This window comes from Sphaerodactylus townsendi, linkage group LG13 (genome assembly GCF_021028975.2).
Source record: "Sphaerodactylus townsendi isolate TG3544 linkage group LG13, MPM_Stown_v2.3, whole genome shotgun sequence".
NCBI lineage: Eukaryota > Metazoa > Chordata > Lepidosauria > Squamata > Sphaerodactylidae > Sphaerodactylus > Sphaerodactylus townsendi.
In genome coordinates this window covers 44555458-44808698 of record NC_059437.1, presented here as the reverse complement: position 1 = coordinate 44808698, position 253241 = coordinate 44555458, and the positions used below count along the sequence as shown (strand labels likewise).

At 46.3% G+C, this 253241-nt stretch overlaps 7 protein-coding genes across 8 annotated transcripts; 5 read left to right on the top strand and 2 right to left on the bottom strand.

Moving 5' to 3' along the window:
* The first annotated feature begins 10031 nt into the window (after positions 1 to 10031).
* On the top strand, positions 10032 to 12239 carry CLDN5 (claudin 5). Its single transcript, XM_048515017.1, has one exon. The coding sequence runs from the start codon at positions 10282 to 10284 to the stop codon at positions 10942 to 10944; it is 663 nt and encodes a 220-aa protein (XP_048370974.1). The 5' UTR covers positions 10032 to 10281; the 3' UTR covers positions 10945 to 12239.
* Positions 12240 to 31170: 18931 nt separating this feature from the next.
* Positions 31171 to 52908, bottom strand: CDC45 (cell division cycle 45). The gene is made up of 18 exons (XM_048515109.1): positions 52751 to 52908; positions 52497 to 52556; positions 51956 to 52048; positions 51377 to 51514; positions 43959 to 44093; positions 42539 to 42594; positions 41790 to 41838; positions 40858 to 40919; positions 40263 to 40313; positions 38408 to 38527; positions 37452 to 37583; positions 36681 to 36779; positions 36155 to 36316; positions 35746 to 35884; positions 35187 to 35270; positions 34728 to 34846; positions 32877 to 32953; positions 31171 to 31521 (listed from the first exon to the last, which is right to left on the bottom strand). Exons 1-18 carry the CDS (start codon positions 52799 to 52801, stop codon positions 31457 to 31459), a joined length of 1692 nt encoding a protein of 563 aa, XP_048371066.1. The 5' UTR covers positions 52802 to 52908; the 3' UTR covers positions 31171 to 31456.
* Positions 52909 to 53452: 544 nt separating this feature from the next.
* UFD1 (ubiquitin recognition factor in ER associated degradation 1) lies at positions 53453 to 65532 on the top strand. Its single transcript, XM_048514837.1, has 12 exons — positions 53453 to 53801; positions 55480 to 55612; positions 56474 to 56506; positions 58233 to 58354; positions 58702 to 58832; positions 59310 to 59382; positions 59675 to 59743; positions 60774 to 60839; positions 62115 to 62162; positions 63410 to 63498; positions 64408 to 64489; positions 64755 to 65532. The coding sequence occupies exons 1-12, from the start codon at positions 53799 to 53801 to the stop codon at positions 64827 to 64829; spliced, it is 924 nt and encodes a 307-aa protein (XP_048370794.1). The 5' UTR covers positions 53453 to 53798; the 3' UTR covers positions 64830 to 65532.
* Positions 65533 to 67217: 1685 nt separating this feature from the next.
* On the top strand, positions 67218 to 69563 carry LG13H22orf39 (linkage group 13 C22orf39 homolog). Its single transcript, XM_048514578.1, has 3 exons — positions 67218 to 67335; positions 68239 to 68406; positions 69298 to 69563. The coding sequence occupies exons 1-3, from the start codon at positions 67312 to 67314 to the stop codon at positions 69421 to 69423; spliced, it is 318 nt and encodes a 105-aa protein (XP_048370535.1). The 5' UTR covers positions 67218 to 67311; the 3' UTR covers positions 69424 to 69563.
* A 1319-nt stretch (positions 69564 to 70882) lies between these two features.
* On the bottom strand, positions 70883 to 83538 carry MRPL40 (mitochondrial ribosomal protein L40). Of its 2 annotated transcripts, XM_048514828.1 has the most exons (4): positions 83212 to 83366; positions 81900 to 81983; positions 74570 to 74725; positions 70883 to 72754 (listed from the first exon to the last, which is right to left on the bottom strand). In XM_048514828.1, exons 1-4 carry the CDS (start codon positions 83280 to 83282, stop codon positions 72445 to 72447), a joined length of 621 nt encoding a protein of 206 aa, XP_048370785.1. In that variant the 5' UTR covers positions 83283 to 83366; the 3' UTR covers positions 70883 to 72444. The 2 variants fall into 2 exon arrangements, with proteins under 2 accessions (XP_048370785.1, XP_048370786.1); XM_048514829.1 differs by lacking the exon at positions 81900 to 81983 and having other exon boundaries at positions 83212 to 83538.
* Positions 83539 to 87043: 3505 nt separating this feature from the next.
* Positions 87044 to 136734, top strand: LOC125442820 (protein HIRA). The gene is given in 25 exon segments (XM_048514543.1): positions 87044 to 87454; positions 98071 to 98133; positions 99984 to 100094; positions 104197 to 104287; positions 107411 to 107505; positions 109146 to 109241; positions 110462 to 110620; positions 111528 to 111697; positions 112810 to 112923; positions 114767 to 114837; positions 116755 to 116860; positions 118202 to 118423; positions 119852 to 119869; positions 119871 to 119938; positions 124132 to 124302; positions 125560 to 125767; positions 127027 to 127128; positions 127958 to 128106; positions 129369 to 129530; positions 130492 to 130550; positions 131795 to 131900; positions 132689 to 132811; positions 134152 to 134315; positions 134818 to 134906; positions 135646 to 136734. Coding segments are annotated over 25 exon segments (2871 nt in total). The 5' UTR covers positions 87044 to 87417; the 3' UTR covers positions 135763 to 136734.
* Positions 136735 to 140829: 4095 nt separating this feature from the next.
* Positions 140830 to 243822, top strand: PPIL2 (peptidylprolyl isomerase like 2). Its single transcript, XM_048514446.1, has 20 exons — positions 140830 to 141039; positions 144802 to 144851; positions 145485 to 145530; positions 145995 to 146057; positions 147323 to 147374; positions 170291 to 170342; positions 174659 to 174750; positions 176557 to 176646; positions 185327 to 185402; positions 186352 to 186512; positions 187759 to 187834; positions 191552 to 191658; positions 203998 to 204087; positions 209796 to 209829; positions 224579 to 224696; positions 227018 to 227074; positions 234401 to 234473; positions 235023 to 235085; positions 237969 to 238108; positions 241688 to 243822. The coding sequence occupies exons 1-20, from the start codon at positions 141008 to 141010 to the stop codon at positions 241779 to 241781; spliced, it is 1566 nt and encodes a 521-aa protein (XP_048370403.1). The 5' UTR covers positions 140830 to 141007; the 3' UTR covers positions 241782 to 243822.
* Positions 243823 to 253241: the final 9419 nt, after the last annotated feature.

Sequence of the window (253241 nt, the reverse complement as noted above, 5' to 3'; positions counted from 1 at the left end):
ACTGTACCCATGCTAGGCTCCAATTGATCTGTGGTATCAATATAGAAACCACCTTTCCTCTTTTGTCTAGCCACATTTATTTCTATTTTTACTACCTTTGACTTAACCAGTTATGACTGCCTTGAAAAGTTACAACATTGAATAAGTCAGTTGCCTGTTACTCACCCTATAACAAAGCAACTCTTGACATTTATTTTTGTCACAATGTTTGTATACATTCTTGTGACCCGGCAAGAAGAACTGAAAGAGGAACTCAGTGAAAAAAATTTGGTATAGTCATAAACCACAGATCCAATGACTACCCAAGACAAATTGAGAATAAATTTCCTTGCAAAGGCAGGTGGTTGATCCCAGAGATATTCAGCTCAGCTGATAAATACTTATTTCTTCTATCTTAATCGTCCCAAAGGTCAGCTTGATGTACACAGAAGATTCCCAGAAAGCAGTCTCTCGCACCAACTGATGTATCTCATGTAGTTAAGGCCCCTTCCGCACGCGCAAAATAATGCATTTTCAAACCACTTTCACAACTGTTTGCAAGTGGATTTTGCCATTCCGCACAGCTTCAAAGAGCACTGAAAGCAGTTTGAAAGTGCATTATTCTGCATGTGTGGAATGAGCCTAAGAGACTGATAGCGTGATCCCAAACAGAGTTGATTATGGTAGAAAGTGCCGTCAAGAAAGTGCCAACTAATGGTGACCTCATAGGGTTTTCAAGGCAAGAGACGTTTAGAGGTGGTTTGCCATTGCCTGCCTCCAAATCAAAACCCTGGTATTCCTTGGAGATCACCCATCCAAATACTAAGCAGGGCCAACCCTGCTTAGCTTCTGAGACCTGACAAGATCAGGCTAGCCAAGGCCATCCAGATCAGGGAAAGCAGAGTTACACCCTAGTAAATCCACTGAGTTCAATGGGCTCAGAAGGGTGTAACTCTGCTTAAGACTGCAGCATGAGCTATAAGCCAGGAGGACACCTCTACCAAAGACTTACTCGGTAGCCATAGGCAAATCACTTTTTCTCCTCCACCGCCACCACTCCACCCGGCAATATGAAGATAACAATGCTGACCTATTTTATAAGGTAGGTGTCACCCGATAGGGTAGGCCAACTACTCTCTTCAACAAGCTGTGCCCAGTACAAAAGATCCCAGCATTTTTCAAACTTAATTATCAAGGGTCCAAGGGCCTGATTCAGACTGAATCCATAGCACTTGAGAAGAGAAGGTTTAAGCCTCCTACCCATGCCTTTTCCCCCATCTGTGTGGGACATTCCTGAAGATGTAGGGATGGAGACCAGAGAGGACAAGGACCTCAGCAATGCCGTAGAGTCCACCCTCCAGGATATCCATTTTCTTCAGGGGAACTGATTTTTACAGTCTGGACATGAGTTGTAATTCTGAAGGATCCCCAAGTCCCAAGTCCCACCTGGAGGCTGACATTCCCAGGAAACCACCCCTTGTCCCATTGGGAAACCTACATGTAGCCATATCAGTGCACCTAAATTTCCCCATAGAAGAAAACAGCAACAATCTGGGGTTCTTTCAAGCTGAGAAAGTGCCCTGGTTAGGCCATGGTTCTGGTGTACCATGATCCTGATCTAGTTCAGGATCCCCTTACAAAGCGTTGCCATCTTGGAGATATCCCACTATTGAGTTGATCACAACCAAGATCAGTTCCCTTGGAGAAAATGATAGCTTTGGAGGGTGGGGACTCCACCGGGGAGTCTGTGATATACATTATACCCTGTTGAGGTTGCTCCTCTCTCCAAACCCCACCTTCCACAGACAACACCCCCAAGATCTCCTGGTATTTCCAACCCAGAGCTGGCAACCCTACCCACCCACCGAATAACTGAGATTTTAAAAAAGTCTGGGATCTTCAGAAACTGGCATATCTGGCTAGGCAGACGTTCCTGGGTTTTCATGAGGATAAACTAAGGGAGGGATGGCTCTAGCTGACCCTTTGAAGGAAAACTGGGGTAACACTTTGATTGACAGATCAATAGACAGTTTTTAATCCTTTGTGAAACTGTTCTTGGCCTGCATACTGCATTATCACTCTTCCCTACAGCAATGCTGCTTTAAGATGGGTACAGATGAGAGACCGCCAATCATCTCTCTATTAGTCAATGAGTTATTTTAATCCTAAAGAAGGGATGTGTGTAAGCCAAATAAGGAATCCAAGCGAGGGAGCTTTAGGTGCATGAGGTCATGAAAGCAATTTCTGAACTGAACTCTATGACATAACCTGAAGCAACAAACAGAAACCGCATCCTTCCTTCTCAGATAACCACAACTGGTGACACCGAATTCGTGTTTTTTTCCCCTGAGAAGGGTATGTGTATTCACGCACGGGCAGAAACAATCCAGAATATGGAATTAACACTGAATTCAATTTTGGGTTTTTCTTTTCTTAATAAAGCAAACATTTAATCCTCAAGCCTATGAAAATAATCTTGCATATCTGTGGGCAAATCTCCATAGCATGGAGAGAGCCAGCATGGTGTAGTGGTTGAGAGCAGGTGAATTCTAATCTGGAGAGCCGGGTTTGATTCCCCACTCCTCCACCTGAGTGGCAGAGGCTTATCTGGTGAACCAGATGTGCTTCTGCACTCTTACATTCCTCCTGGGTGACCTTGGGCCAGTCACAGTTCTCTCAGAACTCTCTCAGCCCCACCTACCTCACAAGGTGTCTGCTGTGGGGAGAGGAAGGGAAAGGTGCTTGTAAGCCACCTTGAGTCTCCTTAACAGGAGAGAAAGAATATCCAAACCCTTCTCTTCTTCATCTTCTATGGCAGGAAGGGACTCGAATGTTATGCTCCATGTTGTTTTGTATTATTTGTAGAAGAATGAATTATGTAAAATAAGCAAATGGATAAAAAGGTGTTTCTTGGATATAACTTGCACTGAGTGAACCATCCTGACCTTTTGGGGGAGAAAGCTTGGTGTGTTTGGAGCTGAAAGTATACCCACAGTAGCGATGCCAGACTCCAGGTGGAATTTGGGTATCTCCTGAAATTACATCTCATCTCCAAACACACCAAGCTTTCTCCTCAGATCAGTTCTCTGTATCCCACTGACATGCTTGTCCTCCCCAGGTGCCATCCCCAAATCTCCAGGCGTTTCTCAACCTGAATCTGGCGACTCGATCACCCCCATCACCCACTGGTGGCCAGGGAAGACCTGGCACAGCCCTAAACCAAAAGTAGGATTTATGAGCAAAGGCCAAGCTTGGCAAATCAATATTAGAATTGGCCCCTGTGGTTGGCTGAAGTAGCACCCTGCAAGGACACCATCACAATACTGGACTGGAGACAGGGAAAAAGCAAGCAAAACAATAAAATATCAGAGTATTTTCCCTGCCAAGAAAAGCAAAAGCATCTGGGACTTTTACTTTAAAAATATCTAGATATTTTTTTCTTGAGAGCAAGCAACAGCCAATTTAAGGCAACCCTGTATGGTTTTCAAGGTGAGAGGTGTTCAGAGCTGGTTTGCCATTTCCTGTCTTTGCATAGCAGTCCTGGACTTCCTTGGTGGTCTCCCATCCAACCACTTGACCAAGGACAACCCTACTTAGTTTCTGTGATCTGATGAGATCAAGCTAGCCTGGGCTATCCAGGTCAAGGCATTTAGACAGATAGGTGCTATTTTTGAAAGCTTCAGCTATTGGAAACATCTGGATGTACACCCAAGACAGCAAAACCTGCCCGAATTCCCTCTTGAATACAGCTTTCACAGGTATAGGAAACTTGTCTACTTTTGCATCTGACCACAACAAAACGACACATTTTGTTTTCCCCAGCTGCAGGTATAGTGGAGAGCTAGGTCATCTGAAAAATCTGAAGCTAAAAAAGGAGGGGTTGAAAAAAAAACTCCACAGTAAAGCAAGCATTCTCTTTGCATGCACAGAGACAGTGGTGGGATCCAAAAATTTTAGTAACAGGTTCCCATGGTGGTGGGATTCAAACTGTGGCGTAGCACCAATGGGGCTGGGTGGGGCACGACAAGGGTGTGGCCGGGCATTCCGGGGTGGGGCATTCTTGGGCAGGGCTGTGGCAAGGACGCAGCTGCTGTGCCAGTCCTTGGGCAGGAAACGAATGCACGCAGGCACAGGCTGCCACGCACGCGGTGCACCTCCTGCTAGACTGCTTCAAGTTCTGCGCGCTACTGCTGAGAGGAGGGGCGTAACTAAGGCAAAAATCACGTGGCAAAATCACCAATTAGTAACCCCCTCTCGGCACACACAAATAATTAGTAACCTACTCTCGGGAACCTGTGAGAACCTGCTGGATCCCACCTCTGCACAGAGAACACACCTACTGTTGGCAACTGCCAGCATCTCCCGCTGGCCCAGAGGCATCGATTCCCAAACAGCAGGGTGGCTCACAGCCGCCTAGAGATTGAGACTGGGTGGCTTCATCAGATGATCAAGAACAGGGTGGCTTCCTTGGCTGGTGAGCCCACTGCAGCCTTACCAGCTGAGATCAGGCAGATGGGCCTTTGTCGGCTGGACAGCCCACTGCAAGCTCACCAGCCAAGATCAGAATAGGGAGCCGCTTCATCGACCCATTGAGATGGCGAGTGTCTCAGGGCTGGATCTAGGGTGTGAGTGGGGCAGTACCTTTTACAGAGCTATATAATAATGCTTCTGCAGTGAGGATTGAGATAACCAACTTTTTTTCTTGGTAAGGCTCCTGTGCCTTTAACCAATGTACCACATATAAAAAATTTAGCTGGTAATGCATGTTCAGGCACACAAACACTGTGAGAGGCTTCACACAAAGAGAGCTGAAAAGAAGCTCTAGCTGAAAAAGAAGTTGGCAGCGCCTTTCAAGATAATAGAAGTCTGTTGCTTCTTCCTTGTTTTAAAGCCTACTTACTGGTTTGGAAGTAGTGACGGGTTAGAGGTGTGCTGGGGGGAAAAAAAGAGTTGATCACTACCAGAGTTGGTGTAATATAGTGGCTAAGGTAGTGACAGGGATCTGAAATATGAGGGCTAAGATTTCTGCCATAGAAGATTGCTGGGGTGACCTTGGACCAATCAGAATTGTTCAGCCTCGCCTACCCAGCAAAAAAAAGGCAAGTTATGAAGAATGGAAATGAATAAGGCCAACCTGTTCTGAATGGTCTGACGTACGTAATACATCCTCTTCTTACTCTCAGCGTTGTTCCTGTCACTTGTAATATTTGGTTTACCCACTGCTTCCTTCCTTGCTATCAGTCCGGACCTGCTGTGCTTGGGTCCAGTGATGTCATGCATCACCCCTTCTCCGTAGGGCAAAGCTTGGTGGTTTTGCTTGGCCATCTCCTTTTTTAGGCATGGCGGACTGAGAATGTTGTGTCATTTTGCCGGAGGAACTGGGAGCCTTTCTGTGCTTCAGAGCAAACACCAAGAAAGGCAGCCTTCCTCTGCAGAAAGAGATGCCCACGTTTTCCTCTCCCCCCCATCCCATCCCATTTAATTTCATTCATTTTCTACTCTAGACTTATTCAACTCACAACCAACCTGTGGAGATCCTGTTGGGTTTTAAAGGCAAGAGAAAAACAGAAGTGGTTTGCCATTACCTGCCTCTGTGTAGCAACCCTGGCTTTATGGGTGGTTTCCCATCCCAGTGCACATACCAGGTCTGACTGCTTAGCTTCTGAGATCAAATGAGATTGAGCTAGCCTTGGCCATCCAAGTCAAGGCATCCTTACCTTATACTGTGTCCTCATTCACCAGGGACAGCTCCTATTTGTTGCCCTGGTAATTTGCTGATCCTATTAATATTGTTATTATTTGCACTTTAGAGATGCTTAAAATATGAGGTTGCTATAAGTCAGCTATGATTTGATGGCACTTTTCACCACCAAAATATTGACTCAGTTCCTAGTGATATCCTGGGTCAGCTCTCTCCTGGCTCTTAACAGTTAAATGTCCAAGTGGGTGACTTTGCCCTCTCCTGCCGCCCACTGCAGACCTCACTGAGCACAGAACTATTTTAATTGAACAGTTTACATTTTTTATCTCTATGCCCGTGTTTGTATGTGAGTATATATTCCATAACATTTTCTTGCTGAAATCCACAGGACTTTACACAACAGTGTTTTTCACAAGTAGACGTCACAGCACTCAGCAATGGTCAGCTAGAACTCACATGCCCCAAATGTGCTAATATCAAGCATTACATTTGCAAACCCGAGTTGCAAAAAAGCTACTTAAAATAGACATGTATATTTTTAGAGGTTCTACTGAAGAGGGTTCTAGCCCATGAGCCTTGAAGGTAGCATGAGATTCCTTTTCCTCAAAAACAAGGAAGTTGGAAAACAGAAAAACCCTCCCAAACAGTGGTAGTTTAGACATTTATACCCTGCTTTCTGTGCAATGGGATCCCAACAGAGGTGGGATCCAGCAGGTTCTCACAGGTTCCCGAGAGTAGGTTACTAATTATTTGTGTGTGCCGAGAGGGGGTTATTAATTGGTGATTTTGTCACGTGATTTTTGCCTTAGTTACGCCCCTCCTCCGCTCCTCAGTAGTAGCACGCAGAACTTGAAGCAGTCTAGCAGGAGGTGCACCGGCGTGTGTGGCAGCCTGCACCTGCGTGCATTTGTTTCCCACCCAAGGATGGGCGCAGTGGCTGAGTCCGTGCCCAGGGCAGCAATGCCCTGCCCCCGGAATGCCCGACCACGCCCCGTCGTGCTCTGCCCAGCCCCATTGGCGCTATGCCAATGTTTGAATCCCACCACCATGGGAACCTGTTACTAAAATTTTTGGATCCCACCACTGGATCCCAATGTGGTTTAAAACATCACTTTCCCCTTCTCCATTTTATTTTCACAACAGCCCTGTAGAGTAAGTTATGCAGAGAGAAGTTGGTTGGCCTAAAGACACTTGGCAAACTGTCATGGCAGAGTAAAGATTTGAACCTTGGGTCCCCAATGAACTTATACTGACACACTAACAGCAATACTTTCAGACTTTCAAAGAGTTATAAGAGTAAATAAGTATCAGGAGAGTAAAGCATGGAGATAATATATGAGTTGGATCCAGGAGCCTGTCAAAGGTGACAAAACAAACTGGAAGTGTTCCTTTGATGCAAAGAAAAGTGCTGTTTTTAAAAAGCTATGGAGTGAAATAAAGGTTTGCCTCGACAGTTAACTTCTGGTCTTTTCACTGGGAAAAGAGCTTGGGGAGGGGATGTCTTTGAATCCTTGCACACTTAAGAGAGAAAACGAACTTCCTTCTCTTCTCAGTAAAGAGGGGTGGGTGGGAATGTGTTTTGTTGTTCTCTTGGTGAAACAACTATTGTCCCTCCCGGTTCCAGGAAGCAACTGACAGCAACAGGATGCCATGCTCTGGCTGGTGAGGCACAAGTCATGGCACAGCACCAACTCTGCAATGCCTGCCACCAAGAGGAAAGTTGCAAGTGTCTTTCGATGCAGAGGGCAGGAGTTCCGTAGCAATAACCAGGGAAGCATCATCTCAGATAACAACCTGTTTGTGGACTTCCTGGAGACTGGCCACTGTGTGAGCAGAATGCTGGAAGGGAGGGACTTTTGTTCTGATCCAGCATGGCTCTCCTGTCATGGGTCCAACCAAAATGGCAAAAGGTCTGGAATCCATGCCCTACAAGGAGAGACTAAGAGCGCTGGGTATGTTTAGTTTGGTGAAGAGAAGGTTAAGAGGTAACATGACAGCCATGTTTAGATATTTGAAGGGATGTCATGTTGTTGAGGGAACAAGCTTGTTTTCTGCGGCTCCAGAGACTAGGACCAGGAGTCATGGGTTCAAGGTGAAGGAAAAGAGATTCCACCTAAACATCAGGAAAAACTTCCTGACAGTAAGGACTGTTCGACAGTAGTTCGACAGTAGTTCGTAAACTATTGGACAGTAGACTGTTCAACAGTAGACTGTTCTACAGTAGTTCAACAGCACTAACTCAGAGTGTGGTGGAGTCTCCTTGCTTGGAGGTTTTTAAAGAGAGGCTGGACGATCATATGCCAGGAGTGCTTTGATTGTGCATTCCTGCATGGCAGGGGTCTCTTCCAACTCTATGATTCTATAATGCAGAAGGGCCTAGCATCTCAGGATCAAGCAGTAGGTGATGCTGGAGAGCTGCAGCCCATCTGAGTAGAAGAAGAGTTTGGATTTATACCCCACTTTTACTACTCTAAAGGAGACTCGAAGCAGTGTACAATCATTTTCCTTTCCCCTCCCCACAACAGACACCTTGTGAGGTAGGTGGGGCTGGGCGTTTTAAATTTCTGGGCGTTATGATTAAAGAGGACTTGACCTGGGGCGTACAGACTGCCGCGGTGGTTAAGAAAGCCCAGCAAAGACTGTACTTTCTGAGACTTTTAAGGAAGCAACAACTGGATGAAAAACTTCTGGTGTCCTTTTACCGCTGTGCTATAGAGAGTGTCCTAACCTACTGCATCTGTGTATGGTTCTCCAGTTGCACAGTGGCGAATAGGAAGGCGCTCCAAAGGGTGATCACTACTGCACAAAGGATTATCGGCTGCCCTCTTCCCTCCTTGGAAGAAATCTATAATTCCCGAAGCCTAAATAAAGCCCAAAATATTCTGAGGGACCCGTCTCATCCAGCACACTCTCTTTTTAAACTGTTACCATCTGGCAGACGATACAGGGCCCTCAGAACTAGGACAAAGAGGCTTAGAGACAGCTTCTACTCTAGAGCTGTGGCTATGCTAAACTCTGCTGCTTCATATTGATGTATTTGGGGCTGTGTAGGGATGGGTGGAGGAAGGGGAAAGTGAGGATGATGTATGAGTCTGAAATTGTGTGCATCGAGGAATGCTGCTGTTAATTTCGTTGTGCGTGCACAATGACAATAAAATGCTTATGCTTATGCTTATGCTGAGAGAGTTCTGTGAGAACTGTGACTGGCCCAAGCTCACCCAGCAGGCTTCATGTGGAACAGTGGGGAAACAAATCCTATTCACCAGATAAGAGTCCGCCACTCTCAACCATTGCACCATGCTGGCTTGCAGTATACAGCACTGGCTGTTGGACCAATGCATCAGATGAGTTTATGTGACCTGTACATTTAATGCTGTAGGATAAATTTGTGTACAAATTGAGACCTTTAGTTGGGTGTCATCTCATATGTCTGATCGGTCCTCGTGTTTCCAGGATGCTGCCTCTTTTCCCTTTTCCCATTACACTTCGTTGTAAACACTAACCCCAAAGTGACCCAGTTTTACTTTCTGGGGCCAGGACTGCAGAAGTCCCTCCCAGGGTTATTCACCACTTCAATCCTTCCAGCGGGTGAAAGTCTGGCATTTCCACAATAATCCCTCCTCTCTGCCAAAGAGAGCTTTGACTCTCAAAAGTTTACATCACGGAAATCTTGTCGGTCTCTCAAACGCTACCAGACCAGTCTTGGTTTTCTACTACAGACCAATGCCTGAAAGTGGAATAAACTGTGTTAGCCTTTTAAGGTGCTGCGGGACTTCTTTGGCGCTCTGCTGTTGACAAACTCGGCTACTGCTCTAGAGTTTCTTCCTCTGGGTTCATCGGGTTCTCTTCATTTGGCGAGGGAGGCTTGAAGGGAAAAGGAACATTCTGTTTCTTTCTTTCCTGTTGAGAAAATCCTTCCCCCTCCCCCACCCCCTTTCTGTGCCACACACACACAGGCTGGGTAGATGCAAGTCACCTTCTTCCAGACAGAGGAAGCCTCCCACAGCTAGCTTTCTTCAGCCTGGGAAGCACCTTCCAGCCCCCCCCCCGCCCCCCCGCCATGGGTTCTCAGTTAAGGAGGAAGGACCCAGTCAGCCCTTTTCCTGCCTCCCCCCCTCTCCCTCCTCCCTCTTTCTTCACCCCGGCCTTACTCCTCACCACCTCTGAGTCACCACCACGCGCTTGGGGGACCTTTCTGCAACCCCTGCCTCGCAAATCCCTGATTGGCTAACTAGCTGAGGTCGCGCCTTTCCGATTGGCCGTGAGGGGCGCGGGGGGAAAACTTTCCCCCTCTGCCTCGACGGGGCCGGCGCGCTTCGGCTATATAACGGGCTCCCCGCGACGCCTTTGGAGAATAAGCCAAACCGGGCGCAGAAGTAGGCGTCCAAGTGGCGAGAGAGGAGAAGCATCAGCAGCAGCAGCCTCTTGCAAGCCAGGCGCTGAGAGATTCATCCCCAGTGGCAGAGGGAAGGAGAGATCCCAGAGGAAGATCTCAGGCGACGGATCTCCACGGTCCGGCACCAGTCGAGCAACAGTCGAGAGAAGCAGCAGCAGCCGTTTCTTGCCAGCTTTAGCGGAGGTATCCAGACCGACGGGGCGGGATGGCTTCGGCGGCGCTGGAGCTGCTGGGCTTGGCGCTGTCCATCCTGGGCTGGGCCGGCTCGATCCTGGCGTCGGGCTTGCCCATGTGGCAGGTGTCCGCCTTCGTGGAGGCCAACATCGTGACGGCGCAGATCACCTGGGAAGGGCTGTGGATGGCGTGCGTGGCGCTCAGCACCGGCCACACGCAGTGCAAGGTCTACGACTCCATCCTGTCGCTGCCGGCCGAGCTGCAAGCCGGGCGCACGCTGATGGTGCTGGCCGCCCTGCTGGGCTTGGTGGCGCTGCTGGTGACGGTGGTGGGCGCGCAGTGCACCACGTGCGTGCGCGCAGGCAAGCTCAAGGTGTGGATCGCGGCCGTCGGGGGAGGCCTGTTCGCCTTGTGCGGCCTGCTGGTCCTCATCCCGCCCAGCTGGTTCGCGCGCATCATCATCGGCAACTTCTACGACCCGGCGTCGCGCTCCAAGCGGGAGATGGGCGCTGCGCTCTACGTCGCGTGGGCATCCTCCGCGCTCCTGCTGCTGGGCGGCGCGCTCATCTGCTGCCCCTGCGCCCGCAAGGACGACTCCGCCGCCGCCGCCTTCCCCGTCAAGTACGCGGCCCCCCGGCGGCCCACCTCCACGGCCAACGCCAACGGCGAGTACGACAAGAAGAACTACGTCTGAAGCCCCCTCCCGAGAGGCTGCGGGCGTCGGGGGCGCAGATCCGGTTGGAGAGCCTGGCCGTGGCACCGGCCGGACTTCCGACGGCTTGACTTAAGATCAGCTCTCCCCCACCCCCTTGTAACTGTTTGCGTGCCTTTTAAAGTCCCCCCCAGGATCCGAACACTTCTGCACTGGATTGCTCCCCCCTCCCCAGATGTCTTTTATTCGACGTAAACGGAGAGCTTGCATTCTGCATCCAAAGCATCTTTGCAGGGATACGGATGGCAACATGCAGGTATCCTCCACAAGAACTGGCCACATCGTTTTGCTTGTTCTGTCGGACGCCTGCTGCTTGGGGTGGGTGGTTTGGTCCAAAAACTCTGTGGGATGTAAAAATTTAGTTATCATGTTAGAGGTGTACCGTTGGCTGAAAGGTGGCACTTCGGTTGGTCGCCAGAATCGTTCTGCTTTTCAATCGGACACCTGTTTGGGATGGGTGGTTTGGGTCGTCTTTTGTGCCTAAGGGTCCAGAAACTGTGGGATGTAAAAGTTTAGTTATGTGAAAGGTGTGCCATTGGCTGAAAGGCTTTGGTTGGTTGGGAAAGCATTAAGTCTTGTGACATCTCCAGCGAGGTTCTCCAACTGTTTGGAGGGCTGTTAGAGGGTTAACCATGGTTCGGTGGCTTCAACTGGAATCTCAGCTAAATCAGTGGGATTAGTGCACAGTTACTCTGGAGTAAGCAGGCCGTGAAGAATACCTGTCTCTGTGTAAACTGCCTGTGGAATGAGAAATTTGTGATATACGTTTGCCTTAAAAGTTGAATGCATTTTTTAAAAAAACAGAAAAAATATGATGTAATTCTTAAATAGTAAGTTATGGGACAAGAGATTAATTTCAGACCTGGATTTGTGAAGGATTTACAGGAAAGTTTCACAAGCTCCCCCCACCCGCAAAATAAAATGTATCACATTTCTAAAACCGGCAGAGTCAAAGTTCTGAATCCAAAGCAAGAAATCTAGACGTGGCTTTAACTTGCATCTTTGCTCTTCCACAAACGTTATTGGTTTCCAGTGAGATTTGCGCGGGAGATGCCATTGGTACTGGTCATTTTATGCAACAAAATCATAATGAAACCCTCTAAAGTTGTGAGCAGTGTTTTCAAATCAAAGATTTTATATATTTTATATGCTTGTATATTTATATATATATATATATAATGATTGCATGTCCTTGTTTTTTTCATTCTTTGTTAAAATAATGCCATTTGAGTAAAGAAAACTATTTGCTCAGGTAGCAAAAAGTTTATCAAAGTGTCCTTAAGTTTGGAGTTCTTTGTTCTCTGTCCCCTTTCTTGTTATGCTTGGCTTTGACATTTCTATAGTTTCCTTTTAGGAGATTCGTGGTACAGGAGAACATCCACTGACCCCCTGTATCCTTTCTCGTGGCTTCTCTGGCACTTCTGATATCTAGCCGAGTTTCCGCATCCTTCCATGTGTTTCCTGTCTGGATGAAATTTGTTTCATTTGAAAGCTTAGACAACTGCATTTGGCTATGCGAGGCTGTTAGCTCAAACCCCACCCCACCCCTTTTCTTCAGCTAGTATCCACCGGTTTTCTTCAAAACTGAGAAATTGCCTACTTTTCGTGCTTCCATTTTGTACCAGAGACAGAAATCCTTAAAAAGAAGAACTTATCTAGGAGTGCACAAATTCCAGTCAGTGTTACACCATGATTGTGAACATAAATTGGTGGTGATAGAAAGCGCTGCCAAGTCATTTATGGCAATCTTTGTAGGGTTTTCAAGGCAAGAGACATTTTCCCTGCCTCTGTGTGGGCTGAGAGAATTCTGAACTTATGTTATTCGGCAGTAAATTACACAGACGTTAATGACCTGTACGTCTGAGGAAGACCCTTTGCAATTGCTACAGTCCTCAGAAAAAAATCCCAAAGTGTTGTGGCTCCGTTGCACACACATGGGCATAAGGTAACACAGATGGATGATCTCTTAAGGGTCTTTAACTCCCCCTATCATGTTGTCTTTTAACTCTGACTTGTTTGCTTTAAAAAGCAATACTTACAGAAATGGTAAGATTTTCAATGCAAACCAACAAGCCATGAAAAGTGGGCTATAAAGTCTATAAAAATTAATATAAATAACAAGTGCAGCATAACTGAACAATGGAACAGTGGAAGAGAAAGGAAGCAGATAAGTGGATATAAACTATTTCCTTGCTGATTTAATAGAGTCCTCAGCTGAAAATAAGCAAGAATCCTGTGACACTTTAAAGACTAGTGTGTGTAATGACATCCTATTCACACATGTCTATCAGTAAAGCCCATAACCCAATAGTAGGACTTGTGTGTAAAATGCCATCAAGTCGCATCTGAATTATAGTGACCCTATAGGGTTTTCAAGGCAAGTGATAATGCAGAGGTGGTTTTCCATTGCCTTTCTCTGATAGTAGGACTTATACCTGAGTAAATACACACAGCATTGTGGTGCATATTTGCTAGCTCACAGCCCCTCACTCTTGTGGAGCCTGTAGGCGTGTTAGGAATGAGAAGAGTAGAGGGTTCCACCACAAAATGGCTGACCTGTCTGCAAATGTCAGGAGTTTCCCCTCGCCCCTGAAAAATAATAATGGGGGGAGGTATTCCAAGCCTACCATCCTCTTGCAACAGTGGCACCTGTTTCTGAATGGGCACCCCCTGTAGATTGAAAGGAGACAGAGGAAAGCCAGGATCAGCTTTGGGAAGGAGACTGTAGGATGGTTTCAGTTCCCAAAGGAAGGGGTAAGGTTGCTCTCTATGCAGCCTCAGGGAGAGGACCCAAGAAAGTCTTTGACCAAGCAGAATACCAGTGGTTGTGGTGCACCTGCCCAGGGTGAGTTTGATGCTTTGCTACTCATTCCATTGGTAAGGAGAGGCTGAAAGGTCCCTGTTTTATTGTGTTACGCCCAGCACCCTTGGGAATTATTCCCAAATGTTCAAGCAGAGCTAGGAATTTAATTAATTCATTTATACCCTGCCATTCTCAACAAGGGGTGTATACTGCTCTCTCCTCCATTTTCTCATAACAACCTTGAAGGTGAGTTAAACCGAGAGTGTGTGACTGGCTGAGTACTTCCTTTTCCATCCCCTGAAATTGCTCCTCTTTCCCATTGGGAGTTCCCAGGTGCATATGGGTTGCCAAATTAGCGCATTGTGTTCCAGACCGAGTTATGCCAAAGGATATGATCTTCTTGAGATCCCTTTCTGCCTATAGTCTTGGCCACATAACATACTGTTCCAATAGCATTGTGTATTCTTGATACAAAGGTGAATGAAATATTTTCTATTTTACAATTGCAGTTTTTGGGTGAAAACCAATGAGACTTTAAAAACTATAAATGTGTATTTTATACTTAGGAAGAATATCAAAACCAGCTTTGTTGATTGGATTGTTCATATCACAAGACCATCATTTTACACTTTAAAAAAAAAGTAAATTAATTGTTGTGTTGACTTCGTAGGAGGTTGCGGATTTACAGCTTTTCCTGCTGCCTCAACCTCCACCGCAGAAACTACAGAAGATATTAAAGTTAATCTCAATGGCACACTTTACCTTTTAGTCACTATCCTGTAGAAGTTAATGTTTACAGATTCCAAGGGAGCTTTGACTCTTGAGAGCTCATGCCCTGAAAATCTTGTTCACGGTCTCTTGTTCAGGGTTTCTAAGGTGCTACTGAACTTGAATCTATCTGTTTTAGATCACCACCCTAAACAGAGTTGCATCCTTCTAAATCAATTTAGGTCAGTGAGCATAGCAGAGTGAAACTCTTCTTAGGATAGCCCTGTTGAAATGCAAAATTTGGGGAGCATCAGTTAGATTGAAGTTGGTTTTTCAGAGCATTAAAATACATGTATGCTAATAGAAGCTGGTGTTTGGTTAGAAAAGGGATTTCCCATGAATGAAGGGGGAATCCTCTTTGAATACAAGTTTGTTTGTTTGTTTCATTCTTACTAGAAAGCAATTAACTTTTTTTAAAAAAATCCACGATACAATGTATTTAGGGGTAGTACTTTATTTAATCAAAAGGTTTTTAGTAAAATACTTTAACCAATTAATCACTGAAGTGTTGCTGCCCTAATTTAGACCCATTGTGCGTGGCTGCCACGATATAAATTAGTAGCAGTAGCAGTAATGTATTGCTTAGTTAACGTCTTTTTTTCACCACACAACAACCATGGGAAATTAGACACTTCCTGTTTTATAGATGGAAAGAGAGTAAATTCAGGGCTAGAGTTAGCATCTGCCGCATATACAGATGTGTGCAGAGCCCAAGAATGTCCCAGGTCATCTTTGCCCTCTATGTTTTGTTTCATGCATTGTTTGTAATAATTTCTTCTTTCAGCTTAATGCAGAACATTTTGTTTTGCATATGTCTGCATCCTGATCCAGAGAACAAAATCCTTACACAGAAGGATTTTCAAGATTAGGAACTCTGATTGTATCTTGGATGTGCCACCTTGAATTTTTATAAGTAAAAATTCACACCAAATGAAAACATCTCATATTTTTCAAATAAACTTTATGAAAACTATGTTTTTAAGAAATTCCTTTCCTTTTTAAAACAGAAAACATGACAACTATTTTATAAGTTTTTAAAAGCTTATTAGCTAGATTTAAGTCCATTTAGCACCTTAAGAGCACCAACAAGTTTTTCGAGATAGGAACTCTCAAGTTTCAAAGGTCTTACCCCCAAAATCTTGTTAGTTTTGAAGTATCTACTGGGCTTGAATTTAGCTGTTTTAATGCAAACCCAGCTGCCCTCTGAAACTGTCTAAAAATTATTTTATTACAATCTCATCTCTTTTTAACTAATCTTATAACTTTTTGATAGAGTTACAAGTTTGGTAGATGAAGGGAATGCTGTGGATGTAGCATACCTTGACTTCAGTAAGGCCTTTGATCAGGTCCCCTCTGACATTCGTGTGAGGAAGCTAGTAAAATGTGCGCTAGACAATGCTACACTTAGATGAGTTTGTAATTGGTTGACTGACTGAACTCAAAGGGTGCTCACCAACGGCCCATCTTCATCCCAGAGAGAAGTGACTAGTGGGTGTTGTAGGGTTCTGTCCTGGGCCCAGTGCTTTTCAGTTTTTTAATTAATGACTTGGATGATGGAATAGAGGGCATGCTAATCAAATGTGTAGATGACACCAGTGGTGGGATTCAGCAGGTTCTGCCACTTAGACAGAACCGATTGTTAAAATGCGTCTTGTAAACAATTGCTTGTTAAATTATTTAAATCCCACCATCAGAACCGATTGTTAAATTATTTGAATCCCACCACTGGATGACACCAAATTTGTAGATGACACCAGAAGACAGGATCAGAATTCAAAGTGACCTAAACAGATGAGAGAGCTGGGGCAAAACTAGCAAAATGAAGTTCAGCAGAGATAAATGTAGGATATTACACTTAGGCAGAAAAAAAATTAAATGCAAAGATAGAAGATGTGTGATACCGGGCTGGATAATAGTACATGTGAAGGAGACCTGGGAGTCTTAGTAGACCACAAACTGAACATGAGTCAGCAGTGTGATGTGGCAGCCAAAAAAGCCAATGCAATTCTAGGCTGCATCAATAGAAGTATAGTGTCTAAAGGGATGTAATAGTACCACTCTATTCTGCATTGGTCAGACCTCACCTGGAATACAGTGTCCAGTACTGAGCATTGCAATTCAAGGAGGATATTGACAAGCTGGAACGGGACCAGAGGCAGGCGATCAATATGGTTAAAGGTCTGGAATCCATGCCCTACGAAGAGAGGCTTAGGGAGCTGGGGATGTTTAGTCTGGAGAAGAGAAGGTTAAGGGATAACATAATAGCTATGTTTAAATATTTGAAGGGATGTCATGATGTTGAAGATGGAGAAAGTTTGTTTTCTGCTGCTCCCGAGACTAGGTCAAGGAGTAATGGATTCAAAGCACAGGAAAAGAGACTCCACCTAAACATTAGGAAGAACTTCCCGACAGTAGGGCTGTTCAGCAGTGGAATATACTGCCTCAGAGTGTGGTAGAGTCTCCTTCTTTGGACGTTTTTTTAAACGGACTGGATGGTTATCTGTCAGGAGTGCTGTGTGTGTTCCCACATGGCTGGCTAACTTGATGGCCCTTGTGGTTTCTTCTAACTCTATATGATTCTAAAAGAATTTCTACAAAATTGTATACCGTTGGTATTTGTCACTGGAGAATGCATAAAAATGTTATGAACATACATAGGAAATGCAAACATTAGGAAGGGTTGTTTTATCATTTATGGTACAAATACATTCAGTAATCCAGAAGTTTTTAAAGATTAATGCACAAATGGAACCAGAGTCCTTCCTTTTGAGTCTGATGGACAGACAGTTTGAAAGAAGATATGCTATTTTGTTTTTATATATAACACTGGCAGCGAAATTATTATATGTGCAAAAATGGAAACCTCATCTTATACATACAGTAGAAAAATATTTGGGTGCTGTGTGGTTTCCGGGCTGTATGGCCGTGTTCTAGCAGCATTCTCTCCTGACTTTTCGCCTGCATCTGTGGCTGGCATCTTCAGAGGATCTGAGAGAATACTGCTAGAACATGGCCATACAGCCCGGAAACCACACAGCACCCAAGTGATTCCGGCCGTGAAAGCCTTCGACAATACAAGCCTTCGAAAAATAGTTTGTAAAGATTGGAACTGGCTGAGCTTTCTTCTTTGATTAGAGAAAATAACTTAATTAAGTTTATTAATAACTGGAAACTCCTGATAGACTTTTTGTTCACAACAGAAAAACATGAACTGATAACTTCCAGATTTGAGCACTAGAAGAATAAGAAAATATATATAATAGAGAAAAGCATGAATCCTACTTAATTAGTAATAAGTAAGGATTAATTGAATTATAATTTTAAAATTGTAACTAGGGAGCAAATGGTAAATATTTAACTGTGTTTATATTTGGCACAGAAGAAATTAGAAGCCATCCCTTTTTTCTTTATAATAGTTTTTTTTCTTTTGGTGTGTATATATTTGTAGTTTGTTTCCTTAAAAACCTTAATATAACCTTAAACTTAAAAAGGTTATTAAACTTTTTTAAAACTCTGTTGCTGTTTTCATAGGGAACATCATTCTTCTCCGATCAATAGATTTTTAATTGATTTACCCATTTATCTATAAAACAATGCATCCTAATTATTAATATTAGTAAACATGGGTGTTGAAAACTCCCACACAAAACACTTCGATCCCTTTTTATCACGGGCTGGCAGCTGTTTCCAAAAAGGCTACTTTAATGGCTGCATCTTGTAGCTTTCTCTGGAGTTCCTCCGCTGACAATCAACAATAGCCCCCTGTTTCCCTCCCAACCCACCCGGTTAATATCATGGCTGTGCTATGCTAAAAAAAAGGATGTCGATTCGCTAGACTTTGTTGCTGCTAAATGAAGCATTTCACAGCTTTTCACTGTACCTTCCAGAGACTAGGCAAATCTAGCTCAAACCTGTCAAAAGACAAATGGGAAGTGGACCAGTCAGCAGGTAAAAGGAAAAGGAAAGGCTCCATCACGTTTGTGGCGGGATGTTTATGGTGAGATTTCCCTTTCCTGCCATGCATCTGGTCTTTGGAAGACTCCCACCCCCAACTCTTTAAGCAGCTGCGTTTGATTCTTTTTCATATCAATATAACAAAAATCAGTGTTGCCTGCTGTGGTAAACATGCAACGCCACACGTTCCAGAGAGGAAGCCATGCTCATCTGTGGCAGAAAACACACGAAAGAACCTTGGGGCCCCTTTATTTGTTTGTTTGTTTGTTTGTTTGCTTGCTTGCTTGCTTGCTTGTTTATTTATTTATTATTTGTCTATTTATTTATTTATTTATTAATTTATTTATTAATTAAATTTATAGGCCGCCTCATCCCCGAAGGGCTCGAGGCGGCTCACAACATAACTGTTTCCAGCACAGTAAATCAATATAACATAAAATCTAACTCATTAAAATTCAGCAGCAATTAAAACAATAAATACAGATTAAACAACAAGGTTGTGTAAAAACGCACACACACAGGCGCCCGGTCTAAAGGCCAAAGGAGAAGGGAGGAGAGGCAGGGCCCAGGATGGAATCAGGGCCCTACCAGGATGGAAAAGGCAGCTTAGTTCCGGTTTCATTGGGGGGCAATAGAACCGCGGCCAGCCCCTCCAAAAGCCCGGTGGAATAGCTCTGTCTTACAGGCCCTGCGGAATTCACCAAGGTCCCGCAGGGCCCGGACAGCTGGAGGTAGAGCGTTCCACCAGGCAGGGGCCAGAGCCGTAAAGGTAGAAAATGTTGTGGTTTGTAGCCCATTTTATCAATTAGACTCCACAAAAGTGTCGATTCTGACAACCCCTTTTTTTCATGCTCCTCCCGAGGAAGTTTATTTTTCTCGCTGACTCCCTACAGGAGGGGACTTTTCATCTGACTCCTGATGTTCTCCATTGTTGATGTCAGTTTGAAAGCGCAGGACAATTTTTACCAGGACACCACTGGAAAAACTTGCCATGGCAACTGGCAAGGCTACGAAGTTGCTGAGAGACCCAAGTCTTTGTTGTACCCTTCTCCTCAACTCCTTGAACACAGAATGAGTCATTCTGCAATGAATCACTGCACCAATATGCATTGTCTGGTGGCATTTTTAGGATTTTGTTTGCAAACCACAACTTCCTGGGCCCTAGTTCCCCATAAGCCTTTGTGCACATTAAGGAGATTTGGGCTAAGAATGCCAGTCTCAAGGGCTATGCTTTCAGCTGAGTATGAGGTAACTAACATGTGGTCTTGAGAATCTGTGATCCCCTTCACCCAAAGCTCCAAGACTCTGCCATGTATTCTGAATTCTGAATGTTTTTTCCCCTCAAAAAATTTCGATCACAGCCTTTTTTGAAAACATCTCAGAGTCAACAGAACCCATTTTATCTCCATGACAACTTTCTGAGGTACAGTAGGTTGGTTTGAGTGACCTCAATTGTCTCAACGTCACCAGTGAGCTTCATGGCTGAATGGAGGTTTGAATCTGAGTCTCCCCAGTCTGGCTTTCTAACCGTTACGTCATGTTTTATCTCTTTTCTTCCTTTCATGAATCTTAATTAAACTGGTCTTGGAGGTTTTTTTACTGTCTTGAACAGAGCCAGGAAAGGAACTCAAATGAGGTTGTAAAACTGTCCTTGTAAATCCTGGCATCAAAGAAATCTGTCTATTTTCATTACCTCCAGTTCTTGCATAGGTAACAAAGTCTTCTGTGTAGCCATATATACACTCAGTTCTTTTTTATCTGGTTTCCATTGCCTTCCATTTTGTGTTCACAAAAATTCTGTAAGGTATCACTGGCAGAGAGTGTGTTGGTCACTAGTATGCTTTATGGCAGAGTACAGATTTGAACCATAACCTCCTTACTCTGGGCATGACATGTGCTTCTTCTTGCCTGATTCATCCTCACAACAGCCTGATGAGGTTGGCTAGATTGAGAGAGAACTGTGGGAGCAGAGTTTACCTCAGAGCAGTTCAGTTTCCTACCCAAAAGGTTACATGATGGAGGCAGGAAGAGTAGTCCTCCCATAGTTCTCTGACTTCACTTCTGTGGAGAAACAACCTGCTTCTTCAGAGCGCTTCATTTACCTCAGGATTTTTTTTTCTTTGTCAATACAGCATTATTAAAAAACTTTATACTGAGTCACAACTTTGGTCTATCCAGGTCAGAAATGTTTGTTCCAACTAGCTCCAGCTCTCCAAGGTTTCAGGCAAAACTCTTGGACCTTCAACTACCTGATTCTTTTTGAACTGGAGATGTCATGGGTTGGACAAGGGGGCTTCTGCAAGCAAAACTTTAGTTGCTCTGCAATTAAAGCCCTACAATTTCCTCAGTACAGATTGGCAGCATTCACAACAGCCAGATGCCAATTCTGATATGGATTGGGATTCGCATCAGATTGACACGCACACAGTTCCTGATCCAGCAAGTTATTTATTTTATTGATCTGTTTAAAGCATTTCTGTGCTGCCTTCCACCCAACTCAGGGTCCCCAAGGTAATGAACATTAAAGTTATGCATACACAGACACGAATATTTGTTTATATGGCCTGAATTGATGCATAGCAGCTTAAACTGCCTCAAATAACTCTGAGGATTGTAGATCTGTCAGAATTATGAAGATTAATTGGAACCAGGCACCTTGGAAATACCCCAGAGTTTGTTTGTTTGTTGACCAGGGAAATTTTATCAAGTTGTAGCGTAGCCCCAGGATCAGGAACTAGAACCTGCTAATGAAAATGCTGGAAGAAATGGAAAATATATTATCTAGACGTGACTTCTTATCTCTTTCAGCAGTGTACTGAATGTTGTTAATATTTTGCTCAAAGGCCATTTAATAGTTGCAATTGTTGGTTGTCCTGTCCTGGCAGAATCGCTTTTAATAGAAATAGGATATCTGTTACATTTGCCAGAATAACCTTTCACCTCTTCTGCCCGGTTATAGCCCATAACTGTGACAATAGTAATCTTTCATTTTAAAACACAAATAAACCCAGCTGTTATCTTGAAGCAGAAGACAGAAATGAATAAGCAAGACTTGCTGAATGATTTGAGCGATTTCTTTGGGCCATATTTCCTGCTATTATTCCTTTGGAAGTGACTGCCAAGATACTATCCAGTACAACATGTTGCCAGTCAGGGATTTAAATTGCGGAGAAATCTCCTAGAGCCGTGGTGGCGACCTTTGGCACTTCAGATGTTATGGACTACAATTCCCATCACCCCCTGCCAGCATGCCCAATTGGCCATGCTGGCAGGGGCTGCTGGGAATTGTAGTCCATAAAATCTGGAGTGCCAAAGGTTCGCCACCACTGTCCTAGAGGGCAGCTAGAGGGCCATTTAAATTGTGGAGAAATCTCCTAGAGGGCAGCTGGTGGTTAGGAGAAGGTAGTGCCCTTTCACAGCAATTTTGCCAGTGCCTCAGGGGCGATTTTGCTCAGACCTGTCATCAGCAACTGGTGTAAGTTCACCAGTTGTCTCCTCCAGCACTGCTGCTGATTTGGGGGAGGGTCTGTACTAGTATGTACAATAGAAGGAAGGTGTGCAACTGAAGTCACCAATCAAGCAAGCAATTATTTGCACACAATAAGGCCAGCAGTCATAGACTATATCACTTGTGAATTTGTTAATTCAACAATATGTACACTTACAGGGTTGTGTCTCAGTGAAGCCCCGATGCGATGCACCTTCAAGTATTTCTCTCATACAGTAATAAGTACATTCATAATTACTAGTCATCACTTCTACAATGGCTTCCCTAATCTCTACAGGGATAGCTGCAGTGGTGGGATCTAAAAATGTTAGTAACAGGTTCCCATGGTGGTGGGATTCAAACTGTGGCGTAGCACCAATGGGGCTGGGCAGGGCACAATGGGGGCATGGCTGGGCATTCCTGGGCAGGGCGGTGGCAAGGACGCAGCTGCTGCGCCGGTCCTTGGGCAGGAAACGAATGTACGCAGGCGCAGGCTGCCATGCACGCCGGTGCACCTCCTGCTAGACTGCTTCAAGTTCTGCCCGCTACTGCTGAGAGGAGGGGCATAACTAAGGCAAAAATCATGTGGCAAAATCACCAATTAGTAACCCCCTCTCGGCACACACAAATAATTAGTAACCTACTCTCGGGAACCTGTGAGAACCTGCTGGATCCTACCTCTGGATAGCTGTTAACTTAATATTGAAAACCCAACATTAGCAAACAGCTTCTGGATATGTTCTGGCTTCGACAGGTCTTCGGAGGCTCGTGAGTGTGCCGTCATGTCCTCCTCATGGGTTTCCTGGATGCATCTGGACAGCTGCTGCAGAAACCAGGATGCTGGATGAGTTGGATCTTTAATCTGAGCCAGTAGAACTCTTATTAGATCTAACCTGCCAATTTATATATTTTAAAACTACAATACAGCTTCGGAGAGTTGTGGATTTGATTACAGCAGCAGCAGCACAAAGGGTGAAGGCACAACCTTTTCGCTGAGTCATTGAAGTTTTTTTATTTCCCAACACTGAGCAAAGGGCAAGGGACTGTATCATAGCAAGGGGCTTCCTAGCTAATTTACGTTACAAACGAATTACGGTTTGTTCATGAGGTCTGAGTGCAATACATGTTTCTCATCCCTGGGGGTTCAATTTCCATGCCACTCCTTTCTCACAAGTTTTTTTGTTATCAAAGTAGGGCTTTTGTACAATGACAACGCGGAGCGGATCCAGTACGTGCTTCAATGTTAAACTTGAACAGCTTTCATCTTTCTCAGCATGACAGATGATATTTTCATTAGGATTACACGTTTCGTGTAGCCTTGAGCCTGTGCTGGCAGATCTAACAGCTGGCATACTCTAAGGCTGACCCAAATTGCTTGCGTCAACTTTTTGAAGAAGCATGCTTTTTGGATAGGGTTGACATTTCACACCGTTAACCCTAGTTCACCTCCCAGTGTATCAATGTTCATTTTTTATTTATTTATTTATTTTCAGATTTCTAGACCGCCCCATCCCCTAGGGGCTCTGGGCGGTGCACAACACAATGACCATCATATACAGTTAAAAACAACTTAAACTTTTAAAAGCAGCGGTAAAAATAGAAGACTGACTATAATAGATAAATTAATTTAGAAGCAGCAACGGTGTTAGCATGGTACATACTTACCAGGGCAGTATTTCCAAGGGAGAAAAGGAAAGCACATTAGTTCAAGACCATATTCTAATGCAGAAGCATACAATTTCCTTGACCACTACATCACGACTGGCTGTACTAATATATTTTGCTGAGACAGAGTATACCCTCTTGTATTATATTTTTGCTTCAGAATTTGGATGGGGTAGGGGATGCAGAATTTGATGATGGTGGTAAATGCTGTCAAGTCATAGCTGATTCACTGTGACCCGCAGAAGGTCACAGCCGCAAAAGGCCCTTGCTTTCACATCCTGCATGTGAGCTCCCAAAGGCACCTGGTGGGCCACTGCGAGTAGCAGAGTGCTGGACTAGATGGACTCTGGTCTGATCCAGCTGGCTTGTTCTTATGTTCTTCTTAGGTTCTTACCCCTCACGGGTTTTCAAGGCAGATGTTCAGAGGTGATTTGCCATTGCATACAGCCCTGGACTTCATTGGTGGTCTCCCATCCAAACACTTACCCGCTTTGGTCAGAACCCTAAATCACATCCTTCTGCTAATCAGAAGCTATAAAAATCCTGGCTTCTGCCATTCTCAAGGACTGGGAATCTCTAATAACTCCTAGCCATATAGGACAGCTCCCTTTTTAAAATGAACAGAACTCTGCAACAGGCAGAAATCCAAAAGGTGATAATTTTCCTGGCACAGGAATGCAGCAATGGGAAGAGTCGTACCAGCTGAAGTTCTGGCTGCCATGAGCTGGCCTATTATTTTTTTTAATCCATCTATTAATAAATCAAAAGCTTTTCCACTGTTTAATTCCATGGAATTTACTTTCATTTAATGAGCCTTTCGCAGCATGTCAGGAGAAAACCAGACACACCTGTCATTGAGTTGGAAGGAATCGAAAGAGACAGGCCGTGCTTGGCTTGTTTTCACTGGGCTTTAACCAAAATCACCCCCCAAGAGCGGCAGGAGCTATTATACCACCAGTGGGTACCTGCTGTCTGCTCTGGAAGTGCCATCAGCCTTGCCGAAACAAGTCCAAGATGGGTGGATCCAGTGGTGGGATCCAAAAATGTTAACAACAGGTTCCCATGTTGTGGGATTCAAACAGCAGCGCCGCCGCACACACGCACCTCCAGTCCCTATTGGGCAGGGAGGTTGCTTTAGTAACCCCTTCTTGGCACTCAGAAAAAATTAGTAACCACTTCTAGAGAAGTGGTGAGAACTGGTAGGATCCCACCTCTGGGTGGATCTCACCCAATGCATGCAAATCAAGCTTGCTAATTGCACCCTTTACACAGCAAATGGTTATTTCTCCCACCCTGGACATTCCACAGGTATATATACTCCACTTGCTTTACTACCATCAGATCCTCTGAAGATGCCAGCCACAGATGCAGGCAAAACAGCTATTTTCAGTTCTATCAGAAATTCAGAAAGCAATTCAGAAAACAAAGGAAATCAGTACTTGAATGCAAATATTATGGGACCTCAATTCATGCATAACGTCCAATAAACTTCGCTAACAGTGTGCCTCCAGAAAGGGAAAGAAAGGTACATTTGAACTGAAGGCAGCAAAGCTGCTTCCAAAATAGCTCCAAAGCTCTATAAACGTTACAGCTATTCATCTGAAGCAAGTTCATTCTCTACCTTTTAAAATGAGCAGAACTCTGCAACAGGCAGAAATCCAAAAGGTAACAATTTTCCTGGCACAGGAAGTTCCAATTTCCCCTAATTTGACATTAACGATCAGGAAGTTTGTATGTCTTTTCTATGATGACAGCTAGCCATTCTAACATGAGCAGTGGTGGAATCCAAAAATTTTAGTAACAGGTTCCCATGGTGGTGGGATTCAAACTGTGGCGTAGCGCCAATGGGGCTGGGCGGGGCACGAGGGGGCATGGCCAGGCATTCCGGGGTGGGGCATTCCTGGGCAGGGCTGTGGCAAGGACACAGCTGCTGTGCCAGTCCTTGGGCAGGAAACGAATGCACGCAGGCGCAGGCTGCCACGCACGCCGGTGCACCTCCTGCTAGACTGCTTCAAGTTCTGCGCGCTACTGCTGAGAGGAGGGGCGTAACTAAGGCAAAAATCACTTGGCCAAATCACCAACCCCCTCTTGGCACACACAAATAATTAGTAACCTACTCTCAGGAACCTGTGAGAACCTGCTGGATCCCACCTCTGAACATGAGCTGTATTTTAAATTCTGCCAGGGTTGAACACCATTAGCTCCACCCTTAGTTCACTGCTGTGGCAGAACTTATTAAGCAATTCAGTCCCTCCAAGAGGTGGCAGAAATGTGTAACTAGGAAAGCCCTGCAGGAATCAGAGCTATTACTGAGGGCCGGATAGGAATATTGTCACCAACAAGATTGGAGAAATTTTTCCTGTCCCTTTAGTACTGGCTTACAGCCCGGCTGCAGTTCTATGGCCATGCTGGCCTGCCACTTCTAAGGAAGCTTCCGAGTGGTGTGGAAAAGTCACAACCACCAAAAAGCCTCCCTGTAAAGAAAGTGTACTTTTATATGCTAACTTAGCATGAGAGTAGCCATTTTGTTATGATTTTAGAAATGTAAATGTGATGTCTATATTCCATGGGAGCAGCAGTGGCATAGTGGTTAAGAGCAGGTGCACTCTGATCTGGAGGAACCGGGTTTGATTCCCAGCTCTGCCGCCTGAGCTGTGGAGGCTTATCTGGGGAATTCAGATTAGCCTGTGCATTCCCACACATGCCAGCTGGGTGACCTTGAGCTAGTCACAGCTTTCCGGAGCTCTCTCAGCCCCACCCACCTCACAGGGTGTTTGTTGTGAGGGGGGAAGGGCAAGGAGTTGTAAGCCCCTTTGAGTCTCCTGCAGGAGAGAAAGGGGGGATATAAATCCAAACTCCTCCTCCTCCTCTTCGCTTTATTTCAGTAACTTCAGCTTGAAGGTTGTTGTTCAGTTCTCCAACATCAAAAAAGATGGTTGAACGAGATAATTGGGAGGTGCATTCCTGCTAGAGTTTGTAACTGTCCCCACCTGCAAGCAGTAAAGATAACACTGGCAATTAGTTTAATTAGTAGAAATTATTTCATTGAGTGTAGTGTCACCTGATCTAACTTTTTCTATAATGCTTTAGAATATTCTAAGGGGAGACATTTTTACTTATCTGCTTATGCTGTTACAATATGTGTTATTTTTCCTTGCTTTTCCTTTGCTTGCTTTTTTGGAACTAAGGCTATGCTATTACGAATATTGCTGTCTGGACTATTCTGGGACTTTCCCTTCTTTTGCTGGCTGATGCAGTATTCCAAATATGTTTTTGTTCTATTGGCGGATGTTATTATCAGTGCTTTTGAACTGAGATTTATTTTGAAATAAATCAAAAAATAATTTTTGCTCAGCTTGTATGAGTTGGTTTTATGGTTCAGAAGGACCCAAGCACTAACAGGCCTGGAATGAGTACACCAGGTCTTTGACACTCCCCACCGCCAGCAAGCCCCCACTGGGCTTAATGGACTTACGCCACCTTTTCAATGGCATAAGTCTAAAGCCCTGGCCGCTGGTGCAATGGGGCAATGGCCAAGAGGAAGCCAACTAATGTCAACCTCTCCTGTGGTCACACCCCGGCTACACCACGGAGGGCAAATTTGCCAGGGCAGCCTCATGCCACTCCAACTGGTAGTTACCCACCCCCACAATTGGATTGGGGCTGTTAGTGGCTTATTTACCAAGCAATGTTATTTTCCACCATGAAAAACTGCCCATTTTAATGCAAGTCTCTATTAAAAAGACATGACATTTTTCTTCAGGTCCCTTGGCAACCTTACATGGGAAGTCCTCCAACACCAGCTGAAACTTCAGTTGCCTATGACTATTCCATGAGAAACAGAAGCTTCCATGCCACTGTACTAAAGGTATACCACCACCACACCCACCCACACAAAGCATACAGGGCCATTTCTCTGATCTTTGCCTCACTTCTTGAACTGCGCCAGACCAAAAGCAATAATTATGGAACAAAACATCTACAAATTACGGAAACTCAGCCTGCAATCAAGGGAAAGGTTCCCGTCACCCTGAATTTCTATTATCCTAGCTGTACTTAATGTGTCTCAATATTTCCTGCTGGCAAAATACACAGCTCTAGATTTTCAGAAGTTTTAAGACAGTATGGAATTTCAAGGCTCTGTGCAGAAATAAGTCTGATTTTACTCCAAGCCCTTCTTTTTGAGATGCAGAAACCAGTAGCTAGAGTAATTTTTCCATCCAAGTATTTTATTATGAGCTTTTATTATCAGCTAGTAATATGGGTCAAAAAGTGAAAATATACAGAACTTTATTTTTGTCTGCAGAGATCAATCACTGCACTGCATTTTACAGCCACTGTAAGGTGTGGGGCCAGGACCGCGTCTCTGGTCCTACACAGCTGAATTAGTTTAAGAAAAACTTAAAGTTAGAAAACACCCAAGAAGCAGTTTTGAAACAGAAGATAAATTTACTGGACAGCATAAATATCTGACCAGGGTGTCCCCTTAAGGGTAAGAGGCACCCCCTTCATACAAAAGGACCAATTTTTATAGACACAGAATTTAGAAAGTTACAGAAGGTTAACCCTCCCGGGTGGCTCTCGAAAGAGACACGCCCTCCATATGAAAGACCCCAGTCTTTATAGATACAGAATACAGACGTCACACAGTTCATCCCCTTAAGTTTCACGTATTATAATCCATACCTCTTTCACGTTCTACAAGCATGTACCTTTAAAAATCTCATTGGATAGATCTGGTCACAGTAAGACAGCCTCTTATTCTACGTGTTACATTCCTTAGCTCATGCTGTTAGCGCGTGCCCTCTACCCATATGCAAAGGGCTGCCATAAAACTAGCTTCTGCCTCCAAGAAATACCCGTTTTCTTAGTTTTCTCCCAGAAAGAGATATGTCCTTAAGGCATGCAGCATTCTGACATTCCTTAGGATCATAAAACTTCCCTTTCCCAGCATGAAATAATTTAACTTCAAATGATTTTACATACACTGATTCTAAAACAATAGAATTATAGTGAAGTACTAATACATGTGAATCTCTCATTATCATTTCTGTGTTCATTTAACTATATAGAAAAACACTTTATTATTTAACTAATCACATTCCATAGCTAACCCAAAAACCAAAGTTATAAAATGCATATGTCTACTGTCACGTTGGCCAAGATCTTAAAGATGTTATCTTTGCTTGCCTGCATAATCACTAGCAAGCTTCCAACATTCCTTTGACCTGCTGCAAACATGCAGGCTTCAGCTGGTCACTATACAGAAGCACCCATTTTGATTCTTAGGATCTTTGGTTCTAAACAGAATCCATATTTCTTGATTAAATACAAATTATAGACATTCTGATCCGTCCCCACAAAGGGCAATATATCTTATGTATGGTATTTTTATTTTACTTTTCTTCTAGGATCCTAGGTGGCTTATAATGCATTCCCAAGCAGCTACAATCTTCTAAGCCCATTGACTTTAACTCCATTTAGGACTGCATTGTTACCACATTTAAAGATCAGTGTATCAAAAGCTGAGATGATTGAAGGATGGTCCTCACTGTCACTCCAGTTAACTTTTCTGCTCCCCAAGCCTCCAGTTGATCTAACTGCTATATGTACTGCTGTTTTCCAGCTCTGCGGCAATCCAAAGGGGAATATACATTTCATGCTTAACTTTGTTGTTTCTTTCTTCAGTGCTGGTTGTTTTTGTGCATTTTTATAAATTTGAACACTGCCAATTGTTTTTTATTGTTATCTTCTTGAGTTTTGCCACTCTGAACAGATTCTTCTTTGAAGAAGCAAGATAAAAAGAATTTAAGGAACATTCTTAGGAAACCTCCCCTCCCCTTTTAAAATTCAAATAAGGTCTACAGTTAATTAAAAGTTGTTTTCTGCGGTAACATACTGTGATAGACAAGGGAAAATATGCTCTGTTATAATCCTTTGGGAATGTTTCCATTTGCATTCAGACACTACAAAGTGGAATGCATGCGTACAATATGGAGTAAGCCGTTTTGTTAGTGCCTTAACTATTTTATTTTAAAATTCCAGCGGCAGCCAAAACTCTCAGCTTGAACAAACAGCTATGAAGCAAACTAATCTTCTCACAAAGGAAAGTTCAGAGTTCTTGGCATGCCTCCTGCAGCCAGTGGTCACTACATGGGAGTTAAGCCTGCGGAATCCAAGTAATTATTTTTATATTTGATAGAACTGCATAGCATGAGGCTAATTTTCACTTCTCAGACTTCCACTAGAGGGCTCAGTTGTTCATGTACCTTCTCCAGCATAAATACTGCTCTATTAGCAATACTTTCAAGTTAGGATGTACTAGGTTTACAACTGTTCCATGAACAGGAGAATGGGAATGTTCACCACTATTTTACTGCCTAGGTGTAAAGACGTTAGGATGGCTTAAGTAGCAGAGAGAGGCAAGACTTTCACACAGAATTGTTAAGTGACTGAATATACAGCTGTGGTCTAAAAGGTGAATTGAGGATTTGATTCTAAAATCAGAGTACCGGTACATATTAAGCCTTCTTGCGTTTTCAGACTGTTGGTCCTTCTAACCCTATATAAAGTTTCCCCTTCAGTCATGTTTGACCCTGGGGTACCACTGCGAGCAGTGATTTCATAGGCAAGCCGTTTTTGTGGGGTAGTTTGCCATTGCTTTCCCCGGCTATTCTTTACCCCCTAGCTATGAGCTAGGTACTCATTTACCGACCAAGGAATGGATGGATGGCTGAGTTGACCATGAGCCAGCTGCCAGGATATCTGACCCACAGGGGGCTCAAATTCCCGACCGTGTGAGTGGCAGTGGAAGCACTTAACCACTACGCCACACGGCTCCTCTAACCCTATATAGTCTATTCTAATAGCAGTCCTCCAAGGTCTCAAAAAGAGCTTATTCTCAACCAGACTTACTACTGTTTTAATTGGAGATTCTAAGGACTGAACCAATGCCCTGAGACATTCACAGTGGAACCACATGAAGCTCCAGTATATGGCCACTGGTCTATGAGATACAGTGTTTGGTTCCATCAGTTTTTAAGTGGCTCTCTGGGGCCTCAAGGGGAGGCCCTTAACATCCTCTACTACATGACCTTTTTAATTGGAGATGCTGTGGGCTGAACCTGGGGCAGTCAGTCTAGGGTTAAAAGATATTTGAAGGGATGTCATGTTGGGGAGGGAGCAAGCTTGTTTTCTGCTGCTCCAGAGACTAGAACCAGGAGTCATGGGTTCAAGGTGCAGGAAAAGAGATTCCACCTAAACATCAGGAAAAACTTCCTGACAGTATGGGCTGTTCGACAGTGAAACGCACTACCTCGGAGTGTGGTGGAGTGTCCCTCTTTGGAGGTTTTTAAACAGAGGCTGGATGGCCATCTGTCAGGAGTGCTTTGATTATGTGTTCCTGCATTGCAGGGGGTTGGACTTGATGGCCCTTCAGGTCTCTTCCAACTCGATGAAAAGGGGAGCAGGTGAATGAGAGGCCAAGATTGAAGTTTGTTTCTCTTCAATAGCACAGGAATCTTACACCAACTAAGATGTGAAATAAAACATTTATTTCATTAAAATGTTACAGTAAAAGCTTGCTTTAGCTACATCTAAACTCTTATTAAAATAAGTTTACACAAAGTTTATACAAGATTATGGTAGACAATATAACTGACAACATTTACATATTTTCATATATACAAGAGAAACATGCAAGGCGCTGAGAATGTACAGAGAACAATAATCAATAAAACAGGATCAACGGCCACCGTTGCATGCTGTAGAATCAATAAGTAAAATGTTTAAAATTGTCCTTCAGTACCACCTTACCATTAGGACAAAAGAGAAATGAGAGCATCCAGAAATTTACTCCGATCTTCCATTTTCAGTTCTATTACTAAAGTGATAAAAGAAAGTGTGTTATATTTACAGGATATTAGCTAACAAGATCTCAACACAATGTTGTTCAGAATTTTAACTGATTAAACAGACAACTGTTATCTGTTCACATGGAAGAGGAACATCTATGGCTGTATTCTCTCTCAAGTCCACCCCCCCAGAGCAAAGGTGGACCCTAAGACCATCTCTTCTAGTCTAAGGCGGATTCCACATGGGCCAAAAGCAGCAGTCTGATAACAGTGTAAAACAGTTTAAAATGGTGTAAAAGGGTTTACACCATTTTCACACGGCTTTTTTTGGCCCATGCAGAATCCGCCCTACAGAGGGAAAATACCCCCTTATTGAGATTTCCCAACAGGTGGCGATATTACCGTGGTTCTGATCTAGTTTCATCTAATTTGGACATCACAACAAGCTGCAGTTAGGAAGTCTTCAGTCTCAGATTCACATGTTTTGGGGGGAGGTATGTCCAATCCTAACTAATTCTCATCATGAGCAAATTAGTCTGCATCATCTGAACAAAGCCAGGTACAATTCAGAAGTCCAAGCTGCCAGCATAAACAGATTTACCACAGGCAGACACTGCCTTAATTTAGAGCAGTGATGGCGAACCTTTTTGAGACCAAGTGCCCAAACTGCAACCCCAAACCCACTTATTTAGTGCAAAGTGCCAACACGGCAATTTAACCTGAATACTGAGGTTTTAGTTAAGAAAAAATGGTTGGCTCTGAGGCGTGTGTTACTCAGGAGTAAGCTTGGTGGTAGTTGTTGGCTTTGCTTTGAAGCAACTCTTCGAATGGGTGAATCACGACCCTAGGAGGGTTTACTCAGAAGCAAGCCACATTGCCAGCAACTGAGCTTACTCCCAGGTAAAGGATCACGCTTTAGTTCTTTGCATGAAAATCAGTGGGGTTTAACAGTGCTTAACAGGGTTACCTACACTGCTTCCCCAAAACTAGGTCTTAGGTTTAATGCTAATAATCGAGCCCAGCAGCCCAGGCCAGCCTAGATGTGTGTGTGTGGGGGGGGGGAATTTCCCCCCCACACGATGAACTCTGTTTGTCCGTGCCCACAGAGAGGGCTCTGAGTGCCATCTCTGGCACCCGTGCCACAGGTTCGCCATCACTGATTTAGAGTGAGGTTCCTACATACATGAGCCCTTGCTATCTCAGAACACACTGAGTAATTGCTTGCAACTGAATGCATGAAATGTCTGCACAAAGAGGTATTTCACCCCTAACTGCAGTTGGGTTTTTTTTTGGTTCATTTAAACAAATTAAATGCATACAGAAATTTCAAAGTAACTGGCATGGCTTCATATGGCACATACAGGAAAAGTATCAGTTTACTTACTAGACATGTCAAAATGGTTATGTAGAGTCCTGGAACTGGTATTTTCTGCAGCTTTTTCAAATGCTCTTCCAAAAAAACTAAGAGTGGGGGGGAGAGAAAAGCTTTAGAATTTCTTTCCAAGACCACATAACTACTCCCCCCTTCTTAATCCCTTGTGAAAACCATAAACACAAAAATTTAATTAGAACGTAGCTTGACAACTGTGCAAACTAAGCAGAACATTACTTCTCATGCATCACTTTTTAATGGGGAGAGATATGGCTCAGCGATACAGCGTTTGCTCTGCATGCACAACGGCACAGAGGTTCAGTCCCTGACACATTTACGTAAAGAATCTCAGACAGCAAATGCAAGAAGCTTTCCTCTTGCTTGAAGATATGGAGGGAGCTGCTGCAAGTCAAGGTAGACAATACTGAGCCAAACGGATAATTGGTCTGACTTGGTTTAAGGCACCTTCACTGAATAGCACCTTTCAGTGAATAGCAGTGTGATGACCACTTTCTTCTTATTTTGTGAATAAATATATGTGCAAAATACTATTTTATTCATCCTTTCTGTTCAAGGTATATATCGCTGCCATCAGGAATTTAATTCCAGCCCCCCTTTAAATTTATCCTAATGTATTCTGCCTGAGCACTAAAGCAATTTTGAAGGTTTAAGTCGTCCTGATTAAGAAACCCTCAAAAGTTACTGGTGTAGGATTCCAAGTTAATTTGAACACATTTAAATTTACAAATTTTCTTTAGCTTAATGGTTGCAAGAAGTAATTTATATTATTTCTACAATAAGTTAAAAAAACTGAGGCACAAACGTCTGGCTGAGGTGACTTTCCCTTCATATAAATCTACCCTCTCTAAATCCCTGTGACCATATTAGGATGACTCAATTTCTGGTCTCCCAGTGTCTTATGTGTGTATTCAGCCTATTTCTTTGAGCAATTTTGTAGTTTGTATAACCCTAGTCAGGAATCTGCTTTCTAGGCTATTAATATTGTAGTGTTCTCTGTTCTTCAGCCCCTTCTCACTACCAATTTACAACAGACTGCCTCTCTCTCCCTCTCAAAAACAAAAAAAAACCTCTCCATGCCTCTCTCAAGTATCAACTGTGCACATCACTCTCGTCCACCTTTCTTCTATGATTTACCTCTCATTTAAAGAGGCACACATGCAACATTTCAAATTGTTGCAAGTACAGCTCCTACTTAATTTTGTTCTACATAGCAGGCTAAGCAGGAAGAAGACACAGACAGATTCTGGTCCAAGGTCATCATCCATCAAGCTTCAAAGCTATGAATTCAGATTTTTCTAGCCCAGTGTTTACCAACCTTTTCAATGTCACGGTACCTTTGACCTTACTCTTCATATCTCATGGTACCCCTGCCATCCCCCCCACCTTCCCCTCCCAATGCCCCTGCTTGCATCCCCCCCACCTTCCCCTCCCAGGGTGAAGGGAAGAACAAGGGGGGGGGGGGAGGAAGTGGCTGCTGACCTTGTGGCAGGCCCTGCCCTGAGCCAGCTCCATGTCCTTGCTGGCGCCGGCAGGAGACACCACAAAAGTGAAGGGGGGGGGGAGCACTGCCATGGTACCCCTGGGACATGCTCACAGTACCCCAGGGTACCACGGAACCCTGGTTGAAAATTATCTAGCCTATGTCAATTACTATTCATATTGAACCACACCTGGGCGAACACAGCAGGTGTGCATGGTCTCTACATTCCACTGCAATAGCAGAATGTAGGATTTAAAGAAAACTACGAAGCCATATGTCTGATTGCTGATATTTCACAATAAGCTGACTTTACGGTACATCTTGTATGATTTTTTTTTAAAGTCAGACTAGAAAGCCCTTACTTCTTTTTGTCAGAACTCTCTGTTTGAGGTGGAATCCCCACCATGATCACTGTCCCTTGCTCAACGTCCATTGGGGCGGCCATAACCATCGGCAACAGTTTACAGCGCTTATTTTTGGTCTGCAAGTCAGAAAGCAATTTGATTATACACAGCTCAAAGACAAAACAAAAAAAAAGGGTGGGGAGGAAAAGAAAGTCAATGTAAAAAACAAAAAAGGATAAACCAAATGTAAAAAAACAATTTAAAAAACAAGCAAGCATCAATATAGATCATTCCTTTCGGTCTGAACCAAGCCACAGTTCTTCAGAAATAAAATAGTTTCTTTCCCCATTCTTCCAATAGTCAGTCTTTGAGTTAAAGTAAGTTATGGAACTTAATGAGGAAAAAAACCAATGTGAGGTAAAGGGAACCATTATTCTGGGTCCCCATATCCAGAAGGAGAAAGAGTAAGTTACTTACAGAGCAAATAAAGGACTTGAGCAAGTATTTACTAAGCAGGCACAACGATACTGGTCTGGAGAATAATTTCACATCTGGAGTTCCCTGGAAAACATAAAATTATATACACCAGAAATAGCAACCGAAGCAGCAGACAGAATCTCCAGATGTGCACAAGTACTAAGGAGTCACACTGCCTACACACTCGCAACCAGATAATTCTTGCTGAGTTTCCAAAGTGTCATGCCCAATGGCATGCAAAGTTGCAGTTAACACAAATGAAAGTTCATAAGTTCCTGTTACAGGAGTGAAATTTGACACACAGCCTCTTGGTTACAGGAACAGTTTTCTGAATTGCTGGTAGCCTTACCAAATTGGTCAGAAAATACTGTTCATGCAAAGTAAACATTTAGCAATTTTTCAAAAATAGTCAGAGTATGCTTTCTAAGATTTCCCAGGTTGCTATAATATGTATTAAGTTTGGGAAAATAAACTGTTCAGGCACCGAACTTTAAAATCTTGGCTTGACATGCCAGATCAAGACTTTTAGAGGTAAGGAAGAAGTACATGCAAATTTTACCTCCATGAGGTAGCAGTAAAGGAAAGGGCCTTGTGAGATTACAAGGTTGGTGCAGATGCAGCTAGCCACAGTCCGCTGAATGGCACACAGCTGCTTTTTTGCTAGTTCCAGCCCTTGGTGTAGCTTGTCCAGATTACTTCTAAAGAAAGGGGAATGTAGAAGAAAGTTGTCCATAGCAAAGGAAGATGAACAAACTATCATCTTGCCTGACTCATACAAATGTGAACCTTTTGCAGAAGACACAAATAGATCACATTTCTCCCTCTCCCTTATGTGGAGAATTAAGGATAAAATCAACCTCTGGTTACCTGTGACATACAAATACAAGCATGCCAGCGATTTTACTTATCTACAGTTAAATAAGCACAACTGGATGCAGCTGGATTATGAAAATGACTGAAAAAATTACCTGGAAAGACTATCCAAAGCTTTGATAAAATTATCGGCTCCACTTCCATCCTTTTCTGTATTTTCCATTAAAGAAGCTGCCGCGTACACTACATCACTGGCTAAGAACTTATTTTTAAAACCAAAATGGATGCTGAAGGTTTGTACTCGTAAATCTTTCATTCTGCAAAATCAAGTAATTGGAAAGACTTTAAAATATATTTTCCTCACTGTCATATTAGAAGGAAAACATTCTAAATATTTTTCTTCGGTTCAAAATGACTCTCATACATTCAGCAATCCCTGAGAATGACTCTGTATATCAGGATCTGGATTACCTTCAAAATAGGGGTAGTGAGGCTGAGGGAAAGTACAGTGCCCTATTTTGTTTGAAGGAAGGATACAGTAAAGATATAAGACAAATTGTAGAACTACTCAGATTCTAAATTCAGGTGCAAGAGCGAATTCAGCATCACTACTAAGGGTGAGCTTCTACCTTAACCAGCAGTGGAAAAAAATTCCAACAAAAGTTAAGAAGTATGGTTTACCCAAACTTATTTGCAGATTCCTCTATCATCTCCTGTAGGTTTTCTTTCAAAGAAATGTCCATAGAATGAAATTTCTGTTTTACTTGCTTCAGGGGTAAGCTATATAAAAAAGGCAGAGAGAGAATATGCTGAAGGAATTTTAGCAAAAGACTCATGTCTTGTCTTTACAGAATGACAACTTGGCATATAGATCCAAATTATTATAATCTCCATGTTCCTAAAAATTTTTTTAAAAGAATAAATTAGGTTCATCTTGTACAGATTGAACTTGGCACAGCATTAGAAATTGTATGGAGTTCACATTGTAGAAGAAGAAGAGTTTGGATTTATATCCCACCTTTCTCTCCTGTAAGGAGACTCAAGGTGGCCTACAAACTCCTTTCCCTTCCTCTCCCCACAACAGACACCTTGTGAGGTAGGTGATGCTGAGAGAGTTCCAAAGAACTGTGACTAGCCCAAGGTCACCCAGCAGGAATGTAGGAGTACGGAAACACATCTGGTTCACCAGATAAGCCTCTGACACTCAGGTGGAGGAGTGGGGAATCAAACCTGGCTCTCCAGATTAGAATCCATCTGCTCCTAACCACTACACCATGCTGGCTCTCTTGTAAAGTACACATTAATTCAAATGTAGGGATAAACACAATTTAAAAAAATTACTTCCAACCATCACTATTGGTTTGTAATGGCTGCATTCTTGCTGATGCAACAGATTTTCCCAAACACTCCAGGTGACAGTGAATCAGACTTAGTCCTGTACCTCCAACTCACCCCATATCAGCAAAGAATTCTTGTAGCTTCTTCTGCCCTTGCACTGACCACAGCTTGAGGCTAGCAGAAGTGTAACAAGTGTTACAGAGGCTTTCATATAGAGACCAGTGTTGATAGAGTGCAAGACACAAGCTATGACCATCAATAGGAATCAGGAACAACCATTAATGTCTTCTGTATGAAAAATCAATTATATTCATTCTAAAATTACTATCTTCTCCCCATTAATTTAAGTTATACGCAGAGACTTTTGAGCTATATCTCAAGTTTACGCTAAAACAGCCCAAATGGGAAATAAGTAATGCAACACCTGTTCTCATTTTTACAGGCTTATTGAAGGTAGACATCAACTAGCTGCTAGAGATTTGAAGACATGGAGTATGTGGTGTGTGTGTGTGTGGTCCCCCCTCCCACTAAAGATTTAAGTTAATTATTCCAGTGGGAGCCTTTCTACCTCTGGGAATGTAAGAGACTGAAGCTTGGTCCACAGAGGGTAGGAAATAGGGGGGGGGGGGGACGTGACAGAGGCCAGACGCATCAGAAAGGATTTCCTCACTTTACACCACGATTGAGGGATCTCAGCTTTCAATGTTCTTTTTATATTAATAAATATGTTAATATTTTATATTAATAAATAGCTTTATGCAAACAGGTAATTAGCATAAAAGTTCTGCCCCTGACTCTGCTTGCTGTGGTGCTTTTTTTGCCAGTTAGAAATTTGATTAATATAAAGATCCCAAAAATTTAACCTTCAGCCGGCTGTCCACATTGGCAGTCGATTCCACCAGCTCATTTCCACTTCCTTCTCCTAGATGTATAAACTAGGCCTATTATAACCAAGGCTATTCAGTTGCAACTCTGGACTGCACTGACATAACACAGGCAATATAGCCATTAACTACCACAAGTGATTCCTCTGAATCTTGCTTATTTGTCTTGATTGTTCAGAAGGATACTCATATTCAAATGCTATTTTCATGCAGTCGATTGAAAGGGAGTTCTCTTCGTCCCCGTTACGATGGTTATGCCGGGATACATGCCGTTGCAGGGCTCCAATGTCTGTGACGTATTTCATTCTTGTGATAGAGGAAACAAATGCTACTTTGATTTTCTTTTCCGGGAGTCCTATAAATTAGCTACTAAAATGGTCTTCCAAGATATATACCATTTGAATAGAAACTGGCTTATTAGTAAAATGTATGCTGTAAAGTGCCTTCAGCAGTATCAGGAAATGATGAATGTGATTTTCTACTAGCAACATGCAGGATCATGGCCACTACTGTGTTGGTGGCATTCAGCCTTTGTAGCTCTCCTCCCAAGAGGGCTGGTCGGTCCCCTCTAGACTCAGTTCTGGATGCCAGATCAAAACCTCCTTTTGAAGAATGGCAATTGATTAATTTCTGGATCTCTTACTGGTTAGCTGTTCTGTCTTTCATTGATTTATTGGTTTAATTAGATTTTAGCCTGCTTTTCTCCCAAGGAGACCCCAAGCTGCCTATAACATTTCTCCCATTTTATTCTAACAGCGCTTGAGGCTTGGCTGAGAGTGTCTAGCCCAGGGGTAGGGAACCTGCGGCTCTCCAGATGTTCAGGAACTACAATTCCCATCAGCCTCTGTCAGCATGGCCAATTGGCCATGCTGGTAGGGGCTGATGGTAATTGTAGTTCCTGGACATCTGGAGAGCCGCAGGTTCCCTACCCCTGGGACTCTAGCCCAAGATCACCCAGCAAGTTTCCATGGCAGAGTGGAGACTACATCTAAGTCTTCCCGATCCTCAAAAAGCATAATAATAAAAATACATTTATAACTAAAATGTCTATAGCACCTTTCCTAGCCGCTGAAGGCAATTTGCACATACTAATTTAGAACAAAAATTTAAAAACCCACAACTATCACAAAGCAATCTGAGAAAACCCACAAGTTCTACAGAAAGGTACGCACAGAAGTCTACATAGATTTTTTTTGGACAAATAGCCTATGGACTGAGATAGTCATAATAAGTAATTGGCTTAGCGCCTTAGCCCAAGGGTATGCCAAGTAGATAAACTCCCAACATTATAAGCAGAAAACAAAACCGATCCAGCAATAAAACATAAGGCAATAACTTTAAAAAATGAAACAGAATGGACTCCACTTGGGCACTTAAAAGATGTTAGAGGTGGATGCCAGGCACATTTCACAGGGGTCAAAATACTGCCACATGTCTACTCCTTCACCTATTTTAGTCCATTTCTATTAACTGTTTATTGTTGTAAACTTCTCCACTTGCCTATGGAATGTCATAGAATTCCTACAATTCCTTTTAGTACAGCCATATGCTGAACAAGCAGTCATTATGGGAAAAACGGAGAAGTTGCAAGGCACACTTGTAATCAGCTAAGGATTGTTTGAGGTCAGTGGGGTGGGCGGAGTTCTCTTGATTTTGGATTAATAAATAATAAATTTTTGATTTTGGATTAATAAATAATAAATTTTTGTTTCCCTGTTATATGTAAACATTTTTCTTATCTTAATGTTTATTACTGGTAATTAAATCAATAATGAATCTAACTGATTGGTATTAAAACCAGTAATAAAAGGTTCCATGTATGGGTGGAAAGGCATGATTAAACTATTTTAAGCAGAATAAATACTGTGGTCACACAAAGTTCCATAGAAAGGCTGTTCATACAGACAGCTCCAAATTTCAGTGCTGTATTACAGATAACTCTGCATGCATAATGAAGACATGTGCCTTGAACAAAAGTCATTTGTTGCTTATTGTAACGAATCAATTTCTTAATAAAAGAAAAAAAAACCTGCTCACTTACTGAGTGATTTTGTCATGAATCCACTGATCTGTCAACCCTATAATAGCCCACCTAAAAAGAAATAAAGAATTTTGGGATAGTCTCACATAATAAAGTACAAAAACTTTAAGATCCCCAATACATTCAACCACATTATGCAAAGAATGAACTTTAAGTCACATAAAATTGTGCACAGCTTTAATCCACAACTACTTTCCAAATGACAAGTACTACTTACCATGGACATTTTCTTTTATATCTTCCTTATTTGTGAGTTGGCACTGAACTGAACTGAAATTCAAAATCTCAAGTATCCTGCATTTGGAGGATTTACATCTATCTACATTGCAACACATGAATGCATTTAATCATGGTAAATAATTAGAGGATATGGTCACATTTTAAAAAATGATGTTTCAGGGCAAGCATTGGACCTTGAGGTGGGAGACCGTCATCAGAAGCCCCTATAATATGTTTCTGTCTACCAAATTTTTTATACTATTTCTTTTTTCCTTTAATAGAACACCACAGTTTCTATAAAATATAAGAATGTTCTGAAACTAAGCCAGCAAGGTGACTATTGTGAAAAAACCCCCCGAAAAACTAGACTACATACCACAACATGTCATTCAAGTCTTTGGACATTATCCATGCCAAGTCAAACATCATCATGGCAGACTACAAAAGCAGAGAGATCCAGATGTCAGTTTGCGAACCAAAACAAATAGGACCTTTACTGCAAACAAATCTGTTCAACACTTTCTATGGCTTGTTTGTGACTCTTAACAAGAGCGAGGAGCAGCGGAGCCCGTTTCAGCCTAAACAAAAGTGGACCTGGAAGTAGAATCTGGCACTGGGTATTGTAATTGAAAGTAGTGAGAAACTTTACACTATCATAGAGGCCCTACTCAGAGGCATTTCTGATGTTAGCTTCATGGTTCTATATCAGGGGTCTGCAACCTGCGGCTCTCCAGATGTTCATGGACTACAAATACCATCAGCCCCTGCCAGCATGGCCAACTGGCCATGCTGGTAGGGGCTGATGGGAACTGTAGTCCATTAATATCTGGAGAGCCGCAGGTTGCAGACCCCAGTTCTACATGGTCATGCTATATGGCCTCTGTAGAGGGATCACCTCTGTAGGACACATAAGAACATAAACTGGGTCATACCGACAGTCCAGCATCCTTTTCCACACATTGGCCAACCAGTTGCTTGGGAGGGCCAACCAACAAAGACTTTTCCTGATATTGCCTCCGAGCACAGGTATTCAGGGAGTTTCTGTCTCTGAACACAGGAGGCTCTATTTAGTCACTATGGCTAGTATTTTCCATCAATCTGTCTAGTCCCCCATTAAACCTATGTATGCTTGATACTACTGCTATGTCCCCTGGCAGCAATTTCCACAATTTAAATATTCACTGAGTGAAGCAGTTCTTCTCACAGCCTTCCTCATGCAAAGGCAAGTATCCTACAGCAAGATCAACAGCTTCCAGTCATTTAAGATACGTGGTAGTCTTCACTTTAAGCAACGAATCTTATACTTACTGACGTCCCATGATATTCGTATTGCTCATAATCAAAGAGAATTTCCTGCCTAAAAGAAAAGAACCATCGTTCTTCCAGGTGTCTCATGTCAGAAAATTTATAGCCATTTAAAGCACCTCCAATACAAAAAACGAAAAAAGGACATCCTGTCCGAAACATTCCAAATGGAATACTTGCATTCCGAGCACAGGACAAAATTTAAATCCCCAGTTAAAGCATCTTAAGAAGCAAATATCAGGAAGGACTCTTCTCTGCCCAAGACTCAAGACTGTTTCTGCCAGTCAGGAAGAGCAATTACACAGCGAATAAAAGCAAGGCCCCCAGTGGTACACGCAGCACCCCCCCTGCCTCTGCTGAAACGAAGTCTGTGCATGCATGAAGCTGTTTTACACAGAGTCAGGTCACTAGTCGATACTGTCAGGAGAGAATGCTGCTAGAACACGGCCATACAGCCCAGAAACCACACAGCACCCGAGTGATTCCGGCCGTGAGAGCCTTCGACAATCTTTTCTTTTGTTTGCTATTTTGACTTTTTTCAGGTAAGGGTTTTGATGTTTCTTCCCCTTCTGTTTTCTTGTAATTTTTGGAATATTATTAAACCAACAACAACGTTTTAGAAAATGGCATGTGGCTTTTATCTTCTATCTTTTTGGATAACGCAACATCCACATCAATATTTACAGCAATTTATATTGCCTCCTTACGATCAACAGAAACAGAATGCTAACAGGCAGAGTTTGAAAGTGTACCTGCGTGCCTCCCATTCTCTTCTTTGTCGTCGTTTCATGGTTCGTTCTACAATTTCCTGTGGACAGATTAAGCTTTCATTTACATCATAGACACACACGTTGTAACAATGAGTATCTTGATCATATATCATGTTGCTAGCCTTGAAGAAATGGTCTCAATTTATGTTTAGAATGTGAATTCTTAAGTACATTTTCTATGGAAATATATCTAACTAGCACAGACTGTGCCAATGAATGAAACAGATGTGCCTGAGGTTCATGACACGCCCATGAAACAAATTAATTTCTTATCCCAGGTCCAAGCGCCTCCTGAACCAGTCACACAATTCAACATCTACTGCACACAAAGGCAATATATATGTATATAGTTCAATAGTACTAGAGAGACACTGGGATTCCTTCAGGAATTGTGTTGTTCTTGGTTCAAATAGGAGCATAAAGAGTATTCTGGATCTGAACTGTTTGAATAAGTTGAGCTCAAGAACATCTGCCATACATGGTGTAGTGGTTAAGAGCGGGTGGATTCTAATCTGGAGAACTGGGTTTGATTCTCCACTCCTCCCCCTGAGTGGTGGAGGCTTATCTGGTGAACCAGATGTGTTTCCGCACTCCTGCATTCCTTGAGCTAGTCACAGTTCTCTCGGAACTCTCTCAGCCCCACCTACCTCACAATGTGTCTGTTGTGGGGAGAGGAAGGGAAAGGAGCTTGTAGGCCACCTTGAATCTCCTTATGGGAGAGAAAGGTGGGATATAAATCCAAACTCTTCTACAATGCGAACTCCATACAATTTCTAATGCCATGCCAAGTTCAATCTGTGCAAGATAAACCTAATTTTTTCTTTTAAATCAAAACTCTTCTTATCAACTGCAGAATGATTGCTATAATGGTTTTATCTATCAACTGCCATCGATCAACTGCAGTAGGATTGCTATAGGTGCAGCCATAGATTTCATGACAAGGATGCATCAGGGGTACAGCAGCTTAAACCACCATCACTCCGGAAAAACTCTCGCAACAGCTTCAATTATCCAGTCAATGTCTCCTCTCTATCCCTGTCAGTATATGTATGGCTACTGCTCCATCTCAGGTTTTTACAGCAGTAGACCTTGCATTGTGGAATGGCCTTCCTCAGCATGTCAAGAGGATGGCCTGGCCTCTTATTCTTTGTAAGGCTAAATTATTAGGGAGATCACACGAGGTTGCTTGGCAGGACCAACAGTTCCCTTTACTTTGTCTGGTCTTTGTTTTATTGAAGGTATTTATTGTGTTATAGCAGAATCTTTTAAATCTTTTTTGTGAGTCATTCTGAAAAGAAAAACAAGCTACATACCTTTATGTAACCTGAAATGCCAACAAACATATTTCACCACTTCTTTCCTTTAACATTAGGGTACGTGTGATTTGATACAAACAACTGACCTCTTCAAATCGCTGTCGCTTTCCTGAAGGCTCCGATCCGTCACTTTCATTACCAGAATCTTCCTCCTCATCCCTGAAGATGTCATCATAGGCAGGAATTTCAAGGTTGTCGTCTTGCCTGACCAGGAGTTTAACCTAGCAAAATATACGCTTTGTTGAAAATGTCAGGTTTAACACAATAAAGCTCAAATGAAAAAAATGTAATCATCTGATAACAGATGAAACATAAAGGGGGTTTTCAGTTGGCGATGGCAGTGCATTAGTATCAAATTATTTGAAACATAAAGGAGGGGCAAAATGGTTTCTCCTTGCCTGTTGCTAGAGCAGAGATCTACTGATGGAAGAGCCTCCCAACCAGTGTCATTATTATTCCATATGGGTCTCATGATCCTGGGCATGGGTCTCATGGTTCAGGGTCACAAAGGGAGGGACAATCCAGGAAGATCGGTAATGTTTATCACACAGACCTCACGCTGGATCCAACCCATTTATGCATTTTAAACTAGTTCTTGTGTAGCATTACTTTAATTTTGTAACTTCAGCTATTTATGATACAACTACTTTTGGAAGTGGGAATGGGATGAGGGTTACAGAAGTACATCAGTCAACAGGCTTGAGTAATACGCTGTGTTTCTCACTTTTTTGCAATCAAGTCACAGATTACTTATGGCAACCTTTGGGGGGGTTTTCAAAGCAAGAGATGTTCAGAGGTGGCTTGCCATTGCCTGCCTCCATGTTACGCCCCGATATTCCTTGGAGGTCTCCCATCCAAATACTTGCCAGAGACAAGGCTGAGACTATGTGACAGGCCCAAGGTCACTCAACTAGAGAGCCAGCGTGGTGTAGTGGTTAAGAGCAGGTGCACTCTAATCTGGAGAACTGGGTTTGATTCCCCACTCTGCCACTTGAGCTGTGAAAACTTATCTGGTGAACTAGATTAGCTTGTGCACTCCAACACATGCCAGCTTGGGCTAGTCACAGTTCTTCAGAGCTTTCTCAGCCCCACCTACCTCACAGGGTGTTTGTTGTGAGCGGGGAAGGGAAAGGAGCTTGTAAGCCCCTTTGAGTCACAGGAGAGAAAGGGGGATATAAATCCAACTCTTCTTCTTCAACAAGTTTCCATAGCAGAGTGGGGATTCATACCTGGGTTTTCCAGATCCTAGTCCAACACCTTAACCATGACACCATGCTGGCTCTCACCTGAAAGTTATTTCTGCTCATAGGTTGTGGGACCCATTTTAAGGGGATTGTAGATATAACAGTGACTGCCTAAAGTTCTTCATTTTTCTTCTTCTTTCAACTCCTTAACTACAACTTATAATGTATTTGCTTCTTGGAATGTGGCACAAACTAGATAACCAACCATTGTTTTGTTATTTGTTTTTCAACATGTTCCCAGCAGTAAATGGATTACGGGGAGCAAATTTAAAAATTGCTAGCATTAGACCGATTTAGATGTGCCTGCATAATTTTGTCTTTATAAGGTGGAAAGGAAACCACCTGAGAAAGGAAACCACTTTCTAGCCTCTTAAGGAGACTAATGTGGAAATTTGCAATTAATAATGCCTGTTTACACTGTTGTCACAGCCTGCAGACATGTTATGCTCCCAAACTGTATTAGTTGTCTCCAAATCACAGTTGTCTCCAAATCAGTTGCCAAGGAGGAAACTGCAATTCCCACACAGCCAATTCAGTTCCTTCCTCATTGAAACAACTCCTTGCTTAATTATGTCAAAGGAATGGAATAACAAAGGATCTAGTTGTGCTCTGCTAAGAGCTGAAACATCTCAAGGTGAAAGCAAGAAAAGTGAGTAACAAGGACGCAACCATGCAATTTAAATTATTTCTTATTATAACCCCAGTAAATACTTTTGATCTACTGTCAGTGGTGTACCTGCAGAAAACGGCACAAGGTGCAAGTACTGAAATTGCACTCCCCTCGCCAGGGACTACTCTTTTTATTTATTTATTTTATTTATTAATTCGGCTTTTATACCGCCCGATCCCCGAAGGGCTTTTGTGTCTAAAGAGGATCAGTAAGGCAATTAAAAGCCTTTCCCACCATAAGAAAAGCCACCAATTAAGTACCTGGACTGGGGGGGCACTGACTAAAAGTTTAATATCTAAATATTTAATATCTAAATATTTAAGTTTAATATCTAAATATTTAATATCTAAATATCTAAACAAAAGCAGATATGAAGGCAGGAAGCCAGCAGGGGGATGGGGGCTTGCCAGTGTTTTGCACTGAGTGTCACATGTATGACTATCTGCCACTAGGCCAGAAGTCCTGGGTGTGCCCTCGCTGCAATGAGCTCCTGGCACTCAAGGAACGTGTCCGTTCTCTTGAAGCCAAGGTGGCAGACCTGGAGAAGCTGAGAGAGGCAGAGAGGGCAACAAACAAGGCTTTCAGGGACCTAGCAGCCGGGTCCCACTCCCAAGGTGACATCTCTTCAGATGTCATGGAGAATGAGAGTCTGGGTGACAGAGGGTGCCAGTCTGAGGTGGGGGAAGATGCTCCCTTAGATGGGATCCCTTCCTTAACTGGTGATCAGCTATCCTCTCGCACTGAGGGATACCCCTCAGGGAGGTGGGGCTCCTTGTAGTGGGTGATTCGATCATCAGGAATATAGAGAGTTGGGTTTGTGACAGGCGTGATGACCGCATGGTGACTTGCCTGCCTGGTGCGAAGGTTGCGGATGTCACGCCACGTCTCCATAGGCTGTTAGACAGTGCTGGGGTGGAGTCAGCAGTTGTGGTCCACATTGGTACCAATGACATTGGGAAATGTAGCCGGGAGGTTCTGGAAGCTAAATTTAGGCTGCTAGGAAAAAGGTTAAAATCCAGGACCTCCAAGGTGGCATTCTCTGAAATGCTACCTGTTCCACGCGCAGGGCGAGCTAGGCAAGCGGAGATACAGGGTCTCAATGCGTGGATGAGAAGGTGGTGCAAGGCAGAGGGTTTCAGATTTGTCAGGAACTGGGGAACCTTTTGGGATAAGGCAGGCCTGTACAAAAGGGACGGGCTTCATCTTAACCAAAGAGGAACCAGGCTGCTGGCTCAACATTAAAAAAGGTGGCAGAACAGCTTTTAAACTGATTCCTGGGGGAAAGCCGACAGGAGCTGAGGTGACTTCGGTTCGGAATACAGAGTCCATGGGGATGCAGACAGAGAAGGAGGTTTTTTTTAAATCAACCACATACAAGTGAGGAACATAGCAATGTGATAAGTGATAGTGTCTACAAAAGGCTAGAGGGCAAAACACATAAATCCCAGGTTAGGGACAGAGACAGAGTATACAAGTGTCTCTATGCTAATAGTAGAATACATGACTCGAAAAAGAGGGAACTGGAGTACAGTAGTTTGAAGGAGGACATTGATATAGTGGGCATCACAGAGACATGGTGGAATGAGGAGAACCAGTGGGATGCTGTTATCCCAGGTTACAGGCTCTACAGGAAGGATAGGACAGGGCGTATTGGGGGTGGGGTGGCCCTGTACATCAAAGAGAGCATAGTGTCACATAAAATAGACAATGCAGGGGGAGCTGATTCCTCTACAGAAGCACTGTGGATATCAATACCAGGGGTGAAGCATAGTTTAACATTAGGAATAGATTATCGTCCCCCTGACCAAAGCACAAGAGGATTCTGAGATGGAAAAAGAAATTAGAGAGGCCAACAAAAGCAAAAATGTCGTGGTAATGGGCGATTTTAACTATCCCCATATAAACTGGAAAAATGCATGTTCAGGTCATAGTAAGGAGAGAACATTCCTGGATATGCTAAATGACTGTGGCTTAGAGCAGATGGTTGTAGAACCAAACAGCGCAGTTGTGATCCTAGATCGAATTCTATGCGGGGCCCAGGACCTGGTGCGGGAAGTCAGTGTTGTTGAGCCGATAGGGAAACGCGCCCACAATGCTGTCAGATTCAGTATCTCTGCATGCTTAACAAGTGACAACTACTAATGTAGTTACATTCGCCTTCAGAAAGGGAAATTTCTCAAAGATGAGGGGGATAGTGCGCAGAAAGCTGAAAGGGAAAATCAAGAGAGTCAAAATGTCCAAGATGCTTGGAGGTTATTTAAAAAACACAGTCTTAAAAGCTCAACTGGAATGTGTTCCACAGGTTAGGAAAGGCAGCAGTCCAAAAGAAAGCCACCATGGTTAACAAGGGAGGTTGAGGAAATTATTAGGGAAAAAAAGATGTCTTTTAGAAAATGGAAGACCAACTTAACTGATAAAGAATACCAGAGAGAAATCACAAATGGTGGCAAAAGAGAAGCAAGTTAGCTGTAAGGGGAGGCAAAAAAGGATTATGAGGAACACATGGCTGTGAACATCAAAACCAGCAACAAACAGTTCCTTCAAGTACATCAAAAGCAGGAAGCCAGCAAGGGAAGCGGTAGGCCCAAGTTAGATGACAAAGGAACAAAGGGTGTGCTAAAAGATGACAGGGAGATTGCAGAAAAGCTGAATGAATTCTTTGCATCTGTCTTCACCCAGAGGAGGTGAGGAAAATTCCTGCACCTGAACCAAGCTTCTTAGGAGGCGAATCCGAGGAACTAACGAAGATAGTGGTAGACAAGGAAGAAGTTCTGGCAGCCATTGATAAACTAAATGCTACCAAATCCCCTGGCCCAGATTGCATTCACCCAAGAGTTCTTAAAGAGCTCAAGCATGAAATTGCTGATGTTCTCACTTTAATATGCAACTTATCCTTGAAATCAGGCTCCATCCCTGAAGACTGGAAGATGGCCAATGTCACACCAATCTTTAAGAAAGGACCCGGGAAATTACAGGCCAGTCAGTTTGACATCTGTTCCTGGTAAATTAGTAGAATCTGTCATTAAAGATAAAATGATAAAACATGTACAAAAGCAAAACCTGCTGAGAAAGAGTCAGCATGGCTTTTGCAGAGGCAAATCCTGTCTTACAAACTTACTAGAGTTCTTTGAGGATGTAAATAGGCATGTGGATAAGGGGGAACCAGTGGACATTGTCTACTTGGATTTCCAAAAGGCTTTGACAAAGTTCCTCACCAGAGACTATTGAGAAAACTCAGCAATGAAGGAATAAGAGGGGAAGTCCTCCTATGGATTAAAAACTGGTTGAGAAACAGGAAGCAAAGAGTGGGTGTAAATGGGAAATTCTCACAATGGAGAGATGTGGGGAGTGGTGTCCTAAGGATCCGTCAGATTGGGACCAGTGCTCTTTAACCTATTCATAAATGACCTGGAAGTAGGGGTGGGTAGCGTGGTGGCCAAGTTTGCAGATGATACCAAATTATGTAGGGTGGTGAGAACCACAAAGGATTGCGAGGAGGTCCAAGCGGACCTTGATAAATTAGGTGAGTGGGCTAAGAAATGGCAAATGCAGTTCAATGTAGCAAAATGCAAAGTGATGCACATAGGGGCAAAAAATCCAAACTTCACATACACGCTACAGGGGTCAGTGCTATCAGTCACAGACCAGGAAAGGGATTTGGGTGTCTTAATTGATAGTTCCATGGGAATGTCAACTCAATGTATGGCAGCTGTGAAAAAGGCAAACTCTATGCTGGGGATAATCAGGAAAGGAATTGATAATAAAACTGCAAAGATTGTCACGCCCTTATATAAAGCCGTGGTGCTGACCACACTTGGAGTAATTGTGTTCAGTTCTTGTCACCACATCTCAAAAAGGATATTGGAGAGTTAAGAAAAGTGCAGAGATGTGCAACGAGGATGATTGAGGGACTGGAGCACCTTCCTTATGAGGAAAGGCTGCAGCGTTTGGGACTCTTTAGTTTGGAGAGGAGACGGCTGAGGGGGGGATATGATTGAAGTCTATAAAATTATGCATGGGGTAGAAAATGTTGACAGAGAGAAATTTTTCTCTCTTTCTCACAATACTAGAACCAGGGGGCATTCATTGAAAATGCTGGGGGGAAGAATTAGAACTAATAAAAGGAAACACTTCTTCACGCAACATGTGATTGGTGTTTGGAATATGCTGCCACAGGCGGTGGTGATGGCCACTAACCTGGATAGCTTTAAAAGGGGCTTGGACAGATTTATGGAGGAGAAGTCAATTTATGGCTACCAATCTTGATCCTCTTTGATCTGAGATTGCAAATGCCTTAACAGTCCAGGTGCTCGGGAGCAACAGCCGCAGAAGGCCATTGCTTTCACATCCTACATGTGAACTCCCAAAGGCACCTGGTGGGCCACTGCGAGTAGCAGAGAGCTGGACTAGATGGACTCTGGTCTGATCCAGCTGGCTTGTTCTTATGTTCTTAATGTAGCCAACTGGTGCCCTCTCTTGGCAGGGCTAGCAGTGCTGAGGCGAACAACACAGTAGGAAGTCCACTCTCGCTCTCCAGTCAGCCTGTGGCCTTCCTCCTTTCCCAATGAGCGCAAATGAGCACAGCTCTTGGAGCAGCTTTCCCCTGCACTGCTTGAGCACGCTTTCCTTGCGTCAGGGAAACACGGGGCTCCTTTAAGCCCAAATGGTTCCCAGCAAAAGGACTTGAGGGCAAGGTTGGCACCAAGTGCACTAGACACACCATCTGACCTGGCGGAGGCACAGCAAATGCTCAGCACGTAGTCCTACAGAAGCCAAGTAGTCCTACAGAAGCCAAGTGCGCCAGCCTTGTCTCCTTGCCTGGTACTCCATCACAGCTGAGGTTAAGTTCTGTGGTCCAGATCTTTTTAACTGGCAGGTCTGAGGATGGAGGCAGTGGCTGGGAGCACTAACAGAAGCCAGTGCTCCTGCACCTGCGGAAGAGGCAGTCGCTGTGGTGGCCGCAAAGCTGCCACTGCACACTATTCCAGCAGGCGCCTGCGCAGCTCCCTCTGGCAGTCGCTCCTCTGGCAGGTAGCCAGCGCTGGCGCAGAAGTGCACAGCGGCAGCATTCTGAGGGTCGGCTGGGGCGTTGTTGGCGGCGAGCGGGGGCTGGTGGGGTAATGCAAAGTGGATTTCATGGCTTGCCCCCCCCCCCCCCCCGACACTCAAAAGTGGTGTCTGGGGCATTGGCCCTCTCTTCACCCCCCCCCCCATGCCCCTGGGTACACCACTGTCCACTATAATTGGCCTTAAAGTGCTGGCAGCTAAGGCATGAGGAACTGAACTGGGTTGGTCACCTTTGTAAGTTCCACACTATGAAGGTAGTACTGCTTTCATGTTCTTTAGTAAACTCCAAGGGGCTGTGGAAGGCTTGCTTGCAACCTTTAAAACAGCTTGGACTAGACCCCCAAAGGGAGAAACCAAAACATTTGAGCCAGTTTGGATTGCAATGGAGCTAACTCAGTCCCAGAATCCCGGATACTAAAGGACAACTAATCCTGGTACCAAAGGACAGCTAATATGGCAGTTCCTTACCTACCATAGCATAACTAGATTCTAATCCTGTATTCACCTGAGAAATAGAATTTACCTGTGTTTCATTGTAAACATTAACAACATTAATAGGTCTGTGAGTGTCGCAGACAAAGAATATGATGTCTTCTTCAGGCTGAAGCGCTTCTAGCAGGTCAATGTTGGCACCACAATTTATTAGAACAAAGTACTGGAACTGCAAAAAAAAATGGTAAAAGCTCGTTAACAGGTAAAGAAGGCTTATCTTTGCAAAGCAGTTGCATAGACAATCATTTATGTTTCCTGCAAAGCTTCATATTCCTAAAGATATTACAGGACTCCAGTTCTTCATGTTTCCTGAGAGAGAGAAACTATGGCTGATTTCCTGGTACCAAGGAAATGAAATTATTCCCATTCTTAATGACAGCGTTCAGGAAACAACATCCAGATTAAATCTAACATAAAGCGACAAACTGCACCAGCATAACAAAAACTTACTGCTGCAAACTAAAAGCCCCTAATTTTAATGGACCGCAGAGAATTAAGCTGTGCAACTGTAATCTTTTGGGAGTTAAGTCTCACTGATCGTTGCTTTTGTGAGCCTTCATAGTATTAAAATATCAGAAAGGAAACATGATTTCTATTTTTATCTTGTTACCTGATCTTTATGTTCCAGAAATGCAGTTTCAAGTTCTTGCCACCCAGCTACTGGTACTAATGTATATTGCACATGATCACACTGAAATAAAGCCTTCAAATTAGAAGGGGAAAAAAACCAATCAGTATAACCAAACAAATTAGAGTCTGGTAAACAATGTTTAATATCGTTATTTATTTCTTTATGTTTTCTGCAGCAGCAAAAGAGCCGAAAGAATGTAAGACTGAAGTGAGTCCCTGACTGAAACAAGGCTGTTATCATCGATGTGAACCGTAACTAACACTTACATATAATATTTTTAATTACCTGGTTTTTAATTTACATTTACCTTATTTACATATATAGATATGTTTAAAATGAAATGATCTTGTGTCACTATGACAGATGTTGGAAAGAACATGGTAAAAAGTTGACACATACTTTACAGGTCAATTGACCCTCAGCAATAAAATCTAAGTTCAGACATACAGAAAATCAATTGATATGATACATTTTAACATTCCCTCCTTGCATATCCACGTGACATTAGATTGAGACTTACCTGGAGTATTTTACAAGCACATAATGCGTCGACATCTGATGCCACAAGCAGTAGCACACGCTGTAAGAAGTACATTATTTTTGTTAGGATATATAACAGCACATGCAGTAGTGAACTTGCCATAATTCTGGATATGTAGAACATGGAAAGGGGGGTGGGCATTTCTGCATCTGACCACCCCCAGTCCCTCAGATGCGGTAACAGCTTCACCCGCAACCCGGCTACTCCACCCCAGTGGGACTTCGCCCCCTCACCTGATTCAGAACCACCTCATAGAACTCCTTACGGAAGTCTGACAGAAACATGACCTGAAAGCGACTCCGCCAGCCCGACAACGATAATGGCGGCAGATGTGGAGATTACACTATAATCCCTGGTCAAAGGAAGGCGCCAAATCGCTCATTTCTCCATTGGGTAAAACGGCTTCAGTATTATCCAATCAGCACTGCTCATGCCGCTGCCCCGCCCTCTTACATGATGAATGGGTAAATCCTGCCGTTACGTCCAAGCGCCTCGACCAATCACCATTGATTATTCCAGGATCTGCGACTGGATCCATAGAGGGAAGGAGTAAAATGTTCCGATGCCGTATTGCGGTTGTTGGAATCCTCCATGTGCGGGGCTCGAGGGGTGGAAACGCATAATGTGTAAACTCGAATATAGTAGTAGGTTCGATTTTAGGCCAGAAATAATAAACGCTCCAATAATAAATAAATAAAACAATAAGAAAAATTAATGGAGAAAAAGATGCAGTCCTCGTCGGAACTCCTGGTCCGAAGTTCCATACTTGTACAATAGCGAGGGCTCTCATCTGTGGTCAACACACGCTTTCAATTTTTACCAGCAGTTTAAGGCTGCATTCCTCTCCTCAACCTCTGTAGCCTAACCTTTTCCTAGTTCTATTACGCGCAGAGGTGGGAGCCTTTTAATCTCCCTCGTGATGCATTCTGGGAAATGTAGTTTTTTAGCGGGAAAGAGGCCACTTTACCACAACTGCACAAAAAAAAATAATCAGTAATATTCCAATTACGTCACGAGGATCCTTTCTGTAGCCCCCGATTCTGACCCAGTGAGCGTAGTATTTTTAAAAAATAAAACTGAGGGGGAGCTATCAAGTCCCGCCCGGCGGGGCCTCGGCTGAGGAACGCCTCCTTCCCTCAGTGACAACAACGAGGCTTCCTGCCGGTGGCCGGAGACAGAAGAGGCTGTTGGTGTCGCTGGACTCGTCCCGCGGGCTGAGTGGAGCTGCTCTGGGGGCGGCCCGTCAGAACTGAGAAGAGGAAGGAGAAGTCAAGCGCAGTCATGGTACAGGCCTCTCGTGCTGGCGGCGGCGGCGGCGGCGGCGGCGGCGGGGGGGGGGGGGGGGGGGGAGGGGGGGGAGGGGGCGAACCAAGGGGAAAATGCAGCGTCACTCCAGTTCCAAGGCGAATTGTGTCTAAGAGTAGCAGAGATAAAGGCTGGTCGAAAAGTTACTCGCGAGGCCAACTTGTACACCGATTCGCCGCAGTTGTTCCCTTTAATGTGTTTAATTCTGTTCCTTGGAATTAAGGAGCCAGGTCGTTCGCCTCCTTCCAAGGAGCCCAATCAGAGCCTCACGCAGGGGCTTCCCTGCCTCCATTTTATCCTCACAACGATCCTGCGAGGTAGTTCTGGATGTCCTGTGATCGCTCCCTTCCGCCCATGCAGGATAATGCACTTTCAGCCCACTATCACAATGGTTCGCAAGTGGATTTTGCTATTCTGCACAGCTGCAGAATAGAAAGTGCATTGAAAGTGGATTATTCTGCATGTGCGGAAGGGGCCTTAGTCTTGCACCCATAATGTAAGGTCGCCTTCTCTGAGTTGGGAATTTCCTGGAGATGTGGGGGCGGGGGGGCACAAGGGGGTATAATGTGAGTCTTCCCTCCATTTTGTCCAGGCCGCCACAGGTTCCCTACCCCTGGTCCAGGGGAAGTGATCCCTGTAGCATGGAGGTAAGTTGCAGTCCAAGGAATCTCCAGGCCCCACCTGAAGGTTGGCAATCGTAGATAAAATATTATTCCTATGCGGTAGATTAAGTGACTGGCCCAAATCAGCTTAACAAACATCAGTGGCAAACTAGGGGATTGAAATTGGCACTCTTAGATCTAAGTCTGACATATTAGCTATTATACCATTCTGGCTGGCTTGATGCCACTTTGTAATGCCACCTTCCCACCCCTAGCCAAGAAACTCAAGGTTAGGGTTAACAAAACCCCACACCCCACTGCTTCAACAACTGTTATTGGCCTTCCTTCTTGATTTTGTTGTTATGTGCGTTTAAATGTTTTATTGAATTACTGTCTATATAGTGGTGACGGAAATTGCTGTCAAGTCACAGCGTACTTACGGGTGCTTTATAGGGATTTCAAGTCAAGAGACATTTAGATGTGGTTTGCCGTTGTCTGCCCCTGAATAGCATCCCTGGATTTCTTTGGTGGTTTGCCATCCAAATACAACCAGGGCTGAAGCTGCTGAGATATCAGGGTAGCCAGGCTGGGATATCTAGGTTAGGACATCATATATATATATATATATTCATATATATATATGATGCTTAGAATTATAATATCCCCTCTCTGCCATAAAGATCAGTAGAAGACTTTGGGCCAACCATTCTCTATTCACCCAACCTACCTCTCAGGGTTGTTGTTGGAGGGTACCCTCAACTCCAGAAATATGGTCGGATTAAAATGATGAGTCTTGTATTTCTTGTCTAGTCATTCACTTGGAAACTGCTCTTGTTGCATCTAATGGAAGAATAAATTCACAGACCAGCTGCAGGTTCATCTTGCATCTCACCAAAGTTGTGGTTTGTTTAAAAATGATTGATGTAAGCTGGGAAATGGCTCTTGTCCGTTCTGTTGTTTTGTGCTAAACAGTGTTTTGCTTCTGCTTTCTAAACACATCATGGTATCTTGTGTCCCATCTTCTGATGCGCTTTCGTCTTTCCCTCTTTCTTTAGTTTTCTTTCAATATGTTTGATCATCCAATTCCCCGAGTTTTCCAGAACCGCTTCTCGACCCAGTACCGCTGCTTCTCAGTGTCCATGCTCGCCGGGCCTAATGACAGGTCAGATGTGGAGAAAGGCGGGAAGAGTATGTGCTGTTTTATTTTGACTAATACTCTCTTGAAAACAAAGTGGTGGTGGTGGTTGGTGCTGGGTGGTGCTTGAAAGAAACACAGTGTACAATCCCAGAAGGCTTCTGGTGCAAGTCTTATTCAGTGTAAAAGGTCTATGATAGTTTTGTGGGGAAGGGGAAAGGTTGGCCATAAGCGCAAATAAATCTCCAGATGCCTGTTTCAAAGAAAGAAGTGGTCTACCTGGTGTATTAGGAAAAGTGAGACTGTCAGGACTCAGTGTTCAACTTGCTAGTACATATGCTTGTAATGTAAATTGCAATGCTGAGCTTCTACCACAGATGAAGAACTCATGGTATGTGCTCTTACTGTCTTGTTTCTCACTTCATCTGCAGTCACATATTTTGAAAATACATTTTGGCACACTGATCCTATAATCTTGTTGGCTGACGGTCATATGATCAACTGTGCTAAATAGTCAGTGTCTTGCCTTTCAACACCTTTGCACTATTCTTCCTCCTTTACTGCTCATCATATGCTCAGGGTAAGAGGAGGTAGAAGCTGTTCTGTATCTTTGCAGAGGGAGAGACTGTGGCTTACCACATCTTCTAATTTCATTGCGGAGTGTGCTTTCCCATCATTGCTCAATGATGTAATAATGTCATGATGCTGCTTAGGTTTCACTAGAAGGGAACCTTTTTTCTGGAAGTGCCATTTTTGGTCGGAACCCTGTGCTTTTTATAAATAGTCCTTCAATCCAGGTTCCAGTTGACATTATCTGTTTGGGAACAGTGACAGCATAGGCTCAGTTCTATTGTATTCTTTCCACTGTCATACTGTACCTAGTCTTACTGTAACTCTCTTATTTCTTTCTGCAGTAATCATGCCACCTTCTGCTTTGGATCAACTCAGTGAGTAATGGATTTATTTTATTTATTTACTTCGTTTATACCCACTTTTCTAATCAATGGAGAGCCAAAGTGGCTTATATCATTCTGTTCACTTCCATTTTATTGTCATAGTTTTGCCAGGTAGGCTAGGCTAAGGCCCTTTCCACACGGGCCAATAAACCCAGGTGAGAGGTGGGTTACATGAACCCGTCCTTGACCTGGGCCATTCACAGGGCTGGCTGCCCCATGGACAGCCAGCCCTGTGAATGGGGCACGTGCCTTCGCAGGGAGGCAGGACTGCCCCCAGGGCCATGTTATGGCCCATTCCCTCTGCGTGGCTATACAGGTGGGAGCCAGGGGCTGCAATTCTCATGCTTGATCATGGTCGTTCACTCGGCTGCAACTGTCAGCCGCCTTAAAATAAAAGAATTGCCAAAAACACAATTATCAAGAAACCCACCCTGCGGCCAACAGTGCAGGTTAGGGGCGGGTTAGACCCGTGTTAGGGGTGGGAACCGTGCGAAGTTCCCACCCAACACGGGTTTTATCCAGCCCTTCACCTGTGTTTATTGTGTGTGATTGGCCCAAGCTCATCCAGTAAGCTTCCACAGCAGCATGGAGATTAAAACGAAGGTTTCTCAGATCCTAGTCTGACCCTTTAACCAACGTCTCTCCTGGTTTCCTTATCGCTGTAACTTCAATAGAGAAAGTCAATTGGGTGTGAATTTTGCTAATAGTTTTTTCCCCAATTGCTGTCTTTTTTGTTTAAACAAAACTTACCGTTGGCTAAGCAATTGACCATCATGTGCAATGTAAGTTCACTGAATTTCTTGCGAGCCACAAATTGGCATGTCCCAGGTTTAAGTCACACCCTTCTTGTAAGCAGGGGCTAGGCAAAAGTAGGCAGCCTCAGCCCTCCTCCTATTCCTTTCGCTGTGGGGATGATAATCCTATTTTGAAGGATTGCTATAACAAACGTCAGATATGTATTGTCGAAGGCTCTCGCAGTTAGAATGAACTGGCTGTTGTGGGTTTTTCAGGTTTTACGGCTGTGGCCTGATAGTTTTAGCTTGAAGTGATGGGTTTCAGGTTCCATTCTAAGCATCGTTACATCTCTCTGAGCACATTGAAGCATTTGGATTTAGAAGGACATAATGTGGCTTAGTATGGTGCTGTGATCATGCTTAAGATTGTAGCCTAACTTGGAAGTAAACTGTGGTAAAATCAGTTAAAATAAGCACGGTTCAGGCAGATCTGGGCTTTTGGGTTGCCCAATGACAGACCACTTTGTCTTCTTTGCAGTTAAGAGTTACTGATTCCTTTTCATTAAGATAATTTCCTAGAGAAATTCATATCCTCACTGGGCACATTCCAACGTCATATACTTTAGTTTGTTAAAGCAACAAGAAAACCATTGAATGCAACATTTTTCATGCATTTTAAATAGAAATCACTTGTATTTATTTCTGCTTTCCTAATTTGAGGATTAGCGGAAAGAGTACTTGATGGCTTAACTTCACATTGCACTAGTGATGTTGCTGTGCAGTAGACCCATTTCTGTTTTTGAGCCACAGCTCTGCCTGATCTAGCAATTCTCTAGGTATTGGGGGGGGGGGGGGCTATTCTGCTTTTTTATCTGCAGCCCGTTCATTGGGGCTAACTCTTAAGTAAATGAGAACACGATCACAGTCTCTGACCCATTTTTGAAGCCTTCTGAAATGAACGTATTTTTCTCCTGTTTTCACAGGCCGACTTAATATCACTTATCCGATGTTGTTTAAACTGACTAATAAAAACTCAGACCGAATGACCCACTGTGGGGTTCTTGAATTTGTGGCCGATGAGGGCATTTGTTACCTTCCACACTGGGTAAGTTGGTTCTTTAAAATCATGTTTTTGTGAGGATTTGGGGAAAAATAGCTGCTAAGAGAGAAATAAAGAGACGTAAGTGGCAGGCTGAGAGAGGCAGATGCTGACCTCTTTTCTCCTGTGATCCCACCGTTTTTCTTCTCCCGTTGCTGGGCAAGCCTTCAGAATTTTTCCCATGATGTGTAGCTCATCGCGTGCTCAAGTTACTCCTCAAACAGCAATTGTGATAGTGATCCTTTTGTACTTCTAATTTGGAACCCCGGAGTTAGAGCTTTCAAAAACTCCATTTCAGCTTGATTCAGATGAAGCATCCCCAAAGGAGCACTTAATTATTTCTTCCCTTACAGATGATGCAGAACTTGCTACTGGAGGAAGGAGGCCTCGTGCAGGTGGAGAGTGTTAATCTCCAGGTGGCAACTTATTCGAAATTTCAGCCTCAGAGCCCTGATTTCCTTGACATCACCAACCCTAAAGCTGTGTATCCTTTTTTTGTAATATCTCAGGGGGAGAAACGGGACAGGTTCGAGTCACTGAAGTTTGTTTGTTTGTTTGTTTGTTTGCTAACCCCATGGTGGGAGAAAAATTGAATTAGCTTTTCCATCAGTGTTTGTACCTCTGAAAACAGCCCAAAACTGTTATTGTCTCGCCTTAGAAGCAGTATAAATGCAGAATTTACTGCTGCAGTTTTGTAGACTGTAGCAGGAATGCATAAAAGTGTGTGGTTTGGGTATGCTTTCCAAAAACAATCACACTGAAAATCTGGAGACAAACCAGTAACGGCCTCCAAAGCAGAACTGGAAATCATAGTCTGAAACTATTTAAAATGGAGTAAGTCTTCTTAACATTGCTTTGATAGTATATAATTCTGGCTGAACAATTGAGCAAATGTGACCTTGATCTAGCTGTGACCTGTTTGCTCCAAATAAAATCATATTCCAACTTAATACCTCTCAAGATTGGAAAACGCTCTGAGAAATTTTGCTTGCCTGACCACCGGAGACGTCATTGCTATCAACTACAATGAGAAGGTGATCCATGTAGTATTAAAGCTGACGATGTTGAAATCTGCATGCCAGGGCAGGAGTCATTATCACTTTTAATTTGGGAATTAGTTCCTTGTGTCTGTGATTAATTCTAAAAAGATTTAAAGCTGCCTGATGGATATTGCAGGAGGAGCTGTCTGAGATAATTTGCTCACTGAACCATTTGCTCACTGGTGTTAACTGAAGAGTCAGGGAACATGTGTGAAAATCACATGCAAGAATTCTTAAGGTTTGCGACAATGGCTCCACAGATACTGATTGATACTTGACATTTCAGATCTACGAACTACGAGTCATGGAGACCAAGCCTGACAAAGCTGTGTCTATCATAGAGTGCGACATGAATGTAAGTTGGAGGCTGTCGTTTAAACCTGTGTGGCCCAAAAGATGGCCCACTGACTCCTTGGCAGAGCAGGGGTTTGAATTCAGGGTTTCAGACACCTACACCACATTGGCTTCCCCAGAAATGCTCTGGGAGAGCACAGATGGGATAAAATAGATCTAGGGCTATGATGTGTCTATGGGCTATGATAAATCTATGATGTGTCTAGGGCAGGGGTCGGGAACCTGCGGCTCGCGAGCCGCAAACGGCTCTTTAGAGCCTGTGGTGCGGCTCCACGCCCCTTCCTGGGCAGCGTGGGATTCCGCCCCCTTCCCCCGCGCAGAGACTGCCGCCCGTTGGCACAACATTCCGACGGGGAGAGAAGCCTCGCCGCCCGCCCGCCGCCAAATACTGAGAAGAAAGCGGCCTCCGCGCCGCCGCCACCCCCCCCCCCAGAGAAGAAAGCGGCTCCGCCACCGCCTCTGAAGAGAAAAAAAGCGCCTCGTGCTGCCGCTCGGGAGAGAGAGCCTCAGCGCCCGCCACACCGCCACTTGGGAGAGAAAAGCGCCTCGCGGCGCCACTTCCAGGAAGAGAAGAAAGTGGCCTCCGCGCCACCGCCGCCCCCCCCAAAGAGAAAAAAGCCAGCACCAAAAATCCCCGAAACAGCTCAGCCCTGGAGTTGGCAACGCAGGGGATTTTTTGACAGGTCGAAGAAGGGAGGGGGAAGGAGCCGCAACAGCGGTGAAAGTGAAACCAGCGGAAGCAGCAACAGAAGCAGCAGAGTCGAAACAACAGCCTCCGCTGCCTCCCCCCCAGAGAAAAAAGCGGCCTCCGCGCCTCCGTCCGCCCCCCCACAGAGGGGGGGAGAGAAGGAAGTGGAATCCCCCCCCCCCCCCAGGGTGCGGCTCCATGAATTTTCTTTTCCGGGGAAAATGGGCCCAAATGGCTCTTTGAGTCTAAAAGGTTCCCGACCCCTGGTCTAGGGCTATGATGTGTCTAGGGCTATGATAAATCATCCGATTATAAACTTTATGTTAAACTTCACTCATAACAGGTAGATTTTGATGCACCGCTGGGTTACAAGGAACCAGAAAGACAGGCACACCATGAAGAATCCACTGTAAGTTACCTTAAGACTTATTCTCAGCTTTCTGCCCTTTGGGATACACACACACCCACACACACGCCACCCTCAAAAAAAGAAAGACCTTTGAGCAGAAGCAATAGATGCTTTGGACGGATAAGAACATAAGATCCCTGCTGGATTGGGCCGGAGGTCCACCTGTCAAAGCAGTCTGCAGTAGCCAGACAAAAGCTCCTCAAAGGCTTTCAGGAGGGCTGCAGAAGCCAAAGTTGGGGAGGTGCTGTGGCTCAGTGGTGGAGCTTTGCATGCAGAAGGTCCCAGGCTCATTCCTAAGGATCTCCAGTTAAGGCTCAGGCCGTAGGTGACGAGAAAGACCCTGACCAAAGAGCCTGGAGAGCCACTGCCAGTGTGAATAGACATAACTGACCTTGCTGGACCAGTCATTTGATTCTGTATTAGGTAGCTTCATGTGTGAACCTTGCCCCTGCAGTTGTCCCCAAGCAGCCTGTATCTACTGGTAGACTGCCTCTGAATGTGGAGGTTTCATTTAGCTATCCTCAAGGATAGGCTTTGATACATTTGTCCTCTTTGAAGGGACAAATTAGATAATCACTGCAGGTCACATTCTTGATTGAGCTATCTAACCAACGTCGTGCATTCATGCTAGCACGCCTCAATATTTTCCCATCAGCGGAAACCTCAGGGAGACACCTCCAGATCCCTAAACGTCAGAGACTATGCCATTGCGGATGTGGATCTATAGAAACCATAACTCATATTCTTCTGGAATGCTGTCTTCACAGTAACCTGCGCATGATTTTAATTCACCCTCTGCTGCTTCCAAGACTTGAGCACTCCAAGTTCCAGACCACTCACTTTCTGCTAAGTGACTGTAATCCATCGATCACCCTGGCAGTGGCTAAATTCTTGGAAAGCATTTTAAACACCCGTATTTAAATGTTTTAAAAGTTTTCTCTTTTAAATGGAAATATACTAATAATTTATATGCCATTAAAGGTTGAAATGAAATGATTGAGCTATCTGTACCATTTGTTCAGCTTCCTAAGGCTGCCAACCTGTACACGGTCGTCTTGAAATGAGCCCCACAATTAGGACTCGCCTCTGAGTAAACATGTATAAGATTGCGCTTTGAAAGCTGCCCTCAGATTGAAAGCTGTCCTCAAAAACATTACAATGTAAAAAAAACCTCCTAGAAATGTCAAGACTTCGAGAAGTTCCCAGTGAGTTATTGCATTTTGCAGTGACATCATTATAAAACAAAGCCATATATTTCTCTTTTTTGCTTTGCAGGATCCTGAAGCAGATCCTAGTCGTTATGTGACAGAGATAGGATTCCGTGTAAGTCCCTTATGTGGCTGATTATAGATGGCTCGTAGACATCTGGGGTAGTTTCCCTTTTCTTGATGGAACGGGCCCCTGGAAAGCTTCTCTGCTGGTGTGCTATGTCAGAACTACAGACCATGGAAAGAGGCTCCTTGTGGGGACATAAAATGGTTTTGTCACTTGCTGCGAAGTGGGATATGAGCAGTTCTCATACTCGGTATAAATCAGTTCTTCTGGCATAACTCTTCTTTGCATGCAGACTGGGAAGAAGGAAACACAGGCTAGATCTGGGAACAAGCAGACTATGTAGACCAATGATGGCGAACCTTTTCGAAACCAAGTGCCCAAATTGCAACACAAAACCCACTTATGTATCGCAAAGTGCCAACATGGCAATTTAACCTGAATACTGAGGTTTTAGTCCTGCATGCACCCACCGCTCTGCCCTGCACTGCTCCAGTGCCTCCACCCCATCCCTCTGCCACTCCACCCACCCCACCCCTCTGCCTGCTCTAGCCTCCAGCAAGTCCCACATGCACTGCTCTGTGCCTCTCTAGCATCTCCGCCTCCTCTACCTCTGCCCGCCCTTGGGCAGCAGCCATCCAGAGCACAGGCACCAGGCCCACCAGCCGAGTCCTCCCTGCTCTTTGTGGGGTGTCGTGCCCAGCGGCCCAAGCCAGCCTAGATGTGTGTGCGTGGGGGTGTGTGATTTTCTGCCCCCCCCCAACATGATGAACCCTGTGTGTGCATGCCCACAGAGAGGGCTCTGAGTGCCACCTCTGGCACTCGTGCCATAGGTTCGCCATCACTGATGTAGACTATTAAGAATGTAAGTTGTAAGTAAGAGCAAATGTATTGCTGGCAAGGAAAACCAGAGTGGTTTGCAACAGCCTCATTCTGGAACAAGTAATCAATTTCCTATTTGTTAAAAAGCAACAGTGTAACTGCAGAGGACTACGATGGATTGTAAGACACACAAAGGCTGCGGTCTTACTCTTATGTGCTCTTATGCGGAAGCAAGACCAATCATGCTTAGTAAGAGTTGCTTCCAAATAAGTATGTGTAGGATTGAGTGGCACCAGTCCAATAATCTAAAGTGATCTAAATTCCTTTAAAAATATTTGGTATCTCCTGCACACAGTAAGGGGAAGAGACTTGCTGAAATCTTCAATGGGATGCAGACTGTCCTCTTGGTGTATTCTGTCCCGTAGTGTAAGTGTATGACTTCATCATGATTCCAGGTTAATATTCTTTTCCGGTAGGCATTTACAGGATCTGGGAACAGGCTGGATGGGAAAAAGAAAGGCGTCGAACCAAGTCCTTCACCAATTAAGCCTGGAGATATTCGAAGGTCAGTTTGCCAATTCATATTGTTCTTCTAGCAAAATCTCTTAAATTATCTTGCTTGGCACTGTGGTGTTTACAGTCAGTAAGTGATGAATGCTAAGAGCAGACCAGGTGCTCGGGAGCAGCAGCAGCAGCAAAAGGCCATTGCTTTCATATCCTGCATGTGAGCTCCCAAAGGCACCTGGTGGGCCACTGCGAGTAGCAGAGTGCTGGGCTAGATGAACTCTGGTCTGATCCAGCAGGCGCTTTCTTATGTTCTTGATTGACATTTTAAATGTCCTTGTTGTACCTTTAGGTCTTTCTTGTTCACTGATTGCATTGTCTTGCTTTCTTTAGCCACCCTGGTAGGCCTCTTGAGCACTCCTGCTTTTTCTCCCTGTTCCCTAATAACCTGTAATCCTGAGATTTCTGCAGATCTTCCTCTTCGTGACCTGCTTTCTTTTGCTTCATTACCCCACTTCTCAGTGTCTTGTTCCCTACATTATTGTCTTTTTTATTTCTTTTCTTTTAATTAGGTTTCTTTACAACCTTCCTTCAACCCCATCTCCAGAAGTTCTCCAGTCTTTATACTGTCCCGCAAAGTTATTCCTATCTCTAATGTTTTAACCTTGGTCAAACTGGCAGCTATTCTGTCCTTCACAAATGTTGGGCTGCAAAGTGTTTCCACAGCTTTGTTGCCTGAGTATTTGGACTGTTCACAAAGAACTTTCCACACTGTTCCAGCAGGCCAGCTAATCAGTGCCAGAGGTTTCCCCACTATGCATTCTGCGGCTGAATACAAACACAGACTGATCTTCCTGACTGTCTACAGTGGCATCGAAATGATCATAAAAAGCTATGCCAGCATGTCTTATTTAATCTTTTATTTCTGAGAAAGAGACAAGTGGACTAAACTCTACCTGTTCTTTTGCAGAGGAATACCCAATTATGAATTCAAAATTGGCAAGATCACATTCATCAGAAATTCACGGCCACAAGTGAAGAAAATGGAAGAGGTGTGTAAAGTTGTGTCTTTGACATTTTGGTGGGGGATTTCATGCAGCCAATTTGCATTCTTTTCTGTTGTTCAGCATGTTAGCTGATTTGCCTGTCCCACTAGAAAGTTTCCAGTCATTTCTGTTGCAAAGTCAGGACAACATAGCTGGTTAATTCACATTCTTGCGTATGTCAATTAAATCACTGAAACATGGCTTATTTGTTTTCTTGTATTCATCAATGCCACTGGAATGACTTAGCTAATCAAAGCTGTTTTCCTCTCAGGATGAGCCTGGAAGCCGCTTCATTGCATTTTCTGGAGAAGGCCAGTCACTGCGCAAGAAAGGAAGAAAACCCTAAATCTGGACCCCTTGGCAGAGGGACAATAAAATAACCGTGCAGCCCTGTTCTCCTTTTACGTTTTCTTTCTTTAAAAAGGGGGACTCTTGCTCCTAAGTATTTTGGCCCGGTTTGAATCTTAAATTGGACCTTCCAATTCAGGGCTGTTTTTCCTTTTTCAGAGGAAAGCTTAAGCTGCAGGTTGAAGCTTACCAAGACTTCTCTCTGTCCAACTGCAGAAAGCAGAGCTTATAGCACAGTGTCATCCTGCTTAAGAGTAGTGGACTTTTGATCATTCACCTGGAAGGCAGCTTTCTTTTTATGAGCTATTTCCACTTTGAATTCTTGTTGCAAAGCTAAGGGGGGGGGAGTACCCCTCCCCCAAAGAAAGCAATGTGCCTGTTGGATCCTCTTTCTTACTCCTTTATTACCCTATTCAACACTTTGCCCTGGCTAGAAGCTAAAATGTGATCTCGGGGGTGGGGTGGGGGTGGAGTTAGGTGTGAAGCTGCTACAATATATTCTCAACCTGAGGCAAATGCCTTCAAGGGTGGGGAATCAGCTTGCCTGGCTTATTTGCTTGTGAAATTAAGGGATCTGTCTCTTTAGATGCTGGGTGATTCTGCAGTCCAAGAATTGGTGTAACTTTGTTTGTTACTCCATGATAACTGTGCTATGCTATGGTTTCCCTTCCTTTCCTGGATAATAAATAATATTAACACCCCTCCTCTAGAATTTGTTTTTTGTTTCCTGTACTAGGATGGTTTTAGATTCAGTTCAGTTTAACCAAAGGCTGTTATTTCTTTGAACAGCCTATATATACCATACTGGTTCTGCTCCATAATAAAAGAGAAACTGGAATAGCCTTTAGGAAAAAAAATTAAATTGTGTTGGGGTTTTTTCCGTGAAGACAGAAGAGATTCGATAATGAAGAAATGAAGAAATAAAAGTGTAAATTTCTGCCTGTCTGAAACTGAAGGGGAGTTGTATGGTATCTTCACCTGTGGGCCAGAAGATCTGCCTGCACAACTGGGGTTGCGTCCTCCCTCTCCTGGGAGATTTTGGGGTGGAGTCTAGGGAGAGTAGAGGTTGGCCAAAGAGGGGTCTGGGGGGGGGGGGAATAATGCTGGAGAATCTATTTTCCAAAGCAGCCATTTTCTCTAGGGAAAATTATCTCTGTCACCTGGAGATCAGTTGTAAATCCAAGAGATCTCCAGCCACCATCTTGGCAACCATCAATAGATGCACAGGATAAAGCCACGATCAGGTTTCCTACTCTGCTTTCAAGTTAATTGGGCTACCTTGGGCTAGTCCAGGGGTAGGGAACCTGCGGCTCTCCAGATGTTCAGGAACTACAATTCCCATCAGCCTCTGTCAGCATGGCCAATTGGCCATGCTGGTAGGGGCTGATGGGAATTGTAGTTCCTGAACATCTGGAGAGCCGCAGGTTCCCTACCCCTGGGCTAGTCATACTGTCCAGCCTGTCCTATCTCACAGCTTTGTTGTGAGGGTGATAAAGACTGAAAAAAGAAAGGAAAATGTCACAAAATGAAAACACTTTTTCCCTGACTTTCCCCACTGCTGTATTTCTTTATCGGGGAAGGCTGTGTCTGTTGAATTTCTGCCTGTCAGGAGATTCAGAGGGTGAGCAGAGCTCCTATGCCCCTATGCCTGAAAGTGCTACGTGGCAGGGAGATATTCAAGCGACACAGCATAAGACAAATGCATTTCTGCAGAGGTGGGATCCAACCAGTTCTCACCACTTCTCTATAAGTGGTTACTAATTTTTTCTGAGTGCCGAGAAGGGGTTACTAAAGCAACCTCCCTGGCCAATAGGGACTGGAGGTGTGTGTGTGCGGCGGCGCCACTGTTTGAATCCACCACCATTGGAACCTGTTATTAAAATTTTTGGATCCCACCACTGCTTTTCTACCTTGCAAAACCTTTACAAGCCACAGAACACTCTGCCTCTCTCTATAAACCTTGCTTTATTTAATATGAGGCATTCATTGCACTACAACAAAGGTGAGTTCCATTTCCAAGTATAGGTGGCAGATAGTCTCCACCTGTTGAATTTCTGCATCATTATCCCCTCTCCTTGCTGTATTTGTTTGATTGTCTCCTTCCTTCCCGCAAGCACTTCATTGAGACCTGCCTTTAACAATCCTGAAAAGGAGATTAAGGACTGCGAGTGGCCCGGGGAGGAGGTGGTAACGCACAACTCCCCAAACCTAGTCTAACTAACCATTGCACCGCACTGGTTTTCTTGCGGTACTGTTTTCAGTATTTCCACCGCCTGCGCGTAGAGTCTGCCCACTGCACTGGGGAACCGGAAGTTGCAAACCAGATTCATTCTCACTACAATCCCTTTGCTCTAGGCACGCTCTTGCGAAACACACCATTCTGCTGATTGGCCGGGAGGGAATGCGTCATAACGCTCCTCCAACGAATTGACTCCCCCCCTTAGTGAGTGGTGCTCTTTCAGGGGGCGGGGCCAATAAGCATGGCTGAAGGAGGTTCCTGGAGGGTAAGTGGCTTATATGAGTGGGGGGTGGCTGAGGAATCCCCTGCAAAGGAACTTAATGGTAGATCCCGTTTCCAAGGCTGTGGAGGGTGTGCTTGTTTCATGGCATGGTTCTGAGGGCCATGCTTTGTGGTGGGTGCACGGTCCTGTTCAACCCCACCTGTGTTAAGAAAGCCAGTGTGGTGCAGTGGCAGTGGTTTAGAGTGGCAAACTAGTATCTGGGAGTCCCAGGTTCGAATCCCCACTCATGCCATGGAAGCCCATTGGGTGACCTTGGTCTTTCAGCCTCCCCTACTTCATAGGGTGGTTGTGAGGATAAAATGGAGGAGAGGAGAGGGATGGACAGCAAAGGAATAGTTCCGCTAATGTTTAATCCTTGCATCTTGCGTGTGTGAACTCCGCTCAGGTGGCCACTTTAGTGTGCGAGAAATCCCTACACAAAATAGGCCTCTCCACATATTAGAAAGCTAGAACTTCATGTGTTATATCTGGACTAACCAATAAAAATGACCATCCATAGTTCGAAATTCCTCTCTGGCACGATGGTTGCACGTTCCTTCCAATGCAGTTTCTGTGACTTGGCATATACCGTAATTTGTGGTCATCTTTTGTGTTCCTGCCCATGGTTAAAAATGCAGCTTCTGTAGTGATTTCAGTGGCCTCCTTAAACATGAATACAGGGTCAAATGTCCTCGGGCTGCAGCCATTTAGTCACGTAGAGGGTGGAAAATCTCCTCTCTCACCCCTCCTCCTTAGAGATGACCTGGTGCAAAAAAGTTGTTTGGTTGTGGTGGCGGAAGGCGGCCTGCCATATGGGGCAGGGAGGGGGGAACTCAGGTTTTGCACTGGGCTACATTTTTCCTATACGCGCCTCTGTGTGAGTGTACACGTTCTTGTGTTTGGCAGCCTCCTCGAGCATGTGATGACTACTGGTCTGAATGGAAACACTGTCGGAGCATCCGAAACCTTTTCCATCACTACTATACTTATGGGGAAGCCCCTTCTTGCAGGCAGTGGAAAAAGGACTATGAGAACTGCACAGAGTGGGAGAAAACAAAAAGTTCAGTAGCAAAGGTATGTAGAGTGACTAATCGAGCATCACCATGCAGTGGAATAGCCCTTTTCTTTATATCTAGAAGTTATGTAACCCCTGTAGAACCACTGGCTGGGAATTGATTTGTACAGGTGGGAGTTCACAGCCATTTGTAATGCTCAGAATTGGGGAGGATATATTTACTTTAGCGATGGGCCCAGTGGTGGGATCCAAAAATTTTAGTAACAGGTTCTCATGGTGGTGGGATTGAAATTGTGGCATAGCGCCAATGGGGCTGGGTGGGGCACGACGGGGGCGTGGCCGGGCATTCCGGGGTGGGGCATTCCTGGGCAGGGCTGTGGCAAGGACGCAGGCGCTGCGCCGGTCCTTGGGTGGGAAACGAATGCACGCAGGCGCAGGCTGCCACGCACCTCCTGCTAGACTGCTTCAAGTTCTGCGCGCTACTGCTGAGAGGAGGGGCGTGACTAAGGCAAAAATCACATGGCAAAATCACCAATTAGTAACCCCCTCTCGGCACACAGAAATAATTAGTAACCTACTCTCGGGAACCTGTGAGAACCTGCTGGATCCCACCTCTGGATGGGCCACATAAAATTGCCACACTGCACAAACACAGTCAAGCTGATGGATGGCACACAAATCTATTACAGAGGCCATTTGTCTGAATTATGATGTTCTAATCCATTGTATGTATAACCTTGATATGGACAATATTGTTTTTTGACAGTCCCTGTGCAAATCTGGACAGGGTTAAAGGGTGCCTTTTGGAGCCCAGTCACCAATGTGGTCTATCAGAAATACAGGCTGCCTCATCAAGTCTAGAGGTGGGCGGATGAAAAGGCAGGCAAAGCCGTCTTTGCTTTGCAGCCATAGCGGAAGTGATTTTTGCAGCATTGTGTTCTTTCTTGCAGGACTCTCTTTGTAAGAGTGAAAAAGAGCGGACTTTGGCAAAAGAGAAGCATGCTCCAGTGTGGAACTTAAGGAAAAGCCCTCCAGTGGACTGGTACATGCCTCTTGATGAAGGCAAACCAAAATGAGGGGGGAGTTTGGCTGTATTGCTTTGGAGTTCTTTCAAGAAAAGTGTTGTGTGGAAGTATCTTTGCTGCCAAGGGTCACATACCTCACTGCAGTTGTGCCACATCATTTTCAAAGAAAATATAAAATACCTGTTTTCTTACTTGTGTGTTAAACAGCAGTATTCAGAAAGAGCCACCCGCAGTGCTCTTTTTAAGGTTCATTCACAGCTTTAGCAAGTGCTCTGGAAAGCCCTTTTTAGCTTGATCATGAGGTAAATGAGGAGTTGCTGAAGGATACGGGGGAGCCTCAGGGATAGGCCTTGGCTCTGAATACCCCTTGAATTGGCCTGATGACAATTCAACCTGCAAGAGCCATCCTACCTTTCCTTGAAGAAGCCAGCCTAGACCAAACTCAACAGGTCTCAGGAGCTAAGCAGGGTTAATGCTCAGATGGGAGACCACCAAGACAGAACAGGGTTACTATGCAGAAGGCAGTGGCTACCCACTGCTGTTAGTCTCTTGCTTTTAAGTTCTCTTGAGCGGATTGCCATAAGTCAGCTGGCACTTACTATAATTGTGCGACTCTTAACACTGAATTCTGCCTTATACTGAGTAAAGCTGTTTGACCAGTAGTTCTGTATGTCGTGTCCTGCAGGGGCTCTCAAGGAAAGAGAAACATGACTTCCAACAACCAGTGTGATATAGTGGTTAAGAGCAGGCGGATTCTAATCTGGAGAGCCAGGTTTGATTCCCCAATCCTCCACCCGGCAGGGGCTTATCTGGTGTGTTTCCGCACTCCTACATTCCTGCTGGGTGACCTTGGGCCGGTCACAGTTCTTTGGAACTCTCTCAGCCCCACCTACCTCACAAGGTGTCTGTGGTGGGGAGAGGAAGGGAAAGAAGCTTGTAAGCCACCTGGAGTCTCCTTACAGGAGAGAAAGGTGATGTATAAATCCAAAACTCTTCTTCTCCCAGAAATTAATTGGAGATGGGGGACTTTTTGCATGCGAAACAGATATGCTGCTGCTGAGCCACACTCTGTGTATGGATGTAAACTGCTACGAGTAAAACTTTTAAAAATAAAGATTGTAGTTCAGTGGTGGAGCAGCTGCTTTTCATGTAAGAGGTCCGAAGCTCACTCTCCAGTAAAAAGGATCAGGTAGTAGGTGATGTGAAAGAGCTTTACTGGTGATGCTGTAGAGCTGCACCCAGTGAGATGAGATTGTATCCATCTGTATAGATCTGAACATAAGAACATAAGAACTAGCCTGCTGGATCAGACCAGAGTCCATCTAGTCCAGCACTCTGCTACTCGCAGTGGCCCACCAGGTGCCTTTGGGAGCTCACATGCAGGAGGTGAAAGCAAGGGCCTTCTGCTGCTCCCGCTCCCGAGCACCTGGTCTGCTAAGGCATTTGCAATCTGAGATCAAGGCGGATCAAGATTGGTAGTGTTACGAATCAGCAAGGTCCAGACCAAAAGTGACCGTAGAAGTTCTTTATTGAGCTGGCATTCTTGATCGACTACAGACAATGCGGGAACTGAAGCCCCCCTGGACGTATCGCCGCTTTTACGGGCTCCCAAATCGTTCCCGCCAAATCCAGAATAAACAATTCGGGGTTCCCATCCCAAGCTTTCCCAAGACAGTTTCACACAGGCAGCTTCACAGAGACAGACAGAAACAAGCAGAGCAATCAGTGTTGATAATGAAAGCATTCCCATCCCGGGCGTTCCGCCAACCGCAGCCAGAGGAACCTACTCAAGACCTACTCTGATTCTATTCAAGGGAGCCTTACGTAAGAGCAGCCATCCGACTTCTAATCAAGGGTCCATCTAAATTGTTTGCAAGGATGGCTTTCCAGAAGCTGCAAAAGGCAATTGATGGAAATGAAAGGTGGCTGCTATAGATTAGATACCATCTCTCATTACAACCTCAGCCAAGTCTTTATCATTTCCCCCCAGTAAGTTGTGTGAGCACATGATAGAACACAGCAGCACAGATAACCAGTGATAGATTTGGAAGGCGGGCCTTACCAAAATCCTCAAAGTGGGAGGGGGGAAAATGACACCTCTTTTTTCTTGCTTACTGTGCAGTACATTTATTAATTGTACCCTAGGAATTTCATTTCTGTACGCTGTTAACCAGGCCACAGTAACTCCCATGCTAGCTTACTGGTCATGCAGCCGCACACAACCCGCTCAACTGAAATTACATTATCCCAGTCCGGCACAAAAGAATCAAGAGACAGCTGGCTGTTGTGGGTTTTCCGGGCCTTTGGCTCCTAGCCCACATCTGTGACTGGCATCATGTCTGCAGACTGTTGATTCCAGCCATGAAAGTCTTCAATAATACAAAATCAAAAGACACTTCAAGATGTTATTTTTAGTCCATGAATGGTGTTTATTGCTCATGTTTGTACATATATCCTGCCTCCCACTGGCCATTCTGATCACATGGTAAGAGTGCAATTTGTAGTAAAAAAAAAAAGAAGCCTGTAGCATTTTAAATAACTTTTTCAAATGAGCACTATGAAGTAGAGCTAGTGCTGCTGCTGCAGTGGTCAAAGTGCCGGAATCGGGAGAGACAGAGCTGAAATACTTACTCAGCCGTAAACTCACTGGGTGATCTCAGACCACCTACCTATCTAACACGGTTGTTGTAAGAATAAAACTAGGGGAAGGGTTCTTATACATACAGCTCTCAACTTTGTAGAAGGGGCAGATAAATTGCAGGGTTAGGGTTAGGGATAAATTGCAGGGGCATATGGAAGTGTCAACGGTTGAAAACTCCACAATATGTCATTGGGTATCCAGAATATACCCTATTCAAAAATGACTCCCCCCCCGCCCCCCCCCCACACACACAAAAGCTTTGTTCTTTGTTGTGTACTGAGTTTCTTCGGACAACGAATTAACAAATAACCATCTGCAACTAGGACTTCAAAACCTATCAGAGAACCAGATCCATCCATCCATCCATCCAATGAGGCTTGCCTTTTCTGAATGGTGCATCTTCCAGCGGTTGCATGGCAACCTTGCCCCCATCACTGTGTATACACTCTGGTGATGTCATTGCATTTCCCTTCAGGAGCCTCATAATTTGGCAGCGGGGGTGTATGCAGAGGCTCCTGCCTCTCGAAAGGAAACAGGTTGTTGTCTCGGCAGATCGCCGCCTGATACAGTTCCTCCGATTCAAGACGCAGCTCTTTCAGTGCCTGTTCCTGGGCTTCCATCAGGGACCTGATAGTTTCCATCTCTGCCCTGTGCTGCTGATGCTTGTACTGGGCCCACTTCTTTATCAGAATGGCTCGTCTTTCGCTCTCCTCGAAGGACAAAGGGGCGGTGACTCGTACCCTGACAGACAGGAGGGGGGAAAGCAACAGGGTGTTCTAAGACGACAGCTTTTACAAAACATGCTCCTGAACTACCAATTTTGAACCTATGCAGTTGACTTCGCAGTATTTCCTACTCTGAACTTGTGGCTGCGCAGGATCTTTGGCAGAGGAAGGTCTTTTCCCAACATGTGCGGCCTGAGATCCTTTTACTGAGAGCCTGCATGGTGTAGCGGTTAGAGTGGGGGTGGCAACCTATGGTGCTCCAGATGTTAATAGACTACAATTCCCATCAGCCCCTGTCAGCATGGCCAATTGGAGCACCATAGGTTGGCCACCCCTGGGTTAGAGTGTCAAACTAGCCTCTGGGAAACCCAGATACAAATCCTCACTCTGCCATGGAAGCAGAAAAGCTGCCATACAATCAGTGGTATAGTAGTTAGAATCTTGGGCTAGGATCCAGAAGACCAGAGCTCAAATCCCAATTCTGTCATGGAAGCTTGCTAGGTGACCTTCAGCCAATCACCCTCTTTCAGCCTAACCTACCTCACAGTGTTGTTTTGAGAATAAGGAAAAAAGATTGTAGGCTGAAGAGGAAAGATGGATATAGACAAACACTATGGACAAACATTAAACAAGACAAACACTCCAATCTTCCTACGCTTTCTGGTGCACATGTGATTTGGGTCTTAGGAGATGTGGTGATTATATAGTTAGCCAGCTGTGGGCCGTGTTCCTGGCTCAGGTCAATGGAACAATCTCTGAAGCTCAGTGTGGTGAGGAGAGGAAGGAGAAGCAGACCCATCATCTGGTCGTGGCCCACCCACTCAGGAAAGGAAGGGGGAGGCATGTAACGTCAGAGCTCTGAGTTCATCATGGTGTTATGTAAAATAGTAGTCTGGTATTTTGATCCTACACACATTCCTTCGACAGTACATTTGACTAAATTAATTATGATGATTCAAGGTTAAGCGTGCATAGGACTGCAACCTGAAGTAAACAGAGCATTCAGCATCTTGTAGTTCCTTACGAGTTGAAGAACATACGCTGCTTGACAACTGTACCTAAATATCCAAGACCTTTTTTTTTGCATAATGGGAATTCAGCAGTTATCACAAGATTGTTTTTCTGGTGTAGTAAACCCTGCCTCAATGTGGTTCAGCAAATATTACTGTGTGACTTGGTGTCTGTTTGCAGTTGTCAGAATACAAAGGTAACAACCCTGCTTGTTATGGCCTAGGGTGGATGGGCATTAAAGGTCACAGGGGTAACTCCCGATGGGTCAACAGCTTGAAAGCACTTGGCCATAAGCTGGCAGCCGCATGATAAGGACAGGAGCTTCCATCACTACAAGCCAGCAGCTCCCACTTCCAGGGAACCAGCTCCTGTAAGCCTGTTCCCCACTGGGGATGGGCCTTCTCCTTCCTATCTCCCACCACCACCACCACCCGCCTCTCTCAAGGGAATAGGGTTCTTTCCACGGCTGTTTTTTCCTCCCAATTTGCCCCGTATTGATATGGAAATGCAGATCTTGTTGAATCCGATTTAGTGCAGTTTAATCTGTGACCTGCTCCTCCATCATATCTAAAGCTCTGATGTGATTATTCTGGGATAACAACATAGAAACAGGTCCCCATATACTTAAAGGGGAGCATTCCCCAAAGGAGCAGGTCCCCATTCCCCAAAGGAGCATTTCCATAGAACGAAGTTCTGAACAGCATACACTAAAACGGATCTCCTTGAGAGGGCAGGGGCAGGACTTCTGTCTGATCTGGGAAACACGCAAGAACAGATTCCCAGCATCTCATCTGAACTCTTGTCCTCGGTAGATCCTTACCTTGTTTCATCCATGTATCTGTACGGTGTAATAAAGTCTTCAATAGGGATCAGCTCCTGTGGGGCTCTTTCCAATTTTTTTAACTTCTTTTTCAACCGCTCCTTTGCAGCTTGTTCTCTTCTGGGATCCACTTTCTTTTTTTTCCTTGGTTCTGCTCTGAAGGAGAATAAAACCATTCAAAACTCCACCTCAGCATTCAGATACACATCAATATGACAACACTTCATCTTCATTTTATTGTTCCTTTGTAATATGCCTTTCTCAGCAAAACTCAAGTCAGATTACATTTTTTAAAAAAAAGTAATAAACAAAAGAGGTCATACAACAATAAAACAAGATTACAAAAATGAGAAAACAATGCTAAGGGTACATTTTAAAAAGATACAATAAATAGGGCAATATGAAGCTGCCCACCATTTTTCATTAACATGAAAAGAACAAACCTCTTCCCTTTATAAAAACGCCCTCTGGCAAAAAGGAACATTTTGTTGGCTGGGTTATGGACAAAATGAATCAAAAGACAAGCCATGCACATTAAAATAAATACTGGCACCATTAGTCAATGGATGTTAGTTCTTCGGAATTCTTCCTGTGATCATTCCAAAAGCAGAAAAATTGGAACCCAAATGTCTGAATTTTTATTGTTTACTGGATCAGTTACACATCGTCAAGGTTAGAGTGCCAGCCTCAGATTGCTGCATTCCTAGCCCTTCTCAGTATTGAAAGCTATTAGATAACCTTAGGATAGTCTCCCTTTTTCCACCTAACGTATTTTGAAGGATTGCAATGAGAATAAAGTAGGGAGGGGAAACCATATATTGTCTTAGAAGGAGGACAGGATAAAAATCTGACCATGATAATGACTTTCCCCCCAGACAGTGTGAAGCACGGAGCTTAAACGTAAAGATGCAAATTCAAACCTTTACTCGACCATAACTTTAGAGGGTAACAGTCACATTTTCTCCAGCTAATCTCTCTCACAAGGTCCTTTGTAGTCGACCCACGCGGTCAGCGTAAGAAACTGAGAGCAGAGGCAGCCCGAGGAGATAACATCTGGTGGAGATGTCGCCAGCAGCGGCCCGGGGGGGGCCGAGGAGGTCCCGTGTTCCTCGCCCCGAATCCTCCCGTCTGCCGGTTCCTGGCACCTTTTATTGTTACTCTATTGGGGGCGTGTAGGAGGGAGGACTGGGGGGAGTTCCGGGAGAGCGGGAGGTCGGAGAGATCATCATGTGATGCATGATCTCATCTGGCTTCACGTCTTGAGGAGAGGAGCTGTCTGGCGTCTGAGCCTAATCCTCACCTGGGAGGCAAAAGACCATTTGTCCCTGCGCCCGGTGATTGAGGCAGACAGTTCATGACCCGTGCGGCTCATGGGGGGATGAGGGGGGATGGGGTAAGTCGCGATCACGACCGGCAAAGACGCCGCGGAGTCCGTTGGCGTCCCAACGTTCTACTACGGCACTGCTGGAGTGCGGCAGATGCACTACTACATATCTCCTCACACATTTTAGAAAGCGGGGGGGCGAAGCAGCTAAAGGCGATTTAGAGGGGCGCTTGTCTCCTCCACGCCGTTTGGTCAAGATTGACCAAGCTGCTTGTGCAACATTAGAACTTGGTTCGCGGGGTAAGGGAAATCACCGAGGGGTTTCTTACACCACGTTACAGAGCAATTGTATTAGACACGCATTGAGCGAAACAAAGATCCGATAACAAAGACGCCTGCCACAATTAAACCAATGCAGAGCTGTACAATAGCACTCCAACCATCCTCCCGGCAGCCAGCTCCAGAAGGGCTGACCACCAATGGGGCAAAAACATCATGCACTTCAGATTAGATACAACTTCTTGCAGCTCCGCAGCACTTTCATGTGGATCAACTGGGGAATTATCAGAAAAGATTAAAACAACACATATTATGTACATTCTCACAACCTTGGTGATGCAAGCAACAACAAATGATAATCAATAAGCGTGCACGATTGTCTAGGGTGCAAACGGGCTTGTGAAGGACTACCTGCTGCTGCGGAGGCCAGGGCATCCAGGCGGTGGAGGCAGAAGTTGATGGACCCATGAGGGGCACAGGCCAGCCGGCCATTATCAGTCTTAGCATTGTAGGGAGGCGGAGTCCGGGGACTCCCACTAGGGAAGTTGCGAGGGAGGCGAACTCCGCTTGGGAGAGGGCGACGCAGCCAGCTCCCGGCGTGGGAGGGTCCGAGAGGCAGGGCGGAGCGGCGGCGGCGGCGTCGGGCTCCCGGGGTGGAGCCACAGGGGTAGAGGACAATGGTGAGGCGAGCTGAGGCAGCAAGAGAGTTCCGAAGCAGGGAGTGAGGCGGGGATGTAGTTAAGCGTCCTCTCCCGCAGGTCAAGGGCTCCCAGCCTGAGGGAGCAGGATGTTTCGAACACGGGGGGGGAATGTCCTCCATGTGTGTGCAGTTCCAACTGGCCGAGCCGACGGAGAGAATGGGCCCGGAGTCGGTTCCTCGTTCGGCTGCGCCCGGTGATGCGAGAAGCGCAGAGTCGGTTAAGAGCACAGTGGTTAGCGACAGTCTTGGTGACAAGGGAGAGAGCGCCAGCGGGTTTGGGTGACGGGTCCCCAGTCGGCGGCTCATAGAGAATATCTGATGGATGAAGGCATTCATGAAGGGGCTCAGCCCAGACTCTGCTAGGAAGTCTCCGGGTGCTTTGCAGACGGGGGGAGCAGGCGGAAGGCTCAGCAGGCTCCCGACTCCCACAGAGTACTGGCCAGGCAGAAAAGATGAAGAGGCGTTGGCTTGGCGGCAGCAAACTGCTCCCAGATGTTGGTCTGGTGGCTTCGTCAGGGGTGGCCACGATGCATGCCGCCGGCGGGAGGCAGCCAGAGCAGGCAAAGGATGAGTGAGTCGCTGAGTTGGTGGTGATGATCGCAAAGAGAGGCGGCACAGAGGGTTCTCGGGTGTCACCGGGGTGGTCTTGCTGGCGCCAGCGGCGCTAAGGAGCCTGGCTGAGTGATCGCCTTGGCGTCTCCCCAGGTCATTCCGGGTCTTTGGTTGGCGGCGGGCGTTCCTGCTGGGATCGCTGGGCGGGGATCCTCTAGAGAGATGCGTTCCATCTCCCGGGGGATGGGGTTGGTTTCCTCCTGCGGCGCCATTCCATGGGTTGGCCTGTTATGGCGAATCGGAGTCCGGGAACCTGTAGGAAGAGAGGACTGAAACACACACCCCTTTCCCCAGGTTGCGGGGGGGGGGCGGGTCCGCCAGGCTCAGATTCTAGAAGCGGATGGCGGGAGATTGGGATCGAGTTAGTGTTTTGCTTGGATTTAATATGGGAAGGAAGAAGGCGTTTTGCAGCCTGTGAAGGTTGCTTTTAGTGCAACCCTCACCTGGGAGGGCAGCCTACACTCCTCTTTCTTTAGTTGTTTTGACAGGGGAGGGCAGGAGGTGGCTGACCCTGGTTGAGGAATTGGCTTCATGAAGCGTCATCAGAGATGCGTCAAAGGCGAGGTCGAGCCTCGAGAAGGAAGGGAACAGAAAAAGCGAGGTCCTGGGGGGATTGTGGGTATGCATGCTTAATCAGCAACACAAAAGGGGGCTTTGGAAGCACCTTTTGGGGATAAGGTGCATCCGGGGAATGAAGCAATCGAGGCGTTAGAGGCAAATTCCTCGCACACACAAAGGAAGAGAAAGGAAGGGGGGTTTCTTTGCAAAGGGAGTTGCACTTACCGTGACCTTGGTGGCTAATGCAGGAAGCTGGATGGTGCTGCTAGAATTTTGTAGTCGAATTATCTTGAGGGAATTGCCGCCCGCCGGGGAGCCGGCTCCTTAAAGGAGGTACGGTTCGGCTGAGCGCCTGGCCTTTAATGTGGTACTGATAAAGTTGCCAGGCGCTGGGCAGCCATCACCCAAACGGGTTTGGGTATTAGGCGCATAATGGCGGCAGCCTTTTTTAAACTGGGGCCTGTCCTGACAGTGCTCTTGATATCAGAGGCCGGGCCCAGATTTTTAATCCAGGAGGGCCAGTCAGCCAATTGGCCCTCCGCTACTGGTCGAAAAAACAGAAGGAAAAGAGGGGAGAGGAGAGGGAAACAGATTTCCTGTGTGGAAATTAAGAGAGCAACCGGAAGGCAACGATTGGAGAATCAATGATCCGTGGCGGCTTTACCCATCCCAGACCAAGAGTGGTTTTAACCTGACTCATGAGGTCTCTTCCCCAGAGATTGACATGGATGTCTAGAAGCGATGGGGGCCCGGACTGAAGAGCTGCCGCTCGAGTCCTGGGCTGTTGACCGTGTGGCCGGCCGGGATGCTCACCGTCAGCGGTTTGTCTCTCATGCCACAGATGTCGCGGGCAAAGCCTCGGTGTTGAAGCCACTGGTCGGGCCACTCGGCTGCTCTGATAGCGGTAACTTTATCAGCGCCGGTGTCCACCAGGCCCTTGAACTTACATCCTTCTATAAGCGAGCTCCAGATAGCCGGGCGGGAAGCTCCCGATGAGCGTCTCCACGCTGCGGCGGTGAAAGTGTAGGCCTGCGCCATGTTATTGGCTGCTGGGGCACCAAGCATTAGCGCTATTTATGGGGTTCGACGGCGGGCGGCGCATGGGGCAAGAAAATCCAGCTGAGCGCAGCTGGCTCCGGCGGAGCAGCTCCTGTGGGATGTTTGTCCAGACCTGGAGGTGGATGGGTCCTTGGAGTGCGTGGAGTCGAGCACTCGGGGGCGATGGTGGGAACAGTCCCTGTTCAGCGGCAGAGGCCTTTGGCAGCACGACCCAGCTAATTGTCCCGGTAGGGATGGGCTGCGTCATACTGGAGTTAGGGCGACAAGAACCTGCGTGGGGGAACTTAAAGGAGATGGGCTGGAGTGCATGCGAGCGAGATGCCCTGAGAGGGGTGGTTTCGGCAGGGGCCTAGGCGTTTGGGTCTGCTCTGAAGTACTCTCCTCCTTGGTCCTGGGCTGGGGCAGGCGCCCGGGCGGGGAGTTTCCCGACGGGCAGTCGTTTCTCAATGGAAGCCCTTCTGGCAAGCGTGGGCACGGGTTTTAGGTGGCGCTTCTCCTCCTGAGGGGAGGACCCTCCTCCATCGGGGGTTGTAGGCCCCCGCGCCGGGCTGCCTACACTCGCCGGAAGTGTCGAGGGTCTGCCGCAGTTAAAGCAGTCATCCTGGGGCTGCCTCCCACGCCCGAGGAGGAAGTGCTGCGGCGAGGAGGCCAGCTTGGTGGAAGGAGGATCCGATGTCCTGGCAAGCCTTAAGCATGTCGGCCAGTTCAGGATTTTGCCCAGGCCCGTGATTGCCCTGCGGCACTCCGTGGAAGCGTTCTCTCTTTTGCTGGCGCATGAGGAGCTCGTTTTTGAGGCCTCCTCGCTATCTACCACCTGCCTCTTGAGCGCTTCCTGGAGCCTGTTCACAAATTCAGCATAGGGCTCTTGGGGTTTTGCGGATGGAGGAGAAACTCTGGGTTGGCTGGCCGGCATTGGGGACTTTGACAAAGCCTTATAGGCGCACTCAGAAGCGACAGTAAAGGGTGGCCTCAGAGCAGTACAATCTGATCGTTGGGATTGGCAAAAGCGCCGAAGCCGTAAAGCTGAAGCTGGCGGTTGTAGGCGCTACCGCCAGAGGTGGCTGCTCTGTTGAAGCATTGCTGGCCGGAACTCCACTTTCCCAGGAACCACAAGTGCGCGGGGCTCCAGGAGCATCGCGAAGGTGTGTTTTTCAGTCATCTGGAACCATTAGGTTTGGTTCCTTCGCGATGGCTTCCAGCATGCCTCTCACGTAGGGGCTGAAGTGACTCCTACGTCCGCATTGCTGAATTTCGGTAAGGATATTATAGCTCAGAGGTGATTTTCGACAACCAGCCGAACTATGCCATCCTCCTCGAGTTATCTGTGAAGTGGATGGGGCACAATGCACAGAACTCTCGGCATCGTCTTCCGTCAGGGTTTCTTTCTTCTGCAGATGTCGTGGCTAATACGTTCTCGCGAGAGTTCTGAAACCAGCGCCATTACGTGGCGTGGCGGAGTGCAGTGGCTTCGGAGAAAGGAAAAGGCGGAGCAAGGAGGAGGGGGCGGCTGAGCAGCGGGAGAGTTTGAAATGGGTGAAGGAGCGAGGGGGGCAGAAGGAGGACGAAGCGTCCAATTTAGTGGATAGAGAAAATTCCGGGGTTGAAATTGAAGGTGAAAGGTCGAAGGAGTGACCTACAGCAAGGGAGCCGTAGGTCTGCAGGCTGATGGCGACAAAACATTGTCTCCGTCAGTAGCATGGCGACATCGGTAGCGAGGCTCTGTCGCGAAGTGCGCCCGATGTTTTCCCAGTCCTTAAGATTCAATGTCCCCCCCTCTCGGTACCATGGACACTGAGCTTCACTCTCCTCAACCAATTTCGCGCAGCTCCGCTTCTCTTCTGACCGGGGACCCTGCAGCATTGCGTTAAGCAGCTTTCAGTTCGATCCAGCGTGCTTGTCATAAGCCCTGCTTTTGCAAGCTCCCATACTCACCGGTGTTCCGTCCGGACGAGAGAGTGTCCTAGGGCCAGCGTGTCTCTGGATAGCCGATCCAGAGGACAGGCGATGCCGAAACGGTGGTCCCCTGGATCGCCACGATCCAGCCGGACCGGTATCGCGGACCCGCTTCCCCAGGCGACGGTGAGCAGGAGTGGAGGTTCGAGGATTCCCGAGGTTTAGAAGCACCAGCGTAATTAAACCCGCAGCGGTCAGCTGTAAGAACGAAGACGAGCGGAGTGGCGGAGATAACATCTGGTGGAGATGCGCCAGCTTAGCGGGCGGAAGACGGAGTCGATGTTCCCTAGCGAATCTCCGTCTGCCGATTCCTATGGCACCTTTTATTGTTACTCTATTTAGAGGCGTGTAGGAGGAGGGAGGACTGGGGAGTTCCGGAGAGCAGGAGAGTCGGAGAATCATCATGTGATGCGCTGATCCTCACATCGGCATTTCACGTCTTGGAGGAAGCGTCTGGCGTCTAAAGAGCTTCAATCTCCACCTGGGGGAGCAGACCATTGTCCCTAAGCCCGGTGGAATTGAGCCTTAGACAGTTCATGACCCGTGACTCATTAGGGGATGAGGAGGTAAAGGGAGTGCGATCTCGCGACCCGGCAAGGCCCGCCCAGGTCCGTTAAGCGTCCCCAACGTTCTCTCACGGCACTGCTGGAGTGAAGCAGTGCACTACTACAGTCCTTGGCAAGGCTACATGAGGTGTGAATTAGAAAGCACTTTGCATACTTAGAAAGTATCTGAAAGCAGCCAAATCACTGGAAGTCCTTCATTTTATTCTCTAAGAGTAAATATTGATATAGGTTTCCCCCAATTTAGCAAAAGCAGTCTAAAGAATATGAACTACATTTTACCTCATGGGTAGAGATGCCCTGAGTCCTAGAAGTGAAGATTGCCAGTGGTTCTCTCGACCTTGACCATAACAGGTTAACCAGGAGCTAGGGATAATTGGGGGAAAAAATCTGAGATCAGTCAATTTAGAACAGGGGTAGGGAACCTGCGGCTCTCCAGATGTTCAGGAACTACAATTCCCATCATTTCAATTTCCATCGGCCCCTACCAGCGAATTGGCCATGCTGACGAAGCGACTGATGGGGAATTACAGTATCGCTGAACATCTGAAGAGCTTCTGAGAACTAGATTTAGAAGAAAAGGCTGCTGTCAAGATTCAAGTTTCACAAATCCATCAAGTAATGCATTTTTTTCATTGTTTCTTTCTGAGATTATTCGCCATACTAAAGTTTTCGAAAGTAACCTTCAAAATCTCGCATATATAGTTAGGGGGTAAATGTAATTTTTCCTGCTACAACAAAGCAAATTGTAACTGTCTTTATAAACAGCTAGATACATGGAGGCCATCCTGACTGCTACTTTGCTGTCACATGAAAAAAAACAGGGTAGCAGTACTTTAAAGGCTGACTGATTTAATGCACTGTTAGCTTTGGTGAGCTAGAGAACTTTCTATCAAATGCAACAACAGAATATCAGCAGCAGTTACGATGGCTGGAAAAGGCACTTCCATGTTCAGAAGTAGCCTACCTCTGAAGATCAGAATCCAACAACAAAAGGATGGCCATCGTTTTCTAGCCCTGCTTATTAGAAGAAAAAGAAGAAGAGTTTGGATTTATGTCCCACCTTTCTCTCCTGTAAGGAGACTCAAGGTGGCTTACAAGCTCCTTCCCCTTCCTCTCCCCACAGCAGACACCTGGAGCTGACAGAGTTCCAAAGAACTGTGACTAGCCCAAGGTCACCCAGCAGGCTTCATGTGTAGGAGTGGGGACACAAATCTGGTTCACTAAATAAGAGTCTGCCACTCAGGTGGAGGAGTTGGGAATCAAACCCAGTTCTCCAGCTTAGAATCCACCTGCTCTTCACCACTACACCACGCTGGCTCTCATATATCGTCTTTGAAGGAGGACAGGATAAAAATGTGACCACCATAATGGCTTTTTCCTAAGGATGTGTGGAAAGTCAGCCTCCCTAGAATTATCGCGCTATTTACTGTTGAAATTTGGAAACACGTTGCTGGTCTGATCCAGCAACTACAAAGAATGGTTTATATGCTTCGTTTAAAACAAAAACGTTAAAATGTTTCTCTGCAAATACGTTTCTACTGACAGAACGAAGTAGACGTGGGTGGGTGGGTGGCTGGGTGGCGGCACTTACCTACACAAGGCGGCTCTTGCATTGCTGCGAAGGCGACTCAAGGCCCCCGAGACCGCTGCCTGGGCTAACATGGCTCCAACACACGCTGCAGCCCGCACTACCTCCACGCCCGCTCCCTCCTTCCCAAAGGGGGAACAGATCTGGTGCGCACTCCGGTCCGTCCGCAGTTAGTGTCCGGCTCGTTCCCTCGCCTTGCCGCCCAGAGTCCGGCTTGCATGCAAAAGAAGCAGCTCTATAAAGTTCGATTCTGTCCGCCCCACGCCTCCCTCCTGGCTAGGTCGACTTTGGAGTAGTTCCTTTGTTAATCTTTCCCGCTTGCCAGGTTTGCAATGCAAACCTATGCCGACTTACTCCAGTCTAAACCCACTAATATCAATTGAGTTAGAGTGCAGTAGCTTCATAGGAACGGCACTGGTGGGCTAACATGGCTTCAAAGTACTGCATCCAAAGTACTGTCAATAGAGCTTTCCTGCCTCCCCATTCCATTTGTTTAGCTCCCCAAAATGGAACTCCGGGAGGAGGATTCTAAGGAACAGCGAGTGTGGAGGGAGGAAACTGCTCCTCCCCTCGGTAGGATCTAGTCCATTAACAGCCAGGTCTTAAGTCACTGACGTCTGTGACAACTGCTGCATCTTGGTTCCCAGTAGTCTTTGGGTCATCTCAGTAGCTCATTTGGCCCCAATTAATCTGTATTATATCTTCTCTACTCCTTGCTAAAATTGTTATAGTCTGCAGATCTGGGTTTTCCATTATCAAAAACTTGGTCACATCGTGATGAAACTTAGTTTGTCCAAATATGTATGTATGTATGTATGTGTGTATGTGTGTATGTGTGTATGTATGTATGTATCAGTTTCTGGAACATGTATATAATAATAAAATAATGTGTAAAGGACAATTTCATCACACTGGAAAAGGACTTTCCACATAAATTTAAATAAGGTTTTCACATATGGGTGACTTCTATAAATTAAAATCAAGCATGAAGTGTTGGGACAAAATCTTGTAGAGCTGAGGACTTCATTGACAGTGGGCTTTTTTCTGTGTCTAATATGCCCACCCAAAGCAATCCTTCAAACACACTTCTACTTATGGTTATGTTTCCTTAAAAGTTCAGGGAAAGGAGTTGGCAGAATCCAAAGAGAGGCCTGAACCAAATCAGCAGATACAGAGATTCAGCTTATCAGCTAATGGCCAATCAATAAGAACATGCTTGTCAAAGGTTCAGTTATTAAAATGGATATATTTCTGTCATAAGTAAAAAGTAAAAACAAACTAAGACTATCTGCAGAGACACAGGCTGCCTAGAATATGATCGTTAAAATAATCTTGTAAGATGTTTTTGTTCTCAAGGAACACTGAAAATAAACTAGCTGCAGTTGTGAATCCCAATTAGCAGATGAGGTGAATATGAGATCACATTTTGAAAAACATATAAATATGGCAACTTTAGAATTGAAAAAGTCAGCTTCCATGAGATGGGGGCTTATCCTTGTTTGTGGACCTGCAGAGGCATGATCCAGATCATGCAATGCTCTGCTTTATAACAGTTTATTTTATTTACACTACTTTGCTTTTCTCTCCAGCGGAAACCCGAAGCAGCTTAACGTTTTCTCCACCTTCATTTTATTTGTACTTTTACAGATCCACCTGACTCAACTGCTTACTTTAAAGCATTTAATCAGATTTTGCCAAAATGACCCCACATTATGATTTGTGGGGTTACAGCCACTGATTGCAACTAACAACTCAATTTCATTTATTTGTTTACCATCTCTGCAGTACATTTACCTATACTAGTAGAGAGATAATACTGGCCAGCTTTGCTTGTGGCAAAGATAACAAAAACATTTTGTGGGATGCTCTGGTCCTTTGTTACATACTATACTAGTGTTGTGTTGTTATTACTGAAGTGGTAGAATGGGTTCATACAATATGCATTAGATGACAGAAATATACCTAGACAAGAACATAACAGCAACAGTGGGCTACCTTGTCCAGCATCCTGTTTCACAAAGTGGCAAACCAGTTGCTCCTGAGAGCCAACAAACAGGACATACATGCCACAGCCTTTCCCTGAAATTGTATTTCTCTTCTGGGATTCAGAAGTGTGTATTGCCTCTGTATAGAGAGGTCCCTTTAGTTAGCATGACCTTTGATGGACCTCTCTTTCAAAAATCTGTCTAACCTCCTTTTAAAGCAACCTATGCTAGTGATCATCCACTAGTAGTAGAAGAAGAGGAGTTTGGATTTATATCCCCCCTTTCTCTCCTGTAGGAGACTCAAAGGGGCTTACAATCTCCTTGCCCTTTCCCCCTCACAACAAACACCCTGTGAGGTGGGTGGGGCTGAGAGAGCTCCAAAGAACCGTGACTAGCCCAAGGTCACCCAGCTGGTGTGTGTGGGAGTGCACAGGCTAATCTGAATTCCCCAGATAAGCCTCCACAACTAAAGCGGCAGAGCTGGGAATCAAACCCTCCAGATCAGAGTGCACCTGCTCTTAACCTCCTACGCCACTGCTGCTCCTCACCATTTAATTAAGAGAATCTCACCATTTAATTAATTCTTCACCGAGTGAAAAAATTCCTTCTGCCTACCCTCAGTCTATGGCCCATCTGCTTCAGAACTTGCCAATGCAATAACAACTCCTGAGGGCCTTATCTTCTGTGAATCTATCTCGTTTCCTTTTAAAAAGCCTTTCAACATGGTGGCCCACCTTGTGACAGCCTGACATTCCACTTTTCCTTGCCTCCTGCTGGGGCAGAAGGCAGGCCTACCTTACAGGGTTGCTGTCCTCCTTCATAAATAGTAAACAATCCTTACGGATATAAGATAGATGCATGGCAATATTCTGAATGCTGAAAAGTGCTAATAAATCACAATCATATACCCTTACAGCCGGAAAAGGTGTGCATGGCAGCGCTCTGAAGGCAGAAAAGTGCTCATATATCCCTATTATGCCACTAATTAGCGGAAGAGTCACTAATCCATAGCAGAGACTTTGCTGAGGAAGGAAAGTACAAGGCATCTGTCTGTACTGAGGGGAGAGTGGGCAGGGGCTGATGGGAATAGTAGTCCATAAACATCTGGAGAGCCAGAATCAGACCCCCCTGCTTTATCAATTACCAACTGAAGTTGACTTGGAAATATGATCTTATTTGGTGATAAGCAGAGGTCAGGTTTAGGGCAGTAAAGAGCACAGATTGCGCTTGGCTTTCAGCTTCTCCAATTTACCTTCTTCTCAACCACCCTATTGGAGTGGGTTAACCAAGAAATCCAGAGTGGTGTAGTGGTTAAGAGCAGGTGGATTCACATGAGTGGTGGACTCTTATCTGGTGAATTGAGTTTGATTCCCCACTTCTCCACATAAGCGATAGAGGCTAATCTGGTGAACCAAATGTGTTTCCACACTCCTCCATTCCTGCTGGGTAACCTTGTCACAGTTCTCTCAGAACTCTCTCAGCCCCACCTACCTCACAAGGTGTCTGCTGTGCGGAGAGGAGGGGAAAGGAGCTTGTAAGCCACCTTGTGACTCCTTACAGGAGAGGAAAGTGGGGTATAAACTCTTCTCCTTCTTCTCAGTATCACACAAGCTTTGCTTTGCTTATGGGGTGGTTTGGACCCCAGTCCTATCCTGGCCCTCTTAACCCCCGAGTCATGCTGATGCTCAACTGCGTGGCTTGTGGGGGATTTGCACCCCAGGGTCTCGAAGTCACGACTCCGAGAGCTGCCCCAGGCTGGCGGAGAGGCGTCTGGCAAAACACCAAGTCCCGCTTTGGGCGTCGTCCCTGTTTCCCGCCGAGCCGCTTAGGTCGTTGCCCTCCGCTGACTTCCGGCGTTGCCGGGGAGCCGCCGGGAGCGGGGGATGTGGCCGGGAGGTGGGCGAAGGGGCGGCGGCGGCGGCGGGCTCGGGGGATGGAGCTGCCGTGAGCAGCCGGTGGAGCAGCAGCGGCGGCAGGAACGGGCAGCGGCCGGCCCGAGGGGCGGAGAGCGCGGGGCGGAGGAGCGGCGGTAGTGCGGGGCGTCGGGGCGCCGGCTCCGAGGCCAGCCCGAGCGGCGCAGCAGTCCCAGCCGCCGCCTGCCCCGACCCGCTGCCGCTCCCAGCACGGAGGCCCAGGGAGCCGGGTGGCGGCGGCGGCGGCGGCGGCGGTGGCGGACGAGAGGAGGAAAGGGAGGAGGAAGAAGAGGAGGCGGAGGAGGAGGAAGATGAAGCTCCTGAAGCCGACCTGGGTCAACCACAATGGTGAGTGGTTGGCTGTGTGTTGACCCAAAGGGGCTCTCTGAGCATGCACAGAGAGCCTTCCCTTAGCTGGACCGACCTGGGTCAACCACAATGGTGAGTGGCTGGGCTGTGCGTTTGATCCAAAGGGGCTTTCTGAGCATGCACAGAGTGCTTTCCCTCAGCTGAGTGGCTGGGATGTGTGCTTGCCCCAAAGGGACTTTCTGAGCATGCACAGAGTGCCTTTCCTCTGCTGGTCCCAAGATGAGGAGGAGAAAAATGAATCTCCTGAAGCCGACCTAGGTCAACCACAATTGCGAGAGGCTGGGCGGTGCACTTGACTCAAAGCGGCTCTCTGAGCATGCACAGAGTGCCGTCTGGGCATATGAGACTGCAGCTTGGATGCTACAAGAAGAAGGCTGTGCTCTAGGGATGCAGATCCTGGGACCAAAGCATGTGGATAATCCACTTTTTGGGAGCCAAGATGGAGAGGACTGGTGAGCACATGCAGAGTGCGCACTTAACTTTCCCCACCCCACCCAGGCCAGAGGAGAATGGGACTGAAGGAGGACAGTGTGCTTTTGTGGTGCAGCTCCTGGGTCTTCAACTGTGTGCAGAGTGTTTCTTTCAGAGAGTCTCTGAGTATGTGCAGAGTACATTCTTTTCTCTCCAGACTATGGAATTACTGCATGTGCACTGTAAGATAACAGGGTGGTAAGAGGGCTGTGTTTTCTGATACTTCAGTGATGCATATTCCGGGACCTCAAAGCATGTTCAGTTTATGTTGCCTTCCATAGCCAGGGAACCACATGGTGCAGAATGGGCCAGAAAGGGACTGTGTTTTCCAATACTTTAGGGATGTAGGTCTTTGAACCTCTAAGCATGGACAAAGTACTTTTTCTTCGTTACTGAAGTGCATGAATACACACCGTGGTAAGTGAGATAGGATTTAATATTCCAGTGTTTCAGGCTCTGGGACCGCTGATGATGGGCAGAGTGCCTTTCCCTCAGTGAGTAGGTGCAGGTCATTACATATGCACTGTTAAAGGAAGCAGGTGTGGATTTCAGTTGGGGTACCCAGGCAAAAGTTCTGGTATGTATTATCTTACATGTTAAATAAGTGTGCATTAGTTAAAGTCTGGAATAATGTGTTAGTCACAGTGGCATGAAAGTGGTTAGAGGAAGACTGTGTTTTCCAGAGCGTAGGGAAAATGAGTCTCTGGGCATATGCAGAATGCCTTTTTCTCACCCCAGAGGAACTTCACATGTATCCCTAGCTGAAAAGTAAAGTGGATAGGTCTTTTTGGACATAGGATGAAGCACCCAGAAAGACTTGAGAACTGTGCCTGTTAGTGTACAGATTAAGTAAACAAGTGAAATATAATTCTAAGTTATGATTTGTGGATAGGAGTGTTACCCAAAGTGGAAACACAGTTTCTCAATATGAAGGGCTCCCTATCTCTGCAATGCTAGCATCACCCTTTAGGCTGGCACATGAACATGGATACCTGTGAATAAGTACTCCCCACCCCGCTATGCTAGGGTGGTATAGTTACAGGAGTAATTTACTAGGAAGTGCCTTTGCAGTTCTAGCATCCGTGGTGCAGTTGAATGAAATCAGAGAAGTTAGACTGGAGTAACTTTGTGTAGGATTACAATGTATGTCTTTTTCAAATCTAAGGAGTTGGTCCTGTAAAGAGCGTTGACAGTTCATTTTGCTGAAGAGGTTAACTGAATGTGAAGATCCATACAGGTTTTCTTGGCCTGAGCTGCAAAAGTGAAACCAGCCCCGAGTTTATCTTATTAAGGTAAATAGGCTGTGTAAGACGTCGGCTATCAAAATGCAGGAAGGCCAGAGAGAAAAAAAGGGAAGAGTCTAACACATGTTTTAAGTACACCTTGAATCATGGCAGGAAATGTTGCACTAGTTTTCTTTTTAACATATCTTACAGGACCTGATTTGAATGTGGAAAAATACTTCCTTTCTGATTGGGTCAATTGCAGGATGAAGTCAAAGGAGGAGCCGATAAGGTGTAGTGGTTAAGTGTGTCAAGCTAGTATTTGGGAGATCCAAGTTTGAATGCCCACTTGTGGCATAGGAGCTTGCCGGGTGACCTTTGGCCACTTATTCTTCTTAACCTACCTTACAGTGGAGAATAATGTAAGTTCCTTTGGGTTCCCTTTGGGGAGAAAGGCAGGCTACCAATCAATTAAATAAATACCTTATTTGGCTTTAATGTGGTTACAGCTCTAGGGGTGGACCAGTGGTCTTCCACCTTTCCAGATCTGAGATCCACCAAGCTGCAAGATGTGACAGGAAGGCATGTGACATCAGCATCATGTGACCAGAAGAAGGGAAGCCAGAGTTTTAGCCTCATCTCTTTCAAGTCTAGAATTATGAGCAGTAGATCAGTGGAGTTATGGACAGGAAATGAAAGCCAAGCTCTAGAAGATGTACCCTAGAGAGGAATAAGTCACGACTGAATGATCGCCACCACTGGATGACATTGTCTCGCTGTTCAGCTGCTCTTCTCATCATGTGCGAAGGGCAAGAGGCATGGCACCATTGCTGTTTGTGCAGCAGGTCCTTCCAGAAATATGCTAGTTCCATAAGCGTCCCAATAGAAGGACTCTGTGTCCCATGTGAGGGTCCTAGCCCATAGGGTGGAGAACACTGTGGTGGAGGATTTCCTGGGAGAGTTCTTGGCATGGCTGCTGCATTCTTCCAAAAAGAAAATAATGCAGTGGTTGGCGTGTGATCCTAGAACATGGAGGGTCCCAGTTTCAAGTCCCTGTTCTATAAAGCTCATGGGGAGACCTAATCCATCTCAGCCCAACCTTACCGGGGGGGGGGGGGGGATCAAATAATCCTAAAAATGCAGGTACAATTTTTAAAAAAAGTGGCTCTTTTTAATTTGGTCAGTTCTGTTGGACTAGTTGTGTTGGTTATTTTGAGCAGCAAATTCTTGAAGTGCATCCAACTTGTAGTCTTGACACGGACATTATTAACCATGCACGGAGCACGGGAAAGTGTTTATTCTGCACACAGGGAGCATAATATTTTTTAAACATTAACTGTGTTTGGAGTTTACAGACTATAACAGCAGTGAGGGCCTCATGTTTCATAAGACAATTTAAATCTTGTTTTTTTTTACATGGAGTCAGCTCTGGGAAAGCCTTTTCCGCGGTCTTCTCTTGGGGAAAATGTCATCTGATTTGGGCTACCCAGTGTGAGTGTGAGATAGTGTCAGTGTGAGACAGGCCCCAGACTGGTGGAATGTTCTGTCCAGTGAGACCAGGGCCTTGTGGGATTTAATATAGTTCCACAGGATCTGCAAGGTAAAACTATTCCACCAAACATATGGTTGAGGAAGCAATGCTTACTACATGCTGGCAGGGGCTGATGGGAATTGTAGTCCATGAACATCTGGAGGGCCAGTGTTGGACACCCCTGTTGTATCAGTTACCGATTGAAGTTGACTTGGCAATATGATCTTATTTGATGGTGAGCAGAGGTCAAGTTTAGGGCAACAAAGAGCACAAGTTACACTTGGCTCTCCACTGCTCCATTTTACCCTTTTAACCACTCTATTGAAGTGGGTTAACCAAGAGAGTGACTTGGACCCAAACCTCCCAAGTCCTGTTCTGGTACTCTTAACCTCTGTGTCCTGCTGATTCTCAACTGTGTGGCTTAGAGGGGATTTGAATGCAAGTGTCTTGAAATCATGATTTTCAGCACTGCACCAGGCTGGTGAAGAAAGGTCTAGCAAAATACAAAGTTTCATTGCTGACTGTTTTTCTCCTTACTACTGGGAAAGTTTAATTTACTATACTTTGCTTCTGCCAAAGACTTGAGTGGCTCTTTTGGAAGATGGCGGTACTGGGAAAGTTTAATTTACTATACTTTGCTTCTGCCGAAGACTTGAGTGGCTCTTTTGGAAGATGGCGGGAGTGTATGGTGTTGGTAGTCTGTGGAACAAATTGATTGGGCTGCAGGTTGCGTGAGAGAGAAATTTCACACTTGGATATTTACCATGCAAAGAGGTCAGGTTGCATGGCAAAGTCTGTTTTCTGCACGTGGACCATCAACTGGAAAATAGTTCCTTCTCTCTCCCTCCGTCCCAAATGTTACCTGGTCCAGAGTGACAGTTGCTCCCTGCAAATAACCTTTAGAGGGTTGCAGCTTGTGGATTTTAAGAGAGGTAGGTAAAACTGAAGATATTAATGATAGCTCTTTAAGCAATGAGATAGTTTCAGGAGGATAGCCGTGTTGGTCTGGAGTTGAAGAACAACCTTGGAGACGAACAAGATTTTCAGGTTATAAGCTTTTGAGCGTCAAGGCTCCCTTCATTAGTAGGAAGCTTGGATTCTAGGAACCTTATCCCCCAAGAATCCTGTTGGTCTCTAAGGTGCTACTGCATTTGAATCTAGTTTTAAGGACATAGATATAAACATAAGCCTCACACTTCGGTCCTTATCAGTTTCTCAAGTTTTATTCTGTCCCTCCACCCCAGTAGTTCTCCAGACAGCAATAATGTAACAGTGAGACTTGGAAAACATTCACGTTTTAACCACTGACAGGTAAATGCTCCATTTTCAGGAAGGCTGGTAGCTTAATGGTAAAGTGCTTTCTTTTGTACCACAAAGGTTCAGTCGTTATTATTTTGAGTTAAAAAGTTTGGAGATATTGGGGAAGCTTGTTTTCAGTCTGGGAAGCCTTACCTGCACAGTAAAATCAGATTCTTATGTCTAACCTATTATGTTTGGGTGTTTCCTTAAAACCACATGACTATAAAGTTTGAGAACCAGAAAGTAAAAAACAAGACAAAAACACACACCCCATCCTGCAAATATTTTTACCTATTAGCCTAATTGAAAGCCAATATTTATGAAGCTTCAAGATGTCTATGGTATTACAAATACAAATCATCTTGTGCCAGAGAGCCAGCGGGGTTTAGTAGTTAAAAGTGGTGGAGACTAATCTGGAGGACCAGGTTTGATGCCCCGTTCCTCCATATGAATCCTGCTGTGTGACTGAGGGCTAGTCACAGTTCTCTAAGGACTCTCTCAGACCCAGTTAACTCACAGGGTGCTTTTGAGGGGGGAGAAAGGGGAAGCAATTGTAAGCCACTTTGAGATTTCTTAGGGTTGGAAAAAGTGGGGTATAAATCCAAAACTCTTCTCTTCTGCCCATTCCTTCGCAAGAAGCTTGCTGGGTGACCCTGGGCCAGTCATGATTCTCTCCGAACTCTCTCAGCCCCACCTACTTCTCAAGATGCATGTTTTAGGGAGGGGAAGCGATTGTAAGCCACTTTGAGACTCTATGGCATACTTGTCAAACTCACGGCCCTCCAGATGTTATGGACTACAGTTCCCATCATCCCCTGCCAGCATGATGCTGGCAGGGGATGATGAGAACTGTAGTCCATAACATCTGGAGGGCTGCGAGTTTGACACCTGTGCTCTCTGAGATAGAGAAAAGCAGGATATAGAAACCATCTCTTCTTCTGCCGGAGATAATGCTGTAAGAAAGAATAAGTTAAGATTGCATGTCTTTATACCAGTAAGGAGTCCCACTGTAGTGTCTGGACATGTTTTCATGTTTGAGTGATACAACGATTACGTTAAGGCTGAGGTTTTGAACTCCCCCTTATCAGTGATCTCGCTTTTGCAGGTGTGTGAGTGAAAGGAGGAGAGATGGTAGCAAGATTTCTAGCTGAAGATAGTGATGGTCCTAAGCACCGTGATGCTCCTACTGGTCTTTAGCTGTGACAGTAGGTGTAGCTGTAGAACACGCACGTTGTTCTAGATACGTGGTCTTCCTAAGCAATGGCTACCTGTGTGTCTGTGTGTAAAGTGCCATCTAGTTACAACTGACTTATGACAACCTAGTAGGATCCTCAAGGCAAGGAACTAACAGGGTGGTTTGCCATTGCCTTCCTCTGCACAGTGACTCTAGTATTTCTGGGTGGTCTCCCATCCAAATACAAACCAGGACTAACTTACTTAGCTTCTGAGATATGATGAGATCAACTGTCCTGGGTCATGTAGTGTTTCCCTTTCCCCATATAAGTCAATGGAACAGTTTCTGCTTGTTTGGAAAGCAGAAAAGTCTGACACTAAATGTTGCTTTCGCCTGAGAATCTGTTGTGTTTCCTGGTCCAAAGTTGGAATTTTTAAAAGTTTTTTTCCCCTCTGTATTGTCGAAGGCTTTTCTCTCTTTCTCATTTCTGTGTGTCAGCTTAACCCCACTTTTCGAGTGAGGGTTTACAGTTTACTTTTTTCTCCTTTCCTTTAGGAGATCCTGAGTGTGTACTGTTTATAAATTTGAAACACACTGGTGGATCACAGCAGATGTAGTAAAGAAATAAGGTAGAAGCGAGACCATCATCACTCCACAGACTGTAGATGTATAAAGGCTGCATAATCTGTTCTTTCAATTGTCGCAGAATTATCTTCAGGTCCTTGATTGACACAGCAGTGCATTGTTCAAAAGCCAGAAGACTGCTCATGAGCTTGGCTGGGGTCATTTTCTTAGCCTTAGAATTTATCTGGGGGAGGGGAAGCAATAATCACTTCTTGGGAATGGGCAACATCCAGGGGAGGACAAGCAGTCTTGATTGCCCACTCCTGATCTGTTTGCAGAAAATGGAAACCATTTGGAAGAAGAAAAGTTGATTTTTTAAATACCCTTCTTTTCCCTAAGGAGCCTCAAAGTGGCTTACAACCACCTTCCCTTCCTCTCCCCACAACAGACACCTTTGTGAAATTAGTATGGCTGAGAGACTTTTGGAGAGAACTATGACTAGCCCAAGGACACCCAGCAGGCTTCATGTGTAGGAGTGGAGAAACAAGCTCGGCTCGCCAGATTAAAATCCGCCACTCATGTGGAGGAGTGGGGAATCAAACCTGGTTCTCTAGGTTAGAGTCCACTACTCTTAACCTCTATAGCCATGCTTGAAGTGTAAACCATCAGGGAATTTCCCTGTCATTAGGGCAATTATTCTAACTAGGCAGCTTGTTCATAAGAACACTAATTGTAGGGTATTTGGCAAGTGAAACATATAATAAACTGTTTGGTAGTGGTTCATGATGGAACATGTGCCTTTTTTCCAGGGACTGTAAGTTAAAAGCTTGGCAGAAGCTGTGTAAATGAGAAGATACAGGGGACAGTCGAGCAGTTTTACCCTTTGGAAATATGCATGAGAGGCAGTGGTGGGCCAAAAATTTTAGTAACAGGTTCCCATGGTGGTGGGATTCAAACTGTGGTGTAGCGCCAATGGGGCTGGGCGGGGCACGACGGGGGCGTGGCATTCCTGGGCGGGGCTGTGGCAAGGACGCAGCCGCTGCGCCAGTCCTTGGGCGGGAAACGAATGCACGCAGGCGCAGGCTGCCACGCACGCCGGTGCACCTCCTGCTAGACTGCTTCAAGTTCTGCGCGCTACTGCTGAGAGGAGGGACGTAACTGAGGCAAAAATCATATGGCAGAATCACCAATTAGTAACCTCCTCTCGGCACACACAAATAATTAGTAACCTACTCTCGGGAACCTGTGAGAACCTGCTGGATCCCACCTCTGATGAGAGGCCTGAAATTGTAGGCTAGACAATGCTATTGTTAGATGAATATGTAATTGGTTGACTGACCAAACCCAAAGGGTGCTCACCATTAACTCATCTTCATCCTGGTGAGAAGTGACTTGTGGGGTGCTGCAGGGTTCTGTCTTGGGTCTAAAGCTATTCAGTATTTTTTTCCAATGAGTTAGATGATGGAATAGAGGCAGTGGTGGAATCCAAACATTTTAGTAATAGGTTCCCATGGTGGTGGGATTCAAACTGTGGCATAGCGCCGATGGGGCGGGGCGGGGCATGACGGGGGTGTGGCCGGGCATCCCAGGGGCGGGGCATTCCTGGGCGGGGCAGTGGCAAGGACATAGCCGCTGCGCCAGTCCTTGGGCGGGAAACGAATGCACGCAGGCGCAGGCTGCCACGCACGCCGGTGCACCTCCTGCTAGACTGCTTCAAGTTCTGCGCGCTACTGCTGAGAGGAGGGACGTAACTGAGGCAAAAATCATATGGCAGAATCACCAATTAGTAACCCCCTCTCGGCACACACAAATAATTAGTAACCTACTCTCGGGAACCTGTGAGAACCTGCTGGATCCCACCTCTGATGAGAGGTCTGAAATTGTAGGCTAGACAATGCTATTGTTAGATGAATATGTAATTGGTTGACTGACCGAACCCAAAGGGTGCTCACCATTGGCTCATCTTCATCCTGGTGAGAAGTGACTTGTGGGGTACTGCAGGGTTCTGTCCTGGGTCCAGAGCTATTCAGTATTTTTTTTCCAATGAGTTAGATGATGGAATAGAGGGCATGCTAATCAAATTTGCAGATGACACCAAACGAGGAAGGGTAGCCAATACGCCAGAGGGCAGGGTCAGAATTCAAAATGACCTGGGCAGATTAGAGAGCTGGGTCAAAACTGAGAAAATGAATGTCAACAAATATACATGTAAGATGCTACACTTAGGCAGGGTAGTAATGATGATTGATCAATCAGTCAGTGAGGAGAGACTTTGGCAGCTTGGAGTCCAGTTTTTAGATTAAGAAATGAGCCCTGAAAAAACGCAAAAATTCCATTGGATGCCTCTTTGAGCACAAGATTAGGAACCTTCTTTTTATATGCAAGTCACTTGAATTAACTTGTGAACTGGAAGGAGTTTTTTTTCAACTTAGGTGTAGAGTTTGTAACTTTATTAACCTGTCAACCTACCTGAAGTTTAATTTTGTACTGGGCGACTATGTATTAACAAAGCTTGAAAGAGGCAGACAAATCGCTTACGTCTGTTATGTTGCTTACATGCATGTTAGGAGGTAAACCTTAGATTGTATTCTGATGACCTAGTATTAAGTTTCTTAAGATGATAGGTATCACTCTGGTAAATCCTGAGAAGCCCAGAATATCCCGCTGTCCTGAAATCACTCATTGAGAATAACTTGTTATCTTATGAGTCTTTAGCTTTCAAGTTCATCCTTTCCCAAGCTATTGGGAGGGGCATAAGGATTTCTACAGGTCTATTTCAGTAGGATAAACAGAACTCAAAAGGATTGTGTACAAAGATCAATGCCCAAATTAGCAATAAGAGCTGAAAATAATTGTGATCGTAATATCTAGTTATCCATAGTAAAGGCACGGTAACCTTTTGAAATGCCAGAGGGGAAGGAGCTCTGGAAGGTACTGCAGTGACTTAAAAATAGCAACCACGACTGTGGAACATGTTTGTTTTAATACAAAGCAACATATTTTAAGGTGTTCTGAGCTTTAGCAATTAAATCATAATGGTAGGAGGCATCTTGGTGTTTGTCCAGGTCAGCCTCTGACTAGAAGCTGCTCCATGCTGGTGTGGTTAGAATGTCAGTTATGGACTGGGAAGACCCAGATTTAGTTCCTTCTCAGCCATGAAACTCACTGAGTGGCCTTTTGGCAGCCATTTTCAGCCTGATTTGCCTCACGAGGATTGTTTTGATAATAAAATATAGGAGAGGAGGAGGGTTGGAAGAAACCCCTAAAAGTGCATTGGGAGGATAGTCCCCCCCCCCCAACTATTTAAATGCCTTGAACAGGTAATTTTCATGCCATGGTTTCCAGTACTCAATCCTTCTTCTGTGTTGTATGCTCTGGTGTTACTTGTGTAAATTTGTCCTTGATGTGGAGAAAGTATTGGAAGCGTCCAGGACCACGAAGCGTGTTTCGACATAGTTGGATTAATCTGCTTCTGTGCCCTAATAATGGGGAAGTCAATAATAAGGCCTGGTGGAATTTGTGTATTGCATCTTTTCTGCAGCTGCTCAGTTGATTGCCGACTAGTTTCCCCATTCAATGCAAGGTATTGGCTATTTTCTGCAAAGCCCTGTATGGCCCACGTATCTAATCCACGGCGTCTCTCAGTCTGTCCCACCGTCACAGAGAAGGAATGTTCCTCCATGGCTGTCATTCTGCAGAATGTATAAAACAGATGTGTTCAGGAGGGCATTTTTAGAGAAGGCACAGCATTGTAGTATGTGGCTTTCTTTACTGTATATATCATATCCTTACTTTGTTTTCTGATTATTATCCTCTCTTTTTTTCAATTTTACATGTCTTGTCTTCTCCTGTTTATGGTATGTCTTATACTGTTCTTGTTGTATTGTTTTAAAATTTTACAGTCCGTTTCGATGCTCAGTGAGAAAGGTGGACTATAAAGAAATAAAGCTATAAAAATGAGATCAAACCCAAAATCTCGTTTTGTTGCAGAACCGCAATGCATGTTGTTAAAACTTATTACGTGCCTGGTCTTACTGGCAGCATTGAGTTTACACTGTGTAATCTGTTTGGAGTAAGAAAAACACCTTATAAATAAAGCAAATATATAATAAAGTTTATAAATAAAGTTTATAAATAAAGCTGAAATAGTACTTTTTTTTTCCAGAGCAGGTATAAGCCCCCAACTACGCTAGCTCAATTTTTGATATTGTAGACCACCACTTGGTTGCTTGAGACTCAGGAAGAAATTGTGTGCTGTAAATAAATGCGTAGCTTTGTACATTGTAAGGAGGTGGTTCAGCTCACAAAACTATGTTTCTCTTACTATTTCCAGGCAAGCCAATATTTTCAGTTGACATTCATCCTGATGGGACCAAGTTTGCAACTGGAGGTCAAGGTAAGCATGCCGCTATACTAAAAAAGAAGTCCCTGTTAGTTGTTGGTTCCTTCCTTTGACATATAGTAATCAAACTTGTTTTGACAGTCAGTATGCAAGAAGGGCTCTAACATTATTCTTTGTGTGTGTGTGTAAAGCTGTGAAATAATAGTTTCAGTAGCTACTATATCAAAAGCGAATTCGCTTGCCTGTTGACCTTTCTTTTAATTAAATAGCGTTAATGTGTAGTTTGTCTGAAGATACTTTTTGAGAAGAATCTTACACTCTATTTTCCTCTTAAAACCTCTCAGGATACATCATGTTATTTGGCACAAGTGAGTTTTCTGTTTTGCTCCCATTGGCTCGGATGCCTCCTGTCTGTCCTTGAGCTGTGGTAGCAGTGGCACATTAGTGGGCCAAGGCCCTGAAGGTGTGGCTGACACCATGACCTAGCCCAGTGATGGTGAACCTATGGCACTCCAGATGTTCATGAACTACAATTGGCCATGTTGGCAGGGGCTGATGGGAATTGTAGTCCATGAACATCTGGAGTGCCATAGATTTGCCACCAAGGACCTAGCCCATCTGCCAACGGGGGTCCCCGTCATACCAGCACATGTGGCAGCTGTCCACTTGCTCACATAGTCTTATTGTGATTCTTGTTCCTTCACATCATTTAATATGCTTACTTAAAATATTTCTAACCTGCCTTTCCCAATAAACATGGCGATGTATACAGTTTTTATTTATGCCACAAGTTTTACATTATGCTGCCTGTAACTAAACCCTGTGATTGTGGTGGGAGGAGGGGATGAGACCAACAGAAGTAGAACAGCCAGGCATCTCTGAGACTCCCTATCTCAAGGGTCTGCAGCCTGCGGCTCTCCAGTTGGCCATGCTGGCAGGGGCTGATGGGATTTGTAGTCCATGAACATCTGGAACAGTGATTTTCAACCAGGGTTCCGTGGTACCCTGGGGTACCGTGAGCATGTCCCAGGGGCACCATGGCAATGCTAACCCCCCCCCCTCACTTTTGTGGTGTCTCCTGCTGGTGCCAGCAAGGGCATGGAGCTGGCTCGGGGCAGGGCCTGCCACAAGGTCAGCAGCCACTTCCTCCCCCCCCCCCAGTTCTTCCCTTCACCCTGGGAGGGGAAGGTGGGGGTGGTGCAAGCAGGGGCACTGGGAGGGGAAGGTGGGGGGATGACAGGGGCACCGTGAAATATGAAGAGTGAGGTCAAGGGTACCGTGACATCAAAAAGGTTGGTAAACACTGATCTGGAGAGCCGCAGGTTGCAGGCCCCTGCCCTATCTTATATGAGCCCTCCCTACCAGCAGACCTGCCCTTCTGCAAAAGTGGGCATCTTGGCAGTCTAATAAATGTTGTGGTTCTTACCGTTTAAAACAACGTTCCCTAACCTCTATTTCCTCCTTGATGCATTTATGTTAGCTGTTATTCCTTTTTCTGGAAAGTGACCACTTGTTGATCTTATCTGGAAGGCTCCTTGCCCACTTTTCTTTCTGAAATGATTCCCTCTCCCTTTTTTTCCCACTGACCAGTTGAAACATATCCATACGATAAAAGTTTTGATTTCATTTGCCATCTGGCCCATAGTTTCTAAGCCTGGTTCTTTCCAGCAAGATTCTGCTGCATGTAGGACAGTGAGCTGAACTGCAATATTTGTTTGTCTTTTGTTATAATGTTAGCCGGAGCCCGAAGGTGAACGTGCCAAATAAATCCGAATAAAGCGTTAAGTCGGATGTCAGCAAGTTAACGTCAAGGATGATTGTCTTTTCTCCACACTGCACATGTTCTCTATGAAAAAGCCAGTGCTTTGTAAACAAACGATACGTTGATTTTCCTTTATTCTCAGGGCAGGATTCTGGGAAGGTTGTGATTTGGAATATGGCTCCTGTCATCAAAGAAGATGATGAAAAGAATGAGAATATACCCAAGATGCTTTGTCAGATGGACAATCATTTAGGTATGGTTGAACACAAACTGTTGAGGCAGTTTGTCAGCAAAAACAGAGAACACTGCCCACGGTGTTGGGAACGGGAGTTTTTAAATTGCATCCTTTGAGGATCTGAGGAATGTAAGTAGAAGCATTCGACCTAAAATGGGGGAGCTGGAGTACAGAGTTTTGAAGGAGGACATTGATATAGTGGGCATCACAGAGACATGGTGGAATGAGGAGAACCAGTGGGATGCTGTTATCCCAGGTTACAGGCTCTACAGGAAGGATAGGACAGGGCGTATTGGGGGTGGAGTGGCCCTCTACATCAAAGAGAGCATAGTGTCACATAAAATAGACAATGCAGGGGGAGCTGATTCCCCTACAGAAGCACTGTGGATATCAATACCAGGGGTGAAGCATAGTTTAACATTAGGAATATATTATCGTCCCCCTGACCAAAGCGCACAAGAGGATTCTGAGATGGAAAAAGAAATTAGAGAGGCCAAGCAAAAAGTAAAAAAAAATGTCGCGGGTAATGGGCTTTTAAGATTTTAACTATCCCCATACTCAAAACTCCGGAAAAAAATGCATGTTACTAGGAGTCATAGGGTAAGGGAGAGAAACATATCCTGGATATGCTAAATGACTGTGGCTTAGGAGCAGATGGTTGTAGAACCAACCAGGGGAGATGTGATCCCTAGGATCTAATTCTATGTGGGACCCAGGGACCTGAGTGCTGTGGGGGAAGTCAGTGTTGTTGAGCCGGGATGAGGGAACAGCGCCACTACAACAAGCTGTCAGAATTCTAAAATATCTCTGCATCTGCGAACAAGTGACAACTACTAATGTAGTGTTTACATTTGCCTTCAGAAAGGGAAATTCTCTGCAAAGATGAGGGGAGATAGTGTAGGAAGCTGAAAGGGAAAATCTGGAAGAGAGTCAAAAATGTCCAAGATGCTTTTTTTTTTTTTTTGAGGTTAATTTGTGAAAAACACAGTCACAAAGCTCAGCTGGAAATGTGGTTCCGTAGGTTAGGAAAAGGCAGCGCCCAGTCCAAAAGAAAGCCACCCATGGTTTAACCAAGGGACGCTTTGAGGAAATTATTAGGAAAAAAAAGATGTCTCTTTAGAAAATGGAAGTCCAAATCCTCTAACTGATAAAAGAAATACCAGTAGAGAACACAAATGGGTGGCAAAAGTAGAAGCAAGTTAGCTGCTGTAAAGGGGAGGCAAAAAGGGATTTCATGAGGGAACACATAGCTGTGGGAACACATCAAAACCAGCAACAAACAGGCCCTTCTGAAAGTACATCAAAAGCAGGGAAGCCAGTAAGTAAAGCGGTAGGCCTGCTTAGGATTCAGACAAAAGTTCGAACAAAGGGGTGTGCTATACAAAGATGACAGGGAGGATTGGGTAGAAAAGCTGAATGAGATTCTTTGCATCTGTCTCTCACTCCCAAGAGGAGGGTGAGGAAAATTCCTGCACCTGGAACCCAAGCTTCTGTAGGGAGGCCGAATCTGAGGAACTAACAAAGATAGTGTGGGTAGACAAGGGGAAGAAAGTCTCTGAAGGGCAGCCATTGATAAACTAAATGTTACCAAATCCTCTGCATCTAGATTACGCATCTCACTCAAGAGAGTTCTTAAAGAGCCTAAGCATGAAATTGGCTGATCTTCTCCTCACTCTTTAATATGCAACTTATCCCTTGTGAAATCAGGCTCCATCCCTGAAGACTGGAAGATGGCTAATGTCACACACAATCTTTTAAGAAAGTTGGAATCTAGGGGGGACCCGGGAAATTATGCAGGCCAGTCATGTTTGACTTATCTGTTCCTGGTAAATTAGTAGAATCTGTCATTAAAGATAAAATTATAGAAACATGTGTAGAAAAGCAAGACCACTTGCTGAGAAAGAGTCAGCAATGGCTTTTGCAGAGGCAAATCCTGTCTTTACAAACTTACTAGAGTTCTTTGAGGATGTAAACAGGCATGTGGGATAAGGTGGGAACCAGTGGACATTGTCTACTTGGATTTCCAAAGGCTTTTGACAAAGTTCCTCACCAGAGACTCATTATTGAGAAAACTCCAGCTTAATGAAGGGAATAAGAGGGGAAGTCCTCCTATGGATTAAAAAAAACTGGGTTGAGAAACAGGAAGCAGAAAGAGTGGGTGTAAATGGGAAATTCTCACAAATGGAGATGTAGGGAGTGGTGTCCCCTAAGGATCCTGTATTGGGACCAGTGCCATTTTAACCCATTCATAAAATGACCTGGAAGTAGGGGTGGAGTAGCGTGGTGGCCAGAGTTTGCAGGATGATACCAAATTATGTAGGAGATTGGGTGAGGAACCACAAAGGATTCGCGCAAGGGGAGGAGCTCCAAAGCTGGACCTTGATAAATTAGGCATGGAAGTGGGCGGCTAAGAAATGGCTTAGAATGCAGTTCAATGTAGCAAAATGCAAAGTGATGCACATATAGAGGGCAAAAAATCCAAACTTCACATACATGCTACAGGGGTCAAAGTGCTTACTTCAGTCACAGACCAGGAAAGGGATTTGGGCGTCTTGGTTGATAGTTTCCATGCTGGAATGTCAACTCCAATGTATGGCAGCTGTAGAAAAAGAGCCAAACTCTATGCTGGGAATCAATATTAGGAAAGGAATTGAGAATAAAACTGCAAAGATTGTCATGCCCTTATATAAAGCTGTGGTCGCGACCGCACTTGGAGTGCTGTGTTCAGTTCTGGTCGCCACATCTCAAAAAGGATATTGAAGAGATAGAAAAAGTGCAGAGAAGGGCGACGAGGATGATTGAGGGACTGCAGCACCTTCCTTATGAGGAAAGGCTGCAGCGTTTGGGACTCTTTAGTTTGGAGAGGAGACGTCTGAGGGGGGATATGATTGAAGTCTATAAAATTATGCATGGGGTAGAAAATGTTGACAGAGAGAAATTTTTCTCTCTTTCTCACAATACTAGAACCAGAGGGCATTCATTGAAAATGCTGGGGGGAAGAATTAGAACTAATAAAAGGAAACACTTCTTCACGCAACGTGTGATTGGTGTTTGGAATATGCTGCCACAGGAGGTGGTGATGGCCACTAACCTGGATAGCTTTAAAAGGGGCTTGGACAGATTTATGGAGGAGAAGTCGATTTATGGCTACCAATCTTGATCCTCTTTGATCTGAGATTGCAAATGCCTTAACAGTCCAGGTGCTCGGGAGCAACAGCCACAGAAGGCCATTGCTTTCACATCCTACATGTGAACTCCCAAAGGCACCTGGTGGGCCACTGCGAGTAGCAGAGAGCTGGACTAGATGGACTTTGGTCTGATCCAGCTGGCTTGTTCTTATGTTCTTATGTTCTAACTGCTAAATCAGAATCTTAGACCTCTTATACATGTGAAGTTTACTTGATCCAGTGAGGAAGAATAAGGGAAGCACAGTCATTCCTTGTGGTCCCCGTGCACTTAATTGTATTCTGGGTTGAAAAAGGCCTTAAAATTATCCTATTGTCCTTCACACCTTCCACAGCTCAGCCACCTGCTTAAAAATTAATTTTACAGTCCTCAGTCTGTAATAATTCAGCGTTCAACTTCTTTGAATGCGAGTGCTTTTAAAAGCCTAATTGCGCATTGTTACACCAGTTTCATGAGAGAAGACGCTCAATTCACTACAGATGGAGGAATCCACTTTTAAAAGTTCTTTGAGCAGGATCCACTAATACAGATTACTAGTGATCGCATCTGATTTTGCATGGAGGAGAGAGGGTACAGAAATGGTGTAGTGGTTAAGAGTGGCGGGCCCTAATCTGGAGAACCAGTGATACCCCACACCTCTACGTAAGCGGCAGACTCTAATCTGGTGGATGTGTTACCCCACTCCTCCACATGAAGCCTGCTGAGTGTTACCCCATTCCTCCACATGAAGCCTGCTCCACATGAAGCCTGCTGTGCTGTTTCACATTTCTTGTATTAGTCACTTGGAGCTTTCTTTTAAAGAACAGAAGGAAAAATAGACATAATATGTGTGTGTGTGTGTATGCACTCATCAAGACCAAAATTGGCTCGTGTGTGTTGAACTGCCTTTTTCTGGCCACTCCTGGGCTATTTTGTGTGTTTCCTTTCACTTTAGCTTGCGTGAATTGTGTGCGATGGTCGAACAACGGGCTTTATCTGGCTTCCGGGGGAGACGACAAGCTGATCATGATTTGGACGAGAGCAACGTAAGCATTTGTCTCCCTGTACTGAATTTAGGACTTATCTGTTCTTGACCCATCTCTTATTTAACATCATTGCTGTGTAAATGCTTGTAGAATAGGAAAAAAGAGCTATAGATATAGACCAGGGGTCGGCAACCTGCGGCTCCCAAGCCGCACACGGCTCCCCCGCCCCTTCACTGTGGCTCCACTCGGGCATGTCTCGGGGCGGATGAGTCGCCCCACTCCGGACTTAGCCAGGCCATGCTTCATCTGGAGCCGGAGCCCGGAGGTGGCGGGAACCGGCTGGGAGAGGGGCGCCGAGTCATTGCCTGGGTGGGGGCCAGCGACCAAAGAACAAGGATGTGACCGGGTGGGGAAATAGCTGAGCAGGGGCGGAGAAGGAACGTCCCAGAAAGCAGTGGGGGAGACTTTAAAAGGGACGGGGCGTGCGAGGTTCCAGGTGGAGGGGAGGAGCTGGGCACAAGCCGGGAGAGCGAAGGGGACAGAGACAGGGGGAAAAGAAACGTGGACAAGGGAGAACGAGGGAGCGTGGGAATAAGGGGGGAGGGGACTGATGAGGGGAGGAAACAAGGAAGAGAGGCAAGGAAAGGAACAGCGTCCTCCATGGGACTTTGAGCAGGGGGAAGTCAGCCTGCCGCTGAGGGAGGAAGGGAAGGAAGGACGCAGGACTGGAAAGGGGCCAGGCATGGCTCCATCCTGTGGCTGAGGGCTTTGATTAATACAAGGCCCCCAACCACCGGGGCCTCAGGCTCGGAGAACACCACACCGGAAAGGGAAGGAGGGAAGGTGCAAGCCCCCACACCGCACCACAGGGAGGCGGAACGCCACAGGGCTCAACACAGCTGTCCGGGAGCGGGGACTTTCCCCTCCCTGGACCTCGCAGAGAGCCCCAACCAGACTGCAACTGCAGGCGCTCCGGAAAGCGAGAGCGCCATGGAGGCAGCTGGTGGCAGCCCTCATTCTTCTGCCAAGGTTGGCAGCGGCAGAGGAACAGCGGGCGGCCATCGAGCCTGGCCCCAGCCACCTGGCTGGGACCGAAGGGAAGACAGGACCGGCGACAGAGGTGGCGGCGGCGCGGCATGCACAGACCTGGCTGGATTGGCCGGGGTGGTGAGGGGAGCCGTGCCCACGCAGCAGGACGGTGGCCCTAGCTACGGAGGGCGCCGGCAGGCGCCGGAACCGATGCTCGGAACCGTGTTCTCAAGTTTTGTACACAATTTCCCTTTCTTTCGCGCTCTCTCTTTCTCTTTTCCCTCTTTTTAAACAACAGTGCCAGCATCATTTTCACAAATAAGACAACCTCCTGGTTATTTCTGCTGGCGGAAAGCTTTGCCGCTGTCAGATCTGATGGAGAGATGTAGACCTCTATGAATAATCTATGCAGGCTAATTATGGCGAGAAGGAGGGAAGCAGGGCAATACTGAGGTGGAGAGGCGGGAGCTCTATGGATTCGGCAAGCTATCCTAATTTCAAATGTCAAAAAGTATCTGCGGCTCGAAGTGCCCTCCCCTCCTTGGAAAACGGGTGCAAATGGTTCCCTGGGTGCCAATGGTTGCCAACCCCTGATATAGACTGTTCAAGGCACATTTTAACTTGAAATTGTGGTCGCTCTTTACAGACTTAGTCTTTACAGACACCAGTTTAACCCTGGCTTACTATGAGCCAGCTCAGTTATTCCACTTTTGAAAAATGCTTTGGTCCTGCTGAACTCCATTTAACCACTTCAACTTTAACAGTTAAAATAGTTCATAAAACCAACTACCATGTTTCCCCAAAAATAAGACAGGGTCTTATATTAATTTTTGCACCAAAAGATGCATTAGGGCTTATTTTAGGGGAAATACGGTACCTTCATAATTCATTAAGGCAGGCTCTCGGCAGCCCCCATCATGTGTGATGCAAGCTTCATCCTCATTGGCAGGGAGCACCCTGCTGGATCACACTATCCTGATCTGTAACTACCAGTAGGGCTTATTTTTGGAGAAGGGCTTATATTTTAAGCCTCCTCCAAAAATCCTGAACAATCTTGATAGGGCTTGAGGAACTACTTGGTCAGGCGCAATCATTGCCTACATAGTAGTAACGGCTCAATTATTTTATGTGTGCGTGAATGTTGTGAATGTTCAACGCTGTTTAAATGAATTTAATATTTTAATGTCTCAATTAGTAGATAAATGCCCCTTTTTACTAACTCTGTAATTTATAATGCCAATAAAGGCTTTGGATTGGATTGGATTGGGTTAAGAAGAGTACAATTTTATTTAGGATAGGGCTTATCTTTGGGGTAGGACTTATTTTCGGGGAAACATGGTATATGCAGCAGCCTTAACAATACCTCTTAAAACAAGCCCATTATAATGATAAAAGCCAAGACTAACTGTAACAATCAGAGCAGCAAAAGACTCAACAATTGACATCATGACAAAGGGAGACAGGAGAGATACCAACCAGACACTTGGGAGAAAAGAATAATTTTCACCTGGTAACTAAAGTGATGCAGATCAGTTAGAGAGATTCTTGTCGTTTGGCAAATGTCCATGCTGTGGATTTCTGCAGTTGAAGGGACCACATTGTGAGAAGAACTCTCCGAGTCTGGACTACAATGCTCTCTTTGTGTGGTGGGTGAAGGGGATGCTGGAAGGATCAGTGCTGTAGCCCACTATGTTTCATACTTGGGGACGGCCAAGGATTTCAATGGCGGTGGCATCTGGTGTCAGAGTCAGCAAGAGAGCATTCTTTGGCCTCTTGTGAAGCAGATTCTGGAAGAAGCAAAAGTGGATTGCTGACTTTGACTTTCTTCTGGCCTCTCTGTCACAGTTGCTGCAAAGTTTTTCATACCCTAGATTGCGAGAGCCAGATTGGAGGACCGGGTGAAAAGATGGTAGAATGCAAGTACTGAGAAACACAACTTGACAAATTGGTCTACAGACTAATTAATGAAACATAAGAAAAATTGTCCTAACCTGATTAAAAAGGATTTCCCACAACAGTAGCAGAGAAAACAGCCACTGACACTGATCAAGTATTGTGAGCTTTTCTTTTGTTTGGTTTTTGACTCACTGAAACGGACTTCGTATTATTTTGTGTTCTACTGTCCTCAGAAACTCTTATTCCTCTCTTAAATAGGTATATTGGACCTAGCACAGTGTTTGGTTCCAGTAATAAGCTTGCAAATGTCGAGCAATGGAGGTGTGTCTCAATTCTTAGAAGACATTCGGGGGGTAAGTATTTTCTTTTTCCAACCCTCGAAGACATCTGAGGTCCACGATGCCGTCCAGTCAACATTCACTCTAGTCTTTCCGGCTAGTTTAGACGGGTGTCATTAAGATGGGTGTGTATGGAACCCAATGAAGTGATGTGGTCGGCATTCTTTTTCAATGCACTTTTCCAATCCAGTTAATTAAGCGCTTGTTTACAGCAAGCAAACATCAAACACTGAACTCCACTGACTCAGTGGTTAGTTGTGAAACTTACATCTTTCAGTAAGTATTAAGCTGGCGATTTGTGCTCATCGTTTCTACGGGTTTTTGAAATTGCATGCTGAACAATTCAAGGCATCTTCTTAGACTGCTTTTTCTCATTGGCTAACAGTCTTTTAAAAGAGATGTGCAAATGGGTGGAGAATGGAAGGGATGGGCAGTGGGTGCATTTGCCAGTCGGGAATTGCTGTTTACTCCAGGTGAATAGATGAGTTTAGTAGAGCTTAAGAACATAAGAAAAACCTTGCTGGATCAGACCAGAGTCCATCTAGTCCAGCACTCTGCTACTCGCAGTGGCCCACCAGGTGCCTTTAGGAGCTCACATGCAGGAGGTGAAACCAATGGCCTTCTGCTGCTGCTGCTCCCGAGCACCTGGTCTGCTAAGGCATTTGCAATCTCAGATCAAGGAGGATCAAGATTGGTAGCCATAGATCGACTTCTCCTCCATAAATCTGTCCAACCCCCTTTAGTAGAAATAGGTAGAAATCATGCAGTAAACATGGGAACCTGATCAGTTGGTCATATAGTTTATCTGCACAAAAGCTAAATAGAATTAAAATTGACTTTGTAACATGATATGGAAAAAGGCATATCAGAGGAGGCAAACAGTTCTTAAAAATGGCTGTGTATCTATTACATAGTTCATGACATAATCATTTCATCAATCTTTAGTCGAATTATGCGTCTTCTGGTGGGATGACAGAAAGTATGTCACTTCAGAAAACATAGGGGTTCTAGGAAAATTAAAAATGTGTGACTTGGCAGGATTTTCTGGTCTGTTTGGCTTTTTGAGAAGCTTTAATATATACAGTAATAATGCTAAAGAAATCAATATGAGCCTAATAGGATGTTTCACTGGAAAAGCTTGGAATAAAACAAATGAAAACATTATTTCATGGATTGATTCTTCGGCATGAAATAGTATTCCAGTTGACCAGTATTGTCATTTTTGGTGGTTATTTTCTTCTCTGTATTGAAAGTGTCTTATTTGCTTACAATTATTAAAAACGATCTCCCCCATTTCATTTTTAAACTCATTTAGAAACTTGTATCATCTTCCCATTGTTAATGGCTGTGTGCAGTGGATTCAAATGGCAGAAAAATAAATGAATCAATGACAGCTTCTTCCCCCAGCTGAACAAGAGGTTCTTGAATTTATGTAAAGTATTAAAAAGTCTGTTCTCTTGAATGAGAGCAGCACAAGTTTCACCAAATAGTTAAGCCACAGAGCTTCATGCAGCTTACTTTGGTGGAGGGGATTTAGTTACGCATTTCAGTTTGGATGGTGGCACTCAGAAGCCAAGGTACTTCTAAGCCAGCGGCCAAATGGGCGTGTCTTTCTACAGAGGCATATCTTACCACAGGCTTTTGTGTCCTCTTAGATGTCATGGATGTGGCATGGTCTCCTCATGATGCTTGGCTGGCTTCTTGCAGTGTCGATAACACTGTCGTCATCTGGAATGCCGTCAAATTTCCGGGTATGATTCCTCTGCTGACAAAATTGTGAGAGGCAGAAGACAGCCTTTCAGTTTGTTCTGTCTGTGGTGCTGTGTGTTTTCTGGGCTGTATGGCCGTGTTCTAGTAGCATTCTCTCCTGACATTTCGCCTGCATCTGTGGCTGGCATCTTCAGAGGATTTGAAGATGCCAGCCACAGATGCTCGTCCAGGAGAGAATGCTTTGAAAATGCCCGTACCGCTACCTTCGAATACAACACCAGTGATTCGACGGGAAAGCTTAGCCGATGAGTATATTCTGTCTGTACTTTTTGCGATTATGATTTCGCTAATTCTGGCACATCTCTTCTAGGAGTTAGTAGCAGCAGTGAATGCCCATCTGAGTTTCCCTACCACTGCTTTTTCTTTGCTCTGGTGTGAGTTTTCATAGGTCATTTAGTATTTGACCTGCATTATATGTTTCCAGATTTAGTTTAGTTTATTTACAACCAGTAAATCAACAATTCATAAAAAGCCAAATTCCAAATTATTTATAAACGAAGAGTTAGAAAGTTAAAACATAATGTGAAACTTATTTTAACATTCCTCCATAGGAATTAAGGGGTCTCCTGTCCACCTGCTCTCCTGTATTTGTTTACTAAAATACAAAATCGGGCTACATCACTGGAAACTCTTTTATCCTTACCCAACAGCAAATAGCTCAATTTCCATTTATTGTCTTTTTTAGCCCATTCAGTCAAAATAGGCCCCAGGATAAGCTTGTCATATAGAGGGCACATAAGCAACTTATGTTCTAGAGAATCAACTTCTTCTGAGGAGCAACCACAGAGCCTCTGTTCATAGGGGATTTTCTTGAATCTATCCTCTAAGACAGCAGATGGCAAGGTGTTGCTTCAAGTCAATGAAAACATCCTCTTTTGATTTTTGTTGTCTCGAAAAAATAAGGGGCTGGTTTCACCTGAAATCCCAAGGTTTCGGGAGCCAGGTATTTCAGGGAGATGCTTAAATCAGATTGCCTCTCTGTGTCCCCGGCTTTCTCTGTCCCCTGATTTAGAAGAGTGTTTCCAGATTATTCTTTTGTTTCTCATAGTTGCATTTGTGCTTGAGACTTTTGCCTTCTCCCTGGGTTCATTCATCTTGATTTCCTTGAGAAGACTTTCTAAAAGTTTCACAAATGTCTTGAATTCAAACAGCTTCTGAGAGCACTTCAGCATCTCCTTTGTTATCTCTTTGCTGTGTGCAGAAATCCTGGCCACTCTGAAGGGTCACTCGGGCTTAGTGAAGGGGCTTACCTGGGATCCTGTTGGGAAATACATCGCATCTCAAGCAGACGACAGAAGCTTAAAGGTGTGGCGGACTATGGACTGGCAACTAGAAACCAGCATTACCAAGCCGTTTGACGAAAGTGCATTAGAAGGGCAGTGGGGCCCGGAGCTACTAGCAGGGGCCAGGAGGGGTTACCCCTTACGTTGCACCAGTGAGCCTTGGTGGCCCTTCTTAACTTTGTCAAACAGTGCAAACTGGAGAAGCGGCCTCTCTCACCCCCACTCACCTCACAGGGTGTTTGTTGTGAGGGGGGAAGGGAAAGGAGATTGTAAGCCCCTTTGAGTCTCCTTACAGGAGAGAAAGGGGGGATATAAATCCAAACTACTACTCTTCCCCTCCTCCCCCTCCTTTTCTTCCTCCTCCTCCTCCTCCTTCTTACTGCAGTTTTAAAAACTGACAATTGGTGCAGTAGGTTTAAACGTTTATAATTAGAATGGCAGCAGTGGCGTAGGAGGTTAAGAGCTCGTGTATCTAATCTGGAGGAACCGGGTTTGATTCCCAGCTCTACCGCCTGAACTGTGGAGGCTTATCTGGGGAATTCAGATTAGCCTGTACACTCCAACACACGCCAGCTGGGTGACCTTGGGCTAGTCACAGCTTCTCGGGGCTCTCTCAGCCCCACCTACCTCACAGGGTATTTGTTGTGAGGGGGGAAGGGCAAGGAGATTGTAAGCCCCTTTGAGTCTCCTGCTGGAGAGAAAGGGGGGATATAAATGCAAACTCTTCTACTTCTACTTCTACTTCTTCTTCTTCTTCTTCTTCTTCTTCTTCTTCTTTTTCTTCTTATCTATGTCAAGCTTTGGAATCAATGTTATTGCTGAGTGTCCTCCTGACATAGAATGAATGAAACCTCAGATAGCATCATTCCCCTGCTCCCCTGAGGATGCTTACTATAAGAGTTCCATTTAATCCTTTGCAACCTTTTTCTTGTTTGTCAACCCTGAGAACTGCTCTTAACTACTTTTATGGTTTGATTGCCTTCCAGTGTGGAGGAACCACACATGTTTTGCGCCTCAGCTGGTCACCCGACGGGCATTATTTAGTTTCTGCTCATGCCATGAATAATTCCGGGCCCACAGCACAGATCATTGAGAGAGATGGGTGGAAAACCAACATGGATTTCGTAGGCCATCGCAAAGCGGTGACTGTGGTGGTAAGTCACAAACTCCTTCTGGGGCACAAACAGGAGTGAAGCTGTGAGCAGGGAGGAAATATCTGAGGCCAGTAGTGTCTTAAAGACCAGCACAATTTTCCAGAGGGAATGCTTTTGTGAGTAATAGCTCACTTTCTCAGATGCAACTGTGAATGAGGATCCGTCAGCCCTGATATTTAGATCAGAAGACAAATGGGATGTGGTAAAGAAGGCCAAACTGGAGACAGGATTCAATGCAATGCGTACAATGCAAAACATAATCAGCTTGACCAGGATTTCTGCCTCCTGACTTCTGCTGCCCCCTTCTGGCATGCTAACTTGTAGAGGGACACAAATGAGAAAAAAAGATATGAACTAGCTCACGAGGCAGTTGGGCTTACTGCAAATAACTAAGATTTTAATGGAGAATGCTCACTGTGGAAAAGAAAATAGTTTGTACAAGGAACATTGATGGGGTTGTTCTGTGTGATTCATCCTGAAAATAAAAAAAGAAGGAAACACCGGATTTGATGTCCTGGTTATACATACTGAAGAAGATACCTTAACATTGCTGACATTACTCTTATCCTATAAATAGTGTGACATTTATGCATCGTATTCAGGTTTAATAACTCTGGGTATATTATTGCCATACGTAGCACATGGCGCTGCTGTTATTTACTATTATTGTCTTCTGTGTGTTTAACATTTATACCTTTGCATAATTTATAAGAGGTTATTTCTGCTGTGTGTCATACACTATTTACCTTTTGAAATTCAGTGGCGTTGTGTATTTTGTATTAGCATCTAAATGTGGCACAACTATTGTCCTGCATTGGAGATCGCTACATGATTGTTTGTATATTTTAATGACTAATAAAGGTTTCTTTATGTTTTATGCTTGTTTGTATAATATTCAGTTGTTTATTGGAGGTCCTAAGCTGATGGTTTTCATTTGTTACTAAGGGCCTCTTCCATTTTTCATTTCTTGTCATCTTAAAATATATTGGTAGGGCAATTTAAGGAAACTTAATTCTTTCTTGTTCCTGTGTTACACCTAAAATGTTATCTCGAACAGCTGCTTCCTGCATTGAGTATTAAGAGGGTCTCCTGTGTGTGTTCTGCCTTTTCAGAAATTCAATCCAAAAATCTTTAAAAAGAAGCATAAGAACGGGAGCTCAACCAAGCCCAGCTGCCCTTATTGCTGTTGTGCTGTTGGCAGTAAAGATCGGTCCCTTTCTGTCTGGGTAAGTGAACCATCTGTACCTGTGGACATGATCTCCCCGGTTGGGTTGGGTATGGCAAACGTGTTGCAGGTATGCCAAACCCAGCATGTTTTGATTTCATACAAGTTTTAAATTGGCTAAATCACAAGTGTCAAACTCACGGCCCTCCAGATGTTCATGAACTACAATTCCCATCAGCCCTTGCCAGTATAGCCAGTGCTCATGTTGGGAGGGACTGATGGGAATTGTAGTTTATGAACATCTGGAGGGCCGCAAGTTTGACACCCCTGGGCTAAATGGACTTCAGTCAACATGCATTTAGGTGTACAACAGTACAACAGTACATGACGCAAAACTTTGATCAATTAATTTTATTACATTCCCTATGTGGACTCAGGGGAGCTTCCAGTAATTTAGAAATATAATACAATTCCAAATTAAAACATCCCACTGTCCTAACACTAAAACCCCTGATGGAAACTGAAATATCATACTGGACAACAACACATCTTGTTATTCATGAAATAGGAGGGGAAGAAGGGTGGGAGAAAAGAGGGCCATTTGGTGTCAAACCATTGCTGCTTCAACCATGTGCCGGGTAGGACAGCTCAGTCTTAGAGGCAGAATTGCATCAAATCCTGCAGGGCCCAGGTCTCATCAGACAGAGCGTTCCACTGGTCTTGGTTGCGGCTAGCCAGACATCTTGGGGATTGTGCTACCCTGAGATGTAAGCAGCTTTCCGCAACTATATCTAAAACTGATCAGTACACCAAAGAACAACTTCCCAAATACATTCATGTGAAACTTAATTTCTGTCCCTTTTCAAATGGCGGATGCTGTATACCAAGGGGGAAGAGGCAGTCCTCCACTCTCCTGTCTTGCTGCATTTGTGTGCTTTTTTGCAGTCCAGAAAGCTTCTGGGTTGCAATAGCAACGTACAACTGTAAACAAAGTCCACTCAGACACATGCAAGTATGCCTCACCCCCACCACCCCGGTGAGGGAGACAAAACATATACCCCACCACACAGTCAGTCAGTACTTTGCCGTGGAGAAAAATTCAGCTCATCGTGATATGCCTCTGATGATGCTAGTCATTGATGCAGGTGAAATTTTAGGAGCAAAAACTGCGAAAGCATGGCCGCGCAGCCCGGAAAACCCACCACACTCACTTCCGTGTTGGTTTGTTCTAGGTGGAAAAATAAAGCCATTCAGAATGTAAATAATGAAATCAGCTTTGGTGGCAGAAGGAGGCACCTAGAATAGGCGTATGTGTGTACGTCTGATGATCAGCCCCTAGATATTCTTGCTATTGCCGTTTTCCTTCTTCACGGAGCCAGTGTCAGAGCTGGAGGATATAGCCCTGCTTCCTCCCCAGGTGCTGTGTAGAGCAGTCTTACAGCACCAATTGTTGGTCATTCCTAGAGGGCAGACTCTCTCTTCACCAGGTTGCCTGGTGCAAAATGACCCAGGTCCTGCTTAACAGATGGGGGTGGGGGGAGGGGCAGATTGGTCCTTCTCAGACTTCTAGAGTTTCTGGCTATTGCTGTATCTTTGCATACAAACACAGTTGGGTGGATTTGCTGCTGAAATGTTGTTCAAAACTCTATAATCAAAGAGTCATTCTAATTCATATTTTCATTAAAACTGTTTCTTCGTGGTAGAATCTCTCGGTCTCCATGACAAGGGTGGAAATAGAAGTTAAAAGGGAATTTGCTTTCCAAATGTTCTAGGTCTTTCACCATTGGCCGCTCCCCTAAATTGGCTGACTGTACAGTTTGATTTTTCTACACGCTACTTGATTTCATAAGGTTGAGGTTAGCACCTGACTGTGAAATTAATTGGCCTTTAACTTTGTTTTTAAGCTTACGTGTCTGAAAAGGCCGTTGGTGGTTATACATGAGCTGTTTGACAAGTCTATCATGGACATCTCATGGTAAGATGGTTTTAATGTAGCTGTATGGATAACAGTATGTACTTGGTAGAAAAGCTCTTTATGCTTTATGTTCAAGCGCAATACAAATGCAGTAACTCCTCCTGTCCACTTGACAGCGCTGTGCCGCTTCAGCTACAGCAGGGAAAGTGCCCTCTTTCTTCTGTTGCAGGTTTCTCCCCCTAGTGGTCTGCAAATATGGGGGGACATCTTCCTGTTGAGGGAAGGTGGCAACAGGCATAACTCTGTGCAGAGGCCTTAGTGGTTCAACCTGACTAAAGGTGTGTGAGGAGCAGTACAGCACATAATAGGCTTTTAAAACCTCTGTAATTGGAGGTGGGGCTGTGTTTATTCTTGCCTCTTGAATAGTGAAAATTCTGGTCCATTAAAGTAATATCAGAAAGCATCTAAAAAGTTAACATTTAGTCCTGTTTTTAGAAAATAACCTATTTATACATCTGTCTGATATTAAACTATCTAAGGCTTAAGGAGGTAACATTTCACATTAATGGTTATTTTTCTTAATGGCTGACTTAATGACAGTGTTAGTTTCTACTCTGCCGCCACCACCCCGACAAAGTCCTGAAAAATAACGTACAAGTTCTCATGTTATCCAGAGTACTTTTCATTCCTGAAGAAGAGTTCTGTGTAACTTGCAGACTTGATTGTATGGAGAGCTGGCTGTGCCCAACCCCATCAGAGTGAATTGAGGAGTTGTGTCTCCATATTAGAAGATGTGATTTGTATGCAGAAGGTGACAGATTCAATCCCCCAATAGTTCTAGCTAAGGGATCCCAGGAAAGAGCTATTGGGGTCTTTTTTTGTCTAAGACTCTGGAGAACTACTGTTGGAAGAGATAGTACAGAAGTACAGATCAGTGGTCTGGCTCAGTATAAGACAGCTTCATAAATATATTCCTTTTTTATATCCTGATCTAAGGGTGGCATGCATGGTTCTTTCCTTATGGCCATAAGCACAATTATATGCTCACAACAGCGAGTGACTTGGCCCGAGATCACCCATGGTTTTCATTTACCTCTACACCAGTAGTGTTCAACCTTTTCAAGACACACCTATAAGCCCAACCACATAAGACTTACTTCTAGTAATTCCTCTACTTCCCGCCTGCACCACACACTTTTCTCCTTACTACCTTCCATTTCCCCATCTTTCTGTCTTGCTTTTTCTTTCTCTCCTCTCTCCGAGCATTTGTAACTAAACAAATGAATCGGTAAATAAATGGGTGCAGCCTATCAAGCTTGAAGCCTGGTGTATTTATTTTAAAATATTTCTGTCCTGCTCTTTTGAACTTCTGATTGGCTTGCAGTGACATGTTTAAATATGTTGCTTAGGATTTTTATTTGTGAACAATAACTACTTCTTCTAACACATGGTGTCCCAAAAATATCCTCTGTCAACATCTTAAAATGATCCAAAACACGCAGGCTTTTCTAAGAGTCAAAAATGGGTGGAGCTGTTGGAATTCTTCTGGCATCTCCTGCAGTAGCACAGCACTGCTCTCCTAGATATGAGCGGTTAAAGACTCACTGCCTTACCACACTCTGCCTAGTAAATGGTACTGTCAAAATCTGTGACTCCCATGTCACTTTAGTGGTGCAGAAAATAAGTGATCCTGCCGGCAGCTTCTCCACTGCTCAGTTCTATGAGCCCTCCAAAACCAGTGTATTATGGATACATAATAGTAGACTGGACTGTGGTAGGGTTTTTATAGGTTGTCTCTATATCTTCTGCTGGACATGAGTGCCTAGATACAGTCAGTATAATGATGGATCTCTTCCATTTGTTGTTCCAGTTTTATGTTTCAGCTGTGGTTTTTGTTGCAAGGTAAAAAAAAACACCCTTTGATTTAAAAGACCATTGGAGACTGTTTTTTTAATTGTTTCCTCTCCCCTTTTCCAGGACCTTAAATGGGCTTGGCATCTTGGTGTGTTCCATGGATGGATCAGTGGCATTTCTGGATTTTTCCCAGGATGAACTTGGTGATCCTCTGAGCGAGGAGGAAAAGGTACTTTGTGTTCTGCGGCATGAGCTTGCTAATTAAATCTGTCTGCTGTACTAAACTGATCTGGTGGGTTTTCCGGGCTGTTTGGCCGTGATCTGGTGGATCTTGTTCCTAACGTTTCGCCTGCATCTGTGGCTGGCATCTTCAGAGGCGTATCACAGAGGGAAGTCTGTTACATGCTGTGTCCAGAGAGAAGGAAATGTTTGGGGTATATATTGTCCATGTCCCAGGGTGGGGAACCAATCAGGAAGTGTTTGGGTGGAACTTGTTATGCAAAGATGTGGTTGATAGTATTGTATTGTGGGTGGGTCTTATCAGTCCAGGGAGTGATTCACATTTTCATGCCCTGCAGCAGCAGTAGTATTGGTGAATGCAAATCCTGTGTTTGGGTGGAGTCCATTGTTCATGAACTTAGCATGCCCATGGGGTTTGCTTTTAGTGTTTTTAAGTACTGGTAGCCAAGCTTTACTAATTTTCAAAGTCTCTTCTTGCCTGTTGACATTGTCTTGGTGTTTGTGAATGTCAGTGGCCTCCCTGTGCAATAACCACACATTGTCCAGAATTTCAGTGTTTTCAAATAAAATGTTATGTCCAGTTTTGTTTAAGACATGTTCTGCAACTGCCGATTTTTCAGAATGGTTAAGCCGACAGTGTCTTTCGTGCTCCTTAATACGAGTTTGAATGCTCTGCGTTTTGTAGCTTGGTTCCTTATGTAGACCTTTCCACAGCTGCAGGGTATGCGATAGACTCCTGCAGAAGTGAGGGGGTCTCTCTTGTCCTTTGCTGAGCGTAGCATCTGCTGTATTTTCCTGATAGGTTTGAAGATGGTTTGTAGGTTATGTTTCTTCATCAGTTTCCCTATTTGATCAGTGATTCCCTTGATGTATGGTAGAAATGTGGTGGGCTGTTTCTCCTCAGTCCTCTGGGTTTCTCTTGGTCTTAAAGCTCTTCTGATTTCTGTTGTGGAGTAGCCATTAGCCTGCAGAGCCCAGTCTAGATGATTGATTTCATCAGGGAGGAGGTGAGGCTCACAAATTCGTTTTCCATGATCTGTCATAGTTTTGATTATGCCCCTTTTCTGTTGTGGTTGGTTATTGGAGTTTTTATGTAGATACCGGTCTGTGTGTGTCGGTTTTATGTATACTGTGTGGCCCAATTGGTGGGTCTGTGAAAGACCAAGGCATCTAGAAAAGGCAGTTTTCCTCCTTCAGTTTCCATGGTAAATTGGATGTTTGGGTGGATGCTGTTAAGGTGGTAAAAGTGTCATCCACAGATCGGAACCAAGTTGCGGGTTTCCTGGGTTGTTCACACATTCTTTTTGTCACCCCTTTTTGCGCTCTGTAGAGCAACATTCACCAGTCCACCTATGGCAAAAGCTTGGCTATCATGACTGAGGCACATCTGTCCACCACTATAATTGAGAATCCAGAGATGCTGAAGTACCAGCAAAGGCAACAGCAGGGAGAGCATAAGAATGACGCTGTGAGGAATGCAGCAGGCGCGGCAATGGCGGCCCCTAAAATGGCGAGCATGGTGAATGGGGAGAGCTTGGAGGACATCAGGAAAGTATGTATCTTCAGATGGTGATCCTCTTTGTGTGAGCTCAAAGCTTGAGGAATAGCATAGTAGCATCATCATACTTGGTTATCCCAAGTCAGCACCTGGAATGTGAAAGGAGCCTTATACTGGACCTTTCCGTTGTCTAGGGCCTCCTGCTGTGATGGGAGACCTCCCAGCAGCAGCCCTTGATCCGTGCTGCCATTTGGTAGGGCTGTGGGAGGGAAAAATAAGCCAAAGAATGCCATTGGCATGATACTATAGAATTCAGTGGAATCTCTGGTTTTACCATAGAGCAGGGGTAGGGAACCTGCGGCTCTCCAGATGTTCAGGAACTACAATTCCCATCAGCCCCTACCAGCATGACCAATTGGCCATGCTGACAGAGGCTGATGAGAATTGTAGTTCCCTGGTGGAAGCTGGGATCTACCATAGAGATTCTGGTGAATCCTAAAGCCTGCCAGTGGCGTGACATCACATGGGTTCACCCTGGAAGTGAAGTCACACTGTCGGTGTCACTGGCTCTCCCTCATGTCCCCACCTCCAGTCTCCCAGCTACCAGCTATCCATCCCTACCATTTAGTGAGCCAGCCGTAGTTAGAGCAGGTGGACTCTAATCTGGGAGAACTGGGTTTGATCCCTTCTCCACATGAGCGGACTCTTGTAGGCTGGGTTGTTTCCCTGATCCTCCCACATGGAAGCTTACCTTTCGGTGACCTTGGCTAATCACAGTTCTTCAGAACTCTCTCAGCCCACCTACCTCACAGGGTGTGTGTTGTGGGAGAGGATGAGAGGAAGGAGCTTGTAAGCTGCTTTGAGACTCATGTAAATCTTGAAAAAAGCTGGGTATAAATCCAGACTCTTGTGCTCTTCTTCTCTGTGTGCAATCAATATTGTTTGGGTATTTCTTTCTTGAATCTCAGGCAGGAGGCAGTTTTTCCCAGGAGAGATGCAGATACCTTCTGTACCTGTATCCACAACTAGAATTACAACCCCTCTGATGCTATTCTAGTATACATGGTCCATTTGTTAATATAAAGACATGCAAAATGAGAAGCCTGCTAAGTCAGGGGGGATGCAGTCCTTGCCTTTGTACGATCGCCTGCTTGAAGTAGCCGAAAACTAGAGTTTTGTAATTTTATTAAAATAACTGCATAAATATTCCGGTTTCAGAAACTGTTTTGAAGCTTCTTTGATCTCTGTGAAAGATCCCATTTTGTTATGCTTCTTTCACAATTATAATATGACAGTATTCCACTCAGAGAATACCGTTTTCCTGTGTTACAAGCCTGTAGCTTCTTAAAAGTGCAATTTAGAAAGGTCTTCCAATCTGGAAAGATGCTTACTTTGCAGAGTTATTTGAGCTTGCTGTATCCTTATAAGCATTTTGTACCAGTTATAATATTAAAATTCCAACAGAGACTTTTCTTCCGACAGAATCTTTTGAAGAAGCAGAAGTGGAGACCGGACAACAGATGGCGAGGAGAAGGATCCACCTCTGTGCATAGCTCAGCTGGACACTGGGTATATGGCTGCTTTTTTTGTGTGTGTGAGAGATGTTTGTTTTGAATGAAGCCTCTTTTTCTGTGTATCTCAGCATTTCTGTCTTCTAAAGAAACCAAGTGTGACATATAGCCCTGCAAAATATGGTCACAGAAGATGCTAACTTTTTCTGTGCATATCTGTTTGTGTGAAATAGAAGCTCTTACCCCCTCCCACCAGGGATAGAGATTCTCTGTCAGTTTACAAAGTGAGCTGCGTGGGGGGCAGTTTTACTTAATCGCCAATTGACCATTTCAGTGGTCGTTTACAGAAGCTTTATGTTTTTCTCTGATGGTCATTCCATGTATTTGGATGCAAACGGGTGGCTTGATGGTCCAAGCTTCATGGATTTCCACAGATCTCAGAAGCCCTGGTTAGTACTTGGGTGGGAGACCATCAAGGAAGCCCAGGGTTGCTATACAAGAGGCAGGCAATGGCAAACCACCTCTGTTTGTCTCCTGCCTTGAAAACCCTAAAGGAGTCACTGTAAGTTGGCTGCAACAGTGGCACTTTACTTGCATGCATGCAGACACACACACTCACACTCACACAGACCGCGCTTGCACACAGAGGACATGCCGAAGTCGGTGGTAAATTTGCCCAGAGTTTGTGCAATTGACATGATTGCTTTATAGTGAGAATGACAAGAGATCCTTAGGCCCCTTCTGCATATGCCGGGAATAATGCATTCAGTCCACTTTCACAGTGTTTGCAAGTGGATTTTGCTATTCTGTACAGTAAAATCCAGTTTCAAAATTAATGAAAGTGCATTATTCTGCATGTGTGGGAAACTATCTGTTTACCTACAGCATGGCAGTAATATCCTATCAGAGGCCATCCTGATCGTTGGTATATACCGCAGGATATCCACCTGAAGTTATACGTTAACGATCTTGCAGCTGGGACCCAAACAGAGGGACATCTGGGGCTGGACAGAAAAACCCATTATCATGATGAGGATCTGTGATATTTCAGAAACAATGCAAGACTTCTTTACTAGTTTTGCAACTCAGGAGTTTACATGAGCCTCAGAGAAATGGTGTACTTTTGCATTGTGGTGGTGCTTATGACATTGCATCTGATTCCATACTTGGTACCCTCCTATTTGTTCATTTGCTTTTGGTTGGCATAGTTAATCTTTGGTTTGGGTGGTAATTCCATACAAGGCACCAGATATAAAAATGCTATCAGAAGCATTTAAAAAAAACCACACAAGCTACTGAGTATGTCCTTTCCAGTTCCGAGCTGTCAGTAATAAGATGCCAGTTAATCAGCTGTGGACGTGATAACCTCAATATTGTCCTGGCTGCCCTGGGTCTTATTGGGATGTGCCAAATACTTTGAAGCAATTGCTTTTCATTACCTTTTTGAACAGTGAATTCGCACGAGACTGTATTTAATTCCAGTAGGGAATCACCAGGCAAAATTGCCTTGATTGATCGCTTGTACTGTATTTTTTTTTTACCGGAGACAGTGATTTTCAACAGCTTTCTTCAATGTGTTCAATATCTGGATCGCTGGCTGACACACCAATGATGTCTCACTTCCTCCAGACCAGAAATCGGCTGATGTCGTTGATTTACAATGCAACAATTCTCTTGGCACTTCTAAACCTACCTGTAGAACCAGCGGCTAGTGGTAAACCCACAGAAGGTGGGTAGAACCGGGGATGGAGTCGATGTCGTAAAGAGTTTCTTTCTCTTACTTACCCTACCTCCTTTACCACCCCCCATGCACCTTGATCGCTCTCCTTGCAAGATCGCCAGGAGAGTCCACACATGCAAATGCACGAAACGCTTATCTTTCAACAAAGTCACCTTCATACGGTTTTTTTCGGGGGCGTTCACACTGTGTGTATCACCAAAATGATGAGGTGTTTTTAATGAGAATTTTTTTTATTTTGCCTAAATAACACATACATAGAAGATAAAGAAAAGATCGATCTAATCCCCCCCTCCCCCCATAATAATAATACTAAATGAAAGAAAAGAACACAAACACCTACACATATATATATGGTGTCTTCCAGCTTCTACTCACTAAGGATCCAAGCACTAAGGATCCAGCTCTATCTGTGCTTATAATTAGTATCTACATTTTTTTGCACTTTTAGGCCTTCTTGTAAAATTGCCTTAATCCAATACGCTGTTTTCATTTAAGTCTCAAATCCTGCCATTGTTTCTCTGTTTGTATATATTTTCAATAAGTAGTCCACAAAGGATTTCCAGTCTTTCAGGAAATGGTCTGTATTTTTTATCTTATAACCATCGTCAGCCTTTCCATTTCTGCATACTCTGTGACTTTCAAGATCCAGTCTTGTTTTGTTTGAATTTGAGAGTTTTTTAATTTATTTTTTGTTTTGTTTATAAATCATGTCCAGCCTTTCTGTATTTCTTTCTTTGCAAAATGATCTTCAGTGTTAGTTTTTAAAATTTTTAAATGCCTCAATTACGCTTAATAGCAAAGGCAAAAGTGTTAGGCAGCATAGATCAAAATTAGCAACAATTTTAATACCTGTTACCAAAGTGTACACAATAAATAGATCAGAGTCTCTCCAAGCTTTGTGATCTTGTCTCTGTAGCACCCCCCCATCCCCACTCTATGGAATGATCCTCCAACAAACTATATAAAATATAACTGTTCAGGAAGTCATTTTTTAGAAGGAAGTAGAGCTGTATTGTGACAAAATAGGAAGATGATGCTTCAGTGGAGGAAATGGGACAATTTACTAGTGCTGTTTTTTATCTTGATTTCACTGGATTATATTTCTTCCTGTGCAATATCATTTCTTGCATTCTTTAACATGTTTCACCTGGTTTCCAGATTTCTTCAGCCCTAGTCCCTTAGAGTGGTTATTCATTGTCTTCATCCTATTGTTATTGTGTAGGAAGTGCCATCAAGTGCCATCCTATTGTGTGGGAAGTGCCATCAAGTTTAAGACAACTTAAAGCAACCCTGTAGGGCTTTCCTATTAGTTGCTCTTAATTATACTATGTAATCCTCCTTAGTCTTAGTGAGAAAATTACAAGCAACTGAATAAAGTAAAATTTTGAGAGAGAGGGCAGTCAGCACCGCTGAAAATGGCTGCCGCAGCCGGTTACAAAAGTGTTGGGAAGCGATCTGTGTCAGAGGTGGCTATTACTGAATGGGTGCTCCACAGGTGATGTCTACTGACACCTCCTACTCCACTGTGGTGGAGGAAAGCACCAGATGGTTCGTTGCTTTGGGGAGTAAGCAAGTAGGCCAGCGAACACTTGAGCATTGCTGGAAATTAGATTAAACCTTCTTTCAAAATAACAAGAGTGTTTGGATGCCCATAAGTCTGGCGCCGGGACCGAAACTACCGCTGGAGAAGAAAGTTCCTTAATTTCAGTGCTGTTGCAAAGTTGGATGTTTCGAAGGGCCCATCTTTTGCCTCATGAACGGTGTGCTGCTTCTGAAATGGTTGTGCTCTATATTTCAATGGAATTACGGTGTGTACTATAGGTGGCATTTATTGCAGCCAAAGGCGATGGGAACTAGCGTGGGATTTGTTGAGAAGGATTTGCCTTGGTTCTGTAGTGATGATTTCTGGCAGTTTTGGCATTACACGCGAAGAGAGAAGGAGAACTCCGCGACTTTGAGGTTCTTGACACAACCCAATTGGCATCCAACAGATAGACCTCAGTATAGCCAATGGACCTATTCAGTGCTATAGCCAGAGGCCACTCTAAACAGAAGCACATCCTCTGTGTACAGGGGCATTATTCTACTACTCAGTTCTGCAGGGCCTGTAAGGTGGAGATGTTTGGACCATCACCCTAAACACCAGTGTGCACGCACTGTGACATATACCTGCAGCATGTCCCCTGCATCTTGCTCCCCCTGGTTATCTTTGAATTGTCTGGAACTGTTGTTCTATAGTCTGAAGGGATATTTATTGCCATCATTGGTAGGAATTGGAACTGGTTTTGGTTTTATTACTATTTTAATGTTAGAACTATGTATCATTTTATTGAATTTAGGCTGCTGTGAGCCTGGCTACTTCCAAGGATGTGGAGGGGGTACAAGTTTAATAAAATGATAAATAATTAATTGACAGACGATGTGAACCAAAGCAGTATGGGTGGCTGTCGCCGTTGCTCATCGCGTAACGATTATCCTGTCCAAAAACTCATTTTCTCTTCCTTCGACAGTGTAAACGCTACCTCTGCTTCAGCCGCTCCCCCTGCCTCATCGCCCTCTGTGCTGACGACCCCTTCCAAGATAGAACCGATGAAAGCATTTGATTCCAGATTTACCGAGCGGTCCAAAGCCACCTCAGGGACGGCTGCTATTGCACACACAAATCAAATTGCCCTAGACAGGTGAGGAATTAGCTTGCAGAGGCTGAAACTGGGCATCTACACAGTATCGGCGAGCTAAACAAGGGCTCATGAATCCCCACGGGACACGCCAACTTAAGGAACGAAAGGCTCTCCATTCCCATAGATGGCATTCCAGTTTGTCTGTTGTTACTGGGGATGGTGTCAGCTGTTTAGATACACCAGTTCCAGCCTTCCTTTGATGCATAGATTTTTGTTTCCAGAATGTCCATGAGCCCTAATGGACTTAGTTCATATCTTTAAAACAGCAAAGTTGATTGTGTGTTGGCCCTAGAGCAGCTTGGGCAAGGGAAGGGGTGAAGTTTCCCAAGCCAAAGACACTGATCATTGCTCTGATAAGCCATTTCTTTTCTATACCATGAGCAATAAACTCCTGGATATTCCTCACTAAGGCCCCTTCCACACATGCAGAATAATGCACTTTCAGTGCACTTTGCAGCTGTGCGGAATAGCAAAATTCACTTGCAAACAGTTGTGAAAGTGGATTGAAAGTGCATTATTCTGCATGTGCGGAAGGGGCCTATGTGTGACATTCAGTTCTGCTTAACCGTTGTAATCAGTCAGTCACTCAGGTTTGCGTAGATCACAGGTGTCAAACTCACGGCCCTCCAGATGTTCATGAACTACAATTCCCATCAGCACTTGCCAGTATAGCCAATGATCATGTTGGGAGGGACTGATGGGAATTGTAGTTCATGAACATCTGGAGGGCCGCGAGTTTGACACCCTTGGCGTAGATGCTTCGCTCTTATGTGAAGAGTGCCTCCCCCCCTGCCCATATCAAAGACCGTGCCTGATGCAGAGCCTCTCAGAGGTTGACAGAGGCAGGGCCACTGCCATTTTTGGAGACTCGGGGTTGGGGAGCCATGCTGGTCCTGATGCAGCTTCTCTCCCATTCAGCTTTACCCCAGCAGACCTAGCACAGCGCTGGCCTCACCTCTGCTGGCAGAGGAAGAGAGTAATCCGTGGTGTCCTGTGCAGGCGGTCTGGCCTAGTTAAAAGTTACACGATCAATGGTTCCTTCTTTCAACCCTGTCAGTGTATTTCTGCAACTGACTATATAACCTCATTTGGAGAGAACATCCAAAGCCTAAATCTGAGACCCTCTGCGAAATCTGAGACCCTCTGCGATAATTCCCCTCTCCGGTAGGTCCTGGCCTGATGCTTACTGTTGGCACATTGTGGGCTTGTTCGAAAATTGCAGGGATCTGTACAACTGATCCTTTACTGCTTATTCAGGTTAAAAGAGCAGAACTCGATTAGGGACAGTAAACCCCGGGATCTCCTGGAGAGCAGCAGCGACAGCGAGGAGAAGATCCCAGCTAAGCCTCACTCTCACTCGCTATCCAAGCGTAAACTGGAGCTTGAGGCCGAAACTGTGGAAAAGAAGAAGAAAGGCAGGCCTCGAAAGGACTCCCGGCTGATGGCCGTTCCTCTAACAGTGCAGGTAACCTGGATGTTTCTTCTCTCCTCACAACCGGTGGAAGGGGGGGCTGTGGCTCAGTGGGAGAGTTTCTGCTTGGCGTGCAGAAAGTCCCGGGTTCAATTCTTGGCATCTCCAGCTGGAAAAAACCAGGCAGCAGGTGATGGGAAGGACCCCCACCCGAGACCCTGGAGAGCCACTGCCAGTCTGAGCGGACAGCACTGACTATAATGGCCCAGTGGTCTGATTCAGTGTAATGCAGCTTTGTGTATTCATTTTTTAATAATCTTTCAGTGAGATGGTAATGGGGAAATCCAGGAAAGTTCCAGTGCTCTCCTGTGTGGAGTCACTCCGGTCCAAGGCCATTTATTTCAGTGGGCTTTAACTGGAGTTCATTCTTCACAGCATTGCACTGTCTGTAAGGTTGCCCTGCTCCATTGGCTTCCTTTTGCCCCATTTCCAAGTATCTTGGTCAGATTGGGCAGGGGTATGCAGATCGTGGCCACTGTGCAGTTTCCAGAAGACCCCCAAATGCTCTACCACTCCTGGGATTTTTGCAAAAGGGTGGTGCACCAAGTATGTCGAGGTCTGGGCCTCACCAGGCTGAGCTCGCTGTTCAGAAGAAGAGTAGAGAGTTTGGATTTATACCCCACCTTTCTGTCCTGTAAGGAGACTCAAGGTGGCTTACAAGCTCCTTTCCCTTCCTCTCCCCACACCTTGTGAAATAGGTGGGGCTGAGAGAGTTCTGAAGAACTGTGACCAGCCCAAGCAGGAATGTAGGAGTGCAGAAACACATCTGGTTCACCAGATAAGCCTCTGTCACTCAGGTGGAGGAGTGTGGAAATCAAACGTGGTTCTCCAGATTAGAATCCACCTGCTCTTAACCACTACACCACTCTGGCTCTCAGTGCAGGACTTGGCCTGGCTGGGTCCAGCTTTAAACTGCAGGCCTGGCCAAGTCCAGTGTTGGACTGTGGCTGTGGCTTTTGAAGTCCATGTGGACCTGGTGTGCAAAGTTCCTTGCTGGTCCCTGCCAGGCTGCAGGTGGGACGGGGGAGGGGTTGGGGAGAGGAGAGGAGAGGAGTTTACAGTGCTTGCCCTTGGCACTGTTTTCCATACTGTTTCCCCTCAGTCTCCAGAGTATATTGGAGCTCCTGTTTTGTCTCTGGGTGACCTGAAGCTGCACCTTTCACGATTGCTGGAGGGGGAGCCAGCCTCCGTATGTATCAACTTGCATAATGTGCACATACAGATTGATTTATCGAAGCATGTTTGTCTTCCAGTCCCCTGCAATCCTGGCTTCCGAGAAGGATGGCGCTTGCCACGGTGCCCCATTAGCGATTAAGCTGCCAACCCCACTCCCGCAGAAATCGTTTACGTTGCAAGTAAGTCGGCCTAACCTGAGGGAACGGGGCAGCCTTGTGCTTATGTTTTTTACTTTTCTTCCTAAGACTACCATTGCCAGGGTGTTCTTTACACTTTTGTTTGTTTAAAAAAATTGTGTCCTGCCTTTCCCCTTGGTTCAAGGTGGCTTACGATTATAGTTAAAGCAGAGGTGTCCAACTCTGGCACTTCAGATGCTCATGGACTACAATTCCCATCAGTCCCTGCTGGCATGGCCAATTGTAGCAGAGGTTGATGGGAATTGTGGTCCATGAACATCTGAAGCACCAGAGTTGGACGCTCCTGAGTTAAAGCATGCTCAGCTGACACCAAAAATGAAATCGCAAACCCCAATTCCTCCTTCCTCCTTCCCAGTGCTCTTTAAATGTCCATCTAAAAAGGTAGTAAAGGTAGTCCCCTGTGCAAGGACCGGATCATTACTGACCCATGGGGTCACACCAAGTTTACTAGGCAGACTTTGTTTATGGGGTGGTTTGCCATTGCCTTCCCCACTTTTCCCCCAGTGAGCTGGGCATTCATTTTACTGATCTCAAAAGGATGGAAGGTAGAGCCAACCTTGAGTCGGCTACCTGGAACCAACTCCTGTCGGGATCGAACTCGGGTCGTGAGCAGAGCTTTGACTGCAGCGCTGCAGGCTTACCAGTCCGTATCCCAGGACTCCTAAATGTACATCTTACTATTTTAGCTATCCAGTGGTCTGAGTTTTAAATGTGTTCCGTTTGGGCATCATGTCTGTCTGTCTCGCTCTGTTTCGTTCATTTGTGCTACTTCTTTGATCAGCTTTCATTCTGTGACCACTAATTTTTGCAGGTCAGCTCGGATCCCTCCATGTACATTGAAGTAGAGAATGAAATTACATCAGCAGGAGGTTCAAAACTGAGCAGATTAAAGTGCAATCGAGAAGGCAAAGAGTGGGAAACGGTCCTCACCAGCAGGATTCTCTCAGCAGCAGGAAGTTGGTAAGAGCTTTTATTGGTGTTAGCCAAAGAATGCTTTGAATGGAAAGAACAAGAATGCTTTCGGGCCAGAACCCCATCCAGTTAGTAATGGTTATCTGTTGGCCATGCTGGCATGGGCTGATGGGAATTGTAGTTCATAACAGCTGGAGTGCCAAAGGTTCGCCACCACTGGCATAGGGTTTCCCAGTACTGTGGAGGCTGGTGGTAGTCTTGGAATTCTGAGAACATTGAGTGTTTGCCACCACCAAATGGCTGCCGTGGGGAGCACAGGTAATGACGAAATAACTCTGTGGGGTCTGCATCCAACTGCCAAATACTGTGTCATGAGCCAGTCAGCACATACTGCAGGATTCTAGGCCATGTGCCCTTCTGTGATGAATGTTATTCTTATTTGTTTGAGAAAATTTATACCCCATGTTTCTACCCTCAAACAGGTGCCAAAGGAGCAAACAAACTAGGTCGTGCATAGTAAAATCACATTTGAAAAAAGCAAAAAACCAACTAGCTCCCTACTTCATTAGAACAATTAAAATATAGAATGAAAATATATATATAAAACCAAAAATTAAGACTGAGCAAAGAGGAGCAGTCAAATCTCGCTGGGGAGAGAGTTCAAGAATTTTGGTGCCACCACTAAGAAGGCAGTTTCTACGTAGATGCTGTCTGCAAAAAGTAGGGTCATGGCTCCTGGTCTCTTCTGAAGTGCCTGCTGCTCCAAAGAGAGGGAGGAAAGCTAGATTTTTCTCTTTGCTTTGGAGAAAATACGCTTTGGGAAATAATTAAGTAGAGATCTGAAAACGCATGGCCAGGAACCATGTTGGGGATCACTAGTACAGCACTTCATTATGTTCAGAATACTTCGTGGAGACTACCTTGCAAAAACAGAAAATGAAGAGCCTGTTAGTTAAAATATATATATATATATATTAAGCTATTTAAATACGTCACAATCAGGAGGCTAGTTAGGAAAGCCGTGTTGGACCATTAAGGGGCAGAGATATGAATGGATCCAGAGGACAATAAAGAAATTGTCAGGAGAAAATCCTACTGGAACACAGCCATACAACTTGGAAGACCCACAACACCCTAATGAAGAAATTGCTCGGGTTCTAAATGAATTCTGGGCTTCACTTTTAAAAACGTTTTCCTTTTCTGACACAAAATTCCGTGACCCATTTCTCAGTTATACGCTAGTTAACGTTTGGCCTTTGATGCTCTCTGTTGCCGCCCTGTGCTAAGACTTTCCTCCCGCTTGCTTTCAGTGAGGTGGTGAGCGTCGCTTGTGAAAAGCGGACCCTCTCGGTATTTTCGGCTTGCGGCCGCCGCCTTCTCCCTCCCATCGTCTTGCATTCACCCATCTCCACGTTGCACTGTACAGGTTTCTACGTCATGGCTCTCACAACCGCTGCGACCCTCTCAGTCTGGTAAGTGGTGCGCTCTCCAATCACAGCGAATTGCTCAAAGCGAAGCGTTCCTCAGTTTGTATGATCTGTCACTGTTCTGTTTCCATCTTTGTACGTCAGTGCAAAATCTTTGCTTGTTCGTCAGTGTTCGAACATGGCTTGTTTGCTGGGCTCATGCGCTCTCTCCCCCTCTTGTGCGTGGAGCGTGGCTCAAAAGTGTTCTCTTTTGGGGAAGCATTTCTTCCAGCTCCAATTCATCCAGCATCTAAATTCAAGCATCTCAGCAAATTGGAGTTTGGGCAATTGTTTCTATCTTAGTTTAGAATCTTGAGTTGTCAGAAGGAAATATGCACCAGTTTTAGCAAGTGCCTGTGTTCAGACACCTGTCCAGTTTGGGCAGGGCTTTCCAAACTGGGAAGCTTTCAATCATGCGTAAGAGGGAAGGTGCACGGAGGCAGAATGGAGTATGCAAACAAGCCATGCTTGTGCCCATCACAGATGGATGAAGAAGGGCAGTTGTGATGTCTGGAAGTGGTCATAACCTTGGTGGGATGATATCCCTGGATCTGTGCTCAATAAACGGACTCTAGTATATTACTCAACAGTCTTTATGGCAGAGGTAGATCAAGTACAGCTTGAAGAAGCCAATTCCTATACAGAAAGAGTGAGAAAGTTCTCGGAAGGAAACTTTAATTTCTTCAAAGCGATTTTAAAAAATCTCTTCTGCCTCCTTCTCCCTTTGAAGAAGTGAATAATTAATCTGCTAGAAAGAAAAAAATATGTTGAAGACAAAAACGTGTTTTAGTGTCATCAGTGTTCAAAGTACTTTACAGGGTAATCATCAGAGTCAGATCTCTGCCCCAAAGAACTGACAATCCTGAAGTTTGTGGCCATGTAGACAATGGAGAGAAACGGAAAGTAAATGAGGAGAAATATTCACTGGCAGGGGCTTTGGCTTTATTTGTTATTCTCTGCTTTTCAGGAACGTTCAGAAACGATCAGTCGTGGTGAAGGATGAATCCCTGCAAACAATTTTAGCAGGTAGTGAAATCACTTCAAATTACGGCTGCCATTGAAGTTAAGAGCTGCATGAACACTATATTATCAATGGTACTTGGCCAAAGCCAAAATACATAACCTGGACACACCACTCTCTGCTGCACACCCATGTCTGGAGCCTTATTATTCACTCTTTGCCTATAGCTGCCTACCCACCCACCGACTGCAGGGTACCCAGTTCTTTGGCTGCTCCTGTCCACTGCAGATGAAGGAGGATTGGAAGAGGGGAAACCACTCTTTATTATTTCCTCCAGCACAATTGTGCATTAAGAACTGGGTAGCCCAATCTACAGTGGGAGGGCTTGACCCACCTCTGGGGCCAGCTGGCAAAGGTGCCCACCCCACCAGTGCAAGAGGCAAATGTGCCGTCAGTGGGCAGACTTACCCTAGTGGGTGGGCATCACACAGCTCTGCAGCACCCAACCGGGAAGCTGCTGTCTTTGCCCAGGCCAAGGGCTCTCTGGGGATGGGTCAGGGGGTAAAGTTGACCTTAGTCGCCTTCCACTGCTTACCCAGCTCCATTGCTGGTGGAGCTGACCTCAGAGATTTGCCATGTTTTTTTGTGGCATACCTCTGTTATCCCAGAGATTTTCACTGAGGTTTCGGGGTGGGGGCCTCCTGCGCCACAGGAAAGCCCTTTGGAAAGGGCGGGGCAGTGCCAGAGCGGTGCCGTCCCTACCTGCCAACCTGTTCTGGATTAGGCTGTAAGTCCTCATGCTATTTAGTAGCCAAAATGTGGCTACCCATGAATTACAGCATTATTTTGCATGTAGAATGTTATGTGTTGGCTAGTGAACACAGTCTGGATTTTTGAAAAGCTGTCTTGTGTTGTGTCAGCCTGTTAGTCCATTCAGCTCAGTATTGTTGACCTTGACGGGTAACCAGCCTTCCAGGATCTCAAGCAGAGGTCTTTCTCAGTCCTGCTTTTGTCGACATCCCATAATTTGGAAATGCCCAGGGTTGAATTTAGGGGCCATCCCCATTGCAAAAGCATTTGCTGTACCCTTCAGAAACAATGCGTCTGGCCAAATGCTTTCTACGAACCACAGCAACTGAGATCTCAGCCAAGGGTCTTTCCAAACAACTGGAGATGCCAAGTACTAAACGTAGAATCTCGTGGATGCGAAATTTGTTCTCTGCCGCTGAGCTTTCCCTCCTGTCTGATTTTTGTTGCAAAAAAGTCTCATCTTTTGGTTTGACTTCCTTGGCTTTTCTTATTTTTTAAGGCAGCGAAACCACTGTGTCTCAGATCTTGTTGACACAACATGGCATCCCGATAATGAATATGTCTGATGGAAAAGCATATTGCTTTAACCCTTCTCTTTCCTCCTGGTAAGTGCCAAACAAACAAACAAACAAAAATATCTTCTTTATGTTTAGTTTTTAATCTGAGGGGACATACCTTAGTTCTTTAGTTTCTTTTGAAAGTTTGTCCTTGAAAACATATGGCAGTTCTGTAAGATGCTATTCTCCTCCCCCCCACACACACACACACACACCCCTTCTAGGAGTAATTTGGATTTCAGTGATCTTTATTTATTTATTTATTTATCACTCAAAAAATTACATTTATAAAGCATTTTAGTAGTTTAGAGCACGGGTGTCAAACTCGCAGCCCTCCAGATGTTATGGACTACAGTTCCCATCATCCCCTGCCAGCAGCTGGGATGATGGGAACTGTAGTCCATAACATTTGGAGGGCCACGAGTTTGACACCTATGGTTTAGAGCATCCTACTACTGTGCAGAAAGTGACTAGATGATATGTCACCTCCTCTTCAGTGATCTTTCAGTGATCTTCCTGATGAACCACAGCAGCTTTAACTTTGAAGCCTGTTTCTTTGCAGTGTGCTACCCCACTGCTGAAAGCATCAATTAGTGAAACAGAGTTTACCCTTAATGTGTCTTATTGATATGAGCCTGAGATTATTCCAGGCTTGTTCACACAAAAGCAAACCACGCTTTGCTAGTGTGTCTAAAACAAGTCTGTGTGGCCAGCTGCACAGATGTCTTCAACGTCAGTACGTTTGGACCTTTGCCAGATGGGGGAAGTATAAATGGAAGCCGGTGGTGTGGATTTGCAATTGATCCTGCTTTTTTAAATATTTGGTCTCTTCCCAGGAATCTTGTGTCTGACAAGCAGGAGACTCTAGCACAATGTGCAGACTTCAGGAACAGTTTACCGTCCCAGGAGGCTATGTTGTGTTCGGGACCTTTAGCCATAATACAAGGGAGAACATCCACGTATGGACTTTGCCATTTCCTATTCCTTAGTGGCTTCTGTAGTGTGCTGTTGTCATTTTGTCTTCTTCTCCCACTTTGCTCGCTGAATTCTGAACATCTGGAGGTTCTTTCTGATCCTTTTACTCACATGCCCTTCCGGAGGGGAGGGCTTCCACGCATAAGTCTTGATTCTCATTTCTGGGTGTGTGAATGGTAGGAACAGAGTATCAGCTGAGGCTTACTCCCATACCATGTTGCCTGGGCGGCGGCAGCCATTACTCTGGATTTCTGTGGATTTGAAAGCCCCATCTTTCCGTCAGGCTGGGTCACGGTAGTAGTCTCATCCAAGCAGGAAATATTATACACCACTTGTGACAATCTGTTTCTTTTTCTCCTTTCCACTCTGCATGCCTGAAACTACTTCCCAGAACTCCTGTCTGGCTTTGCTTTTTTTACAACCCCTCCTCAAAACCTTTCTGTGTCCCCCTTTCCCCTGCTCGAGCTAAGCTTCAAAACGAGTGCACATTGTTTCCCTGTTAATCCTGGCCTTGTGTCAGATGTTTAAATTGCAACCTGTTTGGGGCAGGGAGCTCTCAACTGGGCAAGGCTTGTAAGCTCTTTATGAGCTCTGAAGCTTTGAGTGTTTCTTTAACACTCCTCGCATCGATGGCATGGTTTTGAATTGAAAACAAAATTTTCCAGTTAGTTGAGGAATGCCTTCTAACTACATTTTTAAGTAATTGGCAGAAGTTTTCTGCTTTACTAAGTGCCGGGAAGAATATTTTTACCCAAAGAATATTTTAACCAAAAGGAGCAGCAGTGGTGTAGGAGGTTAAGAGCTCATGTATCTAATCTGGAGGAACCAGGTGTGATTCTCTGCTCTGCTGCCTGAGCTATGGAGGCTTATCTGGGGAATTCAGATTAGCCTGTACACTCCCACACATGCCAGCTAGGTGACCTTGGGCTAGTCACAGCTTCTCAGAGCTCTCTCAGCCCCACCTACCTCACAGGGTGTTTGTTGTGAGGGGGGAAGGGCAAGGAGATTGTAAGCCCCTTTGAGTCTCCTACAGGAGATTAAAGGGGGGATATAAATCCAAACTCTTATTCTTATTCTTCTTATGTAGTGGCTGTCTGGTGCTGTGATAAGGGCTAGTATCATAATTTGGGCATTCACAGTTTCCCCCATTTAATATCACATCTCTGGGCTCATTGGCCATTCTTAAGTGTTATCTCCATTCAAAGGTCTATAAAGGTTGCGTCACCATGAAGCAAGTTGATACCGTAATGTTTTCACGTTTGAACAGTTGCCCAGCTGCTTCGCCATGCCTGAACGCATTCCTGTCTCTGCTCTTTCATTGCAGTTCTGGGAGGCAAGCAGCGAGACTGTTCTCCATGCCTCATTTAGTACAGCAGGAAACGACCCTGGCGTACTTGGAGAGTCAGGTAGCAGCTGCCCTTACGCTACAGTCAAGTCACGAATACCGCCATTGGCTCCTTATCTATGCACGGTATCTAGTTAACGAAGGTGAGCTCGGAGTGTTTTGTCCTTCAGTGAATTGCAGTAGCTAGCTCAGTGGTATGCACAAATGAATGTTTGGGGGGTGTATGGGGTCCTCAGTTATTAAATTTTGTGGGGAGGGAGGTGCGCTCTCTTCCAGATTAGTCCTCCTTTAATTCCCTAGTCAGCGTCCTGATTAGCAGCCCATCTTCCTCACTTTTCTGATCACCTCAAAAGAGTTCATTCATTTTATTTGTCACTAATATTTAGATTACGGTCCTCCTACAGAGAATTTGTTTTTTTTTTAAATTGTTCTCATTGGTGTAGAAGGTCAGCGATTGAAATGTAGCTCACAGTTAGGGTTGGACCCTTTCCATGTAGGATTCAAGGTTTGCTGACTCTGCTATTACTAGGACCGAAGCCTCCTGACCCTCAAAAAGGAGAAGGAAATGTGTTCTTCAGTGAGTTCCGTCTCATGGATTTAATGTGATAATTCAGAGAATATACTTTTGTTTCCTATGTTCCTCAGGGTTTGAATATCGATTACGGGAATTATGCAAAGATTTACTGGGTCCAGTCCATTGCTCACCTAGCAGCCAGTGGGAATCAACTGTTGTGGTAAGCTGCTGTTTTTTCTCCCCTGGATTGGATGAAACCAAACTGCTTGAATCTTGTTAAATGTGTGCAAGCCCTGTACTTCCCTCTGTGCATCTCTGAACAATGCATTTTTATCCCACCCTTCTTCCAAGGAGCTCAGAGTGGCGGTCATAATCCCCACCCCCCACCCCCCACCCCTCCGATGTTCTCCTATCATTTTCCCTGTGATGGTGTTTAGGCCTGGGGAAGAGAGCAACCAGCCTTAGCCACCGTGTAAGCTTCATGGCTGACTACAGATTTGAACTCAGGTTTCCCAGGTCCTAGTTAGACTCTCTAACCACTAAACCATCCTGGCTGTCCTGCATGTCATAGGCCCCTTTCAATCCACTTTCAACCCACTTTCAATGCACTTTGCAGCTGGATTTTACTGTGCGGAATAGCAAAATCCACTTGGAAACAATTGTGAGAGTGGATTGAAAGTGCATTATTCTGCATGTGCGGAAGGGGCCTCAGTCCACTGATGCAGCTGTTTACAGCTGTTTCTTTCATAACCTTGTCAGTGTGATGGGCTTGAGCCAAGCAAGCACTCTGATTGTGCATCTGATGATATGGACCGTAGTCCCTGGATGCTTGCTTCCCGAATAAAAGCCTGTTAGTCTTTAAGGTGCAGCAAGACTGTGGTTGCTTTATTTGTGGGGGGGAGGGGGGTTGCACTGTAACACCCAGTAAGGATTTCATTTTTTGTTTTGCTTCCTTGCAGGGTTTACGAAAGCGAGAGCTACTCAAGGAACTGCTTCCTGTCATTGGGGAGAACCTTCGTTTCCAGCGGCTTTTCACAGAGTACCAAGAGCAACTGGACATCTTGAAAGACAAATAGCTTCTTCCCCATTGTCTGTTTGACCAATGAGAAAACTGGCAGAGCGGCATGACTGAACAAGCTGCAAGCGGAGGGGCCGCTGTACAGACCGGAACACTCCTGGGAGGGGCAGTACAAGAACGGGCCGGAGGTGTTTTAACGGGCAAAAATACTGTAGGTTTTTTATAAAGGTCATGAAAGAAATACATGGAAACGGGATGGACCAGGCAGGTTCTCCAAATGCCGTTTGAGCATCTCCTTTGTGATCGGTGGTTGCTGTGGAAAGCCGTGGAGATGTTCTTCTGGATCCTTTTGCATCTGGATCTCAATGCAAGGAACTATTAAAGTGTCTGTCGGAGAACCATTTGGATTTTGGGGATATCCAGTGAAAAGCACAGGAGACGAGAATAAATTTGGCAACCCACTAGCCTTTTTCCCAGGGTGCTCTGCCTAAAGATTCATGGAGGCTCTGTCCTATGCTTGGGTTATAAGGAACCCCCCCCCCCCCTTTAAAGAAAACTTCACTAAAATGAACGTTTAAAGAATTATGCAGCCAACAGACTTGTAACTGTGAATACACACAAACAAATAAAACGCAGGCTGTTCCAACACATGGACTATTTTTGTACTAGAATTTGCTAACTTGTAATATGGAATTTTATTTGGCCAATAATAACCAGAATTTTTTTTTCTCCCTTACAAACCTCCCCAGTTGTATGACTTAAAAAAAACCCTTGTTAAATATGACAGCTATTGTTGCTGCGGAATTGTACCAAAATTAACACCTTCTGGTTTTTAATTTTTAACTGTTTGTAAAAGGCATTTGAGGGATGGAGGGGGGATAGCTGGAAGGGGGGGGGGCTGGGATTTTGGGAGGGGAGGCGGGGGCTTTTGTAAAGTACAAACAATAAATGAACAAAGTGGACGATTTTGTGCTGCTTGTGGTAGCATTAAACCCGTACAGGCCGCCGCCTGTTAAAAGTATGGCATTGAGCCTCTGCTTTCAAGTGTGTTTTTCTGCCTCTGCTTTTAAAAAAAAGCTGTGTTGGAGCTGCCTTGTCTATATTTATTTCAGGTATGCTTATTTTTTAAAAACCAAACAATCTGGTCCTTTCTCTGAGAGATGCAAGGGTGATATTTGTAGGGTTTCTAGGGTGTGGTGGGTTTTCCAGGTTGTATGGCCTTGTTCCAGTAGCCTTTTCTCCTGACGTTTCGCCTGCATCTGAGCCAAAACGTCAGGAGAAAATGCTACTGGAGCACAGCCATACAACCCAGAAAACCCACAACACCCTAGTGATTCCGGCCGTGAAAGCGTTTGACAATACTTTGTAGGGTTTCTTTCCCCAAACTTTATCCCTGCAGCACTCCTGTGAAGTAGGTAGAGAGCATGGAACTGCCCTATGGGGTGGGGGCCATCTTGGTTAGCCTCATAGCTGAGCAGCAGTCTGAACGCAGGTCTTGCCAGTCCATGTCCGAGACCACTGATCACTCTTCTGCTACACTTTTCATGTACACAGCCTTTCTTTTTAGATCCTTTAGGGGGTGAAGACAAAAATGGAGAAAACCTAAGCAAGGCTGTAAATTACTTCTGAAATGGCCTATCATTAATTCATAGGGCTGCCAGAGGTCAAAAGTGACTTGAGGAAATTTAATAATCATGTACTGTTTGAGTACCCAACTTGCTGGGGGCTAAATTCCCTATAATTCCCTATGTAATCATAGTCTGTGTAGTAAACATGATGATGTTAGTCAAATCAGGCCCGTATCCTGGTGTGCCTTTGCCAGTTAAGGAACACCTGTCAGGAGGAGGATACAAAACGAAACTTTACTGCAATAGAGGGAGCCCCAGATATCAGTAATGGTGTATGCTCACCCAATCTCTGGGGGCCAGAGCTTTTATATCAAGCAGCAAACAATAACAATACATGTGCAGTACATTCTTCCAGAACTCACCATCCATCCCATAATATATTTTTCTCTAGGTTTCTATTCCCTTATCTTGTAGTTGGGCTGGGCTGCTAGGCAACCTCCCCATAGTAATAACCTTCAGATGGGAGAGGAAAGAAAGTGCTATTGTTCTGTACTAAAACACCAAGCAAGAATGTGTAGCCATCTATAACAAATCCATCTTTAGCTCGATCCATTTAAAATGGAGGCTCTTTAGTTTGGGTATCGTTGTGACATTATTCCATGAGTCAGTAATGACCTGGTGCTTGCACATTTACATTTTTACTGTTCGTGGAGCGGTAGGAGAACACCAAGATAAGGCTCTAAGAAAATGTAAACATTGTGAACTAAAACTCCAAATTGGATATCAGATATTCTTCTTGCTGTGTTTTCAATAATTAAAGTTGCTCATTTTTTTGTACCAGGTTTGCTCCTTGAGAAGCTGCAAAGAGATTATATCTGGATGTTTATGAATGTATAAAGTTGCCTTCTATTGAGCCACGATCTTTTTGCCATCTAAACCAGAGCATTCTTTCCCTGAATCAGCAACAACTGCTCCTCGATATGAGACAGATGATTATCTAGCCCTGCCACTTCAGATCCTTTTCCAGCTGGAGAGATCAGGGCATCAGCAAGGATCTTGGAAATGCATAATGCCTGACCACTGGGTTAACAGCCATCTTCCTCATAAATGTGCTTCTAGCAAGCCAATGGAATTGGAATCTCCCTGGTAACCATCAGCATAACACCAGAAGTAAAAGTTCTAGGATCTCATTTGGGGGCTCCAAATGAAACAGCCTTATAGAATTTAAGCAAGTCCGGATTTGACCATGGTTGTGCCACAACTTTGGTCTTGAGTACCTGTTCTTTATAAACTGACTGTAAGTGTTACCTTCTCTACCAAATGATGAAGGATACTGAAAGTGTGCATATGTGTGTAAAACTACTTATATCAATGGAAGGACATTGCATGGTTCTATGTAGGTCTGTGCTGTAAATAATTTATTGAATACGAGAAGAAGCAAAGCAGGACATGAGAAAGAAAAAAACGAACACAAGTTCTTGGGAAATCTAGCAACCATCTTTCAAAACTTTGTACAGAAACTCACTTCCCTGTATATTCTTGCTTTGTTGTTAGAGTTAGGACTTCTAACACACTTGCAGCTCTGGGTTGGGAATTTCCTAGAGATTTGGATTGGAGCCTGGGGAAGGCAGGATTTGAGGAGGGACTAATGTGGGGTATAATGCCATTGAGTCCATTCTCCAGAGAAACCAATCTCTCATTGGAAGATCAGATGTCATTCTGGGAAATCCCCAAGCCCCACCTGAAGGCTGACAAACTCACAACCGCTCTTCTATGCCAAAGCCATTTTTAAAAACCCACTGTCAATTTTCCTCTCCTTTCCCAGACACATGTCATTTCTGGTGCTCCTAAAGGAGCAGCAGTGGCGTAGGAGGTTAAGAGCAGGTGCATTCTGATCTGGAGGAACCGGGTTTGATTCCCTGCTCTGTCGCTGAGCTGTGGAGGCTTATCTGGGGAATTCAGATTTGCAACTCCCACACACGCCAGCTGGGTGACCCTGGGCTAGTCACAGCTCTTCTGAGCTCTCTCAGCCCCACCTACCTCACAGGGTGTTTGTTGTGAGTGGGGAAGGGCAAGGAGATTGTAGGCCCCTTCGAGTCTCCTACAGGAGAGAAAGGGGGGATATAAATCCAAACTCTTCTTCTTCTTCTAAAACAGCCAAAAGTCGCCAGATATTCGATATTCCCAAACTTCAAAGGGGCAGGGAAAAGGGGAGGGGAGGGGGCAAGTCCCTCACCAAACATCAATAAGAAAACAACAAATACCAAAGCAAGATACAGTTACAACTTCTGAATGGGATTACAAAATCTCGCTATCAAACGTCTTCTTGCGGGATCTCGCAATGGTGCTGAAGGGAAAGCAGATAACAGTCCATTCAGAAAATCCAGGTGGGCTCACTACCGCACCCAGCTATCTCCTTTATCAGATGGCTGTTTCCTTTAGTAATACCCTGAGGCTCCCGCCTCACATCGTTGCAACAAAGAAAAGTTCAAACTGTCCAATGGTGGTCCCTGCATGTCTTCCAATGGCTGGGGACCTCTGGGTGCTGGCAACAGATTTGATTTGCAAGTCCAAAGAGGGTCTTTGTCTTTGCTACGTAGTTGGCTGGGTGTTGGTCTAAGCTGCATTCCAGAGCCAACTTTCTTGTCCCTTAATATCAGCCTTTATAGGCTACTGCTTTTGCTATCAGACACAAATTTCAAAAATAACATTTCTAAACTTAAACATTAGGGAAACCTTAAGGGATAAACACATATACTTACAGGCAAGATTTTCCTAAATTAAGAACAAACCTTACACTAACTGGAGAACCCAGTCAAACTAAAATCCTAAACAGCGGGGACATCATAAATTCAACTCGAAAGGGGCTTTTATTACATCCTAGAATGGCATAAACAAGAGGGAAACCATATATCATTGGCACAATTCACATGTTTGCAACTTTTGCAATGCACAAGTCTCCACGTCCGGGCAGGGAGCCAGTGTAGTCAGGTAACTTGACTCAGGAAAATATTTTGTTTGTTTTCCTGGCAGTAACAGCTTCCTTCCTCCAAACTAATTTCCTCCACACTTAACAGGTTAACAATAGCACGGATACAAAAGAAATATAATAACCCAGCCTAGCCACTAACACTAACCCACCCTCCTAACCTTACAAAGCTAAGCCTAATACAAAATCCAAATCTAGTACTAACACTGTCAACCTACGTATATACAATTTCGTATTCACCAATAACTCTAAACGACCTACATTAACCAAGGTAAAACTCCCATCTAACTACTCTAAACTAACTCTATCCCCTTGATTGGACACTTATGTGTCCTTGACAACAAACAGCCAAGAAATTTGTTATACAAAAAAGAGAGATCTGATCAGATTGGGTTAGCCTTGGCTACCCATGTAAGGGGCTGGCGTTATTTAGCCGGTCTTTATGAAAGAGATGAGAGGGCTTTCGTTTGGGGATTGCCTCAGGGGGTGAAATGGGAAGCCGGAACCACGCGGTCCGTTCTACGTTTCCTGCAGGGACGCTTTTAGCGCCGTACTCGGTCCACCGGAAGCGCCTAAACTTGTTTCTCTCTTTGCAAAGGAAGAGGTTTGGAGGCTGACTGTGGAGCGGTTGGGTTGTGCAGCGTCTTCCCTCTTTTTAGCTGCCTGGAAAAAACGGACAACGAAAGAAAGTTTTTTTTTTCCTGTCATCTTTGTAGTGGTGTCGACCACGACCAGAACCAGCCGCCATGGGGAAGAGGCAACATCAGAAGGACAAGATGTGAGTGACACGCGTGTCCCCTTTCAGACGTTCATTGAGGCAGCCGTAATAAAACTGTCTGTTAGAAGCAGCCCTGTTTATAGGAATGGGTTTCTATTCGGCCCTGCTGTTGTCATTTCTCTGTTACTGGTAACGCTTTTGTAACAACTATTTTTCAAGGAAGAAGCAACATTAAAACAACTAAGTAGAATGAAGGGAATTCCCCTCAACCCGTTTCTTAGCCCCATCCTTTGAAATCAAATCATGAAAACCACAACTAAATAATGCTTGAATTTAGATAGGTGTTTATAAACAGTGATTTTTCTGCTTAAGACAACACAAAACCACTATAGACCATGCCATAGGGTAGCTGTGTTAGTTTTAGCAAAAAAAAAACACAGTGCTCTTGTGGCGCTTTAAAGACTTTTTAAAATTCCAGTTAGCTTTTGTGGATTTCGCCCAACCCTGCTGTTTTTTTTTCAAAACCAGTTCAAAGTGAGGATTCACTTATAGTTTCAGGGGGCCAGCCATATTACTCTATAGTAGTGGAACAAGTTTAGCAGCACCTTGAAAGTGGAAAGTCCTGTCAAATTGCAGCCAACTTAAGATCACCCTGCAGGATGCTGGTTCCTCATAGCAACCCTGGTCTTCCTTGGTGGTCTCCAATCCACTATTAACCAGGGTTGACCTTCTGAGATCTGATGAGATTGGGCTAGCCTAGGCCTTTCGTGTTAAGGTAGCAACACCTTACCGACCAACATAAATTTGCAGGGTATAAGCTCTCATGAGCCCCCCGAAAGCTGATGCAGTATGAACCTATCAGTGTTTTTAAGGTGCCACAAGTTTCCTATTATTCCAGGGTACTGCTGGTGGAGAAGATTGAGATCCTGAGGAACACAGTGCTTCCTGCTTTCTATGGAGTTCAGCTGAGATGGTTAAGAGCTTAGGACAGTGATGGTGAACCTTTTCGAGACCGAGTGCCCAAATTGCAACCCAAAACCCACTTATTTATCGCAAAGTGCCAACACGGCAATTTAACCTGAAAACTGAGGTTTTAGTTTAGAAAAAAACAGTGGGCTCTGAGGCGTGCATTATTCGGGAGTAAGCTTGGTGAAGCAACCATGCAACGCTTCGAACGGGTGAATCATGACCCTAGGAGGGTTTACTCAGAAGCAAGTCCCATTGCCAGCAACCAAGCTTACTCCCAGGTAAAAGATCACACTTTAGTTCTTCCCATGAATATCAGTGGTGTTTAACAGCACTTAACAGGGTTACCTACATTGCTTCCCCAAAACTAGGTCTGAGGTTTAATGCTAATAATCTCCCTGAAATAATTACACTATTCTCACACTGGGGCCTGGCGTGTGGGGCGGGGGAGGGAAGTGAAACTTTCACTTTCTGAAACCCAATAAACCCCCCACCACAAAACAGATGTAAGTGGGATAACTTCAGGAAAGCTACATTGGTGGAGCAGCCATCTGATCTGCGGTTTTTCCTTCACATGTCATCTTTCCTTCACAGCACTTGACTTCCCACAAAAATGCAACAGGATCAGAAAAATTATAGCAATTCTAGCAAAGACCTTGGTGTGCTTTTTGAAAAAAAATCCTAAATGCATCTTGGTTCCTCCTCCCTAGGTTGATCTGCCCAGGCGATTGGCAAAAAACTTGGGTCTCAGCGTTTCCCTGGTGTACATGGGACGGATCCATTTGGATCCACCTTTTACCTTTTTCCCACGTTTTGTTTGTTCAACCCCTCGAGCAGCAGCAGCCAGCCAGCTCCAGCCTCCAACAGGTCCTGTGTGCACCCACTGCTCTGCCCTGTGCTCTGCCAGCTGAGTCCTCCCTGTTTGCTGCAGTGCGCGCACGTCGTGCCCAGTGGCCTAGATGTGGGGGGGAGTGATTCCTCCCCACATGACAAACTCTGTGTGTGCGTGCCCACAGAGAGGCCTCTGAGTGCCACCTCTGGCACCCGTGCCATAGGTTCGCCATCACTGGCTTAGGACAAAGGTGTCTAACATTCAGCCTGGGGTCAGATGCCCTTTGAGAGGGCTTGTCAGGCTCGCAAGCTAGCTGTGGCAGCCTCCTCCCACCTCACTCCCAATCTCAACAGGCAAGACAGCCACCCCCACCCCCCACCTCAGTGTCTGGCCAGGCCAAGTCACATGTCATATCCAGCCCTTATAATAAATGAGTTCAACACCCTGGCCTAGGAGTAGACGCAGCATTACTTCTGCAGAAGCAAGTTAACATAGCTATTAAAAACACATTCTTCTTATTCAGCTTAGCGCGAGAGATGGCACCATACCTAGACCCAGCAGTTCTGGCCATCTGGATCCAAGCCATGGTAACGTTGAGACTAGGCTACTGTAGTGCATTCTACATAGATCTGCCTGTCAGTGTCAACTTGTGGCACCTTATGTTTTTATGGTTGCGTGTTTTAAGGGGGCTTTTAACCCCGTTATGTAAGCTGCCCTGGGACTTCAATGTAGGGCAGGGTATAAATTGAATAAATAAATAAATAAAATAAACTCAGAGGTGCCAGTTCATACAAAATGCCACAGCTCAGGAGCTAGATGGAGCATTCATAGTACATCTGCTCTGTAGTTGTCTACCCTTCAGTTACTGGATTCTATACAACATAGGTGTCAAACTCGCAGCCCTCCAGATGTCATGGACTACAGTTCCCATCATCCCCTGCCATCATGCTGGCAGGGGATGATGGGAGCTGTAGTCCATAACATCTGGAGGGGCGCGATTTTGACACCTGTGCTATACAAGGTACTCACCACTGCATATCAAGCCCTTCATGGTCTTTCCCATCACAGCAGCTTCGTTCATCTGAGCAGGACCTTCTGCAGATGTCGCCCTGCAAATGCGTGAGATCAACATCTGTCTGAACATGTGCATTTTCTGTTGTGAAACAGAATTGTTCAGGATGGTGTTTTTACAAAGATGATAGGGCTATATTGTAACTGAATGGTTTAAGAGATGTTTTAAAGAACACAGCAAATATGTGAATGTTACTATTGTGTGTGGTATGTGTTTTGCTGTATGCCTTACCTTGTTCTCAGTGCATTGTATTGCTATCTATCTGTAATGTCGCTTACTGATTGCTTATTGATTGTTTAATGCGATATGTTTAATATTTATGCTTTGTTCAGATTTCTGCAATCCCAGTCCTGTTAACATTGCTTATTATATGCATTATCCTGTTGATAGCATAGATTTACACTATGTAAGCTGCCTTGGGGAAGGCAGGCTTTAAATAACTTAAATAAATAAATCTGCGTACCCATGTCTCAAAGAGTTTGGGTCTAGGCATAATGGAGAGGTATCTGGTTGCTGCCTTTTAACCCTGGGCCTTTTTGGTTCCATCATGCCTCTGTTTGTCAGCCTTTTCCATTCTGTGATGTTATGAGGGGAGGAGCTGTGGTTCAGTAAAAGATCCTGTGCTTTGCATGCAGAAGGTCCTGGGTTCAATCCCCGGCATCTCCAGTTGAACGGATCAGGTAGCAGGTGATGTGAATCACCTCTGCCTGAGACCCGGGGAGAGTTGCTGCCAGTCTGAATAGACTGTACTGACCTCAGTGGACCAGTGCTTTGATTTAGTATGAAGCCACTTCCTATGTGTATTTATAAAGAATGTTCAACTGCGGAATTTCACCTGTTGATCTTTGTAATTGGGTATATTCCATAAAACATTTATTAGAGCTGCTGTTCCTGTTTCAGGCTAACTGTTCTTGCCGAAAAGATAAATTAACTGCACCTTTTACTGCTTTAGGTACATAACATGTACAGAATATACTCATTTCTATGGAGGGAAGAAAGCAGGTATGTGGATCTACCAAACTCCTTTTTCCCTTTAACTTGTTTTAATATTTAGTTCAATGTCTTTGTGGAATTTTATTACCCATCACCCACCCTGGCCCCTTCCGCACATGCAGAATGATGCACTTTCAATCCACTTTCAATCCACTTTTCAGCTGGATTATACTGTGTGGAATAGCTAGATCCACTTGCAAACAGTTGTGTAAGTGGATTGAGTGTGCATTATTCTTCATGTGCGGAAGTGGACCTTCTTAAGAAACATTCTTTTAGTCTTTTGCCTGGTTCCTTCCCCTTTGGGCTATCCATGCTGCTTCGTGCTGTTCTGCTGCAGAAAGGATTCAAAGAAAGCATTTTAGGGGTTAATCATTATGGGGTAAGGAAAAAATTGAATCCTGGGAAGGTGTGCTAATTTTAATAATGAGCTCTCCACTAGGTTGACCAGCTACTCCTAATGGCCATTTACTGTGAAGTAAAGCTCCTAGTAAAGCTTCCATGATAGGGTTTTTTAAAATATTTTTTGTTGCAGGGGGGAGGACAGTTCTTAGAATGTACAAGGGGAAATCTCCAATACCCCACCCCCCATGTATTTATCCCAGTTTTCACCCCATGTATAATTTTCCCCCCATTTTTCAACAGAAATCCCTCAGTCCAGCTTCAGACGTCTGCCTTTCGATCACTGCAGGTAAGAAGCAGGGCAGGGGTTAATGTAGAAACCTGCCTCTGGCCACTCAACCAGCCATTTCCGAGGCAGCTTCCACAATAAAAAGGGAGTCGGTAGTAAGCATGTTTGTGAGAGAGAGGGAGATCGTAGATTCTAGCAGGATATGTTAATTCCATCCTACTTCCCATCAGTTATAGTTGGCTTTTATGGTGCATTGATTGGCTTTTCTCCTGAAGAAAACCATTCACATAATCCGTGTGATTTGTATCCATAGGAGGGGCAAACAAGAGACTTATATCAACCTACCCTGAGTAGTGTGGCCATTAATTAGGTTGAGTTGAGTGGCTTGCATATAATTTTGTCCCTTTTGGTGAGAGTTAATTCATACTGATTCTCTTGCTGGCCTTGTGACCATAATACATTCATTAATTCACTCATTCTGATTCTAAAACATGGTGTTTTTTTGTTCAACTTCCAATCCCCAGCTTGTCACTGCAGCCATTTGAATATCCTGTGTGCACGCCAGAAGGAATCGTCTTTGACTTGCTGTAAGTTTTAGTCTTTTCCTTTTTCTCGCTGGTGTCAGTCCTGGGCATTGACCAGTTACAGTTTACATAACACTTAGTGCGCTATGAGTTATTATTGATGGCAAGGAAGACTGGAAGCAAGTACTTTAATAAGTAAATGTGGGGGGGGGGGGGATGTGCAAGTAGAATAAAATCCCATCATCTCTGTGCAGACTGGGTGGGCTTTCTGTGCCAAATCATCCTGGTTGTACCTAATACTGTGGCCTAACTCCCTGCTTGCCATATCGGGCAAAATATGCTTGGGGAAATTTGTCACAGGCTTTCTTTAGGGTTAAAGAGCCAGCGTGGTGTAGTGATTTAGACCAGGTGAATTATAATCTGGAGATCAGGGTTTGGTTCCCCACTCCTCCACCTGAGTGGCAGAGGCTTATCTGGTGAACCAGATGTGTTTCCACACTCCTACATTCCTGCTGGGTGACCTTGGGCTAGTCACAGTTCTTCAGAACTCTCTCAGCCCCACCTACCTCACAAGGTGTCTGTTGTGGGGAGAGGAAGGAAAAGGAGTTTGTAAGCCACCTTGAGTCTCCTTACAGGAGAGAAAGGTGGGGTATAAATCCAAACTCTTCTTCTTAATTGTTGAACACATGAAGTTGCCTCAGGTGAGAGCCAAGCTACCCAATATGTGCCCTCACTTGCTTGCGCTTATTTTCCCATGTTCCCAAAAGCCACAAAGCATCTGGGGATCAACAGTTTCTAATTTTTTTTAATGGAGAGGCGAAACAGACTCAGAACAGCATCTTCGAGGGAGGAATAGCTCCTGCCTCTCCTCCATGCTGTTTCACATGCAGAAATTATTCTAGGAGGAACACCCACTTAGATCTAGTCACACATGCAGGGGCAGAGGCCTAAGGTAGTGGAATGGACCACATCTTTTGAGACTCCAGCTAATGGTTTCCTGAGTTGAATGCAATTTTTCATAACTTCACGCAAGTAGAAAACTAGAACATCTAAAAGTAATCTGCTGCAACGAGCTCTGTCCCCCTCTCCCGTGGCTTCCTGCGTTTGTTTTCTGTTTGCGAGGAGCTCTGAACGGATTGGAGCATTCCAAGTGAGACCATCCACCTGCCTTTGAAGTGGTGCATCCGTTCCACTACCTGAGTCTCCGCCATCTCGTTCTCTCTCCGCATGAGCCAGGCAGGATTTACATCAGGTGGATTAAGACATTGAGAGGCAAAGATGAATCTTTCTACCTCCATATCTCACAGTCCCATCTTTTTCTGTTTCAGGAATATTGTTCCCTGGCTAAAGAAGTTTGGAACCAATCCAATCACAGGGGAGGTGGGTGTTCTTTGACTGTTCCCAGTGGGACAGATATCTTCAAGTCCTCTGTCCATCATGCCCTGTCCACATTCCCTCTTTCTCTTGATTTGTTCCCAACTTTCCTTTTTTGTTTAAAAAATGTGGCTTCTGCTTTGAAAGGGGTCTCATCGGGTATGCTTGTTGTCATGGATATGCCCCTATCAGTTTTTGAGTCGGGGGTGTGGTTTGCCTGTTAGTTTGAAACTGGTAACCATCAGCAGCTTTTTTGAATTTTGCTTTGTAGCCTGAACTTGCCATGGTTAACATCAGTAGAGTCAGGGCGGAGAAAAGGAAATACTTCTTTACAAGATGAGTGATTCAAATGTGAAATTCACTACCAAAGGATGTATTAATGGTTACAAGTATAGATGAAGAAGAAGAATTTGGATGTATGTCCCCCCTTTCTCTCCTGTAAGGAGACTCAAAGGGGCTTACAATCTCCTTTCCCTCCCCCCCCCCCAAACAAACACCCTGTGAGGTAGGTGGGGCTGAGAGAGCTCCAAAGAACTGTGACTAGCCCAAGGTTACCCAGCTGGAATGTGTTGGAGTGCACAGGCTAATCTAGTTCCCCAGATAAGCCTCCACAGCTCAAGTGGCAGAGCGGGGAATCAAGCCTGGTTCTCCAGATTAGAGTGCACCTGCTCTTAACCACTACACCACACTCAAGAGAGGATTAGTTAGAATCATAGAGGACAGGTCTATCATTGGCTACTCACCATTGTGACTAAAGGGAATCTCCACATTCAGAGATAGCAAACCTCTGAATATAAGAGCCAGGAGTCAACATTATGGGAATGCCTCGGCCTCTATGCCCTGCTGTTGGACCTCCAGAGGAACTGTTTGGCCATTATGTGAGACAGGATGCCGGACTAGATAGACCACTGGTCTGATCCAACAGGGCTTTTATTATGTTCCTATGGAATAACTTTCACCTTCATAACAAGGCAGTTAATCGTGCCATCTTACATTTGGGAATTGAATGGAAATGGGACGGGCAAGAGGTTGCTGCCTTAAATCCACCTGATGAATTAGTAGGAGAGACTGCATTTGAAAGCATCATTCATCACATCTCGGTCTCTTACCTACAGACTGGGTTGGAAGCCAGCCATCTTTTCCACTTGGTCTCACCTAATTCCCCTCTTGACTAAAGCCCTCTTTCCCAAATGGTTTTTGTCCATGCAGATTCTGTGATTCCCATCATAGCCTCATTGGTGATCACAGGGGAACTTTCCTCTCTTTTTTCCCCAGTGGAAAAACATGTTGGCTGTAATCCCTCAGACCCAAATCTGGAAGCTGTTACCTTCACCCTGTGTGAAATAAAGTAACCCTATACGTGCCAGAGATTGATTGTGGTGATAACTTTCCTCCTTGCTTTTCCCGATTGCTATACTGCTCCCCCCAGCACTTCATTTAACCTTTTGGCCGTAATAGCTGTTGAAATTTTATAATCCCCATTTAAGACAGAAGGAGAGAAGTGCTCTCCCCTCCTCAGTCTTCATTAGACTGTCTCAGTGTCTGTCTGAGGACTTGGGATCCTTCGTTCTGTTCTGTCGGAAAACAACCGCACCATTCTTGAACTTCTTGTAAAACTCTGCAGTGTGTCTGATCCAGAAGCTTATTAAGTTTATTGCATTTTGAACTTGTTCTACAGTAATTGAATCTTCTAGTTTAGTGTTTCATTCTCCTGTTAAAGTTAGACTTTGCAGTCTTGCAAGAAATGTTCTGAGATCCTGACCAGCCTCATAAAACTCTGAAAACTCTTCCATCTTCTGTAGAATGGTAACATGTTTTCAGTTTTAGGATGCTTGTGCTATACCCATAGGCATCCAACAGTTTCAACTTCTCCTTAGCGGTGTTCAGTCAATGTGGTATAGTGGTTAAGAGCAGGTGGATTCTAATCTGGAGAACCAGGTTTGATTCCCCACTCCTCCACCTGAGTGGCGGAGGCTTATCTGGTGAACCAGATGTGTTTCTGCACTCCTACGCTCATCCTCCTTTTTCTTTTTCTTCTTCTCTTCCTCCTTCTTTTCTTCCTCCTCCTCCCCCTCCTTCTCCTCCTGCTTTTGCATCGCTGTAGGAGTTCTGTCTGGTTATAGCAGACTGCATCATTCCGCATTGACTTAGCGAAGTTTGAAGCAGTACTCCACCTTCAATGGCTCTTCTATTGGCAGAGTCACATAAGTTGAAGAAAGAATGGTTAGGCTGGAGGGAGGTTTTGAATTTTCAGTCATGGAGCAGTAGAATACAGGCCACTGTTCTTGATTCCCTTTCTCTCCTTTTTAACAGAATGGATGCAGTTGCTTTTCAAGGTTTAAAAGCATTCCTAGCCCATGAGTGTTGTAGCAGCATAGTGGGCATAGTTGGGCTGAATCTTGGCAGACAGTCCATTTCTTGGCTGACTGGTGGAGGAGGAGGTACCGTGGTGGAGGTACCGTGTGTGGAGGTACCGTGTGTGGAGATCATGTCCTCTGCTGTTGCCTTCAGGACACCTCCTACCAGGAGGTAGGGGGGCAACTCAGAGACCTCTGAAACGTTGCTGGAATCTCTGGAGTAGTCTCTCATTTCCTACTAGGAGGGTTGCTGGTGAATGTAGAGTCCCAGCTCTCTTGCACACATTGTACACCTAGTTATTCTGAAAGTTGCCTCCACTTCCTGTAGCTGTGATTGGAAGCCAGCAAGATGGCTGTAATTATGAAGGGGGAGAAGGAAAGTGCAGCAGAGGGCCCCCTGAGCTCACTTGCCAGTCAAATGCTGCAGCTAGCCTGGTTTTCGTACTGGAAAGTGGAGCATATGCATCACATTTTTTTTCAGAATTAGCAGTAAGCAATTTGTGGCCATACCGTGCCCCATTGTTTATGAATGGGATAAGCAGTTTTTTGTTGCATGCATTCCACTATGAGTAGCCGATGTCATCGGCTGCCCTGTATATACAGTGGAATATACAGTGGAAGTGTCTCATTTTTCCCCCAGAATATATTTCAAACATGTGAGATTTTGTAATTACTGCCTGCCTACCTGAGTGGGTGAGATCACGGGTAATCTTTCCTTGAATCCCTCACTGAAATTCCTTTATCTTCTGTGCTGAACAAGAGAGAATTTTTCAGAGTGGTTTTATTTGTAGACATGAGCTGGGAAATCTCACTCATCACATCTCGACAGCCTTACGCAAGCCACCAATGCCCTGAGCTGAGCCCAAACACATCCACATTAGCATTATAGAAGGAGGTGGAGGAGGAGGAGTTTGGATTTATACCCCACCTTTCTTTCCTGTATGGAGACTCAAGGTGGCCTACAAACTCCTTTCCCTTCCTCTCCCCACAACAGACACCTTGTGAGGTAGGTGGGGCTGAGAGAGATCTGAATGAACTGTGACTAGCTCAAGGTCACCCAGCAGGAATGTAGGAGTGTGGAAACACATCTGTTTCACCAGATAAGCCTCCAGCATTCAGGTGGAGGAGTGGGGAATCAAACCCAACTCTCCAGATTAGAATTCACCTGCTCTTAACCACTACACCACACTGTAAACCTGCCTTACTGATCTGCTGTAAGGATAATTCCACAAACGATTGCTTTGGGAAACTTAAAATGTTGTGTATTCGTTTTATAAGTGTTATGAGAAATTGCAAACTGCCAGATTTTTCTTTCAGCACTAGATGGCAGGCGTGGCACAGGCTTGAAAGTCTTGGCAACATCAGGGAGATGATAGCTCCCTTCAGCCTATTCTTTCCATTCATTAGTTAAGAATTCATTTTTAAAGGGATCAGGGGAGAGTGACTTTTTATACCTTTCTCATGGTTTTGAACCTGTTGTCCTTTGAAATTGATTTTGGCCCATCTGTTTGCATTTTTGTGGATTTTCCAATGATTTTTTTTTACGGCGTTTCTATTGATTGAGCTGAAGACAGCTAGCGTGTGCTTGCCTGTGTCTCGGTTCTGTAGGTTTGCAGCAATTACAGTGACAAGCTACCTTAAACGGAATAGGACTAATGGTTGTATCACAAAGATCAGGAAATTAAAATAATCATGGCCAAGTCTGCGGAAACTGTCGAGGTGTCCAGAGCTTGCCTGGGGATTTTTGCTTTCAAGTTTTGGTTCTGCTGGAACCAACAGAAGTAGCATATTAGCATCACTTAAAAAAATAAACCTGTTTTCTGAGGCTTTGTGAAATTGACTAGAAAATACAAGGTAGCCATCAGTCTGTTAGGAGCAGAGCCTGGTCTATGTAACCCAATTGCAACTTTCATGTAACCTGATTGGTGTAAGCTCTGATTGATATGTAAAGGGACTTTCTCTCTTTCTTTCCCTTCACTTGTTTATTGCTTTGACACCAATTGTAAATAACTAGGCTGAATGACCCTGTGGAGCCTTTCTGGCTCAGGGAAACAGGATGTGCCTTTTGGCCTGAGTGGGGAGGCGAGGCAGGTGGGTGCATCTATCCCTATCACGGCCTTGAAGCCACCTAAGTTTCAAACAACTACTTTTCACACTTTCTCTGGGAAATTGGGAGGGGGGAATTGGGCAAGGATAAAGTTGCCTAGGAAAGCCAAGTCGAACAGAACTGGCTTTCTCAAGCTAGGTACTTTCTGCCGTTCAGTAAATGCTGCTGATTGAAGAATCCTGAAATTCTGGACAATTCGGAAGGTTACTATGTCAGACTGCACAGGGAGGCCATTGAAATTCACAAACACCAAGACAACTTCAACCAGAAAGAAGAGACTCTGAGAATTAACAAAGCTTGGTTACCAGTACTTTAAAACACCAGAATCAAATGCCAAGAGCATGCTAAGTTCATGGGCAATGGACTCCACCCAGACACAGGATTTGCACTCACCAATACTGCTGCTGGGAATACAAACGCGACTACAAATGTAAATGGACTGATAACCCCACCTGCAATACTCACTTTAATATGCAACTTATCCCTGAAATCAGGCACCATCCCTGAAGACTGGAAGATGGCCAATGTCACACCAATCTTTAAGAAAGGATCTAGGGGGGACCCGAAATTACAGATCAGTCAGTTTGACATCTGTTCCTGGCAAATTAGTAGAATCTATCATTAAAGATAAAATTATAAAACATGTAGAAAAGCAAGACCTGCTAAGAAAGAGTCAGCATGGCTTTTGCAGAGGCAAATCCTGTCTTACAAACTTACTAGAGTTCTTTGAGGGTGTAAACAGGCATGTGGACAGGGGTGGAACCGGGTTGGACATTGGTTCTACTTGGATTTCCAAAAGGAAACTTTTTGGACAAAGTTCCTCTCCAGAAAGGACTGGTTGAGAGAAAACTCAGCAATGCCAGAAGAGGGAATAAGAGGGGAAGTCCTCCTATGGATTAAAAAACTGGTTGCAGAAACAGGAAACAAAGAGAGTGGGTGTAAATGGGAAGTTCTCACAATGGAGAGATGTCGGGAGGAGAGTGTGTCCCCTAAGGATCTGTTTTGGGACCAGTGCTCTTTAACCTATTCATAAATGACCTGGAAGTAGAGAGGTGCAGGTAGCGTGGTGGCCAAGTTTGCAGATGATACCAAATTATGTACAGGGATTGGTGAGAACCCACAAAAGGATCTGGCGAAAGAGCTCCAAAGCCGGACCTTAGTGATAAATTAGGTGAGTGGGCTAAGAAATGGCAAAATGCAGTTCAATGTAGCAAAAAATGTAAAGTGATGCACATAGGGGCAAAGAATCCAAACTTCACATACACGCTTACAGGGGTCAGTGCAAGTATATCAGTTACAGACCAGGAAAGGGATTTAGGTGTCTTTGAAGTTGATAGTTCCATAGGAGAATGTCAACCTCAATGCATGGCAGCTGTAAAAAAAGGCAAGAGCTCTATGCTGGGGATCATTCAGGAGAAAAAGGAGTTGGATAATAAAACTGCCAAAAGATTGTCATGCCCTTATATAAAGCAGTGAGTGCAACCGCAAGACTCTGGAGTACTGTGTCCAGTTCTGGTCGCCACGTGATCTCAAAAAAAGGATAGAGTTGAGGGAGATAGAAAAAGTGCAGAAAAAGGGCAACAAGGATGATTGAGGGGACTGGAGCACCTTCCCTATGAGGAGAGGCTGCAGCATTTGGGACTCTTTAGTTTGGAGAGGAGGCGGGCTGAGGGGGGATATGCGATTGAAGTCTACAAAAAAATTATGCATGGGGTAGAAAATGTGCTGACAGAGAGAAATTTTTCTCTCTTTCTACAGTACTAGAACCAGAGGGACATACATTGAAAAATGCTGGGGGGAAGAATTAGGAACTTTATTAAAAGGAAATTAACTTCTTCACGCTTAAATTGCGCGATTGGTGGGTCTGGAATATGCTGCCACAGGGAGTGTGAGTGGGATATAGCCCACTAACCTGGATAGCTTTAAAAGGGTCTTGGACAGATTTATGGAGGAGAAGTCGATGTATGGCTACCAATCTTGATCCTCCTTGATCTGAGATTGCAAATGCCTTAACAGACCAGGTGATCAGGAGCAACAGCCGCAGAAGGCCATTGCGTTCACATCCTACATGTGAGCTCCCAAAGGCACCTGGTGGGCCACTGCGAGTAGCAGAGAGCTGGACTAGATGGACTTTGGTCTGATCCAGCTGGCTTGTTCTTGTGTTCTTATGTTCTTAATACAATGCACACAACCACACCTTTGCATAGCAAGTTCCACCCAAACACTTACTGACTGGTTCCCCACCCTGAGACATGGACAATATATACCCCACTAAACATTCCCTTCTCACTAGACACAGTGTGTAACAGATTTCTCTCTGTGATACACCTCTGAAGATTCCAGCCACAGATGCAGGCGAAACGTCTGGAACAAGATCTACCAGACCTCGGCCACACAGCCCGGAAAACCCACCACAACCAATCCTAGGTCTGTTTATTGGCTTAAGGTCTGAGACCTATCACAGTCTTGGTAAAGATGCTTGAAATTGACTCAAATGTATCATCGCATTTGAAGAGCCAGTGCCGATGGGGAACACACAATGAAGCATGCACCCAGACCATCCCTGCCTTTCTGGTCACAGGACTGTTATGGTATGGTTTTGCAATTTCACTGCAAATTCAGTAGCATCCATGAAAGACAGGAGTGTGCATTTTCTTTGTGGGTTTTTTCACATAATATTGTGGGGGAGGTCTTGTTTACAGTAGGCGAAACATAATGTTTGCAGGGTGATAATGCTCATTGATTGAAGCAGGAGAATGTTCTCGAATGTCAATTAAGGTGCTTTGTTATAGCGCACATGTGATTTCTGCCCAGCCGGTGGTTCTTTGAAAGAATTGCTGCGCGTGTCAGCTGTTTCAGGATTTGCATGCACAAAAGGTCTGTCCCGCAGTCATCAGTCCTTCGCGCGGCTCTGACAATGCATCAGCACGACCCGTGTGTCAAATATATGAACAGCTAGCAGTTTTCAAAGCAGGAAAGCATTTCCGGCAAGTTGCGTTCACTATGGAGATAACTCTGCCAGCCACTGCCTCTGTTTAATCTTAACTGTAGCTTTAAAAACAAAAAACAAAACAAAAGGAATTCACCCTTCTCCCCCCCACCATACCTTCTGCAGAACGTGAGATAAGAGTGCTTGCTATATATTCCTCTGTGATTGCTCGTTTTGCTCGTTTTCTAAAACAGGAAGTGACTAGGGGCTTCAACTTTTAATAGAGTGGCTTCTTGTTTCATACAGTTGCCATTTTTGGAGCCAGTGAACATGAATGGGTGTGAATCAAACCCACGAGAGTCTTTATTTTCATGCCAGCTTCTGTTTTCACACCACATTTTTTCTATTTAAATCTATGCCAATAAAATTTAAACATGGACAAACAAACAAACAAACAAAAAAAGCTATATTTGTAGATCCCTATTGTTATGGATCTGGCCAGGAAATAGGACAACAGTTATCACTTTTTACCAAAAATATTATGGAGGATGTTCCTGCAGGCCAGAAAAAAGTTATACCTTTGCCCATTCAGCTAAATACAACAAAGGAATCCAGAGACCCAGAATCGCACATCTTTGAGAAAAGGTTAAGGAGTAAGAGACTAATATGGCCTTTTAGTAGATCAGAAATAATACCGTATCAATAGATGTGTTTCTGGGCCCAGGTATGAGAAATACCTGAAAAAGACAATAGTGTCCAACTAAATAGAGAAATGAAGAAGTAGTTGAAAGAAGGGGTGTTCTTTGTGGATGGCCAGTGGGTAATCATATATATAAGAAGCCTGTAATTATTAATTTTACATATTATTTGTTGTGCTAAAAAGTAGTACAACATAGTTTTTATATGTTATAAAAAGATACCAGAGTATAAATAACTTTAGATGGTATTTTGAAGATATAGGAATTGCTGTCCTTTAATTATCTGCAGAATTGCTAGATGGTGTGGCATTATTTTAAATTAATGCTAAAGAAAGAAGTACCAGTAGTTCCATTAATAAAATTGTAACATGGAAGCAATGATGTTCCGATAGTGTTTATGGTGTATCATACCAAAAGCAAAAAAAAATAAAAATTAAAAATTGTTGAGGTATACCTCTTGCCAGGAGATAAATGTGTGTGCGTGTGCAAAGTGTTGTGTGTATGTGCAAAATGTCGTGAAATTGCAGCCAACTTGTGGCGATCTCATAAGCTTTTCAAGGCAGGGAACATTCAGAGGTCGTTTGGCATTGCTTGCTTCTGTGTAGCAACCCTGGAATTCCTTGGTGGTCTCCCTTTCAAGTACTAACCGGGGCTGACCCTGATTAGCTGCCAAGATCTGACGAGCTTGGGCTCGTTGGGCCATCCAGGTCAAGGCCAACTGATCTGATTTAGCCCTTCTTAAGTGCAGGCTTGTACCAGAATCAGACCTGACCAGAATAATCCAGAAGACTAGCCCTTCACAATTTTGGAGAGCCCACGGTGTAGGAAGGGCTATTACTTTTCATCAGAGAAAATTTAAACAGGCCATTTTCTGTTTCCCTCCCTTCCTGCGGCTCCTGTCCCTTGCCCTATATACAGCTGGCTTTAACATTGCTTCCTGGAGGGCAAGTATGTATATACAGTAACTCCCAGATTTGCCGTCCCTTGCCCTTTAATGCAGTGGTTTGCAACTGTGTGTCTTTCACAATCTTCTGTCTAGCTTGCTGTTGTTTTTCTACATGGGTAGCCCGGGGTGGGGGTGGGGGGGGGGCGGCAGTGGCAATGGACTCTTGGAGCTGACGTGGGGATGTGCCGGCGCGTTTGTCTACCCCACAAATGCAGGAGGCGGATGGGTGCTGTGGAACTTTGCAGCGCCTGACTTGGGAGACCCTGTACCCTGCAGATCTGCTTCGGCCTAAAGCTGTAGGCCAGCATGACTGAGGGCAGGCTAGGGGCATTTCTGGGTTGGAGTCGACTTTAGTCAGCTTCCACTGGTCTTTGGAGCCAGAAACATCCCTCCTGCAGGCCTCACACTTACACCATCCAAAAGGGTGCCAGTCCAAAAGGGTGGTGTAAGTCCATTTCTATGAGGAGAGGCTGCAGCGTCTGGGACTCTTTAATTTGGAGAGGAGACGTCTGAGGGGGGATATGATTGAAGTCTATAAAATTATGCATGGGGTAAAAAATGTTGACAGAGAGAAATTTTTCTCTCTTTCTCACAATACTGGAACCAGGGGGCATACATTGAAAATGCTGGGGGGAAGAATAAGGACTAATAAAAGGAAACACTTCTTCACGCAATGTGTGATTGGTGTTTGGAATATGCTGCCACAGGAGGTGGTGATGGCCACTAACCTGGATAGCTTTAAAAGGGTCTTGGACAGATTTATGGAGGAGAAGTCGATGTATGGCTACCAATCTTGATCCTCTTTGATCTGAGATTGCAAATGCCTTAACAATCCAGGTGCTCGGGAGCAACAGCCGCAGAAAGCCATTCCTTTCACCTCCTGCATGTGAGCTCCCAAAGGCACCTGGTGGGCCACTGCGAGTAGCAGAGAGCTGGACTAGATGGACTCTGGTCTGATCCAGCTGGCTTGTTCTTATGTTCTTATGTTCATTTAGCCTTATGGAGGGCTTTGCTATGGTTGGAGAGTTTCTGGAACTCTCTGCATTCCCACACCACCTGGAAGCTCTCTAAGAGGCAGTGCAGCAGGGTGACAGCAGCATTGTGTCCAGACACCAGAGTTCTGTGGATTGGGCTGCCAGTTCCTAGTGTTGTTTGGGATGCAGGTTAAAAAGATGGCTACCTGTTCCAATCAGGGGCCTTTAGATGGGTATTTCTGCCCATGGATGTGCTCTACAGCACTTGTTAAAAACAAAAGGAGAATTGTCGAAGGCTTTCACGGCCAGAATCACTAGGGTGTTGTGGGTTTTCCGGGTTGTATGGCCACGTTCCAGTAGCATTTTCAGCCACAGATGCAGGCGAAGCTTTTCAGGAGAAAATGCTACTGGAACACGGCCGTACAATGTGGAAAACCCGCAAAAGGAGAATTGTGTAAGTATGTGCCATGAAGTCGCAATTGACATATGGCAACATCAGCAAGGGGCTTACAAGGGTAGAGAGGAGGAGTAGAGGTGGTTACTGTTGCCTTCCTCTGCAGAGTCTTCCTTGGTGGTCTCCCGTCCAAATACTGAGCTTGCTTAGCTTCCCCGATCTGACAAGGCTGGGCTCTGCCTGCCAGTCCACATCGCTTGAAAGGAAAATGAGGTTGGATTAACGGCAACACTGGCTGCAGAATCCAAAGAACAAGGAGTGGTTTGTAAGGACTTGGCGGAATGTAGAACTGCCATAGAAAGCCACTGTTATGGTTCTGAATGATTGTATTATTTTTGCAAGAGAATAAAAACGAAGAAGAAATGGGTCTCCTATTTGTATCTGGCTGGCATCCACCACGTTGGCTCCAATTGCTCCCTTCCCACCAGAGTTTTTCCTCTACTATTAGAAATCTTAGCAGAAGGTCATCGCTGGATCCAACATTTATTTATTTATTTATTGCCCCTTTCAACTTGGAAAGGTTTCTCAAGACAGCGTGGGGTAGTTGTCAGAGTGTTGAACGGGGATTTTGGATGACTGGAGTCCAGATACCCGCTTCACTGTGGAGCTTTCTGGGAATTCTTGGCCCAGTCATTCTCCCTCAGCTTCACAGAGTTGTTGTAAGGATAAAAAGGAGGAGGAGGAGAAGCAGAAGAAGAGATGGATTTATATCCCCCCTTTCTCTCCTGTAAGGAGACTCAAAGAGGCTTACAATCTCCTTTCCCTTCCCCTCCTGCAACAAGGGGCTGAGAGAGCGCCAAAGAACTGTGACTAGTTCAAGGTCACCCAGCTGGCATGTGTTGGAGTGCACAAGCTAATCTAGTTTACAGATAAGCTTCCGCAGTTCGAGTGGCAGAGCGGGGAATCAAACCCAGTTCTCCCAGATTAGAGTGCACCTTCTCTTAACCATTATATCGCGCTGGCTCTCCAGGAGGCGCGGACCTAAACAGAGAAGAGTCCCATTGGGTCAGACCAATGGTCCATCTAGTCCAGCATCCCTGATGTTATTTTGTAAAATATCCACCAAGTAAGAGACTCTCAGGTATACGCTCTCTCTCTCCTGCCTCTTCTTTGTAACACTAGAATTGAAGGTCACATAATCAAGATGATGGATAAAATCAAAGGCTGCTCCACTTGTTTTCTAATTAACTGCCACAAGTTCAGGTTGGTGTCGGTCACCAGCTTAGATGGCTTTAAAAAGGAGTTCCGGATAAATTCATGGGGGATTGATCTGCTGTCAGCATGATGAGTAAATGTTCAGAGGCTGACCAATCCATCCTGGCATCTGAACTTCCAAGGGCATCTGGTTGGCTACTGTTGAGAAGGAGAGGATCATGGGTCCTTTGGCCTGATCTCGAAGGGCCTTCCTGATCATCTTTACAAAGAGATCTTGTGCCTGTTCAAAGAATACTTACTTTTAAACGGACTTCAGGAATGATCTGTTTTTAAAAAGTCCCTTCCTAGCACTCATAGAAAAACAGCTTTCTGACCTTTGTGGTGTGGAGATCTTTCGTTTGTGCTCTTCCTGTTATCAGCAGATAGGAGTCCAATGCTGATACCCATATATGGAGAAAATGTTATCCTAATTCTTCGCTGCCCTTTGGGAGTTCCTGTTCCGATTTCCACAGATGTTAGTCCAACGAGTCATGTCATATCCTTCACCTGGGGTGCTGCGCTCCAGTGCCCTTACTCTGTTTACAGTATAGGACAGACGGACATAATTTATAGCTCTCCAGTCTCTGTTTCTCCCCTCCTTCTTGTTTTGATTTAGTCTGGCTTATTTCCTTCTGTGTTTGATGGTTCATTGCGCTAATGCATAACTCTGCTCTTGAAAATGGTTGAGAATTGGCTATGCAGCTTGTGTTTTGGTTTCTCTCCCTGCCCCCACCTGCCCCACGGTGCTTCTTTTAGTCTTACAAATCCCTGTATATTCTGTCCTGTGAGCTGCCTTAATTTTTTCCTAATTTTCTACATAGGTTATTGATCTTCTATAATGGTACGGAATTAAATAATGTACAATTCTTGCAAATAAACTCCTTTAAACCCCCCCCCCCGTTTTACATATAGAAGTTCCCATTACGCATTTCTAATTCAAAGGCTGTTTAGTGACAAGGGAAGACAGTTCTTTGTGAGATGCTTGGGAAAGTCCTCTTTGTATCTCGGGCCTTGAAGAGCTGCTTCCAGTCAGAGTAGACAAGAGGGAGGGATGGAGGGAGGGATGGATGGATGGCGGACTTGGTATGGGGCTGATATCAGGCAGATTCATATCTTATTGTAACCCATATCATATACCTGGAACTAGGTGGGTATTATTGTTGCGGATGAGGATTTGAGATTGAGAGGAAGAGAGAAGAGCTTACCTCCATACAGTCAAGTCAGTAGCTTAAGAACATCCCTACTGGATCAGGCCAAGTGGTTCTATCTAATCTAGCATCCTGTTTCATGTGTGGGTCAACCAGTTGCTGTAGAGCAGGGGTCTGCAACCTGCGGCTCTCCAGATGTTCATGAACTACAATTCCCATCAGCCCCTGCCAGAATGGCCAATTGGCCATGCTGACAGGGGCTGATGGGATTTGTAGTCCATGAACATCTGGAGAGCCGCAGGTTGCAGACCCCTGCTCTAGAGCTGTATCCAGTAGTCTAGCTTGTGAATTGCAAAGTGAATTGCATCACTATTCTTCAGTTCCTGATAATGTGGCTCTCCCCGCTCCCTCCTTTTCAACTTGAATGTGTTGCCAGTGCATCTAAATTAAAAACAAATAACATCTGGTCTGGTTTATTTGGAACAGTTTTCTCTCCTACGTATGGAAAGCCTTGCGGAATTAGAACCAAAACAACAAAAATCCTCTTCCCAATTTTGCAATTAACAGCGATAACAAGACCTAAACTTTTGTTTTCAGACTTTCAGTAGAGTGGGGAGCTCCACGTAATGGATGCAACTCCTGGGAAGTACTGCTTAGAATCTACATCAGCTCCATCCTGGAAAAGGCAGTGACCCATGGGCCAACTAATTTCATCTGAGCCCTGATGATGGAGAGGAATGTGTGGGAATGCCCCCCCCCAATAATACCAGTCTTATGGGATCATACCAAAGGTCCATCTAGTCCAGCATCTTGTCCTTCCACAGTGGCCAGCTGGAAGTCTCTGAGAAGCCAGAAACCAAGGCGTAAAGGCAGTCATCTCCTTTTGCTGTTTCCTCCCCAGTAAATTGTATTCAGAGGTACAGTGCCTCTAAACATGGAGGTTCCATGTAACCATCATGGTTATTTGTCATTGATAGACCTCCCACTCATGCATTTGTCTAGTTCCCTTCTGCCAGAAGGAGGGCATGAGCTGTTTTGGACTTGGACGGCCATAATTGTCCCGTGGTGGATAGTTGGTGCAGATAAGCAGCAGGAGTTGTCATACGCTTCTTGTGGCATTCTTTAACTGCCTAGTGGGCCTTAGGATTCTGCTCCAGCTGCTGTTTCTGAAACACTTTCAAAAGCTGCCCTGTTCTGCTTCAGCTGGGCTGGTGCCGAGCGCTTCTGCGTGAGCCCAAAGGACGAAAGGCTCTCTTCTTCGCTCAGCCCACAAAGCAGCCTCTGCATGGCGTGGGCGACGAGTCTATTAGCGGACCATGGAAACCTCAGCTGCTGGCAAGGGCTTGAAGAGGCAGCATGCGCCTGGAACAAATGGCCATGCGAGAATGGCAGGTTGTCCACGCCAGAAGGGCAATTAAGTGCTGCCGTGGCGGCCTCTTTCATCTTCCATCTGCCCCGGTGCCCCAGTAACCTACACAGTCAAAGGACTCCTGCTTTGTGTTAGCAGCCAGGGAGACCGCCCTCCTCGGTCCTGGCAGGAATGAGTGATGTCAGCTGGCAGACAGGAGAGGGGAAGCTCGGCAGGGGAGCTCGCTCGGGATTGTTGGAAAGTAGGTCACTGCCAAAAGGAGCTCGGCTGGCCGGCTTTGTGGGAGGCACGTCGCGAGAGGAAGGAAAGAAGATGGAAGGCGGCCGAGGGCAGGACACTCTTTGGAACAGAGGAGAGGCTGCGTCGGGCTGATGGTCGTTCCAGCTCACGATTGTCTGCTTTGACTGGCAGCAGCTTTTCGGGATGTAGAAGGTGACCTCTTGGCCACCGAAATGGCTCCTGCAAAGTAATCAACGACAATGCACCCAAAACAAGGATGCACATAAACAGAGCGAAGCAGCCGGCTACTAAAATTAATCACCAGGTCAATGTTATTTGCCATCGAAGGCCTTGGAGAATGTCAGGTTCTACCTGGTTGTACAAGAGGGCTATGCTGGCACCAGGTGAATCCCGTGGGGCAGGAATAAACAAGGGTGCCCTCGCAGAGAAGGCTCTGCCTCCAGATGTTCAGCAGCAGATGCTCTTCTGCATCTGTTGCTGACTTGGAGACCAGCTGGGAGTGGGACCTCGGATTAGTGCCGCAGCAGATGAGCAACTCCATGTGGGAGGAAGCGGATGAATGTTTAGTGATCGCAGCTTTTTAGTGTAGTGATCTCATTTCTTTAGACAACCGATATTAATAAATCAGCTGAGCTGAATATAAGCAACTTGTGAAATGGTTGGAATAAAATGTTCTAATTGTGCTACTCTCCCCCCCTCCCCCAATAAAACCATAGCTGCAGGGTTTTCAAGGAAATGCTCAGCAGTGGTTTGCTGTTGCCTGCCTCCTTGTCAGGATCCTGGTATTCCTTGGAGGTCTCCCATCCAAATATTTGGCAGGATCAAGGCTGAGAGCATGTGACTACTAGCCCAAGTTCACCTAGCAGGTTTCCCTGGCAGAGTAGGGATTTGAACTTGGGTCTCCAAGATCACCTGTGGTGGCGAACCTTTGGCACTCCAGATGTTATGGACTACAATTTCCATCAGCCCCTGCCAGCATGGCCAATTGACCATGCTGGCAGGGGCTGATGGGAACTGTAGTCCATAACTTCTAGAGTGCCAAAGGTTCGCCACCTACACTGTGCTGTCTCTGCATACATGCTTTACAGACTTTTTAAAGGCCAGCAGGGACCCAAATGGGTTTAAATTGTTCTCCTCTCTGCCATTTTATTCTCACAACTGCCCTGTGAGGTAGGTTAGGCTGATTGTATGTAATTGGCTCAAGGTTGGCCCACTAACTTCCATGGCAGGGTGGGGGAACATCTGGGTCTCCCAGATCTTAGTCTGATGCTGTAACCACTACACCATGCCGACTTTCTCCCTTAAACTACCGTTTAACGCCCATCCCATGCAACTTTTGCTACATAATGTTACTAATCTCTGAACCTTGTCTGCAAGCAGTATCCCAGGGGTGTCCAACTCTGGTGCTTCAGATGTTTATGGACTACAATTCCCATCAGCCCCTGCTGACATGGCCAATTGGACTACATGGCCATGAACATCTGTAGTGCCGGAGTTGGACACCCCTGCAATAGCCCCTCTAATTGTTCCCCACAACTGCGTGGAACTTCCCAACCACAGAGCGCAACTGAGCTGCCCAGGAGAACTTCCCCTGCTGGGTGACCCCTTACTTGTGCAGCACCGATAAAGCAACGGTGCAGGTGCGCACTCGCACAGTTTACAGGGAACCTCGTCTCCAGGTGTCATTTTCTGCTGGGGTAGCTGTTCTGTCGCAGCTCTTGTGCTGTTGTTACAGAATTTAATTCCATCGACAAATAATTTTGCTTCGGCAATATCCCTTCCTCCATGCTGGACTGGCAGGCCTCCTAAGCTTTGCCAATTACTTGCCTGGCTTCCATGGTGCCCCTGGAACAATACCAGCCGCCGCGTTAGGAACATTGTTCATGTCACAATTATGCTTCAGTTTTTACAGATGGCTTCAAGTCGCAGGACCGTGTGGGAGTAGCATTAGTCCATATGGACCACGCTGTTTCGAGGAAGCTTACCTCTGAATCATCCGTGTTTACCGCAGAACTTTTTACAATCTCACTGGCCCTGGAGCTACGTTAAGTTTTTAGGCTCGGAACAATCTGTTATCTGTACCAGTTCCTGGAACTTGTTACTGGGGTTGGAATCAGTTGGGCTCAGTGTGTGCTGGTTACCTTTTCCCAGTCGTGACAGAAAGCACACGCAGCAGCAACCTCGGAGCTCAAATTTCTGCACTGCTGGCGGTCAGGTACATGCCACAGGCAGGAAATTGGGCAGGGAAAGAGCTCACAAGTGGTCGAAAGTGGGCTGAAAGTCAAAAAAGAAAAGTACCCCAAATGTGTTTCATTAAATCTGTGATGAGGCCACCTTGGAAGCACCATGTTCCATTCTGATTTCTCAGTTTCAAAAAGACCTTGTCAAGCTGACTGAGGTATAGAAAGGGGCATCCAAAAGGAGCCAGAGGATGGAGTACCTTTCTTTGGAGAAAAGACTGAAGTGCTGGTTCTCTTCAGTTCAGAAGAAGTTATAATCAGGGAGGCATGGAAGGGGTGTCTGAAATTGACTAGAACTTGGGCCATTCAGTGGAAATCAGGCTGGTAGAAAAGAAGAAGAGAAGTTTGGATTTATACCCCACCTTTCTCTCCTGTAAGGAGACTCGAGGCAGTTTATAAGGTCCTTTCCCTTCCTCTCCCCACAACAGACACCTTGTGAGGCAGGTGGGGCTGAGAGAGTTCTGAAGAACTGTGACTAGCCTGAGATCACCCAGCAGGAACGTAGGAGTGCGGAAACACATCTGGTTCACCAGATAAGCATCAACAGCTCAAGTGGCAGAGCGGGGAATCAAACCCGGTTCCCCAGATTAGCGTGCACCTGCTCTTAACCACTGCACCACGCTGGCTCAGACTAGAACATTATGGCCAAATTTCAGAGGAACTGTTCCTTGCAGTGTGGCCCAGCCATTGCTGAACCTCCAAACTCTCTGATGGGCCTACTTATCACACCATGTTGATCGTATACCACCCAGGCCAGTGGCCATAAAAGAGGTGACCGTATTCAGAAACAGCACAGTGTAAAAGGGATGGGGATGGAAAGGCTTTGATCCTCCTTCAAAGAGGCAGATTCTTGACCCTGGGCCTTGACAGGCGTTCAACATTTCAACTGCTTCTGTTTCAATGAGCAAGTCAGCTGATGGGTTCACCACAAGTTGGGAGCAGAGTAAAAGAGGTCACCGTCGTCCTGTTCGCTGCGCTCACAGCTGCTCAAAGGGCTGACTTTATAAGCGGCGCAGTCCTTTCTGGCATCTTAAGGGTCTCCCATCTCCTTCCTTTCTTCCTTCACACACAGACCAGGCTTTGAAGAATTATGTTGTTCCAGTCAGGTTCAAGCCTAAAAGACGAATGATGGTTATTTCAGTGTGTGAATTAATGAGTCTAATTGCAGTAATAATTCGCTCGCTCTATACCCTTCCAGCAGCAATCCCTTATGGAGTTGTCACTTTTAATCAGAGTCGCCAGTCGTCATAGTAATGCCTTGGCTGCAAGTCTTGCCTCTCTGCTTTTCATGCAAAGCCTTTAAAAAAAAGAAGAAGAAGAAGAACTGGGGCCATGACAAGCTGAAAATAAAGCTGGACCGTGGGTTGATGGTGTTTGTCTTAGCGAAGCAAGGAAGGTTTCGTCTGTTTTTAACTGTAGCCCAAAAGGATCCACCACAATAAATGAAGGCATTCAGTTATATCCGAGCAACTTATTATTTGTCCCCCTGAAGAATTAAACAAAAAAGCTTTGTTGTCTTCATGGCCCAATTTGAGGGGGGGGCTACCGGAAGGGGAGTTGTGGCCAAGGCCGTGGTGGGGCCCCTAATGCTGAGGTGAATTTGCCAAGCATCCCTGGTGGAGGGGCAAATTTTGGAAGGCAGCGACTTCTTGACCCTCTTCCATGGCATGATCGCCACTTCTGTACGGGGCCAAGCCAGCATAGCAGGGGCATTCCAGAGGCATGGCCAGGGGTGGAGCTGATGTTAGTTGGCTTACACCACAGGTGTCAAAGTAGCGGCCCTCCAGATGTTATGGACTACAGTTCCCATCATCCCCTGCCAGCATGATGCTGGCAGGGGATGATGGGAACTGTAGTCCATAACATCTGGAGGGCCGCGACTTTGACACCTATGGCTTACACCCTAACTTTGCTTCCCAGGATGCCGGCACCCGGGGCTTGGATTTATGCCACCCTTTGGGGCGGCGTAAGCCCATTGAGCCCAATGGTGGGCTTTTTGGTAGCAGGGAGGGGTTTTTTCATGTTTTACCTCCCTGCACCTCTGAAAAGCAAACTGGAGGCGTCTCTGACCATCCCAGGGCTCTGGATTGGGCTGCCCGTGTTGTAAGGTGTTAATGGATTTAAATGAGAGAGAAGGTTGGAACAGGATGTGGGGATCCCAATATTTTATTTATTTGATTAGAAAATGTATACACTACCTGTCTTGCTTGAAATAGCTGATGAAGTAGAAAAAAATCATAAAAAACAACAGCATGAATAGTATCAATGAACAACACAAGCCGGGACCTCAGCAATAGAAAGAGCCATTAAGGTGCAGTTTGGTCACTCCTTAAGATTTTCAAGGCCAGTGACAAACAGAGGAGGTTTGCTGTGCCTTTCTCTGCAGACTTGTCCTTAGAGGTGAGAGCCAGCATGGTGTAGTGGTTAGGAGCAGGTGGATTCTAATCTTGAGAACCAGGTTTGATTCTCCACTCCTTCACTTGAATGGCAGAAGCTTATCTGGTGAACCAGATGTGTTTCCGCACTCCTACATTCCTGCTGGGTGACCTTGGGCTAGTCACAGTTCTCTCGGAACTCTCTCAGCCCCACCTACCTCACAAGGTGTCTGTTGTGGGGAAAGGAGCTTGTAAGCCACCTTGAGTCTCCTTACAGGAGAGAAAGTGGGGTATAAATCCAAACTCCTCCTCCTCCTCCTCCTCCTCCTCCTCCTCCTCCTCTTCAAGTACCAATCAGGGCTGACCCTGCTTAGCTTCTGAGATCTGGTGAGGCTGAGCCTGCCTAGGCCTCCCATGTCACACTGCTAGAGCAGTAGAAACAGCCCAAAACAAAATTCAGCTACCTAAAATAATATTCATGCAGCAATCCTTGAGCTAGCAGCAGACTATAAATGCAGCATTCAAAGATGGAATTGCTCAGTTAAAACCTTGGGTAATTTTTTTTTCTGGTGCCAGAAAGACAGTGGTGCAAGGGCCAAGCAAAGACTCTAAAGAAAAGGCATCCCAGAGGTGAGGGGCCACCACTAAAAAGCACAATTTCTTGCCAAGACTATATTACTAGGCTTATTGCCAAAAAAATTCCAAAAATCTTAACTGTTTTGATGTTTGATAATAATGGCAAGAGCATCACTTGCAACAAAATGGAAGGCAGAAGAACGCCCAAGCTGAGAGCACTGGAAAAACAAAACTAGTGGAATATGCAACAATAGCAAAATTGACAAACTTTGAATAAGCAACCTATCAAAGAATTTCAAGACAAACAGAAAGTGTATTATTTATATTACTTTACAAAATGGTGAAATGTGAAGGATATTCCTGCAATGATGTATATAAATTATCAATAAACTCTCTCTGTATGTGTGTGTGTATATATACACAAACACACATACATAGAGAGAGAGAGTATGGTAAAAGTAAGTAAAAGGGGTTAAAGGGAAATAGGCAAATGATTAATTATATAATGAAAGATGACTATACTATGTCAATATAACTTGTTTTGTGAGAATAATTCTAGAAATGTATAATAGCAATTATTGATTAGACTGTTTTTTTAAACTTATTTTGGATTATTGGAATTTATACTATGAATAGTCATTATTGGTCACTGTTTTTTTATTTTTATCTAATATTACATGTATTATTTTGTTTCCTCTCTTAGTCTTTAGAACTAGCTGTAACTACGATTTGATTCTGTTTTGTGTTTTTCTGCTCTGTTAATTTTTAAGAGTTCCCGGCTGGGGAAGGCAGAGGAAAACAACCCCATAAACATACCCTGTCCAGTAAACACTGTGATGTGATATTTTCCCATGAGTCAGTAATGAGTCGGTGGTTGCACAGGAGATTACCTTTGCCTAGTCTTTTATATTAAAAATAAAAATAAAAAGCACTGTTCCTGTTTGCTACTCATTGTTGGCATGGGTATAGGGAATAGGCCTTGGGAAGATGATCTTAACTGACTGGCAGTGGCGTAGCGCCAACGGGGCAAGGGGCACAATAGCCCGTGTGCTGCCGGGGCATGGCAGGGGCGCAGAGCGCGCCCATGCCTCAGGTGCAGTTCCCCCTTGCTCTGCCCCTGCTGGCTGGCTGGATAGTATGGAAGACTTACCATGGCTCCAAACCTTGACTTTTTTTTACCATCAAACACAATCTGTGGTTCAGACCGCACCTCTGCTTCATATTCAGTAGACGGCCTTAAGTGCCGTATATACTCATGTATAAGTTGACTTTTTCATCACATTTTTTATGCTGAAAAAGCCCCCCTCAGCTTATATTCGGGCCTTATACTCAAGTATATACGGTATTTGTATACAACTGTATGTGCTACAGCTGAAGCTCTGTTTGTGTAACCCAGGGTCCATTGCGGGGGGGGGGAGGGGGGGGGCTAAAGAGCTCAGATTTTCCATATAAGGAAGAAAAGGCTCCATTTCCTCAGAATTGTTAAGGGGCCTGTAGCCAGTCAACTTCATGGAGTTCAGTTGTTACAAACTGTATTTGCATATTTCAGGGCTACCCTTGAAGGCTTGACAATAAAGAGAGAGGGCTCAGCAAAGGATTTCAAAGCTGCAAGTCCAACAACAGTGCCACAGGACACAGCTAGAGAGAACTGTAAAGGACTGAGACCCTGCTAGTCTGTTTTGCATAGCAGATCAGAACTATTATATGTTGTTCTGTATTGGTTTGCCATATTTCATTGTTATACTGCACACTATTGTTTATGAAACAGAAAACAGATTTAAAGTTTCTTTTGTTGTAAGTCTGGTGAATGTTAAAGGTCACAAGGTGGGATCTCACTGTCAAAGACTTGAACTCCTTTTCCATTTCTGATAATATCCCTCTTAAAATCTAAGTTGAGTTACATTTGGACATATAGATGATGATGAGGAGTCCAGTTTTGAAAGATTGAACGCTTATGTTTTAGCTTGGTTGCTGATCGAGCTAAGGCAGTGATGGCGAACCTTTGGCACTCCAGATGTTATGGACTACAATTCCCATCAGCCCCTCCCAGCATGGCCAATTGGCCATGCTGGGAGGGGCTGATGGGAATTGTAGTCCATAACATCTGGAGTGCCAAAGGTTCGCCACCACGGAGCTAAGGTTTTTGTACTTTTATAGTTATTGTTGATACCGTATTGTTTTTTTGTTGACCCTCTTTTCCACTTACAGAGCTAGTTTACTGTTTTTCTTTGAAATAAATATTCAAAAACATTTAACCTACGGATGCGTCAATTAACGTAATTTTATTAGTGTCTACTTTTATTTTTTAAATTTACCAGTAGCTGCTGCATTTCCCACCCTAGACTTATACTCGAGTCAATAAGTTTTCCCAGTTTTTTTGTTGTAAAATTAGGTGCCTCAAGCTCATCCCCCTTGCCTGCAATATGGGTATCATAATACAAGACGTACTTTGGAGTGCTTTGAAAATGAACATGCTGTTAAATGTAGTATAATGTGAATGCTTACATTCATTTTTCTTCATGTGCTGATCTTATTGAGAACATTTTTTACAATTACCAGGCGTTCGGCTTGGAAATGTGCAGTGAGTGTGCGTAGCGCAATAGCACAAGCAGAAAGACAGAACTTTGCCTTCAGGAGTTTGAATTTTCAATTTCGGCAAAGAAGGAAAAACGGGCATAAGAGTAAAGGAATATCCATAAGCTTAGTTTCCTGTATTTAGTATTCGTTTAGGGTTTGATTCCCCACTCCTCCACCTAAGTGGAAGACGCTTATCTGGTGAGCCTGGTGTGTTTCTTCACTCCTACACTCCTGCTGGGTGACTTTGGGCTAGTCACAGTTCTCTCAGAACTCTCTCAGCCCCACCTACCTCATAAGGTGTCTGTTGTGGGGGGAGGAAGGGAAAGGAGCTTGTAAGCCACCTTGAGTCTCCTTACAGGAGAGAAAGGTAGGGTATAAATACAAACTCCTCCTCTTCTTCTTTAGGGAACCCACAATCTGCACACTGTCAACTCTGTATGATTGTGTTTGTTTCTCTAATATTACCTGCAGAGCTAATTGTCTAGAAAAGTTTCCCAAGTAATTTCTTAACTCTGCCTGGAATTCCAGCTTCCTACCTTGAGAACTATGGCCTTTGACTCCTGTATTCATCTCAGAGCACGAATTGAATGGCCGACTTTTTCTCCCTGTATCTGTGTGTAGAAAGCAACTGCACTTCGTTCTGAGTCACTCTATGCCACGGTTACTTTTTTAACATCTCTCCGGGGGTCAGTGCCAAGGATGACGATGACTAACTGCTATGTTTGTTTATCCCTGCAGAAACTTGATGCCAAATCTCTTATCAAACTGAACTTCGCTAAAAACAACGATGGTGAGTTGGCACATCGGGGTGCCTGAAGGCTCCGCTGTTTAGCAGGACCGCGCTCGTTGCTGTGCAGAGCTAAGAGCGATGGGGTTGAGGATCCCATGGGGTTTAGCACTGAAATGAGAATCTCACGGAATGTGATGGGGACTCTTCTCCCAATGGTAGGGTAGGATGGAAGAGCTATAGTGGCATGGGGAGCGGGGTGCCATGTGGCACAAGCCGGAGCAGGTTTACTCTGAAACAAATCCCTGTGTGTAAAATGAGGCTTACTCCCAGATTCATTAAATTGCTACCTTGACATCTTTGATTCCTTCCCCCTTCATATTATGTCTGCTAAGAAAGGATCAGGGAGCTCACCAAACCCCAATTTAACTAAATTTAGAAGAAGAAGAGGAGGAGGAGGAGTTTGGATTTATATCCCCCCCCCTTCTCTCCTGTAGGAGACTCAAAGGGGCTTACAATCTCCTTGCCCTTCCCCCCTCACAACAAACACCCTGTGAGGTGGGTGGGGCTGAGAGAGCTCCAAAGAACTGTGACTCGCCAAAAGTCACCCAGCTGGCGTGTGTGGGAGTGTACAGGCTAATCTGAATTCCCCCAGATAAGCCTCCACAGCTCAGGTGGCAGAGCGGGGGAATCAAACCCAGTTCCTCCAGATTAGAATACACCTGCTCTTAACCACTACGCCACTGCTAATTTAAACATTTGATTCCCCCTTTTCTCCCCAAAGAGCAGCGTGGTGCAGTGGTTAAGAGTGGTGGAATCTAATCTGGAAAACTGGGTTTAATTCCCCACTCCTCCACATGAGCTGCAAATTCTAATCTGGAGAACTGGGTTTGATTCTGCACTCCTCCACATGAAGCCTGCCGGGTGACCTTGGGTCAGGCTCAGTTCTCTCAGAACGCTCTCAGCCCCACCTACCTCACAAGGTGTCTGTTGTGGAGAGTGGAAGGAAAGGAGTTTGTAAGCCACTTTGAGACTTCTGATGGTTGAGAAATGCATGGTATAAATCTAAATTCCTTCTCTTCCTCTACTCTCGGGACACCCCCCCCCTCCCCAGCACCATGCCACCGCTGTGTCCACAGTGGTCTGAGAGCACTAATGTGGTGCTGGACACTGTGAGGCATGGTGATGGCCACCCGCCGGCATTTCTGCCCCTCTGCCGAGCTAACTACCCAGGGAAGGCTATGGCTTTTTCTCTGCTGTTATGAGGGCTAGAAATTTGGCTTTTGTTTTGAGGTTAGAGTGAAAATTGTGATTATTAATAACAGTAGATTCTGCTGTTGCCTGGTCTTTCGAAGTATGCACTCCTGCCAATTGTGTCCACTGAACATAGCTCTGCTTTTCTTTTTTAATTGAACCACAGCTGGGGAAGCAAACTCAAACAAATCAAAATGATTTCACAGTTTCCTCTACTTACCCCAGGACTGTGGGTTGATCAAATATTAATAATCTACTTATGTTTACCCTTTCCCCCCCCCCTTTTTTTGCAAAACCAATCGATAAATTTTCTCACCCTCTTGCCTTTATTGCTTTGTTTATCGAAGAAATGTTTAATATTTATTTCGGCCTTCTGGAAAATTTACAACTCTGTTTCATTCTAAGCCAGGTGCTTTTATTGAAAAGCGCACAAACAGATTTAAGAAAATACTGTTCACTGGATGGAATGCAAAATATTCTCCAACCGTGTGCAGGCCGGATGGAATGCAAAATGTTCTCCAACCTTGTGCAGGCCAAATAGCATATTTTTGCATAATTTCTGTTTCAAACAAAGACATGACTGCACTTGAACCTATACAATAAATTACTTTCTAAACAACCTCTCAGAGAGCAATTCTTATCCCATCCATTACTCTCAGGGCTTCTAATAAGAAAATAACTCAGTTTCCCCTGTAACTTGTTGGGCTGAGATGGTACTTTTTTGTCTTCATTTTGTTTAAAGATTCTTAACTCTTCTACATCACAAATTTTGCCATGTTGATCCATGAATCAATAATCTTGAGGCTTGACTATCACTATGCAATCTACATGGACCTGCCTTTGAATACAACTTAGACACTTCCACTGGTATAGAATACAGCTGCCCGTGAAAATGACATTCAAGCCTTTGTTACAACAGGTGTCCTGGCTGCTAATTTGCTTCCACGTACAATTCTGGATGTCATTATTAAACTTCCAAAGCCTGTTTTGGTTTGGACCCACATATCTGAAGACCCCCTCTCTCCATATGAAGTAAAATTCCTCTGAAGTAGGAATTCCCAAAGTGGGCGCTACCACCCTTCTGGAGATGGTGGAAGCATCAAGGGGGATGGTGAAGAACTTGGGGGCGGTAAGGGAGCGGCAGAGAATTTTAGTGCAGTACCAGGGTAGCATAGGGATTCCTGGGCCAGCTGGGGGATGAAACACCAGTGGTGCGACCCAGATCTAGCTGCAACAGCCTTTGTGAAGTGGCCAGCCTTGACCCAAGAAGAAGATGATGATGATTTTGGATTTATACCCCACCTTTCTCTCCTGTAAGGGGACTCAAGGTGGCTTACGAGCTCCTTTCCCTTCCTCACCCTACAACAGACACCTCGTGAGGTAGGTCGGGCTGAGGGAGTTCCGAAGAACTGCGACTAGCCCAAGGTCACCCAGCAGGAATGTAGAAGTGCGGAAACACATCTGGTTCACCAGATAACCCTCTGCCACTCAAGTGGAGGAGTATGGAATCAAACCTGGTTCTCCAGACTAGAATTCACCTGTCATTAACCACTACACCAGGAGTCGGCAACCCGCGGCTCTGGAGCTGCATGCAGTTCTTTCGTCCTTGTACTGCGGCTCTGTAGCGGCGACATCAACGACGGCGAGTTGCACTTGGGACGTGGCAAGCGTGCCTCCCTTCCTTCCTTCCTTCCTTCCTTCCTTCCTTCCTTCCTTCCCTTCCTTCCTTCCTTCCTTCCTTCCTTCCTTCCTTCCTTCCTTCCTTCCTTCCTTCCTCCTTCCTTCCTTCCTTCCTTCCCTCCTTCCTTCCTTCCTTCCTTCCTTCCTTCCTTCCTTCCATCCTTCCCTCTTCCTTCATTCCTTCCTCCTTCCTCCCTCCCTCCCTCCCTTCCTCCCTCCTTCCTCCCTCCTTCCTTCCTTCCTTCCTTCCTTCCCTCCTTCCTTCCTTCCCTCCTCCCTCCTTCCTTCCTTCCTTCCTTCCTTCCTTCCTTCCTTCCTTCCTTCCTTCCTTCCTTCCTTCCTTCCTTCCTTCCCTCCCTCCCTCCCCTCCTTCCTTCCTTCCTTCCTTCCTTCCTTCCTTCCTTCCTTCCTTCCTTCCTTCCTTCCTTCCTTCCTTCCTTCCTTCCTTCCTTCCTTCAGCTTCCTGTTGAATCCTGGGTGCTAGCAGACTCTGATTCAGAAATAACTAGATCTGTTGCAAAATATCTGGCAATAACGGTCTCTTCAAACTCTCATTAAAATGAGTTTTGTCTTCCTGTTGATCATAAAAATTATACAGGTTTATTTTATTTACATGCTGATTTTAGGAGCTATGTGTTTTATTTCTCTATATTCTAATGTTGTAACACGGTTTATCCTTTTATGTATGGGTTTAGGTTTAAGATTTTTTTATAATGTAACATTTTATCCTTTTATGTATTGGTTTATGCTCGAGACCTCTGGTCATGAGCTTAATAATAAAGGAAAGGGAACCGCTTCAGCCATACAAGCAGTGGCATCAGCTACAGCCCTGCAATATTACGTCAGCATCCTAAATAGGTCTTGGCAGGTACTTCTGAACTACTTGCTTTCGATGGGCATATTTCGTAGCGATGTTTACTTTGCTGCTTGATTTCCAGTTGTGGCATAGATTCCCAACTCTCTGTTCAGCATACGGAAGAGATTTCTGCTTGCACGGGGAAGGGAGGGGTGCTTTTCAACACTTCTCCCTTCCCATTATGTCTCCATACTTTGGATTCCAACTGCTCCCTACGGGTCTACCAAGCCTCTTTCGGAGCCTCTTGAATTAGCATGAGACTTCTCATGCCAGAGGAAAGCGCAGATAGACTCGTGGAAGCCAATCCTTTCTCAATTTGGGCTTTGCTTTCTAAAATGTGATGTCTGTTCCTCACTGTAATTTAACAAAAAAAAAACCTGAATGGAAAAATGTTGTTTGCAGAGCCTTGTTAATTAGCCAGTAGAAATTGCTCCCCGATTGGCCTGCTTATGCTCACATATAAGGATTTTTCTGTGGCAAATATTGGAGTTAATGATTTCAGGAGTTTTTAACAAGAGGATAAGATGCAAACCCCATTAATAACGATCTCATGGTGATGTTTTTTTCTTTTTCTTCCCCCCTAAATCAGGCAAATACCACTGTCCAGTCCTCTTCACGGTGTTCACCAATAACTCCCATATAGTGGCTATCAAGACCACGGGGAATGTGTTCGCACATGAGGTGAGTTCACCATCAGATCTCCTTGTGACATTCTTTGGTGACCTTTGTCCTCATCTAGTCAGGTGCAGTCTATGTGCAGGTGTCCCTGCTGCTCATGAAGAAGGCTGTTGCAGGTATGGTATGCTTTGCACCCATTTTTATGCTTTCAGAACTCCCCCCCATCCCCATTCCCCAGCCTCGACCACTTCTTCAGTATACTGGTTCTTCAGGTAAAGGAGTTTCCCTGAATGTCAGTAGAACTATTTCCCAGGAAATGCACTTTGGATTAGCAGTGAAGGCCCCTAAACTGGGTGAGACAGGAATTGTAAACAGAGTAGCCAGCATGGTGTAGTGGCTGAGAGTTTGATTTCCCATTCCACATGAGCAGCGGACTCTTATCTGGTGAACTGATTTGTTCCCCTACTCCTACCCATGAGTAGGAGTGATCTTGGGCTAGTCGTCTTCTTCTTCTTCTTCTTCTTCTTCTTCTTCTTCTTCTTCTTCTTCTTCTTCTTCTTCTTCTTCTTCTTCTTCTTCTTCTTCTTCTTCTTCTTCTTCTTCTTCTTCTTCTTCTTCTTCTTCTTCTTCTTCTTCCTCCCTACTAAAACTAAGCTCTGGTTGCACACACAAGAGGTTGGGGTAAGAGAACTCACCACTCAGTTCCACACTTCTGAGGATGGATTTCGATGTTCTCTTCTATAAAATGTACCACTGCAAATAGCAGCAGGGAGAAAAGCTATTTTAGTTTACTTTATTCGGGAAACTGCTATTGGCGTTTCGACTTTTACCGTTATAGGCAACATCTCTCTATAACATCCCTCCCTCCCTCCCTCCCTCCCTCCCTTCCTTCCTTCCTTCCTTCCTTCCTTCCTTCCTTCCTTCCTTCCTTCCTTCCTTCCTTCCTTCCTTCCTTCCTTCCTTCCTTCCTTCCTTCCTTCCTTCCTTCCTTCCTTCCTTCCTTCCTTCCTTCCTTCCTTCCTTCCTTCCTTCCTTCCTTCCTTCCTTCCTCAAAACATTTATATCATGCCTTTTCTAGTGGTTCAAGTCAGCTTATAATAATAGTTAAAATTGTTTTAGTTAAAACCAAAAACAAAATACCAAACCCCAAATTTTTCATCTAGGTGAGACATATATGAAGTATCTCACATCAGTAAAACCAATACAAATTCAATGCACAAAGCAGGTAAGTATTAAATAAAAGCATTTGATCCAACTACTTGAAAATGGGATTATTTAAATTCGGAAATCAAACCTAACCAAGAGGCATCAGAACTTTAACATGAATTTTCAAAGCTACTGAAAAATTCTTAGCAGCTTCCATTACCTTGGCAGGGAGATAGCTTTGACTTCCATTTCTCCCTTTTGCCTGCAGTTCTAATTTTCCATTTGCAAAGAGTTTTTTAGAGGAACATTCCAAAATGTGATCCTCTGCCTGCAGTCCAAAGTGGAACACTCTCTACTGTCTTCTTGTTTTCCTAAACCCAAGGCCTGATGTGTATCATATTGTTCTCTTTACCTTCCACTTCCTCTTTCTTTCTTCCCTTCCCTTTGATGTCTCCCTTGCAGTAAATTTAAAGTGTGAGCTCCTTCTGCTAAGATCTTTTTGACTTCCGTAAAAGTCATTTACATTGATGGCACATTATAAATAATAATGTGTCTTGTTAGTTCAAGATTTAACTACAAGCTGTGCTTCAGAAATTACTTTTTTCCTTTTTCCTAAGATTGTAAACAGTATATATTTATACATTATTAGCCTGATGTCTCTTTTTGGATTTTATGTTCCTTTGTCTACATCTCGTTTTGCTCACATATTCTTGTTTTCTTTAGGCAGTTGAACAGTTGAACATAAAAACAAAAAGCTACAAGGACCTGCTAACAGATGAACCTTTTACTAGGCAAGATATTGTCACGCTACAGGTGAGTGTCAATTTTGGTGTGTTGTTTTCCCTGTTCTACACCTGCGTGGCTTTCCATTGGCTAGCTGTAAATGTTCAACAAAACTGGCAAAAGGCCATGAAAGGACATGGAGAATAATAGCCGCTCTGCTCTCCTTTTTAAAGATAATAAATCTTCAGTGACTTAAGCAAACAAGAAGCTTGCGACATTCCAGGGGTCAAGAGATTCCCCCCCCTCCCCCCGCCAGGGAATATAGTCTGTACGCAGAAACAGGCTTCTACAGGTAGAGCTGCCGTTATGCCGGAGTGGGGTCACACACCCTCGTATGCGTAACCTTTCTCCCTGATGATATCATAATTCATGACTCAGGATCAGGTTCCCAGAGACCCCAGGTCCATTAAGAGACTCCAGGGGCGAGAGGTGAATTAAAGATTTTCAGCTGCAGCGAAGATAGGCTCTCTGGCCAAGGCAGAAGCAATTAATACAACACCGGCTCTTCATTATATAGCAGTACACCCATCAGTCATGAGTACATAACTGATGTGGCCAAGTTCTTCACGGAAGCTTTGAACATTTCCAGGATAAAGTCAAACAACAGCCCAGAGCCTGTAGTTATAGACCCTTAATTTTAAAGCAGTAGTGTAAATTTTATATTTTAATAGAAGAGTGAATTAACTAATTTTGTTTCACATACAAATTTTATCTCATTTTATGTCATTTGATAGATTATTGTGATTCATTGTTCTTCTTATGCCACTAAAAGATTTTGGAAATTGGAATTGGAGTACATAATTGATTATATCACTTTGATCCATCCCTATATGTATCAGTACAGGTTAAACCCTTTACATGCCATTATACAGGTTACATGATCCAAAAGAGGTGGGCGTTTAGCATCTGGAGGAGGGGATTTTAGTATGGTAATGCGCTCCCTGGGCATCTTGAAGGCAGCCCTGTCACCCAAAAGAAGAACATCTGTTTAGCGATGGCCATTTACATGCCAAAAAAACAATAAACTTGCCACAGTGTTGCACTCTTATCACAGGAAGAAGCAAGGAGGTGTCATCCAAAACAGGGAATGGAGACCAAGACTCTAGGATGTAACCTTGAAGTTTGGAACATTGTGACACATGGCAAAATCTACTGCCTCCCATTCAGCATTTGGAGGGTATAATTCCCTCATCAGGCCTTCTCTATCGGCAGACAATAAAGGCATCTTTCTTTAGGTCAGGTGGCTTGAGAGATTGAAGTAGGGTTCTCTAATGTTAAAACAACACTATAAAAGCACTGTCCAAGATAGCATCTCAGTTAACTGCTTATACAAATCAGCTCTTTAAACGTAATCCTTTAGCGAAGCAATAAACCTCAGTTGTTTTGTGCGCACCTATAGTTATAATAAACCTATCTGTTTCTAAGGCGCAACTTTCTCAGGCCTAAGCATTAAGTTACATCAGTCTAACACGGTTAATATAAAAGAATAATAGCATTTAAAAGGTTTTTTTCTGAAAAGCTGCCTCCATACTGGTTCCTGTTCCCTTCCCCAGTATTGAGTCTGGCAGTGAATACGCAGCTGTGTCCTCGTGCCTTTTATCTCTAGGCCCTCAAGGTGAGAGGAGAAGTTGTAGAACTGCGGCTAAGAGACTTCAGTTGCAAAATGAGAAAACCCTGGGTCAGATCACTTCTGCTGTGGAGGTTTGGAGTGAGGTGTCATTCTCTTCAACAGAATCAGTAGATATACTGAATATACTGCCCCAGGCAAGGACCAATTGAGTCAGAGCTTGAATCAAACAAGGCAAGATCCTGAGTGTCAAAGGTATTACCCTTTTAAGGAGTTAGCCTGTCCTGGTCAGCGCTGCACCTTCTCTTAAAGAGTAAATATGCAGCTTGGAGGTGCCATTAGATCCATGTTTGGAAGTGAAAGTCTCTGCTGTCCCATACATTGTCTTTTCCCTCATCTTCTGGTGATCTGCTGTGGTATTTCTTTGAGAGGAGGGTTTGGCACTTTAGCCCTGTGTAGAGCCAGCGTGGTGCAATGGTTAAGAGCACGTGGATTCTAATCTGGAGAACCGGGTTTGATTCTCCACTCTTCCACCTGAGAGGCAGAGGTTTATCTGGTGAACCAGATGTGTTTCTGCAATCCTACATTCCTGCTTGGTGACCTTGGGCTAGTCACAGTTCTCTCAGAACTCCCTCAGCCCCACCTGCCTCAGAAGGTATCTGTTGTGGGTAGAGGAAGGGAAAGGAGCTTGTAAGCCACCTTGAGAGGAAGGGAAAGGATCTTGTAAGCCACCTTGAGCTAAACACCCATCTAAGGAGAGAAAGGTGGGGTATAAATCCAAGTTATTATCATTATTATTATTCTGGATGACCAATCCACAAGTTGACTCACTGAGTGGGAGGGACAGTCACAATCTCTTCACAATCACCAAGTTATCTGCACAGTGTTAACATGCAGAGAAAGAGTTTGTTCTTACACCTCCTCTCCATGTTCAGTGTTGCCTGTGGTGATCATGGAGGGAAGAGTAAATTCAACCACTTCTGCCTCCATTCACACTGTGTGGACAACTCAGCCTGCTCACTCATGCGCTTCTTTGCTTCCCACATGGTGAATCAACAGGCAGATGGATCATCTGCACAGGCTCTGATTAAAATAATTAATAATGGCATTATTGTTGTCTCAAAGTTTACAGGTTATTGTACTTGGGAGCAAGCTTGTTTTCTGCTGCTCCAGAGACTAGGACCAGGAGGAATGGGTTCCAGGTGAAGGAAAAGAGATTCCACCTAAACAGCGGGGGAAAACTTCCTGACTGTCAGGGCTGCTCGAAGAGAATGCGCTACCTCGCAGTGTGGTGGAGTCTCCCTCTTTGGAGGTTTTTAAACAGAGGCTGGCTGGCCATCTGTCAGGAGTGCTTTGACTGTGTGTTCCTGCATGGCAGTGGGTTGGACTTGATGGCCCTTGGGGTCTCTTCCAACTCTATGATTCTATCATTCCTATCTCAATATTTTCAATCGATGGTTATTCTTGAATAACTGTACCTGTTAGTCTCAACATTTATGCAGGCAGAAGCGTGAATTAAATACCATTTCAAAAGGCTCAGAGGGTGATATCTTTATTACTGCCATATGAGTGTCTGAAGCTGCCTTTTACTGAGTTAAGTGATTGATCTGACTCACCTAGTACTGTCTGCTCTGATTGGCAGGGGCTCTTCAGGGCCTCACGGGGAGAACACCTGCTACCCAAGACCCTTTTCAAGGGAGATGGACATCAGTGTCAGTGTTTTCCAGCAGGGGTCCTTCCCAACTCTGCTACTGTTGAATGGCTCCTATTCAAATGGAAAGCTTGCCTATGAGAATCTAATCCTACAGTAGCTTGAGTACCTTGACAGGAATTAAGGGGGTTTCTCTTTTGTTTCTGGGTGGATTTATTTGGTCTCCTTCTGCTTCAGTTTTTTCCTGGCCACGGAACTGCATTTTCGTTTACCTAAATTAGGCTGTTTGCCAGTGCACATAAATTCAGAAAGATTTGCATGCATGCCCTTGCAGCAGCACGCACAGAGATAACAAACACGCACAGAGCTGGTGGGGGTGGGTTTGTCTTGAATGGTTGAAACCTCCTTTCATGTATTCCTTTAGGGCTAACTGAATAATCCATTAATGCAAACTCTTTAACATCTGTCACAGGAAGAAAAAGCCTGCTTATTAGCATTATATAAATGGAGTGGCTATTTGTTGCAAGAACAGGGAGATCAAAAAGTAGTCGCTTCTCTTGGGTTCAGTTGCTAGCTCGCGTTTGCAAAATCATAGGCTGGATACTGTTAGCTTTTCCGTAGACGCTAGAGAGAGGAGGGCCCCGCTTGATTCCTGGATACGCTGTGCCAGGGATCTTGGGATCTGCAAGAACAAAAAGTCACCCAAGAGAAGATTGCAATGAGGAGATCAAGTGTGATCACCCCTCAGCCTTCCCACACAGGTGGAAAAGCTAGTAGGTTTCAACTCATATTGTTGCAAGATGCTCGTGCTAAGATGCCAACTTCTACTTTTTGTTGTAATGGCAGATTTTCCAGGGTCACATTGGCTGCTATGATGGGTTCAGTGGTAGGGCAACCTGCTTCGTATATGCAGTAGGTGCCAGGTTCAGTCACCTGCACCTCCAGTTAAAAACGATCTCAGCTAGCAGGTGTTGGGAAAGCCCGTGTCCTATCTGACATTTTAGAGATTCACTCCAAGAATTCACTGTAGACAAGGACTGAATTCCTTGAGTGAATGACCTTTCCCGTGAACTGGATCGCTTTCGCACATTCTGTGTGTGACCCGGGTGCACAGCTACGCCTCTGAATGGATGCTCATGGGAGGAATGAAGAAGTAGAATCCAGTTCCAGCATCTTCTGTAGGCAGACTCTCAGTCAGTTTCTGATGGGGTGAAAGGGGGTCTGCTCAACCGGGTTTGATTCCCTGCTCTGCCGCTTGAGCTGTGGAGGCTTATCTGGGGAATTAGATTAGCCTGTGCACTCCCACACACTCCAGCTGGGTGACCTTGGGCTAGTCACAGCTTTTCGGAGCTCTCTCAGCCCCACCTACCGCACAGGTTGTTTGTTGTGAGGGGAGGAAGGGGAAGGGGTTTGTAAGCCCCTTTGAGTCTCCTGCACGAGAGGAAGGGGGGATGTAAATCCAACTCTTCTTCTTCTTCAAGGCCAGAGGACAATTTTACCGTCTTTCCAAACGCTTTCCCTAGGGTTTATTTATTTGAAAAGAATTCTACCCCATTTGTCTCTTGTTCCCAGATTTCCGGTGCTAAAGGATTGAAAAGCCATTTTCTTCAGCCAAATCTTGTGGGCTGCCTCCCACGTTAGTTTCCCCAAGCAGAAGTGGAAGACAAAAGAAAATAATTAAAATGGGGCAGAAGAAACGGGAGAAAACAAGGAAGCCAGTGGATTGCCTTCAGTGGGCCGTCTCCCAGTGCTTGACTTCATAAATGTGTCTTGGTTTTACTGCCAGCAATAAAACTAAAGATTTATTCACCAGTGGAAGCAAACAATTTCAGGGATGAATGAAAGACATAATTATATCATTTAATGAGAGGGGGAGCTATTGGCTCTCTGTAGTGAGTTAGTGGCAGTGGAATATTGGACGGTTTCTTATCTCAAGTCACAATGTTGCATTCATCTAGAATTATGCCATTTCCTCCGTATTGACGTATTAGACAGTTCTCTAAATGTTACTCATAGACCCCCCCTCCCCCTCGCCGCCAATGTGTTTCTTCCCGTTACGTTTTTAGGCTCTTCCCCACTCCTGATACCTCTAGAAAAATCTTAATTTTGGGACCCTGTCAATTCAGCTTTCAAGGTACTCAAGTAGGTAACCTTGAAATGAAGAGGGTTTTTTTTTTAATAGAGCAGTCCCCTGGAAATGCAAAATGTGTACCCATTGTTAAGTACTAGTAGTGGCGATAGTAGTGCTAATAGTTGCTGCTGTTTGGGGAGGGTAGTAGAATTGCCAACTTCCAAGGAGTGGCTGGAGATCTCCTGAGATTATAACTGATCTCTGGAACAGGTCCCGAGGAGGGCAACCAAAATGGTAAAAGGTCTGGAATCCATGCCCTACGAGGAGAGACTTAGGGAGCTGGGGATGTTTCGTTTGGTGAAAAGAAGGTTAAGAGGTGACATGATGGCCATGTTTGGATATTTGAAGGGATGTCATGGTGAGGAAGCAAGCTTGTTTTCTGCTTCTCCAGGGACCAGGACCAGAAGTAATGGGTTCAAGGTGAAGGAGAAGAGATTCCACCTAAACAGCAGTAAAAATCTTTCTGACTGTCAGGGCTGCTCGACAGTGGAATGTGCTACCTCGGAGTGTGGTGGCATCTCCTTCTTTGGAGGTTTTTAAAGAGAGGCTGGCTGGCCATCTGTCAGAAGTGCTTTGATCGTGTGTTCCTGCATTGCAAAGGGTTGGACTTGATGGCCCTTGGGGTCTCTCCCAACTCTATGATTCTATGATTCCAGGCAACAGAGGTCAGTTCCTCTGGAGAAAATGTCCTCCAGGTCATTTTACCCCATTAAAGACTGTCCCATCCTGAAACCCCACCCTCTTTAGGCCCCATTCCCCAAACCTCCCAATATTTCCCACCCCAGAGCTGGCAACCCTAGAGCAGTGGTGGCGAACCTTTGGCACTCCAGATGTTATGGACTACAATTCCCATCAGCTGATAGGAATTGTAGTCCATAACACCTGGAGTGCCAAAGGTTTGCCACCATGGCCCTAGAGGGTAGCCATGTTGATCTGCAAGAGCAGATCTAGATTAAAGTCCAGCAAGTTGGGTGCAGGGGGGGGGGCGCATAAGTTTTCAAGAGTCAAATCTCCTTTCATATGATTTGTACCTGATGAAAGGAGCTTAAGCTCCCAGTAGCTTAAACCTGGAAAATGTTAGAATGTAGTGCCACAAGCCATCCTTTCTGTGGGTGCACTACAAACTTGTGACACATGATCTTATTCCATGTATTTCATCTCACGAGTCACGACAGTAGATATATTCTTCATTTTCTGAAGTGACTAGGATAGGGCTAGGGTTGCCAATCTCCAGGCGGGGACTGAAGTTATGTCAGAATAACTGGTCTCTGGGTAAGAAAGATCAGTTCCCTCTGAGAGATCGGCTATTTCGGAAGGTGGACTCCACAATGGCTGTCCCTTCCCCAAACCCTTGTCTCCCCAGGTTCCACCTGCAATACCTCCAGGAATTTCCCAACCCAGGGCTGGCAAACATAGACCATGCCATGACTGTGGAGGCAGCGGTTCCTCACTCTTCCCAAGGCCTAATATATTCTCTCTGCTGCTTGAGCTATGGAGGCTTATCTGGTGAACTAGATTAGCTTGTGCACTCCAAACACAGCTGGGTGACCTTGGGCTAGTCACAGTTCTTCGGAGCTCTCTCAGCTCCACCTACCTTACAGGGTGTTTGTTGTGAGTGGGTAAGGGAAATGAGAAGCCCCTTTGAGTCTTCTTACAGTAGAGGAAGGGGGAGATTTAAATCTAAACTGTTCTTCTTCTTCTTAAGACGAAAACCTTGCCAGGCTGTCCATGTCATCCTCTTCTGAGACAATTTCATTTTGTTTTGTTGGTTCAAACCCTACCACAGAAAGGCAGTGTATAAATACGTACAACGAGGGTTGCCAAGAACTGGCAAGTTTGCTGTATGCATGGAAACATCTTTCCTCGTGTGGCTGTGCTTATTACAGGGCTGTAGGAGGAAACCAATATGTGTGGGTATCACGTGTGTTGTTCCTGCCCAGAGCGCACACCCCCAGACAGATGACTCAGCATTGCCAACGTTTCTCACATGTTGGAAGAGGGAGTATCTCCTTTCCCCCTTCCCCAACAGTTGATCAGCCGTCTCAGACCTGATGAGCTAAGTTTGGTGGGGAAAGAAGATCTCCTCCATTACAGCCCACTCGGGTGCGTGAAGCTGCCTGGTTTAGGACCCATATGTCTGCCAGTAGAATCATAGAGTTGGAAGAGACCCCAAGGGCCATCAGGCCCAACCCCCAGCCATGTAGCAACACACAATCAAAGCACTAAGTGCTGCTCTTCCTTTTTACTGCTCTTCCTTTTTGAAAGATGCATTCTAAATTACATTCTCATAGATCCCTACATCAATCTGTTTCCATTGGATGGCACAAATGGTCGGGGATGTAACTCTCTGATAGAGCCTTGCTTCTCATTCATAAGGTCCCAGATTGAATCTCTGGCAGGTGCTGCAAAAAGACCTTGCTCTGCCCGAGACTTTAAAGAGCTGCTGTAGAATACCGAAGAGAATACAGAACTAAATGGGCGTGATAGTGTAATATACTATGACCGTGGTTCTCAACCTTCCTAATGCCGCGACCAATACAGTTCCTCATGTTGTGGTGACCCCCAACCCTAACATTTATCCATTTTACAGATGGAGAACACTAATGCAGAGAGTCTTAGGCGACCCCTGTGAAAGGGTTGTTCGGCCCCCAAAGGGGTCCCGACCCCCAGGTTGAGAACCACTGTACTATAACCAATAAGTTCAACATCTGTTAAATATAAGGTTGCCAACTTGAGAAATTCCTGGAGATTGGGGGGGGGGGGGTGCCTCAGGGGGCAGAGTTTGGGGAGGGACCTCAGCAAGGATGTGATGTCATTTGGGCTGTCCTCCAAAGCTGCCATTTTCTCCCAGGGAACTGATCTCTGTGATCTGCAGAGCAAGTGAAATTCTGGGAGAACTCTAGGTAGGTTCCCAACACTTTCTGGGCAAATGCTGGGAGATTTTGGTGGCAGTCGCTGGGAGTTTGGTGTTTGGGAAGATGCTATATCACATCCAGGGAAGAATTTCCCCGAACCACTGTAGTAAAGACCATAGAGACTATGGGGAATTCCTAGGGTGTCACAACGGAGACCATTTTTTCTCCTTTCCCTCAATTTTTCAAAGGTAGGAGATTGGGACTGGGAGCAGGGAATTCCCCTCTGGGCATGGGTATTTGGGAAGGCTAACACCAGACCCCACTTGGGGATTGGTAACCCAAGTTAAATTCACTGTATTTGGATCTATATGTGGGGTCATGTGTGTGAAACATCTACCCAGAGTTAGGGGTTGTACAACCTTAGCTTTCTTCAAAACTTGTTGGTATTTTAACCTTTACATGCCTTTGTGTACCACATGTGCTCAGTTGTTTGCTTGCTTGTTTAGGATCCAACCAACTTGGACAAATTTAATGTCTCCAGCTTTTTCCACGTTAAGAACAACTTGAAAGTGACGGATCCAGGTAAGAATGAAGCTGACAGCACAGGAGAAATTTGAAGCAACCCATAGCGTGTAAATGCAAAGTACATTAAACAAATGTCAGCAGTAGCATATAATACCTTTATGATGGCCAGTTAAAAAGTCACAAAGTAGCGAGAGAGCTCTTGAGGTCACCAGAATTCATCTTGAGGCTGGGGAAGGGAAAGGAGATTGTAAGCCCCTTTGAGTCTCCTACAGGAGAGAAAGGGGGGATGTAAATCCAACTTTTCTTCTTCTTCTTGCACTGATAAATTGGAGGAAAGCTTATTTGCTTTGGAAAAGAGAAACTAGTTTCCATTTTAGGCGGGAAGATATACATTATAGGTTATTATAGGATGCTGCGGTTTTATTAATCACCATCAGTACATTCAGTGCTAAGGTTTTAACATTCTTAATTTATCATACCGGTTTATTGTATTAGGTATGTTTTACATTTTTGTAAGCTGCCCTGAGCTTGACTCTGGTTGGGAATGGGCAGGATATAAATTTAATAAAATAGAAATAAATTTCCAAAAGGGAGGATTTGCATCCTACAGGGCCCCTGGGAAAGATCGCCAAGCCTAGAAACCTAAGCAAGTGCGTGTCTATGTCCTTGCTGAGGAGACTTGGTCGTGACAAGCCAGCCTAGTGGTTTCAGTCAGCCATTAAAGACCAACTGGAATCTCCCGCTGTTTTGCTCTTCCATTCAACACCCTTTAGATTTCAACCCCTTTGGAAAAAACTCATGAGGCCTTTTCAGAATCTCCTTCACCCCCACACTCTTTCTGCTGTCGATACTATTTCTTCAGGCGGGGCGGGGCGGGGCGGAGGGGGGGAAGCATAGCTGTGGTATTTTTATTGTAACACAATCGGTCAGGTAGGGAACAAAATGACTTGACTATTGAGAGGCTCATTCTCAGAATCACTGCGATGATTGTAGTGTTGTTTTGTAGACGAGGAGAAGGCAAAATCGGATCCATCGTATTACCTGAAAAACACAAACGTCGAGACGAGAGAGACCTTGTCGGAGCTGTACAAAGAATTCAAAGGCGATGATGTTCTCGCGGCCACCATGAAGGCCCCTGAGAAGAAAAAAGTAGACAAGCTGAATGCAGTAAGTTGACTTGGCTGATTCTTTAACCGGTGGCTCTAAATGGGTATTGAGAAAGAGCAGAAGAGAGTGGCTGAATGGTCCATCAGCAGGAAATCAGCCCAGCTAATCAGGAGCGGCTTCACTGTTCCCCTCCTGTAGCTTTTTGATTGACAAGGACTTGACCCGAGTGCTTATCAGTAGCTGTGCTTTCAGAGGCTCCTTTCTATGGGATAAAAATCTGATTTAAGGCAGCTCTTGCTTCCCGGCTTGCATATCTTTTTCTTACAAAAGTGGGTTAACAATGAAGCCAATGCGATATCCCCCCTTATGGAGGATGGGGATAAAGTCAAGTGTTGGCATGATAGGCATCTGCCAAGGCCATTTGATGCCAAAGGAGAGGACACTGGCGTATCTTGGGAGGGGAGGGGGATCATTTGACCCAAGTGCCATTTGCCTGGTTCACGTGGGGGGGGGGACACATTTTGGACACCCGCCCCCTCCTCCCCCTGCAGGCCTGGAAAGCAGCTGGAGAAGCACACCAGCTTCCCCGCACAGACCCGGCTTCCAGCAGATTGGGGAAGGTAGCTTGGATGTGACTGCAGATTTCCACACACACCCTTTTTCCTACCCCCTTTTCCATCCCCCACCCCAATCCCCTACACTGAGGAAGGAATATGGGTAAATAGTATTATTTATACTTCTTTTAACTCTTGTTTTGTCATGTCGATTTTATTACCTCTTCTGTCCTTTTTATAGCTTTTGGCTTTTTAGAGTGTTCTGGGATTTAATAACTCTTAAAGAAAATGCAAGCGTGCATTGCCAGACTTACCAATAACACATTTCTCAGTTATTTATTTAAAACATTTATACCCCACAGTTTTTATGTTACAACATATTAAAGGAAGGTTGGGACAAGTTGAAAATAATGCAAAAAATTAAAATGAAAGCAGTGAAGATAGTAATAAGTCAAAGGAAACCCACATTTAAAAAAGAACTGATGTGGTTGTTTTTGGAGGCTGGCACATGTGGTTGTTTTGAGGGGCTGTCCTTCAGCTCCATCTTCTGAAAGGCAGATGGTAGTTTCAAGGAACGAGGCCTTCTTGCTTGCCTCCGCCCTCAGCTGTGGAAAGCATTTGCCTGGTTTTGAAAGTTTTGGTGCCACGTTAGAACATCCTCGTTTTCCCAGACATCCCCCTGAGCGGCTGTTGCTTTGTGTGAGAGTCAACGTGTGTGGCAACGTTTTAAACACCCTTTTGTTGTTCAACAGGCTCATTACTCAACCGGCAGAGTGAGCGCTTCCTTCACATCCACGGCCATGGCTCCAGAAACGATGCACGAAGCAGGTACTTATAGTTCCTCTACTTGCCAGCATGTGGTCCTTCGGTTTGTTCCGTGCTGGCTGGAAACATTTGTATAACCAAGTGCTGGTTGCTTGTGAGAGCCATTGGCAGGATGGGGATGCTTGAGAACAGTAACCTCTCCCTGGTTTCCCGTCCTTCTTCCAACAGAGAATTATCTTGGCATGAGTGTAGGGATTTAATAGCCCCCAAACACTCTGCAGTGCAATGTGGCCCAAAAGGGAGCACGTTTCCTATCATTGGTGGTGGGGAGTTCTCCCACCTTGGTCAGAAATCTTCAAGGCTTGAACATATGACCGATATCAGCCAATTTTAACCAGTTCCAAAACATTCATCGAAAGAGGACCAATTCATTTCCGGATGTTTCAAACTTGCCTTGTTTTCTGTAGATTTTTTTTAGCTTTTTGCACAGACTGACAAGTCAGCTAGTTGTGATAGCTGTTCACGAATTGATGGCACGCACTGTGATTTCCATTTTGCAAGTGCCGGTTGCTTGGCAACGAAAGAGCTTGAGAGAGACTTGCCAGCCCAAGAGTCCATGTCATGGGGATGCACCCTACCCCCAAGTGTCAAAATATGAAGGTGTAAGTAGGACCTAAAACAAGGATGAACGGATCTACCTCTGAAGGGTGATTGCTTTACATTGCCAGATCTTTTGTGCTGGGTGAGCACACTTTCACCACTCAGAAGGCTGGGTTATTGCAGAAGTTATTACAGATTAGTTACTATGGGTGAGAGACTTCTGTGTTGAATCAGGTGGTCTCACCTTGATTTCAAGAATAGTCACAGAATAAGCTTTATACTTTGCCTCCTTGCTCAGTTTCCATTTCATTGCCTGTGACAACAGGCTGGTAAGAATGTTAAACTCTCCCTGTATATGGGAGGGTGGGGAGGTAGCATGGTGTAGTGGTTAAGAGCAGGTGGATTCTAAGCTGGAGAACTGAGTGTGATTCCCCACTCCTCCACCTGAGTAGCAGAGGCTTATGGGGATGGGGCGGTATAAACATCTAAATAATAAATAAATAAATAAATAAATAAATAAATAAATAAATAAATAAATAAATAATTATCTAGTGAACCAGATGTGTTTCCTCATTCCTACATTCCTGCTGGATGACTTTGGGCTAGTCCCAGTTCTCTCAGAACTCTCTCAGCCCCACCTACCTCACCAGGTGTCTGTTGTGGGAAGAGGAAGGGAAAGGAGCTTGTAAGTCACCTTGAGTCTCCTTACAGGAGAGAAAGGTAGGGTATAAATCCAAACTCTTCTTCTTCTTCCTATCCATCCAGCAGGCATCTGAGCAGTAATGTAATGTGCAGAACAGGCCAAATCTAGCAAGCTTAGGCACAGTGGAAATCTTACTATATTGTGATATTTCAACCCTGTACACAGAGCCTGTTCATAGTGGAGTGGGTCAAGTTGGATGTTATTGTTGGGATAAGAGCTCCTGGTATTTGGAGATTATCCCTATTCGTAGTTAGCAGAGTGCACGGGTGGCTTAAACAGCACAGCAGAAGCCCTACCTCATGTGCGTGCACGTGATGGATCCCAATGTGCGGCAAGCTTACACAAAAGAAAGTCAGAGTCAGTTGTAGTTTCTAATCTAATAAAAAGAGTATTTATTCGTGAACTCCATTCTGGATAGAAAGGTAGGTAGATAGAGTCACTATGCTATCCTAATCTAGCTGGATGGGGATGGATGCACAGAGCGTCCATCCTTCCTCTAGGCATACTAGAAATAAGATGGAGAGAGGTCGAGGAAGGAGCCGGAAGGAAGGAAGTCCCTGAGAGTATCAGTCTAACATCAAAGGGATAGCGCCAGCATGATAAAGGTGTCAATTCCTAGGTCCCTATCTAGCCACTGGCTATCTATAGTAAAAACCCCTCTGTAGGATGAGGCAGGAAACAGCATAACAGCATAAAGTCCTTCTCTTCCAACAGTTATGTTGGCACAGGGATGCCCTTTAGTGTTGCGGGAAGCCCAGCAGTGCTGAGTAGGCAGGAGACAAAGCATTCTCTCCCTGCTCCACACCAGATGTTTGGCCAGCTGGTACCAGCCCAGTACAATTAACTCTCCATGTTGATCATCCTTGTGATTATTAGATGGTGACAACTTCATTTCTTTGGGGTATCAAGTGATAGCTGCAGCTGTTGGGGCAGGCTGGGAATAAAAAAAAACAGCCTGGGAAGAGAACCCCAGCCCAGCCCCAAACCTGCCAGTTCCATGCTGAGTAGAGCACCTTGTTCCTTGCCCAACATGGGGCTGGACTTTGTTCTCAGCGTGGGGTTGAGGCCACCAGCTCATGTTGGCAGGAGTTGCTGCCCCTGGCTTGGGACTAGAGGGGCTTTTCCAGGTCATTGGTCCAACAAGCCTTTGCTCAGTGACCTTCGTAGCCAATCAGCCCCTGGCAGCTATCCTGTGATAATGGCAGGTGCTGAATGTTGAGTCATTTTGTTGCCTCCTTCTGTTCTGCTAGCCATTTTGAAAGATTTACCTTTGTAGAAAAGTTTCTGATGAAATCATACTATATGAATAGTTTTGGTGCTTTGAGCCACTGTGTAGATTAGTTGGCAGAGAGAGGTTGGGGGCAGCATGGGCATTTCGTCTGGCATTGGAGGTTGATCCTGGTGCTCGGTCCTTGGTGCCCCTTGCTTCCGCCAGAGGCCTTGTGGGCAGTATGACTTTGTCTTCATTCACAAATACATCATGCTACAAAGAAGGGATTGAAGAACTTGTCCACAGTGTGGGGTTGCCAACTGCCTGGAGAACAAATGTTCTGTCTTTTTAACAGGGGCATAATAAAGTGTTAAGAGCTCCAAGGCGTAGAGGGGTAAACTGCAGTGCTGCAGTCAAAAAGCTCTGCCCATGATCTGAGTTTGATCCCGGCAGAAGCCAGTTTCAGGTAGCCAGCTCAAAGTTGACTCAGCCTTCCATCCTTCTAAGGTCGGTAAAATGAGTCCTCAACTTGCCCTGGGGGTAAAGTGTAGGTGCTTGGGGTAGGCAGTGGCACATAAACAGAGTTAGGCTAGTAAATGTTGTGATGTGATGTCACCTTATGATGACTCAGTGCTTGCATGGGGAATTACCTTTACCTTTTTAAATGGGGTGTTATTTGCCAGGTGATGTGATGGGGTCCATGTCAATAAGAGCTTCACCTGCCCAATTTTCAGAGGTTAAGTCTCAATTAAAGGGACAGTACATTTTTCTCCAGACCTTTTACCAACTCTAATGGGACTGCACCTCCTCCCCTACTGGTGTGCCTCCAGCAAGCTACTCTCTATTTGTAAAAAAAAACAAAACACAGGCCATTTCACAAATGAGTATAAATGCTTCAGAGCTAGCCAAGGGACCTAAAAACAACAACACAAACAAAAAATTCTTTTAAATGTATTGTTGATCCTGCAGCTTAATAGGCTTCTCACGCTGTGGCTTTGTTTGAAGCCGATTCCCCTAATTACTGGGAAATTATTATAATTAGCATGACGTTTTACCTGACCCTTCCAAACCCAGACTTGGGCCTGATTAAGAATAGCTTTCTGAATAAAAGCAGCACAGCAGATTAACGCAAAATTAATCATCTGAAGTCACCATATGTGGAGGTGAGGTCTCTGGGAGAATTTGTCATCTAACACTTGATATTCACAAACAGCCGGCACAAATTAGCTAACACATTTGCTAACCCGCCCTTTGGTTTTGCGGGCAGCTGCCATCGAGGATGACGTGGTGCGGTACCAGTACGTCAAGAAGAAAGGCTACGTGCGTCTGCACACCAACAAAGGGGACCTCAACCTGGAACTGCACTGTGACATGGTACGGTACGACCGGGGAGGTTGACCTCTCAGAGGCATCTCTGTCTCCCTTTTGGCTTATTTACCAACTGCTCTTCTGTCGCAGCAGCTGCCAATGCGATTTATACTAAAACCAAACTGGACCATTTCACGATCAAAGTTGTAGAATGAATCTGTTTTGGTCACAAAAGCAAGCCATGGTATAGTCAAGGGTGTCCAACTCTGGTGCTTCAGATGTTCATAGATTACAATTCCCATCAGCCACAGGGGCTGATGGGAATTGTAGTCCATGAATTGTAGTCCATTAACATCTGAAGTCCATTAACATCTGAAGAGTTGGACACCCCTGGACTGTAGGTGATACTGGTGATCCTTAGTCCAAAGATATCTGGCTTGTGGCTCTGACCTGGTGCCATGTCCTGTCAATAGGGGAGGGATTTCCTTTGGCTTGTCAGTGACAGGAGAGGGAAATTACTTAACGTTTATGCAAAAGTCCACTCCTCCTTGCTATTGCTTGGTTTTACAGCTAATTAATTACCCTAAATCTGCAGGTATTTTCATACAAGGACAAACAAGCCTGATAGTTCAAAAGGAGGGAAATGTTCTGCTTATTGTATTGTCGAAGGCTTTCACGGCCGGAATCACTTGGGTGCTGTGTGGTTTCCGGGCTGTATGGCCGTGTTCTAGCAGCATTCTCTCCTGACGTTCTGCTTATTTTTTTTTAAGGGGATGCCCCAATGGATCAAAACAAACAATGCCTTTAAGAAAACATTTTGCTTCTCTCTCAACATTTCCTTCTAAGATGACACTTGCCATCTGGGTTTTTTTTTTAAATAAATGTTTTATTTAAAATAACCTTGGTGGATTGTTGGGAGGCAGTTTTTTTAGTCAATCAAAATATTTTTTACAAATTTGATCCATGTAGCCAAGTTTAGTTCCTTAAATGTTGTGGCCTTAGGTGTTTGATTTATAGCTTGTGAGTAGAGAGTAGGTTACTGACTTTTTCCTGGAAACGAAACATTTCTTTCTTTAAGATGCTCGTATCTAAATACTTAAATGGGCTCGGGAGGGGATAAAAATAGCCTGAATGAAGAGAGCGTTCCATCTTTATGGACGCACAAATGAGAAGTGATTTAAGGTGTTTGATTCCATCCGTCCATAACTGCAAACAGCTGTCAGCAAAATGAGATGAGTGCTTGAGCAAGGGGGAAATGAATGGGTGTCCTATCCACCCAATTACATTTTTTTGCTCAGAGGGTGCTGCGTACAAGTTGATTTGTTTGCCTTTTCACATGCTAATTAAAAAAAAACAGGGCAATGAATTGACAGCAGAATTGCAATGGAAGTAGAATCCGGAGAAAGGTCACGTTCCATGATTTATAGCACTAAGGGAGGAGGAGCAGCAGAAATCACCCGCTGGAAGAATTTCACACACCCTCCCCCCAGCTAGCTCTTTTCTTTTCTCTCAGATGGACACCCAAAAGCAGGAGGTTTGTTGGCTTGACATGCGAGGGACCGGCCATGATTCAGCCGGCAGAAGACCAGTATTTCAGCACTGTGTCATTCCAGGGTGATTCCCGGGACTTTGATGCTCGCCTCTTTTTCCCTTTGCTTGTGTATTTGTTGGGTAACATCCAGAGGAGAAGATGGAAGTCAGGGAGTGCTGGGGCAGGAGCTGTTTGGAACGGCCCCAAAATGAACAGACTGTTTCCAGTCCTTTAATTCAGCATGTCGAGATGTGCTCCGTTCCCTGTGCCGATTCTTCCGCCAGAATCTGTGTCTGTCCTCAGGAGCCTAGGTCTAAATTCCCTGCCTGGCGTTTTGAGCGTTGCCCCCATCAATCATTCGTTGCCGTCTTGGGGCACACTTTCCTTCCCTGCTCTCTGCAAAACAGAAATTCTCAAGGGCCTATTGAAAATGGAATAGTGAATGCTAATACGCAGCCAGATCCACTGAAACACGGGCCTTGTGCCATCTGCTTCTTCCCTTTATTTGCATAGATTAAATATGGTCAAATTAAGCAGCCTTTTGCCTGCACAGAGAAGCCAAGTGGAGCTTACAATGTACTTGTAAACTATTCACAAGATTAGACACTGGATATTGCCAAAGGATGTCATTTTAGCGTAATGGGAATTAGGGGGATAAGAGGAGGGGTGGATGTGCGTTTGTCCTGTTCTGGGCTGCTATTCAGGGTGTGAGTGTATCACAGACAGGCATAATACAGTCGGGATTCAGAGTAGGGAGTTCATGGGATCTTTTGTGTTTTTAGAGGACCATAAAGACCCATTTGTTCATACAGGCCTTTGGTGATTAAGATACTACCTTCTGACTGTTGATGAATGCTTTACTGGCTTCAACTTTGGTTTTAGATCTCACTTACCGGTAGTCTTTGTTGAAGTGATTTTATTGTTGCAGTGTCTCAGCAGCTAGCTTTGGGAAGGCTCCTTGTTTGAAAGGCAAGTAAGACATTTTAAGAAGATAAGAACTAGCCTGCTGGATCAGACCAGAGTCCATCAAGTCCAGCACTCTGCTACTTGCAGTGGCCCTCCAGGTGCCTTTGGGAGCTCACATGCAGGAGGTGAAAGCAATGGCCTGCTGCTGCTGCTGCTCCCGAGCACCTGGTCTGCTAAGGCATCTGCAATCTGAGATCAAGGAGGATCAAGATTGGTAGCCATAGATCGACTTCTCCTCCATAAATCTGTCCAAACCCTTTTTAAAGCTATCCAGGTTAGTGGCCATCACCACCTCCTGTGGCAGCATATTCCAAACACCAATCACATGTTGCGTGAAGAAGTGTTTCCTTTTATTAGTCCTAATTCTTTCCCCCCAGCATTTTCAATGGATGCCTCCTGGTTCTAGTATTGTGGGAAAGAGAGAAAAATTTCTCTCTGTCAACATTTTCTACTCCATGCATAATTTTATAGGCTTCAATCATATCCCCCCTCAGACGTCTCCTCTCCAAACTAAAGAGCCCCAAACGCTGCAGCCTCTCCTCATAAGGAAGGTGCTCTATATGTGTAGGATGGGACTAGTGAACATTATTTGTTTGTATGACTAGTACCCCAAGAAGGACTTCGGCAAGCTGAAAGAAATGAAGTAGCAACGGAAACATGAATCTACCGTGGAACACGTTCCCTTATTCAATGTAGCCAAAGAGTCTGGGAATTGCAGCAGTGAAAAACTTTAGCTGCATGGAGGCTGGGGGGCATTGCCCCCCCCAGGACTGAAAGACATTCGCCCAGGGACATGGGTGACCCCATGTCCCTATAGGCTGTTCTCCTCTGCTGACTCATTCCCACCCGGGGAAGACCAAGGATTGAGCTGTGGTTGTATGCAGTGCGGGGAATGTGGAACGGAGCTTGTAGTAAGCAAAGGAAGGGGGAATAAAGGATATGTTAGCAGCCTGTCTTGCCAGCAACCTGGAATGTACAGCCACTATCGATAGAGCTAAAATTCTGCTGAAGAAACACAAGACAAAGTGAGGAGTGTTTTGTATCGATCTAATTAAGAGAGAATCGATACTGCGATTCATCATCAATTCAAGGCAGCGGCAGATGGTATAAACAGAGTGGGGGAAAGCAGGGAAATCGTTAACACTATGGAACTGAAAACATCCCCACGTTGTCGGCATTGCTGCAAGAAATGTGGGGTTGGAGGGGAGGCTCCCAAATCGAGATGGTTGCTCTGTGAACCCGAGAACCTCACATTCTTGGCGTTGCTGAAGTCTCATCCAAGGGCAGTGCCAACCCAAGAAGCATGAACTTGGCCGCATCACAGCAGGGAGAGATTGGTCCCTTCAGTCTGAGGTGGGTTTCGCTCAGCAGTGAAAAATGAATATACTGACCTAGCGAGGCTGATCTTCACGCAGGCGTCATGTTTTGTTGGGGGATGGCATGAGGATCTTTTTTTAGCTTCCAACCGCATGCATGTGGGGAGAAGCAGCATTAGCCTTCCCCTCCCCTGTGCTGTTTTCATGTCCTCAAATTGCCCTGGGGATCCACTATCGGAAAAATCATGACACATTGCTATATGTCATTTTTGCAGTGGAGCCAATAGCTGCTCCATTGCAAAAATTACCTGCAGCAACCAGAGAAACATGTTAGTGGCTCCATGAGGTAGTTTGAGGTCATGAAAGCTGTGCTGAAGGGGAGGCTGAAACGGTCTCTGTCCCAAAGGCAGTGTGCTTGTTGGAGCCACAAAGCTCCCTTTACAAATCTCAGACAAAATACTTGTGTTGCTTTCCCCTGTGACAGACAGCTACATTCTGAAGAGTTGCCCTGGTTACAGAACCTCCTTGATTGTCAGGGAATTCAACAGAATTCTGAGAACGGCTGTCAGAGAGTTCTGACAGTTGACAATTGACAGTGGACTGATGGAGAAGTTTACAGACAGAGTTTGTTTATGGTGGACTGATGGAGAAGTTTACAGACAGAAGTATGAGCATCCAGCTGTTTGGTGGAGGATTCTCCTCTGGAGTAAAAAGGAACACAATGGGATTTTGGATCAGGAGGAATATTTTGCCAGTGATCTAGGGAGCTAGCTGTAAAGTTGATAGAGTGATCCCGAAATGTTTTGCAGGAAATAGCTCTGGTGAAAGGAGTGATCCTAGGCCAGTTTAAAAGAGAAACTGGGGAAATGTGTTAATGTTCTTAACTGAACTAAAGAACCATTGCGTAAAAGAAGCTTAAGTTTAAGAAAGCAAACTCGCCGGCAAGAGAAATCACTCTCTGTAGGAAACAAAAAATTAAATACTTGTATGTGGACCACCCTGATCCATTTGGAATTACAATATAGCACATCAACATGACCATCTCCAGTTGCTCAATTCTGTTATTCTATTACAAACCATGTTCCTGTTAGGAAGCTTTGCTACCCTGACTTGTAAATCCCCTCTAAAGAGGCAGACGGCTGCCCAATCTAAAGGGGAGAGGTGCATAGCAGGTGAGGACAGTGTAGTAGAAGCCAACCCCCAGAATATCCCCCTGAACTCCCCCATCCATGCAGGGCAGCCTCCTGCGTCACCATCCATGTGGGATTAGGTTGCGCAAGTGGCAGTGATGCCAGTGCACAAGTTATGCCGCTTCCAATGCGGTTTTGGGGGGGCCCTTTGGATTGCGCAGGAAATCCATTTTTAAGTTGTACTTCAGAAAGTCTTTTGACTGGACGTTTTTGTCACCTGTTATAGATAATAAGGGATCTGGGCTAGTAGCAGTGGTGACACAACAAGCTGTGACTCTCAGTGGAGGTAGTGAGGGTTGGTGTGTGTGAGATCAAAATGTTTAAAATTTATTAAAGCAAGAGTTCTGTCATACCCCCCCCCCCCCAACATGGCTTGGCAATCAGAAAACCAGTCCTGATCCAAACAACATTTATGCTCTCTTTTTGATCCCTAAGTATTGCTAACAGTATAGCAAAGATCTGCATATGTTATATTTTTGGTATTCCTGGTTCTCTCTTCTCCACCCACCCGTCTTTTATTCTTGCAGCACGGTAGGCTGGAAGCTAATTGATAGTTGAAATAGAATGCAAGCTCTTAAACAACCGTATCATCTCTCTTTAGCAACAAGGAGCTGGTGTGGTGTAATGGAACCTGAGCTATAAGAGAGAGTCTCTGTTTTGACCTCCCTGGAGAAAGGAATGGATCTGAGGAGCTTCCCCCTTTTTTTTACTGTGGAATCACAGCTGACTTACGGTGACCCCGTAGGGCAGGGGTCTTCAAACTATGGCCCTCCAGATGTTCATGGACTACAATTCCCATCAGCCCCTGCCATCATGGCCAAGTGGTAGGACTCATGGGAATTGTAGTCTATGAACATCTGGAGGGCCATAGTTTGAAGACCCCTGCTGCAGGGCTTTCAAGGCTAGAGATGTTTGGAGGTGCTTTGCAGATGGGGAATTAGATAAATTGATTTATTTTTTGTCTGTCCTAGCTTATTGGCAGTCAACCTTGCTTTAATGCTTACAAAAAATATTTCCTGGGAACCAGCCCTGTGGTGCAGACTAATATGGGAAGATATGGGCTTTGAGGAACCACGATGGTTCTCCATAGGTTGGCCAAAAAAAAAAAAAGGGAAACTTCCTTCTAAGCTAAGCAGTACCCAGAGGTTCCATATGGAACCTAGGATGGTTCATGTCTGGTTTGCCTTAGCAAAGGTCAGTTTGTTGTCTGGGAAAGTCAAGAAAGTAGCTACTTTGTTCTGCATGCAGTGGGAGACTCTCACATATGCAGAAAAATATTACTTGGTAGATTTTAAAAAGGAAAGGGGGGAAACCGTCAATATTGCTTGAGTATGTTTATTGTACTAAGTGAGTGAAATGTTGAGGGCAGCTGAATGTCTATTAGGAGGGTAGTGGAACAGGACAAACAGCAGGCAAAGTAGGTTTTCCTACATACTGTATTGGGATCACCAGGCTAGCAGGAAAATATTAATTTTTAATTGGGAAAAACCAGAATGGCCCGATAAGGGCTAAGCATGTTTATTGTTCTAGAAGACATGGAATGTTGAGGGCAGTTATATTATTTATTTTATTTACATTACATGTAGTACACTTTTGTCCCTGGGATTCAGGGCAGATTACACAAAGTGAGTCATTATAATCAACAAGATGGGGCCTTCAATAAACAGTGAAATAGGATTTAAGTTGCAGGTTCAACCAGAAGTCTAAAAAGCAAAACTGAATCAAAGCATAAATGTTAACATGACACGTTAAGTGATGCAAAATTATGCTATGTGAGCCAATCCACAGCAAACGATATACGGTTGTAAGTCCTTTGTTTTTCAATGGGTCTTACTCCCAGAAAGTGTACACAGGATAGCAGTCACAGGCAGTTTGAGGCTTCAGAGCCACCACGGTGTAGTGATTAAGACCAGTGGACTCTAATCTGGAGAACTGGGTTTGATTGCCCAGTACTCCACTTGAGCAGCAGACTCTTATCTGGTGAACTGGATTCGTTTCCCTTCTCCTCCTCCTCTTCCTGTGGATAGGCAGCTGTTGACTTTGCCCATTTTCAGGTTGGCACCTGCAGAAGAATTTGCTTGAATTGGCAAAGCTGTCAGGGCAAAGCATAGGGGTACACATGGTCTTGCAGATATGAGGGTTCGAGGCCATCAAGGACCTTTTGAGGGCAATTAAATGTTGAAGGCAATTAAAATTAACACTTCCTTGTCCTCTGGGGGAAAGAGGAGAAGGAATGTGCTCACTCAAACCATTAAATGCCTATACTATGCTAGGGGAGAGGATTTGGGTCAGGGAAAACAAATCCAGCTGTTTCTCTACACCTGCACACACATATAGCTGTACGCATACAGACACAGCATTCCAATGTTATACTTAGCTGAGGCTTCTTAATATAGTGTGCTTCTAACTCTGTGCAATGTATTTCAGAGTTCTTAATTTAGTGTTCTTTCAGCCTTCAAGAATTTCTCTGATTTCAAGTGAAGTGACTGATTCATAGTTCTTAAATGTGTCCTTGGTCAAAGAGTAAAGATACGCCTGCTGTCTCTTGGAGAATGTCTCGTGTCTGCAAGTGAGGTCATGAAGTGGAGTGGACAGTTTCCCAAGATCCATTCATTCAATCTCTTCTTCCCCTCTTCCCAACCTCGTTAGAGGGTCTTCTCCATCCCTTCCGCTTGTTGTCCAGCGTGGTGTAGTGGTTAAGAGCAGGTTTACTCTAATCTAGAGAACCGGGTTTGATTCCCCACTCAGCCATTTGAGCTGTGGATGCTTATCTGGTGAACCAGATGTGTTTCCGCACTCCTACATTCCTGCTGGGTGACCTTGGGCTAGTCACAGTTCTCTCAGGACTCTCTCAGCCCCACCTACCTCACAAGGTGTATGTTGTGGGGAGAAGAAGGGAAAGGAGCTTGTAAGCCACATTGAGTCTCCTTGCAGAAGAGAAAGATGGGATATAAATCCAAACTCCTCCTCCTCCTCCTCCTCCTCCTCCTCCTCCTCCTCTTCTTCTTCTTCTTCTTCTTCTTCTTCTTCTTCTTCTTCTTCCTCTTCTTCCTCTTCTTCCTCTTCTTCCTCTTCTTCTGTTGCACTGGTGAGGAACAAAACTGAGAGACATCCATTCATACTGTATGCACTGATAGGTCTCTTATGTTTAAAAAAATGATGAAACCATTTGGCAGAGGGGAATGCCCCCATTCCCAGCACTTCATGCTTCCACATGTTAATCTTAAGGTATAAACACTTGAGCAAGGAGAGGCCAGCAGTCAGGATACATTCCCTGCAGCGAAGAAGTGAAGCTGTCTTTTCTTTACATGCTGCCAGAATGAAATCAGTGGCCGTTGCCAACAGAAGACAGAATCTTGGACTGGTTTACGCCATACTTCGTCCTGGCAATGTTGCTAAGTAACTGCTTACCTGCCGGAGTGTATGAGCATTGCATAATTCATGCAGTGACCATGGGAACCGGTTGGTGGCTTCCAAGGAAACCATTTCATAGAAACAGGCGGGATCGCAGTAAAATGGACCCCCTTGTTTTGCTAAGCAGCAGCCCACGGCATCGACCAAGTAACTCAAAACCTTCCATGGTTAGCCAGGCGGGTCTGTTTGGGTTTTGTTTCCGAAGTCAAGAAGTGAGTTCTCTCTTACCCCCATTCTGTAGGTTTGTAATTGGTTTTTAAAAGGCTGAAATGGGGAGTTGTATCCTTTTGGGCTCTTTCACTTAAAGCTAATTCCATTTTTGTTTTTCTTTTTTAAAGAGCTGTTACAAGATAGCTGGTCACCCCAAGAGACCTTATTAAAAAAAAGAGAGAGAGAGAGAAATTTAATAAGGTGCTGACTTGGGCTGAAAGCTGCGTATTCTCTTTCTGGTTCAGCAAGGAAAAACAAGCACGTTCGTTTTGTTTGATGTCTCCCTTTAAACTATACCGTGCGGGAACTGTTCATAACTTGCACGTAGTATTGAGTTTCCTTAATGAAAACAAACAAGCTCCGCTTCCAGCACTCCGGTGTGCTCAACATTTTCAGTGGGCTGAATAAGAACAGAATGTTTGAAAGACCAAGCAGCACTCAGCCAAAGCTTTGCTGGGCACCAGACCCTCAATCATGGGATACTCTGACATTCTGAAGAAGTATACACACCAAATAGCTTGCTACTTTTTCTGCTGGGCCTCTGTCCGAGGAAAATGTGTGCTCCCCAGGAAAGAATTAGGAATCTTTAGAGAGGAATAGAGACACAATAGTGTAGTGATTAGCAGCAGTGGACTCTTAAGCTGGAGAACCAGCTTCGATTCCCCCTCTCCTACACATGAAGCCTGCTGGGTGATCTTGTTCTCATAAGAACATAAGAACATAAGAACAAGCCAGCTGGATCAGACCAAAGTCCATCTAGTCCAGCTCTCTGCTACTCGCAGTGGCCCACCAGGTGCCTTTGGGAGCTCACATGTAGGATGTGAAAGCAATGGCCTTCTGCGGCTGTTGCTCCCGATCACCTGGTCTGTTAAGGCATTTGCAATCTCAGATCAAAGAGGATCAAGATTGGTAGCCATAAATCGACTTCTCCTCCATAAATCTGTCCAAGCCCCTTTTAAAGCTATCCAGGTTAGTGGCCATCACCACCTCCTGTGGCAGCATATTCCAAACACCAATCACACGTTGCGTGAAGAAGTGTTTCCTTTTATTAGTCCTTATTCTTCCCCCCAGCATTTTCAATGAATGCCCCCTGGTTCTAGTATTGTGAGAAAGAGAGAAAAATTTCTCTCTGTCAACATTTTCTACCCCATGCATAATCTTTGTAAGACTTCAATCATTATCCCCTCAGCCCGCCTCCTCTCCAAACTAAGAGAGTCCCAAACGCATGCAGCCTCTCCTCTCATAGGGAAGAAGGTGCTCCAGTCCCTCAATCATCCCTTGTTGCCCTTCTCTGCACTTCTTTTCTATCTCCTCAATATCCTTTTGAAGATGCGGCTGACCAGAACTGGACACAGTGATACTCCAAGTCGCGGGTCGCACCACTGCTTTCTACCATATAAGGAGCATGGACAATCTTCTTTGCAGTTTTATTATCAATTCCTTTTCTAATGATCCCCAGCATAGAGTTTGCCTTTTTCACAGCTGCCATGCATTGAGTTGACATTCCCATGGAACTATCAACTAAGACGCCTAAATCCCTTTCCTGGTCTGTGACTGATAGCACTGACCCCTGTAGCGTGTATGTGAAGTTTGGATTTTTTGCCCCTATGTGCAGCACTTTACAAGTTCTCTCAGAACTCTCTCATCCCACATGGAGGCAGGCAATGGTAGCAAACTACCTTCGATGTCTCTTGCCTTGGAAACTCTACTGGGTCACCATAAGTCAGCTGTTTCTTGACAGCATACACAGAGGAATTGCTGCTCCTGAAAATAGTAGTTCAGTTTTGTATCTTTCTTCCCCTCACCCCCATCCAGTGATGTCCCATAAAATAAAGTACATGAGATGTCATGGCTCTCCAAGCTTCACCCCTCAAGCAGCCAATGGAGTGGAGAAGGGGCAGAGATTCTTTGATCACTGTGACAACCCTTCACGACTTCAGTTATACTGTACGTTATTGAGCACGAGCAGAGGTGGGATCCAGCAGGTTCTCACAGGTTCCCGAGAGTAGGTTACTAATTATTTGTGTGTGCCGAGAGGGGGTTACTAATTGGTGATTTTGCCACGTGATTTTTGCCTTAGTTACGCCCTTCCTCTCAGCAGAAGTGCGCAGAACTTGAAGCAGTCTAGCAGGAGGTGCACTGGCGTGCGTGGCAGCCTGCGCCTGCGTGCATTCGTTTCCCGCCCAAGGACTGGCGCAGCTGCTGCGTCCTTGCCCCAGCCCCGCCCAGGAATGCCCTACCCCCGAAATGCCCAGCCACGCCCCCATCGTACCCCGCCCAGCCCCATTGGCGCTATGCCACAGTTTGAATCCCACCACCATGGGAAGCTGTTACTAAAATGTTTGGATCCCACCACTGAGCACGAGAGGAAAAGGGGAGGCAGACTCAGAGCCCCCCAAATGTTTGCCCTGGCTGGATATCCAGCCATTATTTATGATTGCCAGCAATCCCTCCCCCTCACCGGAACTCACCAGTCCACGTGCAGGCAGTTCGGGAGAGGAGCTTGAGACATTTGCACAGGGACCCACAGGGCAGGATCTGCTGTGTGTCGATGTATTATTTAATTGTACCTTTGCTTCATTTGCACTCACCTGGGATTTGCAGACAGCAGAATCAGTGATGGTGGCTTGGGTTGGTTCTCTATAAGCTCTGTGCCAAGTGAGATAAGATATCTCCCCTCTCTCCAGATTTTCTAGCAAAATCTGGGAAAAGGAGGAGGCCCCAAGAATGTTGTGCTTCTATCTAGCCCTTTACCCATTGTGGGCAGCCTTGTTCATTGATTCTCCCCCTCCCTCTTCCTCAGCATCTGGTGTGAACTGACTTTTCACTGCCTGTACAGCAAAAGAGGTGGTTCTCATGGTTGCCCAGATTGTGGTTCCTTGCAGAATCATTCACAGGGAATCCTAGTCACTGTAGTGGTGGTGGTGGTTCTGTGAAAGCTGTTGCAACATGGCATTCAGGAACTCCTTTGGATCACAGCCAAAGACTGTAAAGCCCTCTGTATAGTTATAATCTCACTTTTATCCGGTGCTTCCTGCGTATGGTATGGTTCTCCCCTTCCCATTTTGGTATGGTATGGAGCCAGCGTGGTATAGTGGTTAAGAACAGGTGGATTCTAATCTGGAGAACCAGATTTGATTCCCCATTCCTCCACCTGAGTGGCAAACACTTATCTGGTTAACCAGATGTGGTTCCGCACTCCTACATTCCTGCTGGGTGACCTTGGGCTAGTCACAGTTCTCTCAGGACTCTCTCAGCCCCACCTACCTCACAAGGTGTCTGTTGTGGGGAGAGGAAGGGAAAAGAGCTTGTAAGCCACTTTGAGTCTCCTTACGGGAGAAAAAGGTGGGATATAAATCCTCCTCCTCCTCCTCCTCCTCCTCCTCCTCCTCCTTTTGTCACAACCACCCTTGCTCAACCCAGGTCATCTGGTGACCTTTGTGGCTAAATGGAGAGATCTGATTCTGGTCCTAGTTCAGTGCCACTATACCACATTGGTTCTCAACAGTTAAACTGCAGAGAAAGAAATGGTGGGAAATGATGACAAAGAAAGATGATGGGAGGGAATGGGGAAATGGTAGCGTTGATTTAGGGGGCATGAGCAGAAGCCCAGTTTTGAATTATGTGCTTTTGAAATCAGCCCATTCCATCAAGCTGGTGTCCACTGATGCCATCTTTTCTGATCCAGGCAGCAATTTCAATGCGCAATTGTTGATTTCATGACGTGAAAAGGGTATTCAGTAATTACAGAAGGCTAATCATTTGTTTTCTTTTCCAGACTGCTAAAACATGTGAAAACTTCATTAAACTATGCAAGAAAAATTACTACGATGGGACCATTTTTCACAGATCAATTCGTAATTTTGTGGTGAGTATGGGAAACAGACATGAAGGTCCGACACCCCCCCCCCCACACACACACACGACAACTATAGCACAACTTAATTAAGATTCTTGTGTTTAATCCCCTCTGGACCAGAATTTGCAGTAGACATAAACTAAACCCGATGTGAACAGAAAATATTTCTTGAGAACAAAATCACCCTTCCGGAGTAAGAGCAATATTGGATTGCCTAGCAACCCGCGTTGAGTAAGTCAGGCTGTCATCAACCATTTCCAAGCACTCTCGAGTCAAGAATGTCGTCTTCCTTCGGTTTCCGCAAACCTTTAGTTCATAGCGTTTGTGACCTTGATTGATTTTGGTATTTTTGCCCCACTTTTCAATTAAAAATAATTGGCTCCCAGAGGGTTTTACGGCAATTGGAAGCTAATACCTTATATAAATTAAAATAAAGATTTGAGGGAGAGCTTGGTCCAGGCATGTTGGGAGTATGCCTGAGCATTGCATCTTTCAGTGATGGCCAGGGGCAGATTGGACATTCAGGCCCCCAGGAGAAGCGAGCTGATGGGCTGATAGCCCGGGCGTCCCCCCACCTGACTGAGCCATACCACCCTTAAGCAAGGAGGAGCTCCGACCTTATGTGAGGCAGGTGTGAGCTGCCTCTACCACTAGCTGCTTTCCTCAGGAGCTGACAGCTGGAGCTGGAACCATGCATGGGAGAGGGGCATCAGCCGTCAGTTCATCTGTGAAAATAAGGGCGCTCCTGTATTCTTCCGACTCTCCCATTAATGCAACAGGCGACATTGCCCATGCCCACCCCCTGTCTTACCCTGCACGGCGCACTGCCAGACTTCTTCTCTGCCATCTGTCATTGACTCTGCAACAGCCAGCCTCAAACTGGCTTCCAAAACAGGTCTCGCAATCAACTGGCCATTAAGTTCCCCTTTTGGAAAATCTTGAGAATGTTTCATAGGCTTTGTGATCTTCCTGTGGATCGAGTTGTACTTACTGCAGAGCAGTTACAATGCAGGTTGGTTTGGGCATTGTGTAGACTGCATTGGATTGTTACAAAGAAGTCTCTGTGGGTGATGGTCACGAGCCCTGGCAGTTGCCGTGCTTGTGCATTCGCTCCCTCCCTCTCTCCCTCCCTCCCTTCCTCTCTCACCTGTACCTACCTCGAAGGGTTGTTGCAGTGATAAAATAGCAAGGGAAGATCCATGAATGTGACCTTGAGCTCCAAGGAGGAAGGGTACGATAAAGTTGTAGCAGATAAACTGGGTCAGAAATGAGGGCTAATGAAGGGATTGTCGTAAAGGAGAAACATGGACAAAATTAGTTACACAAAACACTAATTGAACAACACAGTTAGGAAAGGAAGGGAACTAAATGAGTGGCCGATCAGAAAGAGAATTGCAATAACTGAGTTGCACTAGAGGACATGCAGTGAACAGAGAGGCTATACCAGGGGTAGGGAACCTGCAGCTCGAGAGCCGTATGTGGCTCTTCTACCCTTGCACTGTGGCTCATCGAAGCCGGTGCCGCTGGCTATTCTATCCCTTGCCTCAGCCTCTGCAGGCAGCAGAGGCGGAGGCACACCAACTGCCCGTGAAGCCGCTACTGCTGGGCCGCGCCACGGGCTTCCCCTCTCGCCTGCCCCTTTGGTGTGGGGCGGGCGCTTTCCCAGCGGCCGGCGAGGCCGAGCCGCTGGCCCCATCCTTGCCTGCCCTGCAGGCAGCAGGGCGGACGCATCCATGCGCTTCTCAGAATGAGCGGAGTAAAAGGTAAAAAAAACCAATATATACAGTGTTATCTTTATTTTAAATGTCAAAAATTATTTGCGGCTCCAAGTGTTTTCTTTTCCCATGGAAAATGGGTCCAAATGGCTCTTTGAGTGTTAAAGGTTCCCTACCCCTGGGCTATACCTTTGCAATAAAGCTGACGAGAAGGAATAATTCAGGAAAATTAAAAAAGTTGGAAGTGACAAGTTTTTGACTAAAAGTAGAGACGCATCAAAGGGCAACTTCAGGCAGCCGTACTTGGACCCAAAGAAGAAAATTAAGGAAAGAGGCAGGTCCAGGTTCTGTGTTCCAGATACATGTAAGAGAATGAGGAGGAGGCCTGGACAGCAGCAGAAACAATGAGATCAGGAAAGGAAATTTGAGCCAAAGTGGTAATAAATGTTAAGGAAGTGAATGGTGGTACCCAGAAAGGAGGTAGACAGAGGAAAGTGAAACGTACCCTTGAAGTCCTCCAGGAGAAAAGGGGTCAAGAAGTGGGTGAGTCCAGATCAAATAGGCTCAGAAAAGGGAGAATAAATGGTGAGAATAAAACCGGGAACCTGAGCACCCATCCCCCGAACATGACAAAGAGAGAAGATCAGAAGGAGCAACAGAGTCAAAAGAAAAATAGCCAAGAGATTAAGGATGGAACGAGTAAAAGATTGGTACAAGTAAGATTCATTGCGATAGCAAAAAAAAGGGAAAACTCTCTAAATATTTTAATTTTTTTTACAGTCCCAATATATCATCAGCTTTTTTTTTTTTAGCTCAGGTAAATGCACTACTTGTGGTAGAAACAGTGGATTGTTGTTAGAATTGCCAACCTGCAGGTGGTGGCTGGAGATCTCCTGAGATTACGGCTGATCTCCAGGTGACAGAAATCAGTTCACCTACAGAAAATGGCTGCTTTGAAAGGTGAACTGTGTGGCACTGTGTCCTATTGAAGTCCCTCCCCTCCCCAGGCTCCACCTCCTTGGGCTCCACCCCCAAAATCTCCAGATGTTCTCCAATCCAGACATGACAACCCTAGCTGTCGTTCTGGGGTCCCTCTAAGGCAAGAGATCCTGTCCATGCCGAAGAGCAGACATTGAATCACTAACTCATTTTTTCTTTAGTTGTGGTTTATATTCCACTCCAAGGACTTGCTTTCTTACACCTCTTGTTGCTAAGGCTCATTCTGCACATGCAGAATAATGCACTTTCAAACTGCTTTCAGTGCTCTTTGAAGCTGTACGGAATAGCAAAATCCACTTGCAAACAGTTGAGAAAATGGTTTGAAAACACATTATTTTGCGTGTGTGGAAGGGGCCTATGTTTCCTGTCTGTTCACATGATTTTCACCCTTTATTTCTCTTAGCAGGTAGCGGTAAAAGAATCACACTCTCTTTAGTTAAATTTATTATTTCTGCTCTTAAAATTAAGAACTCGTATGTATCCTCCAAACCTGGAGATCGAACTTTTAAAAATATTTCATAATTTGGGATTTGATATCTGATTCATCCATGTGCTGTGGCACTTAGGTGCTCAAATTTTGGAATAAGAACATGAAAACTTATCTCGCTCTTCCATTTCTGGACTGCCACACCTCCATTTTACTAAAATAACTGTATGCTGACTTTCTCCGGAGACTCCAGCCGTCAAAACAACAAAACTGAATGCAGTCCAATAGACACGCAAGCACCACCATCAGTTTACACAAAAGACTGTGACAACCTCACCAAAGAGCTTAGACACCACTCCTAATAAAAATGCAGGCAACCTGCTTTCGAGTTAAGAAAGGCTTGCAAAAAGATTTCCACCTGACCACTTTTTTTCAAAACAGAAGAGGGAGGCCAACAACTTCGACAACCCTCCTGCTGTTTACATAATTGCAGAGTGTGATTATTTAAACAGAGGCTGTCCCAGACTTTCCTTAGATGTTTAAAGCGGAGGGTGGGGGGACAGATGGTAGAAATGTAACCCATAGAGCTGGAACCTGACAAGGGATAGAAGAGCGGGGCAACAGTGATGGATGGGAAAGTGAATTAGAAGTAAGGAAAAGACAACAGGAAGAAGAATTGGAATCGATAAGCTTGGAGCAGCATAGAGCAGGAATCAATAGGCTGTTGAGCAGAAGATGTGGCAAGGGAGACTGCAAAACATCAATTTGAGCTTCCGTGCCGTTGTGGGGAACGTGAGGCTTGCGCCATTTTCAGCATGAGCCCAAATCAAGTGTGCTCACCTTCCGCATTGATTTTCAGCCCCGTTTATCCCCACGTAAAAGGATGTGAAATTATTCCTTAAATGCATTAACAGTCTTATCTGGTGATGCTCCGTTATCGACCGAGCGCAGCAGCTAAGTGTGGTTTTGGATGTGCTTTTCTGTTTTGCTTTTCGGTCTGCAAAGGAGTCTGCATTGTGCTCGCAAAGGCACGTTCCACTTGTCTGTTCCTGGCAGTCTGTTCTCGCAAAGTCACGTGTTATTCAAAAGTAACCCTAGCAGCGCCATCCTCAGCAACATTATGCCCTTCTAAGTCCACTGACTTCAGTGCACTTAATCTCTGCTTAGGAGTGCCCTGCAAAGCGTGTATCTAAAGAACTGGAAGCACTGCAGGTTCTTTGGAAGAATGGTTTAATTCGTGTAGATATAAAACACCAATGGGTTGCTTTGGTCCTTGAAGGAGGCCAGAGTGACCTTTTTGCTTTGCAGCAAGACCTGCAGGATTGTCTGCTGTGCTGAAGGGCTTCTCCCATCCAAGCCCAGCAGTTTAGAAGAAGAAGAAGAAAAGTTTGGATTTATAGCCCACCTTTCTCTCCTGCAAGGAGACTCAAGATGGCTTACAAGCTGTTTTCCTCTCCCCACAACAGACACCTTGTGGGGTAGGTGGGGTTGAGAGAGTTCCGAAGAACTGTGACTAGCCCAAGGTCACCCAGCAGGAATGTAGGAGTGCGGAAACACATCTGGTTCACCAGATAAGCCCCTGCCACTCAGGCGGAGGAGTGGGGAATCAAACTCGGTTCTCCAGATTAGAATCCACCTGCTTTAAATCACTACACCTCACTGGCTTTAGACACTGCATCATAAAGTTTTGTCATGCCGGCACTGTTTGGATTCAAATCCGCACTTAGGTGCAAAGGTCACTGGCTGATCTTTTTGCCAGCCGCTGGCTCTCAACCTGATTTGCCTTACCTGCTGTTGTCAGGTAAGGGGTGGAGGGATGGTGTAAGCTGCCCTCACTCCTAAGAGGAAGAGCAGGATAAAAATGTATTAAGTACTATTTGAGGCGCATGTGTTGTTACTAATAATAAAAGGAACCAGGTGTAATTGAATTATCAATTTTTAATACAAGAATAATTTATGTTCCTCTTTTCCCCATGGCTGAAGGAGGCTTACAAGCTCCAATTTAGAGTGTACAGCAACCCCCCTGCAAATACTCTTCCCCTGATGAAAAAAATTTAAATAGGACTAGTTTGACCATTGTGGGTTTTCCGGGCTGTGCCCGGCACTCCCATGTGACCAAAAGGCATGCACCTGGGAACATGGGTGACCCAATGTCCCTATAGGCCAGGGGTCTGCAACCTGCGGCTCTTCAGATGTTTATGAACTACAATTCCCATCAGCCCCTGCCACCATGGCCATTTGGCCATGGTGTCAGGGGCTGATAGGAATTGTAGTCCATGAACATCTGGAGAGCCGCAGGTTGCAGACCCCTGCTATAGGCCTTTCACCTATGAAGGTCAGTTTCCCTAGAGGAAATGGTAGCTTTGGGAAGTGAATTCTCTGACTTCACATGCCTTCTGAGCTCCCTTCCTTCTCTAAGCCCCACCCTCCCAAGACAGTCCCAGGTCTCCAGGAATCTCCCAAGATGAAGCTGCCAACCCTACTAGCAGAAAATCCTATTATTCTAAAAAAAGAATGTTTTCCTATTCTTATGCCCCCACCACACCCTAAACGCTCCTTGTGTTTTGCTTCCACAGATCCAAGGAGGTGACCCTACCGGAACAGGAACAGGTGAGCAAGCTAGTATTCTTACCGATCTGTGTTTTGATGTGGCTGCTGAGCTTGTTTCAAGTTGCATTGTTACTCTACCGACCGTGTTTTTCCGGTCGGCCATCGGCTTATCCCTTGAGCTTGAATGTCACTATTGATTTAATGAAACGCATGGCATTATCCTTAGGGACCCCTCCTCACTTTGACAATGAAGAGCACCCATTGAGATGCTCTGGTGGAAATAAATTCCAGGAGTCCTAAACTGAGCTAACATCCGTTGAAATCAATGGGCTTCAGGAAGGTGTAACTCTTGTTTAGGGTGATCCTTTGGGGGGGCAGAGAGAGTTTTTCCAGAATGGAGGCCCCACCATTGGAAAGCCTGTTCACTATGGTCTTCCAGTTAGCCTCTGAATATGGAGTACCCAGGATGACCATGGGGTCCACAATGAAAGAAAGCCCTTCAGATATCCTGGCTGTAGGTCATTTACGGCTCTGTCAGTCCAAGCCAACATTTTGGGCAATATAAAAAAATGGAAGTCATGAAGAACTTTAAGCATCAGCACAATATGTTAGAATAGTGAGTTCAAGTTCACAAGCTGATGGCTGTATTCTATACTGGGAGTGTCCAACTCTGGTGTGTCCGGGGGTGTTTCGAATGATCCTGTTGCTTTGTGAAAATAGAGGTCCGAGTCCGGACTGCCCTGCATGTCATTTTCATTGTATCCCTCCAGGTTCTCCTGGAACTTTCTCTCTGCAGAAAAGGAATGAGCTTTTCACTGTCATCCAGTCTGCATTTTATTCTAGTGTGGTCTTGTTCTTAACAAAACCTCTTGATCATAGGTGTCAAACTCGCGGCCCTCCAGATGTTATGGACTACAGTTCCCATCATTCCCTGCCAGCATGATGCTGGCAGGGGATGGTGGGAATTGTAGTCCATAACATCTGGAGGGGCATGAGTTTGACACCTGTGCTCTTGATGAAGTGTACTCCATCGCAGAATGTAGCACTGTTGATGAACATGGTTTAGATCCCTCCCTCCCCCACGTATAAAACTCTTGTCCTCTCTGATAAGTTAGACTTGCCCTTTTGCCTTGCCTTTTGCACTGTTATAACAACGGACGTTTTGCCAGTAAGGGACTGTGGCTCAGTGGTTAGATCATATCTTTTTGTTGTTGTTGTTCAGAAAGACCCTGATTCAATCTCCAGCTCCTCCAGTTAAATCTCGGAGATCTCACTGATTCCCTGTCAGCCACTGTAGACATTTCTAGAGCAAATAGTTCAACTTGCTCTAAACTCAAGCGCCTTTCTGTGGCCGTTATCCTTGTATGCTGAGAAGTTTCACTGTCGCCTCCAAAACCTCTCTTAAGACAGGCATGTGTGGAGAAATGCAGACTTTTTAAAGCAAGTACTAAAGCAAGACCCTCATTAAATTCAGAATGAAAGAGATATTGTGGAATTGCTCCTGGCCAAAAGTTGTCAACAGCATCCAAATTCAGTCTTTTTATTACAACCCCCGTCTCTTCCAAAAGAGCAAAATTAGAGTTGTTGTGTTCTGCTTTCACTCCCCCCTTGCTTTTTGTGTGTGGCAGTCCTGACAGATGGTCCAGAAAGATCGGTGGACAATTCAGACAACCGGCCCCACCAAATTAAGCAAAAAAAACCTCCATAGGGTATTTCTTGCTCTTTCTTTGGAACCCAAATGTGATCTTTCAACTTCTTGCCATAAATGAGTCTGTAGACATCTGTGCTGGATGGAGAGAGAGAGGTGATGAGCTTGAAATATCTGTCTGCCACTAAACCAACTAACTGCTCGGCATGCTTTCAGAATTTATTCAGATCTTTTGTGGGCGTCAGCAAGCACAGAGTCAAGTTAGGAGGCCGCGGTTCATGCTTCATGTGGTTAGTTCAAATAAATTGTATTTCAGCTTTTTTCTCTCCCCATTCACGTGCTCTCTTTTTTTTTTTAATTCTTAAAAGTTCCCCAGTATATGTGCCATAGCTGGGAAAGATTGTTTTCTGGGATCTACAAAAACTGCTACTATTCAGATAATACTGAAGTTGATGGACCACTGGTTCTCCCAAGCCAGAATTGGAAACCCACTTCAAAAACGTAACAGCCATTCTTGGTATGGAAGGCAGCCATGGTTTGCAATAACCCTCGCTCACCCAGTTTATACATTGTGGCAAACTATGGTTACCTCAAGCCAGAAATAAGGGGAATTACTGGAACCCATAAGTACTTTTATCAGACATCACGTCGCCACCTGGAACATGGCCAGATTTGTCCTGTTGGCCTTAGAAGCCTGTTTTCCAACCCAATAAGCCCCTCGAGGATAGGGCGGTATATTAAATAAATAAATTGATGATGATGATGATGATGATGATGATGATGATGATGATGATGATGATGATGATGATGATGATGATGATGATGATGATGGTGATGATGTTGAGCAATGGACAGAGAGCTGAGAGATTTTTACCAGATCCAATTCAGTGTTTTCCTGTATCATCTGTTTAACTGAGAGCCAGCATGGTACAGTGGTTAAGAGCGGGTGCACTCTAATCTAGGGAACTGGGTTTGACTCCCCATTCTGCCAGTTTAACTGTGGAGGCTTGTCTGGTGAACCAGATTAGCTTGTGCACTCCATCACATGCCAGCTGGGGGACCTTGGGTGAGTCACAGTTCTTCAGAGCCCTCTCAGCCACACCCACTTCACATGGTGTTTGTTGTTGCGTGGGGGGGGGGGGAAGGAGATTGTTAGCCCCTTTGAGTCTCCTTACAGGAGAGAAAGGGGGATATAAATCCAAACTCTTCTTCTTCTCTTCTCTTATGCCTATAATATATTTAGGTTGGCATGAAACACAAATGGAAACATTAGATCCAAAGGAAGACCGTGAAGGGACATCAGCGTACGGCGGGAGAGTTTCCACCGCTAGGCCCGCATCTTGTATGGAAGGCAGCTCCTCTCGTGTTTCCATCTTGTTTCCTTCCTTCCCTTTAATTGGGTCTGAATGTGCTGCCAGCTGTGTGGCCTTCTGAGATTTTCTTTGAGCTTGTAGCAACCTGTGGGCAGTGACTGTCACTTTTTAAGTATTGATTCTAACTACAATACTAGCTCTTCTGAAAGCTGCTGTAATTCAGAGTGAACCCAGACGTTACAGGGAATTTTGTGCGTTTCTGCGTTTTCTTATTGCTTTCCTCTTTTTGGAGGCCAGTAAAGAGTCCCTTTATTCCACTGGGCAAACCCGAGACGGGGATTTAATCTCTCAAAGCTTGATTGCCTGCTTCCAATTTATGAGTGATGACATTTCAGCTGCCGTATGAATTACTGCAAACCCTTCTGAGCACCTTTGGGCTGACAAGCCTCGGAGAAATAGTGTAAACAAATAAATTCTGCTGGGGTCAGTATCCTGTTGTGCAGTTTCTCAAATGCAGCTGCCAGGGACGGTGAGGCAGGTGGAAGGCACAGGGAAATGGCCAGGAAGTGTGAGCATTGCAGGATTTCTGCAGCGAGAACGGGAACCATTAATGGGGAAAACTCTCTTGTGTCTTACCATCAACCTAAGGAGTTGAAGGGGAAGGCAAGAATTACCGCTTCAATAATTTCCTTTCACAGTTGTGGTTCTTTCCCCTTTCCGCATGTGTCATCAAGGCAATATTGGCTCAGTTTTTATAGGTATGTTGAAGAAAGAAAGTGTTGACCCGCATGGCTCAGACTAGTCTGATCTCATCAGCTGTCAGAAGCAAGCAGAGGCAGCCCTGGTTAATACTTGGATGGGAGACCACCAAGAAATACCAGGTGACTATGGGTGCTGTGTGGTTTCCGGGCTGTATGGCCGTGTTCTAGCAGCATTCTCTCCTGATGGGGGGGGGGTGGGGGGGGGGGGGGGTGGGGGGGGGGGGGGGTGGGGGGGGGGGGGGGTGGGGGGGGGGGGGGGTGGGGGGGGGGGGGGGTGGGGGGGGGGGGGGGTGGGGGGGGGGGGGGGTGGGGGGGGGGGGGGGTGGGGGGGGGGGGGGGTGGGGGGGGGGGGGGGTGGGGGGGGGGGGGGGTGGGGGGGGGGGGGGGTGGGGGGGGGGGGGGGTGGGGGGGGGGGGGGGTGGGGGGGGGGGGGGGTGGGGGGGGGGGGGGGTGGGGGGGGGGGGGGGTGGGGGGGGGGGGGGGTGGGGGGGGGGGGGGGTGGGGGGGGGGGGGGGTGGGGGGGGGGGGGGGTGGGGGGGGGGGGGGGTGGGGGGGGGGGGGGGTGGGGGGGGGGGGGGGTGGGGGGGGGGGGGGGTGGGGGGGGGGGGGGGTGGGGGGGGGGGGGGGTGGGGGGGGGGGGGGGTGGGGGGGGGGGGGGGTGGGGGGGGGGGGGGGTGGGGGGGGGGGGGGGTGGGGGGGGGGGGGGGTGGGGGGGGGGGGGGGTGGGGGGGGGGGGGGGTGGGGGGGGGGGGGGGTGGGGGGGGGGGGGGGTGGGGGGGGGGGGGGGTGGGGGGGGGGGGGGGTGGGGGGGGGGGGGGGTGGGGGGGGGGGGGGGTGGGGGGGGGGGGGGGTGGGGGGGGGGGGGGGTGGGGGGGGGGGGGGGTGGGGGGGGGGGGGGGTGGGGGGGGGGGGGGGTGGGGGGGGGGGGGGGTGGGGGGGGGGGGGGGTGGGGGGGGGGGGGGGTGGGGGGGGGGGGGGGTGGGGGGGGGGGGGGGTGGGGGGGGGGGGGGGTGGGGGGGGGGGGGGGTGGGGGGGGGGGGGGGTGGGGGGGGGGGGGGGTGGGGGGGGGGGGGGGTGGGGGGGGGGGGGGGTGGGGGGGGGGGGGGGTGGGGGGGGGGGGGGGTGGGGGGGGGGGGGGGTGGGGGGGGGGGGGGGTGGGGGGGGGGGGGGGTGGGGGGGGGGGGGGGTGGGGGGGGGGGGGGGTGGGGGGGGGGGGGGGTGGGGGGGGGGGGGGGTGGGGGGGGGGGGGGGTGGGGGGGGGGGGGGGTGGGGGGGGGGGGGGGTGGGGGGGGGGGGGGGTGGGGGGGGGGGGGGGTGGGGGGGGGGGGGGGTGGGGGGGGGGGGGGGTGGGGGGGGGGGGGGGTGGGGGGGGGGGGGGGTGGGGGGGGGGGGGGGTGGGGGGGGGGGGGGGTGGGGGGGGGGGGGGGTGGGGGGGGGGGGGGGTGGGGGGGGGGGGGGGTGGGGGGGGGGGGGGGTGGGGGGGGGGGGGGGTGGGGGGGGGGGGGGGTGGGGGGGGGGGGGGGTGGGGGGGGGGGGGGGTGGGGGGGGGGGGGGGTGGGGGGGGGGGGGGGTGGGGGGGGGGGGGGGTGGGGGGGGGGGGGGGTGGGGGGGGGGGGGGGTGGGGGGGGGGGGGGGTGGGGGGGGGGGGGGGTGGGGGGGGGGGGGGGTGGGGGGGGGGGGGGGTGGGGGGGGGGGGGGGTGGGGGGGGGGGGGGGTGGGGGGGGGGGGGGGTGGGGGGGGGGGGGGGTGGGGGGGGGGGGGGGTGGGGGGGGGGGGGGGTGGGGGGGGGGGGGGGTGGGGGGGGGGGGGGGTGGGGGGGGGGGGGGGTGGGGGGGGGGGGGGGTGGGGGGGGGGGGGGGTGGGGGGGGGGGGGGGTGGGGGGGGGGGGGGGTGGGGGGGGGGGGGGGTGGGGGGGGGGGGGGGTGGGGGGGGGGGGGGGTGGGGGGGGGGGGGGGTGGGGGGGGGGGGGGGTGGGGGGGGGGGGGGGTGGGGGGGGGGGGGGGTGGGGGGGGGGGGGGGTGGGGGGGGGGGGGGGTGGGGGGGGGGGGGGGTGGGGGGGGGGGGGGGTGGGGGGGGGGGGGGGTGGGGGGGGGGGGGGGTGGGGGGGGGGGGGGGTGGGGGGGGGGGGGGGTGGGGGGGGGGGGGGGTGGGGGGGGGGGGGGGTGGGGGGGGGGGGGGGTGGGGGGGGGGGGGGGTGGGGGGGGGGGGGGGTGGGGGGGGGGGGGGGTGGGGGGGGGGGGGGGTGGGGGGGGGGGGGGGTGGGGGGGGGGGGGGGTGGGGGGGGGGGGGGGTGGGGGGGGGGGGGGGTGGGGGGGGGGGGGGGTGGGGGGGGGGGGGGGTGGGGGGGGGGGGGGGTGGGGGGGGGGGGGGGTGGGGGGGGGGGGGGGTGGGGGGGGGGGGGGGTGGGGGGGGGGGGGGGTGGGGGGGGGGGGGGGTGGGGGGGGGGGGGGGTGGGGGGGGGGGGGGGTGGGGGGGGGGGGGGGTGGGGGGGGGGGGGGGTGGGGGGGGGGGGGGGTGGGGGGGGGGGGGGGTGGGGGGGGGGGGGGGTGGGGGGGGGGGGGGGTGGGGGGGGGGGGGGGTGGGGGGGGGGGGGGGTGGGGGGGGGGGGGGGTGGGGGGGGGGGGGGGTGGGGGGGGGGGGGGGTGGGGGGGGGGGGGGGTGGGGGGGGGGGGGGGTGGGGGGGGGGGGGGGTGGGGGGGGGGGGGGGTGGGGGGGGGGGGGGGTGGGGGGGGGGGGGGGTGGGGGGGGGGGGGGGTGGGGGGGGGGGGGGGTGGGGGGGGGGGGGGGTGGGGGGGGGGGGGGGTGGGGGGGGGGGGGGGTGGGGGGGGGGGGGGGTGGGGGGGGGGGGGGGTGGGGGGGGGGGGGGGTGGGGGGGGGGGGGGGTGGGGGGGGGGGGGGGTGGGGGGGGGGGGGGGTGGGGGGGGGGGGGGGTGGGGGGGGGGGGGGGTGGGGGGGGGGGGGGGTGGGGGGGGGGGGGGGTGGGGGGGGGGGGGGGTGGGGGGGGGGGGGGGTGGGGGGGGGGGGGGGTGGGGGGGGGGGGGGGTGGGGGGGGGGGGGGGTGGGGGGGGGGGGGGGTGGGGGGGGGGGGGGGTGGGGGGGGGGGGGGGTGGGGGGGGGGGGGGGTGGGGGGGGGGGGGGGTGGGGGGGGGGGGGGGTGGGGGGGGGGGGGGGTGGGGGGGGGGGGGGGTGGGGGGGGGGGGGGGTGGGGGGGGGGGGGGGTGGGGGGGGGGGGGGGTGGGGGGGGGGGGGGGTGGGGGGGGGGGGGGGTGGGGGGGGGGGGGGGTGGGGGGGGGGGGGGGTGGGGGGGGGGGGGGGTGGGGGGGGGGGGGGGTGGGGGGGGGGGGGGGTGGGGGGGGGGGGGGGTGGGGGGGGGGGGGGGTGGGGGGGGGGGGGGGTGGGGGGGGGGGGGGGTGGGGGGGGGGGGGGGTGGGGGGGGGGGGGGGTGGGGGGGGGGGGGGGTGGGGGGGGGGGGGGGTGGGGGGGGGGGGGGGTGGGGGGGGGGGGGGGTGGGGGGGGGGGGGGGTGGGGGGGGGGGGGGGTGGGGGGGGGGGGGGGTGGGGGGGGGGGGGGGTGGGGGGGGGGGGGGGTGGGGGGGGGGGGGGGTGGGGGGGGGGGGGGGTGGGGGGGGGGGGGGGTGGGGGGGGGGGGGGGTGGGGGGGGGGGGGGGTGGGGGGGGGGGGGGGTGGGGGGGGGGGGGGGTGGGGGGGGGGGGGGGTGGGGGGGGGGGGGGGTGGGGGGGGGGGGGGGTGGGGGGGGGGGGGGGTGGGGGGGGGGGGGGGTGGGGGGGGGGGGGGGTGGGGGGGGGGGGGGGTGGGGGGGGGGGGGGGTGGGGGGGGGGGGGGGTGGGGGGGGGGGGGGGTGGGGGGGGGGGGGGGTGGGGGGGGGGGGGGGTGGGGGGGGGGGGGGGTGGGGGGGGGGGGGGGTGGGGGGGGGGGGGGGTGGGGGGGGGGGGGGGTGGGGGGGGGGGGGGGTGGGGGGGGGGGGGGGTGGGGGGGGGGGGGGGTGGGGGGGGGGGGGGGTGGGGGGGGGGGGGGGTGGGGGGGGGGGGGGGTGGGGGGGGGGGGGGGTGGGGGGGGGGGGGGGTGGGGGGGGGGGGGGGTGGGGGGGGGGGGGGGTGGGGGGGGGGGGGGGTGGGGGGGGGGGGGGGTGGGGGGGGGGGGGGGTGGGGGGGGGGGGGGGTGGGGGGGGGGGGGGGTGGGGGGGGGGGGGGGTGGGGGGGGGGGGGGGTGGGGGGGGGGGGGGGTGGGGGGGGGGGGGGGTGGGGGGGGGGGGGGGTGGGGGGGGGGGGGGGTGGGGGGGGGGGGGGGTGGGGGGGGGGGGGGGTGGGGGGGGGGGGGGGTGGGGGGGGGGGGGGGTGGGGGGGGGGGGGGGTGGGGGGGGGGGGGGGTGGGGGGGGGGGGGGGTGGGGGGGGGGGGGGGTGGGGGGGGGGGGGGGTGGGGGGGGGGGGGGGTGGGGGGGGGGGGGGGTGGGGGGGGGGGGGGGTGGGGGGGGGGGGGGGTGGGGGGGGGGGGGGGTGGGGGGGGGGGGGGGTGGGGGGGGGGGGGGGTGGGGGGGGGGGGGGGTGGGGGGGGGGGGGGGTGGGGGGGGGGGGGGGTGGGGGGGGGGGGGGGTGGGGGGGGGGGGGGGTGGGGGGGGGGGGGGGTGGGGGGGGGGGGGGGTGGGGGGGGGGGGGGGTGGGGGGGGGGGGGGGTGGGGGGGGGGGGGGGTGGGGGGGGGGGGGGGTGGGGGGGGGGGGGGGTGGGGGGGGGGGGGGGTGGGGGGGGGGGGGGGTGGGGGGGGGGGGGGGTGGGGGGGGGGGGGGGTGGGGGGGGGGGGGGGTGGGGGGGGGGGGGGGTGGGGGGGGGGGGGGGTGGGGGGGGGGGGGGGTGGGGGGGGGGGGGGGTGGGGGGGGGGGGGGGTGGGGGGGGGGGGGGGTGGGGGGGGGGGGGGGGGGGGGGGGGGGGGGGTGGGGGGGGGGGGGGGTGGGGGGGGGGGGGGGAGGGGGGGGTGGGGGGTGGGGGGGTGTGGGGGGGGGGGGGGGGGGGGGGGGGGGGGGGGGGGGAGGGGGGGGGGGGGGGGGGGGGGAGCGGGGGGGGGGCGGGGGGGAGAGGGTGGGGGGGGGGCGGGGGGGGGGGGGCGGGGGTTGGTAAGGGGTGGGGGGGGGGGGCGGGGTGGGGGGGGGGGGGGGGGGGGGGGGGGCTCTCCAGATGTTCAGGAACTACAATTCCCATCAGCCCCTACCAGCATGGCCAATTGGCCATGCTGACAGAGGCTGATGGGAATTGTAGTTCCTGAACATCTGGAGAGCCGCAGGTTCCCTACCCCTGGGCTAGTCACAGTTCTTCGGAACTCTCTCAGCCCCACCTACCTCACTGGGTGTTTGTTGTGAGGGGGGGGGGAAGGGAAAGGAGATTGTAAGCCCCTTTGTGTCTCGTTACAGGAGAGAAAGGCAGGTTATACATCCAAACTCTTCTTCTTCTTCTTAAAGAAGAAGACATCTACACTTGCAACTATTAATATGTTATACCCCACTGAAGCCCCTCCCCTCCCCAAATCCCTCCTTCAGGCTCCACCCCCAAAATCTCTGGCTATTTCCCAACCTAGTGCTGTCAAGCCTATGAGGGGGAAGGTGGGGTGTGGAAAGGGGAAGTACCCCGGCATGGTTGATGCCATAGAGTCTACCTTCCATGCAGTGGTTTCCCCCAGAGAAACTGACCTCTGTCATCTGGAGAGCAGTTGTAATTCTGGGAGATTTCAAGGCCCGCCCACTGGGAGACTGGCAACCAAAACCCTGGGGAGAAGCAGCAGTGGTTAAGAGGTGACATAATAGCCATGTTTAGATATTTGAGGGGATGTCAGGTTGGTGAGGGAGCAAGCTTGTTTTCTGCTGCTCCAGAGACTAGGACCAGGAGTAATGGGTTCAAGGTGAAGGAAAAGAGATTCCACCTAAACATCAGGAAAAGCTTCCTGACTGTCAGGGCTGTTCAACAGTAGAGTGCACTACCTCGGAGGAGTGTGGTGGAGTCTCCTTCTTTGGAGGTTTTTAAAGAGAGGCTGGATGGCCATCTGTCAGGAGTGCTTTGATTGTGTGTTCCTGCATTGCAGGGGGTTGGACCTGATGGCCCTGGAGGTCTCTTCCAACTCTATGATTCTCTGATTCTGTGAGATACTTAGTTCTCCCCCACTGGCTGTTTCCCCCCCACCCCCTCCACCGGTTTCCTGCTGAGTGTTTGCAAGTATAAAATGTACCAGGAATGCTGTTGTAGAGGAAGGAGAGCTTGGGAGGCTGATTTGGAGCAGCAAAATCACGAGGAAAGCATTATGCACTCTCTCTGCTACCAAACCATATTGAAACTTTTCTCATTGAACAGAACTCAAGTTGGGACTCAAGTTATGCACCATAGTATCCAACATAGAGATTAGCCCCTCCCCCCCCCCAAAATAAATGACAAGAAAAGGAAAAGGAAAAGGAAGTCACCACCATCTTTGAGCAGGAGTCCTCCCACTTCATTTCCCCAATTTTTGTACATTTTCTTCCCTCCCCAAAAGATAGATTTTTTTAAAAAACGCAGTTCATTTAAGAATCGCAACCACTGCGAATGATGTATTCCTGCCTACTCCTTTGTTCAGATTATTACAGGTTTAGTTATTTTTAACATGTTTTTGAGGACCCTCTTTCTATCAAAATCAATTTTTAAAAAACGTGACAAGCAAGCGTTTAACTCTCCGGAAAGAGCCAGCTTTTTCCGTGACAACAGACAAGTTGCTATGGTTTGAAAATCAGCCTGGAGACCAGGTGCCATTTTTTCGTACTTCTGAAGCAGCAGGGGCCCAAAATGTTCTTTTCTGTGGCACGCTCAATTTCAAAACTAGCGTTGAGAATGGCTCGTGTAAGTTGAGGGGCCCTCAGGAATTGAACCGCAGGAGTAAAGGTGGCAAATAACTGGGAAATCCACACCCTCTCCAGCGAGCCTTCCAGCATACTATATTCTCTTAGGGCACGAGTAGACAAAATGGCATCCCCCTCAGCTGTTTTGCCTCAGAAACTCTCCTTCTTTAACTAGCCTTGACTAGGGAGGTTGCCAACTCCAGGTGAGAACTTGTGGGTCATCATGGGGAAATAAAGTGTTGGGAAAGTTCTTTCTGACTCAGACCTCACCTTGTGGAATTACTATCACGTATGTTTTGTTAGCCACCTTGGTGGCCTTTATGAGGGCAGAATATAGATTTTGTAAACAAATATTAGCTCAGGGCCATTTCAAAAAGTAATATTTTTCTGCATAATTGGAGAATCCCCTGAATGTGCAGATCCGCCTTGCTTGTGGGTGGCCTCTTGCCGCATTTCTTGCAGCCTCTCAACCATCGAGGATGATATTAGAAAGGATGGTTTGTTTGATCAAATTACTCTGGAAACAGCTGCCTGTGTGTTTTGCTTGGGCTGTAGACTATGTGGGCTTGTTTAAGTCTCACGTTTCTAGATTGTTTGCTAGGATTGCCAGCTTTGGCTTTGGAAATTCGTGGAGATTAGGGGACGGTGTCTGGGGAGAACGGCGTTTGAGGTTGAGAATATACTCAGCAAGGATATAACACCGTACAGTTTGTTTGCGCTCCAAAGCTGCGGTGTTGTTGCTTAGAGATAAGGTGGAATTTTGAGAGAACTTCAGGCTGTCCCTGGAGGTTGGCAACCCTGTGTGCCTAACCAATGTATATTCACCCGTTCCTTCCTAAGAACGTGTTCCTGGGAGTCAGCTCCATCGCATAGGCAGACTTGCTTAGGGCAACCTTGTGATTTTATAAACTACTTCCCTCATTATCCATAGGCTTTGTTAATTCTGATGGTTGAAATAAATATATAGAACTAATTTTTTAAAAACTGCACTTTTAGCTCTTCATTAGCTAAACATATTAGGAGGGTTAGAATACCCTGTTGCTTGCTTTGATCTAAACCCTGCTGTTGCAGTATGAATTCTAAAGTCCTACATTCTACCAAGCCATTAACAGTAAATATCTGATGTGCAAAAATATGTATGAGAGCCAGCGTGGTGTTAAGAGCAGGTGGATTCTAATCTGGAGAACCAGGTTTGATTCCCCACTCCTCCACCTGAGTGGCAGAGGCTTATCTGGTGAACCGGATGTGTTTCTGCATTCCTACATTCCTGCTGGGTGACCTTGGGCTAGTCACAGTTCTTTGGAACACTCGGCCCCACCTACCTCACCAGGTGTCTGTTGTGGGGAGAGGAAGGGAAAGAAGCTTGTAAGCCACCTTGAGTCTCCTCACAGGAGAGAAAGGCAAGGTATAAATCCAAACTCCTCCTCTTCCTCCTCCTCTTCTTCACAAATACTGGGGAGAGACATAGCATTTGACATCCAAGTTTCTGGAATTCTTGAGTTAGTGCACCTGTTGTTCTTCACACTATGGGAAGACACGAGTTATTGGTCTCTTGGAAAAGCAAGTGTTCTAGTTCAATCTGCAGCGAACCCCCAAGGCTGACTTCTGCTGCTTGTGACCTTTTGTCCATCATGACCAGTACAGTTTACCATCACGAGCAGAAGCGTCTCGCATCCCCCTGTCTGGTCCTGGGGATTTAAACCGTGCACATCTGTATGCAGAGCAGGTGCTCTGCCACTTTGTCACAGCCACTGAGCCACGGCCGCTCACTGAAGTCTGGCTTTGTTTTCAGTCGCTTTGAGCGAATAATGTTCGGAAAAGTGAGATACAAATAAACTGTAGTAAATAAGTAAGAGGTAATTGGGGGCGGGCGGAAGCCGCTGGGGACTTTCCCACCCTGCCCAGCGTCTGCTGCTCGTGATTCCCTTTTCTTCCTCCTTCAATGGCTTTTCTCCCGTTGCAATTGTCATTGTCTCCAATTGCTTTGCAGCCCAAGTGTGCTAATAGCCCGTTGAGGGTAGCAGATGCTTTCACGAGCCACTCTGTTGCTAGCGATACGGCATCTCCAGAGGATTTGTAAGCCTGTTCCGCCAGCAGACCGGCCTCTTCCCAGCCTGTTCAGATGCAGTTCTGGTGTTTCTGATAATGATGCTAAGGGGAAATCTGTTTCTTCCCACTCCACCCCCCACCCCAACCCCTTTCTAATGGTTTGTCAAACAAGATTATAGACTCGGCTGTATAACTATGGAAATGACTCATCTCAGCATTTTCTCTCCTGATTAGAAATAATCCTAGAGGAAAATGAAAATGTCACATCTGTCACAAATAATGCGGAAATGACAACCCAGCAGAAGAGTGCGTGCTCAGAGGCTCCATTTTCTATCTGAAGTTGTTCAAGAAATGTCTGAACTTCGCAGAGCTCTGGGCCACCTCTGAATGGAGAGCCAGTACACTATAGAACCGTGGTGGCGAACCTTTGGCACTCCAGATGTTATGGACTACAATTCCCATCAGCCCCTGCCAATTGGCCATGCTGGCCATGCTGGCCAATTGGCCATGCTGGCAGGGGCTGATGGGAATTGCAGTCCATAACAACTGGAGTGCCAAAGGTTCGCCACCACTGCTATAGAAATTAGAATGAGGTCTCCAGCGGGGTGCCCGTGGGCGCTGTGGTGACTAACGACACATTTTTTGGCACCCAGCAAGTGTTTTTAAGAAGTGGGTGGGGCCAGATAAGGGTGTTGCTCTGCAAGACTTCTAACTGATCATTGACAGTGGTCAGTTGTGCAGATCTTGTTAAATGTTGCACTGGCAGGAGCTGCCACCTCACCACAAGGGTCGGCACTGTGTTGTTGAAATTAAGCTGCGGCAACCATTTTTAGGCTGACTTTTGCCTCCTGCAGCAGCCATTTTGTAGCTGCTGCTTTGTTGCTGCACCCGCCACGCCATGTCAGGATTCCAAAGAGAGAGCCAGCGTGGTGTACTGGTTAAGAGCAGGTGGGTTCTAATCTGGAGAACCGGGTTTGATTCCCCACTCCTCCTCCTGAGTGGCAGAGGCTTATCTGGTGAACCAGATGTGTTTCTGCACTCCTACATTCCTGCTGGGTGACCTTGGGCTACTCACAGTTCTTCGAAACTCTCTCAGCCCCACCCGCCTCACAAGGTGTCTGTTGTGGGGAGAGGAAAGGAAAGGAGCTTGTAAGCCATCTTGAGTCTCCTTACAGGAGAGAAAGGTGGGGTATAAATCCAAACTCCTCCTCTTCTTCCTCTTCCTCCTCATTCTTGTTCTTCCTCCCCAGGTCCTGGGGTCTGTTGGTGGCTCTATGGTTCATGCTTGAACATGTGAATGTAACAAGCTGACAAGCATTTAGTTCATCTGCTCAGTTCTGTCCACTTAGACTCTCGGCAATTCTCCAGCATCTCAGGCACAAAAGGGCCGTTTCTAACCTCTGCGCCTCCTCTACCTTTCTTTTCTGGGCACACAGAGTGTGAAATCCCCACTCTACCATGATTTACATTTAGGGTACTTTGGGCCATTTGCCCTCCCTCACTCTAACCAGCCTCATGGAGTTCTTGGAAGGATAAAATTCATCCATTTCATCATCCATTGATTTGTACCCACTTTCTCCCCAGTGGGGACATGAGAACCATATTTACTGCTCTGAGCTCAAGGCAGGATAGAAATGTGATATATTGCCCCTGAGCAGTGCGGCTTCATTAGGTTGTCCAAGTTGGTCTTCTTGGGAACTTTCCCATGATCTCACCGCCTGAGGTTCTCTTAGTTTCCCCTCAGGCCTTTAAAGTGGCCATGTGAAAATGGAAGTCTTCCTCAGGCTATTGGACGTCAGTCTGTCTGTTCTGCTTTTATCCCCCTCTCTCTTCAAGAAGCTCAGGAAAGCATCTGTTGGTGGTCTCTGATAGAGGTTAATGAGTTTTCTCAGCCACGGCTTCCCCTCTGTTTCATTCTCCTCAGGACCCAGAGGCTTTTTTATCATTGTTGCAGTTCTCAGTTGCATATTATGGATTGCCATCTTTATCATAAAGAAAACTCAGCTCTTTGCCAGGATCTGACTGAATTCTCACATGTCAAAATGACAGCTGTGGGATTTCAGAGAGTATAAAAATTTAGCCGTTCGAGATATTATGTGCGCAGAGGAAGGTGATATCTTTGTGACTGGGCAAATGTTCACTTGTTTGTTTGTTTATTCTTAATTCCAGGAGGAGAATCTTATTGGGGGAAACCATTTAAGGATGAGTTCAAGCCCAACCTGTCTCACACGGGACGAGGCATCCTCAGCATGGCCAATTCTGGACCCAATTGTAACAAGTCCCAATTGTAAGTAGTCACTTCCTCTGGTTTTGTGGCACATTGCTTAAGGAAGATAGGACCATCAGCAGCTACTGGCCATGGTGACTACAAGGATGTCCACAATCTGAGGTGGAAAATCCCTGAATACCCATGCTAGGAGGCAACATTAGGAGAAGGCCTTGGCATCTTGCTAGTGACTGGTTGACTATGGTGAGAGACAAGGTTGGCAGCTCTGGGTTGGGAAGTACCTGGACATTTTAGGGGTGGAGTCTGAAGAGGACAGGGTTCAGATATGGGAGGGGCTTCAATAGGGTATGATGTCATAACGTCTACCTTCCAAAGCAGCCATTTTCTCCAGGTGAATTGATCTTGGTTGCTTGGAGATCAGTTGTAGTCGTGAGGGATCTCCCTGGAGACCTGGTGGGCAACCCTTTGTGAGACTAGATGGACCATGGTTTTGATCCTGCAGGGCTGCTCTTGTGACATGGAAGAAGGCAGTGGACTCTGGTGCATTTGCACATAGGCACATAAGCCTTGCTGTTCGGTCTCAGTGGGGTCCAATGGGCTTTATGCAGCCGTAGGCCAGCTGACCCTCCCAAGGCCTAAAAGTCTGTAACTGGATGGGCTGGTTGACCCCCCCCACCCCTGGTGTGTGAGGCTGACATTGAATGGGGTGCAGAGGAAAGTTCTGCTTTTTGTGTCTCATCCGTTGCACTTGCGACACATTGTTTTGAGCCATCATGTGCATGTTTTCAAACATAACCACACTCACTGATCCAAAACGTCCACTTCCACCCTCCAGAGACTCCAGTGGGGTCACATGTCCCCGGGCGCACGCCAGCTGGTCATGTGGGGGGTGTGGAATCTCCCACACACACCTCCCCTCCGCCCCGCCTCACCAGGCTGCTCCTTCAGTCAGCAGAGCCTCTGCCGGCTGAAGGAACAGCCTGGCTGGGCCACCGGCGGGCCTCTTTCTCTGCCGGTCTGCCCAACTGCAAGGTAAGTGGGGCGGGGGGCGGGCGTAGGGGGCGGGGGGTGCTCAGAGCAGGTTTCGCTCCTGGTGCCATTTCCCCACCCTATGCCTCTGCCCCCCCCCCCCCCCCCCCAAAAAAAAAATGTTGTTCTGTGCTCTGGGAAGCTAGGTTCAAATCTTTACTCTGCCATGAAACTTACTGGGTTACTATGGACCATCTCACCTTTCAGTCTAACAGGGATGGTACGAAGATAAATGGGAGGAAGGGGAAATGTGTAAGTCACCCTGCGCTCTTTTGATGGATAAAAGCAAGTTAGATAGGTCAAAAGGCTCACTTCTGTGTACACTGTGCCAAAGTGCAGCCGAGCTAGTCCCAAACCCATCAATTCCAAGCTGGCCGTTCTTATCTTAGAAGAGACCTTCGCCTTCTCTTGCACACAGGAAGGGAATGCCTCTTTCAGGATGGTACCTATTACAGCGTGTGCGTTTGTGATCTAAATACAATAAAACAAATAAAACTGAACTCTTGTTTCATTCATATGCAGATGGGGGCAGGTCTAATCTTTTAATTCTCATAAGAGTCGTCTGTGGTGATTTCCTTGAGTGTAAAGCCTGCTTAAAGGCTACAGTAATAGAATAAATTAAAAATCTTTACAGATTTATCTCCCTGCCTAAATTCATTTATACCAAGTTAGAAGTCACATTGGGTGAACTCGTTCGCTTTGTTTGTATAACGCTTCTCAGTGCGTGTTCATAAAAGGGTAAAACTATTAATACATGTAGATCTTGAATGGATCCAGATGTGACCCTTCCTCCTCTGGATGACCTGAGTGCTGGTAACTGAAAATGAGAGGGAGGCAGGTTTAACAGAAGGCTCCTGGCTGCTGCCTCCCATCCTCTGTAGCTAAAACCAGCGTGGTGTAGTGGTTAAGAGCAGGTGCACACTGATCTGGAGAACTGGGTTTGATTCCCCTCTCTGCCACTTGAGCTATGGAGACTTATCTGGTGAACCAGATTAGCTTGTGCACTCCACACATGCCAGCTGGGTGACCTTGGGTAGTCACAGTTCTTTGGAACTCTCTCAGCCCCACCTACCTCACAGGGTGTTTGTTGTGGGGACTGGGGAGGGAAAGGCGATTGTAAGTCCCTTTGAGTCTCCTTACAGTCTCCTTGAGTCTCCCTAGGTGGAGCCTAAGGAGGGCGGGATTTAGGGAGGGGAGGGATCTCAGCAAGGTATAATGTTCTAGAATCTACCCTACAAAGCCACCATTTTCTCCAGAGGAACCAACCCTGCATGGCCTCCATCTTTTGAAAAGTTTTGGTCTGTTCTGTAATGTATGAGTATGATCTGTCTTTTTTTCCCCTCCCTTTCCAGCTTTATCACATTCCGTTCATGCGCGTACCTGGACAAGAAGCACACCGTGTTTGGGAGGTAAAGAGACAACTTTCATTAAATTGTGCATATTGTTGCCCTGTGTATTTTGATGGCAGATAAAGCAGTCATCCTCAAGCAAAAAAACTTGACAACTGTTTTCATTCTGATAGATCAACTTGATGGGCAAAAGTGATATTTCCTCTCTTTGTGTTCATTGATTTCCCCCCCCCCCTCCCCTATTCACATGGTGTAGGGTTTGTATCATCTTTCTCCTTTTCTGCTGTTTTGGCAAAGATGTGAGAGATTTTCAAAGGTAAAGAATCTGGGGTGCTGAAAAGCCAAAATTCTTGCAATTTCCCATTATTAAACCTATTCTGGTGCTGCACCATGAGACCCAGCATGGTGTAGTAAGAGCAGGTGCACTCTAATCTGCGGAACCGGGTTTGATTCCGCGCTCTGCCACTTTAGCTGTGGAGGCTCATTTGGTGAACTAGATTAGCTTCTGCACTCTAACATATGCCAGCTGGGTGACCTTGGGCTAGTCACAGTTCTTCGGAGCTCTCTCAGCCCAACCTACTTCACAGGGTGTTTGTTGTGAGGGGGGAAAGAAAAGGGGATTGTAAACCCCTCTGAGGGCCTTTCCCCACTTACCTTAAGCCCCGCGCTACTCTCTTCAAGTAGCGGGGCGGGTCTCGGAACTCCCCACTTTACAGTGGCTGCAACAGCCAAGCCGCCCCACACTGCCGCTGGGTCAGCGCCTCTCCTCAGCATCGCCGGGCATCCCTGGCATGCTTGGAGAAAACGGGCGCTTTTGATGGACTCTTCGCCGCAGAGCGCGGGATCGTGGGGACACCCAGGCACACACCAGGGATGCCGCACACTGAGAGCAGCATGCGGCATAGGGGGGATCGCTTTGAGTGGGGAAAGGCCCTCAGTCTCCTCACAGGAGAGAAAGGGTGGGATATAAATCCAAACTCCTCCTCCTCCTCCTCCTCTTCTTCTTCTTGTAAAAATCTGTTTTTCTTTAAACCAGCAAGATACAATACTTGTATTGTAGAAAGATTCAAAACATACTCGGAAAGTTGTCCTTCAATTAATTAATTTATTACTTATTTCAACAATCTGTACCCCTCCTTCATACTGTTTAGATTCTCAAGGCAACTGTTACATTTCAACAAAATTGCTTTCAGTCTCAGTCATGGTGAGTTTCCATATGTAGATTTTCCTCAAAACAAACTAAAATATTTTATTTTTATTTATTTATTTATTTATTCAACTTATATACCACCCAACCCCCGAAGGGCTCTGGGCGGTGAGCATGCCGGAGGACACCACTTGTCGGCATTACCCCGCACTGACAATACCAGCTCAGCAAATTCTTGTGGGGCCAAGAGCAAACCCTTCCCATAAACACTTCTCCCTGAATCTGTTGGGGAGCAGAACATATAACAATATTTGGGTTTGGGCATCGCCACCCAAACAGCGCTTCCCACAAGCTGCTGTCTTGTTAAATAGGCCTTGTTTTACCAATCACGTTCTAGCAAAATCATGAAAAAAAATGTTTTCATTCTGATAGCTAGGCTTGGTGTTAATTGGTTTTCCTACTAACACAATAAAATGCCTGTATCAGCCCACAGTGGTTAGCCTTGTTACATTACCCGAAGATTGACTGAATCTTCAGACTGTAAACTGCGGCACACACCTGAGAATCAGAATTAAAATGAGATGCGGCCTTTGAATAGTCACATTTCTGGGAACTGCCTGTCAGGATCTTTATCAAGAGGTGTGCATTACGAGAAAGAAGCCCTTGTATGCAGAAGTGAGCACTAGAACAGAAAAACATGCCAGGCTAAACAATTGTGCAGTCTGTTCAGTGAAGTCATGTTAATGTTTTCAGTGGAAGAAGGTGTCTGAAAAGTTGCAAGCAACAGTATACTGTCATTGCAGTTAAAGATAGCTCTCTTTTTTTATATGCCGCAGAAATTGTGAGTCATAATCTCAATTCAGAGACACAAGGTATACCTGTCAGGGGTGTATGTGTAATCTTCACACCTGCCGACCAGTGTTTTGTTGCGCAAGATTAAGAATTCTTCCCAAATCAGGAGTTGGTGTTGTTGTTGTAATGGAGATCTTAGTGCAGGCCTATAGAATTTCATACTTTTTCATTATAAATTCATTTGCAACTAGTCCTCATGATTATATATACTTTATGCTCCCAGTGCTGCATTTTTAAAGACAGTCCCTGTTTGTATTCTGACGTTTTGGAGATACCTTGTGAAACTGTTTAATGTTGGCTACTGAAGTGTTCTTCTACGTTAAGCTACCTCTGCGAGACCTCTAGAAATTAGATCTCAGGGTGAGGAATTGAGGCATCTTTTCTCCTGCCACTGCAGTCACAATGAACGGGAAGGCATTGAACAGCGCCCAGCCTGGATAACGCAGCTGCTGCGCTCTGTTTTCCCTTTTTAACTCACAGCTAGTCAGGTGCTAAAAGAACCCGTCTGATGTAACCTTTGTGTGTCAGACATCTCCAGATGTTCATGGACTACAACTCCCATCAGCCCCTGCCAGCATGGATGCAGACCCCTAGACTAGAATCTGGGAGGGCCAGATTCAACTCCCCACTCTGCTGAGGGACCTTGGGCCAGTCAACTCTCTCAGCCTCACTGGGTTGTTGGTGCTGATAAAATCATAGAATCATAGAGTTGGAAGAGACCTCCAGGGCCATCAGGTCCAACCCCCTGCCATGCAGGAACACACAATCAAAGCACTCCTGACCGATGGCCATCCAGCCTCTCTTTAAAAACCTCCAAAGGAGGAGACTCCACCATACTCCTCCGAGGTAGTGCATTCCACTGTCAAACAGCCCTTACCATCAGGAAGTTTTTCCTGATGTTTAGGTGGAATCTCTTTTCCTTCACCTTGAACCCATTACTCCTGGTCCTAGTCTCTGGAGCAGCAGAAAACAAGCTTGCTCCCTCACTAACATGGCATCCCTTCAAATATCTAAACATGACGATCATGTCCCCCCCTTAACCTTCACTTCTCCTGACTAAATATCCCCAGTTCCCTAATGGAGAAGAGGAGAGCTCGTTGAGTTCCCATTGAGTAGAAATTAAGTAACTAAACAAAAGGAGGGAATACAGACAAATATGTACCAACACAGTTGCATAAAGTGAAGCTAAGCTACATTTACCGATAATAGTTTACAAAGATCCCGGCGATCCAACCAACTGATGGGAGAGTTTCAGGCATCCTCAGTTCAACACCAGCAAGGATAGCGCAAGGAAAAAAGACCTTTGTTCTGAATGTGAGATGGAAAAGTGCAAAAACTTTCTAGTTTAACCTTGCATTTACTCGATGTGTCAGAGCAGCAGAGCCTTCTGTGACGTGTAGCAATAGGAGGGTATTGGGGGTGGGGTGAGGGGCTGAGATAACAATCCTTTACAGGAGAATTGCTGTGTTTTCAGCATTTGCATAATGGCTTGTATCTTGCGAAGCTCAACCTCTTTCTCTGATGAAAGGAGCCCTTTCGCTGGAGGAGGACATGCTTCCATCCGAGGAAAGCTTCACACTTAGCAGAGTGAAGAAGACACACAAGCCGATGTCTCATTTAGAGAATTGCAAATGTGAGAGGCGTCGAATTTTAGCCTTCCCAATCAGTGAGTATAAGAATTTCAGGAAGAAGACTTTGTCTTCTGCCTAAACGGAATAGTCTTCCCCAACTGAAGACTGATATTATAATTGGAGGGTCCTGTTCGGATTCCATCAGTGGCTAAGATGGTGACTGGATCAAGGGAGCAGGACCAGAGGTGGGATCCAGCAGGTTCTCACAGGTCCCCGAGAGTAGGTTACTAATTATTTGTGTGTGCTGAGTGGGGTGACTAATTGGTGATTTTGCCACATGATTTTTGCTTTAGTTACGCCCCTTCTCTCAGCAATAGCACGCAGAACTGGAAGCAGTCTAGCAGGAGGTGCACCGGCGTGCATGGCAGCCTGTGCCTGCGTGCATTCGTTTCCCGCCCAAGGACCGGCGCAGTGGCTGCGTCCTTGCCACAGCCCCGCCCAGCAATGCCCTGCTCCCAGAATGCCCGGCCATGCCCCGTCGTGCCTCACCCAGCCCCATTGGCGCTACGCCACAGTTTGAATCCCACCACCATGGGAACATGTTACTAAAAATGTTGGATCCCACCACTGAGCAGAACCTTTTCTGCAGTGGCCCCCCCAAGTTCTGCAACTCTCTTCCTAGATAAGTTTGATTGGTTCTGAGCTATTATACCCTGTAGTTACCAGGCTAAGTTTTTCCTCTTTTCCTGAGTCTTTGTTGGTGATTAATTTGTTTCCTGCCACTGTTGTGCTCTGTTAATTTGCATGTATTCTTAATCTGTTCTGTTAGATGTATTGTATCGGCATTATCTTCCATGGTTTCAGACTGTAGTTGTGAGCCAGTTGGGGTGGAAAGGTGGGGGATAATATTACCAAAGCCATCAGTGGTGGTTTCTGCTACAGCCCAAGTATAATGGGCTGAGGAAGCTATTTATCCCATTTGGAGGAAGGACTTCACACAGGGCTCTTCCCCAAAACAGGGTCAGCCCACTTTATTTCCCTCAACGTGGGCCTTACAAACATCACTAAACTAGCAATCTTTTTGGAGAAACGGAAGAAGCCGCAGCAACCCAGACTGTTTGCAGTTGCTTCCTGGAGGGGTGAAATCTCCAGTGCGAAAGCAAACAGGGGGAAACTAGGTTCGTTAATAATGAGTTGCACACGTTATTAGTATGCTGAGCAAAAACGGTCAGTATGTGACAAATCGCAACCCAAAGAGAGCTGGTGGATGTTTTGTGTCCTCTGCCCAGCTTTCAAGGTTCTGTTGCGGCCTCAGAACAGCTGCAACCAGAAGGCGCTGCAAGGGGCGTGAAAAGGCCTTTTTCTTGCTTGAAGCCTTGGAGAACCACTTCTAGTCCAGGTAGACCCATGTGATGGTCTGACCCAATATTAGACAGTTGCATGTGTTTGTAAGCTGGCTTGAAAGCCATAGCTAATCTTTAATCAATAGGCAAGCCTGATAGTAACCCTTAAAAGAGGCTCTTCCAAGACCCCTACACAAATCTAAATCTTCAAGCTGGTTTTTTAGTAAACACCGATTTGTGAACTGGATGTCTGTTTTTTTCCCGCTCCTGCAACAACAAGTTTTCCTTCCTTCCTTCTGCTACATGTGTGTGTTTGTTCCTTCCCTAAAGCATTCCAGAAATAATTTTTGCATTGTCTTCTGAGCAGGAGACTGTTTGCTTTTGTGTCAGTGCCAGCACAGTGTGGCATAAGGTTTAATTGACATAATTTAGGCAGAGGGAAAACACACACACAAGTGAAAAGGGAACATACAAGGCACAGATGCCAGCAGAGCCCAGAACGCGCATTAAAAGTAGAAAATAAATTTAAGAATCTGACTCTTAAAGGGCTCTGATAGTGCCCATTTCCTTCTGGCAATATGGCATTCATAACTAGGTTATTCAAAGTTGAAGAAGTAGGAGAAGAGTTTGGATTTATACCCCGCCTTTCTCTCTGTAATGAGTCTTAAGCTTAAAAATTTCTTCCCTTCCTCTCCCACAACAGACACCTTGTGAAATAAGTGGGGCTGAGAGAGTTCTGAGAGAACTGTGACTGACCCAAGGACACCCAGCAGGGGTGTAGGGGTGAAGAAACATGTGTAGGGGTGAAGAAACAAATCCAATTCACCAGATAAGAGTCTGCCACTCAGGTGGAGGAGTGGGGAATCAAATCTTGTTCTCCAGGAGTAATGGGTTCAAGGTCAAGGAAAAGAGATTCCACCTAAACATCAGGAAGTACTTTCCAGTGGTAAGGGCTGTTCGACAGTGGAATGCACTACCTTGGAGTGTAGTGGAGTCTCCTTCCGTGGAGGTTTTTAAAGAGGCTGGATGGCCATCTGTCAGGAGTGCTTTGATTGTGTGTTCCTGCATTACAAGGGATTGGACTTGATGGCCCTTGGGATCTCTTCCAACTCTATGATCCTATATCAGAGTCTGCCACTCTTAAACACTACACCACGCTGGCGCTCTAGTGTATACAGCTAACTACATGTTATGCAGCAACATTTCCTTAGAAAATAAAGAAAAGCCAATTAGGGATTCGGTTGGAGAGGAGCCATTTGGGAGAGGAGATAACAGTATATTGAATATTACCTTGGAATATTGATGCAGTTGGTACAACTGGAAAGTCTGTTGCGTGTCAGTAGCCAGAGTTGGTGTTTTCCTATTTCTTCACTTAGATTTCTCCTTAGGATCTGATTGATTCCAACACTGATGAAAATCTTTGGATCGTGTCCCTCATTTTTTCCAGTATGCTTGCAAAAGGGAGGCAAACAATGGGAGTGAGCTGGCCGAAAAAGATAAACTGCCCCCTTTTCTCTGCTGCCTATATTTTTGTACTATTTCGCATCTCTAGTTTTAACAATGGCATACTTCTCATATCTTCAAGTATTAGCTTTAAGCGTTAGCTAGGTGCATTTCCAGATTACTTTGGGGGTGAGGGGAATGGGTAACTATTTGATAGAGATTCCTGATGTGTGTTTTTCTGAATGCTTTTAATGCTCATCAACCTCCCCCCACCCAGAGAAAGATAGATATTTCTTTGTTTGTTGCAATGCATTGGGCGTTTGTCTGTGCGCAGCTGCTGACACAGAGCAGTGTACCAATTAATGTGTTATACATGATAAAATCTCCATGGAATCCCCACTTTAAACCAGAACTAAGGCTAGTAAACCTAGCATCTCAGGCATCCTTTTTCCATAGACCTTCTGCAGCCAGTATCATCAATACTATTCAAGCCCTCATCCCTCAAAACTGAAATTGTAATAATCTACTTTCAATTGCCCTTGTTGCCTGCCCAAATCCTAATTCCCTGTCTGCTTTAAATGGCATCTGTTGCCAGTCTTATTTTAACTCTGATTTGAAAAATAAGTTTTAGTCAATTTTAATTTAAACATTTTAATTAGACTAATTATTATAACTGTTTTAATTGTCTTAATTGTTTTAACTGGTTCAATTGTTCTAATTGTTTTTATTGTTTTCATTGTTGACTATCAAATTTCATGTTACTTAATTGCTGTAAGCCACAGACAAATTGAATTAATTAAACAAACAAATAAATGTTCTCAAAAAGGGCATTCTCACACCAAGTTGGGCCAGGAATGGGTTAGATCTGGCATCCAGCTGAACTTCAAATGTGTCCAACTACCCAAATTAAAATCTCCTGCTCGCAACCAGACTCCTAGCTCTGATCCTGAAAAGAGCGTGTATCACCTTTCACGTGAAGTTCAGTTTAGTTTATCTTTCCTTTCAAACTGTCTTTGCTTTTTTCTTGTAGAGTGGTGGGTGGTTTTGAGACTCTGACGGCCATGGAGAACGTGGAAAGCGATCCCAAAACTGATCGTCCCAAGGTAGTGTTGCCTGCAAAAAAGGTTATTACTGGGCAGTATTAATGCTTTGTTAGATAGATTGTGTGGGAGTGGAGGTAGGATGGTATAGCCCAGGGGTCTGCAACCTGCAGCTCTCCAGATGTTCATGGGCTACAATCCCATAAGCCCCTGCCAGCATGGCCAATTGCTGGCAGGGACTGATGGAATTTGTAGTCCACGAACATCTGGAGAGCTGCAGGTTGCAGACCCCTGGTATAGCTTGACCTTGGAAGCTAAGCAGGGTCACTACTTGGAAGGGAGACCGCCGAGGAAGACTGTGCAGAGGACAGCCGAGGAAGACTGTGCAGAGGACAGCAGAGGACAGTGGTAATCCACTGCTGCTTCTTGCTTGCCTTGAAACTCCCTTGCTAGGGGTCACAATAAGTTGGCTGCAACATGAAGACACTTTACACAAACAGAGATAGACTGTGTATCATGATAGTTCATTATAAAAAAAACTTCAGGAAAATGATACTTATTCAGCAGAGCATATCACAATCGTTTGTTTTCTCTCTCCTCTTCTGTTCCCAGGAGGAAATACGAATCGAGTCAACAACTGTCTTTGTTGATCCATACGAAGAAGCAGATGCTCAGGTGAGGACGGGATTATTAGCATGGAAGGATTGCTTGCAAATGTGACTGAGCTATATGGAGTTACTTGAAATCTGGAGTCTGAGGCTGTTCCTCCTTTTTCCTTTTTGGATATCGGTAAACTTGCAAGCGTCTCTGCTGGGGGGGGGGGGGGGGGCCATTAAGATGGCTTGTTAAAAAAAGAATAGACAAGCCCCTAGAGAACAGGTTTCTCAAGGGCTGTTCGATATGGAACCTAAATGGACCATCCAGGTTTAGAGCTACTGTATCTCTCCATACCTGTTCCTGGGGACTCTTAGAGGAGGAAGGACTCCGTGTTGCCTGTAGTGCCCGAGAGGCATCCAGCTGGCCATTATGGAAAGCAGAATGCTAGAGTTGATGGTGCTAAAGTCCGGTCCAGCAGATCTCTTCTTATGTACTTCCTTTTCTTTGATTTTCTAAGAATAACACTCTTCATATTTCCTTCGTTCAGTGACTTGGGAGAGCATCGGTTTAGCACAGTGCTGGGAGCTGATGAAGAACGGGGCCACAGAATTTCAAAGCCTTCCAAATACTCTGATTCATGATAAGCAGAAGCAGCCTCGGCAATTCCAGGGCCCAGGCAGAAGTTTAGGATGAGGCCCCCGAATCTCTGCTGCTACCAGTATACTTGCAGGGGCCAAGCAATGGAGGTCCTTGGCCCATGCAAGGGGGGGGGGGAGCTTTTGCCAGAAATGGATGCCTGAGCCCCAAAGGGGGCGTGCATGAGCTGCTGCAGTGGTGGGGCCTGCTGTTCTCTCCCCCCTCCATTGGGGGGCAGATCTGTAGGCAACAGACCCGACACAGAGTGGGGCCCAGTATAGCTGCCCCAGTTGCCCACTGGCTAAGACCATGCCCGATAATAAGCTGCCTTTACAGCTGGAACCAGGGTTGGGAAAACGGGCAGAAAAGCAGACCTATGTCTCCTTGGCTCCTGGAATGTGATTGTCATATTGTGGATGAAAACCAAGAGGGCCTAAGGCCACCCAGCAACCATATGGTTGAGCTGTGAATTAAACCAAGGGCATCATGAATTGCATTTCAAGCTCATGACAGCTATGTTAGAACATGAGATACTAGCGATCATAATGGTCCTTTCAGTGGATGGTGACCTGGGAGTATAAGTATTGTTGAAGGCTTTCATGGCCAGATTCAACTGGTTCTGGTGGGTTTTCCAGGCTGTGTGGCCGTGGTCTGGTGGATTTCCGGAAAACCCAACAGAACCAACTGGGAGTATAAGATCCAACACACTTCTGTTGCCCTAATTAAGTACTGTATCTAAATCAACTAGATCTGTTTCAGCAGGCCACAGTGAAGAGCTGTGCAGGGTATTCAAGCCTGAGGGACTGGAGCACCTTCCCTATGAGGAGAGGCTGCAGCATTTGGGACTCTTTAGTTTGGAGAGGAGACGTCTGAGGGGGGATATGATTGAAGTCTATAAAATTATGCATGGAGTAGAAAATGTTGACAGGGAGAAATTTTTCTCTCTTTCTCACAACACTAGAACCAGGGGGCATTCATTGAAAATGCTGGGGGGAAGAATTAGGACTAATAAAAGGAAACACTTCTTCACGCAACGTGTGATTGGTGTTTGGAATATGCTGCCACAGGAGGTGGTGATGGCCACTAACCTGGATAGCTTTAAAAGGGGCTTGGACAGATTTATGGAGGAGAAGTCGATCTATGGCTACCAATCTTGATCCTCTTTGATCTGAGATTGCAAATGCCTTAACAGACCAGGTGCTCAGGAGCAGCAGCCGCAGAAGGCCATTGCTTTCACATCCTGCATGTGAGCTCCCAAAGGCACCTGGTGGGCCACTGCGAGTAGCAGAGAGCTGGACTAGATGGACTCTGGTCTGATCCAGCTGGCTTGTTCTTATGTTCTTATGACCCCCAGATGCCCTTCAGAGTTTCGTTCCCCCAGCTTCTGGCATGTTCTTAGGCATTCCAACGTACATTCTGTCTTTTCTGTGTAACCACAAGGGCTAGAGATTTCAGTTCTCAGAATGGTTCAATAATGGAAGCCTAGAATAGGTAAAATCCTGATGATGGATGGATGACTAATTAAACTGAGTCAGAACTCTCATCACTCTCGCATATATGGCCTTGGGAAGATGCAAATCAAACACTTGTACAAGACTCCGAATACAGACCAGTCCTAGTAGGTTGGAAAATATAGCTGGTAGGTAGGCATTTCCCGGCTGAGCTTATCTAACGTCAGTGGGAGGGAGAGGGCAAACTGCCTGATGAACGGGAAGTCTACCTGATGAATGGGGAGATGCTTTGCAAGAGGTTAAGCATTATGTATTGTCAGGGCCACAGAATTAAGGGTAGCTTCCAAGAAGCAAGGAATTTGCTCTGAAAAGTTCCAGAGCCACATGGTGCCAGTACATCTCTATGCCAGGCCTACATCCTGTCTGAAGCTCCGCCTCTTCCTGAAAGACAATAGGAATCTTCTGAAAGCAGGGGGGAGCATCCTAGCTTTGGAATTGTGCACACAGCTGTCATTCAGTAGTTTCTCATCAGATCCACTAGTGTTTTAGTCAGTGGCGTAGCACCCGCGGGGCGGAGGGGCACAGTGCCCCGGGCGGAGCCATGAATGGAGGCATGGCTGGGCCGTGGAGGGGGTGCCGGCGCCCCAGCAGGGGCACAGGGTGTGCACGTGCACCAGGCGCAGTTTCCCCTCACTCCGCCTCTGCTTTTAGTCAAGACAAGACAAGAGATCATGAAGTTCAGAGTATAAACTATTGCTTGGGATTGGGGAGGTTCTTTTAATCCTGCTTTTTGACTGAACATTCTCTGGGCCATTTGCCAGGTCAGATTTTGGACCTTTTAGAATATGATCCAGCGCTGTTTGTTTTCTCACAGGTTGCTGCGGAGAGAGAGAAGGCCCAGCAAGAAGAGGAGGCAGCAAAAGGGAAAACCAAAGTTGTCGTTCCGCAGAAAGAGCATCACACTCCAAAAACGTACCGCGAAGGAGTCGGGAAATACATTAATTTGGCTGCAGCGTATGTACCTGGTGCCTTTTGTATGATTGACCTTTCAGGTGTGGGGTTTTTTTACACGAACCAATGAAGTGAATGAAGTGACTTCTGTATTTAGACCCAGCTTCTGGTTTTCTGAATTTATAGTAGGGTAACCGACTCTCAGCTTTGAGAGAGAAGGTTAAATACACCTGTGCCAAGGCATTAGCCAGCCCTGCCCCCCAGGATGCCTCCACAGCTCCCAGAGGCAGCCCAGGAGCACCCACACCTCTGGCAGCCAGCGTTGAGTCCTCCACAGCTCCCAAATGCCGACTACCACAAGAAGAAGAGTTTGGATTTATATCCCACTTTTCTTTCCTGTAAGGAAGCTCAAGGTGGCTTACAAGCTCCTTTCCCTTCCTCCCCCCACAACAGACACCTTGTGAGGTAGGCGGGGCTGAGAGAGTTCCAAAGAACTGTGACTAGCCCAAGGTCACCCAGCAGGAATGTAGGAGTGCGGAAACACATTTGGTTCATCAGATAAGCCTCTGCCACTCAGGTGGAGGAGTGGGGAATCAAACCTGGTTCTCCAGATTAGAATCCGCCTGCTCTTAACACCACGCTGGCTCTCATACATATTTTTGCACATCAGATATTTACTGTTAATGGCTTGGTAGAATGTAGGACTTTAGAATTCATACTGCAACAGCAGGGTTTAGATCAAAGCAAGAAACAGGGTATTCTAACCCTCCTAATATGGTTCTCCAGATTAGAACCCACCTGCTCTTGACCACTACACCGCGCTGGCTGTCCCAACAAGGCATGATTTACTGATTGTTGTTTAGATCATCCAGCGATGGTTTTGTAGTTGGTTGCCTTCAACAATACAGATGGTTTTGTAGTTGGTTGCATCTAATTCAGCTTCTTCCAAAGCCAGAGTTCACAGGTCTTCAATAACAGAAATGACAATGGGAAACAACTGGTAGATTCTACAAGCCGTGAAGGGCCCAAATCCAGAGGTCACGAGACCGGCATTAAGGTGGCCAAATCCTTTGTTCCCATTCTTGGGCTGAATCAATTGGAAAGGCTCCCTGGGAAGATAACAGAGGAGAACTTCAGGACAGTTCAGGACAATTGTTGCTCATGAGAAGTCTGATGGAATGCAAGTGATATTCTCTGGAAAAAGGCATTTTGCGAGCTGTTCTCAGTCACCTGCAGAAGAGTTAGTTGGTATCTTCTGTTGGGGCACCAGCATGTAAAAGGCCTCTTCCTCGCCTAACCAGCATTGCTGGACAACACCATTCAGTAGACTCTAGAATGCACCAGTATTAGATGGTTCTCAGTACTGTCAATTACTCTAATAATCCCTAGCATCGGTACCTGTTGGTTACTCTAATGCAGGGGTCTGCAACCTGCGGTTCTCCAGATGTTCATGGACTACAAATCCCACCAGCCCCTTCCAGCATGGCCAATTGGCCATGCTGGCAGGGGCTGATGGGAATTGTAGTCCATGAACATCTGGAGAGCCGCAGGTTGCAGACCCCTGCTCTAATGATTGATTAACATCAGTCCCTGTTGCTTTAGTTTCCTTCCATTTCTCCAAAAACTGCAGAGCTAAATGAGCAAAGTGTGGTGTGGTGGTTAAAAGCAGCAGACTAATCTGGAGAACCAGGTTTGATTCCCCACTCTTCCACAAGAAGTCTGCTGGGTGACCTTGGGCTAGTCACAGTTCTTTCAGAACTCTCTCAGGCCACACTGAGGCAAGCAGTGCCAAACCACCTCTGAATGTCCAGTGCCTTGAAAACTCCACAGGGTCAGCATAAGTCAGCTGTGACTTGACAGCACACACCCACACCTGAACGAGGTTACAGGTGAGAGAGGGCCGAGAAGCAATTGTGCCTCTTACGCAAGAGGCCTTCCGGTCCACTGTGTCAATGGGAAACTCTCCTGGAATGGTCAGGAAATCATCTGGATCCATCATTCTCTGGGGCGCCCACCCCACGTCTGCTGGAACATTTATGGGCCTCCTTTTCTCTCAGGCAACTGGAACCTAGTCTTCAGGACTCCTTTAATCTTGACATCATCAGGAAATTATTTGTCTGTGACAAAGGAGTTGTAGTGATGCCTTCCACCCCCAGAGCAGATGACTCGGCTGTTTTACTACTTTGGATCAAGATAGCTTGGGAGAATTCTGTTTCTCTCTCTCTCTCTCTCTCTCTCTCTCTCTCTCTCTCTCTCTCTCTCTCTCTCTCTCTCTCTCTCTCACACACACACACACACACACACACACACACACACACACACACACACACACACACACACACAAACTGAAATTAGATAACATCTAATTTTAAAACGGTGCTCGAATTCCAAGTTTAAACATTGCCCGTTATGCTTCCAGATTTGCTTGTGTCAGAGATTTTGCAGAAGCCGAGAGACAAGAAGGGGGGGGAACTCCAGAGAAGAGCAGTATGCGTTTGGGAAACCCCGGACAAATGCAATTAGTGAAGAAGTTTTTTTTACAGGCTGCTGCTGCTCTCTGCTCTGGCGCTTCTGGTCCGGAAAGTGAGAGATGCACCCCATTGTAGGGATCAGGTCTCATTGCCTTGCAGCCTATTCCCTGCTGGATCACTTCTGTTATAGGACCTGGCTGTAAAACTGGCAGTAGTAGAAATCCTCAACTCCAGCCTAGCTGGTCATTCCCTCAAAAGCTGCTCCGCAGGCCAGGAATAACAGTGGTGTGGAGAGTAAAAAAAGGAATCTTGTAAAATTAGCATCTGCCTCTTGTGGGAAAGCTTAGAGTGGGGTTGGGAAGGCTTTGCTTTGCAGCAAAACCCCTTCTATTCAGCTGTGAAATGCGAGGGAGATTTGGCTAGAGCAGAGAAGCAGAAGGCTCGTATCACATGGCGGAACTCCAGGCCAGCTGCTTCTCTGTGGGGTGGTCTCTAGGTGGCCTTTCCTTTCCTCAAGCACACAAACCCTGAAGCTCTGTTTGTAGCTTTGTGCTGCAGTGCTTGTCAAGTTGTAGCTGGCTAGTGTGGTGTAGTGGTTAAGAACAGGAGCACTCTAATCTGGAGAACCGGATTTCATTCCCTGCTCTTCCACTTGAGCTGTGGAGGCTTATCTGGCGAACCAGATTAGCTTGTGCACTCCCAGCACATGCCAGCTGGGTGACCTTGGGTTAGTCACAGTTCTTCGGAACTCTCTCAGCCCCATCCACCTCACAGGGTTTTTGTTGTAGAAGGGAGAGAAGGGAAAGGAGATTGTTAGCCCCTTTGAGTCTCCTTACAGGAGAGAAAGGGGGATGTAAATCCGAACGCTTCTTCTTATGGCAACCCAGTAGGGTTTTCAAGGCAGGAGACAACAGAGCTGCCTGCCTCTGTGCTGGGACCCTGGCCTGGCTTGGTGGTCTCCCATCCAAATACTAACAGGGACCAACCCTGTTTAGCTTCTGAGATCTGACAAGATCAGGCTAACCTGGGCCAGGCATGTCAGGGCTTGAGCTTTGCAGTCATAGCCAAAACCTACAGCTGGAACGCCTCCTCCTGTTCTTGCGTTCCAGACCAGCTTTTTAACTTCTTCCTAGACCACCCTTAACTCAGCCCTGTGTCATTCCCTTTGCAGGAAGCGAGCTGCAGACGATGACGGCCCATCCACCAGCACAGCGGCCAAAAAAGAGAAGAAAAGCTCAGACTTTGGGGACTTCAGCTCCTGGTAGAAGACCTGGGTGACCACATCTGGAGCCACCCAGCCCCAATCGACACATTGCTCTAGACTGTTCTGCATTGAAATGGGCAGGGTACCCATCTGCCTCCTCCGGGGAGGATTCCCTAAAGTTTCCAAACGCGCTGTTTCCCCCGCAGCGCTGTCCTTTGGGTCCCTCTCCAAAATGCCTCCTTTTGTTTTCTCGTGAGCCGCTTCTGTACTCAGTGGCTCCAAGATGGCTCTTTTGTGTTGCCGCTCTGCAGATTTGTCCGTAGAACACTGGGAAGGTGAAGCAGATTAGCAAGCAAGGGCTTGTTCCAGGCTAAAATGGGTAATTACCCAGTGGAGGAGAAGGGGGGGAAAATGGCATCATTAGAGCGGCATCTCTTTGCTGGAAGGGGGTTCCTACAGTCCCCTCCAGCTTGTCCCTTCTAATTTGGAAACATGGCTCCCGGACTGCGCATCCTTCCCCCTCCCTCTCTGTCTCTCACACCCTCCAGGCTCACTGGTTTTATGAGCTGTTGTGCTGCTCCGAGAGGCATCCATCTCTGTGAGCGATGATGAAGTCGTCGGGTGCCTCCATCCAGAGCTGACGCCTGATTGACGACCTCTCCGCCCAGAAAAGCCATCCAGCCCAGTTCCTTTGCTTTGTCTGGTTTGCTAGCCTGATGTGTCTGAGCCAGCTCGGCAACAGTGGCTATATCGCTGCGCTTCTCCTCTGCGCCGGGTGTAGATCTCTGTGGGGCTGCTGTGAATTACAAACATTGCCCACTGCCACTCGGCCAGGGGTCAGTGAAAAACAGCCAGGGGCGAGCAATTCTGCAGCCTCTTCTCTCAGACCCCAAAATGCTGTCTTGGCCCTGGTAGTGTTTGGTCTCTGATTGGCCTTTGCTTTTGATTGATATGCAGCAGTCTGTTGTCACGCCTTCCAAGAGAAATGGTCCCAAACTTCAGTGAGCCCTGAGCCGACCCACACAGTTGGGGCTAAAGAGCAAATTATAGGCTAAATCCAAACATGTGACCTGATTCCCCTGGGGCGTTAAGGAAATCTGGATGGGGAGGTGGCAATTTTGAATGGAAGCCAGCAGCGGGAAGAGGCTGCTCCTTCCTTTCCTCTACCGATCTTTTTTCTTTTCCACCCCTCTTCCCCGTTGCTTTTCATCCTGGGAGCTTCCAGGTATGTCTTTGCAAGGAGAAACGTGCGCCTGTGCTTTGATTTGAGAAGAGAGTGGGAGTGGGGAAACGACTGGTGGAGAAAGTTGTCAGCAACCTTTCAGCCGGCCGGGTCTCGGCTCAGAATTGGCCCCTCCTGCAGCTGTTTTTCTTTACAAAAAGACAGTGCCGCCTTGCAATTGTTACAGCAGCGCCCCCCAAACGTGCCAGTGTGCCCTTTACTGCTAAATCTGGGAAGAGCTATAGCTGTCAAGAAGCGGTCCAGCCGTGTTTGTTAAAGGGCAGGCACTGGCAGAGTGAATGCCTCGTGTCACTTTATAGTGGGACCGGTTGGCTGGTGTGTCTTTCACTTGCAAAATGCAGAGAGACGGTAGGAAAAGCAGCATTAAAAATCAGACAAGTGCACGCATCTTCTCCCCAGGATGCCCATGCTACAAGGTACCGATACAAAGGATTGCCTGTTAGCAGTAAGATGTATCCTGTCCTGTATCAAGGGAAAGGACAGTGGTGATTGACAGGCTGAGAAATCACGTCTTTCAGTTTTTTGTCTTCTTATTCAATATCCAGAAGCAGGGTTTTAAAAATCGAGCTCCAGGCTAAAGTTACACGAGTCTATACCAATATATATATGTTCAGGCCTTCCTGGAATACTTAAACTGTCAATCCCCAGATTCTCCAAGCTACACATCGACAATTAGAAAATCTTAACAGATGCATCGGAAGCAGAAACATTGAATTGTTTACTTTTAGCTTTCTGGGGTTTGTCGAAATCCTTTCCTCAAGAATTGTGCATATGTTGCTTTGGAAAATGGTCAGGGTTTTATGTGTGTGTTTTGCAATGAGACTGGTTAATGAAATAAAGAGTCTCCTTTGATATAAAATTGTGGCTCGGCAGATTCTGTGTAGTGTTCTCTATTAATGGTTGAAATTTTCATTTGACCTCTGCTTCCTGCTTTACAGGGAAGTGTTTTTCAGGGCCTGCCAGTTCAGTGTTTGTTTTCTCCCCCCTAGAAATTATTCATCCATATTTTTCTGAGATCCATAAAGGAACCTTTGCTCTTTGAGGAAATGATGCTGCTTTTCATAAACTAGAGGAAACTTAAAACTCATTCAAGGTGAAAAATGAGGAGTGTCGGTTTATTCGCAATAGTTTTTTTTTTTTTTAAAGACCCATTACAGTTTATGCTTGGAGGTAAGTAATTTCATGTCTAGCCTCTGCATCTCTTCTGGTCGTGTAGAAGGTGGTTTCCAAAATGGAAAAAATATGGAAATACTTTGTGCCCTTCCCATAGGGCAGTGTCTTAGACACAAAAGAGTGTTAACATGTTCCTCTCCATTGCTGGAGCCCTTTTAGAGGGCCAGAAAGATCATTCTTGGGATCACTGGATCCAGAGGAACACTTGGGAAAAGATTTGCAAGTTCCATGTGGGGCAATTCCTGGAGAGTTGGGAAGCAGCACCTGAGGAGGGCAGGGGTGCGGAGGGGGAGAGCTTCTATGAGGTATAATGCCCTAGGGCAGTGGTGGCGAACCTTTGGCATTCCAGATGTTATGGACTACAATTCCCATCAGCTCTTGCCAGCATGGCCATGCTGGAGGGGTGATGGCAATTGGCCATGCTGGAGGGGGTGATGGCAATTGTAGTCCATAACATCTGGAGTGCCAAAGGTTCGCCACCACGGCCCTAGGGCAGTGGTGGTGAACCAGTTGGCCATGCCAGCAGGGGCTGATGGTAATTGTAGTCCATGAACATCTGGAGTGCCACAGGTTCACCACCACGGACCTAGGGTCCACCTTCCACAGCAGCCATTTTCTCCAGGTGAACTGATCTCTGTTGCTTGGAGATCAGTTGTAATCCCAGGAGATCTCCAGCTACTGCCTGGAGGTTCACCGGAACAAAAAAATGGGAAGGTGCACCCAAAGGGAAAGCAATACCACTCTGTTGCGCACTCCAGTAGGCGAGGCCCGTGGGGAAAGCACGGGGCATAACGCGCAAATTGGTGTTCCCCCCCCCGCAAGGGCGTGGCGAGGGGGGACTGGGTATTCCAGGCCAGGGGCGGACGTTTAGCGTGGCAGGGGCGGAGGACGCATCAGTGCACCCGGCGCTTTTCCCCCTCGCTCTCCTGTCTGTACCAAATTGCTTTTAGGTTCACAAGAACCAAGTTAGCTTAAAGATTTCTCAGTTCTAATAGAACCAAATTCTCTTTCTCACAAAAAAAAATCACTGAAGTCAGCAGTGCAATAAAGACGACTGGAACAACATTCTAATATTCTATTTAAACCTTTTTGTGCCTATTTCTTATATATTTCAAAATACTTCAAAAATCTAAATTTCTCATCTGCATACATATGCTGCTTCCATTCAGCCGTGGGTATTTCCAGATTCATTGCAACATACAAAATAATAAACTTTGGGGGCAATAAAACCTCTGAATAGGTTTGTATTTCCTGTAAACTTCCTCAAGCCCCAAACAGTTCTCTCAGAACTCTCTCAGCCCCACCTACCTCACAAGGTTATGGAGAGAGGAAGGGAAAGGATTTGTAGGCCACTTTGAATCTCCTTACAGGAGAGATAAGGAGGTATAAATCCAAACTACTTCGTCTAAATCCTGCCTCCCACCCTTGCCGGTCTGGACAAGCATTTTGGTAGTGGAGGAAAAAGTGTGCTGATAAAAAGCCGAGAGGGCATTACACAATTCCATCCTGTTTTGCTTTGTTTTCATGACTCATACAGTGGCTGGAGAGGGGTCACTATACCAAGAGGAACTGGCTGTTTTTTTCCCCTATCAGTTGTATTCCGTGATTTTAAAAAAAGAAATAACAATTCTAGGGCAGACGTAGAGGGCACTTGCAGACAGACATAGAGAAGCTTGGCTAGAGAGGCGTGACAGTTTGAACCACCGTCAGCTAACGTAGAGGTCAAGCGTGGCCGGAAAGCTGCACAGGGAGCAGAGCCAGAAGCGGAACCTGCTTGGCTTGGAGTGTTCCTGCCTTCAAACCTTGAGCCAGGTATGATACGGTTGCACTGAATAAATCCCACACGTTACTCCCACTCAGAAGGTTTTAACAACGGAACAGTCAAACCCGAGTCCCTTCAGAAGTCAGCAAAAGAGTCTGTATAGCATGGCACTATGAAGAAAAGGGATTTGATTGTTCTTCCCAAAGTTTCTCTGTCTTCCATTTCATTTCTTTGCATGATTCTGTAACTCCAATCCTATGTAGGAAAATCACCCCCTTGGGAATTATTTCTGGCACTCTTCTGTTTACTTGTTGGAGCTGGGCTCTATCTCCCTTTTGTCACAAATACTTATTTGGTTGACATGTTCACATAGTTATACCCTTGACTGCCCACTGAGCTTTAGGGATACAGCAGGTCTCTTTTTAGGTCTTAGGCCCACTGACGATGATAGACTTAGCAGGATGTAGCCCTTCTTGCTGCCTTCTTGCCTGACTTTTAAGATCTGTGACCAACGGTTCCAGTCACTTAATAATTACTTCCATTTTGATCATTTTCCTTCGGTATATAGGTAGGAGAAATATGCCATGCATGCATAGTGGTTAACAGCGGTGGACTCTAATCTGGAGAACTGGGTTTGATTCCCCACTCTTCCACATGAGTGGCAGACTCTTATCTGGTGAACCAAATTTGTTTCTGCATTCCTGCAGGGCGGCCTTGGCTCAGTCACAGCTCTCAGGACTCTCTCAGCCCCACTTACCTCACAAGGTGTCTGTTGTGGAAAAGCAGGAAGGGACAAGGTGTTTGCAAGCCGCTTTGCGGCTCCTTAAAGCTAAAATGGAGTATGAAAACTCATCTTATTTTGCAGTGATTCTCCCTTACTTGAATTAAAGGTTCTATCATTCTGGCAGAGGTTGGGACCCTTCCTCCTCACCTGTGCAGCTCGTGGGCTTTGATTGTCCTTTCAGAAATCCCCAGTTAACTTTGGCGCTTACTGGAAGGTCCTTTGGGTTCTCTCTTACAACCTCCCTTACAACCCAACCTTGTTTGTTTGTGTTTTGCTGTCATATGGTGACCCCATGACCTTTCAAGGCAAGAGACCTTCAGAGGGGGTTTGCCCTTTCCTGCCTCTGCCTCACATCCCTGGCATTCCTTGGAAGTCTCCCAGCCAAATACTTTCCAGGGTTGAGACGGAGTGAGTGAGTGAGTGGTTGGTCCAAGGTGACCCAGCAAGTCTCCAGGCCAGATTGGGGATTTGAAGCTGGGTTTTCCAGATCCTACTCTGACATCTTTCTTAATCAGCACACCGGCTTTACTGAGGATAAAAGAGCTGGGACCATTTAGTCTGCAGGAGACCTTTATAATTAGATGTTATGGACTACACTTCATCAGTTCTCTGCCAGCATGGCCAATTGCCATGCTGGAAGGGGCTGATGGGAATTGTAGTCCATAACACATCTGGAGTGCCAAAGGTTTGCCACCACTGATTCTAAGCTGTGAGATAATACTCTGGAGAAAAGCAGCGTAAAAAACAAAAACTGTAGAAAGAAGTTGGAGGCCGGGGCATTGGTCCAAAGCAAAAGCCTTCTGTTCCTGCCTTTCATTGGGACAATCCAAATTGATATACCAGCTTTGGAGTTCTCCAGAACTCTTCTGCAGGTTGGATATTAAAAAAGGAAGGAGGAGATAAACTGTTCCAGCCACATTAGCAAGGCTCTTGGGTGGCATCCCACAGGGTGTCGATAGAATGCTTGAGACTGACTTCAGAAGGCAGAGGGTGCAGCCAGGGGTGGGACTGCGGCCATTTAGTCATCTCCACACCCCTCCTCCTTCCCCCTGGGTCCATACACTGACTTGCAAAAAAAGTTGTTTGGTCATGGTGGGGGAGGGCGGTCACCCATACAGGCAGGGGGGCGGGCCTCAGATTTTGCACCATGCTACATTTTCCCTAGATACGCCTCTGGGTGCAGCTACCCACTGATGTGCGCTAAGCATCTTATGGACACTGTACAGACTATAAGCAAAGGGGCCTTATTGCCATGGCTGGAAAGATGGGTTCCCTTCCTCCATTTCTTTTCTTTTTGGCATCCAACTATCTGCCTTATGCTGAAGCAGACCTCACATTAGGTCCATTAGGTCCAGAGGTGTCTAATCAGAGCGGCAGTGGCTCTCCAGGGTCTCAGCGAGGGGCTCCCATTACCTGACCCTCGTCACTGGAGATGCCCGGGATTGAACCCGGGACCATCTGCACGCAAAGCAGAGACTCTGCCACTGAGCTATATAGCACTCCCGAGTCTGCCCACTGCTGTGTGTCATTTTGGATTGTCTTAATATGACGCGGGGACTTTTGTTTTTGGGATTTTAAAAAAAGGTAATGATGCATAAATAGGTGAAAGTGTGTTGGGGGCAGAGAAGCTGACTACTCAAAGACTCTCCCCACAAAACCCCCCCCAGTCTTTTCTTTTTTCTAAACAGAGGGGGGAAACCTGCTTAAAGCTATTACAGAGCAGCTGGAGTGAGGATGGGATGACAGCTTTATCTGGCAGCTTCTCCCAAACAGCTGCTTCCAGCTCTAACAAGCAGCAGAATAAGATCCTTTTGTTACCTGCGAGCAGCTTTTGTGCAGCTGGGCCCCCACTGGCTGCACAGCTGCGCAGTCGTCTGCTCCTGGAGCCGGCCACAGGCAGGCCTGTGTGAGCCTCGCAGCTCAGACCTCCCCCGTGGGTCTCCCACCTCTGCACAAGGGGCACGCTCCTCCGCTAATTCACGTGCAGTAAAGCAATCTCTTTGTTCGGGCCCCCCAGCTGCTTACGCACAGCCTCTGGTTTGCCGGGTCATAACGAGCCGCTGTCACAGTCGGCTTCAATTCTCGCCTACGGCTCAGCGCCACATGTGGCTTGAATCAATCCAATCGCTCGGCGTCCACTGAGCTGATGCGGTGATGACTTCACCCTCTGGAAATAGCCCCTTAAGGAAGCATCTGTTTTTTTGAGGGGAGCAGAGGGCAGCCCAAGATGGATGGTGCCAGCAGCAGTGCTGGAAAAAAGGGACAGCCAGAATGTCAAAGTGGGCAGGCTTCCGATCGCAGAAAGGAACGCGGGCGTCTTACAGGCACCCTGAGCTAGCACGGTTAGCATTCAAAATGCTAAATTGGACTAGGTGGGGCATGTCCTTCCACACTCTAACCCACGCACTCAGATGGACAGCGAGCAGGGAAAGGGAGGTAGCATCATGCATAAAAATGCCCTCAGCATTCGAATACAAGCCAGATGGGTGTGGGTTTTGTGCTTTCACAACTTAGTAGAAGTTAGAATTGGTCATGGAGGTTAAAGCTGGCTTCGCAGCCTGCGGAAACAGTTTGCAGACGGTGCCCGGCCCTGTTTGTGTCCCAAGGAAGTGGAGGAGTTTAATACTAAGCCCTTAGTACTATGGACCAACACCAACCCCCACTTCAAATGTGTTGAGTAGAAGAATGAGGATTGGGGAGACCCTTACTCTAGATTGGAGACCTCTTACCGCTCCAAGTGAAGCCATGGTGTGGCTCTGCCCAAGGCATCTTCAGCTGTTCATGTGTGGTGGACGGCTACGTGTCTCTCAATCGAGCCTTCTTTTGTGAGCCTGTTTTCCTACACGCACCCTTGAACAAAAAACAGACCCCTTAATGCACATCTTACATTTAATTCAGTGTTAGTTAATTTCCTTGGAAGGAATGCCTAATGTACAAGTACAATAGACCTTTATTGGCATAAAATACAAAAGCATGAGTATAGACCATCACTAAATTTAAAAGAGTTGTACATGGCGTCTATGAGTAGTCTTACATTCTAAAATCACACTTCATTTATAAAAAGAACGTAGATTAAAAAATTTTGTCCATTCCATTGTACACGGGATTGTGAACAGGTATAGTAAAACTACACTTAAAAGACAGGATTAAGATATTCGTTATTCATAGCCTATTTACTAAAAGAATGCCTAATGTGTCTTCCTTTGTTCTTAGCAGATGCTCTAAGCAGGCCGCATCTCAGACAAAAAAAAAATCACACAAACCCTTCCTTTTTTGTTATTTAGCTTTTTCCAGAGGATGTAAAGGACCCTCCACAGACAGCATCCAACAGCTGAGTCAGAAAGGGACACCCAGTTTGGAAGTTCCACATTTTCCTCTTGCTGACTGGTTTTCATTACCTGAGCAGCTCAATTTGAAGTTTACACAACGACCCTGCTGTGTCCTGGTTGGTAGGTTTCAGGCTAAAATCCTTCTTAGGAGTGCTTTGGCTCCAAGTCTTGCATGCCCAACACCCCCCCTCCCACCAAGTTTGTCATGAGAAATAAAATAAAATAAAAGGACTTTGTGCTGCTCATGAACCATCAAAATAGAGTCATCCAACTTTATGGTTTCCTGTTAAGAAACAGTCTCCATCTATCCTTTGGGAAACCTGTTTGCAGTACAGACTGACCTTGTCCCAAGGTCTTGGAACCTGGCTTAACATAAATCCTCATTTATGGGAAACAGATGGGCCGGTTTCCCCCTCAGTGCAGGCAACCCACACTTTGGCTGCAGTGGGCTGCCCATTTTTCTCTATTCTACAGTCAAGGGCCTCCTATCCCCCCCCCCCCCCCCGCCCCAAGGAAGCATTTTGTACAGCTACATGTTGCTTTGGGGTGTGTGTGTGTAAACTTTCACATGCAGCTTTTCTGTGACTTGGGTACAATTTCCCCTAAAGCTTCCTCACCACATTGTCCACTTATTGTCTGCTGGTTGTTTCTGCGTCATTTCTCCATGTTTTCTCCAACCACCTTTGATCTGATTTTGAGAAAGCACAGAGGAATAATGACGAAGCCACAGAAAGACAAATAGACAAGATGGGTTCTTAGGACGCGCAGATCAATAAAAGTCAATCCTTTCAAAGATGACTGACTGTAGGCTCACAGGAAGCCAGAACATTTGTCTGTGGGTGAAGCCCAGAGCTCTGCTTTACCAGTTGGCTTTGGAATTCACCTATCACAGGGCATGTCCTTTCTAAGGGGAAAGGACAGTAGCTTGGATCCCTGAGGTAAATATTAAAGGGAGTTCAGTAATGGGAACGGGAATGGGAGTTCCTCTCCTCCATCCTCCACTTCTGCTCAAAATTGACCCTAAAAAGGGAGAGGGGGACAGGAAACTCCCAGAAAAAGCCTGATAGCAGAGTCAGAAGTCCTCTGTGGGCAGAAGAAATGGGCAAAACAGGCTGTCTCGCCCAGGCCTCTCAAGGGTTGGTTTTTCAGCCAGACCTTTCTTTTCCTTTCTAAATTACGTCTGGTCCTCTTTTGGATATGGCATAGGTATCTGTTTCTTTTGTGCTCCCATGTTGTTGTTGTTGTTTTTTACACTATCTGTTTGTATTTGTTTTAAAAACTTATATATTTATGATGTTTTAAATGTTTATATTTATGGCGTAGGAGGTTAAGAGCTCATGTATCTAATCTGGAGGAACCAGGTTTGATTCCCAGCTCTGTCGCCTGAGCTGTGGAGGCTTATCTGGGGAATTCAGAGTAGCCTGTACACTCCCACATGCGCCAGCTGGGTGACCTTGGGCTAGTCACAGCTTCGAGTTTCTCTCAGCTCCCACCCACTGCTTTGGTGGGTGCTTGTTGTGAGGGGGAAGGGCAAGGAGATTGTAAGCCCCTTTGAGTCTCCTGCAGGAGAGAAAGGGGGGATATAAATCCAAACTCTTCTTATTATTGTATTTATTATGAATGTTTTACTGTGAGCCACCCTGTCATTGGAGATGTGGCACGACATAAATGTAAGAAATAAACAGGCCCCTCCATAAATCACAGTAAATTTCCAGAGTCCAACCTATTGTGAAGTTCTGGTATCTACCGTTAACTGTGGGGTTTGCCCAGTTATTGCTGCAGATGCCCTTTGTCCTAAACAGGAGCCAGGCCTTGAATCATTTCCCTGCAGTAGACAAACAACATTCCTTTGTAGAAGTTATCACAGTGCTAATGTCCTCTGTTAAGATCTCACTGGGAGTCAAAGGGTCATCTTTGTGTTCACAGGGCAGTCCCCACAAGGGCACTGGACTGACACATCACCAGCTGGGGGGATTCTTGAGCCTGCCAGAGCATGAAGCATTCCCCTTTCCTCCCACAGTTCTTATTCACTGTTGGGGCAGGGGAGGAAGGCAGCATCCGAGGATGCAGTTCATTATTAAGGAGTTAAGAGAAACCTCTTTCTCTCATCGAATGACTACAAAGGCACTGTTTAAAAAATGGGTTGATTCTAGCTTAAAGGGTGGCACAAAGGCAATGACCGTTCTCTGTTTTCACCATTTGATTCCTTGTGGAGAGGGCCATAATTTAGCTATTTGAATATTTCCACCCCCACCTTGTCTCTTGGTTTAAGATGGCTTACAAGCGGCATTATTTCCCTCCTCCCCAAAAGGATCCCATAGACATCCAGTGGTGGGATTCAGCAGGTTTGCACCACTTTCGCAGAACTGGCTGTGAAAATGGTGCTTGTAAACAACCAGTTAGCATTGTTGTGGTTTCCGGAAGGTTGTCGAAGCGAAGAAAGTATTTCGATGTTGGCCAGATAGGCTGGCATCTTCAGAGGATCCTCTGAAGATGCCAGCCACAGATGCAGGCGAAACGTCAGGAGAGAATGCTGCTAGAACACGGCCATACAGCCCGGAAACCACACAGCACCCAAGTGATTCCGGCCGTGAAAGCCTTCGACAATACAGTTGTTAAATTATTTGAATCCCACCACCGGAACCGGTTGTTAAATTATTTGAATCCCACCACTGTAGACATTCCTTTCCCGGCAAACAGACAGTGCCTCTGGAAGAAGATCTTTGGAGAGGGCAGCCCACACTTCTTCAGAGCAGCACAATAGAACAGGCTAAGATGAAGTCTACATATTAATTGTAAAGATCAAGCATAGGTGGAGTAGAACATAGAACTAAAAATACTCAGAGCCTCATGGGGTAGACGGGAATCAGTACCACAGAACATAAGAGCATTAATTCCCATATAAGCTGGACTCTGTCCCCTTACAGCCATTCTTACTAGCAGGAAGAAGTTTCACCATTCATTTTCAGAAGGTGGAACTGATGAGGATCTTTGGTGGGTTTTGGAGACAGGGGAAGAGTAACTCTTTTGCTGTGGCAGAAAGGGCTGTGAAAAGGACAGCACATCTTATCCATCACCAGCGGCATTCTGCACTCTGCTGCCCTTCCTTGTTTTGAACACAGACAGAACAGAGCTTCTGCTCCAAATGGGGGAGGGAAAGGGAGAGCAGGAAGGAATTACGCCGGTGCTCGACCCTTGTGGGCCTTTCTTGTATGCCCAGGGCAATGCCT

Excerpts from the sequence above, each read along its gene's own strand:
- CLDN5 (XM_048515017.1), top strand. The coding sequence starts at position 10,282 with ATGGCTTCGGCGGCGCTGGAGCTGCTGGGCTTGGCGCTGTCCATCCTG.
- CDC45 (XM_048515109.1), bottom strand. The coding sequence starts at position 52,801 with ATGTTTCTGTCAGACTTCCGTAAGGAGTTCTATGAGGTGGTTCTGAAT. Across the intron at positions 52,049-52,496 it reads GTGCTTGTAAAATACTCCAG|GCTTTATTTCAGTGTGATCA; the intron begins GTAAGTCTCAAT and ends TCTAATTTGAAG. Across the intron at positions 44,094-51,376 it reads ATGTTTACAATGAAACACAG|GTTAAACTCCTGGTCAGGCA; the intron begins GTAAATTCTATT and ends ATATTTTGCTAG.
- UFD1 (XM_048514837.1), top strand. Across the intron at positions 59,744-60,773 it reads TCATAGAGTGCGACATGAAT|GTAGATTTTGATGCACCGCT; the intron begins GTAAGTTGGAGG and ends CACTCATAACAG. Across the intron at positions 63,499-64,407 it reads AAGCCTGGAGATATTCGAAG|AGGAATACCCAATTATGAAT; the intron begins GTCAGTTTGCCA and ends GTTCTTTTGCAG.
- LG13H22orf39 (XM_048514578.1), top strand. The coding sequence starts at position 67,312 with ATGGCTGAAGGAGGTTCCTGGAGG. Across the intron at positions 67,336-68,238 it reads CTGAAGGAGGTTCCTGGAGG|CCTCCTCGAGCATGTGATGA; the intron begins GTAAGTGGCTTA and ends TGTGTTTGGCAG. Across the intron at positions 68,407-69,297 it reads CAAAAAGTTCAGTAGCAAAG|GACTCTCTTTGTAAGAGTGA; the intron begins GTATGTAGAGTG and ends TCTTTCTTGCAG.
- MRPL40 (XM_048514828.1), bottom strand. The coding sequence starts at position 83,282 with ATGTTAGCCCAGGCAGCGGTCTCGGGGGCCTTGAGTCGCCTTCGCAGC. Across the intron at positions 74,726-81,899 it reads AGGGCATCTCTACCCATGAG|AGCAGAACCAAGGAAAAAAA; the intron begins GTAAAATGTAGT and ends ATTCTCCTTCAG. Across the intron at positions 72,755-74,569 it reads AGATACATGGATGAAACAAG|GGTACGAGTCACCGCCCCTT; the intron begins GTAAGGATCTAC and ends CCTGTCTGTCAG.
- PPIL2 (XM_048514446.1), top strand. The coding sequence starts at position 141,008 with ATGGGGAAGAGGCAACATCAGAAGGACAAGAT. Across the intron at positions 191,659-203,997 it reads TGGAACTGCACTGTGACATG|ACTGCTAAAACATGTGAAAA; the intron begins GTACGGTACGAC and ends TTTCTTTTCCAG. Across the intron at positions 204,088-209,795 it reads GATCAATTCGTAATTTTGTG|ATCCAAGGAGGTGACCCTAC; the intron begins GTGAGTATGGGA and ends TTGCTTCCACAG.